The following is a 288,358-nucleotide window of genomic DNA, read 5'->3' as shown; positions in this document are numbered from 1 at the left end:
ATATCTCTTGTTTTCACTAATGAAGTCAGTGAAAGTGCATCATGTGTTAATCATGAAGCCAGGCCACGGACAGAGGGTACAGGCAGCAGGTGGTGGCCATCTCCGTGAAAACCTGTTGGACCTGAATTGTATCTTCCTGGCGATTGATCGGGAAGAGTTCCTTGCAGTACTGTGTGATCTGTTGGACATTGAGGTCCCAGAGAATGATTCATCTTTCCCATTGTTGGATGCACCAGATAAAGGCTGGGATTTTTTGGCCCCATCGTGGCGGGACACACAGCAGGAGATACAGTGAACTAGCTTAGAGTCCATTGAAGATCCCAGCCAAGGGCAGGACTGGAAAATCCTGACCGAAGTCTCTGGGGGTGATCTTACTGGCTCATCAAGCTGGTCAACTGGTGTGGCGAGCCAGTAAGATCACCAGAGAGGCGAACAACTGATTTCTCGCCTCTCGCGATCTTACTGGTCTCAATCTGCTGGGGTAATCAGCCTCGCCAGTGCAAGGCTGATTTTAATATTTAAATTCTAACTGAATTTTTCTCTCGCCAAACAAACGGATCCGAAACTCCCATTTTCATGCTTGTTCAGCACTTTGAATTTGTTTGGTAAGATCGCCCCCTCTGTTTTCTTTTTAGAAGAAGCAGCTGTATTTTAGAGGCTGAGCAGCATTTAGATCAGTTCCACTGAATCTGCAGATGTACTGTCTACTTTATTTCCTGTTTGTCATGAAGGTTCTTCCACAGAGAATGCCTAAGTCCAGGTCAGAGTCAATAGATGATCATATCGCTCAAGAGCTAGTACTTTCCAAGTGTGAAAGTCAATTGGTAGCCATTCTTCAGTCCTGGCTGAAAGTCTCCTCCCCTTCAGAATTAAAGAGTGACATAGAAGCCCTGGCAGAATCTTTAGCAGTCCTGAAGCTGCGGAATCCTGTATAGCACCTTGTCCTCGAATTGATTGCCTACAGGAAATTCATCTCATTACTAAGGATGATACTGTTTTGTCTCCATGTCCTCAACAATTTTTCCCCACAGCCTAGAGTTGAGAAACCTTGGAAAGAGCAAAGTGTGTCTCTCTTTCCACTGCCTGCTGAATGTTGACATTCCTCTTAAAATATGATGGGCAAATCATCTCTTCTTTCCCTGATAGTCTCACAGGAAGTTGATCGTTCATTCCTTCATCAGCGAAGTACTTTGAAATCTCAGATCTTCAATGCCTCCTCAGTCTCTGATTGCCTCAGTCTTTCATTGTAAAATCTTCATTGTCCTTGCAAACAGTCATCTTGTGACCCGCACTCCATTTCTCAGCAATACTCTCCGAATCCGCAGATGATGATATCCTACCAGATGCCGAAAAAGTCCTCATGTCTCCAAAATGTCTTCCCTCAGAGCCAAGAATACCGTGGGAGCTTAAATTCCTCAGGACTGTGACTTGGGGAGGGGAAAGAGTACGATTTGGACTTGGACTTGGACAGGAATGTTCAATTTAATGTTAGTGGCTTTTCTTTGATGCCTTTTCTTGTGCCTGGGGGTCCTTTGCAAAGCATCTCTCATTAAAAAACAACAGCATCTCCCTGCTTGTCAAGTTTGCTGCCTTCATTTCCAATCTTTCTCCATCGTTGATTCAAAGTTGTACAAAGGAAATTATGGAAATGCAATGTAAATAATTAAGTTCAGTTTTAAGTTTATTTATTAGCGTCACAAATAGATTTACATTAACACTGCAATGAAGTTACTGTGAAAATCCCCTAGTCGCTACACTCTAGCACCTGTTCGGGTACACAGAGGGAGAATTTAGCATGGCCAATGCACCCAACCAGCATATCTTTTGGACTGTGGGGGGAAACCGGAGCACCCGGAGGAAACCCACGCAGACACAGGGAGAACGTGCAAACTCCGCACAGTGACCCAAGCCGGGAATTGAACCTGGGTCTCTGGTGCTGTGAAGCAGCAGTGCTAACTGCTGTGCCACCATGCTGCCCATAACCTAAGGGGGAATTTTACCAAAATTTGTCAAAATGTCAGACTCTGACTGGGACCCACCATGTATCTCTCCAGATCCACAGCTGGGTTTTCAGACCAGATTTGCATAAAAAATATCTCGGGGCTGTTACTCTGGTGGGGCAGGGCCTGATAGAGCTGGCAAGGCCAGCTCCACAAAGATCGAGATGCCATCTTGAAGGGGTGCCCCGATTTGCACTAGAAATAAACTCACCCCCACACCCTCACCAACACAGAGGACTGCCCCATGAGCATCGGGGTGACCCCCTTCACCACCATGGAGGTTTCAGGGGCTCTCTTCCCCACTCTCTCAACCACGGAAGTCTCAGGGCTCTCTCTCCACCTCACAACCACACAAGTATTGGGGCACCCCCCCCCAACACACATAAGAGGATCCCCTTCTATGGGGGCCCCAGAGGACCCACACCTGGCAATTATACCTTGGCACTGCCCCCTGACACTGCCAGGTGGCAGTGGCAGGGTGGCCCTGGCAGGGTGGCTCTACCAACCCATTCCACATGGCAGTGCCAGGGCATTACTCAGACATGTTCCTCTCCCCTGGGGGCTATACTGACCTTGGTACCTCCTGTGGGTTCCTCTCAACTGAATCCCATTTTAAAATACCTTTTGTAAATCTTGCCGAAATGATGTTACATCGGCGGGTATGAATATTCAGTGAGGGGGATCAACTGGCGAGAAAGGCCTTTAATAAGATGCAAATATATTGAAATATATGGAAATAAGGTTCCTGCCCTTTCTGTGCGGGAACCTTGTTATATCAGCAATGAGGGGTGGGAAAAATTGGGAAACAAGATTTCGCCAGCGAGAATCTCGCTCGCCGGTTCTTGTGAAATTTTGCACCCACGTTGCCATTTGAAATCGTGGCGAACGTGGGTACAAAGTCACCCCCATCATTTCATGTTGTTGTTCAAAAGTAGAATAGTATACTTTGGGGGGGAGATGTTGTATAAAAGGTTAACAGATGGAATATGTTAATGTATAACATTGATAACATACCAGTGACATGTCAATCATGTGTTAGATTTCTCTCTGAGAGAGCGAGGTTGCGTAACAGTCACATGCCTGCTCTACAACTTGTTTAGATGCAGTACTAATAAAGAAGTATTAAGCAGATTCCAGAGTATGCCTGCATCCTGTCAAAGAACCAAGACCCATTCCACGAGCCAAGATAGATGAACACACCTCACAATAGGTATATCTGTAATCATTCAGTGTGTGAATGCCATCTGGAACTGGTAGAGTGGCCAACACTCATGGAGAAGTTTAAGGGACACTCTGCATGAGAGGCAAGGGGGTGTCAGAGCTGTGAGAGTGGGAGGGAGCATGATGCCAGAGTTGTGAAAATGGGGGAGGGGATTGGCCCGAACTGTGAAAATACAGAAACAGGAGGACAGAGTGTACTGTGCACGTGTGAGATTTAAAAGACTGAATTACGGAAAAGCACACAATGCAGCCAGGGACACAGGACAGTGGTCTCAAATATGGAACAATCCTGTAAAATAGGGGATGGTTGGTTACCCTGGATACTGGGCACATAGGTTCATAATTCCTGATTCTATCTTCCTTATGCTTATAATACCCACTAAAAAGATCATTGCCATTATTCTCTTCTTTCAGAGCTGTAGTGGTTAACATTCTCCTACTCATTTATTGGCCTAGCTGGATATTCCAGATATGGGCATGTTTAATCCTTTTGATGCAAAATTGTGAAATGCTGAAGTAAAAGATGAATTTTATATTTAAACCAAATACTTTTCATAATTTGCTCATGCAACACAATGAGCCCGAAAGGCCCCCATCTGACTGGCTGTGTGTGAAATGAACTCAAGCATTAAAGACCTGCTGTTAGAAAGCCAGGTGGAGACATCAAAATATCTCCCTGTTCCAAACATGGAACGTGCCGAAGGGGAGAGATTTCTTGGAGTTTCCTGACCCCCTGCTTACCTTCTGCCACAATGTTTCAATCTGCCCCACTATAAAGTGGGGAGGCCTGGGGAGGACTGGGTGGGGATGGGTGGGAATTGTTGGTGATCCCTCCCGATGTGAACATCTGACACCATAGGCTGAATTTTACCAGGGCTGACATCCTTACGTCATTTCATAAAATGGGTTGAAGGTGAAGTCAGAAAAGCCTGCAGCTGAGGCAGGAGCTCATTGAAGTACGTAACGTTTATTTATTTGTGTCACAAGTAGGCTTACATTAACACTGCAATGAAATCCCCTAGTCGCCACACTCTGGCGCTTGTTCAGATACACTGAGGGAGAATTTAGCATGGCCCGTGCACTGAATCAGCATGTCTTTTGGACTGAGAGGGGAAACTGGAGCACCCAGAGGAAATCCACGCAGACACGGGGAGAATGTGCAGACTCCACACAAACAATGACTCAAGCCAGGAATTGAACCCAGTCCCTCGCACTGTGAGGCAACAGTGCTAACCTCTCTGCCTCCCTAAGCTTGTTAAGAGTGATTTGCACATGGATTGTAACTCACCTGCCTCAGAATCACAAAAATAAATAAGGCTGCTCCAGTGCAGTACTGAGGGAGCTCCGCTGCACTGTCAGAAGTGCTACCGTTAAGATGAGACATTAAACCCAAGCCCCCCATCTGCCTGCTCAGGTTGATAAAAAAGATCCCACGGCACTATTCTGAAAAAGAGCAAGGGAGTTACACCAATATTTATCCCTCAGTCAACACCATCATTAAACAAATTACCTGCTCATTATCACATTATTGTGTGGGAGCTGGCTGAGTAAATCAGTTGCTGAATTTCCTACATTACAACACCACTTATCCGGTTGTAAGACACTCAGAGAGAGACATTTGCTGGTCATGGAAAGTGTCTTTTTTATTCCCTCTTTGCAGAGGGAAGCAGTTCCTCACTGTGTCCCCTCACTGTGTCCCCGCTCGCTGTGTCCCCGCTCGCTGTGTATGCACAGAAGGAAGAATTTCTTCATTGGGCTAGAAAGATTTTAAACAGTTACACCAGAGAGATCCAGCCATGGCCAGCTAAGAGGCTGCTGTTTAAAGAACTCCTTCTGTCAAACGGTGTCATTACTGCCTAACAGATGATTGTCAAATACTCGGAAGGCACTTATCTCCCGACAACAAATCCTCCACCTACTCCTGCACTTCCCCGCTGTCAGCTTTTGGATCAACAGGGAATGCAGTTCCACCATCAAACTCTGCTGTGTGCCAAGGGCAGGGGGCTCATCATTGTACTCCAGCAGCAGCTTTCCCTTCCTTTCCACGGGGAAAATGAGATGGACAACATCACCCAGTTGGAAGGTTCTGAGTCCTTAAACATGATGTGGAGATGCCGGCGTTGGACTGGGATAGGCACAGTTAGAAGTCTCGCAACACCAGATTAAAGTCCAACAGGTTTATTTGGTAGCACAAGCTTTTGGAGTGTCGCTCCTTCTTCAGGTGAGTGAAGAGTTGTGTTCACAAATAGGGCATACATAGACGCAAACTCAATTTACAAGATAATGGTTGGAATGCAAACAGAACGGGTTACTGCAAAGAAGTGTACCGACAACTGAACAACAAGGAACACGACACACAGTTACCCGCAGATCCTACCAAAGAACACACCCGTCAACTCAACAGACTGATCAAGACCTTTGATCCGGACCTTCAGAGCACCCTCCGTGCTCTCATCCCACGTATTCCCCGCGTTGGAGATCTCTACTGCCTCCTGAAGATACACAAGGCCAACACACCCAGCCGTCTCATCATATCAGGCAATGGGACCCTGTGTGAGAACCTCTCTGGCTACGTTGAGGGTATCCTGAAACAGTAAGAAGTCTCACAACACCAGGTTAAAGTCCAACAGGTTTATTTGGTAGCAAATACCATAAGCTTTCGGAGCGCTGCCCCTTCGTCAGATGGAGTGGATATCTGTTCTCCAACAGTGCACAGACACAGAAATCAAGTTACAGAATACTAATTAGAATGCAAATCTCTACAGCCAGCCAGGTCTTAAAGGTACAGATAATGTGGGTGGAGGGAGCATTCAACACAGGTTAAAGAGATGTGTATTGTCTCCAGACAGAACAGCTAGTGAGATTCTGCAAGATCAGGGGGAAAGCTGTGGGGGTTACTGATAATGTGACATAAATCCAACATCCCGGTTTAGGCCGTCCTCATGTGTGCGGAACTTGGCTATCAGTTTCTGCTCAGCGACTCTGCGCTGTCGTGTGTCGTGAAGGCCGCCTTGGAGAACGCTTACCTGAAGATCCAAGGCTGAATGCCCGTGACTGCTGAAGTGCTCCCCCACAGGAAGAGAACAGTCTTGCCTGGTGATTGTCGAGCGGTGTTCATTCATCCGTTGTCGTAGCGTCTGCATGGTTTCCCCAATGTACCATGCCTCGGGACATCCTTTCCTGCAGCATATCAGGTAGACAATGTTGGCCGAGTTGCAAGAGTAGGTACCGTGTACCTGGTAGATGGTGTTCTCACGTGAGATGATGGCATCCATGTTGATGATCCGGCACGTCTTGCAGAGGTTGCTGTGGCAGGGTTGTGTGGTGTCGTGGTCACTGTTCTCCTGAAGGCTGGGTAGTTTGCTGCGGACAATGGTCTGTTTGAGGTTGCGTGGTTGTTTGAAGGCAAGAAGTGGGGGTGTGGGGATGGCCTTGGCGAGATGTTCGTCTTCATCAATAACATGCAAGAAAGCAGACAAGATACCGAAAGGACTACGGATCACGAACCCACTCAGGTCAACCTTTAACACAGACTACGCTGAGAGACTTTGCCGTCGCACCTCTCTCACCCTCCTCAAACACCTCATACACCAACTCTACAGCAAACGCCGCAGCCTGGAAACCAAGATCGAATCCATATTCTCAACTTGCGCTCAGGACGCAGACCAGCTGCGAAACTCTGCCAAGCAGACGAGACAAAGGAACTCCACCATCTACATGCACACCAAGAACAGAAAACCTGAGAAACTCGGCATCACCACCAGCAGCAACCAAGCCTCCCCCGGTACCACAGTAGAAAACAGTACCACTGCAGGAAAGTCCATTGTCAACTTATCGGACTACACACTTCAGCCAGATGAAATCGAAGTTCTCAGCTGAGGGCTCAACTTTTGCCCCACCACCAAAATAGACCCCATCAGCGGACACAGAGGAATTCATCAGGCGAATGAGGATGCGGGAGTTCTTCCACAAACCCCAAGAGGCCAACAGCGAACACAATGAGACAGCTAATGAACCGGAACAGCAGACAGAGAGACCCGCAGTGCAACCGAAGAAGAAAGAGTCGAATTGGACTCCTCCGGAAGGCCGCTGCCTTCGACTTGACATGTATGCCCAAGCCATCAGGAGGTGCGTCAACACCAAATTCATCAGCCGCACTCACAAGACAGCACCGAACATCACCCAAGCACAACGCAACACCATCCACGCTCTCAAGACCAACCGCAACATTGTCATCAAACCAGCAGACAAAGGAGGGGCCATCGTCATACTGAACAGAACGGATTACTGCAAAGAAGTGTACCGACAACTGAACAACGAGGAACACTACAGACAGTTACCCACAGATCTGACCAAAGGACACACCCGTCAACTCAACACTCTGATCAAAACCTTTGATCCGGACCTTCAGAGCACCCTCTGTGCTCTCATCCCACGTACTCCACGGATTGGAGATCTCTACTGCCTCCCAAAAATACACAAGGCAAACACACCCGGCCGTCCCATTGTTTCAGGAAATGGAACCCTGTGCGAGAACCTCTCCGGCTATGTCGAGGGCATCTTGAAACCCATTGTACAAAGAACCCCCAGCTTTTGTCGCGACACTACGGACTTCCCACAGAAACTCAACACACATGGAGCAGTTGAACCAGGAGCACTCCTCGTCACAATGGATGTCTCGGCACGCTACACCAGCATCCCCCACGATGATGGCATTGCTGCAACGGCCTCAGTACTCAATGCCGTCAACTGCCAGTTTCCAGATGCAATTTTACAACTCATCCGCTTCACCCTGGACCACAATATCTTCACCTTCAACAACCAGTTCTTCATCCAGACACACGGAACAGCCATGGAGACAAAATTCGCACCTCAATATGCCAACATCTTCATGCACAGGTTCAAACAAGACTTCTTCACCGCACAGGACCTTCAACCGATGCTATACACTAGATACATCGATGACATTTTCTTCCTTTGGAGTCATGGTGAGCAATCACTGAAACAACTATATGATGACATCAACAAGTTCCATCCCACCATCAGACTCACCATGGACGACTCTCCGGAATCGGTTGCATTCTTGGACACACGCATCTCCATTAAGGACAGTCACCTCAGCACCTCACTGTACCGCAAGCCCACGGATAACCTCATGATGCTCCATTTCTCCAGCTTCCACCCTAAACACGTAAAAGAAGCCATCCCCTACGGACAAGCCCTCCGAATACACAGGATCTGCTCGGATGAGGAGGATCGCAACAGACACCTCCAGACGCTGAAAGATGCCCTCCATAAGAACAGGATATGGCGCTCGACTCATCGATCAACAGTTCCGACGCGCCACAGTGAAAAACCGCACCGACCTCCTCAGAAGACAAACACGGGACACGGTGGACAGAGTACCCTTCGCCGTCCAGTACTTCCCCGGAGTGGAGAAGCTACGACATCTCTTCCGGAGCCTTCAACGTGTCATTGATGAAGACGAACATCTCGCCAAAGCCATCCCCACACCTCCACTTGTTGCCTTCAAACAAGTGCACAACCTCAAACAGACCATTGTCCGCAGCAAACTACCCAGCCTTCAGGAGAACAGTGACCATGACACCACACAACCCTGCCACAGCAACATCTGCAAGATGTGCCGGATCATCGACACAGATGCCATCATCTCACGTGAGAACACCATCACCAGTTACACGGTACCTACTCTTGAGACTCGGCCAACGTTGTCTACCTGATACGCTGCAGGAAAGGATGTCCCGAGGCATGGTACATTGGCGAGACCATGCAGATGCTACAACAACGGATGAATGAACACCGCTCGACAATCACCAGGCAAGACTGTTCTCTTCCTGTGGGGGAGCACTTCAGCAGTCACGGGCATTCAGCCTTGGATCTTCAGGTAAGCGTTCTCCAAGGCGGCCTTCACGACACACAACAGCGCAGAGTCGCTGAGCAGAAACTGATAGCCAAGTTCCGCACACATGAGGACGGCCTAAACCGGGATGTTGGATTTATGTCACATTATCAGTAACCCCCACAGCTTGCCTCCTGATCTTGCAGAATCTCACTAGCTGTTCTGTCTGGAGACAATACACATCTCTTTAACCTGTGTTTAATGTTCCCTCCCCCCACATTATCTGTACCTTTAAGACCTGGCTGGCTGTAGAGATTTGCATTCTAATTAGTATTCTGTAACTTGATGTTGTGTCTCTGTGCACTGTTGGAGAACAGATTTTCACTCCATCTGACGAAGGGGCAGCGCTCCGAAAGCTTATGGTATTTGCTACCAAATAAACCTGTTGGACTTTAACCTGGTGTTGTGAGACTTCTTACTGTACGACATCTATATTGTCATGGTGAAAGACTTCCTTCCCCTACGGACAAGCCCTCTGTAGGTGGGCAAGCATTGCCCATGCCTGACAAGGGGGCCACTGGAGGTCCACTCCCACCCTGTCCCCACACCACATTGCTGCCTCTTGCCTCGTTGTCCTGCAAGGGGAGAAAGCAATGAGGTGTGGCTGCTGATATTCTGAGAAGAGGGAATGACACCATTTGTGGAGGGTCACTGTGAGGCATGAGTGGGAGAGGGTAATAGGATATGGGTTACTGTGAGTGTTGATTGCTCAGATGAGGATGTGATGCCTGGAAAGAGAGGAATGAGTGGAGCTGCAAGATGACCAGAGGAGTGCTGTGCAATGGAATGCTGGGTAAGTCAAGGGTTTGCCATTTGAAAGTGTTATAACATTCATCTTAAACACCTTCTCAAGCTGCTGAATCCTTTATGTGCACCGTCCCCAAGCACACTGCTGCTGCTGACCTCCTCGGCCATTTTCATCCATGACTATTTCAGATGTTATCCTCCTCTCTTCATCTCCTTAGGAGAGTGCAGCTCACTGCAGCTTGACATCCTGATATGAATGAGGGGTCCAGGACGCAGCCTTCCCCAGTCTCCTTTCTATTCCAGTGGATGCTGCAGCCTGAAAAATCCTGTAGCCTCTTAAACAGAAATCCTTTCCCTGACAAAATGGCCACGTCATCTGCCTGTCCTCCCCAAATGCTTGAGGAGCACAGAGGTTGGCTCTTAAATGGTTTGTTCTTGTAAAAAGCAACCAGAAGACCCAGTAATGGGAGATCAAGATTTGGACCCAAAAATCATCCCAGCATAGTGCCAGGAGTTAAATCTGTTATATCCTGCCCCATATTTTCTATTGCTGTCCTTTAATAGGAATCTAAGATGCCCTCATACATGAGTGGGTTCTTGCCAAATAAATTACATCCTGACTCAGCCTTGATCCTGCATACTCTAGCTGGCAAGGACATGAGGTCTGTGGTGCGTGAGGGTTGTTTCTCAGGCCACAGCAGACTGCTGATGCAGCAAATCTGCTGGTAGCATCTGTTAAAGTGGAGAATAGAGTTTTAGAGTTCTACATGTCAGTAAGTGCTGTTGGAGAAGACGGCAGCATGTACATTGAAAGATTGTTGAGTTAATAAGCACGATAGGGTATGTATAGTCCCTAATTAGAGGGTGAACAATTAGTCCCCAACATTGAAAAGGTATTGTGACACATATCTTACCTTACCTGCTCTTGTACAGCCATTGAATGTTTTCCAACACTGTCCCTATGTTCTAGGGGTGAAAGAAGTGAAGTGATGCTGTCATTTCCCTCTACGTGGCGCCTTTCTGAGGTTTCCTCCTCCTCCCCACACCCTCGGTATGCAGCAATCTCTATATGTTTCTGTATTGTACTCAGGTTGTAGTTCAACCTCAGAAAAATGTCATGGTCTTTGTTTCTATCTCATTCCAATGACAGACTTCCTTTCCCATCCACTTCTGAAAGATGGGAAGTGTGCCTCTTCATCATATTAAGAAGTCTCACAACACCAAGTTAAAGTCCAACGGGTTTATTTGGAATCACGAGCTTTCAGAGCGCTGCTCCTTCATCAGGTCACTAACCTGATGAAGGAGCGGCGCTCCAGAAGCTCATGATTCCAAATAAACCTGGTGTTGTGAGACTTCTTACTGTGCCCACCCCAGTCCAACACCGGCATCTCCACATCATGGCTCTTCGTTATATATTTCCACTCTCACTCTTTTGAACAGCCCACTTGGTCATTAAAGTAGGATTTCTTTTACTAACCAAAGCTTGATTACTCAGAAATAAAATCCAATAAATTGTTGAACTGGGCTTAAATTTAGTCATTCAGGTGTTTACATTATTAATAATTGTTCTGAATGCTCCATTGGCTATCATGCTCAATATTTCCTTTAATGCACACCATTGCAGATAAATGAAGCAATAACAACTTGCATTTATATTGCATCTTTAATCTTGTAAAACATCTCAAGGTGCTTTGCAGGAGCAAATTAACAAAATTTGACACCAAGTCACGTAAGAGGCAATAGGGCAGGTGACCAAAAGGTTGGTCAAATTGATTTTAAGGAGCATCCTAAAACAGAAAAGTGACACAGAGAGGTGGAGAGCTTTAGCAAGGGAATGCCAATGCAGAGAGGTTTAGGAAGGGAATTCCAGAGCTTAGGGCCTTGGCAGCTGAAAATATGAATGCCAATGATGGACTGATTAAAATTAGGGATGTGCAAAGTTTGGCTCATTCATTTTCAGAATTTAAAAGTTAACGGTCAACTTAATAAAATCATTCAACTCTGATATGCATTCTGGGATCTGAAACCTTACAGTCTTGAAAATAAGTTGTTTGATAATAGAATTTACAATCAAAAAAGGAGCAGAATTTTGAAATTAAATCTTTTCCCTGTTGAAAAATTGAATCAGTTCAAATGGTTTCTCCAAATGCCTGACTGCATAAATTACTAATTTTTTTTGAAGGAGTGGGGGAAAGTACATACTGTAGACTGTGTTAATTATGCAACAAAAAGCTGGAAACAGCAGGCCAGCATATCTCCAGATGATATTTGACATGCTGAGCATCTTCAGCATTTCCCGCTGTTACACATGTGGGTCATCCTGGGTTCAGTGGTGTTACCACTTCTGCAAAACATCTGAAGGTCTTGCAGGAGATTGATTCACACCGCTCGACTCTGTGAGATAGGGACTTGCAAAAATTAGATCATTTTTGCTGAGGACACAAAAGTAGGAGGTTCTCAAACTATTAGCAATATGTTTAAAGGCTTTAGGAGCATAAATTTGGTTAACAGGGATGTTCACAGAAGTCAACTGAACACCTGCTGGGCAGGGATGGAAGAAAACAATTGGTAGGTAAATTCATTTATTTTTAAGTTCAATTTTTAGGCTTTTTTTTTAAAGATTAATCTATTTCACCTACATCTCAGTCCCAGCAGAGCTTAAGAGTACAGATTTCAGAATCGGCACTGCTGTCAAAAGAACAGCTCCATCTTGAGAGTGCAGGGTGCGGACTTCACATTTAAATAAAGATCTTTTCCATCTGAAAGGAATTTGGCAACACATTTTTGCAGAATTTCAGCAATCCCAAGCAAACATGTGCAAAACTACAACTGATTCAACATCAGCTCTCAAGAGAAATTATGTTAAATGAAGTTGAGATGTCCATCGGATTAAATGAAGTGATCTTCAGACTAAATACAGGTGCAGGCTGGTTTGTCTGGAAAATCCACACATTGTAGGTGGCGAATAGCTCTGTAAAAGAAAAAGTAAAAATACCTGATAGAAAATTCACTGGTGCAACCGATGGGGTCTGGTATTTGCAGGGACACAGGTTGGGAATATTTGGGCCTGCAAACCTCGATCTTCCACCCATTAAACAAATGGAAAATTTGGACTGCCGAGTCACATCAGCATTTTGTTGAATAGCAGGACTTTGAGAATGTCACTTCTCACCTAGAGTGTCTGATCTGGGAATCTGCTCATTGGTGCCTTCCTCTCTATTCTAGTGGCTATCTTCTGGAAATATCTACAATTAATGGGTGGTATAGTGGTTAGAACTGCTGTCTCACTGTGCCATGGACATGGGTTCAAATCTGGCCTTGGGTGACTGTGCAGTTTATATGCATCGGCCATGTTAAATTGCCCTTTAATGTCCAAAAATATGTAGATTAGGTGAATTAGCCATGGTAAATGTGCAGGGATACAGGAATAGGGCAGAGGGGAGGGCCTGATAAAGTGCTCTTTCGAAGGGTCAGTGCAGACTCGATGGACCAAATGGCCTCCTTCTGCACTGTAGGGATTCTATGGATTCTAATCCAGGTATACTTCAGCCTTTAAACTCGGAAAGGAAGCAATCTAACAGAAGGATAGAAGATTGCTAATGTTATAGAAATGAGCACTGAATGTTACTTTAAATTACACTGCACAATTAGAAGACATGATCATCGGAAGCAGTGGCCACTGCTGGCACCACAACTGGCAGAAAGGATGTAATAGAAGCAGGCCACCCTTCCAATCAGGTAAGTGGCTCTGGAGCCAGGCAGGTGGGCATTGCTGAGGGGGTGGGAACAACGTTGTGGAAGGCAGGTGAGCAGCTGCCACAGAAGGAGGTGGCCATTGCCACTTTGGAGTGCCCAAATGGTAGGTGTCCACCTGAACTTTCCAGCAAGCCACGAGGGTTATTCTTACAATCTCTCATAGGATTGAGGGCCCAGTGCCACTGGTGGTGGGGGATGTTGCCCATTCGGCTTCTGAGTGCTGTCCTCCACCTCCCCCGCCACTGGTAAATGCTATAGCAGCAGCAAGATGGTGGGCACTCCACCTCCTGCCTTCCTCACCTTTTTAATAGTCCCCTCTGTGATCCCCACCTCCTAGTCCATCCCAAGAGGGCTGTTAAACTCCAGGCCTGAATATGGGAGGTATCTCACCATAAGCTCTCACTCAAATAATCTACCCTCACGTAAAGATATTTACCTTTTACCTGAAGGTTGCTGATTAAAAGGACATTGTTAGGTACAAGAGAAATTGCTGCAGCTGCGAGAGCTTTTGTTAATTCCCAATACATTCTAATGTTTGCTTAAAGTGATCAATGAGCTAAAGGGAATGTTTTGTCATCATGTAAACTACATTTACTTCATTATCTTAGATTCTTTGGGTTGAGAAATCATCAGATCCATCAAAGCCCATGGACACTTTGTTGTTTCATTTCTGCGAAACAGGGAACTGTCACCACATCAAACATTGACTGGCGTCAGTTACAGACACAGCTCCAGCTCCCAAACATGCTTCGCTATTTTATGAACAAATAAAAATCTTGTTATTGTCCAGGTGAGCAATGTTGTTGGTAGCAAACAAGGGATCAATTTATTTCCATTAGGCAACATTAAATACTCTCAGATCAAATACAGTCCCGTCAGTTTAAAGCAAAAACTCTCCCTAATCCCCCTAACAATGTGCTTTAGCCTCTATCCTCAGTAAACTTACTGTTTCCCACTGTGACTTCCACATTACCATTTCTGAATGGGAGAATTAGTTAGTGCTGCAGCGAAGGCCGTTTCATGCTTATGCTCAGTGATCAGGGCTAAAATTAGGAAACTAATTCCACATAAAAACATTACAGCCAATTCAGAAAGGAGGCTTCCATTCCATCGGTTTGGGTTGGATGGCAGAGTTTGCAAGAATATCTATGATTTGACCATTCGTTCATGTCCTCATTCTCCACATTTCAGGATGATATGCATGATAGAGTGGTGAGTGACCAGATTAACAAGTTAAAGGAAAGGATGATTCCAGAAGTTTGTGTATGTAACTATCCAATTACTGCTATGAAAACCCCAATAAGAATCAACTGGTGAACATTAATAAGGAATCTTCAATGCCTTCACATAGCAAAATAAAATTGGCAGCCATGAGTTAGTTTCCCTTCAGTACTGGTAACTTCCCATCCCCAAACATTGAAGAAAACTGATCAGGAACCTCACCTGTTAAGCAGTACAGTGTACAGGAGACCCCCTTCCACTGAGAACCTGGATGGAAGTGGACCAGCTTCCCTCTGCACAGGAAGATTATTCTCCCCAGTCCCACAGCACCATTCCACTCTTTCTCCCCTTGACACCTTCCCATTTCCTTCCCCCCAAATTCAGACCAAATCTATTTCTCCATCTCCCTCATCGCTCCCTTTCCTATCAGGTGTTGAATATTGAGCCTCTATGAAGAGGAATGCTTCCTGGTGGCACGAAGGGCCTGTTCCTGAGCTGTACTGTTCTCTGTTCTAGCTCTGACGAAGGTCATCTAGACTCGAAACATTGGCTCCATTCTCTCCCAATGGATGCTGTCAGACCTGCTGAGATATTCCAGCATTTTCTGTTTTTGAACCTTTTTTAATATCCTTTCAACCTCTTTTTCCTCATCCACTTATCCAATATTATCAGGAGTGGTGAGATAGAAACTATCTTAACCATTAACATTGGACATGAATTCCCTAAACTTACAATTCTCTGCATGAAAAGATGTCCTTCCATTCTAAATCTTTTAAATGTAATATTTTACTTCATACCCCTCCTCATTCTTGAACTCTTAACTGCTGAATAACCATCTACCTTGTCTAATTCCTTCACAATTTTAAACTCTTCTAGTATATCATGCACCACTAAGGCAAAAAGACACAATTTTTCAAGATTTTCTTTGTGTTTGTATTTCCTCATACCTGGCAGCATCCTGGTCTCTCTAAAGACTGATTATACTTGCTATAGCATGGGGAACAATACTTCACATGGCATTCTAACTAAGATCATATCATGGTTTGATATAGATCCATCATTACCACTTTGTTTTTATGTTCCATACTTCTTCAGTTAAACCTAAAATTCTGTAAGGCAGAGAAACAATTCTGTAAGCTTTTTTCAGAACGTTAGTAACTTGAGTTGCTGCCTTTATAATGTTTTATGATCAAAAATAGATGATCCTTGACCTGGAAGCAATCCCAACAGGAAGGCAATTAAAATACAGAGACTGAAGAGAGGAGGCTGTCAGCAAGCCATGATAGAGAGCTTGATTTTTGAACAGTCAGAAAGGACATTTAGGACTATTGTTACTGTTTCTTTCACTTTCATTAGTGAATGAATGTCCAGAATCGGCCATACTGTACAATGTAAAAGTTGTTCTGGTAGATCCATGCCACCAAAACTGATGGGAGCTTAGAGTTGAGAAGGTTCTGGAAAGAAGTAAACCATTGTGTGGAAGACTTCACGGGCAGAACCTTGTTTTTTGGAAGCTGCTGCTGGAGAGAATTGGCTACGTCCTTGAAGGAAAAGGACTAGAATTCAGTCTGAAGACAATCTGAGTTTGGAAGAACAGTGGATGAACTTGACATAAAGGCAGAGTGGACAGCCTAGAATATAAGATTTGTGAGATGTGTCTATGTTGTATATGCTATTCCATGTATAATTTACAGTTCATACCAATTGTGATTTAACATTTAATTTATGTTGATTCTGATTCGTGTTAAAGTAAAAGTCTCAAACAATGAAATCTCGTTTTGGGTAATTTCTTCATGGCAGGGTGAGGGTTCAGTAAATTTGACTTGTTTGGTTTATGGATTCCCATGGGGATTGTAACAATATCTCCTTTCTTAATATAAATAATACCATTTAAAGAAAAATGTAATCATTGTGAAACTTACTTGTCGCAATTATCTATTCTGCTGCAGGTAATGTTTAATAAATTGTTCAATGTTAAAGTACTTTGACTAGAAATTCCATTCCAAACAGAATTCTGCCACAATATGGTATACTGGATTTTCATTGTAAGTAACCTACTGCACAAATTCCAAAGGGAGACATAAATTCTATCTGCTACACTTGTACATCAGCACCCAAAGTTCATTGAGAGGGCATAAAGTTATTTTACTTATCTTTTCCTTTAGCCCCTTCGGAGCTTAACTTGCCTCCCTCAATGCAGCCGTGTGCTACTTCATAGACCTGAGACCATAGTAGTATGGTTACCTCTGCTGTGACTCATCGGCATAGCTCATCCACCACAATTATTCAAATAAACATCACCCCAAGATCTGGGTAGCAGGCCTGGTGAGGTCTAAGAAAATGCCCTTTCCAGACCCATGACCTCCATCACCTTACAGAACAAGAGCAGCAGATACCTAGGAAAACCACAACCTACAAATTCCCATCTGAGCCACACACCATCCTGACTCAGATTTCGTCACTGTTCCTTCACTGTTGCTGGCTCAAAATGCTGGAATTTCCTTCCTAACAGCACTGTGGGTGTTTCGATAACAACACATGGACTGTAGCGGTATAAGAAAGCCGCTCATCACCACCTTCTCAGGGACAGGCAATAAATGCTGGCCGAGCCAACAATGCCCACATCACATGAACGAATACAAATAAATTTCCCTGCTATGCTCTACTTCCTCTTCTGCCCTCTCTTAAAGAGCATTTCTGTAAATAGGAATTGATCCAATTAAGTTATTTGGATCATGGTGTTCTAATCACTAACTAGTTTGTTCAAAGTGAATAAATTTACTGGTAGCACAAAACTGCCACTGTTGCCATTATTGTAATAATTCACGTACCTGTAATTGTTTATGCACTTGTAGCTGAAATTCTGCTTCTGTAGAACATTTTCAAGCTCTTTAATGGTGCCTGTCCCACATGATTCTCTATCGGAAAGAATACATATTAACTCAAAACGTAACAATGAATAACAGAAATTACTTGAATTGTGAGTTGTTTAAGAAAGGCTGTCACCATTTTACAGCAAAGTTAGAGAATACTTTCAGTCCCTATACTTTTCCCGAGTGTGCACTGAAAAACGGGCTGTGTGTACTCATCATCTGATACAACACCATGGGATTTTACCCTCCTATCAAAAACTGAAGCAAGTGAAATGGACAGACACTGTGGGCAAGATTTTGGTCTTGATATGGGACAGGAACTGAGACAGGCCAGGGTATAATTTCACACCACCAGCTGGTGTGCCAATTTCCTGGCATCATTCTGCCCGTGAGCTACGTCTATGGGGCAGGGTCAGCAGTGGGTAGCTTGGTAAGATCATTAAAAAAGTCCAATTAAGGGCAATTGTATGATCTCTTTCTACACTATCACAAATGAAGCTGAAGGCAGGAATAGTGATTGAACACAGATCTTTAATGCAGATTTCCCTTTACTACATACACTGCTCTCTGTACAGACTAAATAACTAAAATGGTTTTTGCATCACTTCCAGTGATAACTATTTACATAATCATATATTTAAATATGTATACTTTACATATTAGCAAGCACACTTCACAACACCACTGACAAGCGGTCAACCGGAACATAGAACATAGAAAGCCACAGCACAAACAGGCCCTTCGGCCCACAAGTTGCGCCGATCACATCCCCACCTCTAGGCCTATCTATAGCCCTCAATCCCATTAAATCCCATGTACTCATCCAGAAGTCTCTTAAAAGACCCCAACGAGTTTGCCTCCACCACCACCGACGTCAGCCGATTCCACTCACCCACCACCCTCTGAGTGAAAAACTTACCCCTGACATCTCCTCTGTACCTACCCCCCAGCACCTTAAACCTGTGTCCTCTCGTAGCAACCATTTCAGCCCTTGGAAATAGCCTCTGAGAGTCTACCCTATCCAGACCTCTCAACATCTTGTAAACCTCTATCAGGTCACCTCTCATCCTTCGTCTCTCCAGGGAGAAGAGACCAAGCTCCCTCAACCTATCCTCATAAGGCATGCCCCCCAATCCAGGCAACATCCTTGTAAATCTCCTCTGCACCCTTTCAATGGCTTCAACATCTTTCCTGTAATGAGGTGACCAGAACTGCGCGCAGTACTCCAAGTGGGGTCTAACCAGGGTCCTATAAAGCTGCAGCATTATCTCCCGACTCCTAAACTCAATCCCTCGATTAATGAAGGCCAGTACGCCGTACGCCTTCTTGACCGCATCCTCCACCTGCGAGGCCGATTTAAGAGTCCTATGGACCCGGACCCCAAGGTCCTTCTGATCCTCTACACTGCTAAGAATGGTACCCTTCATATTATACTGCTGCTTCATCCCATTGGATCTGCCAAAATGGAACTTGCCCCATGGTGTCAGGAAAAGGTCACCTGCCTGGAGGTGGCATCCCAGGGTCAGAATTTCAGGATCATTTACAGGGACCCCTCCATCTACCTGGCCTCAGGCATCCACCATAGTGGTAGGGCAGCTGTAGTCATTTTGATTTTGTTTCAAGAATCCAGGACAGTTAGTGAGATTTTGCAAGCCCAGGCAAGTCGTGGGGGTTATAGATAGTGTGACATGAACCCAAGATCACGGTTGAGGGCATCCTCATGTGTGCGGAACTTGGCTATCGGTTTTTGCTCAGCAGTTCTGCATTGTCGTGTGTCACACTAACTGTCCTGGCTGGAGACAATACACACCTCTTTAACCTGTGCTTAACCCTCTCTCCACTCACATTGTCTGTACCTGTAAAGACTTGATTACATGTAAAGACTCGCATTCCAACCATTATCTTGTAAACTGAGTCTGTGTCTATGTATGCCCCGTTTGTGAACACAACTCTTCACTCACCTGAAGGAGGAACACTCCGAAAGCTTGTGATACCAAATAAACCTGTTGGACTTTAACCTGGTGTTGTGAGACTTCTTACCGAGGTCTCCTGGTACAGGTTTCCATGTTGGTAGTTGATAGGCTGGAGTCTTGTATCCTCTTATTGAGAATAGCGTCTGGCGTCTTGTATCCTCTTATTGAGAATAGCGTCTGGCAGGAGTTAACAAATAGCATCCAGCACAAGAAAGCTGGAAGATCTCCTCGAGGCAAGATGCTGAGCAAGGAAAGGGTTTACCTTGGTAAACCACCAGTCCCTAGAAATAAAGTAAATAAATAGATGCTCGGAAGGGAAGCCTTCTTCTGGTGGAGGAAGACTGGGAAGAGTGAGGAAGACCAAGCAAAGAGCTCCCTAACAGTTAAGCCAGGGAGCAGAAAGCTGTCATCACCAAAGATCAACGCTCTGTACTGTTTATCTGTTCAGGAAAATCATTCTCACCTCTCACAGGTCATATGCTTTTCTATTTAATTTATGCATAATTGTTAAACTGTTGCTTCTTAATAAACTCCTTTAATGAGCTCAGCAGCCCCCTTTTTTGGGTCACTGCCCCTTGAACTCAAATCTTACACCACTCTTCCAAACCCACACCAGATAGAAAACATATTAATGCTATTCCTTACATATTAAATACAAATCATTTAGACTGGGGATGGAGAATGAATATGATGTCGGTTTTTAATGTTAGTTGAAACATATTTCTATTGACAAGTATAAGAGACAACACATATTCTTTACCGAACAGGTCCATCAATATTGTGCATGACCCAAATCTGTATTTCAGGGATTTTGCTGTTTCTTAAATTCGGAAGCTCGTACTTAGCAAAAAACCTGCAGAGGAAAAAATTAAAAAATATAGTTCTCAGTATAGTTTGTGTAACCTGATCTAAATTGTTTATCAGATGCATTCTGCAATTAGCATTGTATTAATCAGACCAGCCCAACAAAGTGACCTTGTGTAAATACACAATAATGGGTCTCAAAACATCATTTATCTGTCAGGAGAGTTAATGGATATTGTAGCAGTAGTTTAATTTCCTAATGAACTATGCGCTTTATCAAAGAAACCATATTTTACAAGTTGCAATTACTTAAAAAATGTTACTGTATAAAAGACTACTGAGTGCGGTTAAAGTGGTAATCAACATTTTGCAGCAGTTTGGGAACTAACCTCTCTACAGCTTTGCATACTCCCTAACTTGAAGCAAACCAGACACAAGTGGATAATCATTAGCATACCCAAGAAATGAAGTGAGACTGTGGAACATTGTTTCTACGGTGGGAAGACGGGGAATTCACTCACCATCCTGACTTGGAAATATATTGCCTTTCCTTCAGGGTCGCTGGGTCAAAATCCTGGATCTCCCTTCCCAACAGCAGTGTGAGTGTACCTACATGACAAGAAGGCAGATCACCACTGCCTTCCAAAGAGCAACTGGGGATGGGCAATAAGTGCTGACCTAGCCAGCAAAGCCCACATCCCATCAATGAATTTTTAAAAAATGAGGAAATTGAAACCAAAAATGCCCACCCGATCTATGCAAATTTATGCATTGTGAAAAATGCGCTGGCCAGCCCGGCTTTTCAGAGACTGGGGTGCCCCGGTCTCAGCGTTCAGAAACAGCCCCCCCCCACTCCCCGTCCCTCCCACTGACCAGGGGAGCATCCCCAACCTCAGCATAGAAGCGTACGCTCTTTCCCTGCATCCCCACCACCGAGAGAAGGGGCCACCATGCCCCCACGCCCCCACCCAGGGCTCATCCCCTCCCCCCCCCCCCCCCCGCCCCCACACCCCGCAGTCATGAAGGTGATCAGTACAGATAGGACATTAGAGTGTTACACCTATGAATGCTTCCAATAGAGTTTGCAAATCTATTGGGGACTTGGATTGGCAGCTGGTGCTGAAGCGGGATAGAGAGGGGGCCTGAGTAAGTGGGGTGGGTATGGAGAATATTTCCTGATGAGTTGTCATTTGTCATTGTATCATGCTCCTGTGAAGTACACTGGGATGTCATTTGGTCAAAGATGCTGTATAACAAAGTTATTGTTGATGAGCTGGGAACAGCAGTAGTGGAAGTTCACCCACGGGACATAGATGGGGAGGACAGCACAAACTATCTGGAGACAGATTTGAGAAATTCATAATATGCTCCCTGGACTTTAGGTCCCAGATTTGAACTGCCCTTGATCCCTGTCAATTGACTACTATTTGAATTCTGCTTAGTGGGCCATGCACAGAGCACAATTGGCCACATATGCCTGCTCCTTGCAGGTTTATCTACAACTGAGCATATCTGGTAGGATTTCTGGAAGAGCTTATTAACTCCTCACCCACCCACCCCTGACACATAAGTAAATCAGACCTCAAGGTGTAGGAAATGTTCAGAGTCACCTCCACCTGAATTATGTGCAGTATTTCAGGCACAAAAATCTAAACAGCTGGGTTCTGCTCTAATGTTGGACTCCTCATCTACTGGAATTCCTGACATTTGTTCCCAACCCCCAAAGGAATAGAACTTCAAAGCTAATGCATTTAACTTGTTCATTGGACCGGTCAAAAAAAGTTACATTTTCACAGAACATTTCTGAATAATTGATAACATCTCTTACCCATTTTTTAGAAAAGTTCCATCAGGAACCGAGCCGTTCATCATCACTCTCACTATTCCCTTTGCCTCCTTCGCATACTGAAAGGCAATGCAAATTTTAAATTGCATTTAATGAAGTACAAGTTAACCTGTGTTTGTAGCTATTATTCAAAATTTTACCATTTATAATTATATTAACTTCGAAACAAGGCTCATACTCGGCATCCCTACAGAAATATAAATTATTCCTTTCACTCCTGTCATTTAACGAACTGTACAATAGTGAAATCTGGGAAGAACATTTTCAACAACTCCTCAATTATGAATCCACAGTGACAGCTAATACACTGCAGGATTTCCCCCAGTGTCCTGTGGTAGTATTTATGGGTGAACCACCATTCACAGGAGACCTGCGACAGGCAATCAAATAGATAAAAAACAACACAGTATTGGATTTCTGAGCTCCCAGCCAATCCTCATTACTCTTGTTGCACCCTAGAGAAAACATGACTTGATGGACAGTTATAGAAGAATAGAAAGTCATAGAAACCCTACAGTGCAGAAGGAGGCCATTCGGCCGATCGAGTCTGCACCGACCACAATCCCACCCAGGCCCTACCCCCACTCACCTATCCCTCTCACCTACGCATCTCAGGATTCTAAGGGGCAATTTTTAACCTGGCCAATCAACCTAACCTGCACATCTTTGGACTGTGGGAGGAAACCGGAGCACCCAGAGGAAACCCACGCAGACACGAGGAGAATATGCAAACTCCACACAGACAGTGACCCAAGCCGGGAATCGAACCCAGGTCCCTGGAGCTGTGAAGCAGCAGTGCTAACCATTGTGCTACCGTGCCGCCCTGACAGCTCTGACTCTAATCTCTACTATAATTTTTACACTGTTTATTTACACAATGTTAAGTGGTTTCAAGGGCTTGTGATTTCTGTTAGAGGTCTTTAAATAAAAACTGGATGATTGACATTTTTATAGCCCCGTCATTAAATTACATTTTTTAACATAGTGGAAAATAATGAATGAATGACTTTTAAAAAACATTTATACTGTTGGTATAGAATTCATTGCCTCAATGCAGTATATACTGGTCGATAGGCATAGAAGTGCCATAGCAAGGTATAAGGTCACAAGGGGCCATTGGGAGGGCTAGGTAACGGTAGCACAGTGGTTAGCACTGCTGCTTCACAGCTCCAGGGTCCCGGGTTCGATTCCCGGCTCAGGTCACTGTCTGTGTGGAGTTTGCACATTCTCCTCGTGTCTGCGTGGGTTTACTCCGGGTGCTCCGGTTTCCTCCCACAGTCCAAAGATGTGCGGGTTAGGTTGATTGGCCAGGTTAAAAATTGTCCCTTAGAGTCCTGGGATGCGTAGGTTAGAGGGATTAGCGGGTAAAATATGTGGGGGTAGGGCCTGGGTGGGATTGTGGTCGGTACAGACTCGATGGGCCGAATGGCCTCCTTCTGCACTGTAGGGTTTCTATGTTTCTAATGGTGGGCCTTTTCTTGGCATGGGAACATGAGGAGGAACTCATGTTTTAAAAAGTCCCCTCATGCAGATTAGGGCTCACAGATTTTCTGAGGGGCTGTGAATTATGTCTCGTTAAAAAATGACCACAATCAATAAAAATTGGAGGAGTAGGAGATGCACATCCCTGCAATGGAGCCAGCCTGATTGGGATGGCTGCATACGAGCTTTTGACCCGAACCAGTCCACACCGTTTAAAGGTGCTCCCAGAAAATCAGACTGCCTGGGAGTGCGGTCAGCAATCCTAGCGTGGGTACAGGATGCCATTTTTCAAGGGTTCTCAAGTCAACCCAGCTTAGAGAAAATACTGCCCTACATTTTCCACCTCTGCAATATTGTATCAGCTTTGGATTTGTGATTTCCACGCTTGACTTCTCTAACGTTTTCTTTGCTGCACTGCACCCAAATTCCAACTCATTGTGAATACTGTGACTGTGTTCCACTCTTAAATTTTAAAATGAAAATAAAATACCGCAGATGCAGAAAATCTGAAATAAAAATAGTAAATACTGGAAAAAAAACTTAACAGGTCTGGCAGCATCTGTGGAGAGAGAAACAGAGTTAATGTTCTGAGTTGATTTTTGGATTTCTCCCAAAAGTACCGAATTGGTTGGAAAATGGGTCTAGATCACGACTGTTTTTTCGGTGCAACTTCAGATCCAAATCTCTGCACTCTGTGCACAGCAGAGGTCACAGTGGTGAATCTTATTAAAAACCCGGGGGGTGGGGCCTATGCGCACAGGAGTCTGACAGTTCTGGAACTCTGTGCATGTGCAGTGGCCCCGATCTGTCAGTCTCCCTGTTTGCTGGCCAGCTCGATCGCTGGCCAGCCCGGGACATCCGCAGTGCTGCCCCGCCAGCCCTCCCTCACGGCCCAATTGCGGCCCCCACAGCAATTAATAGGCCAGCCCCGACCCTCTCCCCATTCCGGAGCACCCCAATGTCGAGCCCCCTGCACCCAGCAGTGGCGATTCCCCCACCCTGGCAGACCCCCCGACGGGAGGCAGATCCTCCCCGGAGAGGCATACCCCTCCCGGCAGACCACCACCCCTCCACCCCGCCCCAATCGCTGGCCAACTTCCAGCCCAGACTGATCCCCATGCAGAGTGGCAGCGGGACCCCCCACTCACACCTAGGCCCCGCCCACAATAGGCCCCACCCCCTTGGCACTGCCTGGTACCCCTTGGGTAGTGCCATGGTGCCCCTTGGGCATGGACACTTTGCCCCTTGGGCAGTGCCAGGGGCACAGGCTGGCACTGCCACAGTGCCCATGCCCGGGGGCACTACCCCCCTGCTGCCTGACCCCCTGGGGGCCCCGATTGCACCCCCTTCACTCCAGCGGGGTCTCCCACAGTTCCCCGAACGTGCGGAGCTATTCCAAATCCCGCCGGAGTGAAGTACTCCTGACATTTAAATTATATTTAACACAGATTAAAATCACATACCTCTCTTCCCAGTTTCCAGCACAGGGAACAGTGCCTGTTCCCTGGCTCTGGGAGAAGTGCATGCGTCGGGAATGCATGCATGAATCCCGCTAAATGGCTGAGACGCGATTCTCCCGACCGGACCTGCCAGAAAAGTTGCGTGTCGCGATGGGAGAATTGTCCCCAGTAATTCAGCTTGAAACCTCTCTCTGCAGATGCTGCCAGGCTTGCTGAGTTTCCTTACAACTTGTTTTTATCTTGAATTCTGCCCCTTTCCTCCATTCATCACCTTCCTAATTTCCCAGTACTCAAAGGATTCATTTCATTATTCTGTTAGAATAAAATAGAATCCTTACAGTGCAGAAGGAGGCCATTTGGCCCATCAAGGCAGCACTGACAACAATCCTACCCAGGCCCTATCCCCATAACCTCAAGTATTTACCCTGCTAATCCCTCGACACTAAGGTGCAATTTAGCATGGCCAATCCACCTAACCTGCACATCTTTGGAGTGTGGGAGGAAACCAGAGCACCCTGAGGCAACCCACACAGACATAGGGAAGAACGTGCAAACTCCACATAGTCACCTGAGGCTGGAATTGAACCCGGGTCCCTGGCGTTGTGAGGCAGCAGTGTTAACCACTGTGCCACTGTGCCACTCTGATCCTAGTATATAAATTTCCCCAGTGTCTTGTTCACATTTACTCTGCAACTTTCTCAGATCCATGTCTATGTCTTTTTGACTTTTGTCTACGTTAGTGCTTCTGTTTGTTCTACACTGGTTATAGGTGCAATCTATGTGGACAAGTGTGAGGAAATAATTTACATGGGAAAAATATAATGAGAATTTACAGACAAAGGGAAGATGCTGAAGGGCATAAATGAACAAAGTCTTCCAAATTTATAGGGTAAGAAATTGATCTTGGACCATTTTAGGGTCGGAACTAGATGGTGTGTACAGCATGCGCATCTCAGAATCCCTACAGTACAGAAGAGGACATTCGGCCCGTCCAGTTTGTACCAACTCTCTGACAGAGTATCTCACCCAGGCCCTATGCCCCACCCTATCCCTGTAACCCCACACATTTATCATGGCTAATCCCCTAACCTATGCATAGTGGGACATTAAAGGGCAATTTATCATGGCCAATCCACCTAACCTGCACACCTTTGTACTGTGGGAGGAAACCAGAGCACCGAGAGGAAACCCACATAGACGCGGGGAGAATTTGCAAACTCCACATAGACAGTCACCCAAGGTCGGAATTGAACTCGGGCCTCTGGCGCTGTGAGGCAGCAGTGCTAACCACCGGGTCACCATGAAGAGTTGGCTCAAGGATCGCCCTAAATCAGTCCTCAAGCTTCCTCTTAGTAATTGTGGTGAACTGCCAAGTCAGTCAGGTCTCCAGAGGGTGATCACTACAGCTTCAATTTGGGCCAGTGGCCTTTATGCAAATCCTCGGAGTGGAGGTGAGGAAAATATTGGTCGGGGTTGTGGACTGTTGTGGAGGAGCATTGCGGAGCTGGGAGGAGCACTCGTGCTCTGCTGAAGTCCACACAGAGGTAAGACTAAACATATTGACTTCCCTCTTTTGTGGTGGGTGGCTTCAGAACTGCTGGTTGGGCTACATTATAATCCAAACAGCAAAGTGGAGCAAGTCAGCCCTACTGAGTGTGAACAACTTTCAGGGAAAAATAGATTAAAAAGGTGTTTCTCCCTTATTAAAATATTCAGCATCTCAAATATCTGTTTTAGGTGGCTACCAGGGAACAACAAATTTTTTTTTCCATTATTCCAGAAAGTAGAAGTGCTGAAAGATAAAGCCATTGGCATTTGGATTTTATAAATGGGACATAAAGTAGGCAAAAGTTATACAAAATTTTGGTTGGTTAAAATATTGGCCGGTGTTTTCCCGCCCTGCCTGCCCTGGCAATCGGAGCGGGCGAGGGGCGGACAATGGAAAGGCCCATTGACCTCAGGCGGGATTTTACGGTTTTGGGATGGGCAAGGCTGTAAAATCCCACCCATAATGTTCAATCTTGGGTGCTATATAATAAAAATACAGTGAATTCAGTGTGTAGATACCGTGGGATATTTTCCCTCCATTTGTCAAAATTTAGATAACCAGGTGGTGAAGGATACTGGAGTCTATAATTTATTCACTTATGAGTTTTTATTTATAGAGACAAAATTTGCAGAGCATGCACCTTTAGAGCAAAACCTTCTCTTCCAGTGTGTTCTGATAAACATAAACACAGATGAGTCCCCAATGAAAACCCTCCACTTGAGTACATGAGTAAAAAGTCACCATAGTCCTAGATGACCATACGCTGTGACTGGTGGTGATTTAACCTGAGGATCACCGCACCTCAGGCAAGGGGCAAGGTGAGAAGGTGGAACCTTCATGAATAACCTCAGCTGGTACGGGAAATGAACCCATGCGGCTGGCATCACTTTGCATCATGAACCAGCTGTCCAAACAACTGAGCTAATTGACTGATACACAATTGACACATTTGTTTTTCTTTCCCCTCTTGTCCTGTGCAGTTCTTTTACTTTCAGTTTTCTTATTTCCACAAGCCTGGGACAGGATTTTTGGAGGCTGATGGGAGTGGGAACTGATGATGTGGAGATGCCGGCGTTGGACTGGGGTAAACACAGTAAGAAGTTTAACAACACCAGGTTAAAGTCCAACAGGTTTATTTGGTAGCAAAAGCCACACAAGCTTTCGGAGCTCTTAGCCCCTTCTTCAGGTGAGTGAGCACTCACCTGAAGAAGGGGCTAAGAGCTCCGAAAGCTTGTGTGGCTTTTGCTACCAAATAAATCTGTTGGACTTTAACCTGGTGTTGTTAAACTTCTTAGTGGGAACTGAGGCAGGGGTATGCATAATTTCATTGTGCCAGTTTGCCCCTTAGCCATTTTCGAGAAGGCTTGACCAGGGGTGAAATGGTTACCCACTTGGAAGCAGCAGCTAACTAATTGAGGAAATGAAAGGGCTTATTAAGGCACTTCACCCACAGACTGGAATTTTCCAGTGGCTATGTAGTGGCTGAAACATGGCCAGTTAAACAAGGGTAGTCTCTCAGCGGAAGAGAGGAAGGCCATGTTCCATCTCATTAGGGCCTCCTTCCTCATCCATCATGGCTGCCAGACCACAAAGGTGGCCGCTGGCTTTGTAATGAAGAGGTGGCCCCTCCACCATCACGGCCAGGTGGCTATGGCCTTCTGATAAAGGCTTTTAAAAGTGCTGAAGGTGCCTCAAGATGGAAGCGCTTCCTCCTTCATTCTCACCTGCCTCCCATTATCTTGCCAGCTTTAAGAGTCCATCTATTCTCCTTAACTGGGTGGAAAGTGCACCCTCTGGTCACTATTTGGTTAATACAGCACCAATTACTGTTGGATTGCTGCTCCCAGCAAGGTGCAGGGCCGGGACTAATTTTTGACCCTGACGTTGGGCTTCTAAACCAAAACAGAAACTCCTGCCCAATGAGCAAGATTATGATTTGGAAGAAAAGACAAAAAAATCATAAGATTGGCACAGGCTGATGTAATCCAGTAAGAATTCAGCTCAGTTTAGCTACAGGCAGTCAAAGTAAAATAGTTGAGGTATTAGACACAAACAGATTAATTGATGGACAAACATGTAAATGAATTATTTTCATTCAAGTGTGACAATTACAATATAGGAAGAGTTAATAAAATACATGTTTTCAATCACTTTCTGCTACTTACTCCTGAATAGAAGTATTTTTTATAAGATGCAACTAAGATGGGCGGCACAGTGGCACAATGGTTAGCACTGTTGCCTCACAGCTCCAGGTACCTCGGTTCGATTTCCAGCTTGGGTCACTGTGTGGAGTTTGTACCTTCTCCCGTGTCTGCGTGGATTTTCTCCGGGTGCTCTGGTTTCCTCCCACAGTCCAAAGATGTGCGGGTTAGGTGCATTGGCCATGCTAAATTGCCCCTTAATGTCCCAGGATTGTAAGTTTTTCGGGCAACTCAGGCCTTTTTATGAGCTGGGAAAAGGACTTGAACCCTAAAGAACTGTGAAAGTGGCCACATTTGGCTGCAGGACTTGACCAAAAATTTCCCAGGGAGCTCAGCCAGCCTGTGTGTGTGTGTGTGTGTGTGTGTGTGTGTGTGTGTGTGTGTGTGTGTGTGTGTGTGTGTGTGTGTGTGTGTATGTGAAGGGGCTCAGTCCTAAAATTGCAAGCAGCCAGAAACCAGACGGACTGCTGATTAGGTTATCAGCAGCACAAAAGGGAACTGACGACATCACCAGACTAGGCCGGCAGCAAGACAATACACCTGGTCTGGACTCAATGCAGGTGATAATGGCCTTGTCCCAGAGCGAGGAGAAGCCCATTTCCATAATGGGAAAACGATTAAACGATCTCCGATGGAACAATAAAGGACAGCAAGAGACCTATTACCTGGGATGGGATCATCTGGTCTCTATGGACTGTAAGATCGCAGCTACAGATAACACTAGCACGCCTTTGTCTGTGGAACTGCTGGTTGGAAGGGGGCGGAGTTGGCAGGAAAAAAATTCAAGTTTTACAATATAAAAGGATGGTCAGGTCGGCCATCTCTCTCTCTCTCCTCTCTCTTCTCCTGTTCCTGCCTGCCTCTCGTTCGTCTCCAGAACGCAGCCCGAAGTCCACTGAGCAATTTAAACTAGGATTGTGAGTATCCCCTGGTAATTCGCGAAGTTCCCGAGATCATCATAGTGGATGAGGCTTTGGGGAAAGGGGGGGGCTTTTGCATGCACCTTTCATAGTTTAAGACACTGGTAAACTTGTGTAAAGTAAGCATTCCGTTGTGTCCATTTTAGTATTCCTTCCATAGCTATAGTCTTATAGAGCACAAGACATAGTGTGTTGTTTTCCTGGTGTTTGGTGATCTTGACCTTGATGTTTTAATAAATATATATATATATATATATCTTTGACTTCCATTGGAGTCCGTTTTGATCTTTTCAATTTCTCACCAACGATCTCTGACCAAGTCACAATATTAAATATCCCTTACTATAATTCCGGAGTCTAGAACTGAGGGTTCTCTGGGCGCTTCGAAACTGCCCACTCAGGAAAGGCTGCCAGGTAAAGGTGGGCAGAGGCTTTCCTTTCCCCTCTCTCTCTCTCTCGGGGGCACTACTCTAGTGGAGTAGGCGCAAGGTGGCTGCGAGTCCACCGGTAAGAGGGAGAGGATCACCCGGGCAGTGGTGGGGTTTGGACAATCGGTGTGCCAAGCCCAAAGTGAGCCCGTTGGGTGGAGTTAAAAAGGGGATCCCGCTACAGGATGTGTAGGTTAAAGGGATTAGTGGGGTAAATATGTGGGGTTATGGGGATTGGGCTTGGGTGGGATTGTTGTTGGGGCAGATGGGCCGAATGGCCTCCTTCTGCAATAGGGGGGAGGCGAGTCTCCCAAAAGTGCTGAATTGGCGGGAAAACTGTTCTAAATCCCAACTGATCTGATAGTTCAGCTTCTCACCTGAATCTCCGCACTCTGTGCACTGCAGAGGTCCCAGTCGTGAATATCATTAAAAACCCAGGGGGGTGGGGCCTATTTGCGCCAGAGTTTGACAGTTCTGGAACTCTGCGCATGCGCAGTGGTCCCGATCTGTCAGACACCCCATTTGCTGGCCAGCTCGATCACTGGCCAGCCCAGGACCACCGCAGTGCTGCCCCTCCACGCCCCGATCACGGCCCCCACAGCAATTCCCAGGCCAGCCCTGACCCACCCTGTCCTGGAGCGCCCCGATGTCCAGGCCCCATCCCCAAGCAGTAGCAATCCCCCCAGCCCTCCTCACCCCAGCAGACCCCCGCCACCCCCTCGCTGATCCACCCCAGGGTCAGACCCCCCACCCCTGGTAGACCATCACCACCACCTCCCTCCCCAGCCCGCCCCACTTGTTGCTCTTCTTCCATCACAGACTGATCCCAATGCAGAGTGGCAGCAAGACCCCCCACCCCCACCGATCGCCCCTAGGCCCTGCCCACAGTAGGCCCGGCCCCCTTGTCACTGTCCGATGCGTGCTGGGCAGTGCCAAGCTGCCCCCTGGACATGGGCACTTTGCCCCTTGGCAGTACCAGGGGGCACAGGCTGGCACTGCCAAGGTGCCCGTGCCCAGGGGGCACCACCCCCCGCCACCCAACCTCCTGGGAGACCCCGATTGCCCCTCCTTCATTCCACCTCCTGCTAGTTCCCCGAACGTGGGGAGCTCGTCTGAACCCAGGGAATGAAGTACTCCTGGCAGGGTGGGAAATTCAATCGGGACCTGAAAGGTCCCAATAATGAACACATATACATATTTAAAATACATGCAGAAAAGATTTTAATTACTTGGTCTGGAAACCGGTGGGAAGGTGGTCGTGGACTGTTCGCCGGCTCTGGGAGATGCGCATGCATTCCCGGCGCATGCGCAAATCCCTGTTCAAGGCCGCAGGCCCGTGTCTCCCGGCCGGACCCACAGAAAACATGTGGGCCGCAATGGGAGAATCGTGGTCAGGGTTTCTAATTATATAAATGCTGAATTAAACTAAATGATCGAAGACAGAGGGTGGTGGTCGATGGAAAATTTTCGGACTGGAGGCAGGTTGCTAGATGAGTGCCGCAGGGATCAGTGCTTGGTCCTCTGCTCTTTGTGATATTTATTAATGACTTAGAGGAGGGGGCTGAAGGGTGGATCAGTAAATTTGCTGATGACACCAAGATTGGTGGAGTAGTGGATGAGGTGGAGGGCTGTTGTAGGCTGCAAAGAGACATAGATAGGATGCAAAGCTGGGCTGAAAAATGGCAAATGGAGTTTAACCCTGATAAATGTGAGGTGATTCATTTTGGTAGGACTAATTTAAATGTGGATTACAGGGTCAAAGGTAGGGTTCTGAAGACTGTGGAGGAACAGAGATCTTGGGATCCATATCCACAGATCTCTAAAGGTTGCCACTCAAGTGGATAGATCTGTGAAGAAGGCCTATAGTGTGTTAGCTTTTATTAACAGGGGGTTGGAGTTTAAGAGCCGTGGGGTTATGCTGCAACTGTACAGGACCTTGGTGAGACCACATTTGGAATATTGTGTGCAGTTCTGGTCACCTCACTATAAGAAGGATGTGGAAGTGCTGGAAAGAGTGCAGAGGAGATTTACCAGGATGCTGCCTGGTTTGGAGGGTAGGTCTTATGAGGAAAGGTTGAGGGAGCTAGGGCTGTTCTCTCTGGAGCGGAGGAGGCTGAGGGGAGACTTAATAGAGGTTTATAAAATGATGAAGGGGATAGATAGAGTGAACGTTCAAAGACTATTTCCTCGGGTGGATGGAGCTATTACAAGGGGGCATAACTATAGGGTTCGTGGTGGGAGATACAGGAAGGATATCAGAGGTAGGTTCTTTACGCAGAGAGTGGTTGGGGTGTGGAATGGACTGCCTGCAGTGATAGTGGAGTCAGACACTTTAGGAACATTTAAGCGGTTATTGGATAGGCACATGGAGCACACCAGGATGATAGGGAGTGGGATAGCTTGATCTTGGTTTCAGATAAAGCTCGGCACAACATCGTGGGCCGAAGGGCCTGTTCTGTGCTGTACTGTTCTATGTTCTATGTTAAGGATTTCCATTCCCATAAGTATGTGAATATCCACGAGGGAAACTTTATCGTTCTTTTTGTTTAAGGGGACAAGGAAACTGTGTGTGCAATTTGAGTAAGACATTTTCTCTGAAAACAACTTACAGATTCAGATGCTATTTTCCAAAATGAATCACCTGGGTTATTTTCACACTCAGTTGTTGTGGGGCAGGATACAAAATTTATGCCTGCAAGAAATAAGAATATCAGCAATAAAGGTAAGACAAGATTAATGTAACAGCTGACAATAACGCCTGTCTAAAATTGTTCCCTTCATGATAAATGCATGCTAGTCTGGTGGGAGGCAACTATACAAGATTTCTTTGGGCGGCATGGCAACACAGCAGTTAGCAGTGCTGACCCATAGCGCCAGGGACCCCAGTTCGATTCCGGCCTCGGGTGACTGTCTGCGTGGAGTTTGTACATTCTCTCACCGTCTGCGTGGGTTTCCTCCGGGAGCTCCAGTTTCCTCCCACAGTCCAAAGATGTGCAGGTTAGGAGGATTAGCCATGGTAAATGCACAGGGTTACAGGGATAGGACAGAGGGGAGGGTCTGGGCAGGATGCTCTTTTAGAGAGTCATTGCAGACTCGATGGGTCAGATGGCCTCGTTCTTCACTGTAGGGATTCAATGATTATTTATGCTGTTTATTGCATTGTTTTTCCTCTAACCCTACAACCGACTATCAGTGTGGAAGTTCCTATGTGTATTTTGTAGTCTGCACTGCTCTTTTCATTTGCTGTTGATGAGACCTGAGACAATCTGTGACTCCAAGATATTGTTAGACCATGGTGGGAGGGGAAAATTCCGGTGAATTCGTATGACATTTAGAAAATGAGCAGTCATCTTGGTAACAAATGTAGTTCAGTGGTAGCACCACCTCCTGAGTCAGCAGGTTGCGCTTTCAATTCCCAATCCAGAGACACATAATGAGCACATAATGGAGGCTGACACATCACTGCAGCAGAGGGACCTCGAAAGATAGCCTGCCACTGGGGCCTGTTAGTCTTTCTACTTGCCTAGCCAGCAAGCCATTGGGCAGTGTAGCCCTATCTGGAAAAACAGCAGGAGTGCTGGTACCCTGGACAATATTATCCAATTAAACTCCAACCTTTGCATATATGCTCTGGGAGTTTGGGTAAGTGGACCATGTCCCAGTGAAGGGAGTATATACATTCCACATCAGACAAATGGAAACTCTATTTATGTAAATTCCTGAGTAGTTTGATTTGGAAACCCTGGGACATAGGGATGCATTTCCATGCACATCTTAAATCACTATAGTAATCAATTAGCTTAGACAAATACAACCTGTGGAACAAATAAACAGATCGCGGTTATAGCGTTTTGAGTGTCTAATATTTACATTTCATCAAATTTTCCAGGCATAAAAAAGGCACAGAATGCGACATTGTATTCCTTTTAATGTTTGAAGAGAACAAGAATAAAGGTATGATTAACTTAAATCTCCTGGTGAACTCATTCACCGCACAGTTTAATTCCCAATTATTGATGACTTACTATTTTGTAATACTCTATCATCTTTCCTTAACATTGTGGTTAATAATATTAAGCATCTGCAACAATCATTCATCTCACCTGGAGGTTCAAGTTGTCCGCACCAGTCCAAGTCATCTGCCAAATAGCCAATCAGGGTGTCACCAAGAGGCATCATTCGTCTGGTTTTATCTGAATATCTGTGCACCAGAAGCTTGGTATTTTCCCAGAATAGTGACTGTAATTAAGTTTAAAAAACCAAGTTAGTTGTTACAGTTGGTCCATATAAATAAGGAAAGTGGGAGGGCTTTTTCTGATCCATATGTATTAATGCATGTAGAAATGTCTTTTGATCACTACCTCTAATGATATTCCAAAGATTCTAAAATACTTTTATAATTTTACTGGAAAAATAAAAATAAAAGATGATCTCACTATGTCACTCATATTTTCTTTATCACTGTAGTAATCAGTTAACTTAGACAAATATTACCTGTGGAACAATTAAACAGATCTCGGTTAAAGTATTTTGAATGACAAATATTTACATTTCCTCATCAAATTTTCCAGGCATAAAAAAGGCACAGAATGTGAAATTGTATTCCTTTTAATGCTTGAAAAGAAAGAAAAACATTATTTTACACCGTCACTGCCTGAATTATAGCAAAGTTCTAGAACTATGCATCATTTTACATTGCGCAAATTTCCATTCAACTCAAACCAAATGTTAAGTGAACCCATGTTATTGAGCAAGCGTACCTTGTTCTCAGAGACAGCGTGCAGTGCCAGATTGATAAAATCCTCATAATCAGCTGGAATGACATGGCAGGGCTCTTTATAAATGAAGGCATTGCGAAATGCCTCCCAAATCGCTGAACAGTTCTTTTCCCTGAAATAAAATAACCGTTCTCAAAGGTATTTTTAATGTCAGCAGTTGACACTTAAGCAGTTGCTGAAAAAAGCCAGCTATTGTACATTGTTCAATCACAGTAGGTCATTGGTCAAGTAAATAGTAATAAGGTGGAAGGCAAATTAAATAACATTACAGCATGTTAACAAAAGCAAAGCACTGTGGATGCTGGAAATCTGAAATAAAAACAGAAAATGAGAAAACTCAATAGATTTGGCAGCACCTGTGGAGAGAGAAACAGAGTTAATGTTGAGTCCCCATGACCCTTCTTCAGAGCTAAGAGCGTTATAATCCAAAGTATTGAAATAGAAACTATGAACCCATTCTTAGCCTCCACCACTTTACTAACAATTGGGGACCATTGCAAAAACGCTTTCTTTCATTTTATTTGAACACTTTCGTTTATTAGTTATGAAAATATGGATGATGAGGGAAAGAAAAAAGGTGTTTGACTGGCAGTCAGGAATTATCCAGTCAGGTAATCAAGAGGTTTTTCTCAGGGAGATCTATTTGATTGATAACTGAATAAATTGTTATTTTAAAAATGAAAATTTTGGTTCAGCAAATTTATAACTAGAAACTGTTAGTAACCCCCCCTGATTATCCTGGAACTGAAGATTAAAAGGAGAAAGGGAGATTTGTATAGCACTTTTCATGACCACTGGACATCCCAAACTGTTTTACAGACAATGAAGTACTTTTCTTCTAAGCATAGCCACTACTGTAATGTAGGAAACTAATCTGCCACTTCACTAACAATTGGAGAACATTGCAAAAATGCTCTCTTTCATTGTATTTGAACACTTTTGTTTATTTGTTATAAAAATATAGTTGATGAGGAAACAAAGGGTGTTTGAATGACGGTCAGGATGTATCCAGTCAGGTAATCAAGAGGCTTTTCTGATTAGTGCGGAAGCTGGTCTACTGTGAGGTGGACGTGTCAAGCCATTATTGTCAGTAGAGGGCAGGCCCTGTGCTGAAATGTCCAACCAAATTAGTAAGCCTACATGTTTGGAGTTCTGACTCCAGCACTGGAGCCCAATAAGTATGAAGGTAAAATAAAGAACAGACAAATAAAATGTACAAAGCTTTAACAACAGTAACTTGCATTTGATAACATGGTTAACATAATAATTTTTCTGGTGATAACAGGAACATTATCAAACATTATTTGACACAGAGCCACATAAGCAGATATTTGGTCAGGTGAGCGAAATTGAAAGGTCTAAAGGGAGGAGAGATAGAGAGGGAAGTCCAGAGTTTAAAATTAATCCAACTGGAGACATGTCTGCAAATGTTGGAGCAAAGTAAATTAGGGATGCACAAGAGACCAAAATTGGAGGGCCTCAGAGATCTGAGGGTGTGTAGTGCTGATGAAGATTACAGCGATTGGGAGGGGCGAGGCCCTGGAGGAATTTGAAAACTAGGTTGCTAATCTCAAAATAAGCGTTGGCAGACATTCTTGTGAAGTGCCATAATATATTTCACTGCACTACACAAGTGTGAGTTGTGACTTTAGTGAGTTAATTTCGGAGTTTAACACTCCTGAGAACTTTGAATGTCAGGAATGTGAATTTGGAATTCAGGCACCCATCCCCGTTTTTTTCATTCCATTAATTTTAATGGACAAAATTAATCAACTTTATTGGGTGGAAAAATACTGGACAATGAGTACTTGAATTTCTGATATGAGCTCTAGTTGTTCAAACCCTGTGCTGGAGCATTAAAAGTAACACATTCAGGGATATGGAAATACAGGGCAGAAAAAACTGCAGCCTCAATGCTAAATGCGCTGATTAAAAATTCTGAGCTCTACTGTGTTAACAGAGGTGTTAGCCCACTTTTCCTTTAAGTTTGAATGTCTGTTAACTCAGAGCAGTAAAAGAGTTAATAAACAGAAAAAAAAACTATCAAGGCTGAGACTAATTTCTGAACAAAGGGATATAGAACCATAGAACCCTTTCGGTGCAGAAGGAGGCCATTCGGCCCATTAAGTCTGCACTGACTCTCCAAAAGAGCATCTTAACCAGGCTCACCCCCTGCCCGATCCCTGTAACCCTGTAGCCAGTTACCATGGCTAATCCACTAAACCTACATATCTTTGGATGTAAAGTTAATTGTTCTGAAGGTTAAAAACCTGCAAAACAGAGGGCGGAATTTTCTCACTCTTTTTTGTTGGCTCAGGCGGGAAAAGTGGAGGGTAGCTTGCCAGCTGCATTGTGGGTTTTTCCATTATATCTTCAGGAAAAAGAGGGTCAAGCGGCAGGTCCCACGACGTCATGCTGACGGAATGGCATGGGCCCATTTTCAAGGGCACCCCATTCAAAAAAATAGCCAAAGCTCTCATGGAACCTCCCTTCAACCCCCATTCCCCCCCCCCGCCCCCCCCCCCCCCCATTCTCCCAGCAATGCAGTGGGCACTGCCAGGGTACTGCATCTCCACCGTAGGGCCTGTACTCACATTGCACCGTGGGTAAGAACTGTTTGCCAGGCCCTTGCTAGTCCAGGCATGTTGTGAACCTTTCATGGTGGGAACCCCATTATGTTATTGGTGAGGGGTGGAGACGATCTGAACAGGAAATCCCACTGGGTGTAAAAGTCATTTGAGGACTCCTGTTGAATTCTCCGCCTCCTTCCCTTTCCCCCCTGTGAAAACGGGGATGGAGATTCCTGGTCAGAGATGGTATAAAGATAGTACTTGCTCTCAGAAGGGTAAGGACATAGGGAAATAGGAGCAGGAGGAGCCCATTCAACCCCTTGAGCCCGCTCTGCCATTCAATGAGATTAAGGTTCATTCTTCTATTTCAACACTATTTTCCTGCACTATTCCCGTATCCCTTGATGTTTTCAGTGTGTAGAAATCTATCGATCTCAGTCTTGAACATACTCAACAACTGAGCCTCCACAGCCTTTTGTAGCAGAGAACTCCAAAGAAGCATCACCCTCTGAGTAACAAAATTCCACCTCATCTCAGTCCTAAATGGCCTACCCCTTATTCGGAGACAGTGTCCCGTGTCCCCAGGTCTCACAGGCAGGATTGCCTTTCAAGGCTAACAGAGGTCCCGTCCACTGCCAATCAACGCTCAAGTAAACATTAAATGGCAGTGGGAATTCAACCGTTGGCACAGTAACATGTTATGTGCCAACTCTTAGGATGGTGAGCACCAATCACTCACCATCCTTAAAATTTTATCCTAAAGATATTTGTGCTTGAAATACAATTCAATGCAATACTTTCTTTCAATACATAAATCTTAAATTCCATTGTTATGATTCCTAATATTCCATCGCTAATGAATTGTGTTATGACCTCCGAAGAGACTGATGACTTTCAAAAATAAATTCAAAATTCCAGTTAGTTGCTGACAGAATGACGTGTCAAAATTTCACATTTTTGGACATTTCCTGAAACAAATGATTAAAAACTCTTAAACAGTATATTTGTAGGCAACTTGTAGGTTAAACCACAGAATGGCATATCCCCCTTCTTATTCTTAGCCCAGCCAAAAAACAAACACACTTCACAGATATGCTTTACAATGTCCTTTACATTGATATTCAAGTATCCAAGAATCAATGTGATTTCTCAGTCCTGAGCGTTCATTCCTGTTCTTTTTCTCAGTCTGATAACTTGCAATCTTAGAACTGCACCTTTCACAGTGAGGTTTTCTTTTCATGAATCACAAAGGTTAGCATGTAGGTGCAGCAAGTGATGAGGAAGGCAAATAGAATGTTGTTTTTTTTGCATGAAGAATGGAATATAAAGATAGGGAAGTTTTGCTATTGCTGTACAGGGCATTGAGACTACGTTCTGTGGACACTTTTGGTCTCCTTTTTTAAGGAAAGCATATCATTGCATTGAAAGCAGTGCAGAAAAGGTACACTTAGCTGATTTCTGTTTCAACTGACGAAAGTAGTCTTTAGACATAGGAGGTAGCATAAAGAATAGGGATAAATGCTGAGTGTTCCAATTAGCACAGTGTCCTCAGCGACCTCGACTGAGCCCTCCGTTTTTCACTAAATTTATCAATGACTTCACGATTGGCAACATTCTTCTTCAAGTTGTGTCCCTTTGACCAAACCATTTGCAGCACCGAGACCATCGGGCACTTGCTTGGCAGTCAACTCTCATCATCATACATCTTGCCCATGAGAGCTTAAAGCAGCATGTTGATGAAGAAAATAAGTGACCAGTGGTTCAGAGAGCCACACCAATCTGTATTTCCATGAATATGTTATAAAGAAACCATTGTCTTACCTTATTGTAGGATTCACTACTCTAAGGTAGTTGTAACATCTACCAATTATGATCTCCTCCAAATTGTGGACGGTTCCAACTCCATGCCATGACTTTATTGCTGCACCTTCTGAAGTCGAACAATTCATCAGTAGGATTCCAAGCAGAAACATGCTCCATTTCCACATTTTGAAAACTTGAGAGTCACAAGTTTGAAAAAGCTCTTGCAGTGAAAATGTCACGTCGCCACTGGTCCTTGAGCATATCAGAACGGTATTGTGGAAAACAAATGTAAGTTGTATGTAATAATTAACTAGTTGAAGGACGATTAAAACAACACATGCTTAATATTCAACACAAACAGAAAATGCTAGATACTATCAGCAGTTCAATAAATATTTGTGAAAGAGATGATTTAATACTGGACTGGGTGAGGGTGGGTGGAATTGAACATGTGTAGAAGTCACTCACCCAGTACTTCCAGGTCCATAGCGGGGCCGAAACAGCTATTAATTGTCGCCATTTATTTCCAGCTCCAAAACCTGAAACCTGCTATTGACCTAGGCTCACCCCTTCCTCCAATTTTGGGAGTTAACTCCAAGGTGGCTTGGCTTCCAAGCTGGCTGAAGTTCCCAAGTCCCTGGTTGATGAGATGCAGAGGGAAGTCTGATTATGGAGGACAATTGTTTTAGCCATTCACTGCCAGATCTAATTGGATCACATAAAGCACCATAGGATCCTCATCGCATCTGCTAAAATGGCTCATTAATCCAGGATTACCTCAGAATGTAAAGATAACCACCTGGTTCTTTTCTTTACTGCAATTCCATCTTAAACACCCATCCTGCCCCAGACCCCCTCTCTCCCCGAGATTGAAACCATCCAGACAGCTGACCCTGCCAGTTTCCTCCAACCCACTAGGCTAGACTGCCTTCAAAGTTCCCTCCTAACCTTGAACTCATGTTCTCTAGTTTCTCTCTTATCTCCCTTCATGACTTCTCTTAACTAATCTTGTCCATGAGACACATCTCCTGGACCTCAATTCTATTTCCATTAAGCTGCTAAACACCTAACTCTCCTTTCTCATGCTAGCTATAGTAAGAAGTCTCACAACACCAGGTTAAAGTCCAACAGGTTTATTTGGTATCACAAGCTTTCAGAGCGCTGCTCCTTTATCAGGTGACCCGAGTCACAAATGACGTACTATATTTCTGCGGCAAGAATGAACTAACCCTCCTTATCCATTATGACTAGTTTGTAGCCTTTGTTGTGATCATCTTCTGATACCTCCTCACTGTCCTCCAGCTGTGTGGGACTGCGCTCACCTGTTTCCATTCTTGGCTAACTCACTGTAGCCAGGATATCATGTCAATGGTTTCTCTTCCTGTTACTATTACCTCAGGTGTCCCCCAAAAATCTATCCTTGGCTCCTTATTTCTCATCTCAATGCTGTCTCTGGATCTCATCTTCTGAAAGAAATACATTAGTTTTCACATGTAAGCTAAGGACACCCAGCTGTACTTCACATCATCTCTCATGACTGCTCCACTGTTAAAAATTATTAAACATCTTGTCCAACATCCAGTACTGGATGAGCAAATATTTCCTCCAATTAAACATTGGGAAGACCTTTAATCCCCGCTACAAACTCCATTCTCTGGCTACCAATTCCATCCTTCTCAGATCGCAAATGTCTGAGACTGAACCAGATTGTGGGTGGAATTTTCCCGTCCTGCCTGCCACGGGAATCACAGCAGACGAGGACAGTCCATGCAAAGGTCTTTAACCTTGGGTGGGATTTTCCAGTCTTGGGGCGAACGCGGCCGGAAAATCCCATCCCATGTCAACCTCAGTGAGGAATTTGGTTCCTTACAATTATATATTCCTGCCATCACTAAGATCACTTATTTGCATATCTGTAACACTATCTGACTCTGTCCTGCCTCAGTTCACCTGCTGCTGAAAGCCTCTAGATTTGAGGTCATTCAAAACTCTGCTGCCCATGTCCTCATTTGCATCAATTCCCTTCACTAATCACACACACGCTCACTGATTTACATTGGCTACTTTTCAAGCCATAGCATGGTTTAAAATTCTTATTCTGGTTTTCAACTCCCGTCATGCCTCATCCCTTCCCATCTCAGTAATCTCCTCCAGCTCCACTGCAAGATATCTACACTCATCTAATTAAGCATCTGGAATGTTCACTGACCCATCATTGGTGGCTATGCCTTCAACTACTGAGATCCTAACCTCTGGAATTCAATTCCCAAACCTTTCCATCTCTCTTTCTTGCTTTAATATGCTTCTTATAACTTAACTCTTTACCATGCATTGTTAAAGTTTATTTATTAGTGTCACAAGCAGGGTAACATTAACACTGCAATGAAGTTACTGTGAAAATCCCCTAGTTGCCCCACTCCGGCGTCTGTTCGGGTACACTGAGGGAGAATTTAGCATGGCCAATGCACATAACCAGCACATTTTTCAGACCATGGGAGGAAACCGAAGCACCTGGAGGAAACCCATGCAGACATGGTGAGAACATGCAGACTCCGTACAGACAGTGACCTAAGCTGGGAATCGAACCCGGGTCCCTGGACTGTGCGGAAACAGTGCTAACCACTGTGCCACCGTGCCTTATTGGACCATCTGCCTTAATACGTCTTGCGTGGTTCAGTACCAATTATGCTTTATAATAAGTAAACTAAGTCTCCACGACTCTGTGAAAATCTAAGCCAAAGTTTCAGGTCAATGATCTTTCATCAGTGGAAACCAATCCCACTTTCACACTGAGGATCACTGAGCGGCATTCTCACACTAGCCTCACACTTGAAGGTATAGATTTAGAATCGGTATAGCCGTGAAAACATTTGCATCCAGGAGGTGAAGTGGGTTGTCACTGACAGCAGAATGGCCTTCCACCAGAATTTGTAACATTATGTCATAGCACATATCTCATTCTACCATTGCCATCAAGCCAAGAGATCAACACTAGTTCAATAAAGAATATAAAAGAGCCTGTCAAAGCAGCCCCAGGCAAACCTGAAAATGAGATGTCAAGCTGGTGAAGCTTATTAAACAGTGGAAGCAGCATGCTATAGACAGAGCTAATTGATCTCATAACCAATGGATCAGTTCAAAGGTCTGCAGTCCTGCCATATCCTGTTGTAAATGGCAGTGGGCAATAAACAACTAATGGGAAGGGACAGTTCCACAAACGTCCCCATCCTCAATGCTAGGGAGGCCCAGTGCATCAACACAAAAGACAAGGTTGAAGCATTTTTAACCATCTTCAGACAGAAGTCCCAAGTGGATGGTTTATCTCTGGCTTCTTCTTGAGGTCCCCAGCATCACAGTTGCCAGTCTTCAGTCAATTTGATTCTCTCCATGTGATATCAAGATATGGCTGAACACACTGGATACGCCAAAGGCTGTAGGCCCTGTCAACATCCTGGCTGTGGGTGCACCCCTGGCCAAGCTGTTCCACTACAGCTATAACAACTAGCATCTACCCAAATATGTGGAAAAATTCCCAGGAATGTTCACAAAAATGGGGCAAATACAATTTGGTCCATCAGCCTACTTTGATACATCAGCAAAGTAATGGAAAGTGTCATTAACAGTGCTATCATAGATGGCACTTGTTCACCACTAAACTGATCACTGATGTTCAGTTTGGGTTCTATCAGGACAACTCAGCTCCAGACCTCATGACATCCTTGGTCCAAAAAGATAAAAGAGCTAAGTACCAGAGGAAAGGTGAGGCTGACTACCTTTGATGTTGGGGTGCAGAAACATAGGAACCTGGGTGTATCCCTGTATAAATTATTAAAGTTGAGAGAGTAATTAATAAAGCATACAGCAGCCTAGGCTTCATTAATATGGGTATAGAGTATAAAAGCAAGGAAGTTCTGTTAAGCATGTATGGAACTTGGCCCCAGTTGCAGTGTTGCACTCATACTTTAGGAAAGATGTGAAGGCATTAGTGGGAATGCAGAAAAGGTTCATGACAATGGTCACTGGAATGAGGAACTTCACCGACTGATAGATTGGAGAAGTTCGGACTGTTTTACTTGAAGAAGAGAAATTTGATTGAGGTATTCAAAATCGGTCTGGACAGAACTGGTAGTGAAAATGTTTCCATCGGTGGAAGGATTGAAAACAAATTTGAGGTAATTGGTGAAAGGAGCAATGGCAACATGAGGAAAAGTTTTGTCATGCAGCAAGAGGTTAGGATCTGGAATGCACTGTCAGAGTGTGGTGGAGATGGAGGCAGGTTTGGTTGAAAAATTCAAGAGGGAATTGGATTATTATCTGAAAAGGCAGAATGTGAAGAGTTACAGGGAGAAGTAGGGGAGTGGCGCAAGGTGAATTCATCCTCTTGAAATCTGGTACAAACACGACAGGCTGAATGGCCTTCTGTGCTGTAACATTTCTGTGGTTCTGTAATTTGATTGCTTGTGACATCAAGGAGCACCAGTAAAACTGAAGTCATTGGGAATAGGGCGGGGAAAGCTCTCCACTGATTGTAACGAGACCTTGCTCAAAGGAAGATGCTTGTGGTCGTTGGAGGCCCATAATCTCAGTCTCAGTATACCACTGCAGGGATTCCTCAGGGCCCAACCAAATTGGCAGTTTCACCAATGACCTTCCCACTACCATAAGGTCAGAAATGGGGATGCTTGTTGACAATAGAACAAAACTATACACAACACCTCAGCTAATGATGCTGTGTTTCCATGTGCAGCAAGACCTCAAGAACAAACATATTTGGGCCAAATGATAATTTGTGCCACACAAATGCCAAGTAATTTCCACCTCTATCGAAAATATCTAACCATCACCCCTTAACATTCAATGGCATTACCATCATTGAATCCCCCATCATTAACATCTAGGGGGATTGACCAGGTGACCAGAAACTGAACTGGACAAGCCACATAAACACTGTGGCTACAATAGTATGTCAGGGATGGGAACTCTCTGGCTAGTAACTCACCTTCATACTTCCGAACGTCTGTCCATCATCTACAAAGCACAAGTCAGGTGTGTGATGGAATACTTTCCATCGACGAGTGCAGAGCTTTAGGAAGGCAGCTCATCTTCTCAACGGCAATTAGGGATGGGCAATAAATGCTGGCTAGTTAGCAATGCCCATTTCTTAAAAATGAATTTTAAAAAACAATCTCTTAATCTATTTTAGCACGCAGAGGCTTCTTGAATGATTTCAGATTTTGTTTCCACTATGGGTATTATTTACTTTGAAGAATGCACCCTTACATCGGTCCGCAAATAGTCTTTTTATGAATTAGCAGTATTCCCTTGTGTATATTTTATCAAAATTCCCTTTAACTTGAATCTTTGCTGCCCAACTTAGCACATTGTATGTTTTTATGAAGTTCTCTTTCATGTACCTTCCGAAGATTAAGGAGTTTAGTTTTTCTAATCCTTCATCACAATTCAATATGCTGATCCCTGTGAACACTTGTCATCCTTCATTAAATGGAGCTTGAATACCTCCTTGCATCTCAGTGATACAAACTGGATACAATATTTTAGTTATGGCCAATTCAAAGTATTATGTAGCTTTAGCATGAAGGGGTTAAACACTACTCTTCAGCGAATGCTGTGCAATGTCAGCAGAGGGTAGTGTAGACCCTCCTCCAGGTCTCTTTCAGCCTTTTTCCTAGTTTTCTTCAATGTTTATGACCTTGCGCTTGTATCTACTCAATTCGATCTGCATACAGGATCTAGATCAGTGACTCCCAAACAGTTTTCTTTGCTGTCAGCCCCTTTTGAAATGCTTCACTATTGGTGCAAGACCAGAGTGAAAAGTGGGTTAGAGTAGTTGAACAAGTAGGGATACAGGCACAAAAATCAACCAAGTCATCTAGCGTTTTGCAGGCAACCGAACCTCAGAACTCAATGGCCACAACCACAGGCAAAAAGAAAATCACACACATTTAAAAGGGCATAGCCGATACCAGGACTGTCAAAGCTGAGTCTCAGCAACACAGCCGCCATTGCTCATCCTGCGACTCCATTGGGAGTCACAACCCACAGTTTGGAAACCTCTGGTCTAGATTCTACTGTAATTTCTTGGCATTCACTTTCCTCATCATTTGGTATGATTTGTGAAACTGATTGCATTACACAGCAATGCTAACAATGGGCAACTCCAGGGTGTTCTTTAATGTATAGATCTTGCCCAATTCTCACATTTAGCTTGGCCAATTTAACATCCATCAGCTTTGTATGACACAATTACATTATGATTTTACCTTTAGTAAGCTATTATGGAAATTTCTTCAACATAGCAAAATTTTAAATAACATTACAGCCAGTTTATCCTAAAGAAACACTTGCAGAAAACAGTTCACTTACATCTGAAACCTTTTAGTATAATGAAGCTATTGTGATGCAACATAAAATGAAAGTGTGAGTGTAAGCCGCAATTAGATTTGATTCAAAAATAAGAACAATTTCCATATTTATAAGCAAGTTTAACAATGCATAATTTAATATTTCAGCCTCTGGCAAGTAGATTCTGTTTCCAATGAGATATTTCCATATAAAAATACAAATGTGCATAAACTATAACTATAAAATCACAATGAAAAATATTCACAAGACGTTAGAAAAGAATCTCAAATGGAAAATGGCTTATAAAAAGATAATGGAATGCTGGCTTTTATACAAGGAGTGTGGAACATAAAAGCTAACTCTATATGAAACCTCTGTCATAATGCTGTTGGCGTACCGTGTGCTGTCTTTGGCTCCATACTATAGGAAGAATGCAGTGCAAATTGGAAGTTTTTGACTATGAGGAGAAATAAGACCTGAGAAATTAAAGTTATTTTCATTAGAACAGAGGGGATTACGGGATGATCTACTAGAAGTGTTTAAAATTAGAGAAGGGATGGCAAAGAATAGAAGGAAACACTAATTCCAGCAATTAAGTTGATTAAGTGACGTAACATAAACATAACCAAGGAGCTTTAGGACAGCTAACAAGAGACTGCTTTTCATATATATAATGTTGAGAGGCTGTGGAACGAGCTACCAGAGTTAGTGATTGAGGCAGATACAATCTCAATATTTAGGAACTTGGTTAGATATTTGATTGCAGGGAAGAGAATAAAAGAGATATAGGAATAGAGTAGGCGCATGGTATTATGGCCTTCATTCATATTGGAGGATAAACATGGACTGAATGCCTGCTTCTGAGTTGTAATTTATATCTCAGTGCCTTGTGATCTGTTACTTTATTAAATAAGTTGTTGCTGTGATTCAGGTAAATAAATACTTGTAAAATCGACATAATTAAATTCATTTCTTCTAGGAAACAGTTGTGTACTGTTCATCATTCAGATGATCTTAGGAAAAATGGATCACCATCAATTCCATCATTCTGATAACATAAGTTACTTGAACATCAAACATATTGATACAATTTATGCTTTTGAAAAATATAATCTCACATGTACAAAGCCATTTCTGTAATATTCAACATACAAATAGAATCATTTTACAATTATTTTTCTTGAGTCCTTAAAAACTGCAATCATATCATGTATATTAAAACAGTATTTACTGTGATAAATTAACTGTTTAAATGTTGCAGCTTGGGGTTTCCACATGATCCCCACTCAGATCACAACAAAATCTGGATGTAATGGAATAGCACAAAACATTATGGAATGTTAAGTGTAGGTGAGTCTTCACAGTCTTTTACCCTGGTTCTAAAGCCTATTCACCTGAATCACCCTACCCACGAAACTGCAAAACTGACCACTTCCCCCAGAAGGGAATGGCGGCTTTCTAGCAATTGTCCCTGTTTAGGAGCGGTCATCACATTTTCATAGCTGTGATGACACTAATCTATCTTTAATGACCTGTAGCTTCAAGGACCAGCAAACAACTGAAGCCTCCCTGGGGTCTCATTCACATCAAGTTACAATTAATTTCAGTTCAATTTAAAGGAGTTCAAATTCAGTCAAATGATCTGCCCTTGATGCTGAAAGCTTGTCAGCAGCAGTCAATTGCAATCACTGTTTGGCCTGTTTCTTCAGCTACAGAAATTACTTGAATAAATTTTCAGTTTAAATTAGTTTTAATTCAGTCATCTTGATCAGGCTCCAATCAACTGACGACACTGTTTTAATGTCCTGATTGAAATATGATGCTTGGTCTTAAACTAATGAGCTTGGGTGGCATTCAGGCTTTGACTCCAACTAAGCAACAGGGGCACAGTGTCCAACAAGTATCATTAAATTTACAGGCCTGTGCTTTGGTCAGTAACTGAGAAGATCAATTTTAAAAGCAGCAAGAACCAGAAGCACATAGCAGGTCAGTCAGCAGTTTCCAGAATTTTCCATTTTTTGTATTGGCTTTAGAACATTCACAGATCTTTGCTATTTATTTAAGATCTGTTTGTATCAAATAGGAATAAAAATAAAAAGTATTTTTTAATTGAGAAAGTAGGATGAAGGTTCCGCAGTGCTGGGCATCACCACAAAACAAGAAATCAGAAAATAGTGATGAAAGTCATACAAAATCTGAGGTTTAAACATTTTTAAGTGGAGAAAGGAAATAAGAGAACAAAAGTGCTACAGTTTTGAACATCAGGGTTGCAGATTTCAGTGATTGTAAAAATAGCCTGTCTTATAAAAGTACAAAGTTTAAAAAAAACCGAATGGCAACCTGACAGTGCGAAACCAGGAATATGGCTTTCGATACATGAATGGCTGCAGCAACAAGCACCAAACAATTGTGGAAATTACATCGTTTTCTGGACAGTGGCATACTGATGCAAAGTATATGCTGCCATGTCTTTCATACATGCTCAGTCAGATCCATGTGACTGAAAATGGCACGTCACCAACAGTCACATGTGATAGATTCGCTGTGATTTGAAACAGAGAGGAAGGGATTATGGCATTGGGAGGAATAATTCCCCAGTTAATAAATGATTAATGAAAAATAAATATTTTTAAAAAATACTGTGCACGGAGGAGCAGGAAACGTGCACTTTAAAGATGAAGGTACAGAATGTTTTTGGAAGTAAAATCATTTTTAAAATGTAGGTAGTATTAAATTACTTTCCACTTGACATTAGGTCTAATCTGCTTTAAGCTTAAAGCAAATACAGACACTCAGAAACACAGGATCAGATGAACAATGATCCATTTTCTACTGAAACCAAAAATGGTGAGGATTGCAGGCAGCTTGTTGCTTTTGTTATCTGTTACGGACCAAGGATGCCACATAAATCCAAACAGACAACACGTTGTTAGGATACGGGTGGACATACACAGCCAAAGCAAACTCTACATGAGGAATCACCGTGTTATGGACACCAGTGCTATGTACAGTTTCAACAATGGGTCTCAGTTCAGAGAAAGACAAATTAATAGGAAATCCAGAAATCTGCAAAGAAAATAATGATACAAGGTTAATCAAGATCAACTTTTCCTGATACCAATAACAACCTGTACCTAAAAGAGTATTCAGTAACCAGTACTCTAAGTAAATGGAGCAAGAGATGTCTAATACTTCACCTGTTTTAGAACAATTTAAAATACAGTATCACAAAGTTATTAAAATATTGCAATATTAAGCTAAATATAAGGAATACTGAAGTTTTTAATATATTAATGACTATAATTTACCAGATGGTGACTTCCTAATATTGTCTGGGTATTAATGGAAGAGGAGAAAAAAGCAGTGGGCTTTTCTTTGAATTAAGGTTTAGGATCATTTCAAATTAAGATCAGAGCTGAGGTTGTTTAAATAACATTGATCAATTCGATCAACTTATGATGTTGATTTAGATAATAAATATGTACATAGAAATCAGTGTGCAACACAGGGCAGATACCGAATATGAACAAGTAGAGGCCTTTTAACAATTACTCAAACTTTTTAATGCATTATTTCCACAGGAGGTTAGGGTTACATATTTAAATAGTAGCTAATATTTAATTCATATCAGCAAAGAAAAGATACTGGAAAAACTTAAGGGACTAAAAGCCAACATGTCCCCAGTACCCTCCATCTTAGAGTTCTAAAAGAGTAGCTGATCTTCCAAAACTCCCTGGATTCTAGAATGGCCCCATTAGATTGAAATGTAACTCTTATTCAAAAAAGGGGGGAGATCAAAAACAATGAACTATAGGCCAGTTCGTCTGACATCAACCATCAGCAAAATACAAGAATCTATTAAGGAAATCTTAATCTTAAAAATGCACTTAGAAAATTAACATGACCAGACAAAGTGAACATAGTTTTACAAAAGAGAACTTGTGTTTAACAAATTTCATAGGTATGTTCAGGAATGTTCAGGGGGGCCACGGATCGGGCCATGAGGGGCGGGGGGGTCTGTTTTCCAGCAATGAGGGGGTCACGTGGCTGGCCAGCAATCGAGAGGCCGGCAGATAGGGGCCACTCAGCATGCACCTGGCTTGGCACTGACAGATTGGCATATGCGCAGTGACCCGCTCAGCGCTATGCTGCCGGCCTCTCCAGCGGCAACAGGCCCCGCCCACTGATTTTCAATGGGATTCACGCTAGCGCACTCTGCAGTGCACAGAGTGTGGGAGATTTATTCGGAGACTCCCGCTGGAAAAAACAATGCGATTTACTCCAGTTTCCATGCAAATTTGAGACTTAGAATTTTTTGGGGAGAATCCCGGCCTATGTATTCTAATCCCTCATCATACTGCTCACTCCTCATTGAGGCTCAATGTGGGAGGCTCTTCAGAGCAACTGAAGAGGAAAGCAGAGGAAGCAAGGCATGGTGAAATGAGCTGAGGGTCTACCTTTGGGAAGATTACTGCTGTAATTGCAAATAAATAATAATAAATAATGAGATTAAGTGAAATGTAGAAAGTCAACCGTAGAAGAATATTTCATTTAGGTTTTAAATAACTGCTCAACATTAATACATAGAAACATAGAAACCCTACAGTGCAGAAGGAGGCCATTCGGCCCATCGAGTCTGCACCGACCACAATACCACCCAGGCCCTACCCCCACATATTTTACCCGCTAATCCCTCTAACCTACGCATCCCAGGACTCTAAGGGACAATTTTTAACCTGGCCAATCAACCTAACCCGCACATCTTTGGACTGTGGGAGGAAACCGGAGCACCCGGAGGAAACCCACGCAGACACGAGGAGAATGTGCAAACTCCACACAGACAGTGACCCGAGCCGGGAATCGAACCCGGGACCCTGGAGCTGTGAAGCAGCAGTGCTAACCACTGTGCTACCGTGCCGCCCTACACTAACATTCTAGCAAAAACAAACTTTGTTCCCTATTCTAGCCTCCTGCTTTCTTGATGAATTTAAAAGTGGGTCATTACCCTATAATCTCCTAGCAGGCTCTGCAGTTCTGCACAATGGTCAGTCCCAACCTCTGCCCCGTAGCGGAGCTCCAGTTTAGGCAGGAATTGGCGAAGAGTAGAGGTACAATATCTATTCCAGCGAGTTGGATGTCTTGGTCTCCATTCCATAATCTTCTCTTTCAAGATCTTTTCAATCCTGCGTGAGTTGATACAAAATATGTAGTTGTTTAAAAATCTATAACAAAATACCTTCAAACCCTGTAGATGACTGGTTACACACAATGGAAAATTGTATAACAGAATTTCTTAGCAGTTTGAGTTGAAGGCTGTAAAATTTGGTGCTGTGACACTGATAATTCTGGTAGGGCCTGCGCCGATTGCCATGTCCTGGAACATAACAGTGCAGACCTCCTGTGTACGCGCTGCAAGGCTATTTGTCTACAAGGACAAGAGCAGCAGATAACTGGGAACATCACCACCTGGACTTTCCCCTCCAAGTCACTCAGCATCCTGACTTGGAAATATATCACCGTTCCTTCACTGTCACTGGAACTCCCTCCCTAACCTACACCTCAGCGACTGCACACTTCAAGAAGGCAGCTCACCACCACCTTCTCAAGGGCAACTAGTGTTGGGTAATAAATGCTGGCCTAGCCAGTGATGCCCACATCCCATAAATGAATAAAAGGGAGTGGACAGATTCTGGCCTCAGTCAGTATTGGACACTGATTTAATGCCCGACCTGTTATCTTAGACCTTGCCTCAATCTCTTAAACACATGCAGCAGGGATTCTCACTAATGTTAATTAAAGTCATCAACATTCCACTTCCAGATGAGGTACCTTTACTATCTGCTTGCTGCTCAGAGTTAGTGGAAGTACTCTTTTGTTGGTGGATTTAACATGTTGTTTAAGTCAAGAAGTAAATGTCGCCAGAGGTTTGAAAGGAGTCATTTGTTTTTGAAAGGTTTTGGAGTACACAAGTTATTCCCAGTCATGGTTACAGTCCCCCTTGGGCTGCAACATCACAGAGATGGAGCACAGGGAAGAGGGGGGAGCCTCTCATCAAGAGGCCTTCCATGGAGGATCTTCAGGGACCCATTCTTCAACGTCCATCATACTCGGGAGTAGTGTCTTTGGAAGCTGTATTCTATCAGGAAGTAGTTATGCAACTGTGACACCTCTTCCATCTGACTTACAACCACAAAGCAGAGCATGGATGGCGCTGCCAGTGGTTGACAAGGTGACCACTGACTTCAGGTTCTACACCTGTTGCCCTTTCTAGGTTGAACAGGTAACACTGGCAAAATTTCACCGCTTGCCATCCATCACACATCAGGCAGCACACAGAGTACACCAGGAGAGGGAACATAATTGTCTTCTCAGCGGAAGAGAATTGGGCACATAGTGATACACAGGACAAAATGCTGCTGGTTCTTTAGCTGGCCTGTCAAAAAGCCTGTTGTCACTGCTAAGGAACAAGGAAGAGTTCAGCACCAGCTTGGCACAGGGCATTGTGCAGAGCCTGAAATCCATCCTTTCCAGTATGAAAGCGCTGAGCGACTTCTTGGGCTGGATTTTATGGCCCCCTGCCATCATAGTTGAAGGCAGGGGCTCCAAGAATAAAGCACGTGGCCTGCCCATTGCCTTCCTACACACCTGTCTCCCATATTACAGGGACAACAAAGGTGTCCGGCAACCCATCTGCCCTTAGGCCTACCGAGACCCTTAAGTGGTCAATTAATGGCCATTTAAGTGTCTTATTCTGCCCCCACTGTTATTTTACATGTGACAGAGGAAGGCAAGGCAGGCAGTTCAGCAGTGTTCACTGCATGGGCTTCTGTCCAGCAGGAAGAGGAGCTTGCTCCTTTGGGGGTTGTTTCCTGTGTCCATTGGAGGCCCCCCACTAAACCTCCCCCTCTCCTTCCCAAATCCTCCAGTGTTGCGTTAGGGAAAGTAGAAGTACTCACCCTGGCTTTCTGCACTATTACTCAGCTTTCTTCAGCCTTTTAATATGCTTTCCAATTAATTGCTGAGCTACTTCGGCCAGAACGTACCTCCCTTATAGGAAGGACAGGTTTTAACTGGTGCTAGCCTTACACAAACATGATCCCGATGAAGGTCAGCCACTCAGCAGCCTGTTTAGAGGTGGCCTGCATACCACAATCAGGGAAACAAGCAAGCACATGAATCATGTGTGTTACCTACTTTATTTCAATGGATGTGGGCTAGTTATTCATCATGATCTTTATGCCCATCATCGAATTTCAGTCCAAGCTCTCTTAATCCATATTTATATTCTTCTGCGCATGTTACACACTCAAGGGACAAACAGAAAAGTATAATGGAAAGTAGTAAAAGTGTTAAAGTGTCTTTCCCCTTTACGCTGAACAAGAATTTAGACAATATTTCATGGTATGAAATTAAGTAGAGTAGAAAGTTTAAGAGAGCCTACAAAACTCAAATAAGGCACCCACAATAAAAAAAACATAATTCCAATTGAGAATAAATCAGCATTACTTGTCCTGAAGTTCGACTGCAGCTGCCTTGTCAGTACAGCGGTAAATCAACTCTTCTGGCTAAAAGACAGTAAATATACATGAACATTTGGTGTATAGGGCCATAGAATTTCACACTAAACAAAGAATACAGGCGAGGTACCAAAGGCACAAGAAAATCAACCAATGCATGCCATTGGTTATAGAAATACTTTACCTCATAGCTGTTTGACAAACATAATACAAGGAAATCATGGAGCCAGAGACATTTACAGCCCAGAAAAGGGTCATTCGACCTATCACATTTGTGCTAGTTCTTTGCTACAGCAATCCAAAACCATTTCCACTATCACACTCTCCTCCAATAACACTGGATCTCCCTCTGCTTCAAATTCTTAGCAAATTTTTCCTTAAAAGATAGCAATAATTATTAACCGCTTGCTATGGTAAAGTTGCATGCTCCAACCAACCTCTCCTTCATTTTCTTTCTTCACTCAGTGCCCTCTTATTACAGATTCCTTAACCAAAGAAATTAATCTTTGCAATGCACTCTTACAAAATCCTTTACTTTTCTTGAAGAAAATCTCATTTTAGCTTTTTCCAATCCAGTGGAAAAAGTCCCTGTGTTATGTTTGTCCTTGTAAATGCAGTTTTTCACTGCTCATTATCCTATTCAATCTAGGCTGCACGCAGCTTATGGGTGCAACATTCTTTCCATTACAGGTTGTCCAAAGTGATGCCTAGTACCCTAATTGCTTTCAAACCAAAATTTGGATTTTATGCAAATTTATGGCATCTTTGTTGTTTTACTCTGTCTTCTATTTATAAAGCCAAAAATGCTGGTGATCATTTTACACTTTACCAGCACTTGCCCTCAGAGAAATACTGTATATATTCATACAATACAATTTCTACAGTGCAGAAGGAGACCATTCGGCCCATCGAGCCTGCACCCACCAAATCCCACCCAGGGCCTATTCCCATAATCCCACATAATTACGCTGCTAATCCCCCTGACACTAGGTCAATTTAGCATGGCCAATTAACCTAACTGACACATCTTTGGACTGTGGGAGGAAACTGGAGCATCCAGAGGAAACCCACGCAGACACGGGGAGAACATGCAGACAGTGACCTGAGGCCGGAATTGAACGTGGCGCTGTGAGGCAGCAGTGCTAACTGCAGTGCCGCCATGCCACCATGCAAAAGTTACCTCATGTAAAAGTCAACTACAGGAATTTTGGTCTCAAAAAACAGAATCTTCCATACAATCTCATGTAAGAGTCAACCCTAGTCTTTCAGGGATAAAAATCCCTAACCCTTCAGGGCCAAAGTATAAATCTGGAGATGTCAATGAATCAAATTTATTGTAATGAAATACTAATGAAAATGGGAGCAGTGAATAAATAAATAAACATTAGATAATTAACAAATGAAATGTAGTTTGTGATGTTACAAAACAAATAAATGTTAGATAATTAGTATGAATTCTTTCGTGTTGTTAGTTTTAAATTTATTCCATTGCAATAGTCTCTGTTGGATTTGACTTGAGCCCAAATTAAGAGCATATATCAACCCCTCAGGAACATTACCTGTGTAAACAGTGACCCATGACTTTTGGGCTAAAAGAATTGGTCTCAAATGTTTGACTTTTACATGAATATATACAATATTCATTTGGAGTCTTAATCTGTCTATTCATTCACACTTCAGTATCCCCATCAAATACTCCCCATTTCCTAAAATTTGTTACCTCCCCCTTGTCTACATTAGCTTGCATCTGTTTGCCCTTTAGGAATATATTTAGTTCTCATTGTATTCAATATATTTGAAAAATTTCCATTGTTGATTAGCACTCTGCATGCTAACTTTTCTGCCCAATGAATTTCTTCTTATCCCATTGGACCACGCATTTTCTAGTTATTTACTTTTTAATGCATGACCATGAAATCATATCTTAATAGCTTTTGTCATGGTCAGTCAATAACAGCTGGGCTAACTGGTTTGCATTCCAACCGTGCAGCCGATAATGGTGTGCCCTTTATGATTGTCTATATCTATCTACACAGCCAGGTACATAATTATAGTATGCACATGCATTTATCCATATATATACATACACTATGCTTATCACTCAAATCAGTCATCATTTATAACATTTCAATAGAATGTCACTGCATTTCTCTGGCCAATTGTGTACAGTATTGCTACTAATTTTTGCAAATACTTTGGTCCTATTATGGCAGTCTCAGAACAGAATCTTAATTTGTATTAGCGTACCTGGACACTTGACAAGCCAGGAAAAGGAAAGCTTCGTGAAAAGAATGGCTTCCAAAAGCTGGATTTGCTGGTGTCAAAATGTACACGTGTAACAGTGTCATATTTCTGCATGTTGAACCAGACCTAGAAAATAAATGCTACACAGTTTAGCATTGAGAAAATATTGTGTCTGAATATTTCTTACATATCGCTTCTATGTGGAAAAGTAGCAACAATATAAAGCAATAATTGACTGACCACACTTTCTAAAAGAAATCATTTTCTTTAATTCTGGAGAAGAGTCATACGGACTGGAAACGTTAATCCTGTTTCTCTCTCCACAGATACTGCCAGACCTGCTGAGTATTTTCAGCGTTGTCTGGTTTTATTTCTGATTTCTAGCGTCTTGCATTTATTCCAAAATAATGTTAGGAATGTAACTTTTGTGCAGCTGATGGAAATTTAGTAGGTCTTTGTTTAGAAGCTGCAGTTTCCAAATATCAAAGAAATGATTAGTTAAACAAAATAAGAAAACAGAGCTCCATCAGCAGTGACTGCTTTTAATCTTATCAACTTCTGGGGATGAAGTAGGCCTAATAACTCGATTACTTTGCTCGATTTCACTATCATCTCCAGGAGAATGTTTAAACAAGACTTACATTGTCGGCACTAACTAAGCAGCTGACACTCTGCAATGGACAGAATGAATCAAACTGTCCATAGTACTGTCCAGTGGTGGAGTTCCAAATCACATACTGGTTCTGTTCATAGGTCAGCACGTAGGCCGTTGGACCCTGAAAATAAATTAATGCAAGGTTTTATCGTGAAAAAATTGGTATCGACTGACGGAAGGATTACAAGGCAACAACTGAAGATTTCATGGATATGAAAAGATAAATAAAAAGTAGTTATTGTTTCAGTGACAGTGCAGGTACTAGCAAGTATGCTTCACACTTATGGGGTGGGATTTTCCACGCAACCCATCATGCCAACGGGGCCCCATTGGCCAGTGGCAGGATCTTCTGCTTGTCCTGTTGGAATGCACCCCTTGCCACCGGGAAACCCACAGTGGGGGGGGGGGGGGGGGGGGGTGCACTGTCAGCGGGATCAGAAGATGAATGGCTGGAAAATTCCAGCCCTGATGTGCAATACCTTTTGGTAGGAAATCAAACCAAAATTTTTTTTCTGGTTAGTATGATTCTATTCTGCCCCATATGGCGCATTTACCAACTAGAGTACAAGAACAAGAGCAGACCATTCTGCCCCTCGAGCTGGTTCTGCCATTTAATTACATCATGGCTGTTTTCATCGATCCTCTTCCATAACTCTTTATATCCATATCCAATACAAAAACAAAACCAATTCTGAAACTTTCAATTGACTGAACCTCAACCACTTCTGGAGGGAAAGGGTTCCAGATTTCCATGAATCTTAATGCGTAAAAGAGCTTTTTGACTGGTCTAGCTCTAACTGTACAGTTGTGTCTCCTTGTTCTCATCAGAGAAAGTCATTTCCTACCACCTGTCCCATCAAGTCCTTTAATCATCTTCAACACTTCAATTAGATCACTTCTTATTCCTTTCTACTCAATTTATCTTAATAGTATTAAATGAAAGCAATTCATGAGAAGGGCTGATGTGACTGAAGAATTAATCTCTCAATGGAAACTCTGCAAACCTGCTAATTAAGAACATGCAGCCTCTCACCTCAGGAATGGCAGTTCCGATCACTAGCCAAGCTTTCTTCCCCATTGCTAGGAAATAGTTACAGAGCAGAACTGCATGTTCCTCTTCATCTCCTGCGAGCAAGTTCAGGAATTGCTGCATTGAATGCAAAAAGAAAAGCACAGATTGAAAAAAAACCCTTTTAATCATTTTAATAACCACAATTACTATAGTATCCCTAAGCATGCAGGATTAGAGAGTGTTATCTTAAGAAAGCTAAACTTCTTCATAGACACTGGTGACAACGAGATAGCATTCAAACATAACATTGAGATTTTTAAACCTAAAAAGATGCTAATACTTGGGAAAGGCAAAATATCAATTTGGGGCGGCACGGTGGCAGTGGTTACTACTGCTGCCTCACAGTGCCAGAGACCGAGGTTCAATTCCGGCCTCGGGTGACTGTCTGTGTAGAGTTTGCACATTCTCCCCGTGTCTGCATGGGTTTCCTCTGCGTGCTCCGGTTTCCTTTCACAGCCTTGCTAAATTAACCCTCGTGTCAGGGGGATTTGCAGGGTAAATTTGAGGGGTTATGGGAATAGGGTCCTGGGTGGGATTGTGGTTGGTGCAGACTTGATGGGCTGAATAGCCTCCTTCTGCACTATAGATTCGATGATTCTATGATCAAACAAAAAAATTCAATTGCACACAACAGCCTTTATTTGAACACTGCTGTAGATATTAAGGTATTATAAGTTGGGGGATATGGGTAGAACATTAATACTTGGGATGGCATACAAAAGTACTATATTACAAAGAAGAATATTGTAGTATCAATAAAGGTATATTGAACTAAAGTTTCTATTAATATTCATGACACACAAACATACTGATAGATTGTACAGCATCTGCTTGGTATCTACAGCTTTTCTGAGAGTGCGGGAGGGATGCTAAGAGATTAAATGTTTCCTTTTCTGGCACCCATGGTTAGAATAAAGTACTTCCAGGTCAAAATAGAGGCACATATGGAGTAAAGGTCCTCCTTTTCTCTCTTTTGTTCATGGCTCTCAGTCTCAAAAGAACACCCTGAACCAAACCGGCGTCACATTTTTGTACTGACTGTCACATCAGTCATTGTTTGGCCTTTTGACCAGATTCCTGTTTAGTGGTGAATTCAGATGCAGACCCATGGCAGCTGTCAACTTTGAGACTGGAAGATCCAGCCGCCGGGAAGGGCCAGAAAATCCCTTTCTATCTATCTATAATATATGAGCATAGGTGAGTCCTAAATTAATGCTCATCAGTTGAATATAATTGATACACAATTAACTGTGAGCATTCACCTTCACACTTACGAAAAGCAGTTTTGTGCGTACGTCAATAATTGAGGAGTCTACTGAATAGGGTAAAGGGATGAAGTGTGAAACTCCTCTACGAGATCACCTGATACCAGTCACAGCAAGACCAGTATAATTGCAGCTCTATGCCCAGGGTAGTCTATCTGTTAATTTCTCCAACAACACAATGTAACTACTCATAATCCAAAAAGCAAAGCTGAGAACACAAAATACCAGGGCAGGAGAACATATCCTCGCCAACAATGTCTGCTCTTCATTTCACCTTCCAAGCCTGAACAGGTTGGAGACTGGACTTCCACTCAGGCGGAAGTCCCACCTCAGAGATTTGCCGGCCAATCTCTAGTCCCTGCCAAGCCAGAAGCCGCAGTGGACAAGACTGGGAGTGGGCGTAGTCCTCAGAGCCTAAGCCCCAGGAAGCGGTAAGTTTTGGGAGTCCCTGGGTGAAGAGGGCAGGGGATGTCTGGGGGAGTGGGGGGGGGGGGGGGGGGGGAGACAGTGGAGAACTGGGGTGTCGGTGGAGAGGCCGGGGTGGGAGGGAGGTCCTGCGGTTACTGGGCCTTAAGGGGTCCATTAGCCTAAACATTGAGGCTAGGCGGGAAATGGCCCTGAACTGAACTGGCCACTTAAGGGCCTCAAATGGGGCAAGCACAAGCTAGCCAAGGCCTTGCCCGTTCCATTGTAAAATTACAGAGAGGTCAGGGTGGAGGGAACCCAGTGGAAAGCCCATCTGAGAAACTTCACACTCTCCACCTACAAACCCATTGATGGGGAAGCGAAACATTCTGGCTCAGATATCGTGCAACAACGATACACAATTACTTACATCTGAAGTGCACCATAAGTCACAGATTCCAGCAAAAGAAACACTGTCAGGAAGAAATGGCATCAAAGAAACATAACGAGCCACCAGCTCCTAAAACACAGACAGATAAAATCAAAAATATTTATTTACAAGTTGTCTGTTAGGAATAATTGAAATTTGCTTACATCAACACAATTAGAATAAACCAGCTTCAAGATGGCATCATTAGTCGACATAAAACGAGATGTGACTGATGAAAATTTTCATGTACGTTCAACAAAACACAAAGGTTTCTTTTGAAAATGTGCTAAAGTGCCTCGTAAATTAAGGTATTTCAGTGAAATCAAACATATCTTTTAGAATTTGTCAAAGGTTATCAAATATTCCTGCCATAGCAACCACATTAAAGTAAATAACACTAAGTGTGGAGGGGGAAAGCAAGGGGTGGAAAGTAACTGCATCAAAGTTTTCACTGTTTATTTATGTTGGTGTTATTTATTTGGGATGAGCAGCATGGTTTATGCAATTTGGGGCACTCTCTTATTAAATCTGTACTGGTAGGTTGGTCAAAATCACAAACTAACAAACATTTTAGCTAATTGACAAAACCACATTTGAACAAGCACGGATGATATAGGGGTGAAGTAAATGTTCAAAGCTGGCAAGTGCTCCATTATAGAAAGAACACCAAAGCCAAAGCCATAGACAGCACAGATTCAATATGGTGCCATGAGTGAGAACTATGGGGGTGACTCGTCGGCCCCGCGCGCCCAGGCGCAAACCACGTTATGGCCGGAGAATCTCACGAGGGGGGCCAAATGTGATTTTTGCCAGGGAGAATCCCTTTTGGGACGTGAACTAGATTAGGATATCTAAATCAGCATTTCTGGTTGTAGCCAGACTCACCTGGTACGTGGTATTCACTGACCTACCGGCATAATGGGAGGCCAGAGTAAATCACTCCTATCACCACAAATGGAGACCAAGTGTTATGGTCATGCAGGGGAGCTCGGGGACCTTTGTAGCCCTTGGGTGGTCAGGGATATGGCCGGCACCCTGGCACTGCTAGGTTGGCACTGGCAAGGGGTAGGTCCTAAAGGGGGTGCATGAAGGAGCATGGCTTGAAGGGGTGGGGCCTTAGGCGACCCCATAGTAGGGTCTTGCTCACTTGGGGGGACCCGATGCTGGTGAAGATGGCCTGATGTCAGTTGTTGGGGGATCTTCAACTTTATTTTGAGATCTGAATCATGCTGTAATCCCCTGGCAGAAATCGCAGTGCTTCTTCCACCGGAAAGCACATTTAGTAATTTTTTGGGAGAATTGCACCCTATATTTATCATGAGAACTTGAACTCATGAATCTGAGATTATTGTTCCTGAAGCAGAGAAAGAAGAGGTGAATTAAAGAGATTCTTCACATTTTGGAAAATGTTTGTTGTCATTCAAAATCCTGGTTCTCTGTCTCCTTCCCAAGTAGTTAAAGAAATTTCAACAAGACATATTTCCTCTCTGAACCTCCCTCAGCCTCTGCACCTAACGATTTCTCATCTTCAGTCATTCTGACCTCTATCTCAACTCTTCGTGCTCTGTCACCTGTGAATTCACTGCTCTCTTAACCTTTATAAATCTCTCCCTTCGTGTAATCATTCAGGACCCATATTCATGACCCCCATCCTCTTCACCATGCCAACTAACATGATTTTGCTAGGCTCATCATATCAATCACTCAGAAGGCCATCTCTGACAGCCTCCTTTATCACTCTCCACCCACATCCTCCTTCCATGTCCCAACCCGATCTCTTGCATTCTCCCTTGGAGAAAACTATCCCCAGTATATTTACAACTGCATTTATAAAGTGCCCACTGGCTAGCTTTTGGCTCTCTGTTCCTCACAACATTTCTGCAATCACATATTTACTCAACTATACCCTCACTATAGCTTTGATGGCTTAATCCTCAACAAAAACATTAGTCTCTCTCATTCTGCCTGTTGCGGCCTCTATCGTAACTCCTTTCAGTCCAACGGATGCAAATTTGAAACAATATGGCAGACAACCAATTGATCCATCTGCCATCAAGCATGGCTGGACACAGTAAGGTCCTGCTCTCATCTACTGAAAGTGCTCATTACTCAAAGATCATCTGAAATGCAAAGGTAACTCTGGCTTCTTTTTTCTACTGCAAGTTATCTTCTTAAACCCCTGATTCCGCCAAGCTCACCTCAAACAATAATTGCAAGGAACACATGGATTTTAAAAATTGCTATCTTTCAATTAACTGCCTCACATGTCCCTCGTTTCCACTTGCACATTGGCCAATCCTCCTCCAAAGTTTGTTTTACTCGCACCCCAAACTTGCACCTTTTTCTAGTTTCTCTATCTCCTATCAGGCTTTCTATGAGCTCATTTTGTCACTGAGAGCCACTTCCTGCTCCCTCCGCCCTTTTCCCGCTAAATTGCAAATTACCCAACTTGTCCTTCCGGCGCTCACGTTAGCCAATATTGTTAACTGTGATTTTCCTCCAGTTGTTGCCCCTCTTTCCTTTAAATCTGCTGTGAGATGGTCACATCATACCCGTAAAGATAATTGGACACTGTACTTTTAAAAAGGAATAAAAAAGAAATGATGGACACAATATCCTCACAAAATGCATTCCAGAAAGTCAGGTGACATGTGTTTGTGGTTTCCAGATAGCAATGGGCTGGATTTTTGCTGAGCCATGGTGCTTTGGGGGCTATTTAAAAATGGAAGGCAGATCCCAATTCCAGGATTTCCACTCCCCTTCCCGGGGTCTCCAATTTTCAGGAGTGCCTTCTAAGGATCAGAGCTGATTCAAGTCATGAGGTGATGTCCTACCTTCTACCTAGCCAGCTCCATTGCAGGATAGGAACATCCTAGACCTCTGCAATTTTCATGCAGTTGGGTCAGTTTTCAATTAGATATGGTTTGCAGCACCTCAGAGGTGTTTTGAATCTCTGTCTTCTGAGGGAACCTTTTGAAATGCAAGTTCTAAACTGTATAGAAGACATGACCCCTCTAGCAGCAGTAGAATGTGAAAAAAAACTTTGAAGAAAAATAGTCACCCATTTATTACTTTATATTTTCTTCAAAAAAAAACACAGGGGGGGGAATTATCCCATCCTGCCCACCACAGGAATCGTAGCGGGTGGGGGTGTGGACAACGTAAAGATCCATTGACCTCGGGCAGGATTCTCCAGTTTTGGGCCGAGCTTGGCCAGAGAATCCCACTCCAAGCTGATAAAAGTGTCAAATATCCAGATCATTTAAAGTATCCACAGCAGAAACAGCAAGCACCTGGTACCTCTTTATCTTGTGTAAATAAACATTGTGAAATTAACAACATTGATCAGAGTGCCAGATCTGTCAATCAAACAATGTTTTCTTTGGGGCTTAGGTGTTTTAGTACTCTAATGGATGTCTGGGCTCTCAGCCAATAATATATAGTGAGGCTTGGCCTCATTGGTCTACAATGTATCAAGACTGAAGGTGAAGATAAGGCCTGAACTCTACCACCTCGCCCACCACGGAATCCAGAGGGCGAGGGTCTGACAATGGAAATCTCCATTGACCTTGGGCGGGAATTTCTGGTCTCACCCGAGTGAGGCCGTTAAATCCTGCCCAAAAACTCAGGATTTCTCTGATCAGGAAGCTTTGTGGACCATGCTGCACAAGTTGCCCACATAGAAACTCAGCTACAAAGACTCATGGACTATTTCTCCCATGTCTGTAACTTGTTCTCCCTGACCATAAACATGAAAAAAACTCGTCATGGAACAAGGTGTTGCACCTCACTCATGATTACACTAAATAACATTCCAATGGAAGTGGTTAGAAAATTCTGCTACTCTGGACCCATGGTGATAGACACTGGGCGGGATTCCCCTCTCCCTTTGTGGCATGTTTCCCAGCGGCAGGAGGCAGCGTGCCACTTGCTGGCAGTGGGGTTTTCCTGTTGAACGCACCCCTTGCCGCCCGGATACCTGCAGCGGAGTGTGCCATCAGTGGCACAATAAGATCACACTGGCATAAATGGCAGTACGATTCGGGTGATTGTCCTAGAGCTCGATTAATGCACTGGGAAAGCAGTCACTACCTTTAGCTGACTCTCAAATGTGCATGTGGTAACACCAAGCTGACTCTTAGGAGCAAGCTGATGGCTTATAAGGCCTGTGGTCCCAGTGCTTTGTTGTATGGCTGAGAGCTCTGGGTGACTTCCAGCTACCAGGAAACAAAGCTCAAAAATTTCCATCTTTGCTGTCTGCAGTGCATTATGGGCATATCCTGGCAGGACAAATTTAGCAGACCTTTCAAAGGCAGAGCTCCCAAGTTTGCTGGCACTAATCAGAGGCGGTTTTGACGGATCGGGCCCATCCCAGGACAAAAGACAGTCACATACCTTAAGGACCTTCTACATGTGAGGTGGCTGGAGATAGACAATCAGTGAGGCAAGGGAGCTGTGAAGTCAATGCCAGAGATTGGTTTGTTTTCTGAAAGCCACTGGTAATTGGCCTGTTATTTTCTGGTTATTTGGCGGTTCATTTTACAAACTGATTTGTTAAGAACAAATCTGGTCAATTGTTCTGGCTGGGGAATATTTGCAAACAATACAGAAAGATATCCAATCCATTTTCATTTTTAGCTGTTGCATAAAAAGAACTCACCGTAGTGGCCTCAGGGTCATTAGGAAAAGCATCAAGCAGCTCCTGAGGAGGAAGGAGTGGTTTAATGTACCGTGTAACGAAAACCAGCTTGCCAGTGAGATCTGTGACCAGAGTAACACATCGGCGATTTGGGAACTTCTGCTTCACTTCCTTCTGGAACTTTTCTACTCTTTGAAGTAGTTTCTCATCCTCCTGAGTCTCAAACTGAAAACCAAAATATAAAGATATTCAGCAAGTATCAGCAAGACTTTCAGCAAATCTGCTACAATTTTAAAAATTCAGGTTGTGGGTGTCATTGGCTAGGCCATCATTTATTGCCCATCCCTAACTGCCTTGAGCACAAGCTTTGAACCATTGGTATAAATTATCAAAATAAATCAGAGGAAAATGATGTTACATACTTTAGGGAAACTTATTGCAAACTGACAGATGCCGGTTTGTGATGTTTGATTTCATCTGTTAATATTCTTTAAGATGTGCAATGTACTTAGAAATAACAAGTTTAAAATAATCCTCACTCGTTAATAAACGACTGAAACTTTTAAAATTCTTTGCGAGAGACATTTTTCTGTCTATATTTAGCATATCCAAACAGTTAAAACTGCAAGGCGAGGGGTATTTTTACCTTTTTCAGCACCTCAATCATCTGTAAAGCAGGAGTCAAAATGTGAGAGAAAATAGAGAGATATAAGCAGGAGTAGAATGAGTTTTTTAAGTATAGATGCAGAATGCAGTCAGGAGATCTGAATGAATCAAAACAAAAATTTGAAATCTACAGACTAAGTAACAGCATTCCACAGTGTAGATTGGTTTAGACAGGCAAGTAATGTATGTGTGCATATTTCTAGAGGGCAATTTTCTAAATTTTTGCTCCCAGTGATAAGTCTTGTCTGTTTTATTAGAAAATACTGGTTAACAAATCATGAACATCATTCATTTTAAACAGTTGAAAAATCAACTGGAGCGTGCAACCAAAGATCCAATTTATGTTCCATCAAGTGAAGTACCCAATAGCAATGCAGAGACAGAGAATTATTGCCCTTATTATATCCAGTATCCATCCTGATTAAAGAAACCCAGCTTTTAGTGTATTCCCTTGCCCACATTTACAAAAGGTAATCCTTTCTTAAGGAGGTGTCCATTAGTAACCTGCTGCCAGGGTTCACCAATGCAGTTGCGTAATTTAATTATTAATCCCAGAGTGGTCGACAGCCAATGAAATGGGTGATGGGATTCATGGTTTCAAAGTCTGTATTTTTAACTGTAAAAGGGCAACAGAAAAGGAAAACTGAGAAAGGAAATTAATTCTAGATTCTAAATATAAAGTGAGTCTGAAACTGTAATTGGAAACCAGAACGTCTGGGGAGTCTTTAGGAAGAATTCCCTTTAAAAATGGCACAGAAAATAATAGTTTAAGGGATGAGAGATATCAATTGCGGAGCTGGATTGGAGAAATTGGCATTGTTTTTCCTTAGAGAAGTTTGAAAGACGATTTGACAGAGGTGTTAAAATTTCTGAGAATTCTAGAAAGAATAAATCGGAAAAAATTGTTTCTGTTGGTGTAAGTGTAGAAAACTAGAGGACACGGATTTAAGGTGACTGGCATGAGGAAAAAATGCCGCAGTGAGTGGTTAGGATCTGGAATGCACTACCTCAGAGGGTGGAAGCTAGATAAACATGTAAAGAGAAATAAATTGCTGGGTTCACAGGGAAAGGAGGGAGGGAGGGACTAGCAAGGTTGCTTTTATAGACAACTGGTTGGGCACGGTAGTCTGAATGGCCTCCTTGTCTGCTGTAACCAGATAGACAGCACATGCAATAGTGAACACCTGCTTCAGTATTTCACTGAAGTGGCAGACTGGCCTACCAGAGGAAGAATTAGTTTAAAACCTCTCAGCAGCAAAGTTAACTTGCGTAAAATATGGAAGCTATTGTCCACCAATATCTATATTGAAATCACCAAGCACAGCTCTAAAAAAATCTGTCAATTAGTAACTACAGCAAAAAGGATATTTGTGTTGACATACAATATGTGTATCAAATGATAACTGCGGAGAAATACAGTTATAGGACATTGCCATAATTGGAAGCAAATCCACCAGTACATTGTGATAGGGGAAAATGGGAACAATTGAATTGGCAGTCTGTTTTACATTCATGTAAGTTTTAACTTCCGGTGACTTCAATGGAGTTTAAAATCAGGTGAGGTGTTGTTGTGTATTCATGTCATTTCTAGTGTTTTCTCACTAGCAGAAGCTTTGCAGTGGAACAGGGGCACTTTAATAGACCGATCACGTGATATCACTTTGCATGCTCAAACAGGCAGTCCATCTGCAGCGTTAACATCCTTTCAATAAAGCTCTTTGTTTGTTTGAACCTTCGAGGCCTGTATCCTATCTTTTAAATCCATCACAGGTGTAAAATGGGTTGTGAGTTGTTATCGTCCATTTTATACTATGATATAAATGATCCCTATTGAGTTCAAACTAGTACAGATATTAGCATCCACTGCCCATAGTTTTCTACCCTGAAAATAAACATGTTTTGTATGTGGTATTAAACTGTATGGAGGTGGAGGTTTGATGAGATAAATTTGTATTTTGATTAGTCAACATTAAATAACTATCTTTTTTCTTACATTAAGCTGCTGAGTAAATTTCATTCTAACATCCATGTACAAAACCTACTCTGCAATACTGGGAAATAACTCTTCCACAATGCTAGCTGTGCAGTCAAAAGCTCCTGTGCCATCAGCTTCTCCTGCCCTGCTTTTCTCTCAGGGTTGTATTCCTCAGATTCTGGCTCCACCAAGCACTGTAACTATTCCTAAAATCTGGGGAAAAGTTAATGCAGTTAGCCTCTCACTTAACACAGGCTGAAGAACATTGTAAATAGATCTCTCAACTTCCCTGCCAACAGCATCATTGGAATTTTGAATTCCCTACTAGAAAAAAGACGTGGAAGCAGAATCCATAATAATTTGTGAAAGGGATGTGCATAATGATTTGAAAAATATTTTTTTAAAAAGGCATGGGTAACAAACAGGAGAAAGAAACCCAGGGTTATGATCCCACACCGTGTTGGCATCACAAGGCTGTTTTTAATTGGGCTGGAGGGAAGCTCAGTGCCCAGTTAGTGCCCCTGGGCAGTGCCTGGAGGGGAACTGACTTTGTGATTCTCAAAGGCAAATGGCAGTCCTGATTGGACTTGCAGAACGGAGGAGGCAGGAGAGCATAGGGTCACGGTCCACACAGTTACGGGCATCATGGTGGCACAGTGGTTAGCACTGCTGTCTCACAGCACCAGGTACGGGCATCATGGTGGCACAGTGGTTAGCACTGCTGTCTCACAGCACCAGGGACCCGGGTTCAATTCCAGCCTCGGGTCACTATCTGTGTGGAGTTTGCACATTCTCCCCATGTCAGCGTGGGTTTCCTCCGAGTGTTCCAGTTTCCTCTCTCAGTCCAATGATGAGCGGATTAGGTTGATTGGCCATACTAAATTGACCCGAGTGTTAGAGGATCAGCAGGGTAAATGTGTGCATACTTGATGGGCCAAATGGGCTTCTTCTGCACTGTAGAGATTCTATGATTCTAGCCAGATGGTTATGATGAAGAGCTACAAACTACCAATTGTGTGTATAGATTAGCTCGATCCTTGAATTAAGATGACTTCTCTGGAAAACATGTGTACACAATCAATCATGATAAGGCTTGTTTCAACATTTCTTATGTTACAGAGAGGGGATAGAAGGATCTGACATTGGCAACCCGAAGAACACTTTTGGAAGGCTGTCGCTCTGACAGCATTTTTAAAATCAAGAAAGAATGTTACCTTTTCATTTACAGATTCTCCAGGTACAAGATGGGGTTCAACAGTAATAAAGAGGGATAGATAAGAGCCTTCACTGAGGCTTCGAACCGCTTCCCAACCCCTTTCACTGGATAGGTTGCGCTCTTTGCTGTATCCCAGGAGGACTGGGGGTGTATTAATCCTGAAGGTGCCATCAATCTGTGAAACAGACAATTTAAAATACTTCATTATAAAACCAAACACCACTTTGGCCAAATGTTCTCCACTGTCGTCAAATCTAAAATGTAAAATTGTGACCAGGTACGGAATTACATTGATTTAGGGAAAGAAATGGTGGGGTTTGAAAGTTAGAGTGACTCTCAGTATGTAGGCAAATTGCACAGCAAGATCCAACAAATTACAACGCAGTGAAGTAGTCTATTTTTACTGGTGTTATTTGAGGAAGGAATGCTAACCATGACACTGGTAAAATATCTGCCCTACTTTGAATTGTTTAAGTAGAGGGAGGCTGAGATACAGAGGGATCTGAGGGTCCTGGTACATGAATCACAAAACGAATCTGCCAGGTTTATTTTGTACCTTTCTCTCTCTCTCAGTGCCTTACCACTGCTTGTTCCTTTTCAGAGATTTCTTACTATATTCATGAACAAATTTGGTGATTGGCCCGTTTGAAGCCCCCAGAGAGCCTCTTTGCAAAGTTTAAATATTTTAGTCACCATTTAGTTATCACATCCATACGCAGCAAGACAAAGACAACATTCAGGCTAGCAAGTAACTTTCATGCCATATAAGTACCAGACAATGACCACCTCCACAAATAGAATCCAAGCATTTACTCTTGAGATTCAACCGCATTACCAATGTTGAATCCCCCACAATGACATCCTGGGAGGGTTACCACTGACCAAAAACTTACTGGACCAATGTAAATATTTTGGCTACAAGAGCTGGTCAGAGGCATGCAGTGAGTAACTCACCTCCTGACTTCTGAAAGCCTGTCCACCATCTATAAGGCACAAGTCAGGAGTGTGGTTGAATGCTCTCCCATTGCCTGAATGAGTGTGGCCCTAACAGCACTCAACATGCTTGACACATAGGCCATATGAAGCATTCACCACCTTACACATTCACTCCCTCCACCACCAACACATAGTGACAGCAGTATGTACCATCTAAAAGATGAACTGCAACAACACATGACCTTTGAAGATACCTCCCAAACCTAGCACCTCTACCATCTAGAAGAGCAAGGGCAGCAGATGCTTGGGAACACCATTACCTGCAAGTTCCCCTCTAAGACACACACCATCCTGACTTAGAACTATCTTGCTGTTTCTTCACTGTCACTGGGTGAAAATCCTGGACCTCCTTCCCTAACAGCACTGTGTGTGTACCTACTGCTAGTGAACTGCAAGAGGTGAAGTTGGCTCACCACCACCTTTTTGTTAGAACTATATCTGGGTCTGAATGGCATCATTGGACCCCATGAACATATCCAGCTTCCACCCTAAACATGTTAAAGAAGCCATCCCCTACGGACAAGCCCTCCGTATACACAGGATCTGCTCGGATGAGGAGGATCGCAACAGACATCTCCAGATGCTGAAAGATGCCCTCCATAAGAACAGGATATGGCGCTCGACTCATCGATCGACAGTTCCGACGCGCCACAGTGAAAAACCGCACTGACCTCCTCAGAAGACAAACACGGGACACGGTGGACAGAGTACCCTTCGTCGTCCAGTACTTCCCCAGAGCGGAGAAGCTACGACATCTCCTCCGGAGCCTTCAACATGTCATTGATGAAGACTAACATCTCGCCAAGGCCATCCCCACACCCCCACTTCTTGCCTTCAAACAACCGCACAACCTCAAACAGACCATTGTCCGCAGCAAACTACCCAGCCTTCAGGAGAACAGTGACCACGACACCACACAACCCTGCCACAGCAACCTCTGCAAGATGTGCTGGATCATCGACACGGATGCCATCATCTCATGCGAGAACACCATCCACCAGGTACACGGTACATACTCTTGCAACTCAGCCAACATTGTCTACCTGATACGCTGCAGGAAAGGATGACCCGAGGCATGGTACATTGGGGAAACCATGCAGACGCTACGACAACGGATGAATGAACACCACTCGACAATCACCAGGCAAGACTGTTCTCTTCCTGTTGGGGAGCATTTCAGCGGTCACGGGCATTCGGCCTCTGATATTCGGGTAAGCATTCTCCAAGGCGGCCTTCACAACACACGACAGCGCAGAGTCGCTGAGCAGAGACTGATAGCCAGGTTCCGCACACAAGAGGACGGCCTCAACTGGGATCTTGGGTTCATGTCACACTATCTGTAACTCCCACAACTTGCCTGGACTTGCAAAGTCTCACTGGCTGTCCTGTCTGGAGACAATACACACCTCTTTAACCTGTGCTAATGCTCTCTCCACTCACATTGTCTGTACCTTTAAGACTTGATTAGCTGTAAAGACTCGCATTCCAATCATTATTCATTATTTTGTAAATTGAGTTTGTGTCTTTATATGCCCCGTTTGTGAACAGAACTCCCACTCACCTGACGAAGGAGCAGCGCTCCGAAACCTAGTGGCTTTTGCTACCAAATAAACCTGTTAGACTTTAACCTGGTGTTGTTAGACTCCTTACCATCATTGGACCCCAACATTTAAATATAGATGAGACATTTATCTACCTAAGTAAGCACAATCCCTGTGAATAAAAAAAAACAAAGATTAAAATGATGGTGGCTCAAATGTCTTTGAAATATAGGGGAAATGCTCAGGTGCCGTGAAATCACCTTACCCACCCCATTCCCACTGGGCTAGCAGGGCTATGATCGGGTCTTATATATAATCCCAAGGTCTGCAAAGGAACTGATGATCATAAGCTAAGCCTCTTCCAACCAAAAAGGGCAAGATTATTTTTAAAAATGGAATGCTGAGCAAAACACAAGTGATTAAAAAAGGTTTTAACCCAGTTCTCTAGAAATTCCAAAGAAATGGCGAACAGCAAAAGTCATTGCCATACCAAAACTCAGAAAACACTTGCAGCCAGCTCCCATCCAATCTCTCTCCTGTCGGTCCCATACAAAATCCTTGAATGCCATCCTTCAGCACATCCCCAATTGTAGAAGAAGTCCTTAACGTCGACCAAGAGGATGTCCCCAAGGACTGCAGCATAAGGAGCAGGTACTGGCCCTTATCACTTACACTGACAATGGCTTTCAGAATAATATGACAAGAAACACATGACGGGTGACACACATGTATGCATGCAGACACTTGGCACCCAGTTGAATGCTACCATGTGTATCATTACTGGAAGACAATGCTCAACACCACTCCCTTGGCTCCCTGCCCTGACAAACATCACTCCTCCACATATCCACTGACTTGCAACAACCCAATAAATGATAGAAAAAGTTCGCAATGCCCCCACCCACCACATCATTCCCACCCAAGTTACAACACCCATCGAGAGACCAATCTGGAAAAACTCTCCTACGCAGAATGCAAATTCCACCTGGACAAATGAATGGGAACCATTGGACACGAAAAACAAATACCTGGTCTCAAGCCCAACCCGACATCTGCCTGGTTTCAACCATACCCCTGCTTGGCCAACCTCCACAGATGGGGCATTAATGCCAGCCCCCTTTGTGCCTGTGGGAGAGAGCTAACTATGCAGCACATTATAGAAGTGTCCCCAATCCACAGACTCAGCGAAGGCCTATCCACAGACAGGAAGAAACTGCTTGACATTCACTAAATGAATCTAGAAATTGCCTCCAGGGCAAATTTCCAAAAGTTCGTTACATACCAAGTTAAGATCATTTAAAATCTTAAGTGGTTAAGCAAATCTGGCAGAGCCTGAGTTGCTGATACAAAGTGAGTCTAAATGAATGAAACAACATCAAATAAATGGGACTGAAGAAGTGGCAGGTCTTACAAAAGAAAAGATTAAAGATAATTACATTTATTAGTGGACTATTCCTCAATGACAATTAACCAGATAAAACAAAAAATGAGTCAGAATTATGGGAATCACAATGATACGTACAGATGTAAGCAATGATTTCTAAAGGTCACAAGCCTTGGGGCTATTAGTTACATAAAAAGAAAAATGCACAAATAATCATCTCAAATTACTCAAAGCAACTGAATGGCAATGTGTTGAAAATTGCATACAACAAAGTTAAATCTCATGAAATACAGGTTGCAGACGCTAGCTTTCAGGTACAGCAGGTGACAGCAGGTTAATTCTCACACAGATTTACATTTCACCATCTTCAAAACACCCTCCACTGCAGGCAGAAGAAATTCCTTACCCTGGACTGGGAGTAGATGGTGGAAAACGGGATCTGTACAGCCCCCAGCCAGTGTCGCTCGATACGGGTATGGACACCACTTCCTCTTTCCCTATCGTCCTAAAAACAGAATTATTTTTCAAAATGTTCATCTGTTTATTTCCGCGACTGGGTTGACTTTGTTGCATAAAAACAATTTTTGAGGTTACCTCCAAAACATCATAAATAGCTTCATCGAAGACATTGATGAATACCTCATCCGTAACAGATTGCAGACTCGCGGTGCAGTAATTGCCATTTGGGGCTCTGAAATCACAAATCAAATAAACCAGGCATTATTACAGCACTCTCACACACAGCATAACTCTGCAGTTATCACTATTTAATTCCACCGTAGCGTGCTTTAAATCATAGAATAAAAATCAGACAACATTAAAGGATGCCATTCTGCCCATGGTTCTTGTGTCAATTTTGAAAGGACCAACCAATCCTGCCTTTTCACTTCAAATTTTGCCTTTTGAAGCATATTTTTAATTTTTATTTATTGGTGTCACAAGTAGCCTTCCATTAACGCTGCAATGAAGTTACTGTGAAAATCCCCTAGGCACCACACCCCAGCAGCTGTTCGGGTACACTGAGGGAGAATTTAGCATGGCCGATGCACCTAACCAGCATGTCTTTCGGACTGTGGAGGAAACCGGAGCACCCGGAGGGAACCCATGCAGATACGGGGAGAATGTGCAGACTCTGCACAGACAGTGACTCAAGCTGGGAATCGAACCAGGTCTCTGGCGCTGTGAGGCAGCAGTACTAACCACTGTGTGACCACATATATCCACTGAACCAAACAAACATTGTTTAGTTAACTCCTGAAGTGAGGCCTTCACAGAATGTTAAAGTGGTTCATATGTGATACAGGGAAAATAACAAGGGAAACTAAAACATATCTAACTGAAACATGGGCCTGAATTTTATGCTCCCACCAGACAGGTTCTGAGGCAGAGTGTGGGGGAAGCATAGAATTGCAGACGGGATTCCCTCCGGAATTTGACGGCCCCTTATTTCCCGCTCTGGGACCTATCTTGAGTGCGGTATCAGAGCTGAGGCTGGAGCAGAGCACTGTAGCACCTGTTCTGCCCACTGCAGCGCTGTGCATCGATGGGCTGGAGAGCTGTCAGCCAATCAGCTTGGCCGTGAGCTCTCCAAAGCTGCACTTCCTTCCAAAGGTGGATGGAAATCCTGCCTCCTGCCAATCAATGCTCAATTGAGTGTGAAATGGCAGTGGGCTTGTCGAAGTTGGCAGGGACAGGTTATGCATCAACTCTCAGGATGGCGAGTGTTGAAAACTCAGGCCATGGTAACCATTTGATGACCAGCTTCACCGGATATATTGGCCAGAATTCTCTATCAACTTGCCCGCCACGGATGAGGTTCGTAGAATGGAAACGTCCGCTGGCATTGGGCGGGATTTTACGATCTTGCCCGAGCAAGGTTGTAAAATCCCGCCCATTGTTCACAGCTCTAAAATGGAAAAAAAAAATCCATGTCATAGAACACTGATCTACGGATGACAAATAGTGTGATATGTTGTCACACATTTCATACTGGTGATATACTTTGTGACAATGCTTTTTTAATCGGATAAAAGATTGGCAGAGCAGAAAAACATAAAATTAAAGTTAAAAATGTTTGAAAAGAGAAGGAATCATATTAATTATGAGACTATTCATCGTGGACTGGATAAAACTATTTGACACACCTTAGAATTAGTGGGAATTATAATGTTTTGCACAGATGTATGCAATCATTTCTAAACCTCACACATCACGAGGCTATTCATTAAATACAAATAAAAATACACATATAATCACCTTGAATTTTCCAAAACAACTGAATGGCAGTATGTTGAAACTTGCACGCAACAAAGTTAAATTTCACAAAATACAAGGTTGCAGAGGCTAGCTTTCAGATACAGCAGGTAACAGCACATATTTCTTTCACAAAATAACATTTCACCATCTTAAAAACATCATCCACTGTAGGAAAACATTTAATAGAAAAAAATCTAAAAGGAGAGATTTTAGTGTTCAACTTTCCTTCAAGTTTTTGATAATATTGTGTTTAGTATGCTCTATAATATAGGGTCAACGTTATACTAATTCCTGGTGTGAGAGTAACTTTGACAAATATTTAATAATACTTCCTGTATTGGCTTGCACGAATCAAAAAGAAATAGAACAACTGAGACTGTGGACAGGACTTTTGTTCCCAGGCTTGTACAAAAGTGCTGGAAATCTTAAAATAAAAACAGCAAATGATGGCAATACTTAGCACCTCTGGCAGCATCTGTTGAACAAGAGTAATGTTTCAGTTCAATGAGCCTTCACCAGAACTCTTTGGATCCTGACTACACCATCGGGAACCCACAAATGCCGGTGGTGGAACCCAGAGGGAGATTTTGGAGGGCGTGAAATCCTGTGCAATTAAACACAGCTGATGGGCTCCCCATTGGAAGGCCAATAGATGGGTGCCCAGCATTGGAAAATAGTAGCCATCCGTAGCTCCACCATCAGCGGCTGCCAATATAGTGCAGCATTTCCAATACTTAGAAATGCAAAATGGCCACAGCTGCCAGACCATTGAGGAGGGAAATCCCTCCACCGGATGACCTGAGGCTACAGCTTTGGCTTCTGTCAGTTGTAGCTTGTGGGTGGGGCAGGGGTGGGTAGTTACATAAAAGGAGGCTGGGAGGCCACCACTGTTCATCAGCTGCAGCTTTGGCCTCAGCAGGGAACTTGCATGTCATCTGCAAAATTCCAGACAGCTTCTGATCAGTGCCCTCAATGAGCAATTTGATTGGCCTCATTGACTATCCCTTGTTGCCATTTCCTACCCCTTCCCAATTCAACCTCACTCAAAATAGTCCAGCAGCAAAAGAGACCATTGTGGTAGATGAGCAGTCCAGCTGATATTGATAGACTGTTGACAATTACAGTTCCATATCTCCACGAAAAGCCAGCTCAGGGAGTCAAGAATTTCTTTAAAGCTATTGGTAGCCCAAAGCTTAAAATGTAGAATTATGCACAGAACTAAAGACAATCTTATAAAAAAAAGAAAGTCCTTTGGTCTGAACCTTCCCAACATTGAAAATATTGGGAAGATGGGATCATTTTAGCCGTGCCCCATCAGGCAAAATCGCATGGGAGGTAGTTAGACTGCCTCTGCATCTGTGGTCCAATTAGAGACAGCAGGCTGGTTCCAGAGTGCCGCCCACTGCTAGAGTGACCAGCAGCCTTCACTGTCTCACCAGTGAGAAAGTCGCTGAGGCCCAGGCCAGCAGGGGCTACAGGAACCCAATGTAGCTTCCATCTTCAACAAGTGGGCGAATGACATTGCATCTGTCCTGCCTCTCAGTGGCCCCAGTTTCCAGGAGATCCTGGTCAGTCTCTGCCCCAGTAATGTATCAACCTTTCCTTATTTTGCAGGCCCACAGTTACAATCCTTCAAATCGTTTGCAGCTTCGACCTTCCACAATGCAGTTGCCTCTTTTATGTTGCTGGGTTGCAGACATATTAGAAACTTGAACAACCTGAAAAATTGCCTTATGCTGTGAAAATGCCCCTCAATTAATCCCTTAAATATCTTAATTGCCTTCCCTTCATTGATGCATAAGCTGTGGGCATCGTACCCAGCCTACACCTGGAAACAATGTGAGGATGCAAGAACATGCAGCGAACATGATGAATTTTTTTCCAAATTTACCTGCATACTTCCCCCCCACCTTTCAGTCTGAATTTTCCTGGTCGGAGGCTCCATGCCACATTGTTTGGGTTGCAGGCAGAAGGGTCACAAGCACAGCCCAAACAATTCCTCCAGAGAGGTTCCCTTCCTATCAGAGGTATCCTCCACCCTACTTCCACTTTGCCCTTCATAATTCTTGATTTGGAGCCATGCTTCCAAATTCACCTCCTTATTGAGGTGCCCTCTTAATCCCCGACTGGCCTTAGGAGTGCCCACCTCCCCTGGCGTGGCTGCCAAGAGTCATGAGCTGTCGACTATCTGGTTGAACTAGCAGCATCGTAACCCACCTGCCACTCTTCATAAAATGGTGAAGGAGGAACTGGCTATTTAAAAGGCCATCTGCCAGAGACTGTGGCAGGCTTGGGTTCAGGACAACACACTTGGTCCTGAAGTCGAGGTTCCGAAGTTTGGGAGGGAAACACAGACCTAAAAGTTGCGAATGTTGGTAGCCTGCAAGGATGAGATCAAAGGGATTAAAGGATCTCCTTCATCCACATCAATCATTTTTTAAAAATTACCTGAATGGAAGTTCCAGTTCTTCATTCCAGTTAGGGTTTGTACCTTCTGCAGTAGCGGTATGACGGATTGTACGTTGGAATGAAACTTCCACAAAAGGACGCACCAAGGTCTTTGATGAAAAAAAAGAATTTCCCAATGTTAGATCATTTATCCTTGACACGGGCCTGTAACTTCCTCAGAATGGCAACTTGCAGCAGATTGTCACTCTGGATGGATTCACCCCTGTTGGAATTGCAAAGTCCTTGTCTCACCCAACGTTCCTCACTGGATGAAATGTGGGCTCAGCTAGTGTCCCTCATCAGGCTGGGTGAGACAGGAAAGAAAGGAAGGTGGGGGTTGTCTGGGATGGGGGGTTGGATCAAGTTGGCCCAGGAGGGTAGGGGTGTCAAACCAGGGGGATGGGGTGGTGGGGGGAGGAGTTGGGTCAAATTGGGAGGGAGGGGTTGGTCGGGCTGGACCAGACTGGGAGGGGGAGTCAGGTTGGTCAGCTCAGGTGGGTGTATGGGATCTGCTGGGGGTTGTGTCTATGTGAGGTTTCCCGTGCAATACTTGGTCTGGACTCTAAGTAGTTACTCTGGAGTTACAAATGATTTTTTCCTTCTAACTCTTTCATATTAACTATTAGGGTAAAACTCTCAGAACCATTCAAAGTTAATGATTTAAATCGCTTCTGTTGGAATGTTCCCAGCCCAGAGCAATTGGTTAACCCTTACCTGGGTGGGGTTCCCATGCACCTGCAGCCCTCATCCTCCGGGGTAGCAATGGTCAGGAATTTGGATGCTGCTGTTGAATGAGTCTTGGTGAGTTGTAGTAGTGCATCGTGTAGATGGTACACACTGCTGCCACTGTGCATCTCTGATGGAGGGAGTGAATGTTTAAGGTGGTGGAAGGGATACCAATCAAGTGGCTGCATTGTTCTAGATGGTATCTGTTGTTGGAGACGCACTCATCCAGGTAAGTGGAAGGTATTCCATCACCCTGCTGCCTTGTGCCTTGTAGATGGTGGACAGGCTTTGAGGAGTCAGGAAATGTGTTATTTGCCATAGAATTCTCAGCCTTGGACCTGCTTGTGTAACCACAGTATTTATATGGCTAGTCCAGTTCAGTTTTTGGTCAATGGTTACCCTCTGGATGTCTCTGATAGTATCTAAACTAGGCAGTGGTAAGCAGGTGTCACTTGATGGCACTTTACTGATGGTTGGGAGGAAGATGGTGGGACAGTCAGTGGCCTAGTTAGATTTATCCTCTTTTTTTGTGGATTGGATATACAGGGTATCTGCAAAATCTCCCATGTTGTCAGGTAGCTGCAGGTCTTCCCCTGCATTAGAACAGTTAGGGCAGCAGCTAGCTTTGGTACAGTTAATTATTGCACAAACATCACTATGTCCAGTGTACTCTTAATGCCATGTTATAATGAATTGAATTGGATGGATACTGGCACTTATTTTGATTCTTTCTTGATGTGTGGGTGTTGCTGGAAAGGTTAGCATTAGCTGCCCATCTCTATTTGCCCTTGGCAAGGTGGTGGTAATTGCCTTCTTAAGCTGCTGCTGCTGTGGATTAGGTAGATTCAAAGTGCTGTTAAGGAGGGAGTTCCAAGATATTGATCTATAAAATGGTAGAAACCTCTTCAAATTAAATATTGCAAAGACCAAAGCCATTGGTCCTCGCTACAAACTCTGTTCCCCAGCTACCAATTCCATTGCCTTCCCAGATCAGAGTCTGAGGCTGAAACAGACTGTTTACAAACTTGGCATTCTGTCTGGCCTTGAGCTAAACTACCAACCCAAAATCCTCTCCATCATCAAAACCCCCAGCTTCCACCTCAATAATATTGCCCATCTTGGCCCTTGCATCAGACCACCTATAGCCAAAATCCTCTTCATGCTTTTCTGCCTCCAGTTCAAACTATTCCAATGCTCTCCTGGCTGTCCACCTACTTATCACCCTCTGTAAACATCAGCTCACCCAAATCTTTGATGCTTGTACATTAGCTTGCACCTCAAGTTCTGCCATTCATATGCTGGATCACAGACCCATTCACTGTACTTCACTGGTGAGCTGAGGCTCCACATCCCCCTACTGGCAAGAATCACATGGCAGCTCCTGAGATGCACAAAGTACCGTAAATTCGCATTACTTATCTTGCTGAAAAAAACTGGCAAGAAAATAGATCTTTTTGAAAAAATTTCACCTCACGTCTTTAATGTTATAGCTTTTAACATTCATTCCTTCCACCATTGACGCACAGTGGCAGCAGTGTGTACCATCTACAAGATGCACGACAGCAACTCACCAAGGTTCCTTAGGCAGCACCTTTCAAACCCTATGATCTTTACCACAAGTACAGTAGATGCATGGGAACACCAGCACCATTTGCACGTTCCCTTCCATGTCACAAACCATCTCAACTTGAAATTACATCACTGATGCTGGGTCAAAATCCTGGAATTCCCTTCCTAATAGCACTTTGGGTGTACCTACATGACATGGACTGCAGTGGTTCAAGAAGGCAGCTCATCACTGCCGTCTCAAGGGAAATAAATGCTCACGTGCCTGGGAGCACCCACACCAGTGAAAGAAAAAATAAAACAAACAAGCTTTTGGTTACTTGATGCAATATCAAATTTTGTCTGATATGGAGTGAGATTCTCTGGCCTCCCAGCCGTGTTTTCCACCAGCGGGAGGTGGTGTGTTTGCCAGCGGCAGGATTCACTGGTCCTGCTGCTGTTGATGGGAATTCCCATTGATGTCACTCCACTCCAGCAGGAAACCCGTGGGTGGGGTGCACTGCCGGCGGGACCGGAGAATCCCACCGGAGTGAACAGCCGGAGAATTCCAGCCATCATCTTTGAAGTGCCTTGGCACATTTTGCTACATCAAATGAAAGCAAATTATATCATATAATCCCTACAGTGCAGAAAAGGCCATTCAGCCCATCGAGTATGCACCAGCTCTCTGGCAGAGTAATTTACCCAGGCCCTCTCCCCCACCCTAAGCCCATAGCCCCACACATTTCCCATGGCTAATCCCCCTAACCTCCACATCTTGGGACACTGAGGGGCAATTCAGCATGGCTAATCCACCCAACTTCCCTTTGGACTGTGGGAGGAGCACCCGGAGGAAACTCCAAGGACATGGTGAGAGTGTGCAAACTCCACTCAGACAGTCATCCAAAGCTGGAATTGAACCCAGATCCCAGGAGTTGTGAGGCAGCAGTGCTAACCATTGTGTCACCATGCCACTCATAAATCACTGATGCTTGGTTACCGAGCACCATTTTCAATTGGTGCAGTAAGGCTATTGAGCTTTTCTTAGGTTAATCTGCTTTTGGTGTTTATCTAGTCCTGTGGTCCTATATTTTTTTCTCCACACCCCTCACTTGTTCCGTGTGCCTAATTTCTTTCATGTCTCCCCGCAGCACTAGCACAACCATAAACTAAACACAACTCTCTATTCCCCCTTCATTTTCCTTTGAGCTTCCGAATTGTTCCATACCTGGTTCGTAAACCACTCGTGGCTTTGAGTTGGGCTCTGAGGTACCTGTGAGGTTGGAAACGTTTCATTAATGGATCTAGCAGATCTAGAAGTCAGTGGCTGTTTGCTGGAGAAAAAGAAACAACGAAAAACAATACAAGCATTTCTTCGATTTGTTTCTATTAAGTCAGCCTGAAAAAAGAAGAACAGGTGTACAACCCGTGTAATAAAGTCTAGATTTAAAGTCAAATTGATCAAAGGTTAGTAAATTTTACAGAATAAGCCTTTTTACCATGAGAAAATTTACAAGCACGAATATAGCAGCAGGCTATTAATAATTTCAAAGTAAAGGAAAAAAAATCAACACAAATAGTTTACTTTTAAAGAACAAATTACCTCGGAATCTTTTCACCGAAGTTGGCTGGATTTTTCTGACCGTTCATGCCAGTGGGATTTTCCCATCCCGCTGCAGTGAACAGAGATTTGGCTTGTCGCCAAATTCTCCATTTTCGCTGCAGCGGGAGCATGGCGTGAGCGGGCGGTAAGATCACACCTGCTAACTATTCCCACCAACAGTTACAAAGCAAAATTTATAATCTCATAGGTTTACAGAAGACCTCGCAGTGACCCTGGTTTCTCCTACCTTCCAATGGATTTCCGAATTGGAATATCATAGGCTCGGATAATGTTGACCAAAAGGTTAATGTCTCCATCAGAAAGATTCTGGCTAGTCACTTTTTTTCGTTCTTTTCTTCGTGGTCTAAGTGGTCTCCTTGGTTCAGCCAGTTTGAACAGGCTGATGCCTAGCATGCTATTGGGCAGAAAATATTAATTCTATTTAGCAAGTGTTCTCTATTTCTCAACACTTAAAAAAAAGTCTGTCTGGAATTAATTTTGGCAATTGTGAAATGGCAAATAAGAATTGTAAAATTCATGACATTAAAAACTTTTAATGTTAAAATGGCAAATATCAAACATAAATCATCTTAATGCTAAACTTGGAAAGGAAATGAAGAGAATAATGCAACATACCATGAATCAGCAGAACTGCACAGAAGATGGAAGAATAAAGAGACACCAAGATATATGAAAAGAAGTCAATAATAAAGCAGCAACAAATATAATACCTCAAAATAATAATGCTTTTGATAATGAAATGTAAGACGTTTAAATTGGTTTTAAGAGAGAAATATTAGAAAGAAAATGGAAAAGAAAATGTACTCCTGAGCTACATTTTAGATTTTACTTTGACATTTTTCTCAATAAAGTATTAAGCTGCAAGACAACTCCCATATGCATTTCCTTAATGTCTATGTCTCAGAATCATATGCTAAGCATCCAGCATCTGGCAATGTAGTGGCTCAAGTAGTCTAAAAGAAATCCTTAATACCACTACCTAGAAACATAGTAAACCTTTGTCAGAAGTTAGGCTCATAGTTTAGGCTATAAACATTGGTAAATGTTTATGGAAAATAATAAGCAAGCAGTAACGATAGACGATACAGAAGATTCCAATAGTTCACAGAGTTTTAGCTTCCTTAATGCAAAGATAAGTGACATGCATCACTAATACTAGACCATGGATTATTGCTTGTTGCATATCTCGCATGTGGGATTTCATTAGACTCCTCCTATTTCAGTATCCTTCGGAGGAGCTATCAAACTGGGGAGAGGGTTTCAATAGGTGGTGGAATTGGGAGGAGTCAGGGTGGGGTCGGAGGTGTCAGGAATTCAGAGGTCAGGGGTTGGTCAGACCTTGGAGGGACGGGTCAGTAGTTGTGGGGGGGTTCACTTGAGAACTGGGTCTGTGAATGATGTGTGCGGAGAGTCCTACGCAGGTGGGGGGAGATCGCATGGGTGTGGGAATCAGGATCATGTGGCCGGAGTATGGTGGTTAGTTTGCAGTTGGAGTAATCTCCTGGGCGGGGGGTGGGGTGGACGGGGTAGTAACTATTAGCACAGCCCTGGCAGAACCATCCTAAGTTAATGATTTAAATTGCTTTGTCAGATGGTTCTCAGTGCAGCGCAATAGCTCAGAGGAAGTCAGTGCTTCTGCACAATTGCTGTTCAAATGCTTAACTAAAAAGTTCTCAGAGGAATTCCCCAGAATATTTTTGGGGTATCCCTCAAAATCCAACACTGGGGAGCCAGGTGGTTACGGGCCAATGTTGGTAGCTATGTGACTCACTGGAGATTTCAAAGCAATAAGGCTGTGTTTCCCGATTGTTCCTGTGGTGATGATGCAAATATCACCCAATTCACCAGCTTGATAATTTCGTACGCAACTACCAGGAATGATTTCAAAAGGAACTATTCAAAAAATCAAATTCCCAAAATGGCAACTGGTGGTATTCAAATTCAATGCGTAAATCTGGAATTTAAAACTTGTCTCAGAAATGGTGACCATGAAACTATCAATTTTTGTAAAAACCCATCTGGTTCACTACTGTCCTTCAGAGGAGGAACTCTGCCATCCTTACTCACTCTGGCCTACAGGTGACTTCATATCCACAGCAATGTGGTTTACTCTTAACTGGCCTCGAAATGGGTTAGCAAGCCATTCAGCTCAAGGACCAATTAGGGTTGGACAATAAATATTGGCCTAGTCAGCGGCATCCACATCCCACGATGGAAAAAGTAAAAGCAAAATAGAAAAGAACAAATCAAATGTCTGCCAGATTGCCATTTCATCTTTGCTGTAAATGTTAGACTGGTCAGCCTTTGCATGTTAGAATGAGAAAGGCCAGTTTATCCAAGAAGTGGATTTTGAAAGTTTGCTGCTGAAAGTTTGCATGTTCAATTAACGGAGGGACTGCCACACGAATTGTGATTGTACATTTATGATTAGCGTCAGAATCATCATGTACTAGCTCGAATGGAATAATGAGCAAACATGGATCACTGGCTACTGGAAATGTTTCTTAGTAGGAAGAGCAGAATCCAGGGTTGAGCGTATGTATGCTTGCTGAAGCATGTTTAACTTTGAAGAAAATTCTAAAATGCTTTTTCAATTGTAACATTTCTTGACATCGTCATCATTGTCCTGAGGCCAAAACAAAATTGCCGGTTAGAGGAAGCTTCCTTCCGGAAGTGTGACGGCAAGATGCTGCCAAAGAAAACGGAGGGCTTGTCTACTGGGTTGCAAAAGATCACAAAAGAACAGAAAATTATTCATAAGGACTGCTAATTGTTGGCAAGATTAAAGCTCCCAGCAAACAATTGTTCTAGTTATCTTCCCTGTTCCTGAATGCACAATGATTGGCACCTTAAGGTAAATGAAGGGTAAATGAAAGAGAAATCCTGGCCTTTGAATTCTCAGTTCCAAGAAAAGGTTTAATCCATCAATAGCAGAGAATAAAACATGTTCAGAACAATACATCACACAATACTAACCTTATGCTGGGAACTGCTTCCTCAACAACCACATCTGACAAGATGTGATGATGCTTTGACAGCAAGAATCGACTTACTACAGAATCCCGAACCTAAGAAGGTGAAACAAAATATCCATTATTGTCTCCTGCTTGGGTATTTCACGGAATTTCAGTTCCGTGATTACTCCTTATGCAAATCCTAAACACAAGCCTGCTTCCACAGCGCAGTTTCACAAAATTTAAAATGCAAAATCGTGTAAAATCCATAAATAATAAATAAAAGCTTAACATTAATTTAGCACCTTTAATGTAGTAAAATGTCACAAGGTCCTCCACAGGAATGGCATTCTGACCAAAAATGACACCAAGCTGGTTTTTTTCCACAAACTCCATTTTATCCCCCATGGTGTTTTCAGCCATTGATGGCATTATGGGAGATCAGGACAATCCCCTCACAAATATTCGGCCAAAGTTTCTTCCTCAACAGCCACGATGGTGAAGCATCCCATGTTCCATTCACCCTATTGGTGGGATTTTCTGGCCATTCACGTTGGCAGGATCTTACGGTCCTGCCAATGGCGCACCCCCACTCTGGGTTTTGTGGCGATGAGAGGTGCGATCAATGGGAAACCCCCTTGACAACAGCAGGACCAGAAGAACCTGCCACTGGCGAGCTGCCCTCCACCGCTGTAGAACATGCTATGGAGGGCGAGGAAAATCCCAACCACTGTTTACCAAAAAGTTCTTCCGACTTCCCTCTTAATTCATCTGCTGATACTCTGCCATCTATTTACTTCACACTGTTTCCATGGAAACAATTTGTGCCTTTGTAAAATCTTTTGAAAGTCTCTACAAGATCCTCCTTAGTTATCCCCATTTCAATGAAAAGGCCCCATTTTTTAACTACAACTTCTCATTTCTTATGGCATTCTAGTGAACCTTTGCAGTAAATTTTCCATGACTCTAATATTGTGCAATATTTGGATACACAGAATTACATGCAATACCTTCACATCAGTCCAATCAATGTCTGTTCAAATTCCATTACACTTCCTTGGTTTGATATTCCGTGTCCCCCTAGGTGCAAAATCCAGAACCTCATTTATTTTTTTATGGTCTATTTCATTTGCACTGAATCGTATACAAGTACCTGATATCTAGTTTTCTGCAAATCGGTGCATTCTGTGCTACAAATTATTAGTCCCAGCAAGCTGCAATATTATTCTTCGCATGTCTATATCCAAATAATTAATCTGCTTTCTGTCCACAAGCCATCAAGCTCCATTTTCCTATCATTATTGGGCCCTTTATTAAGCCATGCTGATGGGCTTTGGGCAGAATTCCTCGTTTCTGAGACTAAGTGGGCGGTGGGTGGCCCAGGCAGCACTTCTCACGCTGGCCAGATTGGCGGGATCCTGTGCCAAATTCTGCTCTTAGAACTCCATTAATTATACACAGGTGTTCCCCTCTGACCTCCTGACAGAACAGAACATTACAGCGCAGTACAGGCCCTTCGGCCCTCGATGTTGCGCCGATCAGTGAAACCAATCTAAAGCCCAGCTAACCTACACTATTCCAATATCATCCATATGTTTTTCCAATGACCATTTAAATGCCCTTAATGTTGGCGAGTCCACTACTGCTGCAGGCAGGGCATTCCACGCCCTTACTACTCTCTGAGTGACGAACCTACCTCTGACATCTGTCCTATATCTATCACCCCTCAATTTAAAGCTATGTCCCCTCGTGCTAGCTATCACCATCCAAGGAAAAAGGCTTTCACTATCCACCCTATCTAATCCTCTGATCATCTTATATGCCTCTACTAAGTCACCTCTTAACCTTCTTCTCTCTAACAAAAACAACCTCAAGTCCCTCAGCCTTTCCACATAAGACCTTCCCACCATACCAGGCAACATCCTGGTAAATCTCCTCTGCACCCTTTCCAATGCTTCTACATCCTCACTATAATGCGGCGACCAGAACTGCACGCAATACTCCAAGTGCGGCCGCACCAGAGTTTTGTACAGCTGCAACATGACCTCCTGGCTCCGAAACTCAATCCCTCTACCAATAAAAGCTAACACTCCGTACGCCTTCTTAACAATCCTATCAACCTGGGTGCCAACTTTCAGGGATCTATGCACATGGACACCGAGATCTCTCTGTTCATCCACACTACCAAGTATCTTACCATTAGCCCAGTACTCTGTAATCCTGTTACTCCTTCCAAATTGAATCACCTCACACTTTTCCGCTTCGAACTCCATTTGCCACCTCTAAGCCCAGCTCTGCAGCTTATCTATGTCCCTCTGTAACCTGCAACAACCTTCCGCACTATCCACAACTCCAATGACTTTAGTGTCATCTGCAAAGTTACTAACCCATCCTTCTACGCCCTCATCCAGGTCATTTATAAAAATGACAAACAGCAGTGGCCCCAGAACAGATCCTTGCGGTACACCACTAGTAACTGAACTCCAGGATGAACATTTCCCATCAACCACCACCCTCTGTCTTCTTACAGCTAGCCAATTCCTGATCCAAACCACTAAATCACCTTCAATCCCATGCCTCCGTACCTTCTGCAATAGCTTACCGTGGGGAACCTTATCAAACGCTTTACTGAAATCCATACACACCACATCAACTGCTTTACCCTCATCCACCTCTTTGGTCATCTTCTCAAAGAACTCAGTAAGGTTTGTGAGGCACGACCTACCCTTCACAAAAACGTGTTGACTATCCCTAATCAAATTATTCCTTTCTAGATTATTATAAATCCTATCTCTTATAATCCTTTCCAAAGCTTTGCCCACAACAGAAGTAAGGCTCACTGGTCTATAATTACCAGGTTTGTCTCTACTCCCCTTCTTGAACAAGGGGACAACATTTGCTGATTTGTCCACCCGCCGTCAGCTTTCAGGTTCAAAGGTCCCTACCTAGTTTAAACACCTAGTCCAACACACTCATATCACTTTCTCCAGCCCACCTGTCTTCACCAATGTAGGGTGTCAGCGACCCAGAGGGAAAGGGCTAGCAGCCTCAAGCAGCAGGCTGTTCCTCTATTCAACCACCCTCTCCCCGGGTCAATCACCTGAGAGGAGCCCATGCTCAACCTGGACCGCATCTGGAGTCTTCGTGCATCCTCTTCCAGTAAACGATGTGGTGTCCCTTTGACCCCTTGTTTGTGAGCTTTTCATGCAGCGTGTCAGGATTCAGCTTCCCTCCTCTCAGTCTTCCCTCTGCCTTCCATTATTCGTCTTCTTCATCCACTTTCTTGCCCCTCTGTCTGCCTTCACGAGTCCTCATCCTCACCCAACCCCCCCCGCGCCCCCCCCCCACGCTTGCACAGCCATCCTTCCATATTGCCCCCCTGGTCTTCATCAGCAATCCTCCGCCCCCTCCCCCACACCCCAGCCTCACACTATGTTCCACATCTGGTCGAACCTTGGACCTTTGTTGCAGTGGATGTATGGGTCCCGCAGCACAGTGCAGTCTAGATAGACACTGACTGGTGTGTGAGCTGGGGGCAAAGGAGACCCTTATACTCCTCAACCTCAGGTGAGTCCTGATCCAAGATGCTAACGCAGGAGGATCCAGGAGTCCAGCAGCACGGTGCTGTCCGTGAAGACCATGGAGATGGAGGGCAGGAACTGATCTATCCTGGCAGAGTAGTGTACAGTGCATCAGGAGTAGCACTGCACCATGGCAGAAAGTTGTTACATTCACCCCGAAGTATCTTGTGATTTGAGAGCCTTCTTGTGCACGCCACTCTTTAGCAATCGGGTTTTAGACCAATGCGATTTCTCATCACCGTGACACAAGATGGGGAGTCCTGATGGGACACTGGTGGGCAGGTGTTCTAATGAACATGCATGAGATGCAAATTAATGCGGTTGCCGCTAACGCCAACAGCCAGCAGAAAGACTGGCTTACCATTGGGAGAACTGTAATGTTCACACCAGCGAGTTGCCAACATTTTCCCTTCCACTGGATTCTCCACTCCTGCCCACCAACAACCCCACTGCGGGTGAGATGGAAGAATTCCACCCTATGATTTAACAACACCTTTCCCAGAGTTAAATAATTTCATTTGGTCTGATGGCTCCTAGACATGCCAAAACCAAAGCAAAACTTACAAACTTACATTTCTTGACTGAACATTTCTGAACAATGTGTAAATGGTTAACATTTGACTCAACAAAATCTTTGGCAGAAGTTCCACGCCCAAAGATATTTGGATAATTATAGTTGATGTTACATCATCCTTACTCCAGTATTCTGTGATGCACACTAACCAGGTCTGCAGAATTTTTTTAAGCTTAGTTCCATTTTTTTTTTGGTTCTTCCATATTTTCCTCTTCTAGTTCTGCACACTATCTTTTAAAACGGAGCCAAAATATTTAAACATTTCTGCCAAACTCTCTTAATAAAGTAAAAATTACCTCCCTAAGTAGTCCTGCCCTTTCAATTACTACCTCTTTAATCTATGTTATTAGAAGACTACAAGTTGCATCTATGATGATTTGCCAGTGCTTCCTTTGGTCTTCCAAAGTTCTCTTTTGACTTCCTTTTATTATATTTAGATTTGTGATTGCTTTCTTTTGTGACATAACAGATAATGTCCCAGAGACCACCACCACCACCATTCCTGGGTATATCCTGTCCGACCAGCAGGACAGACCCAGCAGAGGTGGTATACCAGTCGGGAGAAAGTATACAGTCGGGAGAAAATTGCCTTGGGAAGTCTTCAGCATCAACTCTGGACTCCATGAAGTCTCATGTCACCAGATCAAACATGAGCAAGGAAACCTCTTGCTGATTATTATGTACCGTCCCTCTCAGCTGATGGATAAGTACTCCTCCATTTTGAGCATCATTTGGAGGAAGCACTGAGGGTGGGAAGGTGCAGAATTTATCTTTGGATGGGGGACTTCAATGTCCATCACCCAACAATGGCTCAGTAGTACCACCACAGACCACTGGAGGAAGAGGCTTTACAAATATCCCCATCCTCAATGTTAGCGGAGCCCTGCACATCAGTGCAAAACTAAGGCTGACGCACTGGCAACCATCTTGGCCAATGTATAGTTTTATGTTTAATTTAATGTTTAATTTAATGTTTTGTATTTGGATGTTAAGATGAAACTTGGTTTTAGTTTCATTTGGAGACTTTTGTGAGCTGGGTTCCAGGAACTCTGGGGCCCTGTTTACATATGAAGATTTAATAAAGTTGTATAAATCTTGAAGTGAAGAGTTGGGTGACCAAGGGATTAGTCTTTTCAGTGTAGCTAAAAAAAAACATGAAGTAGAGATAGCTGTGCAGTTGCCTAGCGACAGAGCTCCAGAGACGCACGGAGAGACAGAGAAACATAGAAGGACAGTTTGTGTGCGCATACTAGTGAGTGCAGGCAGAAGTTCTAATCTTCCTAATAAGAAATCCTACAAGCTTGCAGGGGCACTGAGTTTAAGAAACTCATGTGTTTGCTCTGAAGTTGAAATAACAATGAGGTTACATTGTGTTTTTTTGAGTGGCTCGGAGAGAAATACCAGCTGAAGAACAGCATATAGTAAATGCTCAGCATTCAGCTAGAAGAAAAAAAGATTGAAACTGAGTTAATCCAAGCAAGGAGCTTTGATATTGAGGCAGTTGTAAATCTGCTCTGGGGCTTAGTGTGTGTAAGGGTTGCTGGGGTAAAAGCAATAGAGAGTTTGAATCATTTTCCGGTATCTGTATTGAAAGCTTTCCAACCTTTTTGTCTGTATAATATAGTTCATTTTTTCTTGAATAAATGTTTTCCTGCTTTGTGTTAACAGTATACTGGCAGATTCTTGTGCATGTGTTTAGTAACTGACCTCCAATGGTGTCTAAAAAAAACAGCAAGTTAGCCACATTTCAGTCTGGGATCTGACGTGTCCGGTATTATCAGCTGGGATAATAACACTGCTTCAAACATAAATTACATCTATCTTATTCATGCACTTGTTAAATAAATAATATTGTTAAATATATTTCACTTTTCAATCTAATACTTCTTCCAAGTCAATGACAATTTCTTTCCTCCATGAGCTAATATGCAGTTCAATACCTTCATCTTTGACTTCACTTTTTTTATTTATGACCACTGAGAGTTGACTCCATACTTACTTTTGTGATCTTCAACCAAGCAAAGTATCTTGTTTTTGAAGATGTACTTTCATATATGAAGAATCAATTCATTTGCTTGGAAGAGAAAACTAAAGTGTCTGTAATTGCTTTTGTCTGCTTTGTCATCCTTGTTCAATATGGGCACCACATTGGCCTGGCCTATTTTCAATTATAGCAGCGTCTCATCAGTGTCCATTGATCGCTTCATACTGATGGTCAAAATCTTACCAGTCTCCTCCCAGCCTTCTCAACACGCTGGAACAAATACCATCTATCCCTGAAGACTGATGTATTGAGTCACTTTAGCCTTTTTAAGTATTCCAACTCATTTATATCAAAGCCACAGATTCTGAATATTCATTACATTAGTCCATTTACATCTTTGATGGTTCTCACCCCACCTTTACCTGCTCTTTTACTGTTGTGGAACTGAAAGAATGTTCTTTATCTTTAACTCATTTGCATTTCTTTTCTAGAATATGCATGCAATGAAAAACAAACTGAAAAGGAAACCCTTTTGTAAAATGTACCTGTCACATTAAAACAGGCAAAAATCACTTAGCCATAGGTTTGACGGCCAGAAACTGCAATGTTTTAACAGCATGATGTTTTTCACTGAAACTTTAAATATTTGATTGTAATGCTAAATCCAGAATTGGCTGATAGTGTTATTAGATCATAGTGTTATTGTTAGTGTTAGCTGATAGTGTTATTAGGTCATCTCTGGTACGTTGCCGGTGCCACGTGATAGCGAGTTGAGGAACAGGGAGAGTGCAGTTAAACATGTGGTTGCAGGGATGGTGTAGGAGGGAGGGTTTCAGATACGTGGATAATTGGAACACATTCTGGGGAAGATGGGACCTGTACAAACAGGACGGGGTGCACCTGAACCAGAGGGGCACCAATATCCTAGGAGGGAAATTTGATACGGCTCTTCAGGGGGGTTTAAACTAATTTGTCAGGGGAGTGGGAAAAGGAGTTGTAGTCCAGAAGTCAGTGAGGGTGGTGAGGTATTGGGGAAGGTATCAGGGTCAAGAGTGGGTACCGGTAGACAGGAAGGTGGGTTGAAGTGTGTCTACTTCAATGCAAGGAGCATCCGGAACAAGGTAGATGAACTTGGGGCGTGGATTGGTACTTGGGACTACGATGTTGTGGCCATTACGGAGACGTGGGTAGAACAAGGACAGGAATGGTTGTTGGACGTTCCGGGGTATAGATGTTTCAGTAAGTGTAGGGAAGCTGGTAAAAGAGGTGGAGGAGTAGCATTGTTAATCAAGGATAGTTTAACGGCTGCGGAAAGGCACTTCGAGGGGGATCTGCACACTGAGGTAATATGGGCTGAGGTTAGAAATAGGAAAGGAGCGGTCACATTGTTAGGAGTTTACTATAGGCCCCCAAATAGTAATAGAGATGTGGAGGAAGAAATTGCTAAGCAGATTATGGATATGTGTGGGGGTCACAGGGTAGTTGTTATGGGGGACTTTAACTTTCCAAATATTGATTGGAACCTTTGTAGGTCAAATAGTTCGGATGGGGCAGTTTTTGTGCAGTGTGTGCAGGAGGGTTTCCTGACACAATATGTGGATAGGCCGGCAAGAGGTGAGGCCACATTGGATTTGGTACTGGGAAATGAACTGGGCCAAGTGTTAGATTTGGTTGTGGGAGAGCACTTTGGAGATAGTGACCACAATTCGGTGTCTTTTGTTATTGCAATGGAGAGGGATAGGGCCGTACGGCAGGGCAAGGTTTACAATTGGGGGAGAGGTAATTATGATGCGATTAGGCAAGAATTAGGGGGCATAAGTTGGGAACAGAAACTGTCAGGGAAAGGAACTAATGAAAAGTGGAACTTTTTCAAGGAACAAATACTGGATGTCCTTGATAGGTATGTCCCTGTCAGGCAGGGACGAAATGGCCGAGTGAGGGAACCATGGTTCACAAAAGAGGTGGAATGTCTTGTGAAAAGGAAGAGGGAAGCTTATGTAGGGATGAGGAAACAAGGTTCAGATGGCTCAATTCAGGGTTACAAGTTAGCAAGGAACGAGCTGAAAAAGGGGCTTAGGAGAGCTAGGAGGGGACATGAGAAGTCCTTGGCGGGTCGGATCAAGGAAAACCCCAAAGCTTTTTATTCTTATGTGAGGAATAAAAGAATGACCAGGGTGAGGTTAGGGCCGGTCAAGGACAGTAGTGGGAACTTGTGTATGGAGTCAGTAGAGATAGGCGAGGTGATGAATGAATACTTTTCTTCAGTGTTCACCAAGGAGAGGGGCCATGTTTTTGAGGAAGAGAAGGTGTTACAGGCTAATAGGCTGGAGGAAATAGATGTTCGGAGGGAGGATGTCCTGGCAGTTTTGAATAAACTGAAGGTCGATAAGTCCCCTGGGCCTGATGAAATGTATCCTAGGATTCTTTGGGAGGCAATGGATGAGATTGCAGAGCCTTTGGCTTTGATCTTTGGGTCCTCGCTGTCCACGGGGATAGTGCCAGAGGACTGGAGAATGGCGAATGTTGTTCCTCTGTTTAAGAAAGGGAATAGAAATGACCCTGGTAATTATAGACCGGTTAGTCTTACTTCAGTGGTTGGTAAATTGATGGAAAAGGTCCTTAGGGATGGGATTTACGACCATTTAGAAAGATGCGGATTAATCCGGGATAGTCAGCACGGATTCGTGAAGGGCAAGTCGTGCCTCACAAATTTGATTGAATGTTTTGAGGAGGTAACTAAGTGTGTTGATGAAGATAGGGCAGTTGATGTCATATACATGGATTTTAGTAAGGCGTTTGATAAGGTCCCCCATGGTCGGCTTATGATGAAAGTGAGGAGGTGTGGGATAGAGGGAAAGTTGGCTGATTGGATAGGTAACTGGCTGTCTGATCGAAGACAGAGGGTGGTGGTGGATGGAAAATTTTCAGATTGGAGGCAGGTTGCTAGCGGAGTGCCACAGGGATCAGTGCTTGGTCCTCTGCTCTTTGTGATTTTTATTAATGACTTAGAGGAGGGGGCTGAAGGGTGGATCAGTAAATTTGCTGATGACACCAAGATTGGTGGAGTAGTGGATGAGGTGGAGGGCTGTTGTAGGCTGCAAAGAGACATAGATAGGATGCAAAGCTGGGCTGAAAAATGGCAAATGGAGTTTAACCCTGATAAATGTGAGGTGATTCATTTTGGTAGGACTAATTTAAATGTGGATTACAGGGTCAAAGGTAGGGTTCTGAAGACTGTGGAGGAACAGAGAGATCTTGGGGTCCATATCCACAGATCTCTAAAGGTTGCCCTCAAGTGGATAGAGCTGTGAAGAAGGCCTATAGTGTGTTAGCTTTTATTAACAGGGGGTTGGGGTTTAAGAGCCATGGGGTTATGCTGCAACTGTACAGGACCTTGGTGAGACCACATTTGGAATATTGTGTGCAGTTCTGGTCACCTCACTATAAGAAGGATGTGGAAGCGCTGGAAAGTGTGCAGAGGAGATTTACCAGGATGCTGCCTGGTTTGGAGGGTAGGTCTTATGAGGAAAGGTTGAGGGAGCTAGGGCTGTTCTCTCTGGAGCGGAGGAGGCTGAGGGGAGACTTAATAGAGGTTTATAAAATGATGAAGGGGATAGATAGAGTGAATGTTCAAAGACTATTTCCTCGGGTGGATGGAGCTATTACAAGGGGGCATAACTATAGGGTTCGTGGTGGGAGATATAGGAAGGATATCAGAGGTAGGTTCTTTACGCAGAGAGTAGTTGGGGTGTGGAATGGACTGCCTGCAGTGATAGTGGAGTCAGACACTTTAGGAACATTTAAGCGGTTATTAGATAGGCACATGGAGCACACCAGGATGATAGAGAGTGGGATAGCTTGATTTTGGTTTCAGATAAAGCTCGGCACAACATCGTGGGCCGAAGGGCCTGTTCTGTGCTGTACTGTTCTATGTTCTAGATTACCTTCTGCAGGAATCTAGCTGCCAGTGCTCTGTGGGGATCAAGATGGCTTGTCATATCAACTGCATCTTTTTCACGATGTTTCTTCTCATATTCCTAAAAAATAGAATAAAAGAAAGTATGATGTAAAACGTTAGGTTCATTTGGGAACAGATTCTTAAATTAGCAAATTTGTTCCTGAATGTTTAGTCAACTTAGTTCACCCATTGTTTCCACTCCTGTGTATGACCCTGCCACACTGACTGAGCTCATAAACTCACCATTTGCAGAACCATGATAGAATGTTGATACACCAAAGCACAACAATAATAATTCACCAGAGAAGTATTCTTCATTCATTGAGACATGTACAGGATTTGTTCGTGTACATGGTGCACTGGAAAATTACCATGGTATTATGGTTTGTGTTTTCATTTTACAGACCGCAACCTAGTTTCACAGATTGTCCAGTACTCTATTTGCATAAATCTCCCAGTTGCAGGCAATTACAAAGATGAAGCTTTTAAACTTTAAATGTAGCCTGTAGTTATTGTAACAAATTAGGGATCTTTGTGCCAGTTTCTTTAGTTTGGGACTTTCCTTGCTGACTAGTACACACTATGATAAAGTTATGAATTCATTGTGCTACTTGGAACACAGGTCATTGGCTGCTCTGCTGAAGACATCATTTTGTGGTATGGCTTTTTACTTCTGAAAAGAAGTTAGGATTTAACATGCTAATAGCTGTTGAAACACTGGTGTCAATCTGAAGTATAATGCATTTGATAGTCAGCTCAACAAAGCACCAGTTTTCTAAAAAAAAAATCACAGGTCACAAAGTGTTTGGATAATTATCCTTTGTGAGTGGCATGTACAGATGGGTTAGATCTGAAAGATGTGCAGGGTGAATATGCTTTGTAGTCCTTTGGTAGAAAGCTCTGCAGCAGGATCTTTTGAACGTGCGCTCAGTCTGTCTCAGGGTAAAGAGTTAATGAGAGCTCATGATGATGTTTCATTCCGTCACAAGTGAGCAACTATTTTCCTGATCATTTTTACATTGAGGGCAAGAATAATTTTGATACTTTGGCTTTGAGAAATTTTGATGTGGAGATGCCGGCGTTGGACTGGGGTAAACACAGTAAGAAGTTTAACAACACCAGGTTAAAGTCCAACAGGTTTATTTGGTAGCAAAAGCCACACAAGCTTTCGAGGCTCTGAGCCCCTTCTTCAGGTGAGTGGGAATTCTGTTCACAAACAGAACTTATAAGACACAGACTCAATTTACATGAATAATGGTTGGAATGCGAACCAGGCAAGACTGTTCTCTTCCTGTTGGGGAGCACTTCAGCGGTCACGGGCATTCGGCCTCTGATATTCGGGTAAGCGTTCTCCAAGGCGGCCTTCGCGACACACGACAGCGCAGAGTCGCGGAGCAGAAACTGATAGCCAGGTTCCGCACACACAAGGACGGCCTCAACCGGGATATTGGGTTTATGTCACACTATTTCACATAAATATTTCTGCTTTTTTCCTCCTGAGTCAATTTACCTAAAATGCTCTTGGGGTTTTTTTTTTAACTGGTCGGTGCAACATCGTGGGCCGAAGGGCCTGTTCTGCGCTGTAATGTTCTATGTTCTATGTTCTATGAGTCTTTATCATGCGATCCTAGAATCAGAATTTATGTCACACTATTTGTAACTCCCACAGTTGCATGGACCTGCAGAGTTTCACTGGCTGTCTTGTCTGGAGACAATACACATCTTTTTAGCCTGTCTTGATGCTCTCTCCACTCCCATTGTTTTGTTTCTTAAAGACTGGATTAGTTGTAAGTATTCGCATTCCAACCATTATTCATGTAAATTGAGTCTGTGTCTTATAAGTTCTGTTTGTGAACAGAATTCCCACTCACCTGAAGAAGGGGCTCAGAGCCTCGAAAGCTTGTGTGGCTTTTGCTACCAAATAAACCTGTTGGACTTTAACCTGGTGTTGTTAAACTTCTTACTTTGAGAAATTTAGCAGTGCTTGTAGTTATCATAAACAGATCATTTGTCTAGAATACTGCCCATTCACAGGTTTAATGTCAAATAATTTCATCTGTTGGATCATAACCTGAGCCATACATATAGGATGTATATTCACATGCTTATTGAAGATGAGGAGATTACATTGAAACACATGTTGTATTCTAGTAAGCAGTAGCGCAGTGACAAGGGTAAGCTGTTCAATCCCTGGGTCTCTGTATACTTACTTCAATATTGGACAGATAAAAGTACAGTAGGTCTTAGCGGACTTGAGGTCTGGCAAGTCTATCATGCAAGGTTGACTTGGTTCTCAGAGCTCCATGCCAGCCATGTTAAAGCTGGATAGCTGGGGAAACAGTTTGAAACTTAATGGTTCCCTGTTAAGTGTGTGGTTTTAGTGGCTAAACCCCAGCACAATAGGGACCTGCAAACTTTTGCGCTGCCAATTTGTACAAAATGTGCTGAATTTAAGGAAGTGTGGTGCATCCCTACAACTAAGCTTAATACATCTCTTACTGGGTAAGAGAAAAGATAGGTGCAGACTTTCAAGTGTATCAGACATCTAGCTGATTATGAATATTTTAGGAGTCTCTTTCAGATTATAAAATGGGTGGTGAGGGCTCTGTGTTATTTTCAGAAGAGACATGCTAAGGTTAGCAGCCTTCATCTGTTGCCTACTTACTTTGTTTTTTTGAAGTTGAAGGCAGAGGCCGGAGGGTTTTTTAAACCTCGACCTGAATGCTTAATGCTATGTCAGTGCAGTACCATTAATTGCTTACAACGTTGGATTTCATTTCCATTTGATGAACTTTTTTCCTATTTGTTCATGGGATGCGAGTGTCACTGGCGAGGCCGGCCTTTGTTGCTCATGTCTTTTAACTGCGTAGCTTGCTAGGCCTCTTCGGGGGGCAGTTAAGAGTCAACCACAGTACTATGGATCTGGAGTCACATGTATGCCCAACTGGGTAAGGATGGCAGATTTCCTCCCCTAAAGGACATTAGTGAGCCTGGTGGGTTTTTACAACAATCAATGATAGTTTGATGGTCACCATTACTGAGACTAGTTTGCAATTCCAGATTTTAATAATTGGATTTAAATTCCATCAGCTGCCATAGTGGGATATGAACCCGTGTATCCAGAACATTAGACAGATTCTTTGGATTACTTAGTCCAGTGATGGAACTACTGCACCACATTCTTCCCCCATTATTGTAATGTGAGACAGACAAAACTCACTTTTACTAGCCATGCAAGTTACAAGTTTAATTTAACCTCTACTCCCAGGTAATTTACCTAAAATGCTCTTGGGGTTTTCAGCTAAGGTAGATGGACAGACTACCTGACAAGAATATTGGATTCAGAAGCCCCCGCCTTAAAGCCACTATTATGATCCCGGGTGGTGAAAATATTTGTGACCAGTTCCACCAGCTCCCTATCTCTTCCTTGCAGTTTCTAAAATTCCAGTAGAGGGGAAGGCGTGTCTTGAACTCTCCATCAACATCGCCGACCAAAAATCTCAATAGTTCTATCTCCTTTGGCCCCAGCAGAAAGCATACCCGTTTGCTAGCCAAGAAGGAAGGAAAGTGACAAGTGGACATTTTGAGTAGGCTTAAATTAAAAGGGACTTCAGTTGCAACCATTTACTGCTTCCCCATCCTCCACTGAGTGAGCATCCAGGAAATGCGTCATCAGTGGTTTTACACTAATAACTCCACCCCAGGGCTTGATCAATGTTCAGTCAGGCCGATGGGCAAAAATTACATCTCACTTTCCAAGGTGCAGCTGGCAGCAAGAGATTTATGGGCTACCATTTCTAGGACATTTTTAAACATTTGAACTTGAATATGAGTGACACTGACAAGCAACTTGTCCTGAGAGTCAACAATATAACAGCTCTTTACCACAGCAAACAATTAAGAGCTGGTTTCTCGACCAGTTGGGCTGGATGATGCAGCCATTTTGTTAGACAAAGGTATTCTAATTAAAGGGTCCATGACATGCTTCTGAGAAGCTCACTAGGACTTGGACTTTTCAGACTGCAGCATCCACAGGAGTGGTGAGCGGAGGGTCTTGGCAGGCCTTGCCTCCAGGTCTCCAACATTTACCTGGAAGTGGAGCTGAGGAGTTGCAGTGATGTGAGATTTCTCATGGGCAGCAAGATGAAGACAGCTTTTTCAACCAAGGAGGAAGTAGCCAAGATCCAAGGACTCAGGAGGGCATGACAGGTGACCGGGGAAAACAACCGGAGTGCCAAGCTCCACACTCGGACTTGCATAGCATTCTCCAGCACAGCATGCCTCAGAACGCATCTTGTAGCTCCACGCATTCTGTCCCCTCTCTCTCTCTGCACGGACCTCACATCTTGATTTGAACTGCCTACAATAACAGCCTATTGCCCTCTCACATGCTTGTCCCACAGTCACTTCTTCACTCCCCTGAACACAAGCCATTCCTAATATTCCCACTTCACTGCTTTGTCACTTTGCAAGAGAAGGGATCACACAACTTGGCAAGAGTTAGGGGCTGTGAGAGTTAAGGGGAAGGAGGGTGGACTAGAGCTTAGGTGACAGGCACCTTGGCGGGCACTGGCAATGTGTGCTCATCTGGTTCACTGGGATGGAGGAGGTGCAGCTGAAGGTGGGTGCACTGCCTTCCAAGCATTTGACAATCACCTGTCACGCAGTGGTAGCACTCTCTGACAATCTGAATAGTTACAGAAATGGTTAACTATTCAGTGTAACTGATCAAAGCCTTCACAGTTTGTCAGTTCCACTGAGACAGTCCCTTCTGTCGCGCTCTGATCTTCTCCTCACTGTTAGGTTGGAAACATAGCTTGAAACGGCTTTCCTATTGGAAAAGAGTGATTCCTCAAATACTCCCTCTTAATTGTCTTCATATTATTTGATTCGATTTATTGTCACATGTATTGGGAGACAGTGAAAAGTATTGTTTCTTGTGCGTTATACAAAGCATACCGAACATAGAGAAGGAGAGAGTGCAGAATGTAGTGTTACAAAGAACAAACAAAGAACAAAGAACAGTACAGCACAGGAAACAGGCCCTTCGGCCCTCCAAGCCTGTGCCGCTCCTTGGTCCAACTAGACCAATCGTTTGTATCCCTCCATTCCCAGGCTGCTCATGTGACTATCCAGGTAAGTCTTAAACGATGTCAGCATGCCTGCCTCCACCACCCTACTTGGCAGCGCATTCCAGGCCCCCACCACCCTCTGTGTAAAAAACATCCCTCTAATATCTGAGTTATACTTCGCCCCTCTCACCTTGAGCCCGTGACCCCTCGTGAACGTCACTTCTGATCTGGGAAAAAGCTTCCCACCGTTCACCCTATCTATCCCCTTCATAATCTTGTACACCTCTATTAGATCTCCCCTCATTCTCCGTCTTTCCAGGGAGAACAACCCCAGTTTACCCAATCTCTCCTCATAGCTAAGACCCTCCATACCAGGCAACATCCTGGTAAATCTTCTCTGCACTCTCTCTAACGCCTCCACGTCCTTCTCGTAGTGCGGCGACCAGAACTGGACGCAGTATTCCAAATGTGGCCTAACCAGCGTTCTATACAGCTGCATCATCAGACTCCAGCTTTTATACTCTATACCCCACCCTATAAAGGCAAGCATACCATATGCCTTCTTCACCACCTTCTCCACCTGTGTTGCCACCTTCAAGGATTTGTGGACTTGCACACCTAGGTCCCTCTGTGTTTCTATACTCCTGATGCATCTGCCATTTATTGTATAACTCCTCCCTACATTATTTCTTCCAAAATGCATCACTTCGCATTTATCCGGATTAAACTCCATCTGCCACCTCTCCGCCCAATTTTCCAGCCTATCTATATCCTGCTGTATTGCCCGACAATGCTCTTCGCTATCCGCAATTCCAGCCATCTTCGTATCATCCGCAAACTTGCTGATTACACCAGTTACACCTTCTTCCAAATCATTTATATATATCACAAATAGCAGAGGTCCCAGTACAGAGCCCTGCAGAACATCACTGCTCACAGACCTCCAGCCGGAAAAAGACCCTTCGACCACTACCCTCTGTCTCCTATGGCCAAGCCAGTTCTCCACCCATCTAGCCACTTCTCCTTGTATCCCATGAGCCTTAACCTTCTTAACCAACCTGCCATGTGGGACTTTGTCAAATGCCTTACTGAAATCCATATAGACGACATCCATGGCCCTTCCTTCATCAACTGTTTTTGTCACTTCCTCAAAAAACTCCACCAAATTTGTAAGGCACGACCTCCCTCTTACAAAACCATGCTGTCTGTCACTAATGAGATTGTTCCGTTCTAAATGCACATACATCCTGTCTCTAAGAATCCTCTCCAACAACTTCCCTACCACGGACGTCAAGCTCACCGGCCTATAATTTCCTGGGTTATCCCTGCTACCCTTCTTAAACAACGGGACCACATTCGCTATCCTCCAATCCTCAGGAACCTCACCTGTGTCCAAAGAAGCCACAAAGATTTCCGTCAGAGGCCCAGCAATTTCATCTCTCGTCTCCCTGAGCAGTCGAGGATAGATGCCATCAGGCCCTGAGGCTTTGTCAGTTTTAATGTTCCCTAAAAAACTTAACACTTCCTCTCTTGTAATGGAGGTTACAGTCATAGCTAGGTTGTAGAGAAAAATCAGTTTAATATATGGGAGGTCCATTCAAAAGTCTAATGGCAGCAGGGAAGAAGCTGTTCTCGAGTCAGTTGGTACGTGACCTCAGACTTTTCTTTTTCCCAATGGAAGGAGGTGGAAGAGAATATGTGTGGGGTGTGTGGGGTCCTTGATTATGGTGGCTGCTTTTCTAAGGTAGCGGGAAGTGTTGTTGGAGTCAATGGACAGGAGATGTTCCCAAAGATTCATGGGTCCCCTTCCTGAGGTTGAAGGTGGTCTCTTGGTGACAAACCATCAGGTCATTGAGGCTTCCTTTAAATATCTCTTACCTGGATGCACTTCAATGCACGTGTATATTAAGTTCAATTACCAGTCCTCCTCGGCTGTGAGGATTCCTGACTTTTCCCTAATCTGCCTCGGGAAATACAGAAGGAAGTGAAACATGTTGAGGTAAATGTCCAATTGCGATCTTCCCAGTTTTCGCAGCCACTACCCCACCGCCACACCCGCCTTAAGGAGCCTCAGAAAATATTCCCCAAAACTCTGGGTAACTGCACCAGTGCCATCACCACTAGGAACCGTGCTACGTTGTATATAGAATGCTTTTCACCAACAAGTACAAATACCTGGAAAATTTTCTCAGAAATCTCTCGATCCAGAATCGGCACTTGTTTATAATTACGAAACTCTGCCACCTCTTCATTTCGGAGTTGCAGGAGTCGGAATCGTTTGGCCTTATTAAACTCTTCTTCTGAAACAAAGTTAAATTCTTCTTGCAGCTGTTCAAGCCTGAAGAAATCTTTGTCCTGAGCCTCACCGCCTGTTGTGCTCTGCAAAAAAAAATTGTTTGAATAAGCCCGCAAGGACTTGATGGGCTGAATGGCCTCCTTCTGTACATAATCTTTTGCTTTCTTAGCATACGGTTATACACTACAATGCTTCACCAACTAAGAAAACAATCAAAGACAGGAATTGGAGAAACTTGGACCAGTAGTTATAAATTGGGATGAAGAAATGAACTTTGAGGTTTTTAAATAGGTAGAGAGGGAAGTGGAAATGTTTATGAATCTAAGGATGGAATTCCAGAGGGTGGGACTGACACAACTGACAGCTCCACAATCAGAAGCTGTGCAAAGAGGAAGAGCTTTGTATTGAAGGCTGGGTTTAGAGAAACAGCATTTGAAATGATTGGAAGAGTTGCAGAGCTGGCAAAATCATAAAGAGTTTTATCGGAGAGAATTTTTAATTTAATGCATTGCAGCATGATGAGCCAATATAAACCATCAAGGCAAGCATGGAGATTATGGTGTGTGCATTTACTACTGGTCATGGAGGGTGAAGTATGGAGACTGCCAAAGAGTAGCCAGGGCTGGAGGACACAAAAGCATATTTAAATGTTTCTGGACTGGAGCTGAGCTAGGAGCAAAACCAGGCAATGCAACATGTTTGGAGATAAGTGGTCTTGGCAATAGAATGTTTGACTCACAGCTTAGCAATCAGATAGTGAGCTCCCCGCCATAGGGATCTCTGTGCCTTTAAAGCTGCTGGTTTACTAACTGGCCAACAACTCTTCAGTCTCAGTAGCACTATTAGGAGATCACCAGGGAAGATCTGAACAGTGAGGAAAAGGAAGAGGGGTTCCATTGTGAAGGCAAGGTGAGATCTGCCATTGGGAGTGACCCTTGTTGCTTGGGGACGGCGGGGGGGCGGGGCACAGGGTATCTGATGGGTGTCTTGGTTACTATCATATTGACACTGCCTCTAATTATGCTTTTCCCCACAAGAAAGAATATTATCTTTGAATTCTCTCGATCATAACCTATCATATTTTTAAAGACCTCTATGAGGTCACCATTCAGATTTCATTTTTCAAGAGAAAATAGACCACTCTGTCAATCCTTTCCTACATCCTTGTAAATCTTCTCTGCACCCTCTCCACTGCCTCTGTAATCTTTTTATAATATGGTCTTATCAAGGTTTGTTACAGATAACTTTGCTACTTTTCAATTCTATAATCATAGACAGAAAGATTTGCACTCCATTAGTGTACAGCAAGTTCTTGATCATAGGTTTCTGTCAACTAAACTGGCACAATTATTTCAGCTTATGCCAATACTTAATGCCACCATTATTTCAAGGACTCGGAAGATTGAATGGATGGCTGCTGGGGTATTACAGAATTCCCACTCACCTGAAGAAGGGGCTTAAGGCTCCGAAAGCTTGTGGCTTTTGCTACCAAATAAACCTGTTGGACTTTAACCTGGTGTTGTTAAACTTCTTGCCTTGTTCGTGAGCAGATATCCACTCCATCTGACGAAGGAGCAGGGCTCCGAAAGCTAATGGCATTTGCTACCAAATAAACCTGTTGGACTTTAACCTGGTGTTGTTAAAACTTTTACTGTGCTTACCCCAGTTCAACGCCGGCATCTCCACATCACAAATATTTGTACCAGTCATCGAGGCTTGTAAAAGCAATTGAGATGCAATATTTTCTTTGATTTACCCAAGATAACTTACCATTATTAATTGCATCAGAGTTGCATTGCTGGGGTCATTTGGATCGAGCCTGGATTCTGCTGCCCACTTAGCCAGTTTTTTCATGTCAGTTAATCCAGATGCTCCAATAGAAGAAATGGCATCCATGTGTTTTAAAGCGCTAAAATAAAAACAAAAACACAGAAGTGCTCAGTCCTGATTAAAAAGCAGTTCTTCCAAACAGCAGTTAGTCAGCTAAAGCCATGTGGACACAGTGGGTGAGATTTTATGGCCACTTTATTCCCCTTTTGCGGAGGGAAAAGGTCGTAAAATCGGGTGTAAAGTGCAAATGGCGCCAGTTTTCGTGCCTGACGCAATTTTATGACACCCGGGTTTCCGGCGCGGTCAACCTGTTGCTGGAAATGGGCTAGAGGCTGACTAATTTATTTAAATTTATTCTAATGTTCATTTCAATGTGTTTAGTGAGCCCGGTGCTCAATCATTTGGGCTCACTTGCCTTTTTGGTCTCACCGGGAGAGGTTCTCTCCTGTGAGGAAAACACCTGCTCCCTATGAACAGGGAACAGTCGTGTTGGCCTCGTCGGTGGAACTGGAGGCTATTGTGGCCCCCCCGAGGCCACTGAGTGCAAGATGGGGGTGCCCACCAGGCAGTGCCAGGGGGTGGAGCCTGTGGGGGGGGAGGGGGGCCCTGGCGGCACTCTGCATGCGATCGGTGGGGGAGGGAGGGGAGGCCACATCTTGGGCTGCAGGCTCCTGCGGTTGCTGTGGGGGGGGGGGGGGCATGGGGGGCGGGTGGTGCGGAGCTAGTTGAGGCTGTCTGAAGTACCAGGGGCCTGACAGTTCTCTCTGTGCACATGTGCAGCATCAGAGGTCTGCACATGCGCAATGCCTCCCTCTACAGGCTGTCTGGCAAGTTAAGCCCCGCCCATAGCCTCTCTCTGGCTAGAATAAGATTGGGTGAGTTTTCACACTCAAAAAACAGATCTGGAGCTCTCCCATTTTCAGACTAGCTGGACACTTAAAAAAATCTTGTAAAGTTGCACCCTGTGCGCATTGTTTTGAAATCATAGAAACCCTACAGTACAGAAAGAGGCCATTCGGCCCATCGAGTCTGCACCGACCACAATCCCACCCAGGCCCTACCCCCATATCCCTACATATTTTACCCACTAATCTACTCGTCTCAGGACACTAAGGGGCAATTTTAGCATGGCCAATCAACCTAACCCGCACATCTTTGGACTGTGGGAGGAAACCGGAGCACCCGGAGGAAACCCACACAGACACGAGGAGAATGTGCAAACTCCACACAGACAGTGACCCAAGCCGGGAATCGAACCCAGGTCCCTGGAGCTGTGAAGCAGCAGTGCTAACCACTGTGCTACCGTGCCGCCCCTGGATTGAGATGTTCATGTAAATGTGCCTAGAATTGAAAGAAAACATGAAAACTGCCCAAGGAAATCATATTTGACTGTTTTCTTTAAATGGACGCATCCTAGGATTACTCCTGCTTCCGAATAAAATGATCATATGTCAAACAGTATGGTTACCAATCACCTAATCCTCCACTACAATCAATTGCACTCAATCTGCATCCGAACATTGCTAGCTTACAGCACACAATACCATCTGATTCAATGTTAGGAATATATTGATATTACCAAGTCAAAGAAAGATCAAGTACCTTTCAATTTGTCTAGTTTCAAATGAATAAAACAGTAGAATTACTACTGATCCAAATGAATCTTGTAAACCAATAAATCAGTAGACTGGAACATTGAGTATAAATATCTCAGTTCCACAAGCAACATTTAAATGTGATACAATCTTATTAACACAGTAATGTACATCATTTTGATATTCTGTGTATTTCTGTTATGCTGCAAGGCATTTTTGCTATGCATCCTATTTCTGCTTGAGAGTGAAATGTCACCAGTTTTGGTGTGGGCCAGAATGCAGATCTCAACACTGGCTGGTAGGAACATGAAGCGCAGTGGACATCGGGGTGAAAGGAGAAGAAGTCTGATCAAAAACATCACTGCTGAGCTTTTCCATCCCACCTGAGAGTGTTGGCTGTTGTCGGGGCTGGAAACTCCCAGCCCCTATCTACAGTCACTCTAATCGAGACAGGCCTCCTTGGATAAGTAGGCCCTGGGCGGCACGGTAGCACAGTGGTTAGCACTTCTGCTTCACAGCTCCAGGGGCCTGGGTTCGAATTCTGGCTTGGGTCACTGTCTGTGTGGAGTTTGCACATTCTCCGTGTGTCTGCATGGGTTTCCTCCGGGTGCTCCGGTTTCCTCCCACAGTCCAAAGATGTGCGGGCTCGGTTGATTGGGCATTTTAAATTGCCCCTTAGTGTCCCGGGATGCATAGGTTAGAGGGATTAGTGGGTAAATATGTAGGGATATGGCGATAGGGTCTGGGTGGGCCGAATGGCCTCTTTCTGCACTGTAGGATTCTATGATTCTAAGTATGAATGGTATTCTTCCTGCCTTATCAAAGTGCAGATATTAGATGCATCATCGGTATGCACCTGGTGACATCGTCTGCTGAGAGGAGAAATGACCATGTGCTGGTGATCTTGCATAGCCTTGATAGGCTTGACAAGGCGCAGAAACCCAATTGGATGACCCAATTCAAGATATTACCTTATTTGTCAAGTTGGTCAGCATAGTGGCGAGCACTGCTGCCTCACAGCGCCAGGGACCCAGGTTCAATTCCGGCCTTGGTCACTGTCTGTGTGGAGTTTGGAGTTTGCACTTTCTCCCCATGTCTGCGTGGGTTTCCTCCGGGTGCTCTGGTTTCCTCCCACAGTCTAAAGATGTGCAGGTTAGGTTGGTTGGCCATGCTGAATTGACCCTGGTGTTAGGGGGATTAGCAGCAGGTAAATGTGTGAGGTTATGGGAATAGGGCCTGGGTGGGATTGTGGTTGGTACAGACTCGATGGGTCGAATGGCCTCCTTCTGTACTGTAGGGATTCTATGATTCTATCAGCCACAATATTGATAGCTTTCAAATGCTCTTTGAGCAGCTCATCACATTCACTGAGATATTCAGGGCAGGCTAAAGAATTACCTCATCGGCTCGACACCAATGACTCGTCATGTCCTCTTAAAGGAAGTCCCAAGAAAACAACAGTTTGACTGTGACAACAACACATCCCAGCACTTTCTTACAGTAAGAACACTCCTTTTCAAACTGAGCCGATAACGCAGAATCAATGCTACCAGATAATTTGCATCTTTGAACAAACGCACACATAGCCTTAACATTGATTTTCAAAGTGTCACGATCAGCAAGATCTCTTCCAACATTTCTTTAGTGCACCCGTCGATGACCGTGCTTCCATTTATTAGGATCAGAGAATCATTCGCAAATATAACAGTAGACTGTGTTAGAGGTTTCTGAAAAATAAAATCAACCATTTTCTCCTTTCCATCATCACATTTCTTTTCACCCTCAGAAAATGTGACTCATGAAGACTTCTAAACTGCTTTTGGACTCCAGCATCAAGCTTTTATCTCAAAATTTTCATATCACCTATGTTCTCTGGTCTATTTATTATGAAACATTTAATCATACATCATACAGTGGAACAGATTTTGGCCATAAGGCAATGTCTTCAGGGTAGATTTCTTCCCTCACTTCAGCTGCAGCTTGAGCAGTATCTTCTAGTTCCATTCCCAGAGTTCACTTCTTCGTGTTCCTTAACTTCTTGTTCAGCTTTTTCAGGTGACGTGATATCTCTGGAAATTGCCAAGTCGAAGCCGACAGATAATTCACCCACATTTCTGATGGAGGAGGATGAATGTGCAATTTGTGCACTGCTCAACACTTCAAACATCCTAAAGTAAAATGACAAACTGTCTTTTTGCTGAGCTTCATCCTCTTGTCTCACCTTCAATTTTCTGCGCTTTTGACTGCCAGACTGATAATGTTGCTTCATATTGACTGATTTTTAACTAATTAATTTTCCAAAAGAGCAGCCCTGGGGCACAAGTTGCCCTTGCTGACTCAATGACCTTGCTGTTCTGCTGGCTCACTGGCTGCCTGTCTGGGTATCTGGCTTCCTCACCTTGCCCTCGGCTCGTTGCCCAGCCCTCCTAAGCCCTGCTGCCCTGGTCAAGCTGCACTGCTGCTCACCTTGACAACTGCCGGTGCCTCCTCAGCCCTTGCAACTTATCTCTGCTCGACAACATGGGGGTCAAAACTCACCTTGTTACTGCTGCCTGCTCTCTCCTCCAAAGTCACCAAATTATCTTGCACAATGTTTGGCCGCTCTAAGGGATCTCCACCAAACAGAGCCTGATGTTGCTCTGCATTGGTTGCTGAGCCTATTGGCAAATTCAGAGCTGTCAGGCTTTGATTGGTGCCCCTAAGCTACTGGCCAGCATGGGCCATTGGTCAGGGCCCTGTGTGTTGGCATAATGTGTTTCACTCTAAGTCCACCTCTGGACCATGGTCAGAAATGGATTTAAAGCCACAGCCCACAAGGACATTGTTGCTGCAGCCAAGAAGTGTGACTTGGTTACTCACAGGAAGTCATGCGGAAGAATTTGTTCAATGGACTGACCACCCAGGGTCGAGCTCCTGCATGTAGATCTTTCTAAGGAACTGGCTTTATAAGTATATAGCAGAGCTTAGCGGGTTTAAAAAGGTTTCCACATAAAGTGGAAATTATATCCATCATTGTTTTGTGTCATTGATACTTATTATGGGGTCTGGACCTTACAGGGAAACAAGACCCCCTGTTTAAGAGTCTTATAGATCCTGGTGACAATGAGCAGGGAGTCTGAAAGATAAAGAAATGGCAAAACTAACTTTGGACGTGTTTATCATGAAACATGCGTCAGGAAAATTGCCTCTAAAACAGAGGTGGGTACAGGTTGTCCTGGAAATATGAAAGTGTGGCTGTGATTACTGAGTATGTGTCAATTTAATATGATGTAAAGTTAAGTTATGGATCTGTGGGGAACAATTAGTGTTAGGATTTTATGGTTTTCTCACAAAAGAAAAATTGGTGGGAAGTGTAAGCGTAGCTGCAGTGTTCTGTCTGGGCTGTGGCTGCAGAGAATGGTGAGAGAATTTATGAGTTGCAAAGGCAAAGCACTCACTGAACTATCCCTTTGTGCCAAAACTTACAGCTTTCCTTTAGCTTTGGGCTAAACGTTAATCTTTTTTCCTTGGAAACTGACTTTGTTTTGGGTTTCATTTACAGGCATTTCAGAAGTTTAAAGAAAGAAGACAAGTAATGTAGTTTGATTTTTATTGAAGCATCTGCTTGTTTTCTGCTTGTGTGTGGAATAAACAGATTTGGTTTATTTGTGTGGATGATGCTTGTGCGCTTCAAGCTTTTCTTCCAAAAATTGTGATTTTGTGATAGTTGTTTCGGTTAAAAGCTGACAAAAGAGTAATTAATGAAATAAACGTTCAAGTTATGAACCTGGAATCATTGTAACTGACCACAATTGTGATTCCAGGGTATCTTGATAAACACGTGGAAATTCTAATCCAGATTCAAATTCACGCATGTGAGAACAGGGTTGTGTTTAATGTTTGTAGTAAATTGGAATTAGGGTTAGAGGTTTTTTTTCACAAAAGCTAAATTTTTTTTTGCAGTTGGTGGGGGTGGGGGGGCAGTACCATTGGAGTTCTTGCTCTGAAATACTCAGGAATTTGGAAAAGTTTGAAAAGCCTTTCCTTGCTCAGAGGAGGACACCTTGAACTGGTTTGTCAATATTCATAAGATGCATTTGTTTCATGATTTTAAAAAAGGACTGGGTGGAGGGGGGGGGGGGGGGGAGGGGGGGAAGAGTTTAGAATTTAGAAATAATTGAAAGAGTGACTGAAAATCTGAGAAAGTTGTCTGGAAAAAAACATATTACAAGAGTTTGAGACCAAAATAAAAGTCTAAAGGGAGAAATTCAGGTATTTTCTTTAAGAGAAAAACCCAGTTCAAACTCGAGCCACAGCATATGATAATGTCATTGATCTGCTCTTTTTAAAAAGTGGGCGTGAGTGAAGACACCACTAGTCTATATCAGGGCTTTTGCTCCACCCTCTTTCATAGCAGCAGGAATGGTGCAGAGGTGATCAAGTAAGGTGACAAAATTGCGAGGATGGGTGTGTCTGAAGCCCTGCACAAAGCTTGTCTGTACAGAACCAAAACTCTTAAGGAAAATACCTGAATTTCTCCCTTTAGACTTTTTTTGGTTTCAAATTCTTGTAATATGTTTATTCCTGACAACTTTCTCAGATTTTGAATTATTCTTTCAATTATTTCTAAATGCTAAACTCTCCCCCCTTCCCACCCCCAGCCCTTTTTTAAAATCATGAAACAAATGCATGCCATGAATATTGACAAACTAGTTCACGGTGTCCTCTTCTGAGCAAGGAAAGGCTTTTCAAACTTTCCCAAATTCCTGAGTATTTCAGAGCAAGAACTCCAATGCCACCCCGCAAAAAAAAACTTTAGCTTTTGCAAAAAAAATCTCTAACCCTAATTCCAATTTACACTACAAACATTAAACATAACCTTGTCCTCGCGTACGTGAATTCATATTCGGATTAGAATTCTCACACGTTTATCAAGATATCCTGGAATCACGATTCTGGTCAGTTACAATGATTTACAACATAATATGCCTGTGGCCAAATCTATTCAGAGCAAAATTTTGGTCTGTTTTACAGGAAATTTTAATCTTACCGATAGATGCTTTTGGAGAAGAAGGAGAAGTATATTGAACCATAGTTGTTGTGATCTGGAACAATTGTTACAAACACTCTTAGTTACATGCCATAGCGGATGATCATTCAGCTCCAGTTGTCCACCCGTTGCACATGTGACAACCCTAAACACATCGATTCGAGACTCACTAGTCCTCAGGGGGAGGTCACGTGCCACTTCCCCATGTCATAGCCACAAGGGTCCCATTCACCAAAGGGTGACAAAGGGTTGGCCACGGCAACCAACAAAGAGAAGCAGCCAGCACGACAACCGTCAGGAGAGTAGTCAGGTTTGAAACCCACCACGCCCAGTCCATTGGGTAAAAATGATGGGGGCATTCTCCCAGCCTGCTGTGCTGCTCGAGTAGCACAGCGGGTTGGGAGACATTAGCGGCTGCTGTTTCATGAGATTCCCGCTGGGCGTCACAACATCTGCGCGCTTCCGAGCCTAAGATTTTTGACGTAATCAGCTAATGGGGAACAGGCATTCTGACTAATGTGGTAAACCACTGTTAGCTTATTGCCTGTGTGTGTGTGACATGCCTGGACATGCCCCTGCCGGCCCTGCCTGAGACTCCTCCCCCCCTGGTCCAGGTATAAAGGTGACTGCTCCTCACCCCCTGCCCCAGTCTCTGGACCAGTTCATCGGCATGGGTGTGCTCCAAGTCTTTTGCTAATAAAAGCCTATTTGTTCTTGCATACAAACTAGTCTTTGCTTAATTGATAGTGCATCAATTTTATTAACAAAAGTTTTGGGAGGGAGCAGATACTAAAACCCGATAGACTCAAATTGGATCCTCAAGCTGTAGGAGCCTCTAACAGCTTCAAACACTGGCTGCGCTGTTTCAAAACTTTCCTCACCACCTCTGCCTCCGTCGTCCGGACCGAAACCAACAAGCTACACGTGCTCCACGTCGGGTAAGCGATCAAGTATTCTCGATGATTAGAGACGCTGAAACTTACAACGATGCAATTGAACTTTTAAAAGGCCAGTACAACAAACAGTCTAATGAAATCTACGCCAGACATCTTCTGGCTACTCGCAGACAACAGCCAGGAGAATCGGGCGATCAATTCCTGCGTGCGTAGCGAGCACTTGGCAGAGCCTGCAACTGCAAGGCTGTAACAGCCGCCCAAAACACTGAGGACTTAATCAGAGGTGCCTATGTCACAGGTATCAGGTCAAACTATATCCGACAACGACTGCTGGAACAGGGTGGGCTGGACCTACAAAAGACTGTGGCGCTTGCCGACTCGTTAGAGGTGGCCTTCCGTAATCTCGAGGCCTACACCCCCAACCATGGGGGCGCATCGTGGACACCGTGGTCGCTGCCACTTCTGTACTCGGGAGGGCCGCAGGCCTATGCCACGCCACGTCCCACCAATGACCCGACCGCTGCGGCAGTCTCCAGAGGCCTGAAGTGCTACTTCTGTGGCCTGGGGAAGCACACCCCAACAACGTTGCCCGGCGAAGGATGCGATCTGCTACGGGTGTGGAAAGAAGGGCCATTACATGAAGGTATGCAGGGCGAAATCGACCTCCAAGCCCAGTAGTGCCGCGTGTGACCCGCAGGGGCCGCCATCTTGGACGCCATCAGCCGCGTGTGAGCCGTGCGGGCGACCATCTTGGACACCATCAGCCGCATGTGGGACGTGCGGACCGCCATCTTGGATGCCATCAGCCGCGTGTGAACCGTGCGGGCCATCTTGGACGCTGTCAGCCGCGTTGCAAAATCCAACGGTGGCTTCGGTTACGCTGGACCAATCCAGGCCTCATCAACTCGCCAGGTCCATGATGGACATTGAGGTAAACGGTCGCACTACAAACTATTTGACTGTGGGAGTACGGAGAGCTTTATTCACCCTAACACAGTGAGTCGCTACGCCCTTTCCGTACTACCAGTGAAGCAAACGATCTCCATGGCTTCAAAGTCCCACTCGGTGGGTGTCCTCGGGTACTGCGTGGCGACCCTGACTGTACGGGGCACAGTGTACAAAACTTTGAGGCTCCTCGTGCTGCCACAACTCTGCGCTGCTGTACTCCTCGGGCTAGATTTCCTGTGTCACCTTAAGAGCATTACCATGGAGTATAGTGGGCCTTTTCCCCCGCTCTCCATTTGCAATCAGCAGTTCTTAGATCGCCCACCGCGCACCCAACTGCAAGCCCATCGCCACCAAGAGCAGACAGTACAGTGCTGGAGACAGGGCTTTTATCAGGTCCGAAGTACAATGGCTCCTAGGGGAGAGGATCATTGAGGCCAGTACCGGCCCCTGGCGAGCCCAAGTAGTAGTTGTTAAGATTATAGAACATAGAACAGTACAGCACAGAACAGGCCCTTCGGCCCACGATGTTGTGCCGAGCTTTATCTGAAACCAAGATCAAGCTATCCCACTCCCTAACATCCTGGTGTGCTCCATGTGCCTATCCAATAACCACTTAAATGTTCCTAAAGTGTCTGACTCCACTATCACTGCAGGCAGTCCATTCCACACCCCAACCACTCTCTGCGTAAAGAACCTACCTCTGATATCCTTCCTATATCTCCCACCACGAACCCTATAGTTATGCCCCCTTGTAATAGCTCCATCCACCCGAGGAAATAGTCTTTGAACGTTCACTCTATCTATCCCCTTCATCATTTTATAAACCTCTATTAAGTCTCCCCTCAGCCTCCTCCGCTCCAGAGAGAACAGCCCTAGCTCCCTCAACCTTTCCTCATAAGACCGACACTCCAAACCAGGCAGCATCCTGGTAAATCTCCTCTGCACTCTTTCCAGCGCTTCCACATCCTTCTTATAGTGAGGTGACCAGAACTGCACACAATATTCCAAATGTGGTCTCACCAAGGTCCTGTACAGTTGCAGCATAACCCCACGGCTCTTAAACTCCAACCCCCTGTTAATAAAAGCTAACACACTATAGGCCTTCTTCACAGCTCTATCCACTTGAGTGGCAACCTTTAGAGATCAGTGGATATGGACCCCAAGATCTCTCTGTTCCTCCACAGTCTTCAGAACCCTACCTTTGACCCTGTAATCCACATTTAAATTAGTCCTACCAAAATGAATCACCTCACATTTATCAGGGTTAAACTCCATTTGCCATTTTTCAGCCCAGCTTTGCATCCTATCTATGTCTCTTTGCAGCCTACAACAGCCCTCCACCTCATCCACTACTCCACCAATCTTGGTGTCATCAGCAAATTTACTGATCCACCCTTCAGCCCCCTCCTCTAAGTCATTAATAAAAATCACAAAGAGCAGAGGACCAAGCACTGATCCCTGTGGCACTCCGCTAGCAACCTGCCTCCAATCTGAAAATTTTCCATCCACCACCACCCTCTGTCTTCGATCAGACAGCCAGTTACCTATCCAATCGGCCAACTTTCCCTCTATCCCACACCTCCTCACTTTCATCATAAGCCGACCATGGGGGACCTTATCAAACGCCTTACTAAAATCCATGTATATGACATCAACTGCCCTACCTTCATCAACACACTTCGTTACCTCCTCAAAACATTCAATCAAATTTGTGAGGCACGATTTGCCCTTCACGAATCCGTGCTGACTACCCCGGATTAATCCGCATCTTTCTAAATGGTCGTAAATCCCATTCCTAAGGACCTTTTCCATCAATTTACCAACCACCGAAGTAAGACTAACCGGTCTATAATTACCAGGGTCATTTCTATTCCCTTTCTTAAACAGAGGAACAACATTCGTCATTCTCCAGTCCTCTGGCACCATCCCCGTGGACAGCAAGGACCCAAAGATCAAAGCCAAAGGCTCTGCAATCTCATCCCTTGCCTCCCAAAGAATCCTAGGATATATTTCATCAGGCCCAGGGGACTTATCGACCTTCAGTTTATTCAAAACTGCTAGGACATCCTCCCTCCGAACATCTATTTCCTCCAGCCTATTAGCCTGTAACACCTTCTCTTCCTCAAAAACATGGCCCCTCTCTTTGGTGAACCCTGAAGAAAAGTATTCATTCATCACCTCGCCTATCTCTACTGACTCCATACACAAGTTCCCACTACTGTCCTTGACCGGCCCTAACCTCACCCTGGTCATTCTTTTATTCCTCACATACGAGTAAAAAGCCTTGGGGTTTTCCTTGATCCGACCCGCCAAGGACTTCTCATGTCCCCTCCTAGCTCTCCTTAGCCCCTTTTTCAGCTCATTCCTTGCTAACTTGTAACCCTGAATCGAGCCATCTGAACCTTGTTTCCTCATCCCTACATAAGCTTCCCTCTTCCTTTTCACAAGACATTCCACCTCTTTCGTGAACCATGGTTCCCTCACTCGGCCATTTCGTCTCTGCCTGACAGGGACATACCTATCAAGGACACCCAGTATTTGTTCCTTGAAAAAGTTCCACTTTTCATTAGTGCCTTTCACTGACAGTTTCTGTTCCCAACTTATGCCCCCTAACTCTTGCCTAATCGCATCATAATTACCTCTCCCCCAATTGTAAACCTTGCCCTGCCGTACGGCCCTATCCCTCTCCATTGCAATAACAAAAGACACCGAATTGTGGTCACTATCTCCAAAGTGCTCTCCCACAACCAAATCTAACACTTGGCCCGGTTCATTTCCCAGTACCAAATCCAATGTGGCCTCACCTCTTGTCGGCCTATCCACATATTGTGTCAGGAAACCCTCCTGCACACACTGCACAAAAACTGCCCCATCCGAACTATTTGACCTACAAAGGTTCCAATCAATATTTGGAAAGTTAAAGTCCCCCATGACAACTACCCTGTGACCCCCACACATATCCATAATCTGCTTAGCAATTTCTTCCTCCACATCTCTATTACTATTTGGGGGCCTATAGTAAACTCCTAACAACGTGACCGCTCCTTTCCTATTTCTAACCTCAGCCCATATTACCTCAGTGTGCAGATCCCCCTCGAAGTGCCTTTCCGCAGCCGTTAAACTATCCTTGATTAACAATGCCACTCCTCCACCTCTTTTACCAGCTTCCCTACACTTACTGAAACATCTATACCCCGGAACGTCCAACAACCATTCCTGTCCTTGTTCTACCCACGTCTCCGTAATGGCCACAACATTGTAGTCCCAAGTACCAATCCACGCCCCAGGTTCATCTACCTTATTCCGGATGCTCCTTGCATTGAAGTAGACACACTTCAACCCACCTTCCTGTCTACTGGTACCCACCCTTGACCCTGATACCGTCCCCAATACCTTACCACCCTCACTGACTTCTGGACTACAACTCCTTTTCCCACTCCCCTGACAAATTAGTTTAAACCCCCCTGAAGAGCCGTATCAAATTTCCCTCCCAGGATATTGGTGCCCCTCTGGTTCAGGTGCACCCCGTCCTGTTTGTACAGGTCCCACCTTCCCCAGAATGTGTTACAATTATCCACGTATCTGAAACCCTCCCTCCTACACCATCCCTGCAACCACATGTTTAACTGCACTCTCTCCCTGTTCCTCAACTCGCTATCACGTGGCACCAGCAACGTACCAGAGATGACCACATGTTTTGTCTTGGCTCTCAGCTTCCAGCCCAAACACTCTGCTGCCCGCTCCCGACGCTGCCTGCTGTATACTGCAGCCTACCTTTTATACTTCGTGCGCTTAAAAAACCCTTCCCAGACTCCTTAACAGCCCACTTCCGGTTTTCACTTTAAACTTAAGAAAAATACTACTACAAAAGGCCAAAAAAACACACACACTAACTCACTACTTAAATAAATAAATAATTCAATCAATCTCTCACCAGCACTCCTGCCTCCAATCACTCCTTGGGGAGAAACATCGCATGGTCATTGACTAGTCAGACCATTAATCGATACACGCAGCTGGACGCGTACCCCCTTCCCCGCATATCTGACACGGTTAATCAGATTGCGCAATATCGGGTGTTCTCCACCATCGACTTAAAATCTGCATACCAATAGCTCCCTATCCGCCCGGAAGACCACCAATATACTGCCTTTGAGGCGGATGGCCACCTCTATCACTTCCTTAGGGTCCCCTTCAGCGTCACCAACGGGGTCTCGGTTTTCCAGCGTGAGATGGACCGAATGGTAGACCAGAACGGGCTGCGGGCCACCTTCCCGTACCTGGATAACATCACCATCTGCGGCCATGATCAGCAGGACCACGACGCCAACTTCCACAAATTCCTCCACACCGCCACACTCCTAAATCTGACCTATAATAAGTGCGTATTCCGCACACACCACCTTGCCATCCTTGGTTGTGTTGTGGAAAACGGGGTAATCGGTCCCGATCCTGACCTGGAACTCCCCCTCCCCACCAGCCTTAAAGCACTGAGGAGATGCCTGGGCTTCTTCTCGTATTACGCCCAGTGGGTCCCCAATTATGCGGATAAAGCCCGTCCGCTCATCAAATCCACCTCTTTTCCCCTGACGGCAGAGGCCCGCCTGGCCTTCGACCGCATCAAAGCAGACATCGCGAGGGCCACGATGCACGCTGTAGACGAATCCATCCCGTTCCGGTGGAGAGCGATGCGTCTGACTTCACCCTAGCCGCCACCCTTAACCAGGCGGGCAGACCCGTGGCCTTCTTCTCACGAACCCTCCAGGGCCCTGAAATTCGACACTCCTCTTGCGAAAAGGAGGCCCAAGCCATAGTGGAAGCTGTATGGCACTGGCGCCACTACTTAGCTGGTAAACGATTCACCCTACTCACGGACCAATGGTCAGTTGCATTCATGTTTAATAACACGCAGCGGGGCAAGATCAAAAATGATAAAATATTGAGGTGGAGAATCGAGCTTTCCACCTACAATTACAACAACTTATACCGGCCCGGGAAGTTCAATGAGCCCCCAGACGTCCTGTCCTGGGGAATATGTGCCAGCGCACAAATAGACCAATTGCAGACTCTCCACAACGACCTCTGCCACCCGGGGGTCACCAGGTTTTTTCACTTCATTAAAGCCCGTAACCTTCCCTACTCCATTGAGGAAGTCAGGTCTATAACCAGACACTGCCAGGTCTGCGCAGAGTGCAAGCTGCACTTCTATCGGCCAGACAGAGCACACCTCATAAAGACCACCCGCCCTTTCGAACGCCTAAGCGTCGACTTCAAAGGCCCCCTCCCTCTTCTGACCGCAACATATGCTTCCTCAACGTCATTGACGAATATTCACGTTTCCCCTTCGCTATTCCCTGCCCAGATATGACCTCGGCCACGGTCGTCAGGGCCCTGCACAGCCTCTTCATCCTGTTTGGTTTCCCTAGCTATATCCATAGCGACCGGGGATCCTCCTTTATGAGTGATGAGCTGCGACTGTACCTGCTCTCCCAAGGCATAGCCTCGAGTAGGACCACCAGCTACAACCCCAGGGGGAACGGACAGGTAGAGAGGGAGAACACGACAGTCTGGAATGCCGTTTTACTAGCTCTGAGATCTAAAGGCCTTCCAGTCACCTGCTGGCAAGAGGTCCTCCCTGATGCACTACACTCAATTAGATCACTCCTTTGCACAGCTACCAATGCTACCCCTCATGAAAGAATGTTTGTTTTCCCCAGAAAGTCCTCCTCGGGGACCTCACTACCGTCGTGGCTGACGTCCCCAGGCCCGGTCCTGCTCCGGAAGCGCGTGAGGACCCATAAGTTGGACCCCCCGGTCGAAAGGGTCCAACTCCTCCACGCCAACCCCCAATATGCCTATGTCGTGTACCCCAACGGGCGGGAGGACACGGTCTCTATTCGAGACCTGGCACCCGCAGGTGCCCCAGGGATCACTACGACCCACAACCCCACACCCCCAACCCCCGTATACAGCACGCCTGAGCCCCAGGAGCCACCACCACTCACCCGACAATCGGAAGGGACTATAGACGACTCGAGCGACTACGGCCTGGCGCCTTAACCAACACCGTGGCCACCGGAACCGACACCACAACCGGCACTATGGCAGTGGCAGCGGCAGATCAAGCCCCCAGAGAGACTAAATTTGTAATTCTGTAAATATTGTTCCACCCACCTCACCCCCACCGGACTCTTTTTTCAAAGCAGGGGATGAATGTGGTAAACCACTGTTAAGCTTATTGCCTGTGTGTGTGTGACATGCCTGGACATGCCCCTGCCGGCCCTGCCTGGGACTCCTCCCCCCCGGTCCAGGTATAAAGGTGACTGCTCCCCAACCCTTGCCTCAGTCTCTGGACCAGTTCATCGGCATGGGTGTGCTCCAAGTCTTTTGCTAATAAAAGCCTATTTGTTCTTGCATACAAACTAGTCTTTGCTTAATTGATAGTGCATCAACTCCGCTGGAGGGAACAGAGGTCATTGAGGCCCCCAGGAGGTCGGAGGTAAGGGAGGGGTGCCCCTTGCCAGCCTGGCACCCTGGCACAGCCCAACAGGCAAACTGGGGCTGCCCACCGGTCACTGGACAGTGTCAAGTGGGTGGGGCAAGATGGGGCGGGGCATAATGGGGGGGGTCTGCTGCCACTCTGTAATCGGGATCAGTGAAGGGGGGGGGGGGAAGTGAGGGTGATCGGGGCTGGCCATCAGGGGTATGGGGTCGAGACTTTCCAGGGCAATGGGGGGGCCATTGCACTTGCACTGATCTCCACATGGACAGATTGGCGCATGAGCAGTGGCCCACTCAGCGCTATGCTGCCGGCCTCTCGGGCTGGAATAGGCCCCACCCCCGATTTCCAGAATGAATCATGCTAAGGCTCTCTGTGATGCTCAGAGTGTCAGAGGTTCATTCCGGAAATCACACTAAAAGCCGGCACAGGAAGGATGTGGAAAAGATTGAAAGGGTGCAGAGGCGATTTACAAGGATGTTGCCTGGATTGAGTGGCATGCCTTATGAGGATAGGCTGAGGGAGCTTGGTCTTTTCTCCTTGGAGAGACGTAGGATGAGAGGAGACCTAATAGAGGTATATAAGATGTTGAGAGGCATAGATCGGGTGGACTGTCAGCGGCTTTTTCCCAGGGTGGAAATGGCTGCTACGAGAGGACACAGGTTTAAGGTGCTGGGCTGTAGGTACAGGGGAAATGTTAGGAGGAAGTTTTTCACACAGAGGGTGGTGGGCGAGTGGAATCGGCTGCCGTCAGTGGTGGTGGAGGCAAACTCAATAGGGTCTTTTAAGAGACTCCTGGATGAGTACATGGGACTTAATAAGATGGAGGGTTATAGGTGGGCCTAAAAGGAAGGGATATGTTCGGCATAACTTGTGGGGCCGAAGGGCCTGTTTTGTGCTGTAGTTTTCTATGTTTCTAATTTACTCCCATTTTCCCACACATTGGCAACTTAGAATGTTTTTGGGAGAATCCCGGCTGATATCTTTCATATAAAAGGAAAAGGGGAAAGAAGAATCTGAAGTGATGGTCATGAGGGTTGTGGTTAGGAGGGAACACTTGCTTTATGAATGTGGTTATGCGTCTAATTTGACCTGGAGGTGGAATCGAGAAAACCATTTTTGTACGTGCTCCACATGCACAGAACAGTTGAGGTCCGAGATATATTCTGATGAGGGGAAAATGTCCCCGAGGCTGAGAGTAATAGAGTTAGGGATATGGAGACTGATTATGAAAGGCTGGATATTGTTGGCTACACTCGGGTCAATAACAAGACATTTTATTGGAAACAATTTGCAACTCAAGGGGTAGGCACTATGTGTGTGAGAATAAAGATCAGGAGCTGTGCTACTCCAGTAGCAGAATGAGCAGAATACAGGTCATCCAGGTGACACACTGCCTAGAAAGCTCTCAGCCTATCCTTGCACAAATGGTAAGGAGAGATGCCCCAAACATACCACAGGCCCAAAGAACCAATTGGTTGTTACACGCTTACAAATGGTACTATATCACAATGTGCACCAGGAGATTGTGCTGGTGAAGGTTAATTTAACAGATAAGGGGTTACCCCACACCCCAGTGTAAATGTAACACCTGAGCACTGCAGAATCGAATGTTAGCTCAAGTTTGGAAGGAATTCTGGGAACGAACCAGCACTGTGATTGAAGAGAATGAATACACTGGGCTGTGTGAGGGCTCAGGGAATCAAATAATATCTCACTCCCATGAGTGGGTAAGGCGTAGGTCGATGAATGATGCTGCAACTATACTTAAGCTCACTTGCAAATAGTTTAGGTTTGAAAGGAACACATTAAATGGGATGAATGATGTGGAACAGAATGAATCAGAGGAAGATTAAAGAAAGACCTTTCATTTGTAAGATGTGGTGGCAGAATTGGAAAGACATGCCAGTGCATGAATTAAATTCTACTGAAGGATAAAAATACATCCGGGAAAGCTGCTGAAAATGCCGCTTGTACAATTTATGACTTTTGGGTGGTGGAACAGACCTGTGAAAATTGCAGAGGATTGTGGAAGTTTGGCTGCCTCCTGGATTACTGATAAACATCTTTCAACTATGTCCACTTTTACCAACTTACACCAATATCTGTAATATGGGGACTTGTGTGGGTATACCTGGTGAAAGTTGAGTGCTATCTGGGAACAGTGGGACGGGCAGGCTAGGGTTGGTTTTGTATTAAAAAGGAAGAAGCATCTCCTCATTTGGGAGTTGAAAACGTTGCTGTATAGAGGATCAGGGTCATGTGTCACAGTCTGACCAATAACCTAATTATGTAGCAGCAGTGGAAGCGGTCACTTAGGAAGCCCTAGATTTGTCTAGATGTGCTTGGAAAGGTGACACGTTTGTTTGCTCAGATTATGTAGGGCAGCATGGTGGCACAGTGATTAGCACTGCTGCCTCACAGCGTCAGAGGCCCGGGTTCAATTCCAGCCTTGGGTGACTGTGTGGAGTTTGCACGTTCTTTCCGTGTCTGCGTGGGTTTCCTCCCACAGTCCAAAGATGTATGGGTTAGGCGGGTTAGCAATGGTAAAATGCACAGGGTTATGGAGATAGAACAGGGGAGTGCGCTTGGTTAAGATGCTCTTTCAGAGCGTTGAGGTCGACTTGATGGGCTGAATGGCCTCCTTCGGCACTGTAGGGATTCTATGTAGCTGAAAATGCAGTACCAACCTGCAGGTTCACTTGGGATCAGGAAGTGCCCAATTGCATGATCATGGTGACCAGGTGAAAAGAGTAGCTTTCCTATGTGGCATATAAAGGAAAGGAGGAATAGTGTGCTAAAACCATACAGTGGGAATACCGGAACGAGGATCTGATCTGTCTTATTCATTATAAGGCATTTTGTTTTACCCCAGCTTTACCCTTAGGCTGAGTATGCAGCTATTATTAAATGTTTGTGCTAATGGACAGGTGAATATTACCAAAGGGATGGAATAAACTGAATTGTTTAGATTTGCAAAAGTAGTAATATTTGTAGGTGAAATTATGTACTTAAGGGTGTATTCTGTTAGACATTTCAAATTTGTGCATTTCTGAAATGCTTCACGGCATTATTAATGTAAATATTGTACATTGGAAGGATTAATTTATTCCTCATTGTGACAGTATTTGACTTACTTTATAAGCTTCCAGTGTTTTAAATTCTGTTTCATTAGCTTTAAGTTACTAATCACTTCAGCTTGCATAAGTGAAGGGTTCCTTTAGCTCTTGGAGTGAAAATTACACAAGGACTTGGATTTTACAGTTGTACTGCCTGTGAAACCCCCAGTGGTCACTGTTATCACTCCTCTGAATCTGACTGCAATTTCTGGACTTCACACTCAGGTGGTTAAATGTAGAAATCCAGAAGTTGCTGTCAGTGATTCCATATTTCGCCATAGGGTACACTGATGAAGTGCTTGTAGACTGCAATTAATTAGAAATCGCTGAATTGACAAGAACTTGCCTAGTTAACTAATGATCCCTGTGTATAAATCCTTGTTAAAGTTACACCTTTAATGTGGGTGTAATTGGGTTTTTAAGATTGTATTAAGTTCATTATTGCTGCTCAACAACCTCTCTGGCCCTGAAAAACTATATGGATATGATGATCAAATGCTAAAAATGCACATATTTTGATTTTTTAAATGTTTGCTTAGTCCCATGTGCATGTCCCAATCATTTATTTTGCTTGCTGTAAAATTTAATTAAAAGTGAAGGATATTCAGTATATTTTACTTCCTATTTTGCTGTAGTGGGAATATTTCAATTTGACTGGCTTCTCACCCTGCTTGATGAGATCAATGTTGCTGGACTGCTGGAGGTTCCTTTGATTTGTTGCCCGATTCAAGCTAATATTGGGCAAGGGAAAATCCACACTACAACTGCTGCACGGTAGCACAGTGGTTAGCGCTGCTGCCTCACAGCTCCAGGGACCCAGGTTTGATTCCCGGCTTGTGTCACTGTCCATGCGGAGTTTGCACATTCACCCCGTGGTCTGCATGGGTTTTTTCTGGGTGCTCTGGTTTCCTCCCACAGTCCAAAAGACGTGTGGGTTAGGTGCATTGGCCATGCTAAATTCTCCCTCAGTGTACCCGAACTGGTGCCAGAGTGTGGCCACTAGGGGATTTTCACAGTAACTTCATTGCAGTGTTAATGTAAGCCTACTTGTGACACGAATAAATAAACTAAACTTAAACTTGATCATTGTGAACAGTTTTCCTTGAGGTCAGTAATGAGCGCTGCCATTTTGCAAATTTCTGGCAATGTTTCAAAGCAAGTTGAGTGATTTACCTTTGAATCCCAATGTTTTGCTGAAACACTGGAGGCACCAATGGCACACCGTCCTCTCTGACAGCCCAGGAGACACTGCAAGCTAACTTGCCGGAGGTAAACAAGGTCAACCGATTACTTCCATCAGCTTCGAAAGAAAATGGCACACCTTGGAGCAAAATATACTGGAGAATTATTTATCTGAAAACTGACTGACAAATCTACTGGAATAAAATAACAGAGCAACTTTACAACAGAACCAACAAGTGCAACAATCACTGTTAGTCTAGCTATTTGTTTGTGAGTGATACTTCAATAGCTATCAAAAGCTTAAAGAAAATATAGGGATGGGGATAACATTGGACAGAGTGTACTAAATTCTAAAGTAGATATTGAGGAGGCAAATAAGGTAGTGGAGGCAAATATAACAAAGGATGCTAAGCACAATTATTAAATGTTTCTTTCAGGATGACAGGATTTATAAAGTGGTAGAATAATTCAAAATTTAAAAGCAAAAAAACTTCAAGGAATATTTTCTGGAAGTATCCACCAAAGAAGAAAATACTGACCCAACAGTGAATTATTATGCTGTGATGAATATCCTGTCTTGTCTGGAGACAATACACATCTTTTTAGCCTGTCTTGATGCTCTCTCCACTCCCACTGTTTTGTTTCTTAAAGACTTGATTAGTTGCAAGTATTCGCATTCCAACCATTATTCATGTAAATTGAGTCTGTGTCTTTATAAACTCTGTTTGTGAACAGAATTCCCACTCACCTGAAGAAGGGGCTTAGAGCTTCGAAAGCTTGTGTGGCTTTTGCTACCAAATAAACCTGTTGGACTTTAACCTGGTGTTGTTAAACTTCTTACTGTGTTTACCCCAGTCCAACGCCGGCATCTCCACATCATGAATATCCCACAGGATTTTGAGACCAATATTAAAAAGGGATTTAATTAAATAAAGGGACTGATGACCAAAAGATCTTCCAGAACTAATTGTATGTTTCATGTTTGCTAAAGGTGACAAGAAACAAAATTTGTAGAGTACCAGCCAAAGTTAGTTCAAGAAGAATCATCAGTTACTAGAAAGGTCAAAACAGTTAGAAGTAAATAAACATTGAATATAGATTTAAAAGGGAGAGCAACAAATGTTACTCTTGCAACCTCCAATGTTTTGCTGAAACAGTGGAGGCACCAATGGCACACCGTCCTCTCCGACAGCCCAGGAGACACTGCAAGCTAACTTGCCGGAGGTAAACAAGGTCAACCGATTACTTCCATCAGCTTCGAAAGAAAATGGCACACCTTGGATCCATCAACAACTATTGTAAACCATTGAGGAAGCAGAGGGGAATACATGTATGATAACAGCTTTGTAAGACACAGCCACTTTGGATCCCAGTAGGCAAACCTCCTTGATCTCTTTGAAAAGCTCAACTTCATGACTACGTTACAAAATGCTTCTAACCCAAATAAAGGAGTTGATGGCTTACCCTGAATGAATGGCAGGAAATAGCAGAAAGACTTTAAAGTCTGCATCTACAAGCTGAAAGGGAAGTTTCACTGTTGCTGGGCAGACTATTTGAAAGGCATAGCCAGCAAAACAGAACACTTCTATTATTTACATGCTACTTTGGAGGATCTTCTGCAAAAAAGACAACTTTGTTTTGACCCAAGGTTGCACAAAGTTCGATGCCAGGAGAAAATCTACCCCATGTGTCTAAGATCTCTTCTTACAATGTTCATTGGCATGTGCAAGTTAATAAACAAGGAACAATTGTCAGAAATATTTTCAGCATCAAATACCGAGAGACAATAAGTAGTCCATTTTATAAATTCAGTGCTAGATTCAGGAAATGTTGCAGCTTTGGATGTTTTTGTTTATAAATAACAATGTAAAAAAACTTGATTCAGACAAATTAAGTAAAACACTCTGCTTTTCCAAAATCTGATGATTTTCAATCTAATTGTGGGAAAAATATATCCAATATGATCAGTGTTTGCATTGAATAAAATTACTGGAGCCACGTAAACTTTGCACTTGAAACCTACCACTTCCAACTCCCTCATGGTCAAACATCACTCGCTGATCGCTACTAAATTCTATTTCCTCAATTGGGACACTCCCTGTGAGGACGCTGGTTTCTGGAATGGGAACAAAGACTTCAATCTTTGTGGTGCTGATTCCCACGGTTTCAAATATCTAAAGATGAGAAAGGGGAAAAAACAACACATGAGCACAATAGCTTCCATACAAACAAGTTGATTCTTGCCAAAGCTGTTGATTTGCTATAGGTGGGGACTGTCCCAAGATTTTCCAACACTTGGGTGGCACGCTGACACAGTGGTTAACACTGCTGTCTCACACCACCAAGAACCCGGGTTCAATTGTGACCTTGGGTGACCGACTGTGTGGAGTTTGCATATTCCTCCCGTGACTGGTGGGTTTCCTCTGGGTACTCCGGTTTCTTCCCACAGTCCAGAGATGTGCAGGTTAGGTGGATTAGCCATGATAAATTACCCCTTAGTGTCCCAATATGTTTAGGCTAGGGGGATTAGCAGTGTAAATAAGTGGGGTTATGTGGATAGGTGGGATACTCTGGAGAATCGGTGCAGACTTGATGGGCCGAATGGCCTGCTTTGGCACTGTAGGGATTCTATGAGCTTTTAGAAGGTGTTTCTCTTTCATCCACTGGGCCATAATCAACACATATGACCATCCAAGTATTATTTGCAATTTACAATCCAAAGTTAACATTTGATCATGCAAAAGAAAATCAGGTAGCATTGGCTAGGTGATGACTTTTGACCTTCCATTTTCTTGCAACTGAATAGTACACATTCTACCAATTCTATATTGTACAAATTATTTTAATTAATACATAGGCAAGGAAGAAAGATCTTTTAAAGTTATGATTTGAGGCATTTATCATTAGGTAATTATTTTATTGTGAAAATAAATTAATGTACTGAGGATTGGGAGAATTGGTGAACAACACGAAGAAAACAATTTAGCGCCAACTTTCTCAATCAAGTGTTGAAAGACTGCGGCCAGGATTTTCTGGCTCTGCCAAACAAAAGTTCACTGATGTTGGCAGGAACAGATGAGCCTTGTGGCAGAAGCAAGTGGAAAATCCTGCCCTGCAATCAGGGCATTTATTTGTAGCATGTTGCTACATGTTGGTAATCACAATAAGTAATACTTAATCCTCTGTGCACACCATAATAATAAAACTGCAATACTTTTGTCAATACAAAGAATTCCTTGATTTAAGAAAATCACTAAGGTTCTATAATTTCTAAATAATATTACATTAAAAGTTATCAACTTACAGAAAAATATTTCTCCAAATTTAATGACATTACTTGCACTTAAGTTCAGTCTGTAGTATAGACATGCAAGAATATGCTTTAGTTGTACAGGGGTCGAGTCAGACCCCCATCTGGAGTACTGCACTCAGTTCTGGACATGTGCTTCAGAAATTATATAATGGCTCGGAATTTGTGAGGTTTCAACAGCAAACCTGCAGTGTTTTGCCCCTCTGAATCTGAGCACATCAGGACTTAGCACCAGCGCAGATTACGGAAGAAATCCTGAAGTTGCATTCTGTTCACTATCCACAACAGGCTGTGTTGTAGACCACCCACCTACAGCCAACAGTCAGCCAAATCAGATGATCTGGTGTAAACTTCCCCTTTTCCACTCTCACATCCCTGTTAGAAAGTCCATCATCGTTCAGTGAGTTGTAGCTAAATTTTTAACAGCAATCTGAATAATAACTACTGTTGAACAAATGATCGGGCCTAAAATAAATTTACCATTGTGGAATGTTATTAAATATCTCCTTTGTGATTAGTTTTCAGATTTTTTAAACTGGATTTTTTAGATAATTAATATTTTCAAATGTTTTTCATGTTATTTCAGCTACTATATATATGTCCTAAAGTCCCAGGCTTTTGTCTCAATCATTATTTTGCTCTTTGTATAATCTTTTAAAAAGTGATTTGATTTTACTGCTTTTCATTCCCTAGTTGGCAGCCTGTGAGAATTCTTTAACGTGATTGGCTGCTTGGGCAACTTGATGACATTACTGTCGCTCCATGCTGGGACCCCCCATTACAGAACACTACAATCTGCACAGTGACAGAGTTAAGGTTCTTGTCATTGAGAGTGCATCATCTCTCAGTGAGACTCTCTCTTCAAGATCATTGGCAAGCACCATTGCTTCATTGTTAACTGCAAAATCCAGGCCATTGTGGCCTTGGAGAGAATAGAGCACAGATTCACCAAAATGGAGCTGGGCTTTCGAGGTTTCATTATCAGGATCAATTGCACAAATTTCTCTTCCAAGAGATGATGTTTAAAACATTTAAAGGATTTGGTGGAATAGATACGGAGAAATTACTTATTCTAAAGGAATCAAACACAAGGGGGCATAATGTGAAAATGAGAGATAGGCCACAGAAGAGCAAAATCAGGGCAAACTTTGCCCTAGGACAGGAGTAAACTGGAAACTCTTCCCCAGAGGATAGTGGATGTTGGATCAGTTGGCATTTTCAAGGCCGTTATGGATGTATTTTTATTCAGCAAGGTTATGAAATGTGTAACAGAAGAAAGATAAGAAACAGGAGCTGGGGTAAACTAAATGGCCTTTTGAACCTGCTCCACCATTCAATACAATCATAATCTTCTGACTGCTCCCCATATTCCTCAATTCCCGGAAACACAAAAAATCTGTCCATCTCAGCCAAAATACATTCAATGATAGAGCATCCACAACCCTGGGTTAGAGAGAGGTGTGAGGATCAGCCAAGATCTAACAGAATAATGGAACAAGTCTTTGGGGCTGAATGGCCTACTCTGTTACTAATACTCTGACAAACCTATTCATAGAAAGTCATAGAATCCATACATTGCAGAAAGAGGCAATTTGGTCCATCACGCCTGCACCAAATCTTTGGGCGGCATGGTGGCACTGCTGCCTCACAGTGCCAGGGATCCGGGTTCGATTCCCGGCTTGGGTCACTGTCTGTGTGGAGTCTGAACGTTTTCCCCGTATCTGCGTGGGTTTCCTCCAGCTTCCTCCCACAGTCCAAAAGACATGCTGGTTAGGCGCATTGGCCATGCTAAATTCTCCCTCAGTGTACCTGAACAGGTGCCGAAGTGCGGCCACTAGGGGACTTTCACAGTAACTTCATTGCAGTGTTAATGTAAGCCTACTTGTGACACTAATAAATAAACTTAAACTTACCCAGGTCCTCTCCCCCACCCTATCCCTGTAACCCTACACATTTACCATGGCTAATTCATCTAATCTAGAGACCTTGGGACACTAAGGGGCAATTTAGCATGGCCAATCCACCTAACTTGTACATATTTGGACTGTGGGAGAAAACCGGAGCATCCGGAGGAAACCCACACAGACACGGGGCGAACGTGCAAGCTCCACACAGTCACCCAAGGCCGGAATTGAACTCGGGTCCCTGGAGCTCTGAGTCAGCAGTGCCAACCACTGTGCCACCCAATGTATTGCTGGATGTATTTAGATTTATGCCAGTTTTATAAACACTGAGTATTTTCTCTGCTACCTTTCCAGGCTAATGGGTTACTAAACCATCTGACCGTAAAGATCCTGGGTTTTATTTTTGGTCTGTGTCAGGGAGGCAATAGCGGTTTATCTATTTCCCATAGTTCCTTTGGCTAAAAATCAGCTTCCACTTCCTTCCCAGTGACTCGTGTTGGAAAATGTGATCATCAGGTGAGAGTAGAAAGTTAAAGTTTATTTATTAGTCACAAGTAAGGCTTACATTAACACTGCAATGAAGTTAGAACAGGATTGAGATGTGTGGCCAAATAATATTGTGACACTCATGGTTAAAGCTGACACATGAAGAATGGCCAGTGGGACAAAGTATTGAAAAGAATACATCAGCAAAAGGTGAAATGAAAAAAACTGCACAAAATATTTTAAAAGCATCAGTACGAGGACCTGAATTTTTATACTTTCTGGCCAGTTGACTATTTGGACATTGAAGATTTGCCCAAAATGGACCCTGAAGTCGGTGGCCAATGTTCGGCTGCTGGTTCTGGAGACCTCTTTGTTATTAAAAATAACTTTGGTAAATAGAGTAGATCTCAGTACATCCTGTCTTCGCAGCTTTTCACCTCTGAGGAAAAAAAAAACATTTTCATACATCTGCATTCTTGCTTTCTAAACCTACCACGGCAATCAAAAATCTCCCGGAAACCTACTAGAGCACATTTTTTATGTTTTGCACGCATGAAGCAAAGATGCACAATCTTCAATTCAAAATTTGACACCAGGACTGGAACGTTTCAGCTGCTCACACCAGCGGGCTCTTCTGGAGCTGCCGATAGTGCCCTCGCTGCGGGTTTCCCGGTGCCCGGGGTGGAGTTCAATGGGAAATCCCATAGACAGTGGCAGGACCAGAAGATCCCACCGCCAGCCAATGGCACGCCATGAGAAAGACACCATGGGGAGGCCAGAGAATCCCACCCCAGGTTAAAAACCAAATTGATCTTTTCAAATACCTCCCAATTTTCTACAAAAAATCCAAAACAGAAAACATTTCAAAAGTAAGAAAATATTGGAATGCTGATCAGCTGCTGGGCCTTTGCAGAAAATTTCAATTCTATTTCTGATTTCAGCAATTAGATGTTCTCTTTCACTGTTCCAAGTCACAAAAAGCTACTGAAGTTTAAAGCACGGATGGTTCCCATTCACCCCACCATGTCTGTGATTAGTAATTCAGACCTAACCCAATCGGCCTACTCTTCTCTCCAAAATTGAACCGAACGTATAACGGACAGTAAATCAGCTGCTGTCTGTATCGGTCCTCCTTTAAGTTAAATTTCAAGTCCTGTTTTCAATCCAGCACTCATCCAACTCTGCAGCTTCTTAAACAAGATGAAAGTAAGGTACCATGGAATGGAAGGACCCTCATTTAGTGGCCACAAATTTTCATAAAACAGGTTCTTAATGATGCCAACTGAATTGGATGGCAGGTTGTCCCCAGCTACACGATAGCTTACGAATTTGAAAAGGGAAAACCACCTTAATTGATGCACCCACCTTCACAGACCAAGATCAAAAGAAAGGTAAAAAATAATAAAGTGCATGAAAATGGAGATCAGGGGTACACCCCGCCCCACTGCCAGCGAGAACGGAGGATTTGGCGCTCAGCCAAATCGCCATTCACTGCAGCGGGACAGGAGAATCCCAGCCGGGGCGAGATCGGAGAATTCTGGCCTAGATTCCCAGATTTACAGACTTTATCCCTGACCTTTTCAAAACTCTTATTTTGGATATTAGAAATGACAGTCACTCAGGAATACTTGACAGAATAAATTATATTTGAGCAATTTGTTGGATCGGGGCATGCAATCACAGATGTGTTCATAAAAAGCAAGATTCATTAGAAATGCCAATGTAGGAATTTCTGATGGGGGAAAAATATGACCGAAGTGTGACAAAACACAGAAAAAAGGATCCACGTTCTGTAAACAGGAAGTGTGCACTTACAAAATTTTGAATATTTTCTCCTGAAGTGAATCAGCTCGACGGGTGGGATTCTCCCAAATAAATTCTAAATGTCGAATTCACGTAAAAACTGGAGTAAATCCCCCTGTTTTTTTCAGTAGGAGTTTCAGAATTAATCTTCCACACTGTGCACTGCAGAGTGCCTCAGCGCGAATCACACGTAAAATCAGTGGGCGGGGCCTATTCCCACCCGAGAGATCAGCAGCATCGCGCTGAGTCGGCCACTGTGTGTGCGCCGATCTGTCAGCACTGAGATCAGCGCATGCGCAGGAGCCCTGCACTACCGGCCTCCCGATCACTGGCCAGTCCTGCGGCCCCGCACCGCTGCCCCTTCGACCCCACCCCCCCGCCGCCACGTACCCCCCCTCCTCCCCCCATGTACCCGATCGCTGGCCTCGCAGATGTGTTTGGGCCAGCCTCGAGCCCCCTCCACCCCGGCCTCCCAATCCTCCCCTCCCCCGATGCCTGGTGGACAGTGCCAAGGTGCCCCCTGGGCATTGTCACTTGGGCAATGCCAGGGGGCCAGGCTGACACTGCCAAGCTGGCAATGCCCAAGGGGCATCCCCCCATTACCCCCAACCTCCTGGGAGGCCTCCGTGGCCCTTCTTCACTCCAGCGGGGATGTGGTGAGAGGCTAGTGGGCCTGGAGCTTCAGTCCTGGGCCCGTTAATAATATTTAAATCCTCATCTACATAATTTAGACAGAAATCAGTGAGGAGCTGACGATGCTGGAAATCTGGTGGCCAAAGACTTGTGGAGGCCGTGGCGCCCAGCTGGAAGCCCGCTACACGTCCCCTGCTTGCGTTTCCCAGCCCAATTGCCCTCAATATGTCTTATGAATTCTGGGAATTCTATAGTTCAAAGGGCACAACATTCAAGCACATTCTTTTCACTCATCTGCTTCTAATCCTATTAGATGTCCCATACAAAACTAGCAATATGCCATTACCTTGGACTTTGGCTGGTGGGTGTTACAGTAGCTGTCATACTAAGTTCAGGAGTCAGGACAGGTTCTCCTGGTTTACGACGAATTCTGGCTGCTGTAGCTCGGACTTGCTGCTCAATAAGCGAAGCATCCACTTGCTCTGGAGGGTCAGGCTTTGGAAATTCTTCAATCATCGAACTCTCTTCTACATCATCAACCTGCTGCTCATCCGCACTTCTGTTCTTTTTCCTCTTTGCTTTCTATCAAATGAGAGAAGCCAAGCTCATTTCTTACTTACAGTCAATTGTTAGCAATACTAGAGAAGCACGATTTTAAGCATGGCACGCTGATCAAGCAAGATAAAAATTACTGTTTTAATTATACTTTACTGGCGGCACGGTGGAACAGTGGTTAGCACTCCTGCCTCACCGCCCCAGGGACAATTCCAGCCTTGGGTCAGTCTGTGTGGAGTCTGCACATTCTCCCCGTGTCTGCGTGGGTTTCCTCTGAGTGCTCCGGTTTCCTCCCAGAGACCGAAAGACGAGCTGCATTGGCCATGCTAAATTCTCCCTCAGTGTACCCGAACAGGCGCCAGAGTGTGGCGACTAGGGGATTTTCACAGTAACTTCATTGCAATGTTAATGTGAGCCTACTTGTGACACTAATAAACTTAAAATATTTTTTTCTAAATACACATCCCGGGTTTCTGGCGGAAGTTCCTAAAATGGCTGGTGAAAACAAACTTAGGAGGCTTTTGTGGAAATTGGGTATTGGGCAATTTACAGGTGATGATGCTCCTGGGTATTTGTTGCATCTCCATGAGCTGCTAATCTTCAATTCACAAACCTAAATGATTGCTTCCTCGTGTCTGTGCTAATAGTGGTGATGGTGTTGGAGGGTGTGGGGGGGAAAGTGCGAGGAGGAGTGAATGGTCTAGTGATCTGGAAAATGCATTCTTCCCTGCACTTTGGCAGTATTCAATTTGACCAGAGGTAAATGCATGCTGTTCATGCAGAATGCTCTAACCATTGAAAAAATGGAATAAGGTAGTTTGACAAATGACTAACATGGAATTAAATGTGTCTTTAAATCAGACATGTATTTAACTGTAGTTAGTTATCTATAATGATCAGAATTTGTAGACGATGCATAGCAAGAAACACTTACTTTTGCCTTTTTCCAGGCTTTCCATTCTTCATATTTTATTTTATATTCTTCCATCTTATTCTTGTACTCTTCTTGATGGTCTTCCAAAAGTTCTGCTACCTCAGTTTGGATTTCACATTCATAATTAATTTCATCAGCTTTCCGGTTAATCTCCTGCCTGTAATATCGACACACATTTCATTCTTAATTAAACAGATTGGGATAACAGCATATTAACAGCATTGATCCGAAACAGGAAGTATTCCCGTCACTTGAACAGGTAGACCCAAGACCTGGCTAATTCTAGTCCTCGGTCCTCATTTTAGTATGCAGTGAACTTCTGACACATACCACATCACCTCAGGCAGCCTGCTGGCAAAGTGAAGGTTAATTTGGCAGTCCGTAGGGAAGTGAGAGGATTGAGTGTGGGATAAGCACAGGCTGGCAATGGCCTTCAGTTGCAGCCTGCCATGCTCCTTTAAAGGAACACTGGGTAGCCACTCATGGAACTAAAAAAACTGATTGAGGGAGGCCTGATTAAATTATTTCCCAATGGGAAAAGACAGGGATTAAGTTCCTTGCTAACATGTGCAAGGTGCTTAATGCCTGTTTCAAGTGGCCACTTCAGATTCTTGCAAAGCCCCTCTACCGATGTGGCAGAATCCATACGGCAGGCTGAGATTGAATGTAGGACATTGTGCTTCAAAATTCATCCTTCTTTCCCACTTTTTTCCACCTTGGAAACTGACACCACCATATTCTACACCGTAACTACTCATCTAGGATCATGACAAAAAAAAACCTAATTGGACTTGCTCCAAAACTCCAAATTAAAGAAAAGCATCAAAAGGTCCTCAGGACGTACAGTGATTAATTCCATCTCAGGCAAAGTAAAATTCTGGGGCAGTGTGGGGAAAATCTTACAGGATTTCATTCCTGAGTCATTGGGGGCCATTTTACCATTTTTTTCTCAGTGCTTGGCAGACTTGAAACTGGGAGAGTTTCAAATTTGACTTTTAGACTCGTTTTTAGACCCCCTCATACGCACTCTGCTTGCAAAAATTTGAGCGCGTCAGATTTGCGCTGCAGAAGCCTGTGGGTGGGGCTTAATGCACCCGAAAGCCTGCAGAGGGAGGTAGTGCGCACGTGCAGGCCTCTGATGCTGCACATGTGCATTAACAGGAGCAGGGGTCTGACAGATTAGAGAGAGCTGTCAGGCTCCTGCTACTGCAGGTTGCCGGAAGCAGGTCCCCCCACCCACAATCGTGGGGGCCCACGGCCCGAGATGCAGCCCCTGCTGACCTCCCCCTTGTCACCCAGGCCGATTGCGGACCCCCCCCTTCCCCACCAATCGCAGATCTGCCGCCATCCCCCCAACGATCATGGACCTGCTGCCCACCTCCCAACGATCGCGGACCCACCGTCCTCCCCCCACCGATAGCTGCAGTGTGGCAGTGGGCCCCCTCTCCCTCCCTTCCCCCCACCCCATCGATAGCTGCAGAGTGGCAGCAGGCTCCCTCTCCCTCCCTCCCCCTCAATCGATCGCTGCAGAGTGGCAGCGGGCCCTCTCTCCCTCACTCCCCTCTAACCGATCGCTGCAGAGTGGCAACGGGCCCCCTCTCTCTCCCTCCCCACCAATTGCTGCAGATTGGCAGTGGGCCCCCTCCTCCCATTGGCCCCACCCCAGGCACTGCCCGGTGGGCATTGCCCAGGTGCCCAGTGAGCTTTGCCCAGGTGCCCAGTGGGCATTGTCCAGGTGCCAGTCTGGCACTGCCCAAGGGGCACCCCCCGTTGCCCTTGGCCTCCCCGGGGGGCATCAATGGCTTCCGGTTCCACCGGCGAGGCCAAGTCGACGGCACCCCGTTCATGGGGAGCGTGTCTATTCCTCGCCAGCGCGAACCTTTCCCGGAGAGGTCATAAAGGGGGGCCGAGCCTGGACGATTGAGTGCCGGACTTGCAAAGCAAATGCAAATGTTCATTTTAATAGATTCAAAGATATTAGCCTGCCTCTCGCCCACTTCCAGCGAGAGGCTGACCGCGCCAGATATCCGGTGCTTGTGAAATGGCGCGGCCGCGAAAACCGGCACCGATCGCGCCCAGCACTTTACGGCCCCCACAGTTAGTGATCCCAGCAGGAAGGTGAAGTTACAAGAAAGTTGGGAGAAGGCAGGATTGGACTTGAATGTCAAATTCCACATGATCTTATAGGCTGCGCATACTCAATGTTTATATAGTCTATAAGGTCCTGTAGAACATTACATCACATTTGACCTAGTCAAGAATAATGGCAAACGTAACAAACTAGTGCATGACTTTCTGTGGATCCCACTGTGTGCCGCTGACTTCAGATATGTAAAATATTTTAGATCTTTCAGAGATATAGGAATGTTCGATCGAAGGGCAATGTATCCTAGTCAGCCAATCCATCTGTAATCAGGTTATACTCTGAGATTGTGGCACTGGCTTGCTTCACTGAATATTTCCAGCTGTCAGGGGTCAGGGTTCAGAACAAACACACATTCGTGACATAGTGCCCCAATACTGGGGAGAGAAGACAGAATATCCTCTGAAAACTGGCGTGTGCTGGAAACATTTGCTACGCTATCAAACACAGTAATGAGTTGTAAACTAAAAATTTTCCGAGCGGATGTGGCAAGTCTTCTGATTTGTTTTCCAGAGCTTGATTCATAGTGGAAATCTAAAAGTGAATGCCAACACAATATTCTAGTTCAGTAATCTGCCTTCCTCCCCCACTACTCCCCAAACATGATAGTAAATTACTGATAATATCTGGCAACAGTTGTGACATCGTCATCTCATCAAAGGGGTCAGCAGACAGATGCATGTACAGATTTTATTGTCAGAATCATTCTATATATCTAATGTTTACATACAACTTTCATCACATTTTTCGCAGTTTTTTGTGTTAAGCTGTTCCATTATAAATGTAAATGTCCACTTTCATTGCGGGTTTTGTCGATTTGCATCAGCTGATCCCCAAGTTGTCATTTTTTCTTCCATTTGCCAGTTTTTCCCCTCTAACTCAAGTTTAATCAAAGTAGAAATTTAACTGATGCAATATTTTGCTACAGTTTCCTCAACTTTCTGTTCACTAGCTTTCCGTTAAAGATGGTTTGGATGGGGGAAAAGGGGTTAGGGAGGGGAGCCATGAGTTGGGATTTTACGGCTGTTCACACTGGCGGGATTCTCTGGTCCCGCTGCAATGAATGCCGATTTGGCTGAGTGTCAAATTCTCCGTCCTCGCTTCCAGCAGTGGCGAGGTATGAACGGCTGGAAAATTCCAGTCATAGTTTTTGCAGCTTTGGACTACAGTTTATTTAACGCAGGCTCACAATGGAACTGATTAGAAATTGTGCACAAAAACCGTAAAACAAAGTCAGAGTTTACCGTCTAAGGTGCAGTTTTATTGGCGTGTTGGTAAATTTCTGGAACTCTCGGAGTGATTTGATGTCTTTCCACACTTTGATAAGACTCTTCAGCAGGGTCCAATCTTTCTCCTTTTCCACGTGACACATTCTTCGGGTTGTTCTGTGAAAGGATATTTGGATTGATTTTTAAGAACATAAGAACATAAGAAATAGGAGCAGGAGTAGGCCATCTAGCCCCTCAAGCCTGCTCCGCCATTCAATAAGATCATGGCTGATCTGATAGTGGGTTCAGTTCCACTTACCCGCCCGCTCCCCATAACCATTAATTGCCTTAATGGTTAAAAATCTATCTATCTGTGACTTAAACACATTTAACAAGGTAGCCTCTACAGCTTAATTGGGCAGAGAATTCCAAAGATTCACTACCCTCTGGGAGAAGAAGTTCCTCCTCAACTCTGTTCTAAATTGACTCCCCCGTATTTTGAGGCTATGCCCCCTAGTTCTTGTTTCCATTGTAAGTGGAAATAACCTCGCTGCTTCTACCCTGTCTAGCCCCTTCATTATCTTATATGTCTCTATAAAATCTCCCCTCAACCTTCTAAACTCCAATGAGTACAGGCCCAGTCTACTCAATCTCTCCTCATAAGCTAACCCCCTCATCTCCAGTATCAACCTGGTGAACCTTCTCTGTACCCCCTCCAAAGCTAATATATCCTTTCTTAAATAAGGGGACCAAAATTGTACAAAGTACTCTAGGTGCGGCCTCACCAGTACCCTGTACAATTGCAGCATGACCTCCCTGCTTTTATACTCCATCCCGCTCGCGATAAATGCCAACATTCCATTTATCTTCTTGATTAAATGCTGCACCTGCAAACTGAGTTTTTGCGATTCATGCACAAGGACCACCAGGTTCCTCTGCACAGTAGCATGTTGTAGTTTTTCACCGTTTAAATAATAGTCCATTTTACTATGATTCCTTCCAAAGTGGATAACCTCACACTTACCAACGTTATACTCCATCTGCCAGATCCTTGCCCACTCACTCAGCCTATCCAAATCTCTCTGCAGACTCTGTGTCCTCCACGTAATTTGCTTTCCCACTCATCTTTGTGTCATCCGCAAACTTTGTTACACTTCACTCGGTCCCCTCCTCCAGATCGTCTATGTATATGGTAAATAGTTGAGGCCCCAACACCGATCCCTGCGGCATGCCACTAGTCACTGATTGCCAACCAGAAAAGCACCCATTTATTCCGACTCTCTGCTTTCTGTTAGATAGCCAATCCTCAATCCACGCTAACACTTTACCCCCAACTCCATGTACCTTTATCTTATGCAGCAACCTTTTGTGAGGCACATTATCGAATGCCTTCTGGAAATCTAAATACACCACATCCACCGGTTCCCCTCTGTCAACCGCACTCATTATATCCTCAGAAAATTCCAGTAAATTAGTCAAACATGGCTTTCCCTTCATGAATCCATGCTGCATCGGCTTGATTGAACCATTCTTTTCCAGGTGTCCTGCTATTTCTTCCTTAATGATAGATTCCAGCATTTTCCCAACTACAGATGTTAAGCTAACCGGCCTGTAGTTATCTGTCTTTTGTCTACCTCCTTTTTTAAACAGTGGCGTTACATTAGCTGTTTTCCAATCAGCCGGCACCTCCCCAGAGTCCAGTGAATTTTGATAAATTACAACTAATGCATTTGCCATTACTTCTGCCGTTTCTTTTAGTACCCTGGGATGCATTCCATCCGGACCAGGGGACTTGTCTATCTTTAGTCCCATTAGCCTACCCAGCACTACCTCTTTAGTAATAGTGATCGTTTTAAGGTCCTCACCCCCTACAGTCCCATGACAGTCAATTATTGGTAAGCTATTTGTGTCCTCCACTGTGAAGATCGACACAAAAAACTTGTTTAAGGCCTCGGCCATTTCCTCGTTTCCTATTAAATCTCCCTTCTCATCTTCTAAGGGACCAACATTTACTTTAGCCACTCTTTTCCATTTTATATATTTGTAAAAACTTTTACTATCAGTTTTTATATTTTGTGCTAGTTTACTTTCATAATCTATCTTTCCTTTCTTTATTGCTTTCTTAGTAGGTCTTTGTTGTTTTTTAAAGCCTTCCCAATCTTCTAGTTCCCCACTAATTTTGGCCACTCTGTATGCATTGGTTTTTAATTTGATACTCTCCTTTATTTCCTTAGTTATCCATGGCTGGTTATCCCTTTTCTTACATTCCTTCTTTTTCACTGGAATATATTTTTGCTGAGTACTGAGAAAAATCTCCTTAAAAATCCTCCACTGTTCCACCAATTAGTCTGTGTTCCCAGTCTACATTAGCCAACTCCGCCCTCATCCTATTGTAATCCCCCTTGTTCAAGCAGAGGACACTGGTTTGGGACCCAACTTTCTCACCCTCCATCTGTATTAGAAATTCAACCATATTGTGATCACTCATTTTTGGTTTATATCCACAACTAATTAAAATTTCATGAGAAGATTTCCCCTATTGCCAGCTTATAGAACATAGAACAGTACAGCACAGAACAGGCCCTTCGGCCCACGATGTTGTGCCGAGCTTTATCTGAAACCAAGATCAAGCTATCCCACTCCCTATCATCCTGGTGTGCTCCATGTGCCTATCCAATAACCGCTTAAATGTTCCTAAAGTGTCTGACTCCACTATCACTGCAGGCAGTCCATTCCACACCCCAACCACTCTCTGCGTAAAGAACCTACCTCTGATATCCTTCCTATATCTCCCACCATGAACCCTATAGTTATGCCCCCTTGTAATAGCTCCATCCACCCGATAAAAGTAAAGTCACCATAGACCCAGATGACCACAAGCTGGGGGCTTATACCAAAATTGGGAGAGCTCCCCTCATAGGGGAGAACTGACTGATGACGATTTAACCTGAAGATCACCATATCTCAGACGAGGGCCAAGGTTGAGGGGGCTGGGCTTTCATGAATAATCTCAGCCAGCACGGAATTGAACCTGCGCTGTTAGCATCATCTGCACCACAAACCAGCCGTCCAGCCAACTGAGCTAACCGACTCCACATTAATATATACACTCTTCACCACACCTCTGGTGGGTCTGCCTTGTGGTGGGACATACCCAGGACTGGTGATGACATGCCTGGGACATTATCTGTACGGTACAATTCCATATGACCATGTCAGGCCGTTGTTTAACTAGTCTGTGAGACAGCTTTCCCAATTTTGGTGCAAGCCCCCAGATGTTAATAAGGAGGACTTTGCAGGGGTGACAGGGCTGGCTTTGCTGTTAACATTTCTGGTGCCTAGGACAATGCCAGGCAGTCTGCCCAGTTTCATTTCTTTTTGCAGCAGTTTATAGCCACTGAGCAGCTTGCTGGCCATTTCAGAGGACATTTACAAAAGAAACCAGATGGGCTTTTACAACAAATGATAATGGTTCCCTGGTCAGTATTACTGAGATTTATCAACCGAATTTAAATTCCACCAGTTGCCTTGGTGAGAATCGATGACCCCACAGCACTAGCCTGCGACTTTGGATTTCCAGTCCATCCAAACAAAGAGAACAAAGAACAAAGAAAATTACAGCACAGGAACAGGCCCTTCGGCCCTCCAAGCCTGCACCGACCATGCTGCCCGACTTAACTAAAACCCCCTACGCTTCCGGGGACCATATCCCTCTATTCCCATCTCATTCATGTACTTGGCAAGACGCCCCTTAAAAGTCACTACTGTATCCGCTTCCACTACCTCCCCCGGCAACGAGTTCCAGGCACCCACCATTCTCTGTGTACAAAATCTGCCTTGTACATCTCTTTTAAACCTTGCCCCTCGCACCTTAAACCTATGCCCCCTAGTAATTGACTCTTCCACCCTGGGAAAAAGCTTCTGACTATCCACTCTGTCCATGCCTCTCATAATCTTGTAGACTTCTATCAGGTCTCCCTTCAACCTCCATCACTCCAGTGAGAACAAACCAAGTTTCTCCAACTTCTCCTCATAGCTAATGCCCTCCATACCAGGCAACATCCTGGTAAATCTTTTCTGTACCTTCTCCAAAGCCTCCACATCCTTCTGGTAGTGTGGCGACCAGAATTGAACACTCTATTCCAAGTGCAGCCTAACTAAGGTTCTATAAAGCGGCAACATGACTTGCCAATTTTTAAACTCAATACCCTGGCCAATGAAGGCAAGCATGCCATCCACTTTACAACTAGGCCAGCAGTTCCCTTTAAAAAAGCATATTGACACAATCTGGGTGGCCACATGAAAAGCAGCCACATGGATAATGTACTAGAGGGCTGCTGACAGTCCGGAGCCACATCTGGCTACAGCTGTATAGTCAAAGGAAAAGGGAAGCCAACTGAGGAATATAAAATGATGATGCTCACTGTTGGCTTCAAAGAAACCTGTTAACAAAGGTTTAGTGATCTCTGTGGTGCGGATTTCCCCTTTCCCAATGTTAGTTTGAATGTAGCACCAAATCAAGGGGATCTCCAGGCATTTAACAACACTGATATCATCAAGTAAGATACATAGCCAATCACAATGAAATATTCTCACAGACAACAAGCCAAAAGTGAAAATGTACTGGGAATAAAAGTAACATTACCCTTAGCCAAAACAAAAGATGCATGATTACCCACATTTCATTTTGGGGAGAAGGGGTTAGTAGGAAGGGGGGAGCGGGGGTTACTGGTACAAAACAGCAGCCCCTATCAACTAGAGGTAGTACTACCTTGTCATCAACCTTAGCAAAACTTATTCCCAGGATCTCTGAAGCCTGTGCACTATTGTGCAAACTGGAAACTTATTCTGTACTATTGGTCCTGTCTTATTTAAATAGTCATTTGAAGGGTGTGTGGAGGGAATGGAGAGCTACACATTTTACCAAGAAGAGTATGTTGGGTTTCCCAATCTGTTCTTATCTCAATGGTTAGCACATTCGAGTGCCTATTATCTTTAATTCAAACTTCATCCCCATTGGCAAACTGTTCTTATACGGCAAATTATGTAAGTATCTTTATGTTTTCAAATCAATATTTCAGACTTTAAAAATATGTCACCATACAAGGTTTTTAAAATCAAAACTATTATGCAATTGTACTTTGGAAATTCCAAAATGAAATTCAGTGTCACGAGGGTTAAAATTTCATTTATAAATCCCGAATACAGGCTGATCACAGCTGTGTGCTCTGGTTTAGTATTGATCTGTCCTGCATTGTAGCAGCTTTGAGCTTGATACCCCTCCGGGCAGGCCTGGACTCCAGTGTTTTAAACCTTGTGCACCCTTTCTCCTGGACCCTGGCTGCCAGGCCTGCCGAGTATTTCCAGCATTTTCTGTTTTTATTTCAGGGCGGCACGGTAGCACAGTGGTTAGCACTGCTGCTTCACAGCTCCAGGGTCCTGGGTTCGATTCCTGGCTCGGGTCACTGTCTGTGTGGAGTTTGCACATTCTCCTCGTGTCTGCGTGGGTTTCCTCCGGGTACTCCGGTTTCCTCCCACAGTCCAAAGATGTGCGGGTTAGGTTGATTGGCCAGGTTAAAAATTGTTCCTGAGATGTGTAGTTAGCGGGTAAATATGTGGGGGTAGGGCCTGGGTGGGGTTGTGGTCGGTGCAGACTCGATGGGCCGAATGGCCTCCTTCTGCACTGTAGGGTTTCTATGTTCTATTTCAGATTTCCTTCATCTGTAATAATTTGCTCTGTGATGGAAGTAAATTTATGAAGTCTATCCTTCACTTTCAATCACATTTTTCAGAAAGCACAAGGACAGGGACATGGGATAAAGCTGGAAAGTGAAATGTCATATCCTCATAGGGTAGAATTCAATACCTGCCCTACAGGCAGGTTTGGTAGTGGCTGGAGGGACAGGAGGATGAGGACCCCACTGCCATCTTGTCTCTGCCCGATTAAATCTGGAGCAGGAATGTTTGTAGGATGACCTTCCTGGCCTGCTGCTAATCAGCAGCATTCCCTGGAGCGGAGAAGCTACTACATCTTCTCCGGAACCTTCAACATGTCATCGATGTAAACGAACATCTCGCCAAGGCCATCCCCACACCCCCACTTCTTGACTTCAAACAACCGCACAATCTCAAATGGACCATTGGCTGCAGCAAACTACCCGGCCTTCAGAACAGTGACCACGACACCACACAACCCTGCCACAGCAACCTCTGCAAGACATGCCGGATCATCGACATGGATGCCATCATCTCACGTAAAAACACCATCCACCAGGTACAGGTACATACCCTTGCAACTCGGCCAACATTGTCCACCTGATACACTTGCAGGAAAGGATGTCCCGAGGCATGGTACATTGGGGAAACCATGCTGACGCTACGACAACGGATGAATGAACACCGCTCGACAATCACCCGGTTGGAGTGTTTCCTTCCAGTCGGGGAACACTTCAGCAGTCACGGGCATTCAGCCTCTGATCTTCAGGTAAGCGTTCTCCAAGGCGGCCTTCATGACACACGACAACGCAGAATGGCTGAGCAGAAACTGATAGCCAAGTTCCACACACGAGGACGGCCTCAACCGGGATCTTGGGTTCATGTCACACTATCTGTAACCCCCACGACTTGCCTGGGCTTGCAAAATCTCACTAACTGTCCTGGCTGGACACAATACACACCTCTAACACGTGCTTGGCCCTCTCTCCACTCACATTGTCTGTACCTTTAAGACTTGATTACCCGTAAAGACTCGCATTTCAGCCATTATCTTGTAAATTGAGTTTGTGTCTGTATATGCCCTGTTTGTGAGCACAAGTCTTCACTCACCTGACGAAGGAGCCTGAGACTCCGAAAGCCAGTGCCAAATAAACCTGTTGGACTTTAACCTGGTGTTGTGAGACTTCTTACTCTGCTGCTAATCAACAGCATTAAATTAACTATTAATGCCCATTTAAGGGCCTCACCTTACCACCACTGGGCGAGGCAGTGGTCACACAGGAAACAAACCTATTGGGGATTTTCGTGGGGCTTTCAGTGAATCCTCTCATTCGAAAATAGTCAGGGCCAGATCGAGGCATCTGGCAACAGGAAGTGGGAGACCACAGACTCAGCCACTTCTGGTCTTGCCGTAATCCCCTCTCCCCCATAACGTCCACCCTGTGATCTGCACCCCATCATCGCTCACTTGTGGTCTGGTCCCTCGGTGATCCTAGGCCTCAGGTGGGGGTATTACCAGCATTACTCACATACCAATCAGAGACCGGCAGCTCTCAAGTTCCCCGGGGGGGGGGGGGGGGTAGTCCACCTCCAGGGTCATTCATTCCAGGGAAGGTCCTTCACTGGCCAGTTAAATGTCTAATTGACACTTAATTTGGTGGATCTTCCCAAAAGGAGGCAATGTTGTGCTCTCAGTAACATTCCCATCAATAAATACTTCCATAGAAGGGTGCAGCACAGAAGGAGGGCATTCAGCTGGTTCTCTGAAGAAATGATCCACCTGGTGCTGCTTTTCCGCCTTCTCTCCTCACCCCTCACATTCTTTCTTTTCAGATAATACTCCAATTCCCTCTTGAATCCCTTGATTGGGTCTGCTTCCACCACAATCCTATAGGTGCATTCCAGAGCCTAACCACTCACTGTGTAAAAAATGTTTTAATGTTGCCATTGTTTCTTTTGCCAAGTACCTCAAATCTGTGTCCTCTTATTCTCAATCTTTCCATCAATATCAACAATTTTTCCCTATCTCCTCTTTCTAGGCCCCATGATTTTGAATACCTCTATTAAATCGCCTCTCAGTCACCTCTCCTCCAAACAGAATTGTCCTAACCTCTCCAATCCACCTATGTAATTGAGGTTCTTCATCCCCAGAACCATTCTCATGAATTTTCTCTGCACGCTCACATCCTTCCTAAAGGGCAATGTTCAGAACTGGATGCAATATACTCCAGTTGAGGCCAAACTGTGATTTATACAGGCTAAACACAAGTTCAGTGATTTTATATTCTATGCCTCTAGTTACAAAGTCCAGAATACAATGGGCGAGATTTTCCAGCTGCCGAGCCATGTGTTTCCCGTCGGCGAGAGGTGGCGCATTGTTTGCTAGCGGAAGGATTCTCTGATCTTGCCGCTGTCAATGGAAATTCCCACTGATGTCACCACACACTAGCAGGAAATCCGTGGGCAGGTGTGCGCTGCTGGCAGGACCGGAGAATCCTGCCGGTGTGAACGGTCGGAGAATTTTGGCCAATATATTTTATTAACCATGCTTTCAACCTGTCCTGCACATAGCATGACGTATATATACATCCAGGTCCTCCTCCTCCACTCTCCTTAGAATTGTATCCTTTATTTTATATTGTTTCTTTGTGTTCTTCCTACCAAATTAACTCTTCACACTTCTCTACATTAAATTTCATCTGCTCATTATCCATCCATTCTACCAACTTTTGTTTGTTTGAAGTTCTACACTATCACCCTCACAGTTCACAATAATTCCAAGATTTTACTGTCCACAAATTTTAAAATTGTGCCTTATACATCAACATCTAGGTCATTAATGTGGGCGGCATGGCGGCACAGTGATTAACACTGCTGCCTCACAGCGCCAGGGACCCGGGTTTGATTTCCAGCTCAAGTCACTGTCTGTGTGGAGTTTGCATGTTCTTATGTCCCGTGTTTGCGTGGGTTTCCTCCGGGTGCTCTGGTTCCCTCCCACAGTCCGAAAGACATGCTGGTCAGGTGCATTGGCCATGCTAAATTCTCCCTCAGAGTACCCGAACAGGTGCCAGAGTGTGGCGACTAGGGGATTTTCACAGTAACTTCATTGCAGTGTTAATGTAAGCCTACTTGTGACACTAATAAATAAACTTTGAAAAAACTTAAACATAATGTTTGCCTGGAAGAACAGGCCTCCTCAAACTCACCACTGGAGAACTCCACTGTACACCTTCCTCCAACTATTAGCCATTACTCTGTTTCCTGTCACTCGTTTCTGGTCTGTGTTGCTACTGTCCCTTTTAAGCCATGAGCTCTCACTTTGCTCACAGTCTGTTATGCTGCACTGTATCAAATGTCCTTTGGAAGTCCATGTGGACCACCTCAACAGCATTAACTTCATAAACCCTGTCTGTTACTTCTTCAAAGACCTCAAGCAAGTTACTTAAACATAGCTGGTTAAACATAACATGCTGGTACAAATCCGTGCTGGCTTTCCTTAATTAACTCATATTTGCCCAAGTGACTATTAACTTTGTCCCAAATTATTGTTTCCAAAAGCTTCCCCATCGTTGAGGTTAAACTGACAGGCCTGTTGTTGCTTATCTTTAAATCTTTTTTTGAATAAGGGCGTATCATTTGCAATCCTCCACAATTAATGTGGTTGTTGTGACAGACTCCAGTAACAAGTGTACTGATATTCTGTATAACACCACCAAGTGGCTGACATCAAACACTACTGGTCACATCATTCAGTATAGGAAGTTGTAATCTGCAACAGTAAATATCAAATATTATAGCAAAACAATGTATTTCCACTGTTAACTATGTATCTTTTAGAAACCTGATGAATAATTTTTGCTGGAAAACAATAGGCCAAAACCCCTAAACCTAGAAATTTTGCATATAGCTGCTTTACCTGAATCATTATCATGGATGGGAAAAACTGAGACAATAGTCCCGAACGTGCCGTAGCACAAGGTTGCTGACCCTGGTGCTACATTTCAATGTCCCATTTCACAATCATTCCCATTTCCAAATTCACATATGACTGGCACTGTGGCACAGTGGTTAGCACTGCTACCTCACAGCATCAGAGACCCAGGTTCGATTCCCGGCTTGGGTCACTGTCTGTGCGGAGTTTGCACGTTCTCCCTGTGTCTGCGTGGGTTTCCTCCGGGTGCTCCAGTTTCCTCCCACAGTCCCAAAGAGGTGTTGGTTAGGTGCATTGGCCATGCTAAATTCCGAACAGACGCCAGAGTGTGGCAACTAGGGGATTTTCATAGTGACTTCATTGCAGTTTTAATGTGAGCCTACTTGTGTCACTAATAAATAAACTTAAACTTAAAGCTTCATGCTCCTCTTAGCAACATCGGAATGAACAATAGGTCAACTGCTTGCGCTCAGAAAAATTGTGGGGATATGAGAGAAAATAGTAGCCCCCACCCTCTGCTCCTCCAGCAAAAAGTAGATCACCCTCGGGTACAGATTCTGAACGGCTGGAACAAAGAATAATGTCTATGGTGCAAATGTTTCAGAAATAATGGGAATGATAGTACATGTTGCAACAAATGAAAGTCATGCACCAACAAGTGCTAGCACCATAAAGAGGAAAGGTGACATCAGGATACAGTTTCCTTCATTTAACATTATTCTAAAATCTGCTTTACACTCATTCTGACTTTTGTTTTGTTAAGACTAGTGGATAAGAATGATTATTCTTCAGACGCATGTCACTGAAATCTTTAGTATATCAGAATGATGAGCTATGAGTAAAAGTTCCAATTAGTATTTGATTAACTTTGAACATAATCACATCTGCCTTACCTGATCTCAGATTTATATTCCATAAGTCTTCGCTGTGCCACTGAGCTTTTCACATGACGATCATCAGTAATGCTCTTCATTGCGTTCCTTAAGGCACACAACTGGAAATGCAAACAATGACAGGCAGAAGAGGCATTTAACACCAATTTAATAACAAATAGATTTGGTCAGTTTTGAATTCCAAGAATAAGGGAATAATAAAACAAACTAACAGTATTATAAAGAATGTTTAAACAGAAACATTCATTATTCAATCCAAAATTAAATTAAATAAAAAACGAACCAACTCCAAACTTGGCCCTCTCATGTCAAAACCTAACATATAAGCAGAAGGACAATTCTCAAACAAACACAAGTCAAATTCTCAATTTTAGGTTTCTAAATGCATAAAATTAACTAGGTTTGTATCCTCCACCTTCGATGGGCCATCTTCTGTCATTTCCATTACTGCCAGCATGATGCCACCACCAATCACATTTTCCCCTCTTCCCCACTTCTCCGTCAGCATTCTGAAGGAACTGTTTCCTCCACAGGACCCTGGTCCACTCTTTAATCAGCCACTCCTGCTTCCCATTACTTAAAGAATGCAAAGTCCCTAAGTTTCTTCCTGTCCTGCTGTGTTGACCGCTGATAGGCTTCTGCTGTGTCTGTGGACTGGACACTCTTCTATGATGTGGTGCATAATTTGCCCTCTCCCAAAGGGACATAGAAGGCTGGCACTAATGCCCTGTGGAGATTGGCCAAGCAAGGGCCATGACCAGTCCTGAACCTGTTGAGGGTGGATCACTCTTTCCTTAAAAGGTTGAAACCAGGCAACTGTTGGATTGGGTTTGTGACTAGGTACTTGTGTTTAAAGTTTAATAGTTTAAACTTTCAAAGTTTAAAGTTTACTTATTTGTGTCACGAGTAGGCTTACATTAACAATGCAATGAAGTTACTGTGAAAATCCCTTAGTCGCCACACTCTGGCGCCTGTTCTGATGCACTGAGGAAGAATTTAGCATGGCCAATGCACCTAACCAGCACATCTTTTGGACTGTGGGAGGTAACTGGAGCACCCAGAGGAAACCCATGCAGATACGGGGAGAACTGTCCGCACAGACAGTGACCCAAGGTCAGAATTGAACCCGGGTCCCTGGCGCTGTGAGGCAGCAGTGCTAATCACTGTGCTACCTCTGGTTTGTCATGTCCAATGATTCCCATTCATTTGTTCAGCTGGAATTTGTGCCGAGGTCCTGTGCAGGAGGTTTTTCCTGATTGGCATTCTCAGTGGGTGTCATACCTTGGGTGGATTGAACAGGTCAGCACAAAGTGGCAGGTGGGGGGCATTGCGAACTTTTTCTATCATTTTGTGGGTTGTTGCAAGTCAGAGGATGTGTGGAGGAGTAATGCTTGCCAGGACAGGGAGCCAGGGGAATGGCGTTGAGTGCAGTGTTTCAGTAATGATATGCATGGTAGCTTGCAGCTGGGTGTCAACACTTTAGTGTGAGAAATGATCTTGACCAAACAGGGGTGCAGTTTTCTGCTACTGAGTATGTGAGTGCCGAGGTTTGTGGGGGGTGGTAGCCGCATCCCACATTGAGCCGGTGAGTTTGGCAATCATGCTCTTTATTGGCTTTTGCATGAAGGTGTGGAACATACAACATCTGCCCTTTTATCACCTCCCTTCCCACTGTCTAAGGCCCAAAATATTCCCTCCAGGAACAGTGATTTACTTATACATCTTTCAATTTAACATACTGTATTCGCTGCTCATAATGTGGTTTCCACTAAACTGCGGAGATGAAATACAGATTGGGTGACTGCTTTGCAGAACGTTTTCAATAAGTCTGCAAGTGTGACCCCAAGTGTCCTTTACCTGCCATTTTAACACTGCCCCACTCTCAATTCTGTCCTCAGTCGCCTACGCCATTTCAATTAAACCCAATCTAAGCTGTAGGAACAGTGACTCAATCTTTTGAACAGGCACTTGACAGCCTTCTAGACTTGACACTGAGTTCAACAATTTCAGATTATAATCGCTTCTGCTTTTGCTCAGATGGCAGCAGTTGGTGAAGATTCTGCTTTTCTCATTTACACCTCTGCTAGATTCATTTCGGTTCCTTTACCTGCCCCATTACCAGCTATCTACACTCGTCTCACACCACCATCCCTTTCACCATACAATTTTCCTATCTTCGAACCTATCACCAATATTCCCTCTTGTTCTTTCCCATTTTCCCTGCATCAGCACTTGTTTAAAACCTATTACAACTTTAAGTTTTTCCAGTTCTGACAGAAAGTCACAATGTTTCTCTCTCCACAAATGCTGCCTGACATACTGAGTACTTCATCGTTTTCTGTTTTAATTATTTACAGTATCTGCCGTATTTTGCTTTTTAGTTAATTCGGACTTATTCAACAAATCGAATTTTAACCAACAAAAATGCTAATTTTTATTATCCAGTGGCACAACAGCCAACATGGTGTCGGAGTGAGAGCAACCCAGAACTAAACACAAACATATTGACCTGTTTAAAGAAGACTTGTTTTTTTACCAAATACAAGAAATGGTACTGATCAAAAGATGGCTGTTACTGTAAAAGAACCCTCCTGGGAAATTCCTGTGTAGATTATACTGACAGACCTATCTGAAAGGACATGGTTATTCACACCTGAAGAGGTGTCACTCTCCTGGAATCAAGAACTTTAACAGGGGGAAGCAAACAACAGAAAGAGAAGGATAGTCACACATGCAGAGACATGCCGCTCATCTCTCTCTCTGGAAGTAATCAAAGGGTGTCTTCTGCAACACATTACCCAATTTAACGTCTGCAACATTCCAAGGGTTACATCTTAGGGAAAGGCCAATGACGACTTGTATATTCTTTTAACTTTTCCATGGACTCTTGCCTTTCTTATTTCTGATGCGTGTGTGTGTGGGCGCGCGCGTGTGCATGTATAAGCTTACACTTTCTTTGACCCAAGAAAATCTGATTTGATTGGCTCCTTGTTAAAAAGTAAACACATCCATGGGAGAAAGAATTTTAAACAAACCTTTGTTGCGACCAACTGAGGGGGCTGAATAAAAGGCGAGCCAGCTCATTCCTCCTCACCCATTCACAACACCTGTCATACTGAACAGAGTCATGATGTGGAGATGCCGGCGTTGGACTGGGGTAAGCACAGTAAGAAGTCTCACAACACCAGGTTAAAGTCCAACAGGTTTATTTGGTAGCAAATACCATAAGCTTTCGGAGCGCTGCCCCTTCGTCAGATGGACGTCCATCTGACGAAGGAGCAGCGCTCCGAAAGCTTATGGTATTTGCTACCAAATAAACCTGTTGGACTTTAACCAGGTGTTGTGAGACTTCTTACTATACTGAACAGAGGCCAGCCCTTGTTAGAGTGCATACTACTCATGCAAACTGTAATTGCTGACTCCAAGAACTTCAGAGTCAGTTCTGTTTCTGGACTGCAACACCTATATGTGACACTGGTGTCATGGGGCAGGGTTTTTTGGATAACAGGATTTCCAGCCCAACCCCTTGACCTGCTGAGTCTAAGGCGTGTTAATTAACTGGAGTGGTAATTGGCTATCCCCTCACTCAGGCAGAAGTCCCAATTCAGGGTGCTGGCAGTCAATCTGATTAGCTGGCAGTGCTGCAGTCTCAGCAGTAGCACTGAGAGGAGTCAGACTACAAGCAGTCCCCAGATTCGAAGTCCTGGAGTTCAGGATCAGGTGAGTATGAGGCATTACATGAGGAGGAGGGGAGATGATCCTGGGGGAGTGGGAAGAGGAAGGTGGGAGTCTTTATGGAGAGGTCAGTGTGTGTAGGAGCACTCATGGGATGCAGACCTTGGTGAGGTAGGGGGTGGGGGTCCTCAATGTGCAAAGGGGACTCTTGAGTGATGACTCCCCCATTTCCTTCCTGAGGCCCGAGCAAGGTGACCTGCCAAGCTTCTCCCGTCGCTGAATTTCCCTCACTGGCTTCAAAATCGAGACTGGTTGGGAAGCAGCCTTTAAGTGGCCAATTGGGCTGAGAATTCAGGATAGGTTGAGCTTGGGCAGAAAGGCATTGGAAATGCCATCTGGATAATTTTATCTCCCCCCAACCTGAACACCTGCCAATGGGGGACTTTTAAGTTCTCCCCATAATGTGTGTACATTATACCTAAAGCAAAGATTGACATTTGAGTATTTAATGAATACAAAAGAAATGGCTTTGTCAACGTATTTTGAGACTGAGCCGAATTATTGGGCCTTCACTTCATTTCCTGTTGTATATCTGAACTGAAGGTACATCACTGCAATTAAATTAGGAATTATCTTCAACTGCTAGGATCTTCACTCCTGATCCTTACTGCTGCCATCACTTTAGGGTTATACGGTCACTTGTTCACAGTTTCAGTCTCATAGCCAAATGTTCATACCTTGTCAGAGTAAAGACTGGCAAGATTTTTCTGTTGTCGAAATAGATACTGGTCATACAGCTGTGCCAATTTGCTTGCCAACACATGCTCACGGCTAAACATGGGGTGGTGTGTGAACACTATGCCAGCAACATCAATGTCCAGTTGAAAATGTCCCTGGATCTCTGCTGAACCAGCAATGTATCGATTATCATACATGGACCTCTCAGCCTGCATTTACAACACAAACAGAATATAAAAAGATTAGGGAGTTGTCCACAGATTCTTCACTCACTTGCTCACAGTTCCAGAAATGATGTACTTTTTTCCACATTTCCACTCTTAAATATGTTTCAGCCATCTGAACATTAATTGTCTCAGAACTACTCAGCTGGTGCAGTCAGGGAAAAAAGTATATCCAAAAGCAGTTTACTCTGTCAATCTTACCCTCAAAGTTAGAAGGCTCTGGATAAGGGATTATTGAAAATGAGTGTGCAAGGAAGTGTACGTGACTTTACAGCATGAGTCACTGACTGGAGAGGAGACAGGAAATGAGGATAAAAGGTTTGTTCTCTGCTTTCTGGAAAGTAGTAATAGGTGATCCATAGGGATTTGCACTGAGGTCTCATATAGGCAAAAAAGGCAAATTGCAGCTTTTCAGAGGTAAAGCACTCCATGATAGGAATTAGTCTTTATCGATTTTCCTTATGGCTTTATGTATAAACCTACTGCCTAATGTGGCATTGAGTCACATAACCTAATTCAGACAAATGCAACTAGAGGAACAGGACAGTGGGAGTATAATTAACACCAGCATCTCTGTGCTTCGGAATGAGCAAAACGGGTGCGGCAAAATTCCAGTTTATCATTCCTTGGTTTTAATTGTGATCAATTGGCTCCCAATTAGAAAATATGATCAAATGGCAGAATTGGGCTCAATTAGGATGCCTCCATTTCATAACACTCAATGGCTCAACTCAGAAGTGAAAAATAGTAACTTTGCTGAGATTATGGAGGGCTTAGGGCACTTGTGCACTGTACATCAACAAGATTCAATATACTGAAAAGGGGTGGGAGGGGGTTGGAAACAAGGAATTTCTGTACCCCAGTTGCATGTACATCCTTGCCATGTGACAACACATTGCTAACAGTGTAAAATGTAAATACTTCAAGAATCAAATGTGAGGGCACAGACTTAAGGTAATTGGCAAAAGCAGCAATGGAGACACGAGGGAAAACTTTTTCACACAGCGACTGGTTAATATCTGGATGGTGCAAAGGAGGTGGCTTCAATCGAGGCAATCAAAAGGAAGACTGTGCAGGGTTATGAGAAGACGACAGGTGAATGGCGTTAGGTGAACTGCTCATTCAGAGAGCTGGTGCAGACGCTAATGGCCTCCTGCTATAACAATTCTGTGATTTATAAATATAGGAAACATTAGAAATTTATGAAACCATTTGGGGCCTGAAAATTGACAGCAGATGGAGGACAGAAGGATAATTTTACCATGAAAGTTGTTTCAGTGAGTGCTGAGACTATTATTGAACTAGACTGTTTTTAAAATATCTTCCCAAGCTAACTCCACTTTCAGGCAGAGATGTCAATTAATCATTGAAGCACAAGGAACCATGATATTCACTAAGAAAGTTGCCAGATCCAGGATAGCTAATTGACTGGCATTTTTGAGTAACAGCAAGGTCACATTCAGCTCTTCCAAGGAGCTTTTGTTTCTTGAGCTTCAAGAAAAGCACAATCCAGTCAACAGTGTAAACTTGCATGCATTAGCAATGTCTCAAATGATTGTTGTTTCATACATGGGTCAGAGATTTTTGAGAGTATATTTTGATGGAAATTGGGAAAGTATTCATTTTATACACACGCCTTTTATGTGCGAAGATACCGCAACCAGCAAAACAAAAGGTCAATTATTGCTTAACAGCAGTTGGCGTATTTAGGAATCTATTGTCAGAAGTAATCAACAGTGGCCAATCAGCCACTCCAATCACTTTATTGCAAATACTTTGGTGATCAAGAATGAAAGAGGCATAACAACAAAATAGTCTTTTAAATAAAAAAAAAACCTTCAGGATAGCCTCATCAAGATTTTACAACAATAGTTTTTTTTAAAAATGATTAAAGTAACTAACAGTCTTTTCCCTCCCTAATAAATTAACAAGTCTGGCAATGTCCAGTCCATGCAAACTGGTCTGTACAGAGGAACATATACTATAGCATTATATCCTCTTCAGTGTCAATGCATCACTGAGCAAATCTCTCAGGAATTACATAAGAGACTGCTATCTAAAGCTAAATAAAGAAAAATAATTGACCTGTTTAGGCAGAAGAGGCATAGCAGAGTAAGCACTGGTAAGAAGTGACCAGTGGTGTCCCACAAGGATCTATGTTAGGACCTTAACTATTCACTATGGCTGGAACTCTCCGACCTCGCCCAAGGCTGGTATTCTCCGGTTCCACTGCTGTGAATGGAGATTTGGCTGAGCGCCAAATTCTCCATTCTTGATGGCAGCAGGGATGACATCAGAGAATTCTGGCCTATATTTATGAATGATTTAAATAATGGAATAGAGAGTCACATATCAAAGTTTGTGATGATACAAAGCTTGATGATTTAATAAGTAGTGTAGATGAGTGCAGAAGATCTGGACTCGAAACGTCAGCTCTTTTCTCTCCTTACAGATGCTGCCAGACCTGTTGAGATTATCCAGCATTTTCTCTTTTGGTTTCAGATTCCAGCATCTGCAGTATTTTGTTTTTATTAAATAATATGCTTCCCATTTATTCTTGCTGCTAAAATGTACAATTTTACATTTTACCACATTATACTGCTTTGCCCACTCGCTTAGCCTCCTCATCTCCTTACTTTCTTAGCTATCTTTGCATCATCAGCAAATTTAGCAATCATACCTTTGGTCCCTTCATCCAAATCATTTATATAAATTGTAAACAATTGAGCTCCCAGCACTGATCACTGTGGCACACCACTCGTCACATTCTGTCAACCAGAAAATGATCCATTTGCGCCTTCTCTCTCTATCCAGGCCAATTTCTTTTACCCCCCACACAAAGAGCTTTCATTTTCCACATTAATCTTTAGTTATTAAACTATTCTTTACGTACAGCACTTTCATAATTTGGGTGGTATACAATATTATAGTTGAAATGTGATTACTTATGCATTAGAAAAGGGATCCTTCAACCAAAACATTTGTGAACCACTGTCTTAGTCGACTCCATTCAGCCTCTGCTGCAAAATCAATAGAAAATACGTTGTACCCACCCATAATAACTTTGCTGTGAGGTTGGGGAAACCTCCAGAGAAATAATGTGAGCATTCACTCTGAGCTGTTTATGCCATTTATCTTGAGTTTCTGCCAATTTCTGGTCAAAGTTATGACAGGAGACCAGGCAAACTTTCCTGGAAATTCAGGACCAAGAATGAAATGTATAACTTTGCTTGTAACTTCATCCTTAGTGTAGATGGGCCCCTTAAATAAATCACAGGAGATACCCGAGAGTGACCAACAGCATCTGTTTTTCCCTACTTCCTAGAGTAGAAGCACTTGACTTCCTGGAAATAAACTTGATATCACTTAGCATTCTAGGTTGAAGGAACCGGGGAAGAAAACAAAACATCAGCTGGAACTTCATGTTCATCAAATTATCCATCACTTTGGACTAACAGGTATCTTGACACTAGAGTGGACTGATTAATCATGAAGATTTGTCACATGCATAGTGAAGGAGCTAACAGTCCTTTGCTTTTACTTGGCTCTGTATAAAACTATGTTGAAATATTTAGTTGGAATGGATATTTTGCACTGCAGCCTGTGTCATTCCCCCCAACATGCACAATTATTGTAGACAATACTATTAGATCACCCTTTAATCAATGCCAGCAGTTTCTGCAAAGAATAATAATAATAATGGAAATAACTTCAAGGCTATAATCTAAGCTCCAAATTCATTGGCAAAATATTCAAGGTTTGCTCTTGAGATTTGTACAACGATTTGGGTGTTATGACCTGAGGAAACCATAAACCACTGTAACAAGAATACTTGATGACTAAACTGAATGTATGTATTCTGCCTAAACAAACCTCAAAGTAGTCCAAATCTGTTTAGGCCAAGTATTTTATATCTAGACTGTACTTTACCTAACCTCAGAATCCTTGTGTTTTTGGTGTTCACTGTCAACACCAAATGTTTTACTCTGGAGGATTGTAGCGCAATTCCATTAGGGATTTATCTCAGGGTTTCCTATCCAGTTAGTGCTGTCTATGTATTACCACTCACTGAATCTTCTTTCTTTACACCCGAGCTATGACTGTAACACTATATTCTGCACCCTCGCCTTTCCTTCTCCCCTATGTACTCTATGAACAGTATGCTTTATCTGCACATCATGCAAGAAACAATACTTTTCACTGTTTCCCAATACGTATGACAATAATAAATCAAATCAAAAATCAAATCAAATGAACAACTTTTGGCATAATTGGCTTGGGAGTTTATGCAAAACAGAAATTCATGCTTGCAGATAATCAGCTTTTGAATGTCTCCAATCAAGTTTCTGCGCTTTTCAAAACCACCAAAACTAACTTTAACTGAAGTTACGAATAGCGTTTTCTGTGACTATAACCATAATACATTATTCTCCATTGTCAGCTCTGCAACCTCTGACACAATTGACTGCACTTCTCTAAAACCCATCCTCTGTTCATTTTTACAGAATTACCTTTGCTTGGTTTCACTGTTACCTATCTGTTTGCAACCATAGAATCTTTAACAGTGCTTTTCTAATCAACTCCACACTGCAAACTCTGGAGTTATCTGAGAGCCCATTTTGAGCCCATTTGCAACCTATATGCTGTCCTTTGCTGACATCATTCACAGATATGGGTTAACTGTCTCATACCAAAAACACCCAGCTCACCAACTCAATACGACAAATGGCACAAGTTATCTTCCATATGCCTCTGTGACGAATGCAGACAAAATTTGCTGGAAAGATAATTAAAATATTCTGCAGAAAATATTGTTGCTGATAAGGAGGTGGGGGGCAATGGATATCTCTGGAACAAAGGGAAATAGCAAAGGTTTATCTCCCAAAACAGTTAAACTAAAATATGCTGGGGTATTTGGAAACACTTAGTATAACAACTGTACTATATAACAATTGACTGTGAAACTCTGCCCTCTTTTTATTTTAATTTAGCTATTGTTCTCGTAGAGTTATAGAGCTTTACAGCACAGGAAGAGGCCCTTTGGTCCATTGTGTCTGCATCAGCCATCAAGCTCTACTAGCTCCTTTTTTGCTATTTAAGTTTAAATGACCTCTTGTGCATTTTCACTCCTGCAGTCCATCAGGCAGGACACACTTCAATTCAATGGAAATATTCTCAGAGACAGCAAACAGGAAGCAGAGTGCACTGACTATCCCTCACTTTTAATTAAATTTTACAGAGATCTAATTAAATGTTTAGGGTATGGGATTAAAGTAGAAACTGAAACATCATAAACAAACTTTTAAAAGTAGTAAAATGTGGAATATAATAATGAAGAAATTTAGTATTCCACAAATATAAAATTAGTTTTTAAAAGCTAGAGACCTTTCAGCAATAATTAAGAGTGTAGTTGCCATTAAAAAGTTCATTCAACAAGGTGTAGAATTTTCAAGAGTTTTACAAGACAGGGTAAAAGAGCAAGTCCATATCAGTTCAGTAATTTCTAATTGTTATGAAAGCAAAACACTGCAGATGCTGGAAATCTGAAATAGAAACAGAAAATGCTAGAAATATTCAGTTCTGGCAGCACCTTTGGAGAGAGAAAGAGAGTTAACATTTTAAGTCCAGTCAACTCTGTCTATGTCCTGAAGAAGAGTTATATTTGATGCAAAATGTGAACTGTTTCTCTCTCCACAGACACTGCCAAGCAGCTGAGTATTTCCAGCACTTCCAATTTCTCATTAATTGCAGTTTGTGGATACTTGAACAGTGCACCATCTGAAGCAAAAAAATCACTGCCAACAATTTCTAGACTCCTGCATTTAACTGCACATCTGCAGACTCTAGAAGTTGCTATCAGTTTCACAGAGCAATGACAGTAAACGCTGACAGTTTCACTGTCATTGTGACCCAAAATTGGGTCCTGAATATAGATAGTAGATAGAAAAAGGAACACTGCAAGCAACAACTTGCAATTATTTAGCACCATTGGCATTGAAACAATGTCAGGAAATGTTTGACAAACATAATGAAAAAAATGGACATCAAGAGAAAGGAAGAGGTATTTGCAGAGATGGACAAAATCTTTCTATTAGGGAATTCTTTAAGAAATATGGAGGTAGAGGGTTTGAGTGGATCAGGAAGATAATTGCAGAGGGTGAAACCAAGGCAGCTAAAGGCACAGACCATAATGCCCACAGCCCAACACAGTGCAGGGAGAAAGCGATGCATGAAAGACCACAATCTCAAATAGCAAACAAAACAGAAGTAATTGAAGACCAAATTGAAAGTTAAAATGAGAAAAAGGGCTAAATTTTATAAGGGGTGTATTGTTAAGCCCACCCTTCGTTAGAAAAGGCAGCCGCAAACCGACCGACTTTGAAAAATGACATTATGCTGTGAGAGGCCTTAAAAAGCAGAGAGTGGGACTCTGAACCACCGCCCCTCAATACATTCAATGGACGAAAGTGCTACCCTCAAGAGCTGCTGACCAATGCAGTCCAAGCAGCACCAGAACTCAGTAATGGATGCTGCTAGGACTGCAGGCCATCAGACCCACGAAGAGAAGCAATGGCATCTGGACCCAGGTAAGTCCCAGGCATTTTGGATGGAGAAGGATTGGCCCCCAAGAGAGCGGGGTGAGGTGTGGTTTGGAGGCCAGGCAGAAAACCACAAGAGAGGTTATATTCCTGAGGGCGAGGTGCCCCCAATGCACACAGGGAACTGCCCAAGAGATGTAAACCCTCTTCCTTCCTGCACTTTTATCAAAAAAAAGCTGTCACTGTCTCTCTGGCCTTCCACTACCCAACATTTTATGGCAGTGATGGTGGATTGAGGTTAAGTGGCCAATAATTGGCCACTTTAAGGGCCTTAATAGGCCTAAGAATGGGTGGGCAGGCTAGTGGGCACCTCAACAACCATCCATATTATGGGGACTGGGTTGGGTGTGGGTGGAAAGGTGTTGTACCAACCATTCTTTTCTGGTTGGCGGATGGTAACTAGTGGCGTGCCGCAGGGATCGGTACTGGGGCCTCAACTATTTACCATTTATATAGACGATCTGGAGGAGGGGACTGAGTGTAGGGTAACAAAGTTTACAGACGACACAAAGATAAGTGGAAAAGTGAATCGTGTGGAGGGCATAGAAGGTCTGCAGAGAGATTTGGACAGGCTGAGTGAGTGGGCGAGGATCTGGCAGATGGAGTATAACGTTGACAAATGCGAGGTTATTCACTTTGGAAGAAATAATAGCAAATTGGATTATTATCTAAATGGAAAGAAATTACATCATGCTGCTGTGCAGAGGGACCTGGGGGTCCTTGGGCATGAGACGCAAAAACCCAGTCTGCAGGTGCAACATGCGATCAAGAAGGCAAATGGGATGTTGGTCTATATCGCAAGGGGGATAGAATATAAAAGCAGAGATGTCTTGCTGAATCTGTACAGGGCATTGGTGAGGCCGCAGCTGGAATACTGTCTGCAGTATTGGTCCCCTTATTTGCGGAAGGATATATTGGCCTTGGAGGGAGTGCAGAGAAGGTTCACCGGGTTGATACCAGAGATGAGGGGTGTTGATTATGAGGAGAGACTGAGCAGATTGGGTTTGTATTCGTTGGAATTTAGAAGGCTGAGGGGGGATCTTATAGAGACCTATAAGATAATGAAGGGGCTGGATAGGGTAGAGGTGGAGAGATTCTTTCCACTTAGAAAGGAAGCTAGAACTAGAGGGCACAGCCTCAAAATAAAGGGGGGTCGGTTTAGGACAGAGTTGAGGAGGAACTTCTTCTCTCAGAGGGTGGTGAATCTCTGGAATTCTCCGCCCACTGAAGTGGTGGAGGCTACCTCGTTGAATATGTTTAAATCACGGATAGATGGATTCCTGATCGGTAAGGGAATTAGGGGTTATGGGGATCAGGCGGGTAAGTGGAACTGATCCACTTCAGATCAGCCATGATCTTATTGAATGGCGGGGCAGGCTCGAGGGGCTAGATGGCCTACTCCTGCTCCTATTTCTTATGTTCTTATGTTCTTATTCTTATTTTGTGTGCCCTCTGTCAAAAATATACCCACCTGTAAAATCCTGCCCAATAAAACAATGCAAATAGGAAGAGGTAGACATTAATTTTTTTATTTGTCAAATTGTATTTTCAGATTCTTTGATAGTTTATATGCAGCATTGCAATAAAAACCGTTTAACTTGAATTTGTAGCTTTAAAACTGTAAAATTAATGTTTAATTCTGTTTCCCAAATATCCTAGGCCTGAATTCTGAGCTTCAAAATGATCGATCAATTGATCTCCTGTGACATTACACTCAGATAAAATGAGCATTGTTGTCTTTTATAAATTTAGCTGATGTCAGTAAATATCAACACATCCCTAATCACACCACAAGTTAAATTAATTTCTGCACATTGCGAATTTTAATGCTCTATACAAAAAGTCATTTAGCATAATTTACCTAGTACAGTAATTTGAATAATTAATTCCAGGATTAAAGGGTAGATTTTATGACCTTGCATGCTTGCTATGGAGTTTTGCAGACTGGGTGTGTTTCAAATATCAGCTGGCCCCACAGAATATAAAACTTATAAAATCATAGAATCTCTACAGTGCAGAAGGAGACCATTCAGCCCATTTAGTCTGTACTGACTTTTACCCGGGTTTACCATGTATACCCACATGTTTACCCCGCTAATCCCCCTGACCTACATACCTTGGGACACACCAAGGGGAAATTTAACATAACCAATCAACCTAACCTGCACATCTTTGGACCTACCAGTGACTGCTGACCTAAACGTCCAAATTTCCAATGTGCACCCCCTAGTGGTTGAAGTTGTGCACCAGAAGTGGAAATTCCTTCAATTAAGTCTCGAAATCGAGGTGACCTGGATTTTCTGCAAATTTCTGCCAGATATTAGCACAATCTGGGCAAAATCACTAAAATATTGCAAAATATTGCAGAATTTAAAACTGAAGTGAATAATGCCCAAAATCACAATTGCTTTAGTTTCCACCATTTTTTTTACAATGGTTCAAAAGTCAATGCACCAGAAGGTGTTTCCACTCAGATCAACAAGCTGAGGTTCCCCCAAATGTACAAGTTCAATTATGTTCACAATGCACTGGAAATTTGAGTGCCCAAGAACTCATAGCCCCATTAATCCATCACTAATGTGCGACAATGACGAGCAGTCGACTGAAATCTCACTCAAGTCTGATTCTCATACTGATGCTACAATTACTTTAAATAGTTTTAAGTTAAGTTTATTGAATTCAGATTTGCCCTTGGTGGAGAAGGCCAGTGACCAGTGGTCCAGTGAAACCACTGACTGGCCTCTTCAGCTGCATCAACCGTTTGATCACATTTTCGGTTTGGATTGGCTGAATTCAGTAATCAGAGTCCGCAATGGTCAGATTTCAGTCAATTAGATTTGATAAGGCTGCTCAATTTGCTGATTCGTGGAGTTCAGAATTATGCAGCTGAGTCAGCTGGATCACCCCAGCAAAACCATGCAGTGCCCAGTCCACCTGGGTGCATTTTCCATTCTGTGTCCAGTGTTAGGAACTGGATATCATTTTAAGTAAGTAATATTTGTATTTTTGGACATTAGGAACTAGATATTGCTTTGATGTTTTTTGTTATTTGTGTGTTGAGAAAGATGAATCCTGGGTTTGATTTCATTTTAGGATCTTTGTGAGTGGGGCAGGAGAAGGTCCCAAAATGACAGTTACATCACAGGACAAGGACAGGAATCTGGAATAGATCCTGTTCAGTGAAATTAAAAGTATGGAGCAGGAGAGGAGACTCCAAGGAGAGAAAGCTGCAGGAAGCTTACGCAAAAAAAAATCGGTTTGGTAAAAGCCAGAAGATCTGAGTGAAGATTCAGGGGAGGAGAACATCCAAAGCAGAGTTCAAAACCTTCAAGGTGGATTCTAGTTGGAGGTATTTAAGTGAAAGCGAAGTCTTCGGACGTGAAGATTGGAAGCCCTTGAGAGAGAGACCGTTTCCTTGAGATCAGTTGGCTCACACTGTTCCAGGCCTCGAGGGAGGGTTGATGAAGAAACCACAGACACTGATTTAGATGGCACCTGTCCATTGGTTTTGGAGTGTGGTTTGTCTGACCACAGTTCCCTCATTAGTTTACATGTACTGCATACTTACAGTGAATAATAATGTTCAAGATAGATATTATATAGATGTGATATCTCTACAAATTTGTATATATCTGTAAAGGTATAGTCGGAGTGAAGGAGTAGCATACATCTTTTCTTAGAATTATAGAATCCTTACAGCACAGAATGAAGCCATTTGGCCCATGGAATCTGCACTGACTCTCCGAAAGAGCATCTTACCCAGTCCTATCTCTGTAACCCCACATATTTACCCCACTAATCCCCCTACCTACACATCTTGAGAGACTAAAGGGACAATTTAGCATGGCCAATCCACCTAACTTGCACATCTTTGGAATGTGGGAGGAAAATGGAGCACCCGGAGGAAACCCACACAGACACAGGGAGAATGTGCAAACTCCACCCAGACAATGACCCGAGGTCAGAATTGAACCCGGGTCCCTGACACCGTGAAGCAGCAGTGCTAACCACTGTGCCACCGTGCCGCCCATTTTCTTGTTCATTATCTTATTAAATAAATGTTTGATTCTTTTGTAAAAAGTTCATCATTGGACTCCTGTGATTCTCTTCATTATTTGCCCTCCATGTTGCAAATAAAAAATAAAAGTTAAGGTCTACCAAACCAGGTTCCACCCTGGGGTCTGACTTGCCCGGGAACAACATCAGCTTGGGTCATAACACTGAATCAAAACGCCAGGTCTGTACATTTCACAAGAGTTTAGCATAGTCACATTGTAAGCTTGAAGATTATACACTGCTAACTTAAAATGTTTATTTTAATTCAATAAGGGTTAAGTTACATGACTTTCAAAATCTAGGTTTGATTATATGGATGTGTTGATTTACCATAGGTACTTGATTACTGATACGGCTTGGGAATTCAAATCCCTCAACAGTCATTTAAGAAAATTATCCTCTTTGCAGATGTGTTGTTTCTTGGGGAGACCATGAATCAAATCCAATTATTCCCATTGGAAACTTGCATCAAGAAATTCAAGGCACGTCTCTTACTGCTTTCTACAAATATTTAAACATCTCCATCAAGGTTCACATGGGCAGATTATCAAATTGTTTTCTGGAACTATTTTCATCTCAGAAATTGAAAGAGATTTGAAATACATAAAAGTGCACCAAATAATACAGAACGAATTATTATCTGCACAGATTAATTGCCTGCTCACGATATTAACTGTAGCTAGGTGCTGTGACATCATTGACATCATTGATTAGCTGTTCTGGAGTCCCTATTAAGCATGATATAAAATGTTGGTGCATCAGTACATTTTAGTCGGGACAGAGAGAAAGGAAATCAAGATTCATCCAGACATGCATGAACTGAAACCATGGGGCTGGTTTTCTGGTCCTTCCCACTGACAGCATCTTCCAGTCCCACGGAAAGTGACAACCTCCCCCCCAGCAATGTAAATGGCCACTGACTTCTGGCAGGATCAGAAGGTTTTGGCAGTGGCCATTGGCAAGCTGCCTCCATCACCAGAAAATACGCTGCGGAGTGCCGGAAAATCCCACCCTATCGACTTGAAAGTCTTCCCTTACATCACTAATTTTACATCAGCTCTACATATGATTGGATTTAATTGCAATCTGCAGCTTTTTTTCTTGTCAATACCTTGCGAGTGATATTTGATTAAAATTTTGCTGATGAAATTGATTAACTTTCACTTATAGAAACTGTAATATGCTGTAAAATAATCTATTAGTCTGGAAAAAAAATTCTTTGTACAATTAGAATGTTTTACTTACCTTTATATACAGAGTTTCTAGTGCAGGATCCATCTTTTCATGCAGTGAAAACATGGGAAGTCTTGTTTGGGTCCTTTTAATAGGGTCAGCCAAGGCTATAATTCTGCCATCACTTCCAAACCATTTTTTGCCCTGGGATAATGAAAGAGAGTATTTTTGCTGAAGCTGTTAAACAAAGGACTTTTTCTAAAATGTAATGAATACTTTAAAAGAAAACAGGGGGAAGTCTTTTTGACCTACCTCTTCATTCTTAAGCAGACGATTCTCGAGGATGTTCTGGTTGGATTTAGAAACTTTTGGTCTTTCTCCAACATAAATGCCTTCATCTTCGAGAAACCGTGGCTGCACGTTTTCCGGAACTTTCTCCGATGTGGACACTGACCATCAAGAATACATCATTAATAATGATATCCTGTTCATGGAAAGGCATGAAGGGCCAAAGCTTCCAACATTATTGAACAGGAATTAATAATTCTACATAACTCCACGAGATTCATGGGGTTAATTTTGCACTAATATCAGACAACCTCAACGAGTACTCAAATATTCCTCACTTGAGTGCACAGTTCATCAGCATTATTGCTTTTAGTCAGTGTCGAGCAAACAACAATACAGCAAAATAATTTTTATTATGTGTTAACTTGAATATAACCAAAAGCATCATAGGAAACGGCTGTTCTCAAAATCATTTTATTTTGCATGATATCGCATTAATATTAAAAAATTAGTATTGAAAATCTTATGTCTGCACAATTCGGTTCCCTGTTGTCATGCATTTGTCGTATCTTTTACATCAATTTTTTCCATTAATCGCAATTTCTAGGAATGCATTAATTAATGGAAAATATCTGTACACATCTAAACTCCATGATAACTCCAATTATTCATATCTAGCTCAGGTACTAGTTGGACCACATTGTACAATATTACTGGTGAACTTGGTGAGATATACATGAGATGTTGGGGCAGCACGGTGGCACATGGTTAGCACTGCTGCCTCACACGGGTTCAATTCCAGCCTCAGGTCACTGCCTGTGTGGAGTTTGCACATTCTCCCCGTGTCTGTGTGGGTTTCCTCCGGGTGCTCCGGTTTCCTCCCACAGTCCAAAGATGTGCGGGTTAGGCTGATTGATCATACTAAATTGCCCCTTGGTGTCAGGGGATTAGCAGGGTAAATTTGTGGGGTTACGGGTATAGGGCCTTGGTGGGACTGTGGTCGGTGCAGACTCGATGGGCCAAATGGCCTTCTGTTGCACTGTGGGGATTCAATGAGATTCATCTATCTGGCAATTCAACAAAGGCATTTCTTATTATTTTAAACTAGTTAATTACTTCATTAAAATAGCGAACAGAGGAATTGCAGACAACTGTTCACACATTACTAATACCATCAAGTAACATTTCAATATCAGGTACCTTTTAACTGACAAAATAAACGTTAGAATTTAATCAGCCACACTTTCCACAGAATGCCTATCAAGACATGTCAGAAACTACACTTCAAAATAGTTTACCTGTCAGAATGCTGGGGGTAAAAAGGAACCTTTTATCTTTCTGTCGTTGACTATGATAGCTTTCATAATCAGGCGCCTTCACTATAAGAAAATCACGAGCTGTCTGATCAATTATGAAGAGATAGTCATCCTCATCATCCCCATTATCTTTTACAAGTGGTCGATCCTCTTCCTACAGTAACCAAGGGACAATACTGTTTTATATTCTGTTCCAGAATCGCTGGGAAAAAAATGTACAAATTCCTAAACACTTAAAGTTCAAATATATTTCTATTTTGCTTTCCAGTTAGTACAAAGTGATGTGATATTTCTCAGTGCTTCAAGCATTTCGTGCATTTCTCTTGCCAATTACATGGATAGTCTCTTGACGTATACACAAAATTGAATATAATAAACATTTCTCAATTACAGAAAAAAGACATTTCATTTGAAATGACATTTTAGGACCTTTTCTGTAATCATAAATGTTGACAAGACTGTATGGCAGCAGCTGTCCCCTTTCAAAAAAAATACACTGAAATGAGATTCTGTGTAGATCCTTACTCAGTCCAGAAAATGCAATGATCCTATCTAACTTTGAACTAAACAGTATAAAATTTTATCCTTTTAAAAACAAAATTATATCGCCATCCTTCTTGATTTGTTTTCTCTCTCCCTTTATGTCCATCTGTGTCACGCTTATAGCTGAAAAATGTTGGCAAGTATCATTATTACATTCTTTTGCCAAATGCAGTCTGGAACTTACCGACTGGAGAAATGCCTGAAGTGCCTTTCCCTTGGACATGCATTCCTTCATTACAATAGCATTGGCTTTCAAATAGTTGAGATCATGTTGAAGGAAATGCAGGAGAGGGCATTCAAATCAATGCCTTAACACCCGTAATTAATCATAAGTAATTGCACTACAGGATGCAGCACTGAGCAAGTCATTCCGAAGAGTTCCAAGATGTCAGAAGCAAACTGTCAGACAGATCTTTAGCATCTTATTATCACCCAGTGAATCTTACTGGAAATGCACATGACGTTATCGTGCTTTAGCTCATTATTTACAACAGCCCACTAATAGTAGCTCAGAAAGAGATGGTGTTCATATGGGTGTGGTACCAAATGGCTGTCAATTAAATTGGATTCCATGATGAACGATTATTTTCAGTGAGGAGGGATAAAGGAAGGAAAGAGCAACTGAGATAAGGGAGAAAGTAACAAAGAGCAAAAGCAACCTTGGAGTTGCCCAAGTACAAAAAATTCTCTCTATCTCTACTAAATAATTTATGAAACTGATCAATAAATGTTTCAGTCCTTGGTCATCTTTGAAGTGTTGAGCTCACATATTTCAGCATATAGGAACATTAGAGTTTGGAGCAGGAATAGGCCATTCAGCCCTTCGAGCTTGCTCTACCATTCAATGAGATCATGGCTGATCTATTTGTGGTCTCAATTCCACTTTGCTGTCTAACTCTGACTTGAATGAATTCAATGATGCAGCTTCCGCTGCTTTCTACAAATGAGAATTTCACACACTAATGACCTTTTGAGGGGAAAGACTTCTCTTCATACTGGTCTTAAACTGTAGAACTATTCTTAAACTGTGTTCCCTGGTTCTAATCACTCCAACAAGTGGAAACATCCTCCTGGTATCTACATTTTCAAATCCCCTCAGAGTGTTAGATGTTTCAATAAGATCATCTCTCATTTATTCTTGTTTATATGACCTGGGATAAAAAATATTTTGAGCAGACATTCATCAGAATTGCAAATAGTATCTTTAAATTTTAATTTCTTTATGAAGTATGTAATTTCTGATTACTGGATTATTTATATACAGAGCAGACAATGTGATGTATTTGATAACGGCCTCAATGTGAGAGAAGCTAAACACAAACTAGTTTAAAAATATATTTTTTTAAATGCTCATTTTTCCAGGGGCATAAAACGTTCTTCTCAGGGCAGATAGCTACGAGGTGATTTTCTTCCTTAACTCTATTAACAAGGACCCAGTTGTTAACAGCAAATGTTAGAAACTTGGATACAGTTTTCTGACCAGTCACTTAAGTGGTTGGAAAATCATGCAACAAGTACATCCTGGTTACAAAGCAATATCAGTACAACATTTGGGTCATGCTACATTCTGTAGTCATTGCACTTAATCGAATTATTCTGCTTCCTAAAATTCAATTTGAGAATTATGCATCTTGGCCTGGACTCAGTCAGTGTGACTTCAGAACCCTTTAAAAATGGCAGAAGAATCCTGATTCTGTGATTCCCAACCTCAATCCCAGAATTTACAGTTTTCAAAAACATATCTTCAGGGTGCAAGATGATCTGGGTTGCGAGCCAGCACACTGCACTCCCAACCTGGCCAGTGGGAATAGGCATGTCCTAGTCTTCCACAATTCTCATGGAGTCAAGCCAGCTTTTCAAAGAGTCATGGGTAATGGTACCCCAGAGGTTTCGCAAATCACAGTCTGGATGAGGGAACTATTTGAAAGGCAAGTTTATAAAGTCCTCCTCATGCCCCATATGCCAAGCTATGGCCACCCATACACCAACTCCACCCCCCACCCTCCCCGCCCCAACCCCCCACAATGGCCCCCCATACCCATGCTAAGTTATCGCACTTGCAAGCTCAAAAATGAGGCTTGTCTGAGAGTCCAGACATCCATGAAACTGTTGAAGCTGTTGAGCATCAGGGAAAATATTGCTTGATGGATAGCTCTGTCTCTCTGATCTCTCCTGTCAATTATATAATGTTTATTTACATAAGATAGAAATGTCAATGCTTGCAGTTTCTGCTATTGGTTCTTTAAAGAGTTTGGATGATTGACTCTTATTGGTCTGTAGCAAAAGGCTTTTTTTTAAAGAAAGTAATGAATTACTTAATTTTTAAAAGCTTTTTTTGACACATCCTGTGGTCACCATAGGGTCCATTGGCCCTATACAGTGTATGCGAATGGGCATGGAAGTGCCATAGCTCGGCATGGGGGATATGAAGGGCCATTCGGAGTGGGTGGGGGACATGGCTTGATGAGCATGTAGGAAGAAACATGGGAGGGGGGGGGGACTGAGATGGCATGGATGGAGAATGTGTGGGAATTGAGAGTTAGAGACCCTTACTTCCTTCATTAAAATTTAGGAGAGGCAGGCATTTCAAATGGCCCACCTTAGCAGCTGGAAGCCCCTATGGCTGACTCCAAACTCTTTCCAGGGTTGGCTGGTCCAACAGCAGCCCACACCTGCAAGCTGCAATGAGAATCCTATTATTGCGGGCACTGTCTCCTTAGATGGAAGGGCCGAGCTGGGACTTCCCCAGACTCCTGCTATCTTTCACAGTAACTTCATTGCAGTGTTAATGTAAGCCTACTTCTGATACTAATAAATAAACTTAAAAACTTAAACTTCCTCGAGGATGCAAATCCAGGCCTTTAACTCTGCATCCATGAAAAACCCTAAAATAATTGGGGGCACTGGTATAAAACAAAAATGCTGCGTTACTGATTCATGTGTACATAACTATCTTTGGTTTTTGTGCCATCCTAATTCAGACATTAACTCTATCTTTGTCATTTTATCCATCGTCTTCAACGTTCAGCTGGAAAAGGAGTTTTCATTTTACATTACTCTCCTGACGAAAGCACCATGTGATTCTAAAATGCTAACTTAGACATGTTATAATCTATCTTAATCTTTAAAAGAAGCTCCTGTACAGGGTATCAATTGAAAGCAGCGGTGCTGGGATGATTTGAGAGAGTGGCACTCTATCAGCTTTTTCTCCGCTTCCATCTTCTCCCCTCCTATTAGATCTCTTGCTGGGGTATGGTTTCACTGATAACGAAGTCCTCAGCAGCAGAATAGCGCCCCAGTGTTTCACCTCAGCCCAGTGATTACTATACATCAATAAGCTTCAAAACCGATCACCATTCAGCTGCTGAGGACATCATAGCTGAGCCGACTCCTGCTCTCCCTTGACATCCATTTTAATTAATGATAGCACACCTCTAGTATGAACTTACTAGACAGTGGTGATCAGGAGCTGCGGCCACGGCAGATTTAGTATCATTGCGCTTTCTCAATTGCCGACAGATAACAAAGCACAGATAGTGTCTCCTTCCTATTTTAAAACATCCTTCCCTCCTTTTGATTTGTTGTGTGAAAGAAGGAGAAATTGGAGTAAAATGCACATATGCAGGATCATTTCATTTCCTGGCATGTTTAGCTGATTGATAACATACTTGAACAAAAGGAAATTTGGCAGTAAATCTTGGAAACAAAACAAAAGATACAGTATGCCCGTAACGACATAGGTAGGAAAAGGTTTATCCTGCTCCAGTCATACATGTGGATGGATGACAAAAGACCAATGTATATTTCCTCTGAGATGCTACTGTGCTCTACATTTACCTCTTCACCTTCTTCAATGGCTGCAGAATCTTCTCCATCCCCCTCCTCCTCCTCGTCTTCCTGGGCAACTTTTTGATGTGTTTCAGCTTGTTTTTCCTTTTTGGACTCAGCTTCTGTCTCTTCAGGTTCAGGGTCAAAATTGAAGGTGAAGAAGTTATAAGCAACTTCAGCAGAAGGAAGTTCATCCTGTAAATGCAAAACCCTGGTTCAAACAAATCATGAAAGAGTCTGTTTGCTTCTCGGCATGAAAAGTAACTCAGTGTGCTGCTGACAGTTTCACAATAACTAAAATGCAAGAACTCATACCTTTGCAAAATTTGGATAGGTTGTTCCTTCTGCAAAGAACAGATTAAATGTGAAATTATACAAATCAGGTATAACTGGCACATGTGCTTATCCCTCAATCTCTTAAACTATAAATCCTGCCATGATTTGTACCAAACTTTTTAAAAGACAAAATTGTACCAGCCTCTACTACTGCCTCTGGCAGCTCATTCCATACACTCACCACCCTCAGTGTGAAAAAACTGCCCCTGTGGACCCTTTTATATCTCTCCCCTCAAATCTATACCCTCTAGTTTTAGACACCCCTACCTTGGGGAAAAGATGTTGACTATCTATCTTATCTATGCCCCTCATTATTTTGTAGACCTTTATAAGATCACCCCTAAGCTTGCTATGTTCCAAGGAAAAAAGTCCCAGTCCATCCAGCCTCTCCTTATAACTCAATTCATCAAGTCCCGGTAGCACCCTGGTAAATGTTTTCTGCACTGTTTCTAGTTTAATAATATCCTTTCTATAATAGGGTGACCAGAACTGTACACAGTATTCCAAGTGTGGCCTTACCAATGTCTTGTACAACTTCCATAAGATATCCCAACTTCTGTATTCAATATTCTGAACAATGAAATCAATCATCCAAATGCCTTCTTCACCACCCTGTCCACCTGTGACTCCACTTTCAAGGAGCTATGAACCTGTACCTCTAGATCTCTTTGTTCTATAGCTCTCTCCAACACCCTACCATTAACTGAGTAGGTCCTGCCCTGATTCGATCTACCAAAATGCATTACCTCACATTTATCGAAATTAAACTCCACATGCCATCCATCAGCCCACTGGCCCAATTGATCAAGATCCCGTTGCAATCTGAGATAACCTTCTTCACTGTCCACTATGCCACCAATCTTGGTGTCATCTGCAAACGTATTAACCATGACTCCTAAATTCTCATCAAAATCATTAATATAAATGACAAATAACAGTGGACCCAGCACCGATCCCTGAGGCACACCGCTGGTCACAGGCCTCCAGTTTGAAAAACAACCCTCTACAACCATCCTTTGTCTTCTGTCGTCAAGCCAATTTTGTATCCAATTGGACACCTCATCCTGGATCCCATGAGATTGAATATTATGCAAGAACCTACCATACTTTGTCAAAGGTCATGCCAAAGTCCATGTAGACAACGTTGACTGCACTGTCCTCGTACCTTCTTGGTTACCCCTTCAAAAAACTCAATCAAATTTCTGAGACATGATTTTCCACTCAAAGCCATGCTGACATCTACAAGGCACAAATCAGGAATGTAATGGAGTACTCTCCACTTGCCTGGAGGAGCTTTTTAAAATTCATTTAGAACATAGAAGAACATAGAAAAGCTACAGCACAAACAGGCCCTTCGGCCCACAAGTTGCGCCGAACAATTTCCTTACCTTCTAAGCTCATCTATAACCCTCTATCTTACTAACCTCCATGAACCTATCCAAAAGTCTCTTAAAAGACTCAATCGGATCCGCTTCCACCACCACTACCGGCAGCCGATTCCACGCACCCACCACCCTCTGAGTGAAAAACTTACCCCCAACATCTCCTCTATACCTACTCCCCAGCACCCTAAACCTGTGGCCTCTCGTGACAACCATTTCAGCCCTGGGTAAAAGCCTCTGAGAATCCACTCTATCAATACCTCTCAACATCTTATACACCTCTATCAGGTCACCTCTCGTCCTTCGCCTCTCCAAGGAGAATAGACCTAGCTCTCCCAACCTATCCTCATAAGGCATACCACTTAATCCCGGCAACATCCTCGTAAATCTCCTCTGCACCCGTTCTATGGCTTCTACATCCTTTCTGTAATGAGGTGACTAGAACTGGGCACAGTACTCCAGGTGAGGTCTGACCAGGGTCCTATACAGCTGCAGCATTATCTCCCGATTTCTAAACTCAATTCCTCTATTGATGAAGGCCAGTATTCCAAACGTCTTCTTAACCACAGCCTCTACCTGCGACGCCGCTTTAAGCGTCCTATGAACCCGGACCCCAAGATCCCTCTGTTCTTCCACACTGCCAAGCGTCTTACCCTTAATATTATATTCTTCCATCCTATTCGACCTGCCAAAATGAACCACCACACACTTATCTGGGTTGAAGTTTATGGTATGTGGGTGTTGCTGGCTAGACCAGAATTTACTGCCCATCCCTAGTTGTCCTTGAGAAGGTGATGGTGGCCTGCCTTCTTTAACCAATACAATCCCCGAGGTGTAGGTACACTCACAGTGCAGCTCCAACAATACTGAAGAAGCTCAACACCATCCAGGGCTGAGGAGCCCACTTAATTGTTACCCTTTTCACAAACATTCAACCCCTCCACCACAAACGAACAGTGGCAGCAGTGTTTACCATCTACAAGATGCACTGAGAGAACTCACCAAGGTTTTTTAGGCAACATCTTCCAAACCCATGTCCCCTACCATCTAGAAGGACAAGAGCAGTAGACACCTGGAAACACCACCACCTCCTCCAAGTCACTCACCATCCTGAGTTGGAAATATATCACCATTCCTTCACTGTCGCTGGGTCAAATCTTGGAACTCTTTCCCTCACAGCGCTGTGGGTGTACCTACACTTCGGGGACTGCAGTGGTTCAAGAAGGCAACTCACCACCACCTTCTCAAGGGCAATGGACAATAAGTCATGGGCAATAAGCGCTAGCCTAGCCAGCAACACCCACATCCAGTAAAATGAATTTTAAAAAATACACAGTTTATGTAAGAAACATAACTATGAAAATATGCCATGTGCTGTTTAGAGATAGCTCAAGCTACCATTTCTCTTACATGTACTATACTGGCACATTGTTTAACTTCTATATTTCATAGGGCTGAATGATCTCTTGGGGAATGGCACTGTTCAAGCAGAGCTGTTTTCTTTATTTTCAAGGATCTGGAAGACGGGTCAATAATTTACAGGGTATAATACGGTTTCCAGCAAATGGGTTCCAGACAATGACGACATGAGATCCCAATCTGTGTGGTGTTCATTCAGGTCTCTTTCTGTACTGAACACATTAAAATAATCAACTTCAGTTACTTGGAGACTGTATCCCTAATGATTTGTACCCAAACAAAGTATTTAGCTGGCTGCAAAAGTGACGAATTATATACTTAGCAGGCTGACAGAGCCACCTGTGAAAATATAGCAGAAATAATATAAAGGTAAGCAATACCTGTTATTATGCAAATTTCCTCGAAAGAGAGTAGATTTTATATTATTCAAGAAAAATAATCATCTGATTATTCAATAATCTTATTTTCTCATTTCATGCAACTTGGGAAAATTATTCATTACATTAAAAAAACATATGAACTAGAAATCATAATTTATCAATTTGCATATAGATTGAATAATATTTTAAAGTAATTTCTTGGATAAGTCATACCACAAGGTACATGTTCAAAGGGAAGTGCAATTATATTGCTCTGATTTAATCATATGCACTGTCCCTTCACCTGAGCAGAATTTAAAGATTTATCTCAAGGCTGGAATTCTCTGACCTTGCCCGATGCTGGGATTCTCCAGTCCCGCTGCAGTGAATGGAGATTTGGCTGAGCACCAAATTCTCCATTCGCGCTGTCAGCTGCGCATGCGAGACCAGAGAATTCTGGCCAATACATTGCAGTCCGACCAACAATATGAAATGACAGTTGTTAAGCAATATTTCTTAAGTTGCAAATACTTGGGAGAAAATTAAATGCTAATAAATTGCATTAATTATAATCACATTACATCATTCCTTGTAAGCTTGGTTACAAACAAACATCCTGCTTCATTATTAAAGTCAAAATGGTTTTGGCAACTAAGCACTTGCGTTAATATCTCACCATCTGGAGTCTATTACGAGGATATACAAAAAGAAAACAACCTCCCTTCAACACTATGGCGTACTAGAGAAAGGGTAAGTTTTCTTATTGAAAGAAAATACAGAGAGAAGCAGACGACCAAAGTTTACTTAAAGAGGCAGAATTGAGTAATTCAACCACGGGCAGATTGAAGTTTGAAGAATTGGTGAAAAACACTGGTTGTTTCATCGTCAAGAGTTAAATATTTACAACTCTTTAAAAAAAAAAGAGTTTGGCCGGAATTTTACCGCCGATTCCGGGCTCACACAACGGAATTTTCCGTTGGCCTTGAGTGGGATTTTACAATCTCGCCCGAGCACAGTCGTAAAATCCCACCCTTTCACTTTTCCCTTTTTAGAAGCATACAAGAACATTCAAAAGAAATAGTTTGTATGTGGAAAAACTTAATAACCGATTAACAAATACAAATCCTGAAGATCTGAAATAAAAGCAACATTTTGGTACTATACAGGAAATCATTCAACCTCTTTCACAGAAAATAGGCTCACATTTTAGATGAGACCCTTTATGAGAACTGACAAACTTTGACAAGGAATTATATTTTTATACGAGAGATTTGAACTCATCGAATCCCAATGCAGAAGAAACCATTCAGTCCATCGATCTGCACCGACTCTCTGACAGAGTATCTTACCCAGACTCTTTCCCTTGCCTTAGCCCGTAACCCCACACATTTCCGACAGCTAATTCCCCCTAACCTACATATCTTGGGACACTGAGGGGCAATTTAGCATGGCCAATCTGCCTAACCTGCACATCTTTGTTCTAAATGCTCACAGATCTGTTGTGCATTGCCAGCATTTTCCATTTTCATTTCATAAGATCTGTAAGGAAGGTCATTTCATCTTCTCAAGATCATCTATCTTCCACTGCATCTAAGTCAGCCTTACATGCTTCCAGGAGTTTCTCATCCACCACTTTATCTGAAAGACTATTCTACACGAGAACACAAGAATTAAAGCAGGCCACCCTTGAACCTGCTTTCCCATTTGATAGTATCATGGCTGACCTGGCTATGGCCTCAATTCTATTTTCCTGTTTGCTCCCCATATCCCTGGACTCCCTTGTTGATCAAAATTCCATCTAGTTCTGCTTTGAATATATTCACCAACCCAGCCTCCATTGCTTTCTGGGAGAAAATCAGTTTCAAAAACACTAACAATCCCCTGAGATGAAAAAGAAATCTCCTCATCTCAGTCTTGAATGGGAAACCCATACATTTTATACTGGGTCCTCTATTCCTAGATTCTCCCACAAGGGCGGCACGGTGGCGCAGTGGTTAGCACTGCTGCTTCACAGCTCCAGGGTCCCGGGTTCGATTCCCGGCTTGGGTCACTGTCTGTGTGGAGTTTGCACATTCTCCTCGTGTCTGCGTGGGTTTCCTCCGGGTGCTCCGGTTTCCTCCCACAGTCCAAAGATGTGCGGGTTCGGTTGATTGGCCAGGTTAAAAATTGCCCCTTAGAGTCCTAAGATGCGTAGGTTAGAGGGATTAGCGGGTAGATATGTAGGGGTAGGGCCTGGGTGGGATTGTGGTCGGTGCAGACTCGATGGGCCGAATGGCCTCCTTCTGCACTGTAGGGTTTCTATGGGAAACACCTACTCAGCATCCACCTTGTCAAGTCCCCCCCAGAATCTTCTGTTTCAATAAGACCACCTCTCATTCTTGTAAACTCCAGTGGGCATAGACCCAACCTTCTCAACCTTACCTCATAAGGTAACTCCTTCATCCTAAGAATCAGTTGCATGAAGCATGAACTGCTGCTTGTGCAATTATTTCCTTTCTTAAATAAGGTGCCTAAACTGTATACCATACTCCAGATCCAGTCTAACAGCTTTTGCAACACTTCCCTACTTTAATACTTGATTTCCCTTGTAATAAACATCAATATTCCATTTGCCTTCCTAATCAGACAGAGATCATATTTTCGCTGAAGAGTTTTCTGATATCAATCCCTTTTACTTGTTTATAACTTGTGTCTCTTTGTCATATTTTGAAAGTACCATTCCAGATTTATTTTTTCCCCATCTTTTACTGCCTTTTTAAAATCAACCTTCAGATGCTCACTTCTGGGTTCAAATGTCAATATGTTCTTTTTAGCTCAGACCTCAGTACTATGGATGAGCTTCAGGATTCTTTACTGCAGTGCCTCCAGCACTTGAATGCAGACACTGTACTCAAGATATTCTGACAAGACCACATTTTGAGCATTGCTGCCTCTGACTTTGCAGTTCACCATTCCACTGATTTTGAATGAATACCATTCTGCATTGTTCGGGCATGTTGAACATACTACTGAGTCCAATAAGACTCCCAGGCCTCTAAATTTCATTTTAAACTATTTTGACACTGTCATGGAAGTACATGGGTCGAATCTTTCTCTGGGTTCAAGAAAACCTGACCTGCGCACTAGTGTGCTCACAAACTGCACACCCAACCCATGTGTAACCTCATATGCCATTGCTGCCTTCTCACACTGGTCAGGTTCGCAATGCAGTATGTTGTCGCATTGGACTGTCTGAGAAGTGTGTGCAGAGGCAGACAAGTTAGGAGGGTAACCTCAGATCTCCAGCACAGTGGGCAGGATTCTCTGGCCTCCTGACAGTGCCTCTCTTACACAGGAGGCAGTACGCCATTGGACAGTACACCGTCAATGGGATTTCCCATTGACTCCATCCTACACTGCCAGGAAATCTGCAGCAGGGGTGCGCTGTTGGCAGGACCACAAGCTCCCACCAGCATGAACGACCAGAAGGTTCCGGCCAGATCCCAACTCCAAACAGTGTTCAAAGGCCCACTCACCCTTCCATATATACGTACAATCTGGAGTCCATACGGTATCAACAAAAAAATAGCTACATTTTATGGGAAGAAAGCAAACCTCTCATCATCAAATAAGAGACTTTATATCACCGACAGTGAGAAAAATACATTGTCATGTGAAAAACACCTTGTAATATTTATAATCCTATTTGCTAGTGCTAACAAACTGGAAAATACATCAAAGGGACAATCTGCTATTACAATCTCTCAAAACTGTCATTCATTTTCAGGTGAATGCAGCATCTATTTTGCTGAAACTATTAGAAGTTGAAACTCGGTCAAGCTTTGATAATGGCCGCAGCTGTCCAAACTATAGATTACTTTCTGGGGAGGGAGAAAAATAGATGATTCTCATTTCAATATCAGAATGCCTGTCAATCAAAGGGTTAGTTTTTAAGTGTAGATTTGTTAAAAGTATCAAGGCCAGTTTTTGTAAATCAGCCAAAGCCATTTAAATCACAGTAGAGAAGTTGACAGGAAATTTTGATACTTCTTTTATCCACTGAAATTATGGTGCCTTCTACCCCATCCAAGCATCACTCTAAAATCATGTTGAGATCTAACATCTTCCTCCTGCCCTGCCCCCACCAACTCAGGAATTTTGACTCTTTTAGTCTCTATAAAGTGTCACAAATCTCATGCAGAGAGCTAGTGTGAATTCCTAAGAGAATTGCAAAAGACCCGATGGCCTCAATTTCCCACTCCCCCTCAGCGGATTTTGAGGTGAAGGAAAGCATGAAATTGCATGGACGAGATGAAAACTCAACCAAAAAATGGATCTGGAACTCTCCCATTTTCAGACTAGCTGGACACTTAGAAAAAATCTCATAAAATTCCTCCCCGTGTTTTTGTGCTTGGACAAACAGGGTTACACTTTGTTCCCCTGGTGCTGATAAAAAGACTGCCCAAGAATTTCAGCGCCAACTTATTAGCATATGGATAGGCAAGTGGCTCAACTCTTTCTGGACTTAATATTGAGTTCAGCACATTCAGACCATGAACTCTATTTTCCATTTTGATTTTTTTTGCCAGTATGTATCTTGTTCCCGTGTTTTGGTTTCAGAAAGCGCTGATCCTTGTTCTGCTATCTGACCTTTATGCCACTATTAACACCTACTTCAATCTTTAGCACTATCTTCATCACTCCTTTTGTCTTGTGTCCATGATATATTTGCCATTTTATCGCTCCTGACTGTTCATTTTGCTGCACTCTTCCCTTGTCAACAGCATGAAACCCATTGCATTTCTACCTCTATTCAGCTCTGAATAAGTCATATGGACTTGAAATGTTAACTCGGTTTCTCTCTCCACAGATGCTGCCAGACCTGCTAAGTTTTTCTTGTACGTTTTTGTTATAATTTCAGATTTCCAGCATCCTCAGTATGTTGCTTTCATATTGTTAGAGTGGCCAGCTCATCAATCTCAGCTGGATTCCCATTCATAATTACACTAAATACACATTTTAATATTACAGTTAATTTAACTTCTATAACATGCACATGGATATGCCTTAAAACAGGAGGTGACTGGCTCTGGAAGACTTGCCTGTGCTTTCTGCTTCACTTTATTTGCTATTTCACGAAACCTCACTTTTGAAGAAGGAAAGGACGATTCATCAGCTCTTGGTCTCTTCATCTCATCTTCGTCGACCTGTCACAACAACAATAAATTGACTGCATTTGAAGAAAAGAACAAAGCTTTGATTCCTGACTTCTGGGTTGGAATTTCAGTCACAGCAAGATTCTGATATAATTTACATTAAAATTATATCAAGTTCAGCTCTCAAAAATTTAAATCTATGACACACCCGGGCTGGATTTTACAGCATAGATCAGGTGCCCCCATTGGATTGGCAATCTCAACGTCATCATGCAAACCTCTAAAATTACTTAACGTAAGCTGGCACAGAAATGGACAGCCCATTTTGAAACTACTCATAAATAAGCTTAACAATAGCTTGTTAATTAGTGTCACAAGTCAGCTTACATTAACACTGCAATGAAGTTACTGTCATGTTCCGGCGCCTGTTCGGGTACACCGAGGGAGAATTTAGCATGGCCAATGCACCTAACCAGCACATCCTTTGGACTGTGGAGGAAACCCATGCAAACACAGGGAGAATGTGCAAACTCGACACAGTCACCAAACCAGGAATCGAACCCAGGTCCCTGGCGCTGTGAGGCAGCAGTGGTAACCACTGTGCCGCCCCAACCCGTTGTTAACAACCCAATCGTCAGCAATTTTTCATTGCCTGCTGCATTTTCAGTATGTTGCACATGAAAATATTTGGGAGTATCTTACGGCAGCCAAGACAAGGCACCACAACGGCAAAAGAAAAGGCTGGCCACCAGGACCATGGCTCAATAAATGTAGCAGCAGACTCTGCTGGTGAAGGTGGCAGTGGCTGCATGTTTTTGTTAAACTAATGTCTTCGTTTTCCTGAGCCTCCAATAAATAAAAGAGGTTTAGAGGGACCTTTAAACTTGTAGCCGTGACTGACTCCTTCTTTGCGGTATTACCCTTCTGCCTTGTGATGTCCCAGCCGTCAGTCCCGATCCGATTGGGCATGGAGCCCTCCTTTGCATCTTTGATTGGCCTCCTTCCCGCTGGATGGCTACTAAATGATTGGGCAAACTGAGTTGGCGACAGCAGAAGCAAGCAGATCACTCAACTACTGATCCACCTCCCCCACCCCATCCCCTGCCGAGAAACAGAAAATCCAATCCATAGAGTCTGGGGAACACTGATTACATTTGGACAAAGCACCCATCCAGACTGTTTGAGGTACAGGTATTTGCCAAGAAATTCTATCAATCACCATTAATTTTGGAATGAGCAGAGCAAGGGTAGGAAGTTACCAGGAAACTATCACCTTGAAGGAGAGTAGCCAGTTCAAGTAGCGCATCACTGGACAAAGAAAACTGTGGTGGGTGAAGCAGAATTTCCCTCTCTCTCTGAGGAACAAAGGACACAATAACATGTAGCCTTAGATTTTGCGGGTCAGCGGTGAAGGAACTCCCTGTTCGTAATGCTTACAATTGGTCATATACATCATGTGGGTTTTGCATGGCAACTTACAGTAGTTAGAGAACCATTTCATCGGGGTGATCTTTGTGACCAGAGCAATTGATTGTGTACGTGGTCAACTAATCCCTCTTCACTGAGATACACAGAGATGAAACCGCAAAAGTTAGAATATTTAATTCATTGCAAAGTTATGCACTTGGCACAAAATTGAAAGGATAGAAAGATGGGATCAAGAGGGGGTGTTAACAAGGCAGAAAGAGAACGTTAAGAAAAATCTCCTACCATAATTGTCATCTAAAGCAATAAGATCCCACACTTGTAAAAGTAAGCTTTCAGTGCTAGAGAGATCGTTTGTTAGAAACTGAGTCTTATCACATTGTTAAAAATTCACATGGACATGAGCGGGCCAGCTCTACATTTTCTTCTGTGTATGGTGAGTTTACATGAATGGCGTTGAATGTCTCAGACATATTGATGGGGTATTAGGGCAAATCAGACAGTAAGCTCCTGATTTTGTTGTTCAGTGCATGCACAGAAGTCAAAAATTGGTGTCTGATTTATTCCTTAATTAAGATAAGTACCGATAGCCTCACCATTATTTTTAAGGTCTAAGGCAGTACAGAAGATCTGGTAGGAAAGACATATAGAGTAAATAGATTCTCTTTAAGATCTGAGGAATTAGTGGTGAGAAGATATATTTCGCTTGCTAAAAGGGAAATGCGATGAGGAGAGTTATTAATTATTTATTAATGCATTAAAATCATTACACCCTTTGCTTGTAAAAATAAATTCACCAGGTATTTTATAACCTTACTTCACTCATCAGACTATAAATTGCAAAATTGCAGGAACACATTGTAATCTCTCTCAAGATGTCTGGTGTCCAATTCACGTAAACAGTTTTTATTGTTATGACATCTTTGGCATGTAATCAGATGACAAAATATTGGGCAGAGTAAAGGTAAACTGCTGCCCACAAGGCATTTGGAGAAGACTGGCTCATGTAAACACCGCTGCCTAATAAAGCATCCATTTTGTGCATTATACAAATAGTCTCTTTTACAGAACACAAAATAAGCTTCTTTATGCTTTACACTAATAGGAAATTGATGAGGCATTAAATAAATTAGAGTCAATTTGTAATCAGCTTAAAAAGTTCGGTATTCTGAAATAAATGATTATTGTACTTTAACAATTACAGCAGAATGCAGAAAGTCCAATTTATGGTGCTGTTTATTTTCGGTGTTCCATACCAAGCTGACAATTATCCCAATGAAATATCTTCCATATCTTCTGCAAACAACTCTGACCTGGCAGTCAGAACATCATTTCGTACTGCAGTGCAGCTGTTGCTTTATACTTTCCATTGTACGATTCCAAAGGGAAACAAATATGAGTGCCCTGCTGGACTGCCAAGTGAGATTCAGCGCTTCCAGACTGTTAAGTTATATACACTGTGTTAGGAAACTAATCAATAGGGCCCTAAAGGAAGAATACCCTCTTTTCCTATCAATAGCTCGAAGAGTGAGAACTGCCAGGTTTCAAACTTTGCTCTGGTCTCTACCCAACGGTACAGAATTGTGGTGGGACAAGAAGAGACCCTGAAATAACCTTCAACTGGCCGCTTAAGGGCCTCAATTGGCCCAAGAGTGGGTGGGCCTCCTGGAACATAAAGCACTTACGAATAGAGAGTGATCAGAAATCGGAGAATGATGAGGCTCTAAAATAAATCAACATTGTGCTTATATTAATATCAATTATTAATACTTTCAAATGTCTTTTCTCACCTCAGTGTCAAATCGAGTGACTGAGTCTTGGTCTTTGAAACGTGTAAGACGCAGAGACGGTGCACTTGCTTCCTCTTGCTTAATGGCACTCTGTGCTTTAAACTAAACAATATTTTGAAAGATATAAATATTAATTGGGAAAGGTTAAATATGCATGATACGCAGACACTCACTCACACACACAATCCTTTTTATTCAACTTCAAGAAAGTTAGGGCCTAACAAAACCAAGCCACCTTTAAAATCAGTGGCCAACAGTGGCTGTTATACCATTCAGACACTCCCATGTCCCACCAACTCCATACAGAGAACTGATGCTGTCCTTCCATTGCCTCAAACTGAATGCAGTTCAATTGATTTCTGGAGGCTGTAGAGCTCACTCAGATCTTCATAAGAATTCATCACTGTAATCTTTAAATCAATGGAACCAGCTCACATCAATCTACTTCAATGATATGCTATAAAACACCAGTTAATTAATATGCAGCACAATACTTTGTCAGAATTGGAATATAATATTAAAAATTGTACAACATGTATTCAGCTGATAGAAAAATGAAAGATGTTTAATTAAAAGAGAAAAATCGAGAGTTGATGACCAGTGCTCTTGTGGACCCGGAGAGATGGAGTGTCGCCATTACAAGACTGTCCACCGAACATGTATTCCAAAACCTAATGCTGCCTGTTCTAAAATTATCCGAGCAGTAACCAATATCCAAATCTCTGGTATCAAACAAACATTACACCCCATTCCTCTCCTGCCATAAATATACATTTGGAGGTAAATAAAATCACTGGAGTTTTATTTTAATAAATTAATACGGTGGCACAGAGGTTAGCACTGCTGCCTCACAGTGCCAAGGACCCAGGTTCAATTCCTGGCTTGGGCCACTGTCTGTGCAGAGTCTGCACATTCTCCCAGTGTTTGCGTGGGTTTCCTCTGGGTGCCCCGATTTCCTCTTACCAGTCCGAAAGACATGCTGGTTAGCTGCATTGGCTATGTTAAATTTTCCCTCAGCGTACCCGAACAGGTGCCGAGAAGACGCGCCCATGCCACATGTGTGGCTGCCAATGGTTAATCTGTCACTGCCCCATGCAAAGTTAAACTGTGCACACATGAAGCAAAGTGGATTAGGTTAGTTGTTGCTTTCAAAAGCGGAGGTGGAAATCCAGTGGTGTTAACATATGTTAACTGGAGGAATATGTATGAACGTTACCTAGAATCACCTCAGTGATGACTGCTGGCTTGGTTAACAGTCAGGTTAGCAGTGAAGACTGAGCTGGAAACATTCCACCCATCTTCCTCCCATTAAGGAGTGATGGTGATATTCTGTCCACTCTGCGTTTAGTTCAGGCACACTACATTTTAAAGAATTTTTAAGGTATCTGTCAATGAATTGCTGCTGTGGGTGAGAGTGATGGCAGAGTGTCATAGACTAGAGAGCATCGGCTGCTGGAACTGGCTAATATTTGTAGGTCTCTGCTAGTATGTAGATATTGTGAAGACGACAAATAGACAATAGGTGCTAAGCGCTCTGCAGTAAATCAATTGAGTGGTTCTGATGGCGAGGCCCAAGAGTGAACATCGTATGATTCACGATCAGCAGAAACCAAATATGTAGTTCGCTTCCACAAAGTCTCTCTTCTTTTCTCAGACAAGCATTTTGGTTTTTACTATTAGATGGTAGATTCTCTGAGCCAAGTAGAAAAAGGGTGTTGTACGCAAAACACTACAAAAGTTGATTGCGGTTTAGAAATTCAAGAGATTGCTATTACATTATTATGTTTTCTTTCATGTAATAGATTATCAGGATGCAAACTACTCAAACATCCTACAAATATAAAAAATAGATTACTAGAATTGTACAACAGGGTCATTGAAGAATCATAGAAACCCTACTGACAGAAGGAGGCCATTCGGCCCATGGAGTTTGCACCGACAACAATCCCACTCAGCCCCTATCTCCAAAACCCCATGTATTTACCTGCTAATCCCTCTAACCTATGCATCCCGGGACACTGAGGGGCAATTTTAGAATGACCAATCAACCTAACCTGCACATCTTTGGACTATGGGAGGAAACCGGAGCACCCGGAGGAAACCCACACAGACATAGGGAGAATGTGAAAACTCCACACAGACAATGACCCAAGCCGGGAATCGAATGCAGGTCCCTGGAGCTGTGAAGCAGCAGTGCTAACCACTGTGCCACCGTGCCGCCCCAATCCGTGCCGGGTCACATGCATTAACCAATAATAACTGCATTCTTCACATTATCAGATAGGAATATTAAAGGATTCAGATTTTAATAACAAAACTGTCACACTTAAAAGTAACATTTTACCAACAAGGAAAGTATTAGCTCAACAGGTTATCCTGATGAAACTAAGAAGAGTGTGTGCCTTCGAAACAGTACATACCCTGGCCGCTTTCAGCTTCTCCCTCATTTTCTCTCGCATGGAGTATTCAGCAAAACTTGTTCTTGGGGTGGACACAGGAAGAGGAGGAAGACCTGAAAGGGATGAATTGATAATATCTTTCAAAAGAAAACAAATAGCAGTACATTGTATTGAAAGGATAGTTCAGCTTCGTTACTCTTCAGCACGAAAACAATGAAACCAACAGAATTTGTCAGATCTTATTCAAAATCAACAACTAAAAATTAATTCTGCAGATGAAAATTACTCAAAGTTAAATAATGACTTCTTGACTCATGGATTCCTTTAAGGCAAAATGCTTGAGAAAGTTAAAAGATTCGTCAGAGAGACAGCTTTAAAAGTTGGTTTGGTTGCATTGCCTCTTTCTGTGACCAGGGTGCACTCCAATGCAAGGAGACATTAAAGTAGATAAAGGCAAATTACTGCGGATGCTGGAACCTGAAACAAAAACAGAAAAGGCTGGAAAATCTCAGCAGGTCTGACAGCATCTGTGGAGAAAGAATAGAGCCAGCGTTGAATCTGGATGACCAGAGATGTTGGCTCTATTACCTCTCCACAGATGCTGTCAGACCTGCTGAGATTTTCCAGCATTTTCTATTTTTATTTCAAATCCCAGTTCAGACAAAGGGTCATCCAGACATTGAAGGCGGCCTTGTGGGCCATTGGTGACTGGAACAACACCTGGTCTTGGAAAAAATTACTGTAACCTCAGTTGGCAGTTTTCTTTAGTGGGGACACCATATTTATGACTAGTACCTCATCTTATCCAGGAATATTCCTTTAAAATTTGTTGACTGGTCCTTTAGTTTTTCTGGCTTGCGACTTTTCCTTGTAGGCAGCCAAACTAATTTTCACATTTTCCTGGATAAGCATTGATTTGTTCCTTTAAACTTTGCTTCACAAAATAGGAATTTAGTTGTATCTTTGCCAATATTAATCTGAATTAGATTTATAATGCCTCCTTAATTCTATTAGTTCAGTCAATAATAAATTAAGACTTGCATTGATTTGGCACCTTTCATGACGTCAGGATATCTCAAAGCAGTTACAGCCAATGAGGTATTTTTTCAGCAAGGTGGCATGCCCATGCGCGTTCTGGATGATAGTGTCCTCTGACCCATTCCCGGTCACTAATGGAGTTAAACAGGGCTGCCTGCTAGTGCCAACCCTCTTCAGCATGTCTTTCTCCACAATGGTCTCCAATGCCTTCCATGATGGTGATCCTGGCATCAAAATCAGATATCACCTGGATGGGAGGCTGCTTGGTCTGAGATAGCTACAGGAAAAACCAAGATCTCCAAGCACATACTTCGCAATTTCCTGTTTGCCAATTGCGGCACATTAGCTGCTGGACATGCAACATAGCACAAACTTATTCTCCAATATATGACAACTTCAGCCTCACAATCAACAGAGAAATGAAGTAATGTCCCAGACGGCTCCCAAAAAGACCTATCTCACACGTAAGATGTTAGTCCATGACCAGAACCTGTCAGCTGTAGAGAGGTTCACTTATCTCAGCAAGATGCTCTTTCGACTTCTCTATATTGATGAGATGCATGCAAGAATTGCCAAAGCAGAAAAGCCCTCGGCAGACTTTGAACATCAGTTTGGGAATAAAGAGTAATTCTGCTCACCAAACTGAGAGAACAATAGTCCTGCTCTACGCATGTGAGACTTGGACTGTGGATCAGTGTCATGTCAAGAAGCTCAACCAGCTTCACTCAAGCCAACTTCAGAAGCTTCTGAAGATCAGATGACAGAGCAAAATACCAGACACTGTGGTATTACTTGGGCTGGCATGCCAAGTGCCCACACCATATTGAGACAGTCACAACGGAGTTGGGCTGTGTAACCAGAGCACCTGACACTTGCTTACTAAGTTTAATCTTCTAAGGGGAGCTTGAATCTGAGATGAGCTCTCATGGCAGTCAAAGGAAGCATTACTAGGACATTCTGGAGATTTCAAATAGGAGTTTTGATATTGACCTTTGAGTGCAGGATCCCTGCACTTGATTCAACCAAATGAAAAAATGGTGTAGCCTCTTTCGAAAGCAAGTGCATATCAAAGGCAGAAAGGAAATGCAAGGAGAGGAATTCCCAAACCAGCAACTCATCCAAAACTCACTCGTCTGTGTAATCCTGTCCTATTTTCAGCAGAATTTTCAGGACACAGATCGGCCTTAGCATCACTAACAAACTCATGGTAACCCTACCAAACACCCCAGATAATGAATATAGTCATCTTTGCCTCAAAGGACAAACAAGAAAGACCGCTATTATCTTTTATGTCCATCACAGACCATGGCACAGTTTAACGGCTGATCTGAAATACACACAGCATGACCTCATCTGCTGGTCACGCCAAGCTCCCAGCCAAATCTCGGTTCACTGCGGCAGGATGGGGAAATCCCACTGGCATGAACAGTGGTAAGATTCTAGCCATTATCTCTGACAATCCATACTCCCCCCTGTCATAGGTGCTCCTTTTGCAAGCGCTCCTAACACACACGTCCTCCTCTCCCCCTCACCTGTGCATGCCCCCTCCTTCTCACCTGCACTCGCCTCTCTCCCTCTTGTCCATACGTGACCACCTCGCCCACACTAATACCTACTCCCTCTTGCTTTTGCAAACTCTCCTCCTCTTGCTCGTGCACACCCCCCTCACTCTCACCCACACTCCCCGGGCCCTATTTTACCATTGCGTCGTGCCCGTTTTCGGGCGCGAAAATGTGGTAAAGTTGGGTGTGAGGCCATTAATGCGATCCGCGCCCACGTCCACGCAGATTGCCACTTTACCGAAACCTGGGAATGGCGGCGATCCGCTCCGCACCCAAAACAGGCGCAACGGCGATTTAAATGCATTTGCAGGCATTTAAATTGAATTAATGAACTGCCCGCCTAACTTTATCAGCATTTCCCTCTTTACCACCGCGTTTGTGGGTAGTGGGGGTGGTGGATAAGGGGGACATTGATGTCTGTGGGGGCCATCGCTCCCGCTTTTTGCTCCCGGGCCGCTTTCTCCACTTTCTGCGGCCCGGGTGCGATCTGACATGAGCGCACTTTTTCAAATTTTTTTCTAACTGCGCATGTGCAGTTCAGAGCTCTGATCATTTGGGACGCTCTAAGCCCCGCCCACAGCGTGAATGGGACTAGTGATTTTTTTTTCAGGCTGAGTGCGTATGGGGGGCAGATTTCCAAGTCGGATCTGCATTACGTCCAGATTCAGCACTTAGAATGAAAATGGTAAAATTGGACCCCCCCATCTCTCTCACGCACTCCAACCTCTCTCTCCGACATCTCTCTCTTGCACAGATTCCCCTTTCCTCTCATGCACTACCAGCTCTCTTTCCCTTTCTTGAGCACTCCCACCATTCTTCCTGCCCACGTACTCCTCCCCCTCTAGGAGAGGCCATAGTTTTAGGCTAAGGGGTTGCAGATTTAAAACAGAAATAAGAAGGAATTACTTCACTCAAGGAGTCTGTGGAATTCTCTACCGCAGAGTGCAGTGGATGCCAAAACACTAAACAAATTTGAGGAGAGAGATAAATTTTTCATTAGTATCAAGTTGAAAGGTTTTGGGGAGTGGGCAGGAAGGCCGAGATGAGATTAGCCCTGATTGTGCTGACTGGCAGAGCAGGTTTGAGGGGCTGAATTGCCTATTCCTGCTCCTAATTCTCATGTTCTCTCACATGCATTTCCAGCTCGCCCTCTTGCATGTACTGCCAACTCTCTCTCCATCCCTTGTGCGCACACGCACACCTACCTAACCTCTCCTGCGCATGTGCACTCCCGCCTATTCCCTCTCTCCCTCACCCACACACCTGCCTCTCTCTCATGCTCCTTCTCTCCTCCCACCCTCTCGGACACCCCCCCATCTCACACACGTCTCTTCTCTTACAGCACGCTTGCCTGCCCTCTCTCACACACTTTCCCATCCATCTCCATCTCTCCCGCCCCCTCCCCCCCGCCCCCTCTTTCTCGCTCTCTCCCAAACTCACACCATCTGTTCTGAGATTGGGTAATTTAATGCAGAAACCACAACAGATTGAAATGCTTAAATGAAACTCTTTTGCCTTTATATGTACAGCACAGTAAACTAGAATGTTAATCATTTAAGTTATACATACAAATAGATAAACATGTAAAGCCAACCAGAATATTTAACCATTTTCCACTGGAATAGATTGTAGCAGTAAAAACTGAAAATCGTTTGCTTTCAACTGTCATTATATTATCACAACTTTAGTCAAACTAGCTACTTGTGAAGTTGAGAAGACAAAAGGATTGGTGCAATTACAACTGGAAAACATACAGGTGATTACTTGAGACAGAAGAAAGCACGCAACATTTGTTATTTTTAGTTAGAAACAGCTTACTTCTTTGTTGAGTAATTACGTTCGTTTCTTGTATGGATTCTTCAGAATGCAAATCAACAACGTCATCAATAAGCTAAAAAGAAGAAAATGAGTCAGTGCCAACAATGGTCACAAACCTCTCTCATTTTGAAATAAAAGCAATTAAAATGAGATAATTTGAAGCAGAATTGGAAATGGAAGTAAGTTAAATGCACAAAAATACATATTCAAAATGAATTGGCCCCTTTGCTTGTAGATCTCAAATTTGCCAAACAATCAGCACTCTCTTCTCATGAAGTATAAATTGTTGTTTCCTTCCGTCCTGATGAGTGTCGACAGTATGTCTCTTTTTTCAGCAAAGCTCAAGTTCTGTACTACCGAATGATTATTTCAAATTTAGTTTATGATGTTGCTTTAATGTAGTTGATGAAGTTCAGTAACATTGCTTAAGGAATAAAACAATGTATTTTGTTTAAAAAAAAAGCAACTTCCAATGCAACCTGCTGAAACTCTGACCTTTGTCACACTGTTTTTAAGACATTTTCCACCAAGGCATGGTGGAAGGTTTTTTTAAAAAATCACCAATCATCACCAAGCTGCTCTTGGTACTTGTTATTGCGCATAGCAAGCAGGAGGTTTGGAAGCAAGTCTCCCTCCCGACCTCTGCTGCAAACGATGCTCAACCTGGGAAGAAGCAGGAGGGAAGATTCACTTTTGGCTATTTTGAAAGGTGAATTAATAAAACTATTGAATTCCCTTTTCAGCAAATTTGGCAGCGCAAGAAATTAATTTTAAAACCATACTAAGGCAACAAAGGGGGCTTTCCTACACCCATAAATGGCCACAATGATTTTGTTTCAAGTTTAAGGCTCCATATTCATCTTCTCCAGCCCCATCGCAGTTGCTTTGCATATTGAGTAAACAATGCACTGCGGCCAGCCACCAAGCCTACTTTGATAGCAATTCCACCTGCCCCCCGCAACCTTCATGACCTACAACACCAAGAACAGGAGCATTGTGGGATCTTTGTTAGTTCCCAATCACTTAACATCCTGGTTTGGACATTTTTAACCATTGATTGTCAATAATCGATAGATTTCTCGAGAGCAGTGACGTCAAGAGATATGGGGACAACGAGGAAAATTACCAAAGAGGTAGATGATCAGCCATGAACTTTTAGAATGGAGCAGCGGACTCACAGGCCGAATGGCCTACTCCTGCTGCTATTTGCTGTGTCATCAAGTTAATATCTCAGAAACCTCTCCTCAACACCAGCAGTTCAAATAGAAACTCTGCATCAACTTCTGAGAACAACTAAGTTAGAGCAATAATCGCCATCTTGTGAATGCCAACTATAACCAGTTACATCGAAGTGGATGAAAATGTTGCTAAGTAAGTGAATGAATATGGATATCGCCTTGGAATACTCCAAGTTTCATGTGAGAACTTGAGGAGAAATTCCAGGCAATTTGTTTAAAATCAAAGACAGGTAGGCATTAAATAATCACCAAATCCCTAAGACAGAAATGACAGGAGTAAAAGATCAGCACGTACAATGATGTATGGACAAACATACCATTTTTTTTCTTCTTTGTCTTTGGGCTTTCACGGTCCGTTTCAGATTCTCCACCTGTTCATCCTCATTCTGAATTTCCTGCATAAACCACAATGCAAATATAGTTCCTGCCAGTAAGGGGATAGAGTTAAAGCAGCCAAAATTTAACAGTAATAGAAACATTTGGGATGAGCTCAAGGAGAACATAATGGGGAAAATGTTCATCTTCACTGCATGGATGGTAATTTGGCAGAATGGATCACCTGCCCATTATAGAACCTACCCTATTTTCATTCCAAGCTAGTACAAAACTGAGATCATAGAAATCATAGAAACCCTACAGTGCAGAAGGAGGCCATTCGGCCCATCGAGTCTGCACCGACCACAATCCCACCCCTACCCCCTACCCCCTACCCCCACCCCTACCCCCACATATTTACCCGCTAATCCCGCTAACCTACGCATCTCAGGACTCTAAGGGGCAATTTTTAACCTGGCCAATCAACCTAACCCGCACATCTTTGGACTGTGGGAGGAAACCGGAGCACCCGGAGGAAACCCATGCAGACACGAGGAGAATGTGCAAACTCCACACAGACAGAGACCCGAGCCGGGAATCGAACCTGGGACCCTGGAGCTGTGAAGCAGCAGTGCTAACCACTGTGCTACCGTGCCGCCCTTAAAAGATAAAAGATATAACAAGTTAAAGGAAGATATTAGGAAGATTGTAAATGAAAAGAGGGCTAAAATGACAGATAAAAGCAAATTACTGCAGATGCTGGAATCTGAAACCAAAAGAGAAAATGCTGGAAAATCTCAGCAGGCCTGGCAACATCTGTAAGGAGAGAAAAGAGCTGTCATTTCAAGTCCAGATGACCCTTTGTCAAAGTATAGAAAGTGGGAGATATTTATAATGTAGGGTGAGGGAATGAAAGATGAGTCATAGCCACAGAAACAAGGGGGAAAGGCTACTAATGGCAGTCCATAGAGAGAATAGAAGGTGTGAATGGCCAAACAACAGAGAAGCTGAAATCAGAGGACAGATGAGGGGGGTGGGGGGGAGAGAAGTAAAATTGAGATAAAGGGGGAAAAGGGAAGCAAAAGTGGAGAAAAGGTAAGGAAAGGGGGGGATAAAATAGGGGGAAAGAGTGGGGGGGGAGAGAAAAATAAAGATAATGAAGAAATAAAAGGTAGAGAACAGTTAAAAATTAAATAAAATGAAACAAAGGGGTCAAGGTGGGGTAGAGCTAATCATCTAAAGTTGTGGAATTCGATGTAATGTGCCTAGCCAGAAGATGAGATGCTGTTCCTTCAGTTTGCGTTGAGCTTCACTGGAACATTGCAGCAGGCGAAGGACAGTCACGTGGGCATGGGAGCAGGATCGTGTTTTGAAATGGCAAGCAACGGGAAGGTCAGGGTCCTGATTGTGCACAGACCGAAGGTGCTCAGCAAAGCGGTCATCCAGTCTAAAATTCCAGAACCTGACATCTTGAAGGAAATAGGATAAGGAATCAGAAGGAGCTGTACAAATAATACCAAAGAAGTCTTTTGAGCGTAGCCAATCACAGAAAGGTGAATCAGAACTGGAGTCAATTTCTCATCTTAAATTACAGTCTTTAGTTATCAATAAAATTGCTAAATATTTAGATGAAGAGAAAATATTGAAAAACAGCCAACATGAATTTCAGAAAGGAAGACTAGTTAACAAACCTAATTAGAGTTCTTTGAGACAACAGGGGAGATGGGTTAATGCATGATTATGGCGCCCATGTCTGTGGCCCAAGCCAAATGTGGGGTCCCCAGGAAAACCCACCAAAATCTAGAAAAACTACCTACTGGGATGAAGTGTATCACAGAAACTACATCTGGGATACACTTCATCAGGTCCCAGGGATTTACCTACTTGATGCGCTTTAAGATTTCCAGCACCTCCCTCTCTGTTATATGTACACTTCTCAAGACATCACTATTTATTTCCCCAAGTTCCCTGAGATAAGCTACTTAAATGCTATTCTTTGTAGTCTCTGTGAACAACAGTTATATATTAACCACCTATTGTCTCAATGTTCTTTTTCAAGAAAGCTTGCACGAATTTACTTCTCTTGAAAAAATAAGTTTAAAAATAGCTCCTTCTTTCGCACATCATGTGAAAAATGGTCAAAAATCCAAAATGTGACTATTGCGTTACGTAACGCAGTGGCACGCAATAACATTTAACTTTTGTGCTTATTATTTGCTTCTTCAAACTTGGAAAACTGAAAGCAGGTCATGCTATGAATGGAATAGGTTTATGCAATGGACTCAAAACCAGTTCAGTTCATGAACGGAACATATATGAGCTACAGCTTTAAAATAGAGCAATTAACTCCAACAAACTTTCCAACAAAAACAAGCACAGAAGAATTTGTTTGGTTTTTTCCAACAGCCATTCCCAGGAGGCAGGAGTTATTCAAACAGAATTGACTGTGTACAACAATTTCACTTAATACTGCCAAACCAAAAAGTTACAGAAAATTTCCTTCTGGCAAACGTCTTTACATGAAGAGCACTGGATGACATTGGATTGATGACATATCCACGAATGGAAAACAGAAATGATTTGCCGGCAAGGCAAAGCAGAGCCCCATTTAGTGTTGTAAAACATTGACAGTTTAAGGAATCATCCAATTAATGAGGAATTATTCACCAAATAAATATGCAGCCTCAAAAGGAAAAACCACAATCATTGTTCCAATAGATCAAAATTTACCAGGTTAGAAATTAATGAGGTTTCAACCAATATCTCTGGAGAAACAGTGGAAAACAAAGTTTACATTTCTTTCTGAAAGAGCAGCTAAAAGAAAAGGATTTTTTGTTCAATTTCATGTATTTTTGTGGTTTGGAGCACTTTAAAGCACATTGGTTTGTTTCAGTCCAGGTGCTGAATTTATGGAAGGAGTAGTCCTGGAATCATTTTGATTAATGTAGTGGAAATAATCTGGGTACTGGATTGTCTTTGGTTGTGTCTCTCCTACCCCTGCCACCCATGCCGATAATGTCTTCCCTCAATGGTGTGTTATCTTATTAGTACACTTCTATATCTAGTACATATTTTTTGTTGGCTCTTTCACACAAATGTTACTTTGATTTCAATCTGGAGAAATTTCAGTGGCCGAAATTCTCCGGTTCCACACGCCTCGCTTCCGCTGCCAGTGAGAACGGAGAATTTAGCACTCAGCCAAACCTCCATTCACTGCAGTGGGACTGGAGAATCCCTGCCTCGGGCAAGGCTGGAGAATTCCGACCAGTTAGAAGTAAGATATTCTGTCAAGATATAATAATGATATTAAACAGGTGGAAATTGGGAGATGATGAAGAAAAAAAGAACATAAATGTAGAAATTGTGCAAGATTGTGACTGAATCAAAATAGGATATCCATTATAAAGAATTGTAGAAGGATCATTTAGATCTGAAATGTTAACTGTTTCTCTCCACTGATCTGCCAGACCTGCTGAGCTTATCCAGAGAGTTGTGTGTTTTTATTTCAGATTTCCGGCATCCACAGCATTTTGCTTTTATTTGAGCATAATTATGATCTATGATCCAGAGAGTTTATTTCCTTGCATTCAATACAGAAGTCACAGAAAAGAGACGATTGGTCTCAATATATCAAAACACCAATTTACATTTAAAGTAATGAAAACAAAAAGTGCTGGAAAAACTTAGCTAATCTGGTGGCATTTGTAGAGAGAAACAGAGCTTACATTTTGAGTCCAATATAACTCATCTTCAGATTCTTCTGAAGGTTATCAGGGTAAGCAAAAAGTGGAGTAGAGTTACAATCAGATCAGCTATGATCTCATTGAAAGACAGAGCAGGCTCGGAGGGCTGAGTGGCCTATCCCTGACCTAATTTGTATGCATTTTCCAGTGCAGTAAAAGGCAAGAAAACTTTAACAGTTCTCTCCAGTGGTTTCCTTTTCACACCATCTGTTAATTCTTCACTTCAGGGAACATCAAGTTCCTTCCTCTACCTCTTTTAGGAGAGAGAAAAAAATTATGTGGTGTTAAGCTCACTTTAGGCATCAATCTCTTTGGAGATACCCATTTAGTTCCTTGTTAAATCTCCATGTACTTTTAAAAACACAATCCATTGACAACTCAACTTTTTTTGCAGGTTTTATAGCAATGGAGCAAGACAAGAATGGGGGAATATACACATCAAACCCAATTATCATTAGCTGCTCTTTGATTCAGGCTGATCCAAAAGGGTAAAAGGACATCATTCTCAAATAATCAATGCTAACCCCCCATTGTGAATCACCTCTTAGACAATGCCATAGGGAGAAAATTGGTCCTCAACAATAGCACACAATGGGCAATGTCTAATCAGCAAACCATTTTAAACTTTGCTCTTTTTCATGGACTTCACTGGAGAAAAATTAGGTGGGATGTAATACAAGCTGCCAATTCACAATTGTTTATTCTGTGCTCCCACTGAAGATGAATTGCACCCCTATATAATGTTCAGATTCAGAAAACATTAACCCAACACATCTAGACCCCAAACAGAAATTCTATTATGGATTTCCTTTCCCTATTTTAGGAAATACCAAGTTGCCCTCCTTCTACCTCCTCTGGAAAGGAGAATATATCAAGCAGTGTTATACCCTCTGTAATGATTTCAATCAGGCTATGAAGGTTAGCCTGTTGGAGTATGAACCTCCTGATTAAAGATCCTACCGCAACTATATTCGTGGCCGGGTGTCCCTGGAAAGGGAGCATGCAGAGTCCGAGGCACAGTTGATGCCTTCCGTGCCCACTGGGCACCGTAGGGACTGGGGTGTATAATTGACCCCTTTAATCACATTTTAATTTGATGCTTTAAGTTTCCTTTCCACTTTGTCTTTTGTTTCGAGTGGTTCCCCTCCTTTTAGGGAGCTGTCCCTTTTGAGTTGTCCCGAAGTTAATTTGATTTCATTTATTTAGTTGGATACAAAAAGATGTCCCTGATTAAAGATCCAATTGATGGGCCAATCAGGGAGCCTTTGCCTTGTACTTAACTGGGAATGTCAATTCTTCTGACACCCCCAGAGGTAGACTGTTAACACTTTGTGTACTGCTGTTAAGAGTTATTAAATAAAGGGATTTTGGTGAAGGGACTTCTGCCTCCGAAGACCTCTATAAGTCTCAATCTTCTTAAAGATAACAATTGACTTCCTTTTCAAAAATGCAGTTACCTCAAATTTAATAGGTTTTCTTGTCATTTCTTCCATACATCAAAATAGCACACATCTACAAACTCTTGCTCCAATCTCTCTGAAGGTAATCAATCTCGTTTCTGCAGCAATCTGGCTTCAGAATCAGAAGATTGTGGTGTGTGGATTAAAGCATTGGCACTGGGAGGGTTCAAAATCCACTCTGAAGACATGGGCACATAAGTTGACAGTGCTTCACAACTGGAGATGTTGGGCCCGATTTTACCATGAGGTTGCACCCATTTTTGGGCGCAAAAAATTGGTAAAGTTGGGCATGAGGTGGGTAGCGCGATCCACTCCCGCCTCTGTGCCGGTTCCCCCTTTACCAAGGCCTGAAAATGGCCGCGATCGGGACCGTACCCGAAACAGGCGCGATGGCCATTTAAATGCATTTGCATGCATTTAAATTGACCTTATCAGCACCTCCCCCTTTACCACCACATTCACCCGTCCAGAATCAACGCGAAACAGACATGCTCTACAAAAGCCCGATTTGGGCGCTCCAGTTAGTGAGGAGGAAAGTGCCGACATCCAACAGCTCTCTGAGTGAGATCAGTGAGGGGGAGGGGGGAGTCTGCTACCATTCTGCCTGAGATCAGTGAGGGGGAAGGAGGGGGAAGGGGCCTGCGATCAGTCTGGGTGGCGGAGGAGGTGGGGGTGATAAGGGGGTCAGTAATGTCATGGGGGTGGGGCAATGTCTGTGGGAGGCATTATCTGGCCGGGAGAGGCATTATCTGGCCCAGGAGCTATGTGGTAGGGGAGCAGCATTCTATCATTTTTTTTCTGCGCATGCGCAGTTGGAGGCGCCGATCGGAGCTGCATGGTTTTGGGTGTGTTAAGCCCCGCCCACAGGCTTGTGTAGCGCGATTCAGAATCGCTGTTATTTTTGCAGGCAGAGTGCGTATGGGGGCACCTGAGAACGGGTCTAGAAGTCGGATCTGAAGCACTCCCAGTTTCATGTCCGCCCAGCACTTCGAATCAAAATGGTAAAATAGGACCTGCTGTTTTTCAGATTTTCTTCTCAGGGGTGGAAACAATGATGTTTCAAAATTACCTACAAAGATTAAAACCTGACTTGGCAACCCAAGACAGAAAGCGATGATAAATAGGACAAGACTCTGCCTGAGGAAAAATAGTAATGCTCTAAAGGGATTTCTTCTAACAGCCTTGCGATTTAAAATGTTTATGAATGATGTGGAATATTACACAATTTATGGATGGCACGGGATGTCTAGGCAGGTGGCAAACAGAAAAGAAAGATGATGAAATTGTACTTGTGTATTTGCATTAAAGTGCCTTTCATGACATTACGACTTTACACCCAATCAGTTGCGAATATACTGCTGTCAAGTGCAGAAACACAGCAACTAACTTGAGCACAGCAAACTCCCAGAACAGGAAAAAGACGGATGGGCTAATTATTATTTTTTGGTGCTTTGATTAAAAGGTGAATGCTGGCCAGGACATCAGAAAAACTCATTTGCTCTTCTTTGAATCTTGGGATGATGGGACTCAGTTGAACCTTTCATTTGAAAGGTACCCTCCAAAGTGCAGCGCCCAGTCTCTCTCAGTGGGGCTTGAACTTTACCAATGCCAAAAATCTAATCCACGTGTTTGTCAACTCTCTACTTTATTTTGCCAATGCTTTCCGTGTTGTTTCATTACCTCCATACTCTCCATTTTGTTGAGAACTTAGCCACGCACATTCTCTCCTGCATGAAGTTCCCACTTGTTTATCATGCTGGACATTGCTAAGTTTGTCCCCCAAAGTGTTACATTTAAAATTCTCATATTCATCTACAAACCTTTCCGAAGCTTCATCCTATCCTATCTCTACAATCTCCACCAGTCTTACTTCCTACCTATGCTTCTAATTCTGCCCCTTGGTCAGCTCCCCTTCCATTTTCTCCATTAATAGGATACTGTGCACTTAGCCATACCATCTGGAAATATTTTCCTAATTCTATACTATATTACCTTTCTTAAAAATAACTTCTTAAAACCAATTTCTCTGATTAAGCCTTCCAGCAACTCTAAACTTAGCATCCAATCATACCTTCATCAGTGAAAAATCTTCCACAGAATGCCTACAATGCAGGAGGAGGCCATCTGGCCCAACGAATCTGCACTGACTCTCTGAAGAGCACCTTACCCAAGTCCGTGCCCCCCCCCTATCCACAAAACTCCATGTATTTACCATAGCAAATCCACCTAATTTGCACATCTTTGGATTGTGGGAGGAAAATGGAGGACCTGGAGAAAACCCACATAAACACGGGGAGAATGTGCAAACTCCACACAGACACCCAAGGGCAGAATCAAACCCGGTTCCCTGGTGTTGTGAGGCATCAGTGCTAAGCATTGTGCCACCCATCTTACAAGATTTCTTCATGTTGAAGGATCTTTATAAATACAAGCTGTTGTTATTCTTCATTAATGTCACGTATCTGTAACTCCTGTCCTTTATTGGTGATTCCCTACCCTGCATTGAAATACAAACATTTAAGCCTGCACCTAATTTCCTATTTGATCTTTCTCTATTACTGTCAGCAATTTCTGAAAAACTCAAAGACAAACCAAACCAATAAAATTTTCCACAGGCAATAGTGTGGCATCTCAGGTAACAGGTAAGCAACCTGTATGCCTCAAGACATAGCTAGGGTCTTGCTCACAGAATTCCCAGATGGAACAACAGATGGAGATTGGGAATGGATTTTATTTAATAATGCACATGAACACAGTCCACACAACTCTCCCGTAGTGAGCTCTTATAAACAGTTTGGGGCACACCATAGCTTTACAAATAGGAGGACAGGCAATTATTTCAGAAAATCAGAGAAAACATTTTAAAACTGTTAAAAAACTGGAGAGTCGTAAATTCACATGAAAATATATCATGTTGAGATTAAGACAGACTCTCAGATATCATTTGCAAAGTAAACATGCAGCATGTATTTGGAAATAGCAGCAACAATCCAACTGTCTGTGCGGGAGGAAAATACAGCAACATGTTTTTGTCACTTTCAAAGTTTTAGACAAGTTCAGTGAATGGCAGAGATACAAACCTCCACAATCGTAGCATTTTCAATTCTTGTGCTGCCTTCAATTTCTTCCATAGCCAAACCCTAGTAAGTTAAAAAAAGGTTACGTTTTCTCTTCTTTGTAAACTTGATTATCTTCCTTTGACGACTCAAGAATTCTTAACTTTGTTGCCTGTACATATTTCTCCACCAGCTAGAAGAGTCTAAACTCTATCCTCAAAATCACCCGACTAACGGCCAATGTCACAAACATTTTGATGGACAGAATAACTTTATTTTCTCTTCAAGTTCAAGAGAGGAAGCAATCATGGGGCACTCCAGATAGCAATGGCTGAAATCCACTTGTAGTGGACACGGAATACAGATATTCAAGTCTAAGCCAGCAAGAATAGCTAGACCCATCAGGACACATGTTGGCAATTTATTCTGTTCCTTTCAATGTACTTCATACCAGAGCCAGTCAATGCGCTCAGAAGGCCATTCAGCCAATTGAGTCCATGCCAGCTCTCTGTAGAGCAATCCAATCAGTTTTATCAACCTGGCTTTTCCCCCCCAAGCCCTGCAAGATTATTTCTCTCAAATGCCCATTTAATTTCCTTCTAAAAGTATTCACTGTCTCTGTTTCTAGCATTCTCATAAGCAGTGAGTTACCATTACCACGCGCTGCATAAAAATGTCCTTTCTCACATCCTCCCTGCATCTTTTACTCAAAATCTTAAATCTGTGTCCCTTGTCCTTGTAAAATTAGTTAATGGAGTAGTTTTTCTTTGCCTACCTTATCTATGCCTATACACATCTTATACACTTCTATCAAATCTCCTCCCTCATAAAACAACCCCAGCTCCTCCAATCTAGCCTTATAGTTAAAATCCCTCATCCCTGGAACTATTCTGATAAATCTCCTCTGCACCCTTCAAGGACCTGGATATCTCTCCTAAAGTACGGTGACCAGAATTGGACACTCTAGATGTGGCCTAAGCAGAGTTTTATAAAGATTCTGCATAACTTTCCTGCTTTTGTACTCAATGCCTCCATTTATGAAGCCCAAGATCACACATGCGTTACTCTCTCAATATATCCTGCCATCTTCAAAGATATATTTGCGTGAACCCTCAGATCCCTCCACCCTGTACGCTCTTCAAAAGCATGGTATCTAGTCTAGATTGCCTCTCCCTATCCTTTCTGCCAAAATGCATCATCTCACACTTCTCTGTATTAAATTCTACCTGCCACTTATCTGCTCATTCAGCGTACCTGTGTCCTGTTGCAGTTTATTGGTATCATCCTCACAGTCTAACAAACAATATCTAGAATGCAGGAACAAATCAATCTATGAGGCATCAGTTAGCCAACCACCTTCCTATTTTTTGAGAGGAGCGTTCTGAGTTATATGGATAGTGAAAGCTGGGAGGGCAGGAGTGCAATGGTGGAGAAAATATTACTCAGTTATGATTATAAATGTGTATTTTCATCTCTTGCTCAAATTTGAATGGGAAGTATTGCTTCCCCAACACCCTCCAACTATAAAAAAGTTGAACGAGTTATCTTCTTAGAATCAGAGTTTTTCTTTTTATAGCAGAGTGAGGCCATTCTACCCATCATGTCTATACCAGCTCTTTGAAAAAAAATATTAGTTTAGCTCCATAGCACTGCTCCTTCCTGCAAAAGTTTCCTTCAAGTCTACATCCAATTCCCTTTTAAATTTATTATTGAATCTATTTCTAACCCTATATCAGGCAGTACATTCCAAATCATACAAACTCACAGCAAAAATAAAACCGTCATAGAACATAGAACAGTACAGCACAGAACAGGCCCTTCGGCCCACGATGTTGTGCCGAGCTTTATCTGAAACCAAGATCAAGCTATCCCACTCCCTATCATCCTGGAGTGCTCCATGTGCCTATCCAATAACCGCTTAAATGTTCCTAAAGTGTCTGACTCCACTATCACTGCAGGCAGTCCATTCCACACCCCAACCACTCTCTGCGTAAAGAACCTACCTCTGATATCCTTCCTGTATCTCCCACCACGAACCCTATAGTTATGCCCCCTTGTAATAGCTCCATCCACCCGAGGAAATAGTCTTTGAACGTTCACTCTATCTATCCCCTTCATCATCTCTCTTCTGGTTCTTAATGAATGGATCCTCTGATCACTAATCTTCCTGTCACTGGAAATGGTTTCTCTTTATACGAAATACTTGAGGAGTGAAGAATTTGCAGGTGTCTCATCCCAAGCTGGCTTTGGTTTTCCTCAGTTAACAGTAGTAACAGTGATTAGTACTGTTGCTTTACAGCATCAGGGACCCGGGTTCAATTCCGGCCTCGGGTAACTGTCTGTGCGGAATTTGCACGTCCTCACCATTTCTGCGTAGGTTTCCTCCGGGTGCCCTGGTTTCCTCCCACAGTCACAAAGACGTGCGGGTTAGGGTGATTAGTCATGCTCAGTTGCCCCTTTGTGTCAGGGGGACTAGCAGGGTAACTACATGGAGTTACGGGAATAGGGCCTGGATAGGATTGTTGTCGATGCAGGCTCAATTGGCCAAATGGCCTCCTTCTGCATTGTAGGGATTCTATGAATTTTTAACTGACATTTTACCTTTAAAAATTGGTCACCTGGTAGAATTTTCTAGACCGACTCAGCTTGGTTTGTAGAGAATTACATGCTAAAAAATGTTGAACTCTCCTGTATCGACACAGGCTTCCTTGACACCTTTATATGCCTGATGAATGAGCACAACAAATCTGAAGAAAATGACTGGTGCACGAGAAATGGATTGACGGTGCCATGTACGCCTCGCTAGATAGAAAGGTAATAAATGCTCCAATTAAAAGGAATATTTGTGACATCGTGTTCTGCCTGTCAAACACCCCAAAACATTTCACATTCAGTGAATTACTTCAATGACAGTCCTGGGGCCAGGCTAGAAAATCAATATCCATAGCTTAAGGTCTCTAAACTTTATTGGAGGTACACTTTATTGAAGGGTGGCACAGTGGTTAGCACTGCTGCCTCACAGCGCCAGGGTCCCGGGTTTGATTCTCAGCTTGGGTCACTGTCTGTGTGGAGTTTGCACGTTCTCCCTGTGTCTACATGGGTTTCCTCCGGGTGCTCCGGTTTCCTCCCACAGTCCGAAAGACGTGCTGGTTAGGTGCATTGGCCATGCTAAATTCTCCCTCAATGTACCCGAACAAGCACTGGAGTGTGGCAACGAGGGGATTTTCACAATAACTTCATCACAGTTTGAATTTAAGCCAACTTGTGACTAATAAATAAACTTTAATCTCTTGTAAGGACACAACCACCAAAATGACCATAATTTTACCACACACCACAAAATCCAGAAACTTGCTGTTATGCTCAAATGTTGAGCCTGGATCAAAGAAGAGATGATCTCTTCACCTTGCAAATGCAACCTTGGATCTTGCAGGCTCTGCTCATGAGAAGTGGGGCTACAGTTAATCCCTAACAGGTGTAATTTTTCCATGCTTGCAGAGAGTTCCAGGCTTTTAAATCATTTCGTTTTCAGAAGTGTCTAATTTGAAAAACGGAGCATTCGAAACAATGATCAAAATCAGGGGATGGTAAGCCAGGGCACTCCAGTGATTCAGCTCGAAGTGCACTGACCGGAATAGAATTGAGCCGGGAAGCTTTCACAGTTTCTTGCTGTGGTGAAATAAGGCTACTACAATAAGCTATTTGACTGGGTTTGGGAGCAAGGGGAACCAAAGGCCAACTATCATTTTCACCCCAATCACCCTTCTATATCTTTTAATGGTTGGTAGGTTTTGTTGTGGTGGAGGAAAATTGATAAGACCTGGGTCTGTGCCCATCAAGTAAGTTGCGAACCAAATTTCACATTGGTGAGTAGCATCTTTCAGTAATGATCACAAACTGACCATTAATTGCTCTCTTCTCTTAGTAGCCTTTGCAATTATCTCTCACCCATTACTTGCATTTCAATACCCCACCACATCTACTACACAAATCACACATCTTGAAGAAAATATTGAAAGATGTCAACACACTCACCCGGGTATCAGTGACTTCACTGCTTACAGTTAGAGATGCTTGTAGCGCCTTGCGCTTACTTTTAATCTTCTCACGAAGATTACTGAAAGGAATGATACACCATTAGTATAAATATATTTTGAAGCACATACTATATTTATCACTGACAGTTGTCATGGGAACTTTGACTTCAATTGTTTTAATTAAATAAAATTCAATCGAGTTATGTAGCGAATGAGAATTCACTGGCTCTATTTGTCTTCATTCATAATAACTGGGTGGAAGTAGGGAGGCAACCTGTCTACATCAACATCACTGTATTACTGGCCATACTTCGATTGATGGAATAAGACGAGAGATCAAGTAGAATGGGCTTATATTCTCTGGAGTTTAAAATAAATAAAGGTGATCGCATTGAAACATAGAAGAGAGAAACTGAGAGTACATGCTGAAAGGCGGTTTTCACTGACTGAGTGATTAGAATTCGTGGTCATAGTCTAAAGATACGTGACTGGACATTTAGGACTGAGATGAGTAGAAATTTCTTCACTAAGATGGTTATAGAATCTTTAACATTTTCCAGGTGATGTTAAATGCTCAGTCGTTAATCATAGAATTCCTACAGTGCAGAAGGAGGCCATTCAGTCCATTGAGTCCGCACCAAATCTGTGACAGAGCATCTTACCCATGCCCACCTCCCCCCACCCTATCCCCGTAACCTCACACATTTACCACGGCCAATCGCCTAACCTGCCCATCTTTGGACTATGGGAGGAAACAGGAGAACCTGGAGGAAACCTACACAGACATGGGGAGAACGTGCAAACACCACACAGACAGTGACCCAAGCCAGGTCCCTGACGCTGTGAAGCAGCAGTGCTAACCACTGTGCCACCGTGCCGCCCATAAGTATGTTCAGGACTGAGAGCAATAGGTTTGACCAAGTGATATGGAAATAGGGTGGGAAAGTGGAGTTGATGTTGACATCATTTTATTAAACAGTGGAGCAGACTTGAGGCTGTTGGTCTATCCTTGCCCCTACTTTTCATGTTCTATGAGCTCATACTACTTCCCAGGAGGGAAGTTACCAAATATATTTACAGTCCGCTGATGGACATTTAACACAAAAAAAGGAAACATTTATTAAATCAGAAAAATGAACCAAAATGCACCAGACAAAATGATTGCATAGATAGTAAAATAAACAAAAGAAAATGATTCAAATTGTCATCTCTTCATCCCAACTATATCTTTACAGACACATACGAATTCAGAAAGATAAAACAATTTACCATACCTATCTTACACGCTAATATTCATGGTATGTGGTATATGCAAATTAACAGTCAACATTTGTCAGTCACCCTAATCCCAAAACAAGTGACAGATGCCACCAAAACAGATTCCATGGATTTCTCATCAATCCACCCAGACACTTGTCACACTGTGAGTCAACCGGTCTCACTGAAACTCTCTTTTTCTCAAGAAGGCTTCCAATCTCCACATTTGAGGAACTCAAAATTCTCTCTAAACGTCACACACTCAGATGGCTTCAACCAGGATCCATCTCAAGGGTTTCAATCCCGCCTTCTTTCCTCTGGATCTCCACATGCACTCAAGTTTCACCTTCCAAATACAAATTCAGATCTTTGGACTTGCCAAGCAGAATAGCACTGCTCCAAAGGGTACTGTTTCCCTTGAGGCCTGCAGCATGGAGTCACCGACCTTTCGCTGCCCGCTTGGATCTTCACTTCTCTGGAGCTTATTTGGCTTCAAATCTGCTATCTATAATTGGGAGCCTATTGCTCAGCTCCTCTCTCTCGAGTTTGCTTAACAGGATCTGTTTCCGATCTCTGTCCTGGTCCCTTACCTAGGACCTTTTTCCTTCCCCATTCCCTGGTTTAGGATTTTCTTTTTTTTGGGAGCTCCTTGTCCCCCTCCCAGTGTCCTGTTCCCTGGGACACCTATTCTCCAATGGCATTCCTCTTTAGGTCACCTGACCTGCAATTTCACGATGTGTTACTTTTCTTTCTGTGCATGTGCACAGGGCCACTTCCTGGCCTGAAGATGAGAAAACCCACAAACTGTACATGTGCAGCCTCTTTTCTGGCCAGTGCATGTGCGAATTCAACAAACTGTGTATTTGCAGCCAAAATCCCGGTCGGCACATGTGAAATGCAAGCCGCCAACATCTCAGAGGACCACAGGCTGCTCTTCCCCCTTTCAAGAGAGAGAGCTGACTGGTAGTGATTTAATCTGAGAATCACCACACCTCAGATGAGTGACAAGATTGAGATAGCAGGGCCTTTGTGAATAACCTCAGATGGTAATGGGGATTGAACCTGCGCTGTTGGCATCACTCCGCATCACGAACCAGCCGTCCAGCTAACTAAGCTAAGACATGATAGCCGAAAAAGACTCGAACACAAGAAACAGAAGCAGGAGTAGGCCACCAGATCCTTCAAGCCTGCTCTGCCATTCAATATGATCATGGCTGATCTATAGCAGCCTGAACTCTTTTCTGTGCCATTTCCCCAAAACCCTCCTTTCCTCGATCTATCAATTGAATACCTCTAATCTTCCAGCCTCCATCACCCTTGGGGCAGATAATTCCAGAGATTCACCACTCTCTGCAAGAAGAAATTTCTACACATCTCAGTTTTAAATCACCGGTCCTTTATCTTGTAGTTATGTCCCTTTGTTCGAGACTCTCCCACTAGTGAAAATATCTCACCATCTACCCTGTCAAAACCCTCAGGATCTTATAAGTTTGAATAAGCTCACCCCTCACTCTTCTAAACCCCAAGGAATACAGACCCAGAACATTTAGTCTCTTGGTAAAACAACGCTCTCATCCCAGGAATTAGCCTGCTGAAACTCCTTTGGACTGCCTCAAATGTTACTAAATCCTTTTTTTAGGCAAGGGGACCAAAACTGTATGCAGTATTTCAGGAGAGGCCTCAACCACATCCTGTACAATTGCAACAAAACCTCCCTAATTTTAAACTCCAACCGCTTTGCAATAAAGGCCAAAATGCCATTTGCCTTCTTAACTATTTGTAGGATCTGCCTGCTGGCTTTTTATGATTCATGCACTAAAACACCTAGATCCCTTTGTATTTCACTCACCTGCAGTCTTTCTCCCATTTAGATAATAATCTGTCTTTTGATTCCTCCTACCAAAGTGCATGACCTCGCACTTCCCCATATTAAACTCCATTTGCCAGGTTTTCGCCCAGTCACCCAATTTATCTATATCCTATTGCAGAACCACAACATCTTTATCACAACACACCTTTCCACCTATCCTCGTATCATCGGCAAATTTGGAAACCTTCCAGGTCATTAAACACTAGTGAACAATTGCGGGTCAAGAACTGATCCCTGCGGTACTGACATCCCGCACTGACACTACTGACATTTTTCCACTTGGAAAATTACCCATTTATTCCAACTCTCTGTTTTCTTTGTGACAGTCAGTTTTCAATCCATGCTAACACACTTCCTCCAATTCCATGGGCTTTTACTTTATGTACCAGCCTCCTATGCAGCACCTTGTCAAATGCCATTTGTAAGTCTAAATACACTACATCTAGAGTTCCTCTCTACCTATTCTCTCTGTTACATCCTCAAAGAATTCAAGTAAATTTGTCAAACAAGATTTACCTTTCATAAAATCATGTTGACTAGGTTTGATTATATTCATCTTGCCTAAATGATTAGCTATTTCCTCTTTGATTGTTGACTCCAGCATCTTTCCAATAATAGATGTTAAACTAACTGGCCTAAGGTTCCCTACCTTCTGCCTTACTCCCTTATTGAACAAGAGAGTCACATTGGCATTGGTTTTTCAATCTTCTGGTATGCTCCCGGAATTTAGCGAGTTACATACAACTTCAAACAATGGAGTGTATTTGCAGCCACTCCATTAAAACCCTAGCATGCAGTTCATCGGGTCCTGGCAACTTGTCCACTTGTCCACCTTTAGCCCCTCGAGTTTCTCTTATGCTCTATCCCTTGTGATTGGGATCATTTTAAGTTCTATCATGTTATTTGAAATCGGCCCATCTGATATCTTAGGGATATTTACAATGTCTTCCACTGTGAAGACTGATGCAAAATATTTTATTTAGCGTATCCTCCATTTCTTTGGTTGCTGTTATCAATTTACCCACCTCATTCAGTAGTGGTCCCACATTTACCTTAGCCACCTACTTCCTATTTATATATCCATAGAAACTCTTACTGTTTGTTCTTATGCTGCATTTTCTCTCGAACAGCCAGTGCTGTTTCCAGTTGGCACATATGCCAACTGGAAACTGGAGGTCCTGAACTCCAACTCTGGTTTAAACTTATGGAAAGCTTTTTTTTCCTCATCACACCACAAAAAGCTGAATACTAACTTCCATCTCCATCCAAAGACTGATTAAAAACCTTTCACCTTTCCCTCAGCATTCCCTGGTGTGCTGCAATGCTGAATGATGGTCCCTGATTTGCCAATAAACCTGCCAATCAAAGTGGCTACCTCTTCTTCCTCCTTAGGGCGTGGGGTTAAAGAAAGTATCTTCTCTTTTCTTAAAATGAGCGACGTTGGGGCTAAGATGAGACAATTAACTTTCACTGCATTAGTACAAGATCACAATGAGCAAACACGTTCAGTAACACTGATGTAATTAAAAATGTTAAGTGTTACACTGGAAGGATTTAACAAAAACTGCACAATTATGTAACCACTATGCCTTTAGATTTTTGAAGCAACATTCCACCTCGGGTCAAATTAAAAATAATTGCATACAACATTCTTCAGAATGTTTCGTTAAAAGCAGCTGAGTTGCCATTTACACATTTTGTCGCCTCCCAAATAAAGATCTTAAACACTAGAAAAGCAGCATAATGTATAGTCGGATATTTGTTTTTATTAATAATAATAACCAGGGTTGAAAGTGAAAATATTGTGACACAAAATATTCCAGCTTTCCTTCCTTCATTTTAAAATTATCTGATGTGCACATCTATCTTACACATAAGAACAACACAAGAAATAGGAGTAGACCATGTGCCCCAGGGAGCCTTCTCCATCATTCAAGACGATCACGACTGATCTGTGACTTCAACTCCACTTTCCCACGAGCTCCCCATATTCTTGATTTCCTGCGGGACCAAAAGTGTGTCTATCCCAGCCCTGCTTTTATTCAATGATTGAGAATCCACAAATCTCATCCAGGCAAGTGGAGAGTATTCCATCACATTCCTGACTTGTACCTTTCTGTCTAATTTAATTCCTATTCCCTCTGCAGCAATTCATCCATCATATTATTCTTCAGTTTAAGAACATAAGAACATAAGAAATAGGAGCAGGAGTAGGCCATCTAGCCCCTCGAGCCTGCCCCGCCATTCAATAAGATCATGGCTGATCTGAAGTGGATCAGTTCCACTTACCCGCCTGATCCCCATAACCCCTAATTCCCTTACCGATCAGGAATCCATCTATCCGTGATTTAAACATATTCAACGAGGTAGCCTCCACCACTTCAGTGGGCGGAGAATTCCAGAGATTCACCACCCTCTGAGAGAAGAAGTTCCTCCTCAACTCTGTCCTAAACTGATCCCCCTTAATTTTGAGGCTGTGCCTCTAGTTCTAGCTTCCTTTCTAAGTGGAAAGAATCTCTCCACCTCTACCCTATCCAGCCCCTTCATTATCTTATAGGTCTCTATAAGACCCCCCGCTCAGCCTTCTAAATTCCAACGAGTACAAACCCAATCTGCTCAGTCTCTCCTCATAATCAACACCCATCATCTCCAGTATCAACCTGGTGAACCTTCTCTGCACTCCCTCCAAGGCCAATATATCCTTCCGCAAATAAGGGGATCAATACTGCACACAGTATTCCAGCTGCGGCCTCACCAATGCTCTGTACAGATGCAGCAAGACATCTCTGCTTTTATATTCTATCCCCCTTGCGATATAGGCCAACATCCCATTTGCCTTCTTGATCACCTGTTGCACCTGCAGACTGGGTTTTTGCGTCTCATGCACAAGGACCCCCAGGTCCCTTTGCACAGTAGCATGTTGTAATTTTTTTCCATTTAGATAATAATCCAATTTGCTATTATTTCCTCCAAAGTGAATAACCTCACATTTGTCAACGTTATACTCCATCTGCCAGATCCTCGCCCACTCACTCAGCCTGTCCAAATCTCTCTGCAGACCTTCTACACCCTCCACACGATTCACTTTTCCACTTATCTTTGTGTCGTCTGCAAACTTTGTTACCCTACACTCAGTCCCCCCCTCCAGATCGTCTATATAAATGGTAAATAGTTGAGGCCCCAGTACCGATCCCTGCGACACGCCACTAGTTACCATCCGCCAACCAGAAAAGCACCCATTTATTCCGACTCTCTGCTTCCTGTCGGATAGCCAATCCCCAATCCACGCTAACACCCTACCCCAAACTCCGTGTGACCCAATCTTCTTCAGCAACCTTTTGTGAGGCACCTTATCAAACGCCTTTTGGAAATCCAAAAACACTGCATCCACCGGTTCCCCTCCGTCAACCGCACTAGTCACATCTTCATAAAAATCCAACAAGTTCGTCAAGCACGACTTTCCCCTCATGAATCCATGCTGCATCTGCTTAATCGAACCATTCTTATCCAGATGGCCTGCTATTTCTTCTTTAATGATGGATTCTAGCATTTTCCCAACTACAGACGTTAAGCTAACTGGCCTGTAGTTACCCGCCTTTTGTCTATTTCCTTTTTTAAACAGCGGCGTAACATTAGCCGTTTTCCAATCCGCCAGCACTACCCCAGAATCCAACGAATTTTGATAAATAACCACTAACGCATCCGCTATTACCTCTGACATTTCTTTCAGTACCCTGGGATGCATTCCATCCTTTTGAAAAAAAGGACTGGATGAATTTTGTCTTTGTTAGCTGAGCATATTGAAAGGATGAGATACAAATGCAACTTAAAGGGTTGAATCCACCATCTATTTTATCATTATGTTTTAGATCATATGTCCACAGACCAAAGCAATTTTAAAGGAAGCAATTTTGATTCTTTTTTTTTGAACTGTGATTGCATCATTTATAATCGCCTATTTTGTATGGAAAGATCTTATGGCAGGTTGTTGTTTGGTTCACAATGTTACTGGAAGCAATGGCAACAAGGATGCAGCAGGAATGAATGATGAGGTAAATTTTCCGGTCCTGCCCACCGCGGGAATCATCATGGATGGGATGGATAACATGACCAACCATTTAAAAGCCCATTGACTAAGTGGGGCTTTCAGGTCTTGGGGGGGGGGATGCGACTGGAAAATCCCACCCTACATGTCTAAATCAATCAGATAAATAGATATCTATTATATGTATATAGATGGTAACTTGTCGCTGCTGGGTCAATATCCTGGAACTCCCTAACTGCAACATAGGTGTACCTATACCACAAACAGCAGTGGTTCAAGTAGACAATTGACTACCAGCTTCTTGAGCGACAAGCAACAATTCTGGCCTTGCCAGCAACATTCACATCACATGAATGAATAAAAGTCCAAACTCTCTGGACACCACTACTTGAAACTCTTGCATTGCGCTACAGTCAGCCCTCATTGAGGTAATGGGAAAGAGGAAAGAAAAAAAAGTTATTTCACTTACTCCATGGAAGCCATTTTCTTCAATTAATCCAACGATCAAGTGGTTTTGATTTTCATACAGTCTTCACTTGGAGCCACACCAATTAAGTGTGATTTTGAGCCATCTCCATGTATACTGCAGTGAATGTGATTTATTCCATTATGCGGCTCCTAATGCCTGCTAAAGCAATTATACTGTAACAAGTTACACATAGTATTAATATTATCAAATAACTCCCTTGCAGCAGAGGGCTTACTATTGAACAATATGAACCAAAAATATATATTCATTAAGGGAATAGATATTGCAAAAATTACTTGCTGCTGGACTTTAGCATTAATTTTGCTGGATCCCTGCTCTTCAAGTTAGGAAAAAATCAATGCCTTGCTACCCCAAGCAATAACCAATCGGTGATAGGAACAGTAAACAGTGATTGAGATTAAGCACATTGAGGAATAAGACTATTAGGGTTTTAGAATCCAGGGTGGGATGTCCCAGTCCTTCCAGCCGGTGGCTCTTCCGGTCCCTCCGACAGCAGGTTCCCTGGTGGCAGGACAGGCAAGCCACACAAAATGCCGTAGGCATTGGCAGGACTGAAAAATCCTGTTGGTGGCCAATGGTGAACTGCCTCTGCCACCAGAAAACATTCCGCATTGGGAAGTCCTGCTCCTAATCATTATCAATTAAATACTAAGTAGCTTAAGTGTTTAAAAGTTCTCCAAAAAAAACACTCCAAATTTGTGATCTGACCCCAAATGATTTCCGCCAGCAAAAACATATTTAAAAACCACAAAATGCCAAGGTTGAAGTTGGCTAAGATTGTAAAAAAGACTCAGGTATTATAAATTACTTCACCATGGTGGGGGGATCATATGCTCCTGAGGTCAGTCGTTTAAGCCATAAATTTTGGGAAAAACCTGAAGGCTATCATCACATAAAATAAGTGGCACTAGGATATAGGTTGATAATAAATATAATTGCAAGTCAAACCAAAGCTTCTAAAAGTTGTGCATGGTACTGTACATTATTGGTTTAAAAACCCATAGAACCATAGAAAGGTTATGGCATAGAAAGAGGCCATTCAGCCCATTGAGTCTCTGTCAACAAAATATGAGAAAAAAAAGAAACCAGCTGTCTATTTTAATCCCACTTTCCAGCACCTGGTCCGTAGTTTTGCAGGTTACAATCATTTCAAGTGCAGGTACTTTTTAAAGTGAGTTGAATTTTTCAGCCTCAACCACCAATTCAGTCAGTGAATTCCAGATGTCCACCAACCTCTGGGTGAAAAAGCTTTTCCCTATGTCCCCCCTTATCCTTCTACCAATTGTATTAAATCTATGACAAGGAAGCCCAATAAAGAGTGCAAATTACATTATGATCTAGAAGGGTTCAATTTTCAAACATAGGGCACATGGAAATTTGATACCAGTTAGAACACAACTGTAATGCTATGAACAGTTTTGGTCTTTTATCTAAGGAAATATATACTGGCATTAGAGGCAGTCCAGAGAAGGTTCACTAGGTTGATCCCGGGTATGGAAGGATTTTCTTACAGGGAGAGGTTAAGTAGTTTGGGCCTGTATTCATTGGCATTTAGAAGATGAGAGGCGGCCTGATTGAGACATATAAGATTCTCAAGGGACTTGCAGGGTAGATGCTAAGGTTGTTTCCCCTTGTGGGAGAGTCTAGGACCAGAGGGCATAATCACAGAGTAAGGAGTCACCCATTTAACACAGAGATGAAGAGGAATTTCTTCTCTCAGAGAGTAGTGAATGTGAAATTCTTCACCGCAGAGGGCTGTCGAGACTGACTCTTTAAGCACGTTCAAGGCTGAGTTGGAAAAATTCTTAAGCAGTAAAGGAATCACGAGTTACGGGGATAAGGGGGAAGTGGAGTTGAGGATTATATACAATCAGTTATGATCTCATTGAGTGGTGGAGTGGACTCAGTGGGCCGAATGGCCTATGTCTGCTCCCAAGTCTTATGAGCACATGTTTCAGTTAGGAAGAAATGCTTGCACTTAGAGCGGCACAGTGGTTAGCACTGCTGCTTCAGCACCAGGGACCTGGGTTCAATTCCAGGCCTCAGGTCACTGTCTGTGTGGAGTTTGCATGTTCTCCCTGTGTCTACGTGGGTTTCCTCCCACAGTCCAAAGATGTGCAAGTTAGGTGCATTGGCTATGCTAAATTTACCCTACCGTCAGAAGATTTTCCCAAAGATAGGGGAGTCTAAAACTAGAGGGCATAGGTTTACGGTGAGGGGAGAGATACAAAAGGGTCCAGAGGGGCAATTTTTTCACACAGAGGGTGGTGAGTGTCTGGAACAAGCTGCCAGAGGTAGTAGTAGAGTAGTAGGGTACAATTTTGTCTTTTAAAAAGCGTTTAGACGGTTACATGGATAAGATGGATATAGAGGGATATGGGCCAAATGCAGGCAATTGGGACTAGCTTAGGGGTTTTTAAAAAAAGGGCAGCATGGACAAGTTGGGCCGAAGGACCTGTTTCCATGCTGTAAACCTCTATGACTCTATGATCAGCAGGGTAAATATGTGGGGTTACAGGAATAGGGCCTGGGTGGGATTGTGTTTGGTGCAGAGTCAATGGGCTGAATGACCTCCTTCTGCACTGTAGGGATTCTATGATTCTTGTGTAAATAAATTTATATTTGCTGGAGGAAAAGAAAACTGAGCAGTGTCTTGATACAGATCTTCAATACAAAGTTGCATTTAACATAGAAACATAGAATCCCTACAGTGCAGAATGAGGCCATTCGGCCCTTCAAGTCTGCACCGACCACAATCCCACACAGGCCCCAACTAGTTAGTCCCCCTGACACTAAGGGACAATTTAGCATGGCCAATCTACCTAATCAACACATCTTTGGACTGTGGGAGGAAACCGGAGGAAACCCATGCTGACACAGGGAGAATGTGCAAACTCCACACAGACAGCAGCTCAAGCCGGGAATCGAACCTGTGTCTCTGGTACTGTGAGGCAGCAGTACTAACCACTGTGCCACCATGCCATTTATATGGAGCCTTGACCTTAATACAATGTCCCAAAGTGCTTCGCAGGAGTGTTAACAAACAAGATCTGGAGATATTAGCACAGGTAACAAAAGACATAAATAAAACTGAAAGTAAGCACATAATTTAACTAGGACAATAGGTATAGGATTTGAAGGAGCAATTACATCTACAAGCTTCGAGTAATGCTGGAAATCAAACGAAAATATATTCCTACAACCGAGAAATAATGGACCTCGGGAATAGCCTCCTGGAGAACAAAGCTAATTCAACAATTGCCACATTTAAAAGAAAGCCGGATTGCTATCTAGCCTGAAGGAAGAACACTGGGCAGAGAGGGGTAACTGGATTGCACTTAATGCACTTACATTGTATCTTTTTCTGATTTAGTTTCTCCGCCAATAGTCTGACCCTGATTCTCCAATGACGCCGGCTGCGTCCAGGAAACCACTCGCCTAGTAACCACGATCAACGGAACCCCGGCGCCGAGGCGGAGCTGCAGCCTCGGAGGCGGAGACACAAACACCGAACCAAGAGCCCCATTGCGGAGCTGGAGCCCGGGAGCTCCACTGCGGAGCTGGAGCCCCACTGCGGAGCTGGAGCCCGGGAGCCCCACTGTAGAGTTGGAAGCCGAGAGCTCCACTGCGGAGCTGGAGCCCCGGAGCTCCACTGCAGAGCTGGAGCCCCACTGCAGAGCTGGAGCCAGGGAGCTCCACTGTGGAGTTGGAACCCGGGAGCCCCACTGCGGAGCTGGAGCTGGAATCTGGGAGAACTGTTCGAGATTCCCTGTCAATCACCCAGGAATGCTCCGTTGACTCTTTTGGCTACGGTGGCCTGGTTGGGAAAGAAGGAAATCGCAATTTCACTCATTCCTGTTTGCCAAATTGGCGCAAAGTGCATTTTGGAAGAGAAAGAGAGAGGGAGTTGTGTTCCTTTTGATCTTTCATCGCGGCACATTACCCCGGAATGAGTGTCTTTATTTAGCAGATTTCGAAAACCATCCCGCTCCAGAAACACAAATCAAAAACTGCTGGAAACACTGGGAAAATCTGTCAAAGACTGATCAAGAATGCATTGGTGTAATTGGTTATTGATGTTAACTCTTTCTAGGCGACCATGCAGTAAATGTATGAAGTAGGTCCATATCAAAAGTATTTAATGATGTGCCAAATTACCTAAAAAGGATCTGGGCTAAATGTAATGATCCACCCTACAGACTAACCTTACAATACTCCATCCAAAAGAGAAAATGCTGGAAAATCTCAGCAGTAATTTGTTTTTTTTTTACAATACTTCATCTTTGCATCTAGTTGTTTCTTAAATGACTCCAGGATCTCCATTACCCTGTTAGAAAGTTCATTCCAAATGTTGACCATGTTGCATGAAGAATGAAGACATGTATCATAGAGTTATATTTTACTAATTCGAACCTGAGCCCTTTGTTCTACTCCAATTGTTTTTTTTTACGAATTCCATTCTTTTTTTAAACTACCCTACATATTTAATTACTTTTCAGAGGCTCCATTCTATGTTGAAGAGTTATTCTCCTCACAATGCAGGTCCCTGACATGAGGGAGCCGCCTCCACCAGACTCTTTGTTCCACTGCCTTCAACGCCTACATTTCTCTCTTGTGAGTTAGCAACTAAAACTTATAGCAGGGCACTGTCCAGTTCAATCACAATTTCCTCTGACTTCTACTGTTTTGGCTGTGCAGCTGAAAACCCAATTGTTGATTTCTGCTTGGGTTAAACATGGTGAGATTAAAGTTTACTAAGATCCTCGTGTCTCTTTTGGATTAATCTTAGCTATTGCAGTATAATTTATATATATTGTGTGTAGGCTATTTCTCCTTCCAACATCCACTACTTTGACCCCCAACCTGCATTAAATTTAACCCACCAGCGTTTGGCCCACTCGTATATTTCAAAATAAGTTATTCTATACAGATTTCTTCCATTCTACTGACTCTCTTAACTTGGCATCATCTCGAAAAGCAGTTTGCATTAGAATAGGATTAGTGTTGTGGTGCAAACACAAATGAACACATATTTTACGTGCATGTATATCATTTTTACACTGACACTGATCCTGTGCCCTTCTACATGTTTACACATGATTTTTTTCAAAACATCTTGCGTTACTCAGAGACAACACCTTGAGTCACCCTAGTTCAATACCAATCCATTTGTACTGTCATGTCATGTGCTCAGTGAAATTGATTGTAGTTATATATCTAAAACAATTTTTAAGGTTTGTGTCTCTGCTTCAGACTACACCAGAAACAGCTTGTCTTCTCCTAGATACTAAATATTGCTAAACAACTCCTCTTTTGGATACTCTCCAACCTCTCATTTCCAAAGTACACTGGTGTGTCTCCTTGTCATCTGAATTTTAAATTATGATAACCCTCATCATTCTTCTGCCTTTCACTGCTGTTGCCAAGTTTGAAAAGCCCAATTAATTTATAGACAAGTAGGATTTTCCATGTTTTGATTTAATTATTAGAAACCACAAGTACAGTTTTTAAGGGCCAAATTCCTGCATCTAGCACTCCATTGCCAGAAATATGGTGGGGCATGATTTCTGCCCACCAGTCTGCCGCAGCCCTAACCCCATACCAAATCGTGTGGTTAGGGTCCTAAATAAACAAACTCTTGTGTGTAACATGAAAACAGAAAATGCTGGAAAATCCCAGCAGATCTGACAGCATCTGTGGAGAGACAATAGAGACAATGTTTCGAGTCTGTCATCATGCTCTGTTTTCTCTCCACAGATGCTGTCAGACCTGCTGGGATTTTCCAGCATTTTCTGTTTTTGTAATTCGCTTTTACCTCTTGTATGTGCATTATTTCCATCACGTTCTCTACCAAGCAGCATCTCAGAGGCTGCTTCTTTACATTGTTTCACTGTTTCAGAATTTTGTAACAAAATCTCAATTTTCTGATTCCCACTATGGAAACTGAAACTTCATGTTAAGTATGTTATTTTCCCACACATTTTTCTCAGCCAAATATGCTATAAAGTAGTGTTTCTGACTCTGGTTGCATAGTTTCCTGGATGCTTCATTGCATAATCTCCCTTCTCTACACTCCCTTCTCTACACTCATCTAAGCAGGCACACTTCCTTGCTACATCAATCGGGAAGGGAAGAGACTAGTGGATTTTAGCTTTCCCAAACTTGTGACTTTGGGGGCTGGTGGAAGGTTAAAAGTGGGGAAAGCGACAACATAATGGGAAGTCGGTTCCATTCCACTGACTTCTGCATTGTATTGCAGTGCGTCAGGCTGTGTATGTTTGGGTTGTGAAATGTGATCAGTCTAATGTCACATCTGATTTGCCGTAATCATGTGAATCTGTCATGAGGCAAGCTCACTGAAGGCTGCCATTTCTGATCAGTTCAATAAAGTCTCTCGCTGAGAACATACTAATGAAGCACTGCTGTTCTTGAACTTGAAACAATATGCCAGAACTCACCTTGGGAGAGACAGATTTCTATTAATTTCTCAATTACAGTGATATTGTCATGGCATTTGCTGCATGGGTTTCTTGGAACTTGCCAGCGAAAGCAAAGTGTGAACACAGTGATAATCTTGAGTGCTAAAGACATGACAAAGAAACATGTCAATAGATACTGATACTTCAGAGCTGCTTTCTCACTTGTTGGAAGACTTTTACTCACAGTACTTACGCTGAGTGGTTACCTTCATAACTTTAGAGATTATTTTAATAACTTTGGACATTTGTATGTATAATCTCTTTGGAGCTGTGATCTATCAGGTCAGCATGTTTTTTGCTGTTTTATTTTTGACCTCAGTTGAGGGTCAAAGATGTTCAACAGCACCAGTAGGATGAACAACACCTATAGGCACAGGAGCAGCAACATTGTGCTCCTAACAGACTTGTGGCTGGAATAAATGTGGAATTAATGGATAAGCGGAGAGTTGCAGCACTCAGGAGGCCATATCTTCAACATAGGGGCTACAGGCTGACGATCAGCTTCCTGGACATGTCAGGACACAGGTGTATCAGGAAGCTTGGTGTCTCACATCAGTTAGTATCAGACATTTGCAGCCAGCTGAAAGACCAGCTACCAAGTGGACCTGGTGGCCATGATTTTACCAGTAGCAGTCAAAATCACTGCCACCCTCACCTTCCTTGTCTCGGGATTGTGAGAAACTAAGACTGCACACTGTATAATTTTATAATACATATATGCTCATTGCTATTTCTAAAGTTTTAAAATTGAGCAAAGATCATTAAAGTGGCATAAATTATGCCTTGTCTGTGACCCTGAATAAATGAAGCCACCTGGGAGTTTTAGGAAAACTCACATCTTGCTATCTCTGAGGAGCCAGTGATGAACCTCCCCCCCCCCCCCCCCCCCCCACCCCCCCATGGACCATATAGCCCAACTGCAAAAAGAGCTATGCAAAGGCCATCTGCATTTAATCACCCAAGCTGACCAGCAGGAGATGGATCATATGTGAAGACAAAGGCCCCACAACCTTCATTCCAATTCCTACTTTGTGAGGCAATTAACAGTCTTTGAAACTCGAAGGTGATATTGGAGAATGTTGATGTGGGCAAAGCGGTGAATGGTGTCTAGTTAGATTTAAAGTTAGTTTTTGACAATCTACTGCTTAAAAGGTTGGTTAACAACATTGAGGCTCATGGGATAGCAAAGTTAGTGTCAGCATGGAGAAAAAAATGGTTTAAGGATAGAAAGCAGTAAGTCATGGTAAATGGTTGTTTTTCAGACTGGAGGATGGTTGATATTGCATTTCCCCAGGGTTAGTGCTAGGATCCTGTGTTTTGTTTTTAATATTCATATATTATAAATGACTTGGATACAGGAATACAGAGCAACGTTTCGAACAGAAATGCAGCTGAAGGTTTCTGGGAGAATTAACAGTTAATTTAAAACACAGAGAGAATGTAATTACTGAAAAACTGTAGGTAACTCAACATTAGAGTTGTTTACTTTTAAGCAGAAAGACTGTATGGATTTGAATCTAATCCGGCTCCCTTCCGTGGCATGTTTACCGGCAGTGGAGGCGGATTGTCATTTGCCCCTGGCGAGATCTTCTGGTCCTGCTGATGTCAACAGCATTTTGTGTGGATTGTCCATCCCTCCAACAGGGAAGCCATCATTGGGGGGCGGGGTGGGGGGGGGGGGGGGGGGGATGGTCACCTTCAGCAGGCCTGGAAAATCCCACCCAAAGAATGGTGATGATCAATCAGAAAACATCAGAGCAGAATTTCCAAAGCTATTTGGAGGAATGGGACAGCTAAAACAGCATATTGCTTGACATTAAGCCCAGAAGCAAAAACAAGATGCTTATATATAGTCAAAAACATTCCACAACCTTTACTTCCGAAGGTAAAGAAAGAGATTGACTCAATGGTAGGACATGAAGTCACATCACCCATAAAATAGCCAATGAGGTTGGTGCTCAGAAATGATACCAGTTCTGAATCTGATTTAGTAACATGTGTTATCTTATGAATCTGGATATACCTCTAAAGATATAGTTATGGGTGAAGGAGTAATGTATTATAGTTCATCTTTTCTTTGTTTAATAAATATTTCTTTCATTTGTTAAAAGCTCATCAGCAGTTCTGTGACTCTGTTCAGTAGCCACCTTCCACGTATCTGAACAAAAAATAAAAGGTAGGATCTATCAAGCCAGGTTCCATCCTGGGATCTGATTTCTTCAGTAGTGACACCAGCTGGGATCATAACACTCTGACCTGAACTATCACTCCGCTCCCTGATCCTGACTGTCGCTCCTTTCCCAGATCCTGATCGCCGCTATTCTTCCAAATCGTATCGGCTGCCCCCCTCCTTAATCCCAAATATTCCTCCCCTCCCTGATCCTAAACACTGCAACTCTCCAAAGTCTAGGCCACTCTCCTTCCAAATCACTATTCTTCCTGTTCTACACCCTTCCTAATCCTGAAAACTCTCCAATCTTGGCTATTTCTAACTCCTCTCTGATCTCAACACCACTAGTCTTCCTCCTGATCAGCCCCTCTCCTGCACCTAACCAATCCCCAACCTGTCTCTCTTTAAGGAAAAAAACTGATGTTCACTGCCAATGACATTGGAGTTTAGGTTTCAAAGTCCCTTCTTTGCTGAGCTGCCTGGGGATGCCTGTTTGCTGTCTAATCATATTCGGGACTGAGGTTTAATATTTGGTACATTTCAGGCCTATCCATTTAGGTGCAGGGATTGTTCCTGTGCATCAGATTTTTAATGTATTTATTCACTCACTAACCCCACAAAAATGGCCAAGTATCCATCAAGTTATGTATACATTTCTGTCAAAACATTTTTTAAACATAATGAAAAATGATAGTAAAGTCACTGGGAACAGGAAATAAAATGCTATGCGCAGATTAATGAATAACCATACTAGTTTCCTCCAGAATGTTCTGAGAAGTATGTGGCAGTAATGGCATTTCATGTGCACAAAACAATGGAAGCCATATAAGTCACACATCTGGTACAAAATAAAAACAGACTAGAGACCAGAACTATGAACTTAATGCAGATAAATTGTGTCTTTATCCTGGTTTAAAGTTAAGAAACAATATCAAAATCTTTAAACTGACTTCCAGTCTAACCATATAGAAGCTGTGAATCATTACCAGTGAGAGAACGATAGGGAAAAGGGACTGAGTCTTCATTTTAGCAAACATGACACTTTTTGAGGTAACAACTCCTTGTCATTCACACTACCACCACATTGTGGTGTTGACATTGCTAAAGTGTGTCAAAGACAAATTGAAACAAAATTACTGATGACTGTGATTGGTAATAACTAATATAACTGAAACCTTTTAATTCAAAAAAAGTAATGTTTGGATTGATGCCAAGAGTGAAAAATTGGATAAGGCTCAGAATTCGCAGGTGTGGTTTTGTAATGTGTGATTATCCCAGGTGATGGAGGCAGCACGGAAACATTGTGTTAAGTATTATTTCCATGATTATGATATGCAGGCCAAAGCTAAATGTGTTGTGTGTGGCTACATGTTCAGCAAGTTCTTGTGAGGCCAGCACTGTTTAAGCTGAGCTTACATATGTTGATGCCACCATGCACTTCTTAAAGAGCAGGAGCTGGATGTGATTGTGAAATATTTCCTACATGAGGAAAAATGTAAGAAATGGAGCAGCAGGACAGCAAGAAGACCCCCAGGTTTTCTGATACAGTGCTGGAGGCATTAGTATAGGAGGTGGAAAAGAGGAGCGAGCGCCCTCAGTCAGGAGGCCCTACAGACAAACACTCAGCAGGGACTGGAGCAGATAACCATGGTGGACATTGCCAAGAGTCTGGTCCTGAGGACCTGGTTATTATGCAGCAAAAAGTTCAATGACATCAAAAGGGAGGTGGTCAAGGTCAGTGAATGCATTTTTAAATGCCAAGCCTCACCAATCGTGCCACCAGCATCCCACACTACACCAGACCCCATCATTCACCCTTCAAAAATCTCTGGCAATCAGGGCTCATGTGCCTAACATGCGTATGCTTCACCTCACCCTCACAGTTACCATTGCTGTGAGCTTCACCCCCTCATCGCACAACTTCTACATCCTGCCAGCTATTTGGTTGTGATGGGCACAACACCCATTGCATTGCAACACATTCACTGACACTCTTTGCTGCATCTTACAGGACAAGAAGTGAGCAGCAGGGCACAGGTACACAAGTGAGACAGTGTGTCATGATTCATCAATGACCTTCCTTCCATCATATGCTCAGAGTGGGGATGTTTGCTGATGACCACACAATGTTCAGCACCATTCACAACTCCTCAGATACTGAATCAGTCCATGTCCAAATGCAGCAAGAACCTGGACAATATCCAGGCTTGGGCTGACAAGTGGCAAGCAACATTCGCATCACACAAGTGCTAGGCAATGGTCAACTGAAACTAGAAAGAATCTAACCATCACCCCTTGCCATTCAATGGCATTACCACCACTATCAATATTTTGGGTATTACCATTGACCAGAAACTGAACTGGACTAGCCATATAAATACCATGGCTACATCAGCAGGTCAAAGGCTAGGAATCCTGCAGTGAGTAACTCACCTCCTGACTGCCCAAAGTCAAAAGTCAGGAGTGTGATGTAAGACTCTGCACTTGCTTGGGTGAAAGCAGCTCCAACAACACTCAAGAGCTCGACAAAGCAGCCTGATTGATTGCTACCTCTTCCACAAACATCCATTCCCTCCACCACTACGTACATTGGTAGCCACGTATAGTATCTACAATATGCATTGCAGGAACTCACAAAGGTTCCTTCAGCAGCACTTTCCAAACACACGGCCACTACCATCTAGAAAGACAAAGACAGTAGATACATGGGAACACCACCACCTGGAAGTTATCCTCCAAGTCAGCAAGTCAGTCACCATCCTGACTTGGAAATATATCATTGCTTCTTTACTGTTGCTGGGTCAAAACCCCAGAATTCCCTCCTTAACAGCACTGTGGGTGTACCCACACCTCAGGGACCACAACGTTCAACAAGGCAGCTCACCACCACCTTTCCAAGGGCAACTAGGGATGGGCAATAACTGCTGGCCTAGCCAGTGAAGCCCAAATCCCTTAAATGAATTAAGAAAATAATTATTGCCACAGATGCCACTGAGGCCATTGCATGCAGTTGCATCCAACATTTGGGAATATGACTTTTACGTTAGAGTATTTAGAACAAAACAGGTGAACATCTGACTGAGAAATTGGCATCTAATGTAAATACAATTCAAACCTGCCTGGGTTTATTACACTTAAAAAGAAACCTTATAAGATCAGAGCTGATAGTGAAAAAAAACTTAAACAATGATTAATCCATCTCCAAGTTTGTAATGGAGCCAGAAGGTCTGGAGACAGGTTCGTAAACTACATTAACAATATAAATTATTCATTTGGGTTACAGAATCAAAGAGTAGCATTGAAGGTAAAATAGTTTGTTTGTATATCTGTTTGAACCATCCCAAAGCATATCGTGTTGCCATAGACATAGTGGGCAGGATTTACAGAGCAATGTGCCACATGTTTCGTGGTGGTGGGAAACGGCTTGCTATTGGCCGGAGGTGAGATCTTCTGGTCCCACTGTTGTCAAAGGCGTTTCCCATTGAATGTGCCCTCACTGTGGGCAACGCGCAGCAGGAGTGCACCATCAATGGGACTGGAAGATCCTGCCAACATAACCAGTTGGAAAGTTCCGGCCAGTGATTTAGGTTGCAGTCTTGATTGAAAGGTTCTTTTGTTTAATATATTGTATGCATTTTCTGATGGAGGCAAACAATTCAGTTTGGGGACAAATAGAAGCAGTTCTCGCTTTGTTTTGGTATAGACTGCATGTCATCAGATCGAGGAAACTCACAGGAGATCATTTTTAGTCAGGTCTGCCCTTCAGGCAGAGAAAACACTTCATTGTTCATCGCATGGAATGTGAGTGGGATTTTAACTCAGCTAAAGTTTTGTGAGAGAGAACAGCTGTAAAATTTTCTCTAAAAGAAATTGATGTGGTCCTCACAGAGCCTTGTGGCAGAAAGCAGTCAACAGAGTTAGCTTAGAAAGCTTTGGAAAGTAATCGGTTATCTACTGGCAATAGAACAAAGAACTGAGGCCTCCACAGTTATTAGGTCTGTAATTTAAAAAATGGCAGGTTGCACTGCCAAAAAAATTATGGAAGAACCCCAATATGGAGGAATAGCTGGAACACTATGGAGAGTTAAAATGAATTCTGGAGGGCCGTAGAAATCTCAGATGATAGCTGAAACACTGAAGAGAGTTAAAGTGAACTCAAAGGGCTGTGGTATACTTCTAGGTTGGACTCTGGAGAAGTAAATGCATCTTCAAGATTGTTGTAACATAAAAGGGAATTCTTGGGGGGGAAGTAAAAAGTGTTCCTGAGTTCATAGTAATTCAAAATTCTATGGTGTTAATAATGCTTGCTTTATTTAGTTCTTCTTATATACAATAGACCTTTTTATGTTTAAAAATGTGAAATCTCATGGAATTTTTCTATTGGTTGTTTACTGAGTGTTCAGATTTCTCTCTAAGCATTAACCACTCCTGGCAGAATTGTAACAACTGGGGGCTCTAACAGAATCACTGGTTTGGGTACTCTGGAATATTTGCTAACAACATTTCACAGTGAATTTTACTACATGAGATGAACAGCTTTTTCAGTGACAAAGTATTTTTCTGGGGAGGCCAGGTCGACCATTCCTGAGTGATTTGTAACAATCAACCAAGGTTAGGTCAATAAAAATAGCAGAAAAATTGAAGTTAGAGATAAAAGCAGAAGCTTAGAAAACAGAGATATTGGATGCAATGGTACAGAGTTTGGAATTGAAAGAAAGAAAGGCTGACCTAGGTCCAATGCAGTTTGAATTGGCTAGGATTCAGCTGCAGATCAAGCAGCTTAAATAGAAAAAAAAGAGAACAGACAGCAAAGAGGGAAGGAGAACAGTCAATGGAGCGAAAAAAAAGGAATTAGAGGTTTAAAGGGAAAGAGAAGAGAGATAGTTTGCAATGGAAAAGGAATGTTTTTTTCACAGGGTGAAGGAAGAATTGATTTTGTCTCCAAATGGCATCTGCAGTGCACACACACAATTCTATCTTTTTAGTAAGGGCGTTAGTGTATGTACAGGTTGTATACAGAGTTGCACAGGACTTCAGCACTGCCATTTTGGAGTTAACACTCTCTCTCAATCATGCACCACCACGCATACATTCCGTAATGGGAAGATTTACAGGGGAGGACTCTCTGGCCTCTCTGCCGTGTGTTTCTTGTGGTGGGAGGCAATGCACCATTCTCTGGGAAACCCATGGTGGAAGTGTGCCACCGGCAGAACCAGAAGATCCCACCGGAGTTAGCAGCTGGTGTTAGCAGCCGGAGAAACCAACCACAGTATTTAAAGATATGTTCACTACTTGCACTCTTGTTGGACTGTTTGGCGGTTTCCAAAGTTGTTCAGATTTGCTCAAGTCTAAGGGAGTGGTGTTTATAACTTGTGCTGATGGACTTCGTCCTGACTCCCCGGACTCTGCACAAGCAACCTGCTCTCACTGAGGCTGCCAGCTTACTATCACTACCGTCTCCCTGATTGGGCTGCAGGTCACCCACAATTCCTAACAGGGTGCCAAATGCAGAAGCAGCCAATCAGGAGGTTGCCCCTTGGAAAGTTGGGCTGGTACGCATGCTGATGGGATGGATGGACTAGGACCCGGAAGTGAGCATGGCATTGGAGTCCAGTTGTCTTCCGGAAAACCCAGCCCAACATTTCAGGTTGTGATTATTCAGTTCACATGGAAGGGCACAGAGCTGAAATGTTAACTGTGTTTCTCTCTCCACAGGTGCTGTGTGAGTTTTTCCAGTATCTTCTGTTTTAATTTTACATTTCCAACATCTAGAATATTTTACTTCTGTGTAAACCCATCTCCATAACATTGTCCAATTGCACAGCTGCTACAACTCCATTGCTGCTGAAACCTTCAACCATGCCTTTCTTGCCTCTGGACTTGATTATTCCAATGCACTCCTGGTCAGCCTCCCACATTCCACCCTGCATAAACTCTACTGCCTGAGTCCTAATACACACCTAGTTCCATTCAGTCACTGGCCTTGTTCTCATTGATCTACACTGGTTCTCGATTAAATAACACATGATTTTTAAATTCTCAGCCTTCCTTTTAAATGGCCTTGCACCTCCCATTTTCCATAATCTCTTCCAGCCCCACAAGATTTCCTCCAACCTCCAAGATACCTACACTCATCTAATTCTTGAGCTTTGCCAATATTTATTACTCCACCATTGGTGACCATGTCTTCAGCTGCCAAGAATGTAAGCTCTGGAATCTCAGGATGGCGGCATGGTGGCACACAGGTTGGCATTGCTGCCTCACAGCGCCAGGGATCCAGATTCGATTCCCAGCTTGGGTCACTACCTATGAAGAGTCTGCACGTTCTCCCCGTGTCTGTGTAGGTTTCCTCCAGGTGCTTTGGTTTCCTCTCACAGTCTGAAAGACGTACTGGTTAGGTACATTGGCCATGCTAAATTCTCCTTCAGTGTACCCAAACAGGTACCGGAGTGTGGAGTCGAGGGGATTTTCACAGTAACTTCATTGCAGTGTTAATGTAAGCCTACTTGTGACACTAATAAATAAAGTTAAAACTTTAAAACCCTCCCTAAACCTTTTTGCCTTTCTACCTCTTTCACCTCCTTAAAACTTTTCTTTTTTTTAACCATGCTTTTGGTGTTCTATCTGATATCTCCTATGTAGTTTGGTGTCATTTGTTTTCTTTTATAACTATCCTCTCAAAATGCCTCAGCATCCTTTGTTATGTTAAAAGTCTTGTATAAATATAAGTTTTTGTTACATTAATATTTCTAAAAAAACACAGAAAAATCCTGGAACTTTCTGCTACCAGCAGGGAAGTTTTCCTCCTGAACAATACAGATTGAATTCAGACAGGCGTACACATGGTTTCCTGTAACACGTAGCTGACTTTCCAAAATTGCTGCTAGCAGGCAAAGCTTCTGACTGACAACCCAATGTCAAAACATCTACCCTCATACCCAACTGGCTCCACGAGTATCATAGGTTGGGAATCTTCTCCCCGTTCAAATTTGTTTCTCAAATTGTTTCAAAGCCACTCTGTGGCTCGGTTGATTAAAGCAGTATCTGGTTGAGCTGCACAGATCGGGATGTTTGGAAGATTTAATTCATGATCTGTTCTCAGTTAACTAACCTCAGCCGGAAGGGTAGTAACACACAGCAGGAGCGAAAATGAGGACTGATCTCCATTCTGAAAAACACCTTCCACCACTACTCTCTGTCTTCTATGACCAAGCCAGTTCTGTTAGTTAAGGAGCATATTACCGCGGTGCAGAGGGTAGACAACTTAGAGGGGTCATGTACTGAGTCGCTGTGGGTGGAACTCAGAAACAGGAAGGGTGCAGTCACTATGCTGGGGGTGTACTACAGACCACCCAACAGCCCACGGGAAGTGGAGGAAAGGATATGTCAGGAGATTCTGGATAGGTGCAGAAAACATAGGGTTGTTGTAGTGGGGGACTTTAATTTCCCTGGCACTGACTGGAAAGTGCTTAGAGCTGGGGGTCCGGAAGGGGAGGAATTTGTAAAATGCGTACTGGAAGGTTCTTTGGAACAGTATGTAGATAGCCCGACTAGAGAGGGGGCTATACTGGACCTAGTTCTGGGAAATGAGCCCGGTCAGGTCGTCAAAGTTTCGGTAGGGGAACATGTGGCAAATAGTGACCACAACTCTGTTAACTTTAGGATAGTAATGGACAAGGATGAGTGCTGTCCTATGGGCAGGGTGCTAAATTGGGGGAAGGCTGACTATAGCCGGATTAGGCAGGAATTGGTGGATGTTGATTGGGAGAGGATGTTCGAGGGTAAGTCCGCGTCTGGCATGTGGGAGTCTTTTAAGGAACTATTGATAAGGCTGCAGGATAGGCATGTGCCTGTAAAAAGGAAGGATAGGAAAGGTAGGATTCGAGAGCCGTGGATAACCAGGGAAATTGAGGATCTGATTAAAATGAAAAGGGAGGCGTACGTTAAGTCCAGGCAACTGAAAACAGATGGAGCTCTGGAGGAATACAGAGAGAGTAGGAAAGATCTCAAACGGGGAGTTAGAAGGGCAAAAAGAGGTCACGAGATGTTCTTGGCAGGCAGGATTAAGGAGAATCCTAAGGCATTCTATTCATACGTTAGGAACAAAAGAGTTGTCAGGGAGAAAATCGGACCTCTTAGGGACAAAGGAGGGGAATTATGCTTAGAACCCAAGGGAATAGGGGAGATCCTAAATGAATACTTTGCATCGGTATTCACGAAGGAGAGGGGCGTGTTAACCGAGAGTGTCTCGGAGGGAGGTGTTGACCCATTAGAGAAAATCTCCATTACAAGAGAGGAAGTGTTAGGTTTTTTAGGGAACATTAAAACTGACAAAGCCCCAGGGCCTGATGGCATCTATCCTCGACTGCTCAGGGAGACGAGAGGTGAAATTGCTGGGCCTCTGACGGAAATCTTTGTCGCTTCTTTGGACACGGGTGAGGTCCCTGAGGATTGGAGGATAGCGAATGTGGTCCCGTTGTTTAAGAAGGGTACCAGGGATAACCCAGGAAATTATAGGCCGGTGAGCTTGACGTCCGTGGTAGGGAAGTTGTTGGAGAGGATTCTTAGAGACAGGATGTATGTGCATTTAGAACGAAACAATCTCATTAGTGACAGACAGCATGGTTTTGTAAGAGGGAGGTCGTGCCTTACAAATTTGGTGGAGTTTTTTGAGGAAGTGACAAAAACGGTCGATGAAGGAAGGGCCGTGGATGTCGTCTATATGGATTTCAGTAAGGCATTTGACAAAGTCCCACATGGCAGGTTGGTTAAGAAGGTTAAGGCTCATGGGATACAAGGAGAAGTGGCTAGATGGGTGGAGAACTGGCTTGGCCATAGGAGACAGAGGGTAGTGGTCGAAGGGTCTTTTTCCGGCTGGAGGTCTGTGACCAGTGGTGTTCCGCAGGGCTCTGTACTGGGACCTCTGCTATTTGTGATATATATAAATGATTTGGAAGAAGGTGTAACTGGTGTTATCAGCAAGTTTGCGGATGACACGAAGATGGCTGGAATTGCGGATAGCGAAGAGCATTGTCGGGCAATACAGCAGGATATAGATAGGCTGGAAAATTGGGCGGAGAGGTGGCAGATGGAGTTTAATCCGGATAAATGCGAAGTGATGCATTTTGGAAGAAATAATGTAGGGAGGAGTTATACAATAAATGGCAGAGTCATCAGGAGTATAGAAACACAGAGGGACCTAGGTGTGCAAGTCCACAAATCCTTGAAGGTGGCAACACAGGTGGAGAAGGTGGTGAAGAAGGCATATGGTATGCTTGCCTTTATAGGACGGGGTATAGAGTATAAAAGCTGGAGTCTGATGATGCAGCTGTATAGAACGCTGGTTAGGCCACATTTGGAGTACTGCGTCCAGTTCTGGTCGCCGCACTACCAGAAGGACGTGGAGGCATTGGAGAGAGTGCAGAGAAGGTTTACCAGGATGTTGCCTGGTATGGAGGGTCTTGGCTATGAGGAGAGATTGGGTAGACTGGGGTTGTTCTCCTTGGAAAGACGGAGAATGAGGGGAGATCTAATAGAGGTGTACAAGATTATGAAGGGTATAGATAGGGTGAACAGTGGGAAGCTTTTTCCCAGGTCGGAGGTGACGATCACGAGGGGTCACGGGCTCAAGCTGAGAGGGGCGAAGTATAACTCAGACATCAGAGGGACGTTTTTTACACAGAGAGTGGTGGGGGCCTGGAATGCGCTGCCAAGTAGGGTGGTGGAGGCAGGCACGCTGACATCGTTTAAGACTTACCTGGATAGTCACATGAGCAGCCTGGGAATGGAGGGATACAAACGATTGGTCTAGTTGGACCATGGAGCGGCACAGGCTTGGAGGGCCGAAGGGCCTGTTTCCTGTGCTATACTGTTCTTTGTTCTTTGTTCTTTGTATCCATCTAGCCAGCATGATCCCATGGGACTTTATCTTTTGTACCAGCCTACCATGAGGGACCTTGTCAAATGCTTTACTAAAGTCCATGTAGACAACATCCACCGCTTTTCCCTCGTCAATCATTCTTGTCAGCTCCTCAAAAAACTCAATCAAGTTGGTGAGACAGGACCTTCCCCATGCAAAACCATGCTGTCTATCACTAACAAGTCCATTCACTTCCAAATGTGAATAAATCCTGTCATTCGGAATGTTTTCCAATTGCTTCCCCACCACTGAATTCAGGAATCAAATCAATTAATTGGCCAAATAATTGACTTAATTGGCTGCCTGCTACTTGCTGGTGGGCAGCTACATCACAAATATCCTGTGGTCGCGGCTTGATGTCGGACTTCCCTCGCTACATTTTCCTCTGCCATTTTAAGAGGCCTTCCACCTGCTAGCCCATCACCAGAGGGCTGATAAAATTCAACCCAATGATTTAGTTCAGTGATCTTTCACCAGAACTGGAGAGATGAACAACTTTTAATTAAGTGTCAATATTTGAAAGAAGGGCAGGAGAAAAGAAGAAAAGAACGAAAAACGGAGGTCAGTGATAGGATGAAGACAGCATCTTGATTAAATGACCAAATTGAGGATGGTGCAAGACCAAATAAGATTCCCATGAGACAAGTATAGAGGGATGGAAATGACTATAACAGAACAACAGAGAAGGAGGGAAGCATGGAAAATTTGGCAAAGCTTCTTCTCCTGCCCAACAGCAGGTAGCTAGCTGACTGATACCCCAGCACGCCCGCCCCGGAATCGGAGCAGGCGAGACTCACAAAACGGTATTCTCCATTGGCCTCGGGTGGGATCTTACAAGCCTCGGGCAGGCGAAGTGGTAAAATTCCGGTAATAGTGTTCTGGTGAATCTGAGAGTTCAACTACCCAAAGTTTGAAACTTCGTCCTGCAAGTGTAATTTTTAATCTTGCCTTACCTCCTGTCTGTCTGAAACCAGAAGAGAGTTTAAATTGATATCCTGTTTATTAGCTGTGCTTCATTGCTCATCACATCCAACTTGGAAAATCGTGTCTGATCCACATTAGAGGGTGTGATTTTTGACACCCTGGCCACCATGGCTCACTGTATAGCATTCACTCAACATCTGTCTTCGGAACCAAATAAACATTAGAACTTGACTCGACTACTCTTCCTGGACAGTGACCTTTGGGAGGGGATCGCCTGTCTTTGAATGGACTGAAAATCAAGAGGTTTGTATAGCTGATGGGTATTGCATTTTGCCAAGACACAATCTATCCCGAACACTGTAAGGCATTTGGCATTCTTTACAATGAAAGCTGCAATTTAAAGGAAAGAACATTGCCATTAAATATTTATTGTTTTTTTAATAGCTGTTTAAACATTTCACTGGCAATTCCTTTTGTCTGAAATCTATTTGTACAGATATGCATCCGGTATGCTTCAATGTTTGTAACACATGCTGATGTTTTCAATTATATGTTCCGGTGGGATATATTCTGATAGTAAAGACATCACATCATCAGAAATGAAAGCATATGTGTATCGAAGAGAAACTTGAATTTACTTTGTGGGACGTGAACTTTCACATTTTGTCTTTTTAGATTTAAATGTAATGGATCCCTATGAATAAAAACATAATATTTTAACTATCTGTACATTCAAACTCTTTGAAGATAGGTTACACCTTGCAGAACAGCATTTTGCAACAAGAATATTTATTGGCCAATCGTCACTTCAGTATATCTTGCAAAGAAAAGTTCATCAGTATTATCTGAGCCAAATTGGCAATTTTTCTAATCCATAAGTAACATCAAAACAAAGTACTGTTCAAAGCATAGCAGCCCTGATCAAATGTTAAGAATTCGTTTGGTTTGTATTGTATTAGAAAGCTAAAGACAAGAGGCCCAATTAAGGGTTTGACTGAATGTATATTTTTTCAGACTGATTTTCTTTTTCTCAGTTCTCCAGTGAATTGACACTATTCATCGTTACTCAATGTCTGCAGTAATTCTTTGGTAATGTATTAAATCCTCTTACACCATATTAATTCTTCTATTACCATGTGTTTCGTCACAAAGAAATAGGAAGAGAGCGAAAATAAGGGAGCCACAGTCCTTTATAGAATTTATAACATCTTTCACCATCCTGTTTTACCAACAGTTTTCTGCATGATTTGAGCAAACAATTTTAGTTTTTGGATATGGAAAGATTGTACTGGAAGCTCCATTTGTAGATGATTTAATTCCTTGTTTGCTTGACAATTCCCCAGGATCTAAAATTTGGAAGCAGATTTGCTTTACAATTTAAGATGTATGGATTTCCCAATGTGAGTGGTCTGGCAGTGTTTAGTGGGCTATTTGCCAAGTACCCAGTACAATTTCATGGTTTGGGTTAATAAGGAATTTAAAATAGGCCAAAAGCACATCAATTTAGCACTTCCCAATCTGTGCAAGCATAAAGCCCACTGCCAAATTCTTGTTTTAGGCAGTAACTGAAGAAAATAATTATCAATAATAACTTCCTTTGGAACCAGAAGAAGCAGAGAAGCTGCCCCACCTGTCAGCAAAATCAATGGCTTCAGTCTCTCCATTTGCATTGCTCCACTACTTCCCCTTCCAGCAGTTGGATGCACCAGGCCCTCTCCCGGAACTGAGTTACTAACTAGGCAGATCTTCTTGTTGGGTGGCTGACTTGTTGAGGGCACAGCCAACACCAACGGTTCATCTTGAATATGTAGATAAGGCTCGAGGATCAATTTCTAGCAATTCTTAAGACTCGTGGCTCCAGTTCTCACTGTTGAAAAATGGGCCCAGTTAAGAACATATTCTATCGCTTTATTCTAAAGAAAAGTAAATAAATTAATGGGGAATGTTAAAGTAAGAGACTGTATATGTTGCAGAGTTCAATCTTTGACAGATCATATTAAAATATTGGTATTAAAAGGGCTAATGATCTTGAGGACCAGTAGTGCAAAGACACACTGGACCCAGGTGACCCATATTATTTGACACTGAGCTCCGAGGCGAACTATGCTGGATGTTCCCCAAGAATAAATCCTTGGCTCCCTCTTATTTCTCAGCACATGCTGCCCAACAGTGACATCATCTGAAAGCAGTGTTAGTTTTCACATATACGCTGATGACACCTAGTTCTACCTCACTACCTCTTCCACTGTTGTTAAATTATCTGACTGCTTATCCGGCATCCTGTCTCGGATGAGCAGGAATTTCTTCCAGTCAATGAATGGAGAGACTGAAGCCATTGATTTTGGTCCCCACTCCAAACTCCGTTCCCTCGCTGCCGATTCCACCCCTTCCCCTGGCCACAGTCTCAGGACAAACTATTCTGTTTGCAACGTTTGAATCCCAGAGTCACAGACAGTTACGACACATGTTGTGCTGGTTCTCTGCAAGAGTAATTAACCTAGTCCCACTCCCTTGTCTTTTCACTGTAGCCCTGCAAATGTGTCCTTTTAGATAACAGCACAATTCTCATTTGAAAGCCATATTGAATCTGCCTCCACCATACTCTCAGGCAGTGCTCTCCAGATCCCAACCATTTGCTGCATAAAAGATGGTTTTTCCCTATGTTGCCATTGCTTCTTTTGCCAATCATCTTAAATCTGCCCTCTGGTTCTAAATCCTTCCACAAACGGGAACAGTTTCTATTTATCTACTCTGTCCAGACCCCTGATGATTTTCTGCACCTATATCTAATATCCTCTTAATCTTCTCTTCTACAAGGGGGACAGCCCTGGTTTTTCCAATTCAATTTACTTAACATTGAATCCACATAGAATCTACTTAGAACGTGACAGGACTTTGATCTGATCCACTGACTGTGATATCATTTAGCTCTGTCTATTGCATGCTGCTTCCACTGTTTGGAATGCAAGTAGTCCCGTGTTGTAGCTTCACCAGATTGGCATATCATTTTTAGGTATGCCTGGTACTCCTTCTTGCATGCCCTCCTGCACTCTACATTGAATCATGGTTGGTCCCTTGACTTGATGATCACAGTAGAGTGAGGAATATGCTGTTACATATTTTGGTTGAATACAATTCTGCTGCTGCTAATGGTCCGTAGCACCCAATGGGTGTCTTTCTATCCCCTTGCAATAAAGACCAACATGCTAATTGCTTGTTGTACCTATGCTAATTTTCTGTGAGAGTGCACCCAATTTCCTCTGAACATCAACATTTACAAGTTTGATAGATTTTTTGAAAAATCCATGTTTCTATTCTTATTACCAAAGTGAATAACCTCACACTTCCCCACATTATACATCATTTGCCACCTTCTTGCCACACACTAAGGGCGTGATCTTACTGGCCGTTCATGCCACACTGCCGCTGCAGTGAAGTCGGAGAATTTGGCGCCCAGCCAAATCTCCGTTCACTACAGAGGGATGGGAAAATCCTGCTGGCGTGAACGGCTGTAACATTCCGGCCTTAACCTGTCTATATTTCTTTGCAACCTCTTTGTGTCCTTCTCACAGCTTACCTTTCCACCTAGTATTGCGTCATCAGCAATCTTAGACACATCTTCAGTCTCTTCATCCATGTTGTTAATATAGATTGTAAACAGTTGACACCCCACTACTGATACTTGCAGCTTTCCTCTAGTTACAGCCTGCTAACTTGAAAAAGCTTTGTTTATCTCTATTCTTTGCTTCCTGTCCATTAAACAATCCTCTATCCATGCTAATATATTACCCCCAACTCCATGAACCCTTATCTTGTGTATTGACATTGTATGTGATACCTTATCAAATGCCTTCTGGAAATCCAAGTAGATTACAACCATATATTTCCCTTTATCTACCTTACTAGTACATTTTCAAAACGCCCTAAAAATTTATTAAACATAATTTCCCTCTCACAAAACCATGTTGATTTTGTTTGATTATACAATGATTTTCTAAGCCCGAGTTAATAGTTCCTTAATAATAGATTCCAGCACTTTCTCAACAAATGATTTCAGGTAAACTAGCCTGTAGTTCCTAGCTTTCTTTCTCCTCCCTTTGTAGAATAGCAATGAGATAGCTGCTAGCTCCCAATCCAATGGGACAGTTCTAGAATCTCATAACCAGTGCATTCATTATCCCTGCACCGACACATTGACAGAGCATCCTACACAGGCCCGTAACCCTATGTATTTATCCAGCTATTCCCCTAACCTACACATCCTGAGACACTAAGGGGCAATTTACCATGATCAATCCACCTAACCTGCACATCTTTGGACTGTGGGGGGAAACTGGAACACCCAGAGGAAACCCATGCAGACACGGGGAGAATGTGCAAATTCCACACAGATAGTCACCCAAGGCTGGAATTAAACCCAGGTCCCTGGTGCTGTGAGGCAGCAGTGCTAAGCACTGTGCCGCCCTTTGTTACAATCTCCAATAATTTCTTGTTTAATGCCCTGTCCAATGTTGTGACTACTGTTAAGGGTCTTTAAGCTACTCCCAGCAAATGTTTTCTGACCCTTGCCATTCCTAACTTCCACCCATGCTGATTCTACTTCCTGATCTTCTGAGCCAAGATCTTTTCTCACTAAGTCCTTTTGCCATCCTTTAATACCAGGGTTACTCCTCCACTGTTTTTGTTCTGTCTGTGTTTTTGAAATGTTGTGTACCTTGGAATATTTATTTGACCATCTTGTGACCATGTCTGCATAATGACGATTAGATATAAACGCATTTGTACTACTTATTCATCTATTTTATTGAGGATGCATTACACATTCAGAGAAAGAACCTTTAATTTATTTTCTGACTCCAATCTTTTTCCTGCACCTTATTCCTTGATGCACGTTTTTTATTCATTCGTGGGACTCGGGCGTCACTGGCTGGCCAGCATTTATTGCGCAAATCTAGTTGCCCTTGAGAAGGTGATGGTGAGCTGTCTTCTTGAAATGCTGCAGTCCACATGCTGTGTGTTGATCCACAATGCTGTTGGGAAGGGAATTCCAGGGTTTTGACCCAGTGACTGCGAAGGAACGGCGATATATTTCCAAGTCAGGATGGTGAGTGACTTGGAGGAGAACTTGAAGGTGGTGGTGTTCCCATGTATCTGCTGCCCTTGTCCTTCTAGATGGAAGTGGTTGTGGATTTGGAAGAGGCTGGCTAAAGATCTTTGGTGAAATATTACTGTTAAACTCTCTGTCTCTTCCTGTCCCACTTTACCCAAATATCTCTGTGTATCAACTTTTCACTTTGGATTTTTACATCTCCCTCTACCTGGACCTTCCACCCCACTCACTGTTGGCTGAAATGTTAATACCCATAGTTGAAGTTCATGTTGCATCGTTGTTTCGGTTCCACAATGAATATGTTAATATTAAATATTTGTGTGCACTGACATTTTAAAATTTTGATACATCTCAGTTTTGTGCATCTTATGGTCCTGCAAATATGGTAATAACATATGAAAGAAAGCCCAGTTGCTGACTTTTCCATTGTCTTGCTTTTATAAAACATTTAATTATGCATCTATATATGAATAAAAAGTGACACAATTGAGGAATTCCAGAAAATATGCAATTCCATTACAAAATAACAATTAATGAAGAGAATTCACGGTGTGAATCTGCTCAAAGAAGTGAAGCTGATGATATAACTTTAGAAATGAAATGTTTGCATTTTCAGTCATCAGCAGGTTTGCTAAGTTAGCTGAAACCACACTGATAGAATATCCTTTCAGTTTCTCCACATGTATTATTGGAGTCAAGTATTCTTTCTTCAAAAAATAACTTTTCATTTAAACAAAATCAGTCAAGGTGTGTAAAATGTGGTTTGCACCGGCGATAGAAGGGTTGGATTCTGAATTGGAACCATCACATCAAGGGCATTAGTAATGCATCTGAAGACATCTGAGCTGTTCATAACTGGAGCCCACGCTCATATATCCAATGCACTTGTGCTGGAGATGTGAAATGTCGATCAGCAAAGTTGCTCTCAGATACATCACCCATAGTTAAATCAGTAAATTAAACCAGATTAAACTGATTCCAGGAGCAGAGGTTATCAGATGATCAAATTCTGAACCAATTCCAAGATGGAGTCATGGAGAAGGAGAACAGATTCGCATAATTTCTACAAACCCGAATTACCATCAAAGATTATATGGCATCTTTATGAAAGGCTTTGGAATCAAACCGAAATATTTGGCCCTCTTCATATTATAGCTCATCTTCTGCTAATGCATCCAGGTAATCAGCATCAGGATAAAGTAAAAACCCAGAAAATAAGCTGTCAGTCCAGTTCGGATCTGAAAACAGACCATTTTGTTCATTATCAAAGATCTCCAGCCACACTTCATCTTCTGGCTGCAGGTACATGACTGTAGATCCTGAAGATACATCATGGTTTCCTGTATTGGCATCAAAGGTTTTTATACGATAGTCACCATTGTGCACTAGCGCAATTGCAACATGTTTATTCGCCAGTGTAATGTCATAAGAGAAGTAATAAATCCCTGGAATAGCACATATAAACTTTCCAGAGGTAGAGATGTAATGGCCACCCTCATTAAATAGGATTTTATTAAATATAATGGGTGTTTTCTCTGCTGGGTAACTGGTAGTTATGCCAACAGAAAAGGCAGATTTAAGCACTAAACTCCCACATTTACAAACACCTGATGTTCCGGGGTCTCCTTTTTGTCCTTTGCTTCCTTTAGGTCCAGGAGTTCCTATTGGTCCCGTTTTTCCTTTTAGGCCATTCTGTCCTCTGAGTCCTGCTTTACCAATTGGTCCTCTATCGCCTTTATTGCCCAGGTCTCCTCCTTGTCCTATTTTGCCCCTGATTCCTGGGATAAATCACAATGATTAAAGTTACGATAGCAGATTTTAAGTAATTCATATTCAGAACTTGCAATTTATCGTTGAACATTGTGTGTTGAATTCCAACAACAAACACCAACTAAAGTAAACATAAATAAACTTCCTGTTTTTCATCAATGTATTCCCTAGTGATCACCAGTGCAGAATTTAATGTTTTATTATTGTATGTGAAAACTTTCACTCTCGCAGCTTTTATGTATTTCAGGAGAATCCTCAATGATGCTTTGATTAATGTGACTCCTATCTCCATGTATAGGATAGAGAGAGCTCCTTCATAGGTATGAATAAAACTTTTAACCAATGACATACATTCAGCAGTGTAAGGGAATCCCAACAGCACTATTTAAAGGCATTATCATTCAACTTGCATCCGAGGTGCTTTTGACAATCTACCTGTTGCTTCAGGGTTAGTGAAATTACTGTCTTGCTGGAGGAACTGATAAAAGGTAATTAGAGTCAGAAGGAAGTGATGCTTTGCAAGAAGTGGTGTGGATTAGAAAGGCCTCTGAGTTCACCACTTGCTCCCAATCATTGGGTCTCTAGTCGCCGTTCTCCTTGAGCTGCAGAATCACAGTGACAGGAGCAAAGGCAACAAAGATAAGCTTTTCTCAGAGGGAGACAGAGGAGGGTCTCAGCAGGAGCCAGACCTACGTATGGTGCTCATAGGCTATTTCTCCTACGTATACCTCAGCCAGTAGCAGTGCGATCAGTAGCTGCATTTCACCAGAGAGTGATAACAGAACTGTGTCGACTACTCAGCCCCAACCTGCAGCCTCAGAGCAGGATGAAGATGATGCTTGGTTGCCAAGGTCACTGTGGCCCTCAATTTCTATGCCAATGGATCCTTCCAGTCTGGAGCACGTGATGTTGCCACCATGTTACTGTTCACTGTCCATCACTGTATAGGAGAGGTCGCAGGAGCCCTGTGTGCCAGAAGAGGGAAGCTCATTGTCTTCTCTCTGTGCAGAGTGAACAGGATAATGGGCTTTCTAATTGTGCAATGCACCATCAAATGCAAGCATGTGGCCTTGCAGGTGCTACAACTCATGAACTGCTTGAAAAGCAGGAAGAAAGGAAGTTGCATCTTTTGAGAGGTGCCCTGCCCTGTGCGCCCCCACCCCCAATCCACTTTGTGTCTTACTTCCTGGCCTCCAAAGCCTGTCCCCTCACCACATTCTCCACCCCCAGGCAGGTTTCTGCCTGTGCTGCAATGGAAGCTGGGACATCAACCATCAGACTGAATTAGCTGTAAAATTGCGCTATCTTTATCGGTATCCAAGCTGTACGTGTGCATGCGTGAGACAGTGTGTGACACTGCTTTAATTTATGGTGTGTGAGAATAAATTTGCTGCTGAATTGTTTAATTGGAATACATATTCCAAAGGTAAGAAAAGATACACATTCTTCCATATAAAAAGTACCGATTACAGGAAGTAAGAAAAAGCTAATGTATTCTATCTTGTTCCCAGGAAAAGTAGTTGGATCTTGTGTGACTACTCCTTCAGTGACCTAACCAGCAGTCCTTCCACTAAAGGCCTTGAAAGAAACCAACAGATATCATGGAGTCAGGAAGAGGACTCCCAGGCACCTACTTTCCAAACCACCATCCCATCCCACCAACACTATGGGCCCGATTTTACCATTGCGTTGCGCCCGAACATGGTAAAGTCAGATGTGAGGCCATTAACGTGATCCGTGCCCACGTCCGCGCAGATTGCCACTTTACCGAAACCCAGGAATGGCGGCGATCCGCTTCGCACCCAAAACGGGCGCAATGGCAATTTAAATGCATTTGCATGCATTTAAATTGAATTAATGAACTGCCCGCCCAACTTTATCAGCATTTTCCCCTTTACCACCATGTTTGCCAATCTGGAACTGTGCCATAATGGATCTAGAACCATAGAACCATAGAAAATTACAGCTCAGAAACAGGCCTTTTGGCCCTTCTTGTCTGTGCCGAACCATTTTTTGCCTAGTCCCACTGACCTGCACTTGGACCATATCCCTCCACACCCCTCTCATCCATGAACCCATCCAAGTTTTTCGTAAATGTTAAAAGTGACCCCGCATTTACCACTTCATCAGGTAGCTCATTCCACACTCCCACCACTCTCTGCGTGAAGAAGTCCCCCCTAATATTCCCTTTAAACTTTTCTCCTTTCACCCTTAACCCATGCCCTCTGGTTTTTTCTCCCCTACCTCAGTGGAAAAAGCCTGCTTGCATTCACTCTATCTATACCCATCAAAATCTTGTACACCTTTATCAAATCTCCCCTCATTCTTCTACGCTCCAGGGAATAAAGTCCCAACCTATTCAATCTCTCTCTGTAACTCATCTTCTCAAGTCCCGGCAACATCCTTGTGAACCTTCTCTGCACTCTTTCAACATTATTTACATCCTTCCTGTAACTAGGTGACCAAAACTGTCCACAATACTCTAAATTTGGCCTCACCAATGCCTTATATAACCTTACCATAACACTCCAACTTCTATACTCGATACTCCGATTTATAAAGGCAATATACCAAAGGCACTCTTTACAACCCTATCCACCTGTGACGTCACTTTTAGGGAATTCTGTACCTGTATTCCCAGATCCCTCTGTTCAACTGCACTCTTCAGAGTCCTACCATTTACCCTGTACGTTCTTCTTTGGTTTGTCCTTCCAAAGTGCAATATCTCACACTTGTCTGCGTTAAATTTCATTTGCCATTTTCCAGCCCATTTTTCTAGCTGGTCCAAATCCCTCTGCAAGCTTTGAAAACCTTCCTCACTGTCCACTACACCTCCAATCTTTGTATCATCAGCAAATTTGCTGATCCAATTTACCACATTATCATCCAGATCATTGATATAGATGACAAACAACAATGGACCCAACACCGATCCCTGCGGCACACCACTAGTCACAGGCCTCCACTCAGAGAAGCAATCCTCCACAACCACTCTCTGGCTTCTTCCATTGAGCCAGTGTCTAATCCAATTTACCACCTCTCCATGTATACCTGGCGACTGAACCTTCCTAACTAACCTCCCAAAAGGGACCTTGTCAAAGGCCTTGCTGAAATCCAGGTAGACAACATCCACCACCTTCCCTTCATCCACTTTCCTGGTAACCTCCTCGAAAAACTCTAATAGATTGGTCAAACATGACCTACCACGCACAAAGCCATGTTGACTCTCCCTAATAAGTCCCTGTCTATCCAAATATTTGTAGATCCTATCCCTTATCACACCTTCCAATAACTTGCCCACCACCGACATCAAACTTACTGGCCTATAATTTCCCGGATTTCTTTTGGAACCTTTTTTAAACAACGGAACAACATGAGCCACCCTCCAATCATCCGGCACCTCCCCCGTGAATACTGACATTTTAAATATGTCTGCCAGGGCCCCTGCAAGTTTAACACTAGCTTCCCTCAAGGTCCGTGGGAATACCCTGTCCGGTCCTGGGGATTTATCCACTCTGATTTGCCTCAAGACAGCGAGCACCTCCTCCCCTTTAATCTGTAAAGGTTCCATGACCTCCCTACCTGTTTGCCCTATTTCCGTAGACTCCATGCCCGTTCCCTCAGTAAATACGGATGCAAAAAAACCATTTAGTATCTCCCCCATCTCTTTTGGTTCCATACACAGTCTACCACCCTGGTCTTCAAGAGGACCAATTTTATCCCTCACTATCCTTTTACTCCTAACATACCTATAGAAGCTCTTTGGATTTTTCTTCACTCTGTCTGCCAAAGCAACCTCATGTCTTCTTTTAGCCCTCCTGATTTCCCTCTTAAGTAGCTTCTTGCACTTTTTATACTCCTCGAGCATCTGTTCTGTTCCTTGCTGCCTGTACATTTCATACAACTCTCTCTTCCTCTTAATCAGTGTTACAATCTCCCTCGAGAACCAAGGTTCCTTATTCCTATTTACTTTGCCTTTAATCCTGACAGGAACATACAAACTCTGCACACTCAAAATTTCTCCTTTGAAGGCCTCCCACTTTCCATTTACATCCTTACCAGAGAACAGCCTGTGCCAATCCACACTTCCCAGATCCCTTCTCATTTCATCAAATTTGGCCTTTTTCCAGTTCAGAACTTCAACCCGAGGACCAGATCTATCCTTATCCATGATCAGGTTGAAACTAATGGCATTATGATCACTGGATCTAAAGTGTTCCCTCACACTCACATCCATCACCTGCTCTAACTCATTTCCCAATAGGAGATCCAATATCGCATCCTCTCTAGTTGGCACCTCTACATACTGATGTAGAAAATTCTCCTCAACACATTTTACAAACTCTACCCCGTCTAAACCTTTAACAGTATGCGAGTCCCAGTATGCGAGATCTGCTGAATAAAAGTCTGAATGGGGCGCTCCAGCTGCTGAAAAGGCACACTCAGTGATTCCAACAGCTCTCTGACTCAGATCAGTGGTGGGGGAGGGAGGAGGGAGGCAGCTCAAATCATTCTCTGGTTGGTGGGGGGGAGGGGAGTGAGGCCAGAGCGTTGTCTTGTTGGGGCAGGAGGAGGAGGCGGGTCAGATGTATCTCTGGTGGGGGGTGGGGCGGGGGGGGCTGATCGTTGTCTGGTGGAGAGGGAGGAGGAGGCGGATCAGATGTTCCTCTCGGTGGGGGCGGCGGTGAGTGAGGCCAGGCCATTCTCTGGGGGGGGATGAGTGAGGCCAGATCATTGTCGGGGGGGGGGGGGGGGGGGGGGGTGGGAGGGGGGGGGGTGGTGAGTGAGGCCAGACCATTCTCGGGGGGGGGGGGGGGGGGGGGAATGAGTGAGGCCAGATCGTTGTCTGGGGGGGGAGGGGGGGATGGGTGAGTGAGGTCAGACTATTCTCTGGGTTGGTGGGGGGGAGGGGGGGTAGGGAGGCGGGTAAAATGTATCTCTGGTGGGGGGGGAGGCCCGATCGCTCACTGGTGGGGGGGGGTCAGATGGATCTCTGGTTGGGGGCGCGGGGGGGCAGGGGGGCCCGTTGTCACTCTGCAGGCGATCGGTGGGGTGGGGGGGGGGCAGGCGTGGTGATCGGTCAGGGTAGCGGGGGGGGGTGGATAAGGGGGCAGTGATGTGTGTGGGTAGTGGGGAGGTGGATAAGGGGGACAGTGATGTGTGTGGGTAGTGGGGAGGTGGATAAGGGGGACAGTGATGTGTGTGGGTAGTGGGGAGGTGGATAAGGGGGACAGTGATGTGTGTGGGTAGCGGGGGAGGTGGATAAGGGGGACAGTGATGTGTGTGGGTAGTGGGGAGGTGGATAAGGGGGACAGTGATGTGTGTGGGTAGCGGGGGAGGTGGATAAGGGGACAGTGATGTGTGTGGGTAGTGGGGGGTGTTGTTAAGGGGGACAGTGATGTGTGTGGGTAGTGGGGAGGTGGATAAGGGGGACAGTGATGTGTGTGGGTAGTGGGGAGGTGGATAAGGGGGACAGTGATGTGTGTGGGTAGTGGGGAGGTGGATAAGGGGGACAGTGATGTGTGTGGGTAGTGGGGAGGTGGATAAGGGGGACAGTGATGTGTGTGGGTAGTGGGGAGGTGGATAAGGGGGACAGTGATGTGTGTGGGTAGCGGGGGAGGTGGATAAGGGGGACAGTGATGTGTGTGGGTAGTGGGGAGGTGGATAAGGGGGACAGTGATGTGTGTGGGTAGTGGGGAGGTGGATAAGGGGGACAGTGATGTGTGTGGGTAGTGGGGAGGTGGATAAGGGGGACAGTGATGTGTGTGGGTAGCGGGGGAGGTGGATAAGGGGGACAGTGATGTGTATGGGTAGCGGGGGAGGTGGGTAAGGGGGACAGTGATGTCTGTGAGGGCCGTCGCTCCCAGGCCGCTTTCTCCGCTTTCTGCAGCCCGGGAGCGATCTGACATGGGTGCGCTTTTTCAAATTTGTTTCTAACTGCACATGCGCAGTTCAGAGCTCCGATCGTTTCGGCCGCGCTAAGCCCCGCCCACAGCGTGAATGGGACCCGCGAGTGCGTATGGGGGCGCCTGAAAGCAGATTTCAAAGTCGGACCTGCCTTACGCCCAGATTCAGCACCTGGAATGAAAATGGTAAAATTGGGCCCTACGTGCCCCCCAACTCCCACTTTCCCCTGGATTCACCTGCACAGATGCCTGCAAATGTGAAAGGCTCTCAGCAATAGGGGAGGCAATGGCTTCGAGGTATTATCACTAGACTATTAATCTAGAAACTCAGCTAATGTTTTGGGGACCGGGTTCGAATCCTGCCACGGCAGGTGGTGGAATTTGAATTCAGAATAAAATATCTGAAATTAAGAATCTACTGATGACCATGAAACCATTGTCGATTGTTGGAAAAAACCATCTGGTTCACTAATGTCCTTTAGGGAAGGAAATCTGCCATCCTTACCTGGCCTGGCCTACATGTGACTTCAGAGCCACAGCAATGTGGCTGACTCTCAACTGCCCTTGGGCAACTAGGGATGGGCAATAAATGCTGGCCAGCCAGCGATGCCCATGTCCCACAAATGAATTTTAAAAATGATTATGACACCTGAGGCCAAGGTTAGGACAGTCCTTGGACCTCTCTGTTCTGCTGCACCTTGACTGTACATCCTCCCATCTCCCTTCTCCTGAGATGGTCTCTGAAGCCCTGTGGGTAAGGGCTGTGACCTCATGCAACTCATGTTTTGAAAGACACAGCAGACCACCATGAACCAGGACACTTGCTCCAACGAGTATTGGAATACCCACTCCTGAGGTTCAGTCAGTGGAACTCTTGCTACATGGATCAGGACTGATTTCAGTTGCTGATGACTTTAGATTCCATGATGCCTATTCATTTCCCCCCACATTTACTCCATTGACAATAAGGCAGCTGGATTAAACAAAGGAAAACAGTAATCAAAGAAACATACAAAGGAGAAAGATCAAAATCATTACTTTTAAAAGAGTGGTGGGAAAAGGAATTCCTGCAATAAAGTCCTGCATGTAAGTCCAGAGAAAGGCAATCTAATGTAATAAATTGTACTTGACTTATTAGCTGTGTAATTCTAGTTGGAGTTGTAGTAGATTTCACAAATTTCCAATTGAAAGATGATATGAGAACAGAATGTATAATCAGATTGCCAGATTACTCATTTTGAACAGCCAAGAGTGTTCAGTGAGATGTGAGCTGAATACAAATATTAAAGAAACACTGCCTTCATCAACACAGTCTGGCCAATAGATGCATCACCAAGCATCCCTTGGCCATCAGGAGTGCCATTACAAATTGGGGCGATTCTCCCAACAAAATTCTAAGTGTCAAATTTGCATAAAAAGTGGAGTAAATCTCGCTGTTTTTTTGAGCAGGAGTTTCAAAATGAATCTCCAACAGTCTGTGCATTGCACAGTGCCCTAACGTGAATCACGCTGGAAGAGGCCGGCAGCATAGCGATCAGTGGGTCACTGCACATGCGGCGGTCTGTCAGCGCTAAGATCGGTGCATGCGCAGTGGCACCTCACTGCCGGCTTCCTGATTGCTGACCAGCTCAATCGCTGACCAGCCCCGTGACCCGATCACTGGCTCCCCTGAACATGCCCTGGACAGCCTCAACCTGCCCCCACTCCCCCCCAGCCCACTTCGATCATCTCCCAACCCCCCACAGTCCTGATCTCCCAATCCCCCCCAATCGTCCCTGCATCCCGACCTCCCCCGCATCCCTGACCCACCCCCCAGCAGACTGACACCTCCCCCCCCCCAACACTGATATGCAGTCCAGATCGCTGGTGTCCCTCCCTCTGTCATGGATCCCAGAGTGCAGAGCGGCACTGGGACCCTCCCATCCCCACCGATCGCCCCCAGAGGCTATGCCTCCCCCATATCCCACCCCATTCGGCCCTGTCCCCTTGGCACTGCCCGATGCCTGCTGGGCAGTGCCAAGATACCTCCTGGGCATTGCCACTTTGTCCCTTGGGGCACCCCCCCAAGGCGCCCGACTCTCTGGGCGACATCGATGGCCCCCCGTCACTCCAGCGGGGTCGGGCCGCCAGCTCCCCGCATGTGGAGAGCCAAAGTAAACTGGAGTGAAACACTACAAAAGCAGCACAGCGAGCTGAGAGAATCGCGCCTTGTGTCTGTCTTTGATAATCTTTCAGTGCTGGCCACTCATGTAAGTATTCCTTGTGTCTTACATTCAGGTCTGTGCCAGCCCTGTGCAACATCAAATTATATAATAGCACAGCCTGGGGCGTAACAATAGGACGTTCCCTCATATGTGCTTCTCCAATCTTGGCAGGCATGTTTCCCACTGGGCCTATGTCCTGATCTCTGCAATGCAGCTATTCTCAAAATTGTGTTTTTTGAATACTTAAATATTTATGGAGCTTTTGGCATGGCTGTGATCAAATCAACTTAGACTAGACGAAACACAGCAGAACCCAAAACATATAATACGAGTCACAAGAAAATGCCTTGAGCAGCAGGGATTAATCACTGTCTGATTATCCTCCACAGACTCATGGAAGCAATTCCAATAGTTTAAAAAAGCCTAAGAACTGTTCTGTTAATTATGAAAAAACGGTGCATATCTTAATCTAGATAGTGAGTACGCCGAAAAACTAGCTCAAAATTACAACAAATTAGTCCCGAGATAAAATAATTGATATCCACCTAAATGACAAAATATCTAACCAATAATTGTCACAAATGATTCAACAAGCACACATAAAATGAATGTACTCATAAATCCTGTTACTAGGCAATGCAGATATGGTACAAGCTTCAAAACTAATGGACAAGTGAAAATTGCAAAGGCGCTGGCCATTTTATTTCAGTCTTCATTAGGCTTAGGGGTGATGCCAGAGGACAGGAGAATTGCAAATGTTACACCCGTGTTCAAAAATGGTTGTTGGGTAAACCCACCAATTACAACTTCTGGAAACAATGGGGGCGATTCTCCCAAACGTGCTGAATTGGTGAGAAAACTGGTCTAGATCACGACTGTTTTTTCAGTGCAACTTCAGACCCGAGGTCACAATCGTGAATCTCATTAAAAACCCGGGGGCGGGGCCTATTCGCGCTGGAGGCTGACAGTTCTGGAACTCTGCGCATGCGCAGTGGTCCCGATCTGTCAGACTCTCCATTTGGTGGCCAGCCCGGGACCCCGGCAGTGCTACCCCCTCCAGCACCCCCCACGGCCCGACTGCAGCCCCCATGGCAATTCCCGGGCCAGCCTCGAGTCCCTGTCCCATCCCGGAGCACCCCGATGTCCAGCCCACCGCACCCATCAGTGGCGACCCCCCCCCCCCCCCCACCACCCTCACCCTAGGGTGAGGCAGGCAGCCTCTCACAAACCCCCCTCCCCAGGCAGAACGGGAGGCAGACCCCCCCTCGGCAGACCACCACCCCCGCCAGCCCGCCCCGATCGCTGGCCTCCCTCCTGCCCAGACCGATCCCCATGCAGAGTGACAGCGGGACCACCCACCACCATCGATCACCCTTGGGGCCCACCCACAATAGGTCCCACTCCCGGCACTGCTCGTTGCCCGATGGGCAGTGCCAAGGTGCCCCCGGGCATGGGCACTTTGCTCCATGGGCAGTGCCAGGGGACACAGGCTTGCACTGCCAGGATGCCCATGCCCAGGGGGCACCACCACTCCTGCTGCCTGACCCCCTGCGGGGCCCAGATTGCCCCCCTTCACTCCAGCAGGGTCTCCCGGTAGTTCTGTACCGGGCCCGATAATTACACTTAAAATAGATATAAAATACATTTAAAAAATATTTAAATCACTTACCTCTCTTCCCGCCAGTTGCCAGCATGGTCCCGACTGCAACTGTTCTCCGGCTCTGGGAGACACGCATGCATCGGGAACGCATGCGCGAATCCCGTGAAATGGCCGGCATCTCCCAACCCAACCCGCCAGAAAATCTGCAGGTCACGATGGGAGAATCACCTCCAACAATTCAAGACTAATCTAATAGTCACATAGACAAATGGAGGTTAATTAAGGAAAGCTAGCATGGATTTCTTAAGGAAAGCTAGTATCGATTTCTTAAGAAAAGCTAACCTGGATTTCGTAAGGGACAATCAGGTTTAACTAATGGAGTTTTAGGAAGAACTACAGATGAGGGCAATGCTGTTGATGTGGTGTACATGGACTTCCAAAAGGTGTTTAATACTGTTCCACATGACAGAGTTGTGAGCAAAGATATAGCTCATGGAATAAAAGGGACAGTAGCAACATGGATACAGAATTGGCCGAGCGGCAAGAAATAGAGAGTAGTGGTGAATGAAACAAAAACAGAAAATGCTGGAAAATCTCGGCAGGTCTGTGGAGAGAGAAGAGAGCCAACGTTTCGAGTCTGGATGATCCTTCATCGGAGTTGAAGACAATTGGAAATAGAATCTCGTCTTTAGTGTACAGGGTAAAATTTCAAAGTTTGCAGATGATACAAAATTCAGAAGCATTGTAAACTGTGAGGAGGATAATGTAGGACGTCAGGAAGAACATAGATAAGTTGGTGGAATGGGCAGATGAAGTTCAATGAGAGGAATATGAAGTGATTCATTTTGGTAGAATGAACATGGAGACAATATTAATTAAGAGCTACAACTCTAAACAGGAGCAGAGGGACCTGGGTGTATATGTGCATAAGTCATTGATTGTGGCAAGATAGATTGAGAGAGTGGTTAATAAAGCATACATTATTCTGAGTTTATTAATAATATAAAGTACAAGAGTAAAGAGATTATACTGAACTTGTGTAAATCATTAGCTCATCCTCAGCTGGATCCAGTTCTGGACTCTGCACTTTCGGAAGAATGTGACTGCAGTGGAGGAAGTGTAGAAAAGATTCACCAGAAAGGTACGTTGGTAGATTGGAGAAGTTGGGGCTGTTTTCCTCAGAGAAAAGAAAGCTGAGGGTTCTGGACATGAGTAGACAGGGGTAAACTGAGGGGTAAACTGTGAAAGGATCGGAAACGATGAGGAAACAGATTTAAAGTAACTAGTAAAAGAAACAATAGTGTGTAAGAAAAAACCTTTTCACACAGCAAGTGATAAAGATCTGGAATTCTGTGCTTGACATAGCGATGGAGCTAGGTTGGACTGAAGCACTCAAAAGAGAAGCCTGTTATTTGAAAAGAAAGAATGCGCAACGTTACCGGGAAAAAGCAGGGAAACGGAACTAGGTGAGTTATTCATTTGGAGAGCCGGTGTAGACACGATGGGCTAAATGCTCTCCTTCTGCACAGTCAGAATTCTGTGATTCATTTCCAACCATGTTTCCCTAGCTCTGCAGCAAATGGGCAAAATATGGCCATAAAATTAGGCTTATTTTTAAACTTAAGAAAATGAGCCTCGCCACCCGAGGCTCGTAAGATCCCACACGAGACAAACGGAGAATGTCGTTCTGCGAGCCTCGCCCGCCCTGAAATCGGTAAAATTCCAGCCATAATGTGCAAATTGTGATAATTCAACGTGGGAGTAAGTGATATCTATTGGTCAGAACATGAATAGAACCAAATGGGACCAATTTGAACAGTTCTCTTTAATGTTGCTCGATTTTAGTGAACTAAATGACAGTTTAGCACATTATCTTGCTTGTAAAGTTTTGTGTGTCGACATTAATTCAGCTTTCGACTTTTTAAAAAAAAAACATGCTCAACCTTTAACATACTTATTCATCTGCATCATAATGTTTATCTGCAGCTGGGCCCCGGCTGTCTGCAGCTTATGGGATTCCCTGACAGAATCTCTGACTGAATGTAGCATCTGGAGGGCCTGGAGTCAACAAAATCACTCCACACTATATTAAATAAAATGAGTGAAAGTGTTGAAATGGTTTGTCATGTGGTCTTTCAAGAGACCAATATTGTGGCCGATAATTATGTACAAAAAAAACAGAGCAACAGATTGCAAATCTTGAGCTGGATTACAAGAGAGGTGGAATCTATTCTGCAGCTATACAGGGTTCTGCTTAGACTGCATTTATCTGGTTAGCACTGCTGCCTCACAGGGACCTGGGTTCAATTCTGGCCTTGATTTGATTTGATTTATTATTATCACATGTATTAACATACAGCGAAAAGTATTGTTTCTTGCGCGCTATACAGACAAAACATACCGTTCATAGAGAAGGAAACGAGAGAAAGTGCAGAATGTAGTGTTACAGTCATAGCTAGAGTGTAGAGAAAGATCAACTTAATGGGAGGTAAGTCCATTCAAAAGTCTGACAGCAGCAGGGAAGAAGCTGTTCTTGAGTCGGTTGGTATGTGACCTCAGACTTTTGTATCCTTTTCCCGAAGAAAGAAGGTGGAAGAGAGAATGTCCGGGGTGCGTGGGGTCCTTAATTATGCTGGCTGCTTTGCTGAGGCAGCGGGAAGCGTAGACAGAGTCAATGATGGGAGGCTGGTTGGGTGACTGTTTGGAGTTTGCACGTTCTCCCCGTGTCTGCGTGGGTTTCCTCTAGGTGCTCCAGTTTCTGCCCACAGTCCAAAGATGTACAGGTTAGGTGGATTGGCTATGGTAAACTGCCCCTTAGGGCCCAATTTTACCATTGCATCGCGCCCGTTTTCGGGCACGAAAACTTGGTAAAGTCGAGCGTGAGGCCATTAACATGATCCGCGCCTGTGTCCGCGCAGGTGCCCACTTTATTAAGGCCTGAAAATGGCCGCGATCCGATTCGTGCCCAAAACGGGTGCAACGACGATTTAAATGCATTTGCATGTATTTAAATTGACTAAATGAGCTGCCCGCCCAACTTTATCAGCATTTTCCCCTTTACCATCACGTTCGCGCATCCAGATTCGGCGCAAAACAGACATGCTCAGCAAAGGTCTGTTTCGGGTGCCCCAGCTTCTGAAGAGGTAAGTTCAGAGCTTCCAATGGCTCTCTGACTCAGATCAGTGGTGAGGGGGGAGGGAGGCACGCCAGATCATTCTCTGGTGAGGAGGGGGGGGGGGCAGAGAAGGAGGAAGGTCAGATGCATCTCTGATGGGGGGAGGGAGGGGTGGAGGGCAGAGAGAGGACAGATTGTTGTCTGGTTGGTGGGGGGGGGGGGGGGGGCGGGGAGGGAGGCCCGATCATTCTCTGGCGGGAGGAGACCAGATGGGTCTCTGGTGGAGGGGGGGGGAGGTAAGTGGGGGACCGCTGCCACTCTGCGGGCGATCGGTGAAGGGAAGGGGGAAGGGGGTCATGATCGGTCTGGGTAGTGGGAGGGGGGTGGGTGGATAAGGGGGACAGTTATGTTGTGGGGCTGGTGTGATGTCTGTGGGGGCCATCGCTCCTGCTTTTCGCTCCCGGGCCGCTTTATTCGCTTTTTGCGACCTGGGAGCGATGTGACAGGGGCACATTTTTCAATTTTTTTTCTCACTGCACATGCGCAGTTCAAAGCTCCGATTGAAGCTGCAGCGTTTTAGGTGCAATAGGCCCCGCCCACAGCGTGATTCAAACTCACGATTTTTTTTCAGGCTGAGTGTGTATGGGGGCGCCTGAGAGCAGATTTCGAAGTCGGATCTGAATTGCACCCAGATTCAGCACTGAGAATGAAAATGGTAAAATCGGGCCTTTAGTGTCGGGGGATTGGCAGAGTAAATACGTGAAGTTACAGGGATAGGGCCTGGGTTGGATTGTTGTTGGTATAAGCATGATGGGCTGAATGGACTCCATCTGCACTGAGGGGATTCTGTGATTTAATGATGCTAATTGGGACACTACAGCATTGCCCTTAGAGGGGTACAGTGCAAATTCACCAGAATGATACCAGGGCTGAAAGAGTTAAATTATGAAGACTATTTACATAAACTTGGCTTATATTTCTCCTAACTGAGGTGCTTGGAATAATTAAAGGTTTTGAAGGATTAGGTAGAGAAAATCTATTTCCTCTGGCGCACGAATGCCACAGGCATATATCCTTAAAATGATAACTTAGGCCATTCAGTGTAAATGTCAGAAAGCACCTAATTTCACACAAAGGATGGTGGAAATCTGGAACACAGTAAGCTGTTAAGATTAGATTAATTGAACATTTCAAAACTGAGCCAAGGGTGTTAAGGGATGTGGAATGAAGGTTGCAAAATGAAAGTTAGGATACAGATCAGCCATAAACTAACTGGATACTGAACAGGTTGGAAGGGTGAATGCCTATTCCTGTTCCGATGTAACTTCAGATGTCAGAAGGAATGGTAGATGGTGGCTGGCAGGAAGTTGTCAAATATATCAGCATCCAGAGTTTCCATCACATCCACTTCAGATCCTGCCAAAGGACCATTGTGTTGAGCATAGTTGCATGACTTAGAAATTGGTCTGTTTCATATTTATAGTTCAGATTGGTTAGCGTGAGGTATTTTCACAGTTGAATAAACAAGTACAAATTAGGGACACCCATGTTAAAGTGAAATAAAACTGCACTGGAAGACTCCAGCCAAAATTACAATCACAGTCAAGAATCAATGATATCATGGGCTTGATTAAGATGTGAGGGAAAAGGCAAATAGTGCAGATACTGGAAATCTGAACTGAAACTGGAAATGCTGGAAATACTCAGCAGGTTAGGCAGCATCTGTGGAGAGAGAAACAGAATTAACTTTGATGATGACTCTTCATCATGTGAAAGGTAGTAAGCGACATGCAACGTTAACTCATTTCTCACCACAGCTGCTGTCCGACTTGCTGGGTATTTTTCAGCATTCTCTATTATTAATATTTGATTTAGCACTTTTGCTGGCTTTAAGCAGGCATTGTAACTGTCCAGTGTCATTGGCTGAAACGGTGGAACTTTCCAGCAGGTAATAACCCAGAACATTTTAGCTGTCACATGTCCAAATTTATCCAGGTGGGTAGAGTTAAAACTTACCCAGAGACTTTGGACAAGCAATCTACCAATGGAGAAACAAAGGAGAGAACTAGAGATTTGGTGGTGAGTTACAGTTGGGTATCATTGATGTGCACATCAAAAATGTCTGTTAATATCACACCTGACAATGGCATAAAGATAAATGAAAAATTGACTGATACAAAGTGAGTTTGATGTCTCATGACTACACTGATTGAAGCTATTGTTTACTTGATAAATCTGCTTATTATTTTAATGCATTATATTTTTTAAAAGTGACAGTTCATCTGTGTAAGTTGCTTTCAGATTTAACTAGATATTTCAGCAGAGTTTACCAAATATTCCTTCAGGCTTCCATTAGCCACCTTGTTAAGGTATCAAAAGTCCGTATTATGATGGGCATATTACAAATGTAATTTAGCATTATTTCTCATTTGCTGTTTTGGGAAAAGTAGTTTGCTATGCTATCTGACATAAAAATAAATATCAATACTGTACCTGATGTCCCTTTCTCGCCCTTTTCACCCGATATGCCATCTCTTCCATCTCTGCCTGGGAGGCCTATGCGTCCATGAGGCCCAGGGGTGCCATTTGCTCCTGGTGGCCCTGGGGGTCCAGGTAAACCGGGTACACTACATATTAATTTGGAAATGTTACTGGTGTATCTTCGATCTCCCTTGAGTTTGCTCAGAAGAGTTTGGCCAGATATACAGTACACAAAGGCTGCCAAGTAAAGTAAGACAAACATCTTGCGATCTATAATAATAAAATAATAATAAAATAATTAATATATGGCATGCTTTACTATAGGTTGATAATTATACATTTTCACATGAATCATATACAAATCATGAAGTATTGCTCACTCCTGCTTAATGATGCCAACTTACAAGAGATTGATCCATGAATTAGTTACAATCCAAATGAACAGACTTCAATAGGATTCAAAAGACAAAAGCTGAACTTTTACTTTTATAAGCAGGCTGAGTTTAATCCTTTAACTTTACTCTAGTCAAAAAAAGTAGATTTAATTATAATTGTTCTTGAAATTTCTGGTCCCAAAATCTTGCCTCAGGGGTTCAGGAAATTCACAAGAATGACCTATGTTAACCTATGGCTTGAATTTTGCAGTTGTAACAACAGGGAGACTGTCAGTATTCACTATTGTTATACTGAAGCAGACAGGAATGCCAGGGGTTTGCATAGGTGCCACGTAATATAGAAATCCATAGGTTGCTCTCAGTGATTTGACATTTCTCCGGAGGGTGTGTTGTTGAAGTCCACACAGACTAAAATATCCAAGCGATTGGTGAACTGCTGAAATACTCCACTTTTGTACTCTTTAAAGGCTGGAATTTTACCGGCACTCCCGCCCAAGGCTCGTAGGATCCCGCCTGAGGCCAACGGAAAATACTGTCCTGGAAGCTTTGCTCACTCCAATTCTGGTAAAATTCCAGCCTTTGTCTTGCTATAAATATCCTTCAAAGAGTTACCTTGTTGAATGAAGAATAATTGGGTTTTTAACTTCATAAATACTCCTAAACACCCTCAGTGGCCCAGAAAAGCTGATTTTACATTTGTTTATATTTGTTTCAAATTTATCCATTTGTTAAAAAAAATCTACTTGTTCAATATTGATGTAAGGTTTGCACATATTTATTTTAACTGCTATCTTAATGCAATAATAATCTGCATCACTGTTTGGAAATTTAAATCAAAAATGACGATGGTGTTTTTAATTTCTGAGTTTGCTGTCTGTGAGAATTTTTCAATGTGATTGGCTGCTTACTCTGCTTGCAAACATCACTGTTGCTGAACATTGGAGATCCCCTTTACGTGGCACCAGGTTTAAACTACCACTGGGAAAGGAGAAGTCAGTGTCACAAGAGGTCACAGGTATAGGTTGATTGGTGGTAGATTTAAAACTGAGATGAGGAGGAACTACTTCTCGCAGAGGGTATTTGTGGAACCCGCTGCCCCATAGCACAGTGGAGTCTGAATCCCGAATGGTTTCAAGAGGGAGGAAGACATATTTCTAAAAAAGGGATAAGGGGAACAGGTGAGGAGGTGGATTTGAGACCAGGGAGAGATCAGCCATGATCTGATTGAATGGCAGAGCAGGCTCAAAGGGCTGAATTTGCCTACTTCTGCTCCAAATTCCTATGTTCCTATGTTTTACAGAGATTGGTGCACATTATGGGCAGCTTTCTTTGAGGTCAATGGCAAGAAATGTTGCTTCGCCACTAATTGCAAAATCCGATCCATTTTGCAGAGGCTTTTATGAGATGTAAAAGAGGGAAATGGGCATGCAATGAAACTTAATTAGGCGGGAACTGAAATTTCAATTTTCCAACAGTGCTTTCAGATTTAGAGATTAAGTCAGTGACTTTCCACTGGTTTGGGAGTCTAAAACAAAGGGGCACAGTCTCAGGATAAGGGGCGATCAGTTAGACTGAGATGAGAAGAAGTTTCTTCATTCAAAGGATTGTGAATCTTGTGAATTCTGTCCCCCAGAAGATTGTTGATGCTCCATCATTTAATACATTTTCGGAGGGGATAGAAAATTTTTGGTTTTGTGGGAATTGAAGGATATTGGAAGCAGGTGGTAAAATGGAGTTAAAGCCCAAGATCAGCCATGATTGTATTGAATGGGGTATCAGGATCTACAGCACATATGGACTACTCCTGTTCCTCTTTCTTGTGACAAGTGTGGTAGTGGTGGGGCAGAGGGGTTGGTAGAGCTTCACACTATCCTGTGGCAGATTCCTACTTGTGATACATTTGATGCCAAAATGTTTCTTCGTCCTACCTGCATAATAAAGCCAACAGCTTATGGGAATATTGTGGCACCGGACTTATGTTTGTTTAAAGATGGTGTCCCCCAGTGCGACAGTTGGCTTTATGCAGTTGGATCTGAGTTAACTGATTATCCCTGAACTCTGCAGCACAAGGGAAAGGAACAAGAGAATGGAAGCTTTCATGGAGGCTCTGGATCGGCTAGGTTGAATCGGCGGTGAGGGGAAGGTTATGGACTGGGCCAAGGGCATGAGGTGTAGAAGAGGGATCCAAGGGAGGATGGAAGGTGGGATCGGTGTCATTGAGGAGTGAAATAAGAAGGGCCTGGTATCCTAGGTGTGATGGGAACTGTCAGTTAGGGTAAGAAAATGAGAGGCCTAAAGTATGGTGTCAGTGTTGTCCACATATAGATCTATCTCAGGGTGTTAGCTGACAGAATCGTTACAGGGCTTTGAGTTCACCGACAACATTTCAATTATCCCACTGAGAGTGAGCTTGGGCAATGTCCTTTGAACTTGGAAGTTCAGCCATGTCACAGAACGTAGCAAGTATGACACTGGACATTCAATAAAAAGTGAACGCAAATTTACATCATTGTTTTTCCCATAATAAAGTAATGTCCCTAACTCCTTGCAACCATCAACGCATGCCAACCATGAGGTGTAGCTCTGACTAAACTACTCCCAACAAATAATCATGATGCACATTTGAATAACGTGAAGCCTATATAATATAAAATATTTACAAAGTACCACCTTTGTGCTCTCAGTGGCTGGAATTTTACCGGTACCCCTGCCCCAATCTTGGGGCATGTGAGACTCGCAGAACAGAATTCTCCATTGGCCTCGGGCGGGATTTTAAGAGCCTCGCCCGAGCGAGGTCGTAAAATACCAGCTAATAAGTCATAGCTCAATAGCAATGGAGTTGGCTGGCAGGGAAGTTATGGCTATAAAGGAGCCTCTCTGTTTTTCCAGGAGGCTCCTTTATAGCTCATTCATAGCTGCAGCATTGGCAGCTGATGGCGGGTTTCACCACTGAAAAGCTTCCTTGCTGTGTGATCACATGTTTCTCCCATTTCAACATTTTAAATTTTGATTGCACTTGTGTGGGAAGTAGCAAAGAGTAAGAGAGTGGAAGTGGCATTGGGAATGACACGCTGTGGTTAAAATTCCATTCAAATGTTGGATTCAGATATAACAAAGGCATATGCAGTCCCAATCCCCTGCAGCTTCTCCTCATTAACCTCTGGGTATTTGTGCCACAATTTGGAGATTTGTGCACCGACTAGTTATCGGCTTGGTGCACTGATCTTTTTTGCATTCCAAGTGGTCCATGTGATCCCACCCGACTCAAGTTTGCAAGTCAGCCTTAATTACCGTGACATCTTTTTTTCAAATAATATTTCTTCACCGTTAGGGAATCTTTCTTCAATCTTTAACAAAAAGGAACTTATTTACTCGATTTCCCATGTCCCATATTAATTAAGATTCCGATTTGCAAGCCAGTAAGTTCCAAACTACAGCATGACTCAGTCTCGAGGTTGCCAGTTTGAGACACTGAACCTGGAGGTGCTGTTCATTTTATATCCTCCATGTACCCCTGACCTGCTTTCCCTTAAACTCCTCGAGCATGAACATGAAGTAAATACCTCCACACCCTATGGATGAAAACTCCACATTTCACATTTGTCAACACTGCACTGAATCTTTAACATCTTTGTTTCTCATAATTAATTTTAAAAATTGTCTGCGAATTGTGACCATCCTCCCTGCACAACTCTAAAGCCATCATGGTGCTGAGCAGAAAACATTGAGGATGTTTATTTTCATTTTGGAGAAAGACTCAAGGTGGCAATGATAATGACCGAAAGTTCTGTTCCCATTTTCCACCAATTTTGCCAGCCTGTTTTCTCACTTTTTACAGCAGGGAGCCCAAGTTGTCTGAAGCTAGAACCAATTAAAGTCAGTCCGCATTACTTACAGCAAGCCTACACCTCTTAAAGCGGAGGTACATTCTGGCTGGAGCTGGTGTTGGAACTGGGAATAGGGCCTGGGTGGTATTGTGGTCAGTGCAGACTTGATGCGCTGAATGGCCTCCTTCTGCACTGTAGGGATTCTATGATTCTATGATTCTAATTTGGAAAAGAGTCTGTTCATGAAGAAGAGTGGATTCTGGTACACCAGCGGAGACAGCCAGATCACAGGTTTCCTGATGCTGCACTGGACACTGGGTGTAGGAGGTGGAAAGGAAGAAAGATGTACTTTACCACAGGAGTAAGAGGTCCTTCAGACAAAGTTTGCAAAGGCAATGAAACCAAATAACCATGGAGAGAAATGATAGCATTCTAGCCCCATGGACCTGGAGGCAATGCTGCTAAAAATTCAATGGCCTAACAGGAGTGGTAAAGGTCAGTGATATGGCATCTCCAATGCCATATCCCACCTCTTGCACCATGAGGCTCACACATATTCAACATACCACACTCCCATCACTCACCTACTAACAATCTCTATCAATCACACCTCACACCTTACATTGCTTCACCTTATCCATCGACAATTAGTATTTAGTTTCCCACTCATATCACGTAACTAGCACATACTGTCAACAATTCAAATCACCCATAAAGATTGTCCCACATTCACTGACACACGTCTTTCTTTTAATTGTTGTTTGCTAGTACAGAACTTGAGAATTGATGAAAAAATTAGACATGCTTTTGAAGATTTTCGTCTTGTACTCATCAGAACAGTTTGCGAGAAAACAAATTGCAAAGGGAACAACAATTCATACTGCATGAAAAATGAATGCTGATCAGTTGGCAAATGGACTCTGATTGGTAGAGGTGCTGTCATTGGGAATGCATCAAGCAGCAGTGAACTGGCAAGCTTTTGTTTACACTCAAACCTGGCTGGTAAACAGCATGTTTCTTTTTCAGCAATACTTCTTTATTTCTTGCAGAACGACATGGCGCAGAACTAGAGGCAGCAGGACCTAAGCAGTTGGGATAGACACAGCTACAGCTCTTTACCCTCTTGGAGGAGGTGGTGCTCCCCAGCATCGACAAGCTCATTGCTGAGGCCACTTGCATTGGTGAGGTGCACACCATACAAGATGGAAGTATCCTTGTGTCTAATACCCCTTCTCATATTCCACTCATCCCACCATCTCTTCCGATTTACAAGTGTAGATAGTGCTGGCATGTACCTCTTGGTTCCACCATTTCTCTCCACAAAACTACCCTCGTCCCTTTCTCCTTTCAGGGAGAACTGCAACTTGACCAGATAGTGCAAGTGCAAGAAGACAGCGAAGAAGAAGAAACACTGAGGTGGGACCAGCACATAATAGGAAACGAATCAGCAGAGGGCAAGTGGGAACACAAATGGCAGCTCATATGAGGGCCAGATCACACACAGGCTCTGCCTCAGTGAATGAAGTTGAGGACTTTGACATGACAGCATACAGCAGAAAGGCGTGACTAATGAAATGCTTAATGCATTGGCAGACCTGCCAGAAAACCGTTGTTCAATATCAAGGAACTTGGAAGAGTCTGGCACCTTTTCACCTTTACTGTTGTGATTTCCTGCCTGCCACTGAACGTATGTTTAACTCTGAGTATTAGAGTACGTGAGTCTGAGCTCCAAAATGGCAGCTCTGGTGTCAAATTTGTGTAGATAGATGTTATGATCTGTCTAGTCTGCACACTTTCAGTGTACACTTCTATATGTGAGTTAATGCCCTCACATAAATGGTGTTCCAGTGCAACTTGTACTGAAAGCGTGCATGAATGCCGCAGAAATCACTTTGCGAAAATGGCACGTGTTGGGCTAGGAAACTATGCACCAAGGAGTTGAATTTTGCAGCCATAGTAAGCACTCAATCTGCCCTTTCTGCTCCTTTGATATTTTGTGTATTATGTTTTTTATTAGCATCTGATTTACTAACCTCCGCACTTGTTATAGATTCCAGACCGAGTCAAACGGGTTCTGGAATTACTTACTGTTTTTATTAAAGAAGACTGACATGAAGAATTAATTTATCACATCTGTCATTTCCTAGTCCAGCAATGGCATTTCCATTCCTTTAACCCTTTCTATTGATGCATGACTTTGAAATTATAGAATCATAGAATCCTACAGTGCAGAAAGAGGCCATTCGGCCCATTGAGTCTGCACCGACCACAAACCCACCCAGGCCCTATCCCCATAACCCCATGCATTTACCCTAGCTAGTCCCCCTGGCACTAAGGGGCAATTTAGCATGGCCAATCCACCTAACCTGCACATCTTTGGACTGTGGGTGGAAACCGGAGCACCCGGAGGAAACCCATGCAGACACGGGGAGAATGTGCAAACTCCACACAGACAGTGACCCAAGCCGGGAATCGAACCTGGGTCCCTGAGGCTGTGACTAACTACTGTGCCACAGTGCTGTCCCTAAAATATTGCCCAGGAACAAACCACATACATGGTGTAGAAGTAGCTGCAGATGAAGTTAGAATCATAGAATCCCTACAGTGCAGAAGGAGGCCATTCGGCCCATTGAGTCTGCACTGACCACAATCCCACCCAGGCCCTATTCCTGTAACCCCACGTATTTACCCCGCTAATTCCCCCTCCACTAGGGTCAATTTAGCATGGCCAATCAACCTAACCTGCACATCTTTGGACTGTGGGAGGAAACCGGAGCACCCGGTGGAAAGCAATCACGGGGAGAATGTGCAAACTCCACACAGTGACCCGAGGTCGGAATTGAACCTGGGTCCCTGGCGTTGTGAGGCAGCAGTGCTAACCACTGTGCCACTATCCTGCCCTGAAGCAAGGAGCAGAATCATCCTGACCCACGGAGGCAGCTTTGGAGCTAGTAGGATCCATGGAAGTTCAGTCTGAGACATGTCAATACTGTTCGCCGATGTTCTCCCAACTCAAGGGAACTTTAACAGAGGAAAACTCCACGCTGCCCACTCATCCGTGAAGGACAGCTGATCAAGAAATGTAAAAAGGGTAATTAGACAATAATTGTGCCCAGCAATAAATTACAGAAAGAGAACAGGTCCCACTGTGTTAGAAGTTCAACATGATATGTCAAAGGGATCTCAGAGGCTGCTTTCTGTGCCTATGTCATGGAGCCACACGGCCTCCTCACGCAACTGAGCTCAGATGCATTCTTGTGGAGGAATTAACTGATGGCCATGACAGTTGTGGGCCTTCATTCTTAACAAATCCTTTGGAGCTTATGAACAGTGCCTCTGTTTTCAGGTACCTTCATGTTTCTGCCTCAGCAGCGACCGCCTCTTCCTGTGAGGCTGCCAGCTGGCCAGTCTTGCTTGCCAGTCATCAGGCCTCTCGCATCCATATTGCATGAGTCTCTGTAAGGGGTAGGGGGTACCTCAGACATGAGCTGGGTCAGGACCCGCAAATGGTCCCAACAGCTGAAAATATTTTAAACAAAAAATAATTTGCCAAATGGTTCAAGATACCCACACAGAGAGTGTATCACACTGCTTGGTCTTGGCACTGTATGGAATAGAACTCCATATTGGCTGGGGGGCTGGGGTCTTCCAGATACTTCATAAAGCTAAACATCTTTGGACTGTGGGAGGAAACCGGAGCACCCGGTGGAAAGCAATCACGGGGAGAATGTGCAAACTCCACACAGTGATCCGAGGTCGGAATTGAACCTGGGTCCCTGGGACCAAATATGACAAATGTTGGAAAGCTAAACAGCTTTAAGAACTTGGACACTCCTCTGCACTCTCAACCATTTAAAATTTGTCAGCGTTGGAGTGGAGCTCTATGTGCATGGCGATGCAGTCGTTCAGTGGTTCCCCGCAGTGACTGGTGTCGGAATGGTAGCACAGAATCAGTACAGTATTAGTTGCATCTAGTAGCAACAGTGTGCACTATAATCAGCGTAATGTAAAAGCAAATAAACAAAGTAGAATCTTATCGAAAATATTCAAATAGAGAATTGGTCCAAAGAGCGTTGTGGTGCTGAGCCCAAAATGAAATTGTACATTTGAAATTAAAGAATTGGGCACTCTAAATTAAACTACAGTCAGTTCCAGTAAATCGCCTGCAGATAATCGGACCTAGCTAAAGTTCAAATACACAGAACTCAGACAGGCTGCCGGGACATAGAACATAGAACATAGAACATAGAACATTACAGCGCAGAACAGGCCCTTCGGCCCACGATGTTGCACCGACCAGTTAAAAAAAAACTGTGACCCTCCAACCTAAACCAATTTCTTTTCGTCCATGAACCTATCTACGGATCTCTTAAACGCCCCCAAACTAGGCGCATTTACTACTGATGCTGGCAGGGCATTCCAATCCCTCACCACCCTCTGGGTAAAGAACCTACCCCTGACATCGGTTCTATAACTACCCCCCCTCAATTTAAAGCCATGCCCCCTCGTGCTGGATTTCTCCATCAGAGGAAAAAGGCTATCACTATCCACCCTATCTAAACCTCTAATCATCTTATATGTTTCAATAAGATCCCCTCTTAGCCGCCGCCTTTCCAGCGAAAACAATCCCAAATCCCTCAGCCTCTCCTCATAGGATCTCCCCTCCATACCAGGCAACATCCTGGTAAACCTCCTCTGCACCCTCTCCAAAGCCTCCACATCCTTCCTGTAATGTGGGGACCAGAACTGCACACAGTACTCCAAGTGCGGCCGCACCAGAGTTGTGTACAGTTGCAACATAACGCTACGACTCCTAAATTCAATCCCCCTACCAATAAACGCCAAGACACCATATGCCTTCTTAACAACCTTATCTACTTGATTCCCAACTTTCAGGGATCTATGCACACATACACCTAGATCCCTCTGCTCCTCCACACTATTCAAAGTCCTCCCGTTAGCCCTATACTCAACACATCTGTTATTCCTACCAAAGTGAATTACCTCACACTTCTCCGCATTAAACTCCATCCGCCACCTCTCGGCCCAACTTTGCAACCTGTCTAAGTCTTCCTGCAAACTACGACACCCTTCCTCACTGTCTACCACACCACCGACTTTGGTGTCATCAGCAAATTTGCTAATCCACCCAACTATACCCTCATCCAGATCATTAATAAATATTACAAACAGCAGTGGCCCCAAAACAGATCCCTGAGGTACACCACTTGTAACCGCACTCCATGATGAATATTTACTATCAACCACCACCCTCTGTTTCCTATCCGCTAGCCAATTCCTGATCCAATTTCCTAGATCACCCCCAATCCCATACATCTGCATTTTCTGCAGAAGCCTACCATGGTGAACCTTATCAAACGCCTTACTAAAATCCATATATACCACGTCCACTGCCTTGCCCCCATCCACCTCCTTGGTCACTTTCTCAAAAAACTCAATAAGGTTAGTAAGGCACGACCTACCTGCCACAAAACCATGCTGACTATCACCTATCAATTCATTACTCTCCAAATAACTATAAATCCTATCCCTTATAATTTTTTCCAACATCTTGCCGACAACAGAAGTGAGACTCACCGGTCTATAATTCCCGGGGAAGTCTCTGTTCCCCTTCTTAAACAATGGGACAACATTCGCTAACCTCCAATCTTCTGGTACTATACCAGAGGCCAACGACGACCTGAAGATCAGAGCCAGAGGCTCTGCAATCACTTCTCTTGCCTCCCAGAGAATCCTTGGATAAATCCCATCCGGACCAGGGGATTTATCTATTTTCAGACCCTCCAGAATATCCTGCACATCCTCCTTATCAACTGTAATACTGTCTATTCTACTCCCTTGCAACCCAGTGTCCTCCTCAGCTATATTCATGTCCCCTTGCGTGAACACCGAAGAGAAATATTGGTTCAATGCTTCACCAATCTCCTCCGGTTCCACACATAACTTCCCTCTGCCATCTATAACTGGCCCTAAACTTGCCCTAACCAACCTTCTGTTCTTGACATACCTATAGAACGCCTTAGGATTCTCTTTAACCCTATCCGCCAAAGTCTTCTCATGTCCCCTTTTAGCCCTTCTAAGCTCGCTCTTCAACTCCCTCTTAGCCAATCTAAAGCTTTCTAGTGCACTACCCGAGTGCTCACGTCTCATCCGAACATAAGCCTCCTTTTTCTTTTTAACCAACAAAGAAACTTTTTTGGTGCACCACGGTTCCCTAGCCCTACCAATTCCTCCTTGCCTGACAGGGACATACCTATCACAGACATGTCTGGATCGGCCCTATTGCTAACCCATCAAGTGATCATCGCTCCTATTTGACATTCCCCGGACTATTGTCCACAGCCTAGATGGGGCCAGACTCCAAGGGGTCCAGGGCAGGCTCAGGTGTCCTGTCAACAGGTCATCAACTAGACCATTGGGCCCTGAGACCCTGCCTCCCAAGGCCCCATTGGCAGAAGGCCAAGGAAGGTGGAAAAAGCGCGAGGCCACAGGAGGATAAAAATAGGCATTTCGGACACCTTGGGAGCGAAGACTCGAGATGGGAGATGACCGAGACCAAACCAGACCTGGCCAGATAAGAAAGGAAGGAAGCAAGTAAGCAAGGAAGAAACGGCCAATGAGAATCACCTTTGTGAAGACGAACCAGAGGGACTCACGGACCGGATCTACAGCCTACCAAGCCACTTTTACGGTAGTATAGCCGAATCCTGGGTGTTTCTTGTATACATAGTGGGCAATATACTGGTTAACTATATTTAATAAAGTTTGTTGCGTTATATGTCTGTGTCCATACTTTGTTCTTCTCATAAATGAAGGTACCTGGGTAAAACTTTGATTAAGAAACTGGTTGAAGTATCTGAGTTGGACAGATACAAAAGCATTCCTTCAGAATGAGTTGTAAAATGGCAAGCGATTGGTCAAATCACTAGGAATATTTCACCCAGTTCTGCCAGCAAGTCATATTGGCTGCCAAAGTGCATATTGGTCATTCTCCACCATTTGAGGCTTAATTTTATGATCACCATCAAGCACAGCTCAATATGTGATACAGTTTAAAGAGGCTGCCAGCTGGCATCATGAAGATGAAAAATTCACAGAATTGTCATGGTGCAGGAGGAGGCCATTCAGCCCATTGTATCTTCACCAGCCCTCTGAATGTACAACCCATCTAGTACCATTCTCCGCCTTCTCTCCGTAACCCTGCATGTTCTTCCTTTTGAGAAAGGATATACTGGCGCTGGAGGGGGTGCAGAGGAGATTCACGAGGTTGATTCCGGAGTTGAGAGGGCTGGCTTATGAGGAGAGACTGAGTAGCCTGGGGCTATACTCACTGGAATTCAGAAGAATAAGGGGAAATCTTATAGAAACATATAAGATTATGAAGGGAATAGATAAAATAGAAGCAGGGAAGTGAAACTAGAATTAGGGAGCATGGCCTCAAAATAAGGGGGAGCAGGTTTAGGACTGAGTTGAGGAGGAACTTCTTCACTCAAAGGGTTGTGAATCTGTGGAATTCCATGCCCAGTGAAGCAGTTGAGGCTACCTCATTGAATGTTTTTAAGGCAAGGATAGATATATTTTTGAACAGTAAAGGAATTAAGGGTTATGGTGAGCGGGCGGGTAAGTGGAGCTGAGTCCACAAAAAGATCAGCCATGATCTTATTGGATGGCGGAGCAGGCTCGAGGGGCCAGATGGCCTACTCCGGCTCTTGGTTCTTATGTTCTTTTCAGTTAAAAACTTAATTCCTAATTTGAATGCTCCACCACACTCTCAGACAGTGCATTCTAAACCACTCATAAAACAGCTGCATAAAAACATTTCTCCTCATAAGGTCTTTCTGCCATTTCAACTAAATACTTTAAATCTTTGCTCTCTTGTTCTTGAGAGTGGGAACAATCACTGAGCTGTCAGGTAATTGTCATGGGCTTCTGATAGTAAATAGAAGATGATCTGTGAGGACAAGTTAGTGAGGTGACATATTAACAATAGAGTTACAATTACAGGACATTTTAGCTCTGCAAAAAAAAATTAAGATAGTGAAAATGTTGTAGTAAAAAGGAAACGTTTTTCATCAGTTTTTTCTGGACTATGTACTCAGTCAATATGTTATTACTCTTAGCAAGGAAAAAACGCTGTGTGATTTGGTTCTGGATAAGAGTCTGAAGCAAATAGGAAATCTAAAAATAAGGAGGCCGCTCAGGAATTAGTGACCAGAATATAATTACATTGAGCAAAGGAATGGAATCAAAAAGAAAAGTTAAATACCAAGGTACTTAATTGGAATAGAAAAACCAGTCTCACGAGATTAAAAGGAAAATTATCTAAATCATTTGGAAGGAAAAATTAGCAAATTGAACTGTTGGTTAGCGACAGAAAATATTTAAAAAGGTATAAATCCTTTCCAGTCCAGGAAAACAATATATCAAACGCCAGGGCTCCATGAATGAACAGGAAAATTAGATTAAATTTGAAACAAAATAGAAGCATTAAATTGCTAAAAAAAATACAAGTTAGACCAAATATGACAAATGTTGGAAAGCCAGCAAAAAGAGGTTTAGAAAGATTGAGACAGAGTTTGAGGCAGGGAATTGTCATGGGCTTCTGATAGTAAATAGAAGATGAAAATTGTGGAACAAAATGTAAATTGCATTAAAAAGATGTATTAATATCAAAGGATTGCCAAGTTACTGGGAGGGCTGCTAAGAGGAGACATATTTGATCTTAAATTAGTAATGATCAGGACAAACATGAATGAATTTGGGTAAATCAACTGGACGTGGTTGTCCTTGACCAAGTTGTGGAGAATGGGATTAGACTAGGGTGACTTATGTTGAAAAAGCACCAAACAGTACCTGATGCTTTCCTGTTGCAGTGTGCTATGATTCTATGAAAAACCATCAAACATTGTGAGTTTATATCTGTCTCAGGCTGTTGTCCACTTAGATAAGAGTTGATACTCTTAAAACATACAAAACATACAAACAGTGACAAACAGGAAAACATCCTCTGACCCATTTAGCCTGCCCCACATAACTCCAAAACAAACCCCTAAAAATCCTCAAACTGTATGAAAACCCAGAGGTGAGCCAATTTGAAATACACAGTGTCACTCCTAACTTCACTATAATGTACCAATCCTGATAAATTTTACATAGTTGATTAATTAATTAATTGCCATTTTTTGTTCTTTTAAGTTTTACTTTTGTATATCCATCTCTTCCAGGAGAAAAAAATAAGATGCACAATGCACAACTGTGCAAACTGTGTGTGGTCCATTTTGAAGAAGCATACTGTCTATACACCTACTTATTTTGGACCTTATAGCCCGGACTTTATCCTCAAAGGCAAGTAGGGGGAGTCAGGAAAACTCCTGGCTCGGTCCATCCACTTCAGGAGCAAGTGCCTGCAAACATGGATCTTCATTACAGGGGGAGGGCAGGGGAATGAAGGCTGGAGGCGAGCTGCATAATGTCCTATGGGACTTTGTCCCAGTGAAATAAAACAGAAAGGCTCTACAGCCCTCCAAACATTCCCCATTCACCATCCACGCCACATCAAGCCCTCGCCCTTTATGTTCCCTCATGTCCCATATCAAGCTCTGACACTTTCATGCCCATTCACCCACTGTACACTTTCTCAAGCCAATGAATATCATGGTGTGTAGCAGATATATTCCAAAAAAGCTTTAATAAAATGTAATCCATTAATAAATTTCTTCTACGATCACAGTCTGGCTCAAGCTAATAGAAGTGTCAGTCATCCAGGCCCTTTGACATTTCAGAAACCACAAACCACTTAACTTTTGCCAACAAACATTGTGAAATAATTGGCAAAGATCAGAGAGCCTGAACTGTCAATCCAACAATGTTTCTTCTTTCACCAATTGAGTTTTTTTTCCTATATTGCTCCTTATCCTTTTTCATAGCTAACCTAAAGCATTCAATACAAGAATCTCTGTTTCCCAGATGTTCCTCTACTGATCCACATAACGCACCTCATTCCCCAGAACCAGAACTTGCAATGCTTCCTTCCTCACTGGACTGGAAACATACTGGTTGAGAAGGCTCAAGATCCAGTCAGAAATTAAACCGGAGCCATTGACGGGATTCATTCCGTTTTTCTCGCCAGAACCGACACTCTGCCAAATTCTGATAAGATCGACCCCAATATATCTGAGAAAGTGGTTATAGGCTAGTTGTGAGAGAGGGATCAGTTACATATCGAATGACAAGCTTTCAATTATATGCTGTCCAAGAATTTGAGAGAGGTTATAGAAGAGCTTCATGGGATAGTGGAGAAAAATTCAACCTTGGACATTTTGAGTTAAGTTTTGGAGAACAACAAAGGTTTTGAATGAAAAATCGAACAAAACATCTGAGAGAGCATCATTAACAGAGATAGTCAGAGGAGATATTGAGGCTAAGGATGTTTACAAAAATTAAAGATATTGGGGAGAAGCATTAAAACAGTACCAGGGAAATCTGATTAAGAGGTTAAACTTGCAAGTGCTGTTAAAAATCTATGCCCTTGAAGAACTGTATGGGACACATTTTCAATGCTCTCTCAAGGGGTTAGAGGAGATTAAGATTTTGAGGGATTTCTGGAGGGAAGGTCAGAGAACCAGAGGTGGCACTGCCGTCATTTCCATGTTGACACCTGAAGAAGGGGAGGTGTTGGAGACAAGCCAAGTTTTGACAAGTCTGACCATCAGAAATGTAGAGATAGTGATGTCCCAGTCACCTGATGACAGGATTAAATATCACACAGTCACATGGCACACAGCACTCACTCATGTCGACTTGACATGAGTAGCCACTGAAAAGTCTTAACGTGCATCGTGATGGCTTGTTCTTGCTGTGGCCATTCTAATCTCTCACAGGTCCTTCCAATGTCTCACAGAAAGTGGTGCTGGAGCAGGATGAAGGCTCTGCAGAGGAGGTCACTGGATTTGTGCACATAGTTCACCAGCTCAAATACACACACTTCATTGGGGCCTTCAAGACAGGGCCGTCACATACTGAGGTCACATCACAAGTGAGCTAAATGGTGGAGATGGAAAGAGCGAGTGGAGATTACCCATAAGAGGGTGCAGGACACCACGAGCTCTGCTCAACTGGACAGTCTGCCACTTTCAGCAGGCTGAAGAGAAACCTCGCCATGGTCATTCAGTGCCTCACCGAAATGTCACAAACTGCTCGGCAACTTTTGGATGACGGGGAAGAGTGGGTGGGCCATAAGAGGGAAGATGGAGAAGGGGGCATGCCAGTAGGAACTCTGCCCAAAGCACTTCCACTTCTGACCCCTCTTTTAGTACTCCATATTCTGTCTCCTGTCCTAATAACTGGCAAATGCTACTCAACAGGAATAGGTGGAGCAGTCTATGGTCAGCTTCTCGCAGGCTCCAAAACCCAGAAGTTGTTGACCAAGGGCAGCTGAGCAGTCGGAGCACTAGATTGGAGAAGCCTGCCTCTAGCTCTGCTGAGGTCTATGGGGTAGCACCATGTAACAGTCAACAAAGAATGAGGAATGAATTGTGCAATTACATGAGGATTTTCACTTGGGTGTTTAACAGTCTTACTTGGTTACAGTTCAGTTTAATTTTTCTGCACCATAAAATTTTTAGTTCTATTTTCCCACATTTACCATTTATACCTGTTGCCAGGAAAGTGCCCTTCTGCCTTGTGATAAATGGGAAGGTAGGAGTTAAAGAGGAGCAATAGGTGTCATTGAAAGGGATGAATTGTTGATTTTGGCACTGCTTTGTGCTGGGGGTGCCAGTTGGGTTCAGAATGTGTGTGCCAACTGGTTGTACTGCCATGGTTTAAGTCCATCAGGACAGCACAGAGGTTAAAGAGAGCACATTAAATAGTAAAGGCAGTGTCAGTAATCCTAGTACTAGACAGATCAGGCAAAAGCAAGACAGAGAACAAGGGAAGTCCAGATTAAACTGCATTTCTTTCAATGCAAGAGGCCAGACGGGCAAGGCAGATGAACTCAGGGCATGGATAGATACATGGGACTGGGATATTGTAGCAATTACTGAAACATGGCTAAGGAAAGGACAGGACTGGCAGCTCAATGTTCCAGGGTACAGATGCTACAGAAAAGAGAGAACAGGAGGTAAGAGAGGAAGGAGAGTTGCACTTTTGATTAAGGAAAACATCACGGCAGTACTGAGAGGAGATATATCCGAGGGTTCACCCACTGAGTCAATATGGATAGAACTGAGAAATAAGAAATAACTGAGAAAATCACTTTGATAGGGTTGTACTATAGGCCCCCAAATAGTTGGCGGGAAATTGAAGAGCAAATATGCAAGGAGATTACAGATAGCTCCAAGAAAAATAGGGTGGTAATAGTAGGGGATTTTAACTTTCCCAACATTGACTGAGACAGCCATAGTATTAGAGGCTTGGATGGAGAGAAATTTGTTGAATGTATTCAGGAGGAATTTGTCATTCAGTATGTGGATGGCCCGACTAGAGAGGGGGCAAACCTTGGCCTCCTCTTGGGAAATAAGGAAGGGCAGGTGACAGAAGTGTTAGTGAGGGATCACTTTGGCACGAGTAACCATAATTCTATTAATTTTAAGATAGCTATGGAGAATGATAGGTCTGGCCCTAAAATTAAAATTCTAAATTGGGGCAAGGCTAATTTTGATAATATCAGGCAGGAACTTTCAACAGTTAATTGGGGGAGTCTGTGGGAAGGCAAAGGGACATCTGGTAAGTGGGAGGCTTTCAAAAGTGTGTTAACCAGGGTTCAGGGTAAGCACATTCCTCTTAGAGTGAAGGGCAAGGCTGGCAGAAGTAGGGAACCCTGGATGACTCGGGATATTGAGGCCCTGGTCAAGAAGAAGAAGAAGGCACATGACATGCATAGGCAGCTGGGATCAAGTGGATTCTTTGAAGAGTATGGAGAGTAGAGTTAAGAGAGAAATCAGGAGGGCATAAAGGGGACACAAGATTGTTTTGGCAGATAAGGCAAAGGAGAATCCAAAGAGCTTCTACAAATACATAAAGGGCAAGAGAGTAACTAGGGAAAGAGTAGGACCTCTTAAAGATCAACAAGGTCATCTATGTGCAGATCCACAAGAAATGGGTGAGATCCTAAATGAATATTTCTCATCAATATTTACTGTTGAGAAAAGCTTGGATGTTAGGGAACTTGGGGAAATAAATAGTGATGTATTGAGAAGTATACATATAACAGAGAAGGAGGTGCTGAAAGTCTGAAAGCGATTCAAGGTAGATAAATCCCTGAGACCTAATGAAGTGTATCCCAGGACACAGTGGGAGGCTAGGGAGGAAATTGCGGGTCCCCTAGCAGAGATATTTGAATCATTGATAGTCACAGGTGAGGTGCCTGAAGATTGGAGGGTGGCAAATGTTGTGCCTTTGGAAAAGCCTGGGAACTACAGGCTGGTGAGCCTCACATCTGTAGTGGGTAAGTTGTTAGAAGGTATTTTGAGAGACAGGATCTACTTTGTGAGTGGAAAAATCATGTCTCACAAATTTGATTGAGTTTTTTGAAGGGGTAATCAAGAAGGTAGATGAGGGCAGTGCAGTTGATGTTATCTACATGGACTTTAGCAAGGCCTTTGACAAGGTACCACATGGTAGGTTGTTGCATAAGGTTAAATCTCACGGGATCCTGGGTGAGGTAGCCAAATGGATACAAAATTGGATTGAAGACAGAAGACAGAGGGTGGTTGTAGAGGGTTGTTTTTCAAACTGGAGGCCTGTGACCAGTGGTGTGTCTCAGGGATCGGTGCTGGGTCCACTGTTATTTGTCATTTATATTAATGATTTGGATGAAAATTTAGTAGGTATAGTTAGTAAGTTTGCAGATGACACCAAGATTGATTATCTAGGATTGTAACAGGATCTTGATCAATTGGGCCAATGGGCAGACAAATGGCAGATGGAGTTTAATTTAGATAAATGTGAGGTGATGCATTTTGGTAAATCGAACCAGGGCAGGACTTACTCAATTAATAGTAGGGTGTTGGGGAGAGTTATAGAACAAAGAGATCTAGGGGTACAAGTTCATAGCTCCTTGAAAGTGGAGTCACAGGTGGACAGAGTGGTGAGGAAGGCATTCGGCATGCTTGATTTCATTGGTCAGAACATTGAATACAGGAGTTGGGACGTCTTTTTGAAGTTGTACAAGACATTGGTAAGGGCACATTTGGAATACTGTGTACAGTTCTGGTCACCCTATTATTGAAAGGATATTATTAAACTAGTAAGAGTGCAGAAAAGAATTACTGGGATGCTACTGGGACTTGATGGTTTGAGTTATAAGGAGAGGCTGGATAGGCTGGGACTTTTTTCTCTGGAGCATAGGAGGCTTAGGTGTGATCTTACAGAGGTCTATAAAATAATGACGGGCATAGATCAGTTAGACAGTCAATATCTGTTCCCAAAGGTAGGGGAGTCTAAATCAAGAGGGCATAGGTTTAAGGTGAGAGGGGAGAGATACAAAAGGGTCCAGAGGGGCAATTTTTTCACATAGAGGGTGGTGAGTGTCTGGAACAAGCTGCCAGAGGTAGTAGTAGAGGCGGGTTCAATTTTGTCTTTTAAAAAGCGTTTAGACAGTTACGTGGGTCAGATGGGTATAGAGGGATATGGGCCAGTTGCAGGCAATTGGGACTAGCTTAGGGGTTAAAAAAAGGGGCAGCATGGACAAGTTGGGCTGAAGGGCCTGTTTCGATGCTGTAAACCTCTATGACTCTATGACTCTTATCATGCCTGGATCATGCCATTATTTACAAAACAGCCAGCATGCTGGCACAGTGGTTAGCACTGCTGCCTTACAGTGCCAGGGACCCAGGTTCGATTCCAGCCTTCGGTGATTGTGTCTGCGTTTGTTTCCTCTGAGTGCTCTGGTTTCCTCCCACAGTCCAAGGATATGCAGGTTCGGTGGATTGGCCATGCTAAATAGTCCCTTCGTGTCCAAAGATGCGTAGATTAGATGGATTGGCCATGGGAAATGTGTGGGGTTATGGGTATAGGGTGAATGAGAGAACATGGGTAAGATATTTTGTTAGAGAGTCAGTGCAGACTCGATGGCCAAATGACCCCTTCGGCACTGTAAGGATTCTATGATTCTGTGATGGCATGTTTGGTATTCCTGCCAGCTACGCATATGGCTGCTTCTTGTGCCCTCACCATATCACAGTCCTCCTCATAATGCTCTACCTCCAGCTCCTCCTGTTCCTTTTCCAAAGAGACAAAGTGTTCAGCACCTTCCTCCTCTTTGCTTTGACATAATGTTGCACAAGGTGTAACAGATCATGATCACCTGGATCCCTGATTGTTTCATACTGGAAGATTCCTCCAGGTCTGTTCAGGCACCTAATCGCATCTTCAGAATCCTGATTGCTCTACCACAGCTCAGGCAGTCAGGTGCCATCTGTTGTACCTTTCCAACCTCCTCATAGATTTTGTCAGCTGCATCTTCAGAGGGTAACACTTGTCTCCAAGGAACCATCGGCTAACTGTCCGGAGGTGTGAATATCTCAGAGAGGCCTGTCTGGCAGGGGATGGGAGCATTAAGGCAGCTCCCTGAGAGTGTTGCACAGAAATGCATGTTGTTCTTATTGTAGTTGCGTACAAACAAAACACTGATAGAGCGAAACAAAAACAGAAAATTCTGGATAGACTCAGCAGGTCTGGCAGCATCCGTGAAGAGAGAAACAGAGTGAATGCTTTGAGACCAAGATGGCTTTTCTTCAGAACATGGATTGTAGAGTTGTATAACCGTCTCATGCTGATCTGAAGATTGACAGCTGGGAAATGGTGATCAAATGGTGTAGGCTGCAAAGCAATGAAAGCACTCTCTCAGAATAAAACAGGTCTGAGACCTCAGTGATGAAAGGATTTCTTCATCATAGAAAGAAATCATAGAAACCCTACAGTGCAGAAGGAGGCCATTCGGCCCATCGAGTCTGCACCGACCACAATCCCACCCAGGCCCTACCCCCACATATTTACCCGCTAATCCCTCTAACCTACGCATCCCAGGACTCTAAGGGGCAATTTTTAACCTGGCCAATCAACCTAACCCGCACATCTTTGGACTGTGGGAGGAAACCGGAGCACCCGGAGTAAACCCACGCAGACACGAGGAGAATGTGAAAACTCCACACAGACAGTGACCCGAGCCGGGAATTGAACCCGGGACCCTGGAGCAGTGAAGCAGCTTTCTTGCCTGTTATTTTTTCAGCCCCTCAAATCCCTCTGTTCTCTCACCCTGATTTCCCCAGCATGTTCCAGGAAGCCAGGGAATTCCCAGGCACACACTCTTAAAAATCCAAATTCAGGGTTAAAGAGGCTGATAATTAACAGCCAATATATTTAACTCACAGCCCACACACTGTCCCAGGGAATTCAGTGCATGTTGCAGATTGAGCTAAGATAGAACAAAGAACAAAGAAAGGTACAGCACAGGAACTGGCCCTACGGCCCTTCAACCCCTTGCTGATCATGGTGCCCGAGCTAACCTAAAGAAAATTGCCCTTACTCGGACCATATTCCTCTATTCCTTCCCTATTCATGCACCCATCCAGATGCCTCTTAAATGTTGCTAATGTGCCTGCTTCCACCACCTCCTCTGGCAGCGTGTTTCAGGCACCCACCACTCTCTACGTGAAAAACGTCACCCGCACATCCCCCTTAAACTTTCCCCCCTTTCACCTTGAACCTGTGTCCCCTGTAATTGACACTTCCACCCTGGACAAAAACCTCTGACAATCCACCCTGACTATGCCTCTCATAATTTTGTAGACCTCTATCAGGTCTCCCCTTAGCCTCCGTCTTTCCTCATGGTCAACACCCTCAAGACCAGGCAACATCCCGGTGAACCTTCTTTGCACTCTCTCCAAAGTTTCCACGTCCTTCAAGTAGTGTGGTGACCAGAACTGCATGCAATATTCCAAATGTGGCCTAACCAAGATTTTATATAGCTGCAACATGCTTTCCCAACTCTTGTACTCAATGCCCCAGCTGATGAAGGCAAGATTAAAATTAAAAGGTGCGAATCAATAATTTGCTGCCAGCTTCCTGATTTGCCAGAAACGTCAGCCCTTTGAACCTCAAATCTGGTCACACACCCACCCACCTTGTCAGTTTAAAATTACCGCCATAGATAGGGTTAGGGCTATTTTGGTCAAAGGGTGAAAACAGATGCTAAGCAGGTGCTATGACAATAAGACATACCTGTTTGAAAGTCTGGTTTTAGCCTGCTAATTAATATGAATTTTCCTGAAGGTGCTGAAACACCCAGCTGCAATTTTAACAGTCATCATGGATTAGAAGCAATTTTCATGGAACAGAACATGTAGTCTCCACTCACCCACTTCCACTGCAGTATGGAGTGTGCTAGCTGACACACCAATGGAACATTTATAGAGTCATAGAGGTTTACAGCATGGAAACAGGCCCTTCTGTCCAACTTGCCCATGCCGCAACTTTTTTTAACCGCTAAGCTAGTCCCAATTGCCCACGTTTGACCCATGTCCCTCTCTACCCATCTTACCCATGTAACTGTCTAAATGCTTTTTAAAAGACAAGATTGTACCCACCTCCACTACTACCTTTGGCAGCTGGTTCCAGACACTCACCACCCTCTATGTGAAAAAAATTCCCTTCTGGACACTTTTTATCTCTCCCCTCTCACTTTAAACCTATGCCCTCCAGTTTTAGACTCCCCTACCTTTGGGGAAAAGATGCTAACTATCTAACTGATTCCAAAGGAACTCACGCAGTGAGTGTAGGAGAGGGCTCACCGCTTCTCAGAAGTGGCACAATAGGTCCCATTGGAGAAGGTCCAGAGTGGCAGGGATGTCATGTACCTGAGGAGAGGGAAAGAAGCCTTCCTCGCACTCCTCCCCCTCTCCTATACAGCATCTGGTGATGCTCTATCTGGTTGTCTGGCCTCACGCTCTTCTCCCATCCTTCCTTCAGACCAAAAGGAACCCCCATCAAAATGCCCAATAGCATTCCCTTTTTCCTGCAGCCACCTATAAGATGCTCAATAAGATAGCCCAGGACAGTGTTCATTCTCTTTAGGCAATGTCCTCAGGTATTTCCAGAATAAATATTGTTAGAGCAATGTTGAAGTTTTAACAAAGTGTCTTAAAGTATCTGAAAAATTCTCCTTTGAACCTCTAACAGAAAGCAAATAATAAAAGCTGATCACAGTTTGAAGTATGGCTCAAAATCTTCAGCAATAACTTCCATACTCCTATTCAGATGATCACTGTTAGGAATGGTCATTAATTGAAGAATAAGCCATCAAAATGCTTTACAGCTTCATTACAGCTTGATGTATGAGGAGAATTTGAGGACTCTGGATCTGTACTCGATGGAGCTTAGAAGAATGAGGAGGGATCTCATTGAAACTTACAGAATACTGAGAGACCTGGATAGAGTGGACGTGGGGAAGATGTTTCCATAAGTAGGAGAGTCTAGGATCCGAGGGCACAACCTCAGAATGAAGGGACGACCCTTTAGAACTGAGATGAGGAAGAATTTCTTCAGCCAGAGGGTGGTGAATCCATGGAATTCATTATTTAAAACAGAGATAGATAGGATCTTGATTGGTAAGGGGATCGAAGCTTATGGGGAAAAGGTGGGAGAATGGGGTTGAGAAACTTATCAGCCATGATTGAATGGCAGAGCAGACTTGATGGGCCGATTGACCTAATTCTGCTTCTATATCTTATGGTCTTGTGGTCTAATGAATGCTACCAGGTAATTTGATTGTCAGATAGACCCTTAACAATCTTCCAGGTAACTGTTCCATGCATGTTCTTTGGCTCCTTTATCAAGGCAGATTGTGTTAAAAATGAACAAAATCAATGTTGCAACTCAAGATGCCATCGCTCCACCTTAGTTACCTTGGAGGCTCTTTAGTAGCTAAAGTATCTGGGGAAAATAACCTCCCTGCTGCCTAAGTGGCAGCTGTGGAATCGATAGCACCAGTTTTTATGGAAACATTAGTCTGCACATAAACTGAACTGTTAAAGGAAATTTTAGTATGAAGACATCTGACATTTATTGTAATCTAATTTCCATTACTGTCCTGTCTTCAGCAGTATATGTATCCATCTTTAAGACCATTCAGGAACAGTTCTATTCAGGTGTCAAAACAAAACGGATCAATAAACCATTTTTTCCTGTGCATGCAGGTTGTTTTTTCCATGTTATTTGACTACTAAACCCCAAAAATCAGCCCTACTGCAGCTGTTAGGCCCCTCCTCTGTTTTTGGTGCCAGACTTAGTTCATTAGAAGTATTTTGACATTGACTACAGTTCAAAGGTACTTCATTGGCAGTGGAATGCTTTAGAATATCCTAAGGTTATGAAAGACACTTCTTAGATGCAAGTTCTTTCTTTTGCTGCTACCTTTTGAACTTTTCATTCAGTTTGGCCTAAATTGTCAGGCTCCAGGGACATGTTTTCTTCATCTGAAAACATTTCCCTGTGTTTCTGGACTTTATTCACAAAGGAGCTCCACCTCTAACTCTCGAGTGTTGTTCGTTCCAATTTTTCCATCTGCTGCTTCAAACTTTCTTCCACCACTGAGAACCAGTTTACACAAATCGAGGACTCAAGTTCCTCCTGGATTGAAAGTTACTTGGCCACTTAATTGGTTTCTGATTGTACCAAGATATTAAGTTGGGGCATTTTTGGCAAAGCTACTTCCACTCTCAAATAAATGCAACCATGTACGTTATGGAGTTATCAGCTAAAGCATTCTGTAAGCTACCTTTTTATGATCTCCAATAATTGATTAAATCAGTAAACATGTATTTACAAGCATTTACAAGTCCATGAAAATTCATTTTTACTGGAATTTGTTTACCTTTTTATTCTAAGAAAAGGACAGGAACAATAATTCAGATTGTTCCCTTTTGGCAGCACTTAACTTGGCAAGTGAACATTATTCTCCTGAAATGAACACCATGCATTTTCAGACATCTTAACACTTTATCTGTGGACTTTACAGACTAGAACTGAAGATTTATATGATCAATGAACAGCTGCAGATAAGCAGAAACTAACACAGAGACAATCTCCCCCAGAGATAGCAATAATAAACAGGCTTTTCATTTAGAGCTTTTAATCCAGATTCCAGCTTTAAGACGGAATTTGATGGTTACTGACAATATCTGTCAAAATAAGTTCCACAAACTGTGAATTATTATGCAACTTAAGTAAGTTCAGATGAGTTTTAAAAATTAGTCATCGTTCCACGCAAGCAAATCTGTTTCTCTTCAGACAATGGAGTTAATGAGGATGCTGAAAATAATCCAGTAGTATTATAAAAAGGAAATAGATTACATACATGTACTGGAGTCCATTTCTGTTCCTTTGATGTTATATGGAGATGTCAAAAATACAGGTTTTTCTGCTTCCTGAAGACTAAAGGAAAACTTTCTCTTTCACAATGTTTTGTTAAATGTTCTCTTCATTACTGAAATTGCTTCCAACCTATTAGGCAGCTTGAAGTTGCCCTCCTCCCAACTTTGAAGAACATTAAAATTAGCAGTTGACAGGAAAAGGTCAGTTCAATAATGCATCCAACATGGTTTAAGTACTGCTTGGAAGCTTCAAGTAAGATACAATAAAACATTAATAACCATTGGTATGCCCAATGCACAGGGTACATCCCTTGTGTCTGAGTGTTAACTAGAGTTACCCCTGGCTTCAGCTCTTCATTCAACAAAGTTGGTGAGATGCAAACAGGCAACCAATGATGAGTAATCCAAAATCTTTCATCACGGCAGTCTTCAGGGAAGGACTGGGAAACAGGATTGTTAACAAAAACCCTTGCTCCAGTTGGTTGATAGACACAAAACCTTCATCTTTAAATCAAATTGCATCTTTATTTGGAAAATGTAACAAAACTTTAAATACTTATGACTGTTACAAGACTGACTCTCTTACACTGTATCACATATTAATGCTTCTATTCCCCTATAAACCTACTATAACAAGTATACAAGAAAGATTTTAACCATTTATACTTAACTAATGGACCTGTAGGGTGTCTTTATCCATTCATGCTAGTCAGACATGGAGAAGGATCAGGCTTCATCAAACCTAAAGCTTTAGGTTCCTCTTCTTCTTCTCCTGTGGTTCTTCTCTTCTTTTTTCTTCAAAATTCCAGTATTTATTCCTTGAGACTGGCTCAAACACATGCAGTTCTGCACATAGGCTTTAACCATCAGCATATCATCCAAATCGGTTTATTGCAGCTGCCTGACCTTAGGGCAGTGTCTTAAGATTGCTTAACACTTAAAAACAGACTTCTGGCTCCATTTGTATTTAGTTTCTGTCCATTTGATCAATTAGAATAAATTCATTAGCATGGATGTGTTGTTACAGCCTCTGCCTTGAAAACAACCATGTCCAGCATCCTGCTAACTTAATCACTCATCGTACAACCAAAGCCATTTATCACAGGTAAACAGAGCAGTTCACATACTCAGCCTGGAGTTTTAAAACTTTCTTTTTTGAAGTTAACCATATTTCCCATCAGGCCATAGTTGTGTCCTTTTCTTGCTTGACCATTTTTGTATTAGACAATAGCTCACTGGCTACAGGATGCTGGGGTTGGGTTGTTGGAGGGGGAGGGAAATTGGTGGATAGATGCTGAAAGAAGAGAGGCTGCAGGGGTGGATTGAAAGTTAGGGGTTGTGAGGGAAGAATCAGACGCTGAGACAGGGATCGGTTTCTGGGTTGAGGTGCAGTGTCAAATGTGTAGGGGGAGGGGGAAACTGCGTCGCATCTTTTTTAATGACTGGCTTGTGTGGGGGGGGGGGGGGGGCATTCCTTCTTTTTATTCTTTCATGGGATAGATGTGGGAATTGCTGGATCATCCCTAACTGTCTTTGAAATATGTGACTTGCTAGGCTATTACATCCTGCAGTTAAAAGCCAACTACATTGTTCTGGGTCTGGAGTCGCATGTAGGCCATAACAGGTAAGGGTGGCAGATTGCCTTCCCTAAAGGTTGTTAGTGAACCAATGGGTCTTTACAACAATCCATGAAAATTTCATGGGGTCATCGTTAGTGAGACTAGTTTTCACTTCCAGATTTATTCATTGAAGTCCACCAACTTTTGTTTTGAGATTTGAACCCATGATCCCTAAGCATAGGCCTCTTGATTATTAGTCCAGTGACATTACCACTACAGCACCATTTCTGATGCATTCAGATCCATTTTCAGCTATGAACACTTCAAAAAAATCAACTTTTTGATCGCAGTTATGTCCAAGGTCTGGTTTTGCTGAGTGCAACTGGCTGCCACCGGGAATATTTGTCTTACAGGTACAGCCTCAAAAAGGTGTTAGGCCCCTAATATGCAAAAAACTTAACATCTGTTCCAGTCATGAGATCTGGGCACCTGTTCAAACCTGCTATCCATATGACCAGAGGTGCGCTTCTGAAAAAGTTAATTTTTTAAAATCGTCAGCTGTTGCAAGGGCTAAGTGTTGCCACTATAGCTGCCTGATATCTGCTGCAGTATCTCTCTTCTCACCCCTTAGTTAAGTGTTTGCCAATGTAGCTCAAGTCAGGTTGACTCTGGAAAAGTTGCTTGGGTCAGTAGCGGGGCAAGACTCATCCCTAAATATTATGTTGGGCTTCTGTCAAAGTGGAAAATCCCAGCTATATTTCCATGCATCTATGCATGGGGAATGCATGCCTGGAATCGATGCATGCATTCCCCTAGGGGAATTTCACAGTAATTTCATTGCAGTGTTAATGTAAGCCTTACCTGTGACTAATAAATTAAGTTTAACTTTATGATTGTGCTATGAGTGCCGAGATCAGTGCATGTGCAATGGCCCCGTGCTGGTGGCCTCCTGATTGCTGGCCATCTCGATTGCTGGCCAACCCCGCGACCCCCGCAACGCCAGCTTTCCAAACCCCCAAAGCCCGACCGCTGGCCCCCTGACAATTCCCGGGCCCAGCCCCAACACCCCCCTCCCAGCCCGCCATGATCTTCACACCCCACCCCCACCGATTCTTCCCCCCTGACAGTAAACCCCCCTTCCTGCAGTCCCGAACCCCCCCGCCCCCCCCACCCCCCACTCTCAGTGCCGACCCCCCCCCCCCGGCCCCAGTAGGCTGACACCCTCCCCCCAGCCCGCCCCGGTCACTGGCCTCTCTCCACTCCCCACCAATTTCTATGTAGAATGGCAACAGGGCCCCCCATCCCCACCGATCGCCCCCGTAGGCCCTGCCCCCATCAGACCCGGCCCATACGCCCCATCTCTCTATATACCCCACTCCCTTGACACTGCCCCATGCTTGATGGACAGTGCCAAGGTGCCTCCTGGGCATTGGTACTTTGCCCCTTGGACAGTGCCGGGGGAACAGGGGACCCCCCTGCCACCCGACCCTGTAGGGGGCCCTGATTTCCCCGATTTCCCCTCCTTCACTCCAGTGAGCTTGGGCCTCTAGCTCCCCAAAAATGGGGAGCTACGCTAATCCCCACTGGAGTGAAACACTCCGGTGGAGTGGGAGATACTAGCGACCCTAGAGGCTTCAGTCATATTAATGACTGCTGGAAATCTGGCTCTGGGAAATGCAAGCGGGGCACGAATGCTCGCATAAACCCTGCGAATCGGCCAACATGAGAATCTCCTGGCCCGTTGTGCTGAAAAATTAGCGCAGGAGGTAGGAGAATCATGGGCAATATCTCTGCTATTAGGAAGCATGTTGCAGGATTTTGACTCAGCAACATTGAAGGAACACTGTGGGTGTACCTACACTAAATGGACTGCAGTAGTTCTAGAAGATCATTACTTTCTCAAGGGAAATTAAGGATGAACGATAAACACTTGCGTTGCCAGTGTCACTCACAGTCAATCCATTAATAAATAGAAACAGAGTGGAAGTCATGATGCTTCCATGCTGCTCTTATTCCAGTCAGACTGTTAGGTCCCAGACTGCCTATTAAACAATAAGGTGTGTCACCTCTAGACATGGTGCATGACTTCTCTCAGGAACAGTTGGTACGGTCAGCAACATCTACACTGTCTGAAACATTCAGGAGTACGTTTTGGGCACAGCTCTGATTAGTTACCCAGATTAATCGTTCTGTGGTGTATGCTGCATAACTTTGCAATAATGAGGAGCCTTTACACCATTGGTATCATGAAGAGTGCTCCACGTGGCTTAGTGAATTGGGGCAGCCTTGAGTGCCAACTCCAGATGCACCCCTATCTTGCTAAGGGATTATAAATCCATATAAACCTATCTTACCATTTCAGTCTTTGCGGCCTGTCCTACCAATCTGAGAGGGCCAGGTACAGTGAATTATAGTATTCCAAAAGGATATTGGGATGGGAGGCTCATCCCCCGTCATTTTAAGTCTATTTTTGCCAGATACAAATGCAGGCACCTGCGGGAATCCCAAGCAGGGGCGGCCGAGGTCCAGTTCAAGGATCTCCACCTTATTTTCCTTTCTTTTGAACCAAGAACGTAGAATCCCCAGGCTGATTGGAGAAGAATATTCAAGCCCAGAAGTTTGACTTGTCCTATTAAGGATTATAAGTAACTTAAATGTATAATGCCTGAAATCTTTGCTATAGTGCATTCATTGTCTCCACACTGTAGTGTCCATTGTATCTAATTGTTCACATTAACTTGGCTGTACAATATTCATTGCCCAAGTTCACTTTTACACAGATTCCCAAATCGGAAGAAAATGGCATGGAAATTTGTTGGCACTTTGTTCAAATTTGAGTGAAAATATTTTAAAGTATTTTCTATTTATAATGGCTCTGTTCTTTGACCAGCTTCCCATGGCCCTAAGATGTACACAGTGCTACAGCCATAAATCACAATATTCAGCATGCTGAGCACTATTTCTAAAGCCTTTTGAATGCATTCAGACCAATAATTTTGAATTGTTGCCAGAGGAATCGTACATAGTGTTACGGTTCAGATCAGAAACTTCACAATGTTTTATGAAGCTCGCCCGGAGTCTAAGTTTTGCACCTTGAATTTGGCTCAGATAAGCATGATATGGTTCACCTCAGGTATGATTCAAATGACCCACCAGGGAGCTTTTATCACACAAACTTTATTTAAGAATATAATTAACATTTATGGAAAGAAAATTAGCAATAACTGTTATCAATTGCAAACAAAAAAACAACCACAATAATGTATTGCCCTTAACAAATATATCTAAATTGTTCCAATCAAAACCAAACTTCCTTTAGACAAAACCCTTTTCACAGGTTTAGCACAGCAAAAACTAATGCTCACGCAATACTGGAACTCTGGATGAATGCTGCAATCCTCTTGAAACACTGAGAACAGTTTGAAGTCAGAACAGCTTCTCAGATCAGAGAGACTTCTGACCAAGCCACCAACAGCAGATTTTCTACTCCAGGAAGTCTTTCAGCTAAACTAGCTGAATCTCCCAAAACCAGAGAGAGAGAGAGAGAGACACTTCTTTCCAGCCTGATGTCCCTTCTAAAACCAAAACCTGTAGCACAGAACTGAAAATGAAAGAGCTCCTGTCATCTGACATGGCCTGCTAGTTTTCCTCCTCATAATGGAGGGCCATGAAACTAATTCCCAAAGTAAAAATAAACATTCCCCATTGAAACCACTTAAGTAGCAATAAAAGGACTCATCGTAGACAACACTGTGCCACAATGACAGCTATAGAGAACATAATTTTAAAAAAACTCTTAAAGGTACACTAACATCACAATAGGCCTTGGAGTCCTTGCTCTACTGGTGCAAGTGAAATGGGGCAGACCCAGCTTTACCCCGATGAGGAAATTCTGCCCCACACCCTGGGGACAGGATCATTTAAATGATGGAGCCTCTAGAAATGTGCCTGCAAAAGTACGTCAAAGGTTTTCAAAGTTTATTTATTGGTGTTAAAAGTCGGCTTGCATTAACACTGCAAGGAAGTTACTGTGAAAATCCCTTAGTCACCACAGTCCGGCGCCTGTTCAGGTACACTGAGGGTGAATTTAGCACAGCCAATGCACCTAACCAGCACGTCTTTCAGACTGTGGGAGGAAACTGGAGCACCCAGAAGAAACCCACGCTGACATGGGGAGAACATACAGACAGTGACCCAAGCTGGGACTAAACCCGGGTCCCTGGTGCTGTGAGACAGCAGTGTTAACCACTGTGCCGCCAGGTGTCTGTCCCAATTCAAGGTGGGCACCTAGCCACTCCAACCAGGGAATATCAGTTCTTTTCTGGGTTGATCAAATTCTGTGTCTTCCTTTATTTTTTGCTGTTAAGGTAATTAATTCCCTCTGGTATTTAAAGGACTAATATAAACAGGTTAGAATCGGGGTGTAACTGCATTCTGCCACAAACACCTTGTCCTCTCCAAGTGGGAATCATGCTTTCAGCTCTCTCTCAGTTCAGGAATTGATTTTGATTTATTTTAGTTTCCAAAAGAATAACTGACTGGAATAAATTGTTCACGGGCCAATTGGAAATAAGTTTATTGCAGCAAAGAAGATAATCATGTCATGTTACCTCGTCAAGGGACCTATATTTTTGGATTTTGATGTAGGAACACAGCACAAGCGGACTTTGACCAATGTTTAATAATGAGAACATTGTTAATTCCAGCTCAGAGCAAGTTAATTTTTGAACCCATTGACAGAGGCAGTAGACAACTCTTCCAACTTTACTACAAGAAGTCTTTGACAATTAATTTTTCACCTGTACAACTTCCAAACTTGCAGGAATATGGCAGCTTCTTGGTTAGCAGCAGCGTGGAGTTCTCCAGCAAGGAAGAGTTAAACCCCCCAAAAGTTTAAGTTTGACAATCCTCACTTAGGACCTTAATAAGCAGGAAATAGGTTTTTCGGTCTCATAGGAAAAAACTCATCCATAACCTGGACGCACAAGCCAGAAACTTGTGAAATGTGAGCGTGGAAAACAAGGAAGATGGATTTTACAGATATGGACATGCATTTCTACATCCAGGAGTCAGGATTACCTCTGTGCCCCATAGCCAGAACCAATTAACTCCTTCACCCCCAACACTTACTAACTGTTAGCAAGACCGGTGAACTGACACCTTCGCTCATGTCGAGCTGCCAATGGAGGTATGACCAGTGCTGCCAATTCATGTTGAGTCTGTTAATGAAACCAAAGGACTATTTCAATGTTTAGACCTCTCATTCAGGCAAGACTGGTTGCACAGCGCTGAGTCAGGTCCCAGAATTGCACATAGAGGTTGGCTGTAAGATTGCACCGAATTGCTGCTCGGGTCTTATTAACATTAAGTCAGGCAGGCTGTGGACAGCAATCAGGTGTCCCTATGTAGCTCACCAGTTCGAGTAAGTTCTGAGTTGGGTCATTGCAGACATGCAAGATCCAGGTGGTTATGACTAATTTTAGATAAGGGTCCTTAAGCAGTCATTATACCCCTATTAGCATATGGAAGTGAAGTACCACAGGCCTAAGGTGGTCATGAGGAGCAAAGCCAAAGTATCATCAGAGCGTGCGATATAACTACCTGCAATTGTATCTTTACCCAATTCCACATCCCAGAAACTGATGAAAGGAGGTGCAATTTCTCATTTAATACCTTCTATTCTAGATTCAACAACTTCCCCAGAACTGGTGTTAAACAGATCAGTCACTGGGTTTCTCCTTCCCATCCTTCTTAAATGATGGAGTGATACTTGCAAGTTTTTGATCCATAAGGATAATTTCTGAATCCACAGAGATTTGGAAAATTGTTTTTAATGCACCTGTAATGTTGTTGCCAGTGCTCATAGAGTTTGAAGGCTCTCACTCCAATCTGTGCCTCAGCAGATTACTAAGATTGCGGAGGTGCTGAACCCATGACACTGTGGTACATAAACTTGCTGCCCTCTCATAGGATGATAACATTTGTTCTCCCACCACTGCCACTCCACCATGCCCCAGCTGCTGCCTGTCAGCCAGCCAGACCAGACTGCTGCTCCCCATGCCGAGGTGGTGCAGTTCAAAGCTGGGCCTTCAAGGAGCCAAAGGCATCCTCCAAGACCATTTTCAGTTCCCCCCCCCTGAAAGCCAGCAGTCTTTTACCAACCATTCTACAAGCACTGGGATAGCACTGCAGAGGAATTCGAGGCCAGACAAAGGCACCATCAAAAGAGGCACTAAGGGAAAACATAAGGGTGATCAGTTGGCCATTATATATCAATGGTTAGAATTGTAGTGTGATATGTGATGCACGATATAACACACGAGAGGCTGGATATACTCGGGAAATAAAGGCTTTTATTGCCAACAATAACAGGGCTACCATATACAGTACACGATCCCAGACTAAAGGGTCACCAGGCAGAGCAGTGACCTTTATACCTCTCCCAGGAGGCGGAGCCGATTGGGGTGTACCATAAGGACTATATTAACAGGTAGAACAGCCCAACCCTAACCCCAACAGTAACATATCTACAGACTCATAGTACTGGCCAGACCATGGCTCAGCACTCCTGGTGGGAACCAACAATGGTTCACCACAATATGGAATGATTGTTTTGTCCTGTTCTTTATTACAGGATTTTGAAAAATGGATGCTGTGATTTTCTATAACAGAGGGATAGGAAGATGAAGCAGTGAGGAGCAACTGTGACTGGAGGAATTTATGAGGAGAAATGGAGGCTGATGATACATTTTTGGGCAGTCAGTGTGGAACTGCGATGTGTCAATGTCTCCTCATTTTCTTCCTCCTGAGACGGTCCTGAAACCCTGGTGCCAAGGGTTCTGCAAAGCAAGAGGTGTTGAGGTTACAGCATCTACAGCTTGCACCTCATATCAGATTTTGGAATGAAGATGGTGGAATTAGAGAAGTTGTGCAACACAGGAAAAATATCGTCATCCTAGAAAGTTTCAGGACACTTGTCTGTTACGATCTCAGGGAATGCTGCAATAATAATGCTGAGCAGCACCTCCTCCAAGGAGGTTATGAGCTTCAGCCACGTCTATCCCCTGCTGGTTCATTGCTGATCCGTTCTATTATGGGCAAACCTGTCCTGTATATGTTTCAATGTATTTAAGTAATGTGCTTGTCTGTAGAAACTGTGAGGGTCGAAGCAATGGTGAGTGTATCAGGGTGAAACGGAGTGTACAAATGTTAGTAATGAGTCCTGGCTGCAAAAGACTGTTGATGCATCAGTGATATGCATTGGGCTTTGCATAAAAGTTGTTGATGCAGATACTGGGATGTGGGATTTGAAGATGTATTCACTGACCTTGACCACTCGAGTCAGGTCCTTGAACTTCTTCTGGAATTGCATCCAGGTCCTCAGGGTCAAACTTCTCTACGGCTATTTGATCCCAATGTTTTTGCGGCACCCGATGGACCTGTGGCCCACATCAGAATGTGAACCCCTCTCCTTCTTTCAATCTTCTGATGAAAGGTTAAATGGGTAAGTGGAGCTGAGTCCTCAGTCATGATCTTATTGAATGGTGGAGTAGGCTCAAAGGGCCAAATGGCCTACTCCTGCTCTTATGTTCTTATGTTCTTAAAGGTTAATCAGGGAGAGCTGTATCAGGGAATCTGGAAGCCCTCTCTCTGGCTAACTTCACCATCTCTCCGGGTTGTTCCTGCTCCTCAAAGGTTTCCAGTCAGTTGAATAAACGTCTGCATACAGAATGAACCACTCATTTAAAGAGGTCCAGTCTACTTTTAAGAAGTGCATGCTAGCTTTATTTAATGCTTGCCTTGCACAAAACTGGGTTCCCTGCTGGGAATGCAATTGCAATGCTGTGTTTAACATTGGGTTGCTTCCCATCATCTTTAATTTCAACAGATGCAGGTTAATCTTGCATCATGCTAACTGCGCCCATTAACAAGCCTTGTCCAATTGTCGCCCTTTCATTCCTTCAACAATTGTTCAAGGCATTCCTTAAGCTGATACTTTACTATTAGAGGTTTTTTTAGAGGTAGGTCATCCTTTTACGATACTCTTCCCCATGTACTAGCCTCAGAAAGGGAGCACTGAGGGACCCTCACAGGCACATGACAAAACACTGAAAAATACATGGGGCGGAATTTTCTACAAAAATTTCCAAGTGTAAATAACGGCGAGGAAAATGGGGTGAATCGCATAGGTCTCTCAGCCACGCTCCTCATCGCAATCTTAAGATACTGAGTCACTTTTTTGGAGAGTGGTGAGTTGTGTGCTGATACTGAGGGGGAGCGGGGCCTAAACATGCCAGTGAGCCAGCTGCAGAGAGCTTGGTATCGTTTCACCAGGGTGCCCCGATTTCACGCTGCACTGTTCTGACCCACGCCTCAGATCTTATCCCCACCCCCACCACTCACAGACCTCCGACTATTCTCACTTCGGTCTCTGGTCTTCCATCCTGCCCTAAGGGCTGTCACCCACTACCCCTGGTACTGACTCCTCCTCAGGATTAAGCACCCCTTCCTCCCGTGGGATTTCCCAGCCCCCAATTCAGCCACTCATCTTGGAAGGGCCCCTTCCCACCAGAACCTCCCACATCTGAATAACTCCCCTCTATGACACATATTGTCAGGCTCCACCATCCCCCTTCCCCCATCTGAGTGAGGACCTGCCCTGTACAGAGGCCTCTACTGAATTGCTGCCTGCCTAACTGAAGTCATATCTATTAAATCACTCTGGCTTCCGAATGGGGAAATCAGTCAATGGATGTCACACACAGGGCAACATGGAGAGGTGGAGGGGTGGTGGAATCCCAAATTTCAACTTTCAACAACCTCACTGACCCACTGCACCACCCACCCTGCCCATCTCCCCCCATCCCCCTGGTGGGTCCAGTAAGTAAAAATCCATCTCATTCTTTTGGAAGCGAGTGGAGGTCCTTTAAAAGTAGTTTAACATTGAAGGGTTATCGCTTAAAGCAATTGCACAGAGGACAATGTGAAAAAATAGCTAAACCCAATTCAGCCAGTATCTGAAAGTAACTCTCATTTTATCAACAATGCAGCCCCTTCAGCAATATTAACTCTCACACCTAATTCACCAAGATGTTTTGTGCTGGTCATATTTTTGGTGCAAGACACCTTGCTAGAAAAGGTGAGAAAAATCGAGCAATAAGCAAATGATTTCATAGAATCCCTACAGTGCAGAAGGAGACCATTCAGCCCATCAAGTCTGCACTGCCAACAATCCCACCTAGGCCCTACCCCACCTATTTATCCCCCTAATCCCTATAACCTACACATCCTGGGACACTAAGAGGGAATTTAGCATGGCCAATGCACCTAACCCGCATATCTTTGGACTGTGGGAGAAAACCAGAGCACCCGGAGGAAACCCACGCAGACACGAGGAGAACGTGCAAACTCCACACAGACAGTGACCCAAGCTGGGAATCTAACTCAGGTCCCTGGAGCTATGAGGGAGCAGTGCTAACCACTGTGCCACTGTGTCACCGATAATTTATATTGCAGCGGCTGCTTGTGTTCTCATTGAATGTTCCAAGGACATTATTCAGTGCAACAAATAAATACTGGCTCATGTTACAACTGCAAAAGATCCATAATTATTTTTTGCATCTGTTCTTTTTGGAATCTCTGGGCTTTGATGTATTTCTCCAACTAGCCTGTGTTTCCAAAGAGATCATAAAATATCTGATTCGCAGCAATATTATAACTGTAAAACTTTCAAAGTGACATTTAATTCAGAGTTAAGATTGTTATACTTGTTCCTTTCCAGTGAGTGGCAGGGTTAAAATTCTAAACTGATAATGCAGGGAGTCTCCAGTCTCCAGTTCAGAACAACACAACTTTGCCTTGTTTCTTTCCGCCTAAAGCACATTTTATTGCAGACAAACATTTATTAATTATCAGAACTATTAAGCAGTCCAGCAGTTATATGTGCTGACAATTGCTTCAAGTCTGTCATAAGTGCTTAAGTTATTCTGAAAACAGGAAAACATCAGTCCAGCTGTGGTCTGTGCAGCCATTGAGAAGTTGCAGCTGGACCTGTTTTACGGTTTGCTCCCAAAATCCAAAGATTAAAATTGAAACCTAGCAACATTCTTTAAAGATTTTATATTACAAGTGTTTTTTTTAAATTTTATTTACCAGATCTCTTAAAATCACTTACCACCTTCATGCAGCCCTTCAACTGCAGTATGCAAGTGCAGTAGAACCCAGAGCTCAGAAGATCCTTCACAAACTTATGTTTTGCTTCAGAGTAAAGGTCATTTCTAGTGTTTCTTTAAACATTTCCAAATACGCCTGTTACCTCCACCACACATGGATAGAAAAGAGCTAAAGAGAGAATGACTGCTTGCTTTACTCACGACAGCTACAGCCCATACCATCCTTTTTCCTTCCCCCTCCATCCTCTCCACCCTCCCCCTGCCTCAAAGCAGAAACATTTCCACTACCATTTTTGGCAGATTAGTTGGTTGCATAGTTTAAGGATAACATAATAATGGGCTGGGTTATTTCATCAAAGAATAGCACGTAATGTCAGAAGACCTTAGGATTGCCTGCAATAGTTCATGTAATGCTAGAATAAAGAGGAGTTACTGTAGACAATGTTAAGTTTACATATAGCAAATGTAAAAGTCAATATAAAGAAATTTCATTGCAAATTGTCTAAGAGCGGTCTCGTTATTCTTTTATAAAATGCCAAAAATCCTTGTGTGAAAATGCAATAGGTTAACCAAACCTACCGTGTAGTAAATTCTGCTGCCAGTTCCCACACATGAACTCCACTGACTTGCGAAGTCAGGAATGCAAATATACACAGAGATATTAACCCAGCAAGTTATGGCAGTATCTGCTGCATTTATCTATCGAAGACAAATAGGTTCACGGCAAAGTCACTGCAGCCCACATGTTATAAGGCACTCGAAAGGAATCAAACTCCAAAGCACAACCGAACGCAAACCTTCTACGTCACGGTATTTTGTTTAGTTGCAAGAATAAAAATAAGCACCGCGAGTTTTTCTGTATTAATGGATAAATCACATACTAGTCTACAAAAATTTGTAGATGTTCCACAGGAAAGGTTTATGCTGTTAGAAGCAATGCCCTAGAAATTCATCAGAACAGCATCCATATTTCAGACATGTAACAGGCAACTTACATAACAAGAGACACATGAGCACATCTACATTGTAAGATTGCCACTGCCATATTGGATTGGGTTCCTCCATTAGCTTCAAGTCTCCCACCCGAAGTAGATGAAATATGGACAAAAATGTTTAAATAAAGAGCTGAGCTGGAATTCTCCCAAAACAAAACTAAGTGCCCAATAGGTGGGAAAACGGGAGAATTTCCCCCCCATTTCTTAGACATACTTACCAGAATGAATCTCCGACACTCTGCAATACAGAGTGCCTCAGACTGATTCATGCTGAAAAGTGGGGGCGGGACCTCATCCCGCTTGAGAGGCCGGCAGCACAATCCTGAACAGGTCACTGTGCATGTGTCGATCTGTCAGTGTGGAGATCAGCACATGCGCTCTGCCCCCCTGTCACTGCCTCCCTGTCACTGCCTCCCTGTCACTGCCTCCCTGTCACTGCCTCCCTGTCACTGCCCCCCTGTCACTGCCTCCCTGTCACTGCCTCCCTGTCACTGCCCCCCTGTCACTGCCCCCCTGTCACTGCCCCCCTGTCACTGCCTCCCTGTCACTGCCTCCCTGTCACTGCCTCCCTGTCACTGCCTCCCTGTCACTGCCTCCCTGTCACTGCCTCCCTGTCACTGCCTCCCTGTCACTGCCCCCCTGTCACTGCCTCCCTGTCACTGCCTCCCTGTCACTGCCTCCCTGTCACTGCCTCCCTGTCACTGCCTCCCTGTCACTGCCCCCCTGTCACTGCCTCCCTGTCACTGCCTCCCTGTCACTGCCTCCCTGTCACTGCCCCCCTGTCACTGCCCCCCTGTCACTGCCCCCCTGTCACTGCCCCCCTGTCACTGCCCCCCTGTCACTGCCCCCCTGTCACTGCCCCCCTGTCACTGCCTCCCTGTCACTGCCTCCCACTGGCCTCTGATCTCTGGCCTTCCCCATTTCCTTCCCCAGAACCCCCCAATTGCTGGCCTTCCCGACCACCCCCCTGATTGCTGGCCTACCGCTGGCCAGCCATAATCTACCCCACAGGCCAGCACCACCCACCCCCCCCCCCCACCTCCACCCCCCCGACCCGCCCCCCTCCCCCCGATGGCCAACCACGAACCCCCTTGGCCCCAACCTCCTGGGAGTGACCTCAATAACCTCTGTCCCCACCAGTGGGGTGAGGATGCCTATTCCCCGTTAGTGGGGA

General features: G+C 43.6%; 3 protein-coding genes across 3 annotated transcripts; all 3 read right to left on the bottom strand.

Annotated features, from left to right (window-relative positions):
- Nucleotides 1-11,527: 11,527 nt before the first annotated feature.
- On the bottom strand, nucleotides 11,528-39,832 carry LOC144495114 (ADP-ribosyl cyclase/cyclic ADP-ribose hydrolase 2-like). The gene is made up of 8 exons (XM_078215037.1): nucleotides 39,571-39,832; nucleotides 35,162-35,291; nucleotides 34,505-34,640; nucleotides 33,011-33,093; nucleotides 22,344-22,420; nucleotides 20,472-20,564; nucleotides 17,697-17,783; nucleotides 11,528-12,859 (listed from the first exon to the last, which is right to left on the bottom strand). The coding sequence occupies exons 1-8, from the start codon at nucleotides 39,735-39,737 to the stop codon at nucleotides 12,799-12,801; spliced, it is 834 nt and encodes a 277-aa protein (XP_078071163.1). The 5' UTR covers nucleotides 39,738-39,832; the 3' UTR covers nucleotides 11,528-12,798.
- A 6,214-nt stretch (nucleotides 39,833-46,046) lies between these two features.
- cc2d2a (coiled-coil and C2 domain containing 2A) lies at nucleotides 46,047-211,612 on the bottom strand. Its single transcript, XM_078215007.1, has 39 exons — nucleotides 211,517-211,612; nucleotides 208,145-208,300; nucleotides 200,502-200,583; nucleotides 196,491-196,550; nucleotides 188,210-188,287; nucleotides 186,655-186,727; nucleotides 182,258-182,349; nucleotides 179,838-179,939; nucleotides 176,569-176,673; nucleotides 168,001-168,186; nucleotides 163,603-163,774; nucleotides 162,329-162,465; nucleotides 162,089-162,220; nucleotides 149,964-150,173; nucleotides 145,552-145,652; nucleotides 135,049-135,189; nucleotides 131,662-131,818; nucleotides 130,519-130,754; nucleotides 127,998-128,175; nucleotides 124,060-124,210; nucleotides 122,028-122,175; nucleotides 102,709-102,847; nucleotides 100,818-101,021; nucleotides 93,557-93,649; nucleotides 83,496-83,587; nucleotides 80,746-80,913; nucleotides 80,124-80,229; nucleotides 76,625-76,734; nucleotides 72,515-72,611; nucleotides 72,327-72,425; nucleotides 67,998-68,174; nucleotides 64,164-64,367; nucleotides 59,504-59,593; nucleotides 57,365-57,478; nucleotides 56,318-56,452; nucleotides 55,680-55,802; nucleotides 53,422-53,480; nucleotides 50,921-51,098; nucleotides 46,047-48,981 (listed from the first exon to the last, which is right to left on the bottom strand). The coding sequence occupies exons 2-39, from the start codon at nucleotides 208,156-208,158 to the stop codon at nucleotides 48,793-48,795; spliced, it is 4,932 nt and encodes a 1,643-aa protein (XP_078071133.1). The 5' UTR covers nucleotides 208,159-208,300; nucleotides 211,517-211,612; the 3' UTR covers nucleotides 46,047-48,792.
- Nucleotides 211,613-232,444: 20,832 nt separating this feature from the next.
- On the bottom strand, nucleotides 232,445-286,439 carry c1qtnf7 (C1q and TNF related 7). Its single transcript, XM_078215022.1, has 3 exons — nucleotides 286,192-286,439; nucleotides 249,856-250,113; nucleotides 232,445-234,545 (listed from the first exon to the last, which is right to left on the bottom strand). The coding sequence occupies exons 2-3, from the start codon at nucleotides 250,103-250,105 to the stop codon at nucleotides 233,917-233,919; spliced, it is 879 nt and encodes a 292-aa protein (XP_078071148.1). The 5' UTR covers nucleotides 250,106-250,113; nucleotides 286,192-286,439; the 3' UTR covers nucleotides 232,445-233,916.
- Between the last annotated feature and the right edge of the window lie 1,919 nt (nucleotides 286,440-288,358).

The sequence above is a fragment of the Mustelus asterias genome, chromosome 1 (assembly GCF_964213995.1).
Source record: "Mustelus asterias chromosome 1, sMusAst1.hap1.1, whole genome shotgun sequence".
Lineage (NCBI taxonomy): Eukaryota > Metazoa > Chordata > Chondrichthyes > Carcharhiniformes > Triakidae > Mustelus > Mustelus asterias.
Note: the sequence above shows the minus strand (reverse complement) of the source record. Positions and strands in the feature narration are given on the sequence as shown.

What these genes read in the sequence shown, in the direction of transcription:
- LOC144495114 (XM_078215037.1), bottom strand. Translation starts at nt 39,737, where the DNA reads ATGTGGAAATGGAGCATGTTTCTGCTTGGAATCCTACTGATGAATTGT. An exon ending in CGGACAACTTGAACCTCCAG is followed by an intron (nt 33,094 to 34,504) that starts GTGAGATGAATG and finishes TATTTCTTGCAG; the next exon opens with GCATAAATTTTGTATCCTGC. An exon ending in GGAACTTTTCTAAAAAATGG is followed by an intron (nt 20,565 to 22,343) that starts GTAAGAGATGTT and finishes TTTCCTCTGCAG; the next exon opens with GTTTTTTGCTAAGTACGAGC.
- cc2d2a (XM_078215007.1), bottom strand. An exon ending in TCACTCGATTTGACACTGAG is followed by an intron (nt 176,674 to 179,837) that starts GTGAGAAAAGAC and finishes TTGTTGTGACAG; the next exon opens with GTCGACGAAGATGAGATGAA. An exon ending in ATGACCCTGAGGCCACTACG is followed by an intron (nt 59,594 to 64,163) that starts GTGAGTTCTTTT and finishes TCTGTGTTTTAG; the next exon opens with GAGCTGGTGGCTCGTTATGT.
- c1qtnf7 (XM_078215022.1), bottom strand. Translation starts at nt 250,105, where the DNA reads ATGTTTGTCTTACTTTACTTGGCAGCCTTTGTGTACTGTATATCTGGC. An exon ending in GGGCGAGAAAGGGACATCAG is followed by an intron (nt 234,546 to 249,855) that starts GTACAGTATTGA and finishes GATTTATCCCAG; the next exon opens with GAATCAGGGGCAAAATAGGA.